This window comes from Emydura macquarii, unplaced genomic scaffold, assembly GCF_026122565.2.
Source record: "Emydura macquarii macquarii isolate MOO-44397 ecotype Brisbane River unplaced genomic scaffold, CSIRO-AGI_Emac_v2 contig_1045, whole genome shotgun sequence".
Lineage (NCBI taxonomy): Eukaryota > Metazoa > Chordata > Testudines > Chelidae > Emydura > Emydura macquarii.
Window position 1 is genome coordinate 17,232,007 of NW_027131182.1, and position 288,358 is coordinate 17,520,364.

General features: G+C 41.4%; 3 protein-coding genes across 9 annotated transcripts; 2 read left to right on the forward strand and 1 right to left on the reverse strand.

The window, feature by feature from the left end:
- The first annotated feature begins 51,583 nt into the window (after window positions 1-51,583).
- Window positions 51,584-213,090, forward strand: GHR (growth hormone receptor). Of its 7 annotated transcripts, XM_067545581.1 has the most exons (11): window positions 52,263-52,473; window positions 79,417-79,472; window positions 99,394-99,464; window positions 144,043-144,123; window positions 194,419-194,548; window positions 197,992-198,152; window positions 199,992-200,170; window positions 204,637-204,802; window positions 207,472-207,562; window positions 209,909-209,978; window positions 210,253-213,090. In XM_067545581.1, exons 3-11 carry the CDS (start codon window positions 99,425-99,427, stop codon window positions 211,231-211,233), a joined length of 1,899 nt encoding a protein of 632 aa, XP_067401682.1. In that variant the 5' UTR covers window positions 52,263-52,473; window positions 79,417-79,472; window positions 99,394-99,424; the 3' UTR covers window positions 211,234-213,090. The 7 variants fall into 7 exon arrangements, with proteins under 7 accessions (XP_067401687.1, XP_067401682.1, XP_067401681.1 ...); XM_067545580.1 differs by lacking the exon at window positions 79,417-79,472; XM_067545582.1 differs by lacking the exons at window positions 52,263-52,473; window positions 79,417-79,472 and adding an exon at window positions 53,960-54,181.
- Window positions 213,091-232,604: 19,514 nt separating this feature from the next.
- On the forward strand, window positions 232,605-261,688 carry CCDC152 (coiled-coil domain containing 152). The gene is made up of 6 exons (XM_067545355.1): window positions 232,605-232,691; window positions 233,939-234,044; window positions 243,128-243,196; window positions 258,919-259,046; window positions 260,127-260,213; window positions 261,566-261,688. The coding sequence occupies exons 1-6, from the start codon at window positions 232,605-232,607 to the stop codon at window positions 261,686-261,688; spliced, it is 600 nt and encodes a 199-aa protein (XP_067401456.1).
- Window positions 261,689-261,810: 122 nt separating this feature from the next.
- Window positions 261,811-274,963, reverse strand: SELENOP (selenoprotein P). The gene is made up of 5 exons (XM_067545587.1): window positions 274,833-274,963; window positions 273,114-273,329; window positions 269,923-270,135; window positions 268,519-268,636; window positions 261,811-263,701 (listed from the first exon to the last, which is right to left on the reverse strand). Exons 2-5 carry the CDS (start codon window positions 273,314-273,316, stop codon window positions 263,345-263,347), a joined length of 891 nt encoding a protein of 296 aa, XP_067401688.1. The 5' UTR covers window positions 273,317-273,329; window positions 274,833-274,963; the 3' UTR covers window positions 261,811-263,344.
- Between the last annotated feature and the right edge of the window lie 13,395 nt (window positions 274,964-288,358).

A 288,358-nucleotide genomic window follows, 5' to 3' on the forward strand; every position in this document is an offset into this window, starting at 1 on the left:
CTTAAACTTGAAGATCAATGCAATTACACTGGCCTCTTTATAGTGATATAAAATTTAGTTTATTCAGTCCAAAAAATGTTGTACAGGACTTGAGGAAGGGAGCTTTATGGCCCCTTATGCTCCTGTCCCATCACATACTACTATAGACTTATTTAATTGTAAAATTTGCATCACATCTTTTTCTCTCTCATCTTCTCTTTTGGATGTTTAGCTGTGGACCAAATTGATGTTGCATATGTCTGTCTCTACTAATGTTCCTTTATGTGGGAGATTTATATTCCTTGTCCATCTCAGTCATAAAAATGGGGTTTCCAACAAGTTCATAGGAGACTGTTATCTTGGCAGTGACTGTGCTTTGCCACCAAATCAATAATTCTGTCTCTAACATATATAACTTCCAGAAACCTCCCAGAGGAAGAACTTACAGGAAACATGGACCAAGATCTAAATGACACTGCCTTACTCCCTGACATCAGCTCTAGGGCCTCTGGTAAAGATGCATTAGTTTGATAATGCTCTTAGATTCAAAAGTATCTGAATCTTCCCAGGTGTATACTCAGCCTCTCCATCCTTAGAAAAAAAGTTTTCATTGGGTATTTCTAAAAAGAAGTGGGAAAAGACTCTTAATTCTTGAAATTTCTGTCTTTCATAGAAGGTATTGGAGTGTGACTGGAAAGAGCTATGGCTTTGCTTATACAACAGTGCATATATAACCTTACTTTGCTATAGCTTTGAAACATGCTTTATGGAATTGGCATTCTTATGCAAAAAGCTTCAATTTTCTCTTTAAATTGAGATTTAATTGGTTCACAAGGATGTGTGCAATTACTTGTGAGTCACTGGTTATGGTAATGCTTCAAAGTATCTTCGTGGTTTTCATTCTGTGCAGCTTTAAGTATATCTCAAACTACAGCCACTCTTTTTCAGAAGCTTTGGACAAAGATGGAAAAACTGTTGCTACACGCAGGCTTCTCTTCAAGGAGATTTAACTTGGGGAGACAGGTATCAGTGTAAGTTGTACGTTTTTTCACACTAATGCCAACTGTGAATTATCAAAATCTTAAGGAAGATGGTAATCTATGAACCTCCGACACTTGTGGTGGGAAGTTTTCATGAAATTTTTCTATCCACTCACTACCAATATCTGGAAAACTGGCTCACACCATCAAGCACCCTTTTTTTTTTTAAATAGGTAACCTTCAATGGAATTTTGATTTACGTGAGCTTGAAGATCTGGCCTCATACTTATTTTACAGATCGCATCTGGTTGCCTCTGACCATATAACATCCCTCACCACAATGCATCTAAGTGCACAACAGGTAAACTGAATATAGCATAACTGATTTCTGGCATTTCTGCAACTCCTACCCTTCTAATGACCCTGTCAAATGCGCTTTGTGCTCTGCGTGGTACAAAAATAGTTCGCTGCTATTCATCTTGTGCACACCAGATGGCAGTATTATTTCCATTTTATGCCAATTCTCTACTGAACTGCCAGATAAGGACACGGGTTTATTCACCAGTTAATTTTATGGTGTCCTAGATTCTGTACTGCACCAAGTTATTTCTCTTCTGTTTTGTTTGGTTATTGGTCCTCATCCAGAGACTACCTGTTTTTGAGCGTTAGCAATTACTAATTGTAGTTTACATTCATGGCACTTTGCCTGGAGATGAGCCCTCTAAAAAATGGCTGGGAGCCGCTTCCGTTCTTCAGCCGCCCCAAGATCCTTCCATCTCTGTCCTCCCTCCACTTTCAGCAGGCATGAAAGCTGTTCATAGCTGCATGCAGAACTCAGAGTGGTGGTGGGTAACTGCTCCTCCTTCTTTCCAAATCCCTGGCCTATGGGGTTCCACAGGGCTCCCTACTTCCCCTCTTCTCTTCCATATCTACTGAGAACATGAAATGCCATGGTCTCAGCTGCTAACAACATGATGACAATCTACTCTCTCTTGCGTTTTCGATCAACCCAACCAGTGCCTTTACTAGGATGTCAAAATCCCTGCAAGATATCTCCTCTTAAATGAAGAGCAGCTGGTGTAAGATAAACCCAAGTAAGACCAAAGCAATTCTGATTAGAAAGGGGCAGTGCTTTGAAGAACCAGCTAAGCCCTTCCATTGAAGGCCTATAACCCCATTGGTCAAAATGGTATGAAGCCTCAGGATCCTGTTTGATTCCTCATTAAGCTTGGATGACCAGATAGCATTAGTATCTAAAATTGCCGCCTTTCACCTCTGGCTTGCTAAAAAACTTCATCCCTTCCTCCTGGACAAGGACCTGGCTTCAGTGATCCATGCATCTCTCATCTCTAGGCTGGATTGCTATAATTCACTCTGTAGACAATGCACAGGCTCCAGCTTGTACAGAACATGTTTATCTGCCTTATACTTGGCTCAAGTTTCCATGAGCACATCAGCCCCATGGTCACATTGTTCTGCTGGATCCCAGTCTTTTTCTGAAGCCACTTTAAATCTGTGAGCCTAATCTTCAACACAAATTTGGATTATGGCTCAAAATCCAGGTACCTTAGACTGAATTTTGATGTAAGAACCACTGCACTCCTCTGGGACAAAGCAGATCACAGAGAATGTGAGTTGGGATAGAGCATTCTTGGTCAAAGGGATCCAGCTGTGGAACAAACTTCCAAAGGTATTGGACGGCCTTCCTTACACACACACACACACACACACACACACACACACACACACACACACACACACACACACACACACACACACACACACACACACACACACACACACACACACACACACACACACACACACACACACACACACACACTTTCCCTCCTATGAATGACACAACACTCATACCCCTTCTACCAAAAAGAAATACAAATAACCCTGAAACTAATCAACCTCAATAAGTAAACTAACAATCTAAACCGTAAAAAATACTTCCACCCAAGCTGAGTTTCCTCCTGAAAAGGGAGAAGTACCAGGGACTCCATGAAGGAATTTACTATTATCAATTTTGCATGGAAGGCAGTCTTCCTACTTCCAAGTGGCAGTATAAAACCCTTGGCTGGATAGATGGCTCTGCTGTAAGAAAAAGCATAGTACAGTCAAATCCAGCACCATGTGAATGGATTCAGGACTGACCTATGGTGTAGATGAAACCACACTTTATGTAACAGATTTTTATGAATGAATATTCACATGTAATAGTGTGTAATCCAGGGCAGTCAGTCACTTTCATACACTAATTGTGCCAATCATTTCACCTGCGTGTTCAACAGTGTTACCTACCACTAGATCTTATTCCTAATTTGTTGATCTAAGGCATGGCAATTGGGAGAACATATCAAAAGGCCTCTCTCTAAAATGTGTATCACCGGCTCCATTAGGCAAGACAGCCACACTGACAGCACTATTCCTGGTGTTCACATCCCTGTAGTCAGCCTAGCTACAACATCCACAACAGATCAAGTGGTCATCAGGAATTGGAGCAGAACCCTAGGTTGAAGAAGTCCATGCTTTCCATCAAGCCATAATTATTCTCCCCATCTGTTTGTCAGGATCCCAACCCTGGAGGTCTGAGACAAGGGTGGGTTAGACCTCCCTTCTTTCTCTGTGTTACCAGTATATTATAGGCTCTGGGAAAGTATGACCATCCTCCAGGGAAGGACAGAGAGAGGCAGCATTTTCTAATGTCTGAGGGCTTAACTTTGCATTCTTCTAATGTGGCGTCTTTTAATGTAACTTAGCAAACACAAGGTTGTGATTTGGCAAATACGGAGACAAATTTAGTTTTGCTGTAACTCAGTTGACTTCCTTGGGGCTACTTATGCTTAGCACTTTGCAGGATTGAGCTCTTGCCTTTTTATAGGAATAAGGGGAATTATTATTTATTTGTATAGGTCCCTAGGTGCTACACTAATACACAGACCAGAACCAGACTGTACTAGGTGCTATACAAACAAAACAAAAAGATGGTCCCTGCTCCAAAGAGGATGCTATCAGGGCATCCTCCTAAGGATCTGGCTTTGCAAAATCAGCTCCTTCCTCTGGTCCGAAATAACCTGGATCTGTTGATGTTTATGGCACAATGCATCACCATTTGTCTGGGTAGGCAAGGGTTCAAGTGGTGGTGTGGAATTTTATGTGGGTGAAGAATTGATGCTTTGGGGAAGCTGCGTTGGGATTTCAATTTTGTGAGCTGGCTGCTTTTGAAGAGATGGGCTGTTTCATTACTGCTCTTTGTTTTTGTTGGATTGTATTTTTAATTATTGGTCAAGAGTGCCTGGAGCAGATGTTCGTTTTTGTTTTTATATGCTGAATATCAAAATGAATGATTAACTGTGTGTTCCTTCCATGGACAGCAATATTATAGATGAGATAGCCAGGCCTTCAATGTGTGAACATGAAGTGGTCCCCATACACCATGATTACAAACTTAGACAGAAATATACTAACAAAGTTAATTTTACAAATGTTTTTTTGTTTGGGTTGCTCTTATGTGAGGGTGTCTCAGCCATAATTACATCACTGACCCAGAATAGTAATTTATTCATACTTGTATAATTATCAGTTTAAATTATAATTGTTCTCATGACAAAATTTGTCATTTTTTTTTTCTCCTCTATCCCAGGATCATGGAAATATAAGGCCCTGTTTTGTCACCTTGCTCATGGGAATAGTCCCATCTGAGTAAGGGTTATGAAAGCAAGTAAAAATTTCAGGACTGAATCCATCTGTTGTCTCTCTGCAACCTATAGCAAAATAAGATGGATACGCGTACAGAACCCATAGCTAAAGTTATGTCCTCAGCAATAACCTTGATAACTTTTTAGAATTACCACTTCTTGTAGACACATTAAAGTAATTCAAACTTTTTACAGATGAAATATGCATTCTGAAACTATTAGAACTGGAGGAGAGCTCAAAATAGCTTCATTGCCTCTCAAGAAGACACATCGTTGTAAGCTCTTCATCAAGAGACTCATCTGACTTGCCATGTAGATCTGCTTCAGCCACTGAAGGACCATGAGGCTACCATTTTAAATCTGACAAGTAGTAAGTGCATTCAATTTCCTAATCTTGCTGTTATTTCACATTACTAAAAAGGATTGTTTAAGAGAAACCTCTGGTCCTCCTCTTCTAGCCTTGATTATCAGTGTGCTCCACTTAGAGTCTGCTCCTATGGAAGAATTTGTCCTTTGCACTTACTAAGTGAACAAACCTAAATTCCTTTTGTACTACTGAAATGGCAGGGGCTCCTTCATCTCAGCTAATCAGCAAGTTCCACATCTCATTCTAACGGGCAACTTTCCCAACAGTGCAAATGTTTCTTTGCAATATGTTATCACTGTAGCAGCAATAAATTTCTTTTTGAATTTGGGATCAGATTGCCTCTGTCTCTGCTGGCCTTTCAACCCTTTCATCTGAAATAGTAGTTCAACTGTTTTAAACGACTGCCAGAAAAATAACTACAGTAGAATAGAGGAGTCCACTACCAGAGAGCATCTCACAGTCAGGATTTGGACCCAGGGCTGGCCCTGGACCAAGTGGCACCCCAGGCTAAGAACATCTTCAGTGCTCTTCCTCCCATTTGTTAAACTTTTGAATACCTTATTTTTTGATTGCCTTTGTAGCCCATTTCATGACTTTGAAGGACAATTTGCATGCATGATTTATCCCTGTCATATAAGACAACACATTTGCACACTACACTGTATAAATCAGTATTTATTCATGCCATATATAAGCAAATAAAACAATTCATTTCCTCTAAACTTATAGAAACTTTTTAATTTTAAGAATACGTGAAATGTACTAACATCAAGAAATTGAATGGTGCACTAATGGTGGGTGGACCAGTATTAAATAAACATTACTTTCACTCTTCAAGTCTTAAAACACAAATACAACTTTCACAATTTATGCAATAGAACAAGATTCACAATGTCACAGCTGAGCTCTTACTTCACTTCAGTTCACTCTTACATCTCCCTGACTGTCTGGCAACTCCCTGCCCCTTATATTTCCATGAGGGCATGGCTGACAATGTTCTAGGAGGTTCAGGGAAAACATAGTTCTCAGAAAGTCTGGAAGGTTCCTCAAGATTCTGCAAAGGTCCAGAACATTCTAGCAGGTTAGTGAAAAATGAATCCACATATGGAATAGCTGAAACATTTTACTTCAAACATTCTATTTTCCCTTTTGTCGCTAACAACAAAAACAGCACCCGAAGTGATCACTTGGATCACCTGCCCCAATATCAGGCCCCGTTTGGACCTAAATTTATATACTCCACCATGGCATGTATCTGCTCCTACCAACCAGTATTGCAGAATCCACCTACAGCCTGCCATTCATTTTTAATCTTCTCTTTTGAGCGTAAAGGGGCATGACTCTTCAACCCATTGTGGCGAAATAAGCCTAGTACGTGCACTTGTACTCGCGCTTACTTAAGCTGGAAGACAACAGCCTTGTGCTCCCTCCCATCTACCACGCAAGAGTGGCAGGATCAGTACCCTACTGTATGTTGCTCAGCTATTGCACATGACCGTGACCTGCATATACACAGCTCCAGTCAGCTCACAAAGTCAATTTACAAACATCAGGCCAAACTCTGCCCTCAGATAAGTACGGACAAGTGTCTTCGCAGGAGGTGGGTGGGAATGTGTGTGCACATACACTTATGAAGGCAGAATTTGGTGTGCTCTCATTATATATACATACATGCATACATCTGTAAAATGAATCATTTCACTCACCCCTGTGCTGTGAAACATGACACCTGCTTAACAGCACAAGTTTAGGTAGGCAGAGAAGATCATGATGATGTTCCTCATCAACCACTTAGTTCTGGTGATATAACCTGCTGGTTGGTAGTGATCTGATCTTAGTTACAGCCACTTGTGGTATTCTTAGTGGAATGGGAGGAGGGAGATCAGGCCAGCTAGTGAGTTGTGTAAATAGAGATGCCAATGTTTCAAGCTGCCCAACACTTCGCTACCTTGCTGCTGGTTCTGAAATATGTTTCCTCAAATAATATGTCAATTTAATAATTTCTCTTATAATTCAAATATTTCATTGTGCAACAGGAATAAAACCCATGAGTTGACAAATGCTATATTTAAATTGCTGGTTGTATCTATGAAGATTTCCATTGAGTGCAAAAATCTTTTAGTACGAATCTTGTAATTTGTAGTATAGTTAGTGCTTTGATTGCTATGAAAATATTTATCATTGTGGCTGAGTAAGCAATTGATTTGGGAAGGGAAATACACAAACTGGGCCTAATTCTGATTCCTCACTAGTATTACATGAGGGTAAATCTTGTTTACTGCAGTTTTTTTTTCTGAGTTTGCTTACACTGGTGTAAGTAATTTGTTCTGATATTAAAAGGCCCCATTCCTGTGGTATGTGCCAGTTTTTTTTCTCTGCTCTGGTAGCACATCCTGTCTAAAAATCATTTTCTATATGGTCTCTGGGGCAGGGTCAAGTCTTTGCAGTTGCACATGGTGTCAAAAATAAAACATAATTAGTGATCTCAGGCCTACTAATAACACTATTAAACACTGGGCAGTCTGGACTGCACTTTCACTCAAAGTTTTGAACCTAAACAGAACAAAGGGTTTTACAAGAAACCCTGCAGACTGAAATATTTTTATGCAGCTCTGGCTTCAAGATCTCTCCTCTGGTTTCGCACTTTGGGGAATATTTACTTTAGAGGTATTGACCCATTTAATTTTAAAACTGGGCCAAATTTTCACTTGGCTGCAGACACACAGCTCCCATTGACTTTTTATAAGCCCTGCTTTCAGGCATATCAAGGGCAGAATTAAGATCTCACAGTTTTAAAAAAAAGTCTGAACAGCTTGAGATTCTCCTCTTACAGAACGTATACCGTATAAATCAGGAGTAATTGCATCAAATAATGAAGTAATGGGCATGTAAAACCAGCATAAATGAGATGTGAATCAGGCCCTCAACAACACTGATATAAATCTAAAATAAGTCTAATAAAATGTAATAGTTATTCTGGGTGTACACTGTGGGGCAAAGGGGCTGGCCCTTTATTTCAACATGTACTTGAAACTGAACTTGGATACCAATAGAGCTCATCAAAACACTCTAGTCAAAATTTTTTCAGTGGAAAATGACTTTGTTTGTTTGACAAATTTTGGGAAAACATGTCCTCTTTCAGCAAAAAATTTCAAACCAAAATTATTTAACAAAAACAAAGATCGGTTTTCATTTTTTTATGAAACAAAAAACTTCAATAAAAATAAATAACCCAACAATATTTTGCAGAAGGAAAACAAAATTCCTAACACGCTCCCGTGACTAGGCCTGTTATCCATCCCCCCACAATGTATCCCTTTATCTTCATCTAACAAAAACCTGCTGCTTTCTCCCTTCAAGTACTATAAATATATCAAGCAATAACTCATGAGCCAGAAACTTAAAATATTAAGAAAGGAATAATCCCTCTTACTGAATCCCCTTGCTAACCCCACACCACATGCACTTATTTTTCAGGTACATTTTCTTCTGGATCTTCTTATGTATGACAGATACATGGCTGCCTTATAACTGTTAGAAGTGTAAGAACAGTGAAAGGTAACCCTCCCTCTGGAGCAGAACACAATTCTACAGAAACCCATTCATAACCATAATGCAATATGGTCCCCAAAGACATTGCTTGGGATAGCAATATTTGTCACAGAAGCTCTTGCAACAGTGCTATTCTCACTGTGAATAACGAATCTGACCAAGGGTTTGCCAAAATCTAGCCTGGATTGTTTACAGCAGCGAGAGAAGACAAGCAGAGTTGGTTTGTTAGAGAGTGAAAAATTTACCGCAGTGACTCCTTGGTTGTGTGCCTTTAAGAAACCTCTTCCAGTGGAAGGAATAACATGCTGGAAAAAATATATACAGGGTAAGACCAGCCAAAGAAGCAATTCTCTGGGAGAATTGGACAATGTTTAGCTCTATCAATGTTCCTTTAACTCACTGGAGACTGTGTATTTAAGACCCCTAAGATGGAAAATGCTAATATTCTAAAGGATACTGCTACTAACAAAAATACTTGGAGACTCCCTAAATCCCCTTCTTGCATGGAGAAACCCATGAAAGAGTGTCAAAGGGAATTGTCTTCAGAACGTTACCTGTTTAGTAGAAGGGGTTTGAAGGGCCATGTAATGAGTAGAAAGCATGGTGTCCCAACTCTGATAGGGAAGGTGAAATCCAGAGCCTAGAATTGTTCCTCCATGCTGTTCCACTGGTTCTCTCATTCTAGGCAGTATATTCCTAGCAGAAGTTATGCTGCCATTGGCCTAGTCCCCCATGGCTGCTTAGTGGCAGTCATGAAGGGAATTCTATATATCCCTAAGGGATTTCTGTGTTCTTGAATGCCAAGAGCAAAGCAAGGGATGGCTCCCCCTCCCCCTCTGCTGACCCTTCTCTCAGAATGCCATAGGAAGGAAAAGGGAATAATAAGATTAGATGGCTACCTATTAAAGGCCAGGCCCCAGCATGATGTGTATATATATTGTTATGCTGGAAGGTGTTTTAACTGCCATCAAGCATGTCTTTGATATATAGATCAGTTACAGGCCTTTGTTTGATCTTATTTAGACTAAATGCAAGGAGCAACTACATGCCACTTTGTGTATTAATAGCTAAAATAAGAAGAAGCCTCTGTCCAAGGCAATGAGCCACATTGCAATGCTGATCAACTGCTAAACTGTGCAGATTAAGGGGTTTTCCTGGGATTGACTGTAAATGTAGGGGCTAGGGTTCAATTAGAGTGTGTGTGTGTGTGTGTGTGTGTATACTGCTTCTTCTGCATTCTGCTTTTTATATATATTGTATATATAATATATTTAAGAAGCAGTTGGTGAGTGTGGGCATTGGAGGAAGAGGAGAAAGGGCTGCTTTTGGGCAGTGTTGCTAAAAAGACAGACTTGGATATCTGTCCAGGGAAGAGGCCTCCTATTTTTACTGTGCTCAGGGAAACAGAATATTGTGTACATTTCTTGTAAATAAATGGGATTGCATGAAAGAAATATTGGACTCCTCATCAGTTTATCCTCCTAATAGAAACAAGCCAGTAAGGCCCCAAATACTGGCTAACCACTCAGGCCGAATAAGCAACAATGTTCTTTTCTTTGAAAAGAAATAAAGCACTTCGTTAGCTAATTTGTTGTGGGCTGTGGGAATGTGAGGGGAAATATGGCTCTTGAGGAGGGATTTGATTGAGATGGTCAGGGCCTGTTCAGAAATTGGTGTTCCATGCAGGGGCTGGCATGGATATATGCTCATTGATGGTTGTGGGAGAAGTAGACAAATGAGGCACTGAGGCTGGAATTATTGACAGAGCAGAAGAGGGGAGCGGGATACACAGTAAGGGCCTTCAAAGTAAGCCCAAGAACACTTAAACCTGATGCAGCAGAGAAAGAAGAGCCAGGAGAAGGATTCAAAGAAAGGGGGGACATTGTCAGAATGACAAATAAGGAGGTTTTATATTAGCAGCTGCTCTTTGTATGAGCTGGAGGGAGAATGATCTGGACTAGGGAGGCGTGGAGGAGATTAAAGTAATCCAGATAGGCATTGATAAGAGTTTTAGCTAAACAGAGAAATTTAGAAGCATGTTTTTTTTTCCTGTAGCCCCAGAAGTCTGCTAGGCATTTCGTAGAACTGGAGCCGGTTCAAGGTTGATTGGTTTGTTTTTCCCATCAACTTTAAAAAAACAACACCACAAAGTGGCTTTTTGACCAAAGCCAAACTCTTAATTTTGGTTGAAATTTTCCAGAATTCTGTTGATGAGGGTGGGGTGGAAGCAACATTTTTAGTTTAAATTTTTTTTAAAAAGTTCCTCTTTTGGTTTTCAGTCTGTGAAGAAAATATTTTGGGGGTTTTGGATGAAAAAATCAAAACCTTTTTGCAGAAAACTTAAAACAATTGCAAACAAAACAAGTATCTTTTTTTTTTTTTTTTTTAAAAACCAGCTCTAGAAATAGGTAACGACAGAGGCCTGCCTCAAGGAACTTGTAGTCTACATTCAGACATAACACAAGTAAGGCTCAGAAAAGAACAAGAAGAGAGAAGGTGAGGGAGGAGAGAGGATTACACTCCTAAGATAACATGGCTACCCAGCACAGCCACACATCCTGAAGATTCCATCCTACTACTATAAACTCCCTTCTCATAGACAACATACCAGAAATGTGTTTTCAGAAGTGGTGTGAGTGAGGCTGGGGTGGAGGCTGAGCAAATAGGTTGTGTATGGGCGTTCCATTTAGAGGCAGCAAGTTACCCGGTTTGGGGCCAAAATCATGTGACACCTTGACATTTACACAAAGCTATATCCACATTTGATAGGGGATCTTGCGTGTAATGAAACTGGAAGCCAGGTGAGTTATGAGCGCTGGCTGTTTATATATAGATAGTCAATAGATAGATGCCAGCAGATGGTGCTCCAGGATGTACAACATAGTTCCTGGGTTTTGTAAGATGAATAAAACTTCTTGGTGTGCCCTGCAAATTGTTATCTTTGTGCAACTCTTAAGTTCCCCCAGTTTTCTTGTTGAAGTTATACACGACTCTATTTGAAACAGTGTATACAAATTGTCCATTAATAGCCAAAAGGGCCAGTGTTGTAAATCTTCTTAATTTTACAAGTGTAAGAAGTAAATAGTCACAAAGGGGAAATTCATTCCTGTCTAGCACCAGGCCTCAAAATTATGCTTAAATGGGTCTTATGTGATGCATAGGCCTCATGCTGGTCCTCTGCACAGCATGAATTTCACTCCAAATATTGTGGAAAAGATGTTTGGGTTTGCATCTTGTGTAGCTCTTTACACCTTCACATGCACTTTGCCCTTGTTTGGCACAGTTCAGATGACACCTCAAGGAGTAAATGCTACATTCACACAGGCCTGGATTAACCAATGTGCAGTGAGTGAGTGACACAGGGATCTTGATTTCAGTGGAGCCCCAACCGCCTGGCCAGTTTTTCTCCTGTGTTTGTGGGTAGCAATGTGCTCCCTTCTCCGCCCCGCAGCCCTTTGCAGCCTACAAGTTACATGTAAGTTAAAAGTGGGGGAAAAGAAAAACCTGGCAAACTGCAACTGGCAGCCACTGCTATACACACACGGCGGGGTGCCAGTCTCTGCTTAAACTCAGTGCACAGTCACATGGCAACTGCGAGCAAGGGCGGCACAGTGCCTGTGTTCCGTTCCACACGCCCGGGACCTCAACATACCGACGTGGCACCTTCAGCTCCATTCTGCTTTCCAGCTCTGAGAGGACCTGAGGCCTGCCAGCAGAGAAGGGTAACGAGCACAGACTGGCGTGGGGGAATCGGACTCCTAGCAGGAGAGGGGACAATGGGAGGCTCCCCAGGCTGAAGCTTTTGGGAGGGGTGTAGGGGCATGTAGGCCGGGTGGATGGTGGTGAGCTGGGAAAAGAAGAGGAGGATCAGGTTGGCAATGGTGGGGTGAATGCCTGGAAGGGAAAGAGGAGGATCAGGCTGGGAGAAGGGGTAGTGGTCATTTTTTCTGCCTCTCGGAGGTGGCAACCTTTTGGGTGCTGACCAGGCCCTCTCACCCCCACATCATTCCTCTTAACATGGCGACAGGCCAAACTTGAGTAAGTGGCATTGTAACCTGGTGCATGGGGCTGCAGCACCTCTCAGGTGTGACATCCCAGCCAGCCTTGGCGATTAGAACCACATAAGAGTAGAGGGGCTTCTAGGCAGGGCCTGGTTTCTTGTGTCCCTTTTCAGGGTTCAGCTCATCTTTTGGCTCATTCTGCCTCCTTGCTGGATTGGTGTCATGAGCCACAGTGTCCTCTGCGGGAATCTCAGAGCTGGCCATCCTCCGCTAACCCTGGAGAAAAGAACTCATTCTCCTGCTCCCTTGTTTGCTGAAGCCCAATCCCACAGTCAGTATCTGAGTCCAGTCTTTTATTTGTATGGATTCCAGCTTCATTTTGCATTCTGCAGGGATGGTGATCAGTGAATGAGGCAGCACTTATTATTCTCTTTTTTATTCTTATCATTCAATGTGTGGTCTTGTGTCTTGTTTACTGCACATCATCCATACCCTGTGCTAAATATGGAGTTATTAATTTCCTCATGGGCTTCTCCATGGTGCTTGTTGCCATAGTATCAGTGTGTCTCACAAACATTCATGAGTTTATTTTTGCAATTCCTATGAGATAGCAGTGTTTTATAATCTCCACAGAGACTAAAGCCAAACTCTACAAAAGTGCCCTCTAAATTGAATGGCTCTCTGAGTGGGTACCTAATCTATGGTGCCCAGGGCCTGAATTTTTCAGAAATACTGAGCATCTGCAACTCCCACTAACTTCAGTTGTAACTGAACATTCAGTATAGCTGGGTGACATTTTTTGGCTGATTTGGGTGGACTGAGACACTGGGTGAAGTCATGTTCATTTCTGCAAACAAAAAAATATTTTGGAAATATCAAACCAGATCATTTTGACATTAATAAAATGTCTTGTTTTGACTTCTCATGCTACGTTTACAAGAGGATTTCAGTACTAAAATATCTAAGGTGCTTTTAGCCCTGTGGTGAAGACACTCACAGGAGACCCAGGTTCCAATACCTGCTCTGGAGAAGGGTCTTGAATCCAGGCCTCCCCCACCCCTAGGCTAACTAGACTGTAAGCATATTCTAAATAGGGTCTTTCTCATTCTCTCTTGTTAAAGCTATTCCACTTTGAATAAATAAATAGTAAGTACAGCAGACACTGGAACCCAGCTGTTATGTCCTTTCCCCACCAATCTCCAGGTGAGCGCCCTAACCTTTAGGCTATAGAGTCTTTCTGGCCTGTTGCCTATTCACATTTTTCAGTCTCTCCCCTCGACACACACTTCCTTATATAAGAGAATTGGGTTCAAGTCCCCGTTCCCTGTGGGAATTCGAAACTTAACTGAGTCTCCCACCGCCCAAATGAGTGCCCTAATCACTAGGCAAAAGTTAATGGGTGGGCGGAAGAGGGGCACCACAACTTCCCCCTCCTCCAGCCGTGTGTGTCTAAATATAGCTCTTCATCTCCTTTGCTTTCCTTAAAAATACCCTCAATGAAATATTTTGTTGAATCCAAAATGAAATTTTTCTCACTCCTTTTATTCACCAATAACGCCAGAAAAACTTTAGTTTGACCCAAACAGAATTTTTCAGAACTGCCAATGAACTGAAAAACCAGGTATTTGCCCAGCTGTAGTTTTCAGCACATATGAAAAAGAGACCCCAGGGCTCTCAAGCTGAGCACCCAGTCAAGGAGGAGCATACAACTGGTGGTTGGATTTGATGGTTTTCTTCATGCTGGATGAAGATTCAAAGCACGACAGTCAACAATGAATCACCATCCCAACCTACAGAAGTCCTCATTTTTTGCTGAGTTTTACAGTAATCTGTTTATATTTTTAATGTTAATCTTGTTATCCTTTAGGATTGGGCTTTGTAATGTACCTGTAGGTTTGCCTCTTTCTTTTTCAAATACACCATATTGCAAAGGTTATATAGTGTGTGCAAGTCAAACAGAAAAGTCTCTGCATATCTACTTCTTTAAATGTCAGCATCTCAGCCCTTTTCATCTGTCATCTTTCTAACAGTGATTCTAGAATAGTAGTATTGTGGTAATACAGCAAATGTCTGTTTGCAACCCAACACATAAAGACCACCTACACGTTACACTTTGAATAAAGAACAGCTCAAAAATGCAGTTAGTGTAGAGATAAATGAGTTCCAAGGTGGTACATCTGTTTTGGGTTTAAATTGTTCTCTAATGAATCAAAGGAACTAGGAAAATGATGGGTAAATCCCAGACTTGAGTTTCTTCCAGTTCTTTGCCTTGTCTGAATTAATTTTAATTACTGTTTTGCTTAGTATTAACAATTCAAAAGCAGAACATGATTAAGACAACTATCCTATACTATGATGACTATCAGCACGGACCGGGGGTAGGGCAATGGGCAGGAAATCAGGAGACCTTTTTCCTATTCCTGGTTCTGCTGTGTGACCTAAGAAAAGTCATTTTACAGCTCCATTTTTCCTTTTGTTGTCTGTCTGTTTTGTCTACTTCTGTTGCAAGCTCTTTCAGGCCCTCTGTCTCTGTGTGACCCATCCATCTCTAGAGGAGCCCCCTGAAAATGCCAAGGTCAAGGCAGGCTGCAAAAAGGAGAGCAGATCCTCCCAAAACTGATGGCTAACACTGAAGTTAGATTCACCAGTCACAAATAGAGCTCCTGATTCCCCACACTGGTTATCAAGAAGCCCCTGAAAAGAAATACACAGCCGCCTTTATTGCATTTCAGTCTCTGGCTCCAAATCAGCAACTAGGACCAGTAAAGAAGTAAGTTATTTAAAAACTCCATTCCCTTTACCAAAATGTTTTCCAGTTCCCCAAAGGGTCAGCCTCATTACCAAATCAATATTGGTTTGGATCTTGCCCAAAATACCATGCTGCCAGCCAATCCTTTAATAACTAAAACTAATGATTTATTATAAAAGAAAAGAAACAAACAAAAAGAGAGATGTTAAAAGCTCAAAGTAATCAGATACATACAAATTGTTTCAAAGTCCATATGTATCCGATTCTTAGCAGTATTGGAGTTTGCAGGCTTGTACAGTTCCTCTGGAGTACATCCAGTACCTGGATGTGTCTCAGGCCTTTGTTTCACAGCATTAGATGTAGAATAGTTGATCCAGAGGTAGGAAGCAGGAATGAAGACGAGATAGAGATGGTGAAGCTGCATTTTATAGTTTCTGCCCGTTTCTGGTTTATAAATTCTTTTGTCCCAAACACAGCCACACCGCACATGGCATGGAAAAGCCTCAGAGTCCCCTGTCCATAGGCATGTTCCTACCAGTCCTGACGATTCATAAGGTGTAGCCCCTGGGTTCTTTACCTGGATTCCTTCTATAGTTGATGGCCCTTGATTGGCCCTCAGTCAGGCTGGCCAATGCTGAGGTTAATCTGTTGGGAGGTGTCACCTAGTAGCACAGCACACATTTTAGATACAGAATATCACACGTGTTCATAGCTTACAATACAAACATGATATACTCACATAGATGAGCTTATCATATTCAGTAAATCATAACTTTTCCAATGATACCTTACATGGCATATTTTGCAAGATGTGTTGTAATTGTGCTATATTGATATCAATATTATAAATAGTCTCCCCTAATCCAGACAGCGTCACAGTCTGTTTTGTACATTACCTAGCATAATGGGGGCATAATGGGTACTAGTGTAATAATACCTATTGTATTGTTAAATTTGTAGTTAAAAGATGAGACTTCTGAGGGGGAAAAGTTGAAAGTTGGAGAAAAATGTGAATATGTCAGCTCACTGGCTCCCTTTTAGAACATTTCTTCATCTGTCGCACAGCAGGTGGGAAAGCAAACAGATCCAGGATGTACTGATAGTGGACTAATTCATATGTCATACAATAGCTCATAGCTAAAACTGAATGGGAAACAATTTTCACATGCTACGAATATTTTTGAGACTTTTGGAAACTTTTCCTGTCCTGCACTGGGCCTAACCCAAGGCCTTTGAAAATTTGAGTGGGTTTTTGGAGGAGAAAAAAGCAGCAAACCTCACCCAAGAATAACCAACAGCCTGGTGGTAAGGGCATTTGGGTTTAAATCTCTACTCTGCCTGATTTGGAGTAGGACCTTGAACCTAGGTTTCCCGATCCCAGGTGAGTGCATTGTCCAGTGCTTTTAAGACTCTTGGATGCAAGTTATCCTGCTTATTCAGAATGTCTAACTTTAGTACCTGCTATTAAACATCTTCTTGAGTTACTATGGGAATGGAAAGTATTTCGTCGTCATCATCATCATCATGATATGATCACATAATTTTTTTCCTCAAACACAGAACAGAATTTTTTATTTAAATACTTCTGTTTTTTCCATACTATTCTTGACAATTCTACCATTTTTCATCTAATGGACCTATACCATTGTCAGGATTCTTTTTGTTCATAATATACTTTTAAAAAACTCTTTGTCCTTAACTCTTCTGGCCATAGTGTTCACCTTGTGTCCTTTTGCATCCCTTGTCAACTTCCTTCCATTCCTGGTTTCTGATTTATATTCATTGCTATCAATTTCCCCTGAAGTGTGTGAAAGGACTGAGATGTTGCCAACATCCAGGTTGATACAAGAGATTTTTAAGCTACTCTAGACCATGTAAGGAGATCAGCACCAGAGACAGCATTAGCCACACCGCTGAAAAGCGGGTGGGGAGGGGGGAAACATTGTGGATATTATCTTTTCCGATTTAAATAACAAAGATGGTGACAGAACCATAATGCTAAGGCATGAATAGAGATACAATTAGTTTTACGATTAAGGCTTTTGATAAGTAGTAAATAATGGCAGTTTAGAGCAAGATTATCCAAAAATCTAAAATAGTGACTGAGGATGTCATGCAAAGAGAGAGAGAAACAAAATGGAGCTGTGAAGAAACCGACCAAAAGCAGAAAGGTAGATTGGGATGAAATAAAGGTCACTCCTAGTACCTGCAGGAGGGAGGATTCCAAGGAGGTCCAAGTTTGAAGTAAACAAGTAAAGCTAAGTAGCATATTAGACAGCTGATTGGTTGAAAAAGATATCACCCTGGATGGGGAAGGTGCTGTTGATTGACATTAAGAAAGCAACCAATCAGAAAAAGTCAGAAAATTGTATCTAAGGCAGAGAGCTGATAGGCTTGAGGGTGGGTGGTTTGATGGCCAGAAGAAAAGGAGAAGACAGTCGCCACGGCCACCGCCAGCTTGACAGAGCAGAAGGACCCCTGAGACGAGTCAGAGGGATTTGGTTAAGAAAAAGGAAAGTAAGCACAACTCTTTTAAGGATAAGGAATGTATGGTTATGATTGTAAATAAAGCTGAATGCTTGCCTCTGAATGGCCTCTTACCCCACCCATGCTGTGATTGCTTGATCAACACTCATAGCATGTTAGTTTGTAGAAACGTTATTGAACGTGTATTATTGTAATGTTACTTTACACATATGTATAAGGAATCTGGGTGTTACATTGTAATAGGTTTGTTTTATATTACAACATTGTATTAAGGCTTTGTACATATGTATGAAGGGTTTTTCTCTGTGTGTTATATGTTGCAATATTGTATGTCTGCTATACTATGCTGCACTAAGTAGTCATAACATTATATTATATTATATATATATATATATTATATATTATATATATATATTATATATTATATATTATTATTATATATATTATATATTATATATATTATATAAATGCAATATTGTGTTATGAGTATTGCCTTCCATTGTTATGGTTTATGTTATATTTGATTTTGCTCTGTCTTAGGTTACATAGTCTATGGAGTTTTGTATTGTCTCAAGTGGCTTATTTCAATTTGTTACATTGTATCGATTTTCTATTTAAGAATCCAATTGAATTAAGAATCCAAAAGAATTAGCATTTAATAAAGAGATATTTTGTTTTTGAAGAAATTGCTGCCTAGGTGTCAATCCTTTGAGCAAAGGGCAGTATCCGTGTCTTCCCAAGAGTAAATTGAGGCTGGCAGGTCTAAGGAATTCTCCAATGATTTAAATGGAAAGCCCTGGTGAACTCTTGTAAATCTCCTACGGAGGACCACTTTCAATTACCCACTTATAGTATTAAAGCTTAGGATTGGTCCATTAGTATATCCAAGCCATTATAGGATCTTATGGGTTCCAAAGTTTAGGGTAACAAGGTGACACATACGATATATTATGGTCATATGCTAAAGACTGAGAAATCACCTCTGAAATAAGATCACTGAGGACTGTGTATGTGTGCCCTAAAGTATGGAATTATAAATGTGATGTTGAAATGTAGCATTTAAATATGTAACAGAAACAAAGGTGGGTGGGAGGAGAGAGGAATCTGTATGAGAAACAGGAGTGGAGCTGTCTAACAGCTTTTAGTTAAGTTATTCAGAGTACTCCAAGCACTATTTCCAATGTATTATACTCTTTACATTGTTTGTACATGGTAAGTGTCTTACTAAGCAATTGTACAATACTCTCTTGCAGTTCAGGGTGTTAAATACAATAACCCTGAGGTTTAACTCTGTGTAATGCTTTCTGAAAAGTCTTGAAATGACAGAATTCTTGCCTGAATTTTAGCAATAAATTAAGCTGTGGTGCAGAAAGAAGGGGAATGTGATAGATTGATACATAATATTGTCTCAGTGTCCCTCTAACCTATTTAAAATAGTACATCTAAGGCAGGTCACAGTAGTTGGCCTCTTACTGTTCATATCTGCCACCTGGTGTACAGTCATAATTAATCAGAAGGAATCATACTCCCTCCTGTAAACTTTCTCTGAAATTCCTGTTTACTGTGTATTCAAGAGTGCCCATGGTCACAGCAATGCCCTGAATCAATTGCCAGGTATGCTGTTGTAATACTATGACCTCCTGTTGATTTGCCTTACTAAGAGGTACAGCCAACAGCTACAGAAGAGACAGGGACACGAGGGTCTCAACAAGGGGAGAAAGGACATAGCTTTAAACTCAATACATGCTTTCCCAGTTAGCAAGGCAAATACAAAAATAGGGGAACCGCACAATGTGGGGGGCAACTCTCCTCTTCCAAAAAAGGGAAAATGCTTGAAAGTGAAAGAATACTTTTCTAAATTTTATACAATTGGGCTGCTTTTTGAATGGTCTCCTAGGAAACCTGAGTTTTCCAAGTAATGAACAATTCTATTCTGAGTTATTACATCCACATACTGATCTACTTCTAAATAAGCATAGCTTTCTTGAAGCCAATGACGCTACATCTCTACACCAGATGAGGAGCTGGCTCTTCCTCTTTGGTTCCACTGTAATGTTCGGTGAACAGAAAAATGAAAAAAAATTAATTATCTGATTGGTTTCCTTTTCTGAATCAAAGAATCTATTTTCTATTTCATGGCTTTGTTCTCTCATCCAACAAAAACATGGAAGTTTGGTCTCCTCCTCAGGAGGTCTCCACCTCCCTACCAAAGCCCTGACTGCCCACTCAGTCTGAATGCTATTTCGCAGGTCATTAAAACATCTTTTATCTGTCTGACAAGTCCTTCCAAGCAAAGCACTCTACTATGGGATCACAGCAGGATGTTGGGACATTTTCTCATTCCTTTGTAACAGGCAGGCTTACCAGTTTCAACTCAATATTTTTATTTGTTCATTGCCCTTTGCTTCCTCTTTGTTACAATTGCCTGGTTTAACACCATGGAAAGAGAACCTCAGGAGAACAAAAAGGCTTAAATTGAATTATATATAAGGAGTTTTATTGGCCTAAACTGGTGACTAGAATTTCCTGTGCAGCCTCTTACTAGTAAGTATGTTTTTGTCAAAACTTCTTTGGAGAAAAAACTAGGTTTTTGACTAAATGAAAATAGTTACGGAAAGCGTCTGCTTTCCATGAACATGTTTGGGTTGGGCGGAGGAGGGTTTGGCTGGCAAACTAAAAATATAGTTTTCTAGGGAAAAATTATAATCTTCTATTGGAAGAGGAGGAACCAGACACCCATTTTTCACCTCGCTCTACTAGCAATCAAATTATTAGCCTACCATGTTGTCTTTCAACACTAAGTGAAAATGGTCATCAGGGCCTGTTTGTATTAAATTAGATTGAATACATGGGCCCAAAGAATTAAAGGAGTTAACATAACCCAGTTATTATTCAACAGCTTTAAACAAAGTTTGGGGTTTGTATACACATACCTTAGCCTGCTTTGTACCATAGCAAACACATAAATCGTTAAAAGAATTTTCAATTATTAAAGATACAGAAAAGAAGGGAAAACAGTTTAAGCATTTGAAATTTAAAGTACAGCGTTTACTTTACAACTTTTTTTTTATTTTTAGCAGGAAAGATTCTTTAAAAGGAAAAAGGCTGTTGCTTGACAGTTTTTTTTTTAGATGGTAATGACTGTTGTTGAGGTTTTTTTTGAGGAGTGGGGGAGGAAGTTAGTTGAGATGGGCTGGAGCTGCTGCTGTTAATGTCCAGTCCCATTTCTAGAAATCAAAACAAGAGAAACACAAACAAAAGGGGAAAGAAAAGAACAGCAAAGAAAATGTAGCTTCTATTTCTGGTATTGACTTTCACTTGCAACCTTGCTACTGGAAAAACACAAACACAGCACCCAGTCTTATCAGCCACTCAGAAACATGGCAAGATTATACCAGCATTAGGCTCATGGCTGCCACTCACCCACCATCGCCTGGGACCCCAGCCCTCCTTCAGCCTAATCCTGAGAGATGTCATGACTGGACCAAGCCAGAGAGAGGGGCCCAGATGATATTGCCACATCCACCAGCTTTGACTAGATCCTGAGCACCACCTGTGGTATGAGATTTTGTCATCCTTCCCCCATCCTGAGGTCCTTTTCCTTCCCTACTTTATTTCTTTTCTTTCCTATCCCTCTCCTTTTGCCTCCTGTTAAATAAAAGTCCAGCCTAGCTGGTCAAGACTGCATATTTTGCAGCACTGCTGTAAGACTGTGACCAGAAAGGCAGCTAAATGCAGTGCACTAAACAGCTTGATTTGGGATGCCAACTCCTTTATAAGTGAGCCAAAGTCATGACCTGCCAGCTGAGTCAAAAGCTGACAGGTCAATATATGCCACATGAAGGGGGCACTTAACTTCTCAGTGCAGCTCAGCCAGAAGCTGGAGGGTAAAGACAGCATCCACTGTCGACTGCAGAGCAGTGAAACCCACTTGCTACGGATGACAGTATCTATTGAGGAGTGCCAAGCAGGACATGAGCATAAACCTTGGTTCGAGCGACCATGAGCTAATTAAGTTCAAACTAAATGTAAGGATAACGTTACTAGGGTCTTTGACTTCAAAAAGGCTAACTTTAAAAAATTAAGGGGATTTGTTAGGGAAGTGGACTGGACTGAAGAGCTCATGGATGTAAAGGCAAGGAGGCTTAGAATTACTTCAAGTCAAAGTTGCAGGAACTATCTGAAGCCTGCATCCCAAGGAAGGGGAAAAAATTCATAGACAAGAGTTGTAGACCAACCTGGATGAGTAATCAGACAGGTGATTAAGAGAGAGCCTACAAGGAGTGGAAGATGGGAGGAATCAGTAAGGAAAGCTGCCTCTTGGAGGTCAGAACATGTAGAGAGAAAGTGAGAAAGACCAAAAGCCAAGTAGAGTTGGACCTTGCAAAGGAAATTAAAACCAATAATAAAAAGTTCTATAACCCTATAAATAGGAAGAAAACAAAAAAAGAAGAAGTGGGACCATTAAGCACTGAGGATGGGATGGAGGTTAAGGACAATCTAGGCATGGCCAAATATCTAAACAAATACTTTGCCTCCGTTTTTAATGAGGCTAATGATGACCTTGAGGATAGTGGTAGGGTGGCTAACGGGAATGAGAACATGGAGGTAGAAATGACCACATCCAAGGTAGAAGCCAAACTCGAACAGTTTAATGGGAATAAATCGGGGAGAGGCGGATAATCTGCATCCAAGAATATTAAATGAAATTGCAAGACCATTAGTAAGGATTTTAAAAAATCTGTAAACTCAGGGGCTGTACTGTATGACTGGAGAATTGCTAACATAGTTTCTAAGAAAAGGAAAAACTGTGATCTGAGTAACTACAAGCCTGTTAATTTGACCTCAGTAGTATGCAAGGTCTTGGGGAAAAATTAGAAAGAGAAAGTAGTTAAGGACGTTGAGGTTAACAGTAATTTGGATAAAATACAACATGGCTTTACAAAAGGTAGATTGTGCCAGACCAACCTGATCTCCTTTTTTGAGAAGATAACAGATTTTTTAGACAAAGGGAATGCAGTGGATTTAATGTACCTAGATTTCAGTAAGGCATTTGATACGGTTCCACATTGAGAATTATTAGTTAAATTAGCAAAGATGGTGATTAATATGAAAACTGGAAGGTGGATAAGGAACTGGTTAAAGGGGTCATACTGAAAGGTGAACTGTCAGGCTGGAAGGAGGTTACTAGTGGAGTTCCTCAGGGATCGGTCTTGGGACCGATCTTATTTAACCTTTTTATTACTGACCTTGGCACAAAAAGTGGGAATGTGCTAATAAAGTTTGCGGATGACACAAATTTGGGAGGTATTGCTAATACAGAGAAAGACCGGGATATCATACAGGAAGATCTGGATGACCTTGCAAACTGGAATAATAGAAATAGGATGAAATTTAATAGTGGAAAGTGCAAAGTCACACATTTAGGGACTAATAACAAGAAGTTCTGCTATAAGCTGGGGACGCATCAGTTGGAAGTGACAGAGGAGGAGAAGGACCTGCGCGTATCAGTTGATCACAGGATGACTATGAGCCGCCAATGTGATGTGGCTGTGAAAAAAGCTAATGTGGTCCTAGGATGCATCAGACGGGATATTTCCAGTAGAGATAGGGAGGTGTTAGTACCATTATACAAGGTGCTGGTGAGACCTCATCTGGAATACTGTGTGCAGTTCTGGTCCCCCATGTTTAAGAAAGATGAATTCAAACTGAAACAAGTGCAGGGAAGGGCTACTAGGATGATCCACGGAATGGAAAACCTGCCTTATGAGAGGAGACTCAAAGAGCTTGGCTTGTTTACCTAACCAAAAGAAGGTTGAGGGGAGATATGATTGCTCTCTATAAATACATCAGAGGATAAATACCAGGGAGGGAGAGGAATTTTTTAAGTTCAGCTTCAATGTGGACACAAGAACTAATGGATATAAACTGGCCATCCTGAAGTTTAGACTTGAAATTAGATGCAGGTTTCTAACTAGCAGAGGAGTGAAGTTCTGGAACAGCCTTCCAAGGGGAGCAGTGGGGGCAAAAATCCTAGCTGGCTTCAAAACTGAGCTTGATAAATTTATGGAGAGGATGGTATGATGGGACAGCCTAGTTTGGCAATTGACTGATCTTTGACTACTGGTGGTGATATGCCAATGGCCTGTGAAGGGATGTTGGATGGGGTGGGTTCTGAGTTACTACAGAGAATTCTTTCCTGATTGTTGGAGTCCTGGGTGCTTGGGATCCCTGAAATGAGTGTGTGCTGCAGGTCTGTGGTGTCAGTCGGCGCTATACCCGGCTGATGCAGCACCTCATGGTGTCTGACACCATCAGGTGGTCGAGAGATATTTACATCGAGCACATCACCGGGCACAGACGGTACCAGGATGAGTAAACCAGAGCGCCACTACGAGGATTTTATAGATTAAAGGACTATCTACACCACATAACTGACTCATAGAGGGACAATCCACTATTATGGACATATCTACTCCCCATTAACCGCATCATATGTAACCCCTGCAATAAGTGATGTTCCCGAATTACTGATCGCGTGTACTGATAACCGTCAAACCTATTACCTCCCAACCAGGATACCACAGATTATGCTTTCATTGTACTCTCTGACTCCCAACCAAACTCTGTACCCGCTGATAATCGGTACATTATGCCTGGATGTCCAGGAACTCTATTGTTTAACTTCTGTACCTGACCATTTTTTTTAAACATTATCTTTAATAAAAAAATTTAAATCTGAAGTGGGCACCTGTATAAGACATGTTAACTTCACCACAGCGTTTACTTTCTCTATTAGAGAGACAAGGTGATGAGGTAATATCTTTTATTGGACTAACTTGTGTTGGTGAGAGAGAGCTGTAGCTTAGCTCTATTACCTCACCCACCTTGTCTCTCTAATATCTTAGAACCAACACAGCTAAGTGTGCCGCCAGTGGTTGCCTCATCTTTTCTCCTCCCCTCCCCAACCTCTTGATTCAGGATTTGCTACTCTAATGGTCAATTTGTCTGAGAATTCATTATCCTTGTATTTTACTGTGTTTGCAAAAGAGATTGTATCTTGTTTGTTCTCACCTTAGAGCCTGTGCAGTAGCTAGCATTTCTCCACCTTCTCTGTCTTCTTCCACTTTAGCATTAAAGGTATTGTGATTTGAAAAAAAAATCTGGCTCTAGCAGAATAATGAATTCTATTGTTGTCAGATAGCTTTTCTGTTTTAATGTCCATCCCCCTCCCCACCCCCGGCCCCAGAAGATCAAAATATGATAGGTTATTAGAGTCCTAGATATGTAGGGCTGGAAGGGAGCTCTAGAAGTCATCAAGTCCAGCCCCTGCGCCGTGGCAAGACCAAGTAAACCCAAACCATCCTTGACAGATGTTGTCCAACTTTGTTTTTAAAAGTTTCCGATGATGGAGACTCCACAACCTTCCTTAAAAGCCTATTCTAGAGCTTAACTACCTTCATAGTTTGCAAGTTTTTCCTAATATCTAATCTAAATCTCCCTTACTGTAGATTAAGCCCATTACTTCTTGTCCTACCTTCAATGGACATGGAAAACAATTGATCACTGTCCTCTTTATAACAACCCTTAACATATTTGAAGACTGTTACCATGTGCTGCCTCAGTTTTCTTTTTCAAGACTAAACATGCTCAGTATTTTTAACCTTTCCTCATAGGTCAGGTTTTCTAAGCCTTTTGTCATTTTGTTGCTCTCCTCTGGACTCTCCAATCTGTCCACATATTTCCTAAATTGTAGCACTCAGAACTGGACACTACTCCAGCTGGGGCTTCACCAGTGCTGAGTAAAGCAGAACAATTACCTCCCCTGTCTTATATACAATACTCCCATTAGTACACCCCAGAATCATTTTAGCCTTTTTTGCAGCTGCATCACATTGACAACTCATATTCAGTTTATGGTCCACCAAAATCCCAAATCCTTTTCAGCAGTACTACTACCTAGACAGTTATTCCCCATTTTGTAGTTGTGCATTTAATTTTTCTTCCTAAGTGAAGTAATTTGCCCTTGTCTTTATTGAATTTCATGTTGAATTCAGACAAATTCTCCAATTTGTCAAGGTCATTTTGAATTTTATATCTGTCCTCCAGAGTACTTGCAAACTGCTCCCAGCTTGGTGTCGTATGCAGATTTAATAAGCATACTCTTTACTCCATTATCCAAGTCATTAATGAAAATATTTAATAGTATGGGACCCAGGACTGACCCCCTGGGGGATCCCACTAGATACCTGCTCCCAGTTTGACAATGAACCCTTGATAACTACTCTTTGAATACAGTCCTTCAACTAGTTGTGCACCCACCTTATAGTAATTTCAACTAGACCACCCTTCCCTAGGTTTTTTTATGAGAATGTCATGCAGAACAGTGTCAAACGCCTTACTAAAATCAAGGTATATCAGGTCTAGTATCTCCACCCACTATGTCTGTAATCCTATCAGAGAAGAAAATTAAGTTGGTTTGTCATGATTTGTTCTTGATAAATCCATGCTGACTATTCATTATAACCCTATTATCCTCTAGGTACTTACAAATTGATTTGTTTAATAATTTGCTCCAGTATCTTTCCAGGTATTGAAGTTAGGCTGATTGGTCTATAAATACCCAGGTCCTCCTTGGTCCACTTTTTAAAGATAGGTCCTATGTTTGCCCTTCTCCAGTCTCCTGGGACCACTCTTATCCTCCAGGAGTTCTCAAGGATAATTGATAACAGCTCCAATATTGCTTCAGCTAGTTCCATAAGTACCATAGGATGAATTTCATCAGGCTCTGCTGACTTGAATACATTTATCTTATCGAAATATTCTTTGACCTGTACTTTCTCTATTTTGGCTTGCATGCCTTTCTGTAGGTTGTTACTATTAATTGTGTTGAGAATCTGGTCATCATTAACCTTTTTAGTGAAGACTAATGCAAAACAGGCATTAAGCATCTCTGCTTTCTTGATATCATCAGTTATTAGCCTTCCTTCCCCACTTTAACTTTCCTTCATTTCCTCCCAACACTGGCCAGCAAGAGATTGTAGGGCCATCCATGGATCTACTACTTCCAAGAGGGTATAGCAACAACCCAGATTGCCTCTGACTCAAATCTATGACCATCTGTGGGTCTGTATATCAGCTGATCTGCTGGTCCCACTTTTCCCTGGCTCACTCCCATCATACTCAATTGCCCATCTGTACATTGTGGTACAAAGCCGCTCCATGTCAAGCTATACCCCCTGGTGCATATAACTGGATTGGTTCTGCTTCATAATGGGTACTCTGCACCGGGGGACAGGACTTGCCCATCCGCCACACACATTTGATTATTTCATTCTTTGAAAAATACAGCAAAAAGCATGATTTAAACAAACAAACATTCATGAGTACATTTCTCAATGAAAGCAATAAACCTAATTATTTTCATGAGCAGATATCCTGGAGGCTTTTATTTTTATAAATTAAACTTGGATACCATAGAAAATGTTGAGATCCATAGAAAACAGCTTTGCATCCCACTCTTCAGTCATGAGAGCTGCTAGGCTTCTCTCTAATGATGTCCTGGGAGATCTGCTGCCTGGCTGGAGCCCATGTCCATGGAGATGAATGCATGCCTGTGCAGATGGTGTTGATGGGAGGACTTCAGCTTCTTTGACCATGGGATGCTGTTCCAGGAAGAAAGTCTCATGGGAAGAGATGGGGTCCACCTGACCAAGAAGAGGAAGAGCATCTTTGTACATGGACTTGCCAACCTACTGAGGAGGGCTTTAAACTAGGTTCAAAGGGGGCAGGTGACAAAAGCCCCCAGGTAAGTTTTTAAAAGGTGACCTTAACAGAGGATTATATGTTGGTGGTGGGGGGAGGACATGAAAAATTAGAACAGGGTTTAAGGAGCAACGAGAAGGAAATTGGTGGGGCAATCTGATCAACATTTTAGATTGTCTGTACACATATGCAAAGAGTCTGGGGAATAAACAGGAAGAGTTGGAAGTATTAGGGCATAAGCTAAATTTATGATTTAATTGGCATCATAGGCACTTGTTGGGATAAGTCTCATGACTGAAATATTGATATAGTGGGGTATAGCTTGTTCATAAAGGACAGGCAGGGGAAAAAAGGGAGTAATTATATTATATATTATAATTATATTATATTATATTATATACATTTGTTCTGAGGTCCAGAAGGATGTGGGAGTCAGACCAGTTGTGAGTCTATGGGTAAAGATAAAAGGGTTAAAAAATAGGGTTGACATCATGGTGGGAGTCTACTATAGACCATCCAATCAGGAAGAGGAAGGTGAATGAAGCATTTCTAAAACAAATTACAGAAATATCCAAAACACAGGACCTGGTAGTAATGGGGGACATTAACAACCCAGATATCTGTTGGGAAAATAATATGGCAAAACACAAAATTTCCAATAAGTTCTTGGAGTGTATCAGGGACAACTTTTGTTCCAGAAAGTGGAGGAAGTAACCAGGGATACAGCCATTTTAGACTTCTGACCAACAGGGAAGAATTGGTTTGAATCTGAAGGTGAAAGTCAATGTGTGCACAGCCCCCTGTGTGGCTCACAGTCGGCTCCTCTGATTCCCGGGATTTAAGCCTGTGCTTAATGCCTACTGTGGCAATACATGGCACAATGAAGATGATATAATTAACAACAGTGGGTTTTGAAAGAACTCGAGGATACAGACGTCACAAAACTGTGGCTGCTTTGGGGGCTGCAGAAGGAAAAAGAGGTTGGTTTTGACTGTTACACGTTGGGAGAAGGGAAGGTTGCTCTAGAGCAGCGGTTCCCAACCTGTGGTCTGCAGACCCCTAGTGGGTCTGCGAGGCTATTACAGGGGGGGTCCACCGAAAAGAAAAATAACATCCTCAGCAAGGAAATGTACACTTTCAAATAAAACTAGTAGCATGTGGTGGTCTGCAAAATGTTTGGAGGTTGAAAAGGGGTCCACACACTCGAAAAGGGTGGGAACCACTGCTCTAGAGCCCTATCTATATTTACATGCCTTTCTGATGTGTTAGTTTTACCCTGGCCCACCCCAGGATGTGTTTTTCTATGAAAGGCCCGCAGGTCTTTTTAAGAGGTGTGAGGGTAGTACAATCTGTCCCCTAATATCGAAGGAGAATTGGACTTATTAAATCTAGTGTAGGATTTTATACTGATGTCTACCACATAGTATCTGAATATTTTCCATGCACAACCAGCATCAATGAGCCACAAAGCTAGCATCCCCCTGTATTGTAAGGGGTATATTTCAGTTGTTGTTTTCCCATAGACAATAATGAGAGTGTAGTCTATGTATCCAGGGTTATCGGACACTTCTGTTTTGATTGGAACCTATCCAGTCACAATACAGAGCCATCCATACAATTTAAATAGCCATCTAAACCCACAACCAAAGTATGCTGATTATAAAGAGAGTTCACTGGAGAAAGCAATACACCAAGACCCAATATCCTTGCACGAGTGCAGTTCTCATTAACTTTGGTTTGTATTAGTTTTAAGGTTTCTTGACCTTTTGCATATGCTTAAAAAGAGGAAAGAGCACCCTCTTATCATATATAAAATGTAAGCTTGCGGTGTCTCCCTATAAACCAAATGTGTCTGCCTGACAAAGGAAGGTGCAGTCACCTACGTGTGGAAGGATGATCCAGTGGTTGGGATGCTACATTAGGCCTCAGGAAACCCAGGTTAAATTCCCTTATCTGCCACAGACTGCCTGTGTGACGTTGGACAAGTCCCTTAGTCTGTGCCTCAGTTCCCCATCTGTAAAATGGGAGAATAGCACTGCCCTATCTCACAGGCGTGCCGTGAATATAAATACATTAAAGATTGTGAGGCTATAAGGCACTATGATAATGGGAGTCATATAAGTACCTAAACTAGAAAATGTCAAGGAGAAACGGCAAGAAAACTTTGATGAAAAGAGAAATTTCCCTGGCCTCAGTGGAATTTGCACCCATGTGTAACAAACACTCTGTATCTCAAAATAGCATGCTGGAATCCCCATATTCACCACTATAATCTGATTATGATATATTTTGTACAATGCATGCCTTGTGAGATATCATTTTAAAAGACTCAATCTGTTGAACATTGATAGTCTGTTGAATTGTTTGTACTATCATTGTATGTGAAGTTCTGATGTATTGCTATAGATTTGTTACTGAAATATGTGGTAAGTGGGAAACACACATAGCTAGCCTTTCAGTGGCAACAAAACAGCAGCTAACAGTGATAAGACAAATTTACATCAGGACCAGCCAGACGCATTGATGACCCATAAAGAAGAATCCATTCTCCCAGAGACTCCTCAGAGAGGGCACGTATGCAATGGAAGCTGCTGGACCCTGCAGATCACAGCAAGGATCTTTCTAGCACCTGGAGAGAAAGTATAAATGAGAGTCAATTACATCACCACTCGGCCTCTCTTCTCCCCCATCTCAACACCTGGAAGATCATGTGGAAGGCAAAGACTTTGAACCGGGAAAATTGGTCCCAGGCCGAGAAGGAAATTTTACCTGTGTAATAAGAACTGTAAATTGTGTGAAACATCCAGTGGAGTGAGAAATTGCATGGATCAAATCTTGCTGAGTCTGTAGAATTTAGACTGATTTTATTTTTATTTCTTATGTAACCAACTTTGATCTCTATGGTTGCTACTTATAATCACTGAAAATCTATCTTTTAATTAATCTTGTTTTATATTTTACCTAAAACAGTGTGTTTGTGGTTGAAGTGCTTAGAGAATCTCAGCTCAGATTAACAAGGGCTGTTGCAGATCCTCTCCCCTTTGCTGGAGTGGCAAACTAATTAATGAGCTTTTACTGTCTAAGGGAGTCTTGAGCAATGTAAGATGGTACGTTTCTGGGGTGCAAGGCTGGGGTGATTGGCTGGTGCCGCTCTTTGTATAATTCATGAGTGGCTTGGAGAGCCTTCATGCCATTTATCTGGGTGTAGGTCTCCACCTGCTGATGGATGAGTGATCACAGCATCTGGAGGGGTTTGTTGCTGGGCACTGGCATAAGATTGTGAGAGACAGCCCTGCCTGGAGCATTAAGGGGGCACAGTTTGATTGTACCCCAGGGATCCCGTCACACCATGTATCTGGGAGCAGAATTTGGCCCTTTCCTATGGGCCACTGGATTCCCCCTTTCAGGAGCTTGTAATTACCAAGGGTAGAGATTGACCCTTTTCCTCTATAGAGGAGTGAGACCACTGGAAAATTCTGTAACCACAGACCATGAGCATGTGCGGAGCAGCAAAAGGGAGAGTGAGCAAGGGAGTCAATACATTAATGAAGGGTCACCAGCAACAAATTAAAATTCTAAAGATATTTACAGAGCAGGAAGAAAGTCATCTGTATGCTACAACAAGGAGCAACAGTACACAGCAAAGGCATGCTGGAGTGTGCGTGTGTAACAGACAGATATCAAAGGGCAACTTTTTGAGAGAACTAATGCGGAGCTTTCTTGACAATTAAGTGCTGAAAATGCACACATTGATTTAATCAAAATAAACCACCGTTTATTAGAGTTTGATTTTTAATTTAGATGCTCACAGGTGGGATCTTTGAAGGGACTTGGGCATTGCACGGCTGAGCATCCCAGCACTTAACTTTTAGGCACTTAGAAAATCCAGCAACAACACTATGATCCACAAAGCCAAGTTAGGCACTTTCGCTACCTCTACAATGAATAGGGATAGATGGATGCCTAAGAATGGGATCCACCAAAGCCAGCACACGAGATGGGGAACCACCTAACCCAACAAATGGGAGATGCCAATGAGAGTGATGTGCACTAAGCCCTTCCCCTCTCACAGAGGTAGGCACCTAAGTCCAGGCTGCAGGGAGACTCTTCTCCTTGCTTAGTCATCCAGGAACAGGAATCAGGCATGTGTAGTCACACAGCTTAGGCAGCACTGCTCATCTTATAACTTTTAGGCCAGGTGTTAAAGTGCTCACCTGGAATGGGGTAGGAGACCCTGGTTCCTCTACCAGAGCTGGAGAAGGGAGACCTCTGTTCAAATCCTACCTCAGGAAAGTTCTCAAACCACTGACTTATGGCATATTAGGGGGGGCAGGGCTCCCTCAGTCGAAACTGTTGCATGCTGGATAAATAATGAAAGAGTGATTAGACGGGGGGACTGGACCCAGGGTCTTCCACCTCCCATGTGGGTGCCCTAACCACTGGACTACAGAGTCATTTTCCATAGCTACTGTGGATAAATACTTAAACAGTCATTGGGCCAGAGAGAGAGAGAGAGAGAACTGGAATGAACTCTGCCCTCTGCAACAGCTCTGACCACAAAGAACCTGCAGAACTGCTCCAGCTCCCCTCCTGATACCAGCCTGAGCATAATCAAGTTCAGAAAAGAAGCCATTTACCTACATGACCCAGGAAGTTCTGTAGATATTACATCAAATATCTGCCCTCTCTAATGCCTGAAAAAGACCAGGGAAGTCTCCAATTAATAGTAACCAATTTAGAAGACAATTTGAAATACAAGAACCTATTCCCTCAGAGCTGCTTGATGGCATGAAAGATGGGATTATTAGTCTAGAAAGTGGTTACAGGCTGGTAAAGGTAAGGTTTAATGGGAATACAAAGGAAAGGTTTTTAACTAATATCAAAGTGAAAAACAACTGTAGGATGAGGGGGTGAAGGGTGAAAGTAAAGTTAAGATTGAGTTGAAAAACAGCTCAGAAATACACAGAGCATCACAAAGGACACCAGACATCCTCACTTTACATCTTATATCCTGAGGGACCAGCTGTCATAGTAACAGGTCTAAGATCAATGATGAGAAGTTATGAGACTCATGTAGTTTGTGGGAGGGAAAAGAAGCAGCAGCAGCTCTGAACCCAGCTGGCAGTACTTAAATGCAGAAGGAAATTCAGAATGGAATGGAACAAACACAGTTGACTGAAGAGAAGATAAATAAAACAAGCATTAAGAATATGAAGACAGATAAGTATCATGCCAAGTTTGTATTCCGAGAGGTAGAACCTTTAAAGAAAGGGATAAATAGCAGCATAAAGAGATCATAACAGTTGAGCTACAAGCAGTAAAGTATCAGTGCATCTGTGGAAAACCAGACACAAGTGAAGGAAAAGCAGAGGCAATGGGCTAATCTGCTTTCACTCTAATTTCAATGGTGTTACTACTGATTTGTTGTCAATGAGAATCAGGTGCAATGCATCTATTGTGATCAGCCATAGCTTGGAGCCAATATATTTCAGGATTAACATGCCAAAGTTTAATTTTGGTTTTGATCTTCCAAATACAAATCTTTGTTTGGTTTAAACCAATGCTTAATTTGTAATGAAAGAGGTGTGGGGGCTCAAGCAATTTTTTTACATTCAGAACTGACACAGCTAAGTGCCAGGGCAATGAACTGTCCAGCCTAGAGGTGCTGGGGCTCAGCCCTAGCAAGCCCTGGCACAAATTAAGCACTGGTTTAAACCTTCATTCTATCTGAGTTCTGCATCAACTCAACCAGCTTTAAAAGAGACCATTTCCTTACATGACCACGGTAGTTCTACAGCTATTAATTATTCCCATATACAGCAAAAAAATTAGACCCATGAACAAAGTGGCACAGTGGAACATGCAATGAAGTTGTAACTGAAGATGCTTATCAACTCCTTCTGGTAATAAACATAATAGATAATAGGTAAAAAATCAGAGCTGACTTTTGCTATAAATGCTCCAGTTGGGCTCACTATTTCTGCTATATAATAGCAGGAATAAATATCAGAGTTTTCAATATGCCACCAAATACTCACAAGGGAAAGAGATATAGTGAGGAAAGTTGGGGATTTGTCACTTCTCTACATAATAAAATGGGATGTGTTTGTGAAGCTGGTGTTTGCATTTTAATACCTCCTCCTGACCACTGAGGTGTGCAAGCTGACTTAGTGGTTCACCAGAAATTTTATAGGTGAGAATTGCACTGAATTCACACAAAATTGATGTTCCTGACTCCAGCCCACTATACCTGCTCACGGAAGTCCCCAGAATCCTCAATCCTGACTTAATGTTAGACTTCAGTGAGACTGATGTTTATACAGTAGTTTTTAGGATCAGGCAACTAATTTGAATAAGATCTAATAAATTGCAGTGCCCTAATATTTATCATGGAGATGCATCTGCAGCCATCAAGACCAGAATTTTCAAAGGCATTCAGTACAACAGTGCTCATCTCCCAAATAGGCACCAAAAGAAGTGACTGGATTTTCAAAGAGCTTAGCAAAGAGTTATTTTGCAAATCTGGCCATTGGTGTCACAATAGCAGCTGCTGGATGCTGAGCTCATCTGAAAATCAGAGTCTTATTTATTTAGGAATCTAAATGGAAACCAAGAGTCAGAACCTCAAAGCGATTTAGGTGCCTAACTCCCATTGATTTCAATGAGCGTTTGATGCCTAAATACCTTTCAGGATCTGTGCCCAAGCTCTTTTGAAAATATGGCTCCCATTGCAAAAAAATGAGTACTTGACATTCTGATCCTGAACTCTTTTGCACCTGTGGCCCCATGTGTCTCAGAATTCGGTGTTCAATCTTGGTGCAAGGGGCTTTCCATTTGAATCAAGATGGAGTATTACTTGATGAGACCTGAAGTCTATGTGGACTGCAACGCCCTCTTAAATAGGAGGGTGGCCAAAGTCACATTGTAGAATTCTATAGGTCTCATGTTGGCCACCAATATTAAAGAAAATAGATTAAATACAATTGTGTGTCTCTCTCTCCCAGTAGCAAAAATTTGAAGAAATTCAAACAAAACTCCTGTGTGAATGAACAAGAAGGCTCAGACTGATTAAATCCTCATCCTTTAGCAAGACTCTTCCACTGTCACACATCACGTAGCACCCTTGTTCAGCTAGACAATTCAACCCCTGGCAAGCAAGCTGTCAAATAAGAAAAAAATGGTGTCAACTCTGCAGCATGGGGGAGAGAAAAGGGATTAAGTTCACCATTCCGATACAGATTGGGAATAGATAGAAACATCCGATAACCGGAGCAGAACTCCTGTGTCAAATATACTGTAGTTATGTGTGTGGTCAATTAATTCCTAGAAGGGACAAGTGATCAGATATTGTGATGGGAACTGGGGATCTATTCCCCCAGAAAGTGATTGCAATTCAAAGTTTAAATAGAAAGAGGGAAGTGGGGCTCTGCCATCAAGCACTGTAAAACTGTGAATGTTGCGCTAATTGTAGTGGGCCTGTGCAGCTGAGAAGGGGAAGGCTAGCTGTGGAGTGGACAGATGGGATGAGAGAATGTTGGCAAAACTTGCAAGCAACACTAAAAAGAAGTTTTAATGTTTTCTTTTACATTTAACCAAGGCCAGCAAACAGGGATTGGTGTAGGACTGAGCAGCTGAAAGGGGGCAGTTGAGACGGGAAGGACAGCTGCTGGAGTAGTCTCAATTCCTACTTCTATCATTTGAATTGTGAGCTCTGAAAGCTGGGATCTGGGTGGGGAGTCTGCAGCTGGAATGGGAGAATTGGAAGTAGGGGGGAAATAGCTGCCAGAAACTTACACAAGCACAATTTAAAGTAAATTATTTGCTTAAAATTGGGCTTTGACTCAGTTTAGGCCGATTGAAAAGGGGTTAAAATGGGCAGAAGAGAATCTAAATGACCTTATTTTCCCCATACTGAGTTCTGAATTGTGGAAATAGATGAGGGTGAGTCTAAGAAAGCGGCTGAAACTAAGACATTAGCAGCGTGTGTTGTCTTTGATTTTTCAACCAATATTTCCAGCAATTACAGTGAAACATACAGCTTCAAACAATCCCCAGTCCCCAAAAGAATAGGTCCCATACAGATGACTGGGGGCCAGATCCACAAAAGGACCTAGGCATTGTGGCACATAGACAATCACAGGGAACAACACTGCAATCCAAAAAGCCTTAGGCCTGATCTACATTACAAAGTTATGTTGACCTAAGCTGCTTTGCATCAACCTGGTTGTGCAGTTGTCTACACAAATGTGTTGCCCACCAATTTAAGTGCCCTTGTGCACCGATATAGTAACACCACCTCCCTGAGCACCACTGAGCCATGATAGATGTATGGAGGTCAACACAGTGCGAGTGAAGATGTTGCGTTACCTATGTCGACCTTAACAGTCCTCCAGCAGCTATCCCACAATGCTCGACACTGACTGCTCTGGACACTACTGTGAACTCCACTGCCCAGGGTTATAGAGACTGGAAGGCCCCTCCCTCTCCCTTAAAGTACCAAGAATTGTTGAAATTCCTTTTCCTGATTTCCCAGCTTGGCAAGCACACCTAGCAGCTCTCCATTGCTGAGTACGACCGCCAAGCCGACTGTGCCGGCCACACATTCCAGATGTACTCCTGCCTGGAGTAGACAGGAGATATTGGATTGCCTGGGCCTGTCTGGAGAAGAGGTTATGCAGGCACAGCTCTGAATCAGCCATAGAAACATCAACATCTATGAGCAGATTGCTTACAGGGTGCAGGAGAAGGGGTATGATGGGGAGCAGTGCCACTTGAAAGCCAAGGAGCTGCAGCAGGCATAACAGAGAGGCCAACAATCGATCCGGTGCCAAGCCACAGATCTGCCATTTTTACAATGTGTTGCATGTCATACTTGACAGAGCCCCCACCACCATCAGCCCCATGCCACTGTGGATACCTCCAGGGAGCCTGCTGTCTCCTGCTGTGAACAGCGAGGAAGAGGAGGTGAGTGAGGAAGAGGAGGAGGATGGGGAACAGGCAACTGAGGGATCCAGCTGCACAGTGAGCCAGGATCTATTTTTAATTTCACCACTATCCAGCCAGTTGAGCACAGAAAGGCCCAATGCAGGACAAGGAAACTTAGATAAGTGTGTAGATAAATTTTCCATCACAAGGCTGGCACGCCTAAAATAGCAAGACACAGCTTTTGATTTTACCTCTGTGAGCACAAGTAAATTTAATGAAATGGTATAACCAAAAGAGGTAAGAGGTGCTATCTTCTTTTCATTCCCCTCTAGAGTTAGGTAGGGTGGGTGGGCCATGTGGAGCAGTTTGTTTATGTATAGAGGGATGTCCCTTGAATCTTCCTGAGAGATACTTGCAGTCCTCTGCCAAAGATTTCTAGGGATGGCTGCCTTATTTCTTCCTCCAAGGTAAGACATTTTCCCACACCAGTCAGCGATAACTTCAACAGATACCATTGAAATACACAGGATAGCAGCATGCGGGCCCGAAAGGCTTCAGGACATCACCAGCAGCTGTGCTTTCTGCCTCTGTTACCCTCAGGAGTGAGATATCAGCTACATCACCACTGCCTGTGGAAAACAGTGCCAGTATTCAGTGACATTGCCCTGTACTACAAGATTCATGCAACTAAGCAATTCCCTCCTCATTTCCCTAACCCATGGCAGGCCAAACTCGCCATGGCTGATGCTGGGACTGGTGCCATGCACAAGCAATGTCAAGCAGAAGTGAGCATGTAGTGCTTAAAACTTTAGTGGAGCAAGGAGAGTGAGTTCTGCATCTTAAATTTCACTTTCCATAGTGAATAGACTGACAATGGCACCTCTGGGTATTTTAGTGGCAGCTGCTGCCATTGTGGACTTCAGGGTCTCCTCTTCCACACTCGCAAAACATCTGAGCCAGATAAGGAGAAGAAAGAATAGAATGCAGGATGACATGTTCAATGAGATTCTGCAAGCCAGTGCTGCACTGGACTCTGAGCACAGGGCCTAAAGGATGAACATTGTGGAAAGCCTGGAAAAGGAAAGAATGGAGAGGACAAAGGCCCAAGAGTCCCCTCCAGAAAAAGAGAGGGAGATGCACCAGGACATTATGGGGCTTCTCAGGCAGGAAACATAGGTCCTGCAGACACTGGTGGACCTGCAGGTTTAGTAATCCCAGGCTTACCTCTCTCCGCAGCCTATTGAGAACTCAACATAGGAACCTCCATCTACCTACCCTCTACATTCCACATGGCATTAGGGGTCACTGCACTACCCTACCACTCCACCCTGGGAACATTAAAGACCATCACAACGTCACATGCACAGACCTGTGAAAGCCAGTAGATGTAGCATAAATGGGCTTGAAAGTTCTTTCCCCTTCACAAGTTCTGTTCTCTTAATGTATTAAGCTTTATTATGTTTCAAATATATTTGTTCTAAAATTTCAGTTTGGTTTTTTTTTTGTATTGAATTATTTTACAAGATACATTTATATTATTTAAAACATAACTCATCTATATTAGTTTGCAACATCTGCTACTGAGTCCTTTGCAGGTCTGAGAGCAACCAATTATTTATTACTGACAACGTGATACAACTCATAGGATAAGCCACAAACAAAATGAATAGATGTATTGACAATGTTATATGCCCACATGTACAGCAGTCACCACACAATTCCTAACAGGCCACAAAAGAGCCAGGTAGCACATACTACAACAAAACATTATTGGTGGCTCACTATTAAAATGCTCTTTCAAAGCCTCCCTGAGTTGTATAGCTCCGCACTGAGCTCTTCTAATGGCCCTTGTGTCTGGCTGTTCAAACTCAGCAGATATCCATTCCACCTCAGTGAAAAATTTCACCCTTCTGCTTCACATGTATTAGGGATGGCCGAACCATGGCTCGTGAGCTGCATGCGGCTCTTTTGCAGTTAAAGTATGGCTTGCAGAGCCCTCACCCCCCCCCCCATTCTCTGCCTACCAGACTGGGGTGGGAAGCTGGGAGCTTCTGCCCTGCGGCAGGATGGTGTGGCTAGAGGATTCTGCCCAGCAGGGAGGGAGCTCTCGGCGGGGTCAATAAGTTTGGCCACCCCTGACATATAGTGTGCAGGACACAGAGGGCAGTTATAACCATTGGAATATTTTTCTTGCTGAGGTCCAATCTTATTAGTAAACCACACCAGCATCCCTTCAATAGGCCAAAAGCACATTCAACTGTCATTCTGCACCTGCTGAGCCGGTAGTTGAATCGTTCCTTGGTGCTGTCAAGATGGCTGGTGTACAGCTGTATGAGTCAGGGGTCACCCAGGATTACTATTGGCATTTCAACATTCCCAATAGTAATCTGCTGGTCAGGAAAGAAAGTCCCTGCGTGCAGCTTTCTGAAAAGTCCTGTACTCTTAAAGATGCGAGTGTCATGCACCTTCCCGGATCAGCCCACATTGATGTCAGTGAAGCATCCTCAGTGATCCACCAATGCTTGCATAAGCATAGAAAAGTAGCCCTTTCTGTTGATGTACGCTGTGGCAAGGTGGTCTAGTGCCAAAACAGGGATATGCGTGCCATCTATCGCTTCACCTTGTGCATCCAAAGGTTCTGCAGCCACAGCTCATCATCCGCCCCCCCTTGCCACGGGCAGGGTGAAGACGCTAAGTGGGCATTGCTGCGAGCCGCCCCTGGCAGCCCAAGCAGGAACAGTGCTGGAGTCTGAGCCACTTTCCTGTAAGCCAAGGGCACTGTTTTCACCCCCTCTTCCCTCCTTTGGCCTGGAGGTGGACAAGCTTGCAAGCTCCGTCTGAGCCAGGGAAAGAAGCTGCTACAGCCTAAGCTGCTGATGCTGCAAAGAAGCTGCAGCCTGGAGCGTGAGCTGCTGGAGCCAGAACCGAAGCCCGAGCTGCAGCCAGCACGCTGTCCTCTGGAAGAGCATCTCAGCTTTAAAGGGCCACAGCCTGTACTACACGCACTGATGCTACCCACGCTTTGCCCATGGCTGTGCTCCTGGATCTACGTTTTGTTCAGAGTCACGAACATTTCAGCATTATAAACAACCTCCATTCCCAAGGTGTTTGTATCTTTGAGGGTCTACTGTAAATAACTGTGTAATTAAATTGTAATTTCATTGGCTGCTTTCCATTCAAATCCCTTCTCCCACTCAGGAGGTGGAGAAACTTGAACTGGGTGTTTCCCACACCCTGGGTGAGCACCCTATCCACAAGGAGAGCATATAATACACTGCACATAACACCATGAATGCATCCTTACAGTGTTCCAAAGGTCTTAGTTCTGAGAGTAAAACAGCTGTTGTCATTGCTAATACAGTGCACACAGCAAGTAGGACACTGTAACGTTGCAGATCTGTTAGGAGTCCTCCTTTTGCCTTGTCAGATGATTTATGAGACAATTTCTGAAGGAGCTATTTCTAGATTTGGCCTTCACAGTTGGCTAGATATATAAGAATCTGTTTACAAGTGTCAGATCAATGGAATTCTAGCAAGTAAATGTAAAGGGAACTAGACAATCGCGTCTGCTAATGCTTCACTTTGAGTTTAGAACTATTTTGACACAAAAACTAACTTTTTAAAAATGTACCTGACTTTTGGGTCAGTTAGGTTAAAACACAAGGGACTTTTAAAATGGCTTCAGAGCTGATTTATTAAAATTAAAAGCCAATGTACACTAGTCTCAACCCTAAAATGATAAGTCAATACACAGTTTCACTCTTCTGCAGTCACATGGAGGCGTAAACATGGAACTGGCATATAAAGCTGATGAACACACCTTTTCCTAGTTTGATCTTTCTAGTCTGTTCTTGCATGCAGGCAGTAATATAAAAGTGACAATTATCCTGTTCATGGAGAAAAAGCCGATGAAAGGATGGTACAATTTTAAACACAGCACATCGTTTTGGATATGCAATTTGGGCATTATGACTGTACTATAAACCATAAGACATGAACTCCTCCAAGTAGGAATTGACGATTATGTCAGCTAGAAGGTACTGTTCCTTACCAATAAGGTATCATATTAGATCTTTGACCCCACTTTCACTGAGACTGTGTTTACCAGGCATTTGCTGTCTTCTGTCAGAGGCTCCACTGACTTGATGCATCCCACCCTATGAAGCTGTCCTTTTGGAAGAGAAGAGCAGTGAGTTCTGACTCCAGAGGTTGCCTATAGAATCAGAATCAGCTGCTGGTGGAACCAGTGAGACTTGGTCCTTGTGACACAGGATTTTCTTGATGCTAACTAGCAGAAGGCACAGGGGCTGCACAGAGTTTTACAGGGATCCATTCGGTCAGATATATGCATAAGGATTCATTAACAGGTGGCATGTGAAGTGTCTGCCAGCAACCAGTAATGCACAGCTCATCATAATCATTGAGAGATGTATGTACAGAGGATATTTAAGGAGTTATATATCTGTACTGAAACTTACATTCTTAAGGTATGTGAGTCAGTGCAGATCACCAGGTAATACATATGCTTCTGTTTGGGCAGAAGGTAGTAAGTAGACACTTATCTCTACCTCTGTTCATTGTGTACTGTGTGCCTTACAATGTAAGTCTGTTTTCACACTGAGCACCCAGTTAATCAAGATTGTGAAAAATCTCCAGGAAGGAACAAACAGTAGGAGGGTGTCCTGTTGATGACTAAAATCAAAGTATTAGTCTAATATATCAGAAGAAGGCAAGAGGACACCGTGTATCCTTCACCAAGGACACAACTGCAAGTGTGATCTCTCTTCTGAAGAATCACTGATAACCTGATTGCAAAATGCTGCAAAAACTTTGGGTGAGCTAAACTTCACTAGACAAGACAGTATCTTGTTCATTAAGTCTAGGCTTTAGAAGGCATCTTGTGATTTTATTTTACATGTAACCATTTGTTTCCAAAACTTTTACTTGCTATTTCCAGAGTCTTACACTTTGTTAAATAAATGTTTACTTGTTTTCATGATAAACCTATCTGAGTGCTGTGCATTAAAGCGAGCGCTGATCTGAAAGGAGACTGGTAAGCTGGTGAGTGCTGCTTCTTCGGAAGCAGTCGGTCTGTGCATACTGAGAGTGTCCAGGGGAACAAGGGCTGGGCAGTACAGGGAGATGGTTGAGGTTTGGAGTGTGCCTCATACCAAGCTGGAGAGAGAGAGAGAGAGAGCGGGGCCTGTGTAGGCCTGGACGGGCGGGCTTGTGCTGGCAGAGCCTGATGGCAGGCACAGACAAGGCTTCTTCATGCTAAGGGCTGGTGGAAGCCTCACAACCCTGGGTGCCCACAGGAACTGTCAGTCTTCCAGTCGCTAAAAGGGGTGGGAGTAGGCAGATGCCAATTGGGGCACACCAGGTTGGATTAAAAAGAGCGGGCTGCTTCTTTCAGGGGGCCAGTTCTGGTGAAGCTGTGGCAGGAAAGATTGGTCCTCCCTGTCTCAACTCAAGGAACCTGGCTTGGTCAGAGGCCCCTGTGTATAAATACTGTACTAAAATAATCATTGGGACAGAGGCAGAGAATAGGAATGATTCTGTAGCACAGTGGTTAGGGCACCCATCTGGGAGGGGAGAGACCCTGGGTCTGACCCCCTTGCTCCAATCATTCATTATTTATCCAGAGTGCAACAGCTTCAAAAGTAGAAACTGAGGCAGCCCTACATCAGACTATCCAGAGCTCAGTGTTGGATCACTCTCCTGAGAGATGGGAGAACTCTCTTTCAGTTCTTCCTCCCACTCTTCAGAGAGGGTGGGACTGAAGCTGGGTGTCCCACATCCCATGTGAGTGCTCTCACCACTGGGCTAAAAGTTATGTGTTGGGCACCACCTCCTTCTGTAGCTGCTGATTTGTATGGAGCAAGACAGGCACCTAACTCATTCCCTCAAGAAACACCTTAGGCGCTTAAGCCACCTGACTCCAGGCAGTAGGTACCCATTCTTGGATCACTAAGCAGAGCTAAATGCCTCCCTGCAGCCTGGACTTGGAAGCCTATTTCTGAGACTGTCAGGGATTAGCAAATACTCCTCTTGTCAACATCCACCATGCTCTAGCGTAGGCAGTTCCCTGCCTAGAATACTGGCTTTTGTGGATCCCATTCTTAGGCACCCATCTATCCTTATTCATTTGTATAGGAGCCTAACTCTACTTGGTGGATCGCAGTGTTGTTTTTAAAAATTTTGTAGGCATCTAAAAGTTAGACACCATGACGCTCAGCGTTGCAACACCTCAGTTTCTTCGTGTATCCCACCATGAGTATTGATCTACATTTAGACAGCATGTAGGCCAACAAATGTACAATTATAACTCTCTTTTTTGGGGGCTAGATTTGCTAGAATTTTTCTAAATTTTCTTCAGTCAACTCAAAAAATGTCTCTCATTTAAACTATGTGTTATGGGAAAAGGCACTGATGTCAGGAATGTTGTGAGTCATAAGCTCTCATGATGAAACTTTCCATATACAAGGCTGAAGTTACCTCATGTAGCAACTGCTCCTAGACAGTCACTAAAGGGATTGTGTGGTTTAACGCACTCTCCTTTGTCTGGATGGTCAAACTTTTTCTGAGGTTCCTTTGCATGTGGTGGTTATAGAGTTGCTGGTCCTCCACAGTTACCAGAGAGGACCAGCATGTGTTGCAGCAGGGAGCTTAATAAATGTAGGAGCTTCCTCGGTTGGAAGATCTCTAGTTGCTGCTTGAAATGTAGTTCTTTGTGTTGATGTCCTCACACTACACTTTGTTTCAGAGCACCAAAGGAAGGTCCACCCTCATCAAGACAACATAGTCCTAGGTGAGCAGTTTTGCATTAGGTGGGTTCCTAGGGCTGAAGTTGGGAAAGTTGTGTTAAGCAAGAGTTCAAGACCGAGTTGCTTCTGGGTAACAGGGCAGTGGTGCTTTAAATGAGACTTCTGCGGGAGGTAATTGCCTGTGTGCAGCTTGGGCTACATCTGTTCCAGATAAACAGGTCTTCTGTACGCTTTGTAAATAAACTAATTATACTAAAAATACCTTGAGTTTGTGCCACAATGCTCAAACAAGAAACTAATCTGTAAGGCCCTGAATTCTGTTACTACTTGGCAAAGGAGCAGCATATAGACCAATCATATAGGTAGCTCAGACAGGGTGCTCTGCTAGTTATTTTCTTTGTATCATTTCAGATGGCCCAGATAAATCATATCACCACTGCCTGGTGTTGTTACAGGAGAAATTTTACAGGGAAGGTACATATTTCTATCACTGGGCTGAATGACCCCTGTTGCAGCAATTGTAGAAAATCATAAACTAGACTATAAATTGTTCACATGAAACCATCAGTTTTGTTATCTGGGCTTTCTGGCGAAAGGGACATGTAGAACTCAATCCTGGTTCCATTGAATTCAAGCAAATATCTCCAGCAGCAGCAGATGGAACTATTAGATGGGGAGGGCTCTCAGTGACTACAGTGAATTCTTCCCCAGGTGTCTGGCTAGTGGGTTTCACCGACATGCTAAGGGTCTAAGTGATCACTAGGGGCCAGGAAGGAATTTTCCCCCAGGCAGATTGGCAGAGATCCGCTGGGGGAGTGTTGCCTTCCTCTTCAGCATGGGGCATGGGTCACTTGCTGATTTGAACTAGAGTAAATGGTGGATTTTCTGTAACTTGAAATCTTTGAATCATGATTTGAGGACTTCAGTAACTCAGCCACAAGGTATGGGTCTACTACAGGAATTGGTGAGTGAAGTTCCATGGCCTGTGATGTGCAGGAGATCAGACTAGATTATTATGATGGTCCCTTCTGGCCCTAAAATCTATGAGAGCTGGGTTACAGCTCCTTAAACTGTTGCTCTTCAGTGGAATTATCTTACTGTCTTAAACTGGGGGCAGTTAACCAAGGAATTTTTTATCTCTGGGTTACTTTCACTTCACCCAAGCTGCCCTTCTAAACATTCCTTTTGAGTCCTCTTCCCTCAGTGCCTTCTTCCTTTCTACCGCTTCTGTTTGGAACAGCTGCCCATCTCTTGGGCACCAGATGCCCCATTCTGCAAGGTATTGAGCACTGTAACCTCCTGCTGAAGTTAATGGGAATTGAAAGCACTCACTAGTTTTTAGATGTTGAGAAGCTTGTATGATCTGGATCCACATAACTACCTTCTAAAGCTCTTTGGGGGCAGGGACTGTCTTTTTGTTCTGTGTTTGTACAATGCCTAGTGCAGTGGGATCTAGGTCCAAGACGAGGGCTCCTAGGTGCTTCTTCAATAGAAATAATAAGAATTTCTCCTTAAAAACACACTTCTGCAAATCTTTTCAGTGATACTCCAGCAAAAGGCTTTAAGAAAAAAGTCTGCATGCTTCTGAGGCTAGGCCTTCTTCTAGCCAGCCAGCCATTTTTGTGCCTGTAGTAACATGGAATCATGTTGTCCCCTGTGTAAGGTATAGTACACAGAACACACTGATGTTTAGTAAACAATAATGCACATTCTCTTAGGGCTCAGTTCACAAAAGGATTTAGGTGCCTAACTGCCACTTTTGGTGCCTAAAGCCCAGAATCAGGCCCTACTGAGATTTACAAAACCCTTGCCAAGTTGCTGCCAAAGGCTGTAGGCACCTTACATTTCTTGATGCCTAAATGTTTGCAGTAAACATTCCCGAGGTGCCTATGTTTCTGCCAGTGCATATGCATGCTGCAGTCTGACTCTAGGCAGCCAGATACCTAAGCCCCAAAGTGATGCACAAACTGGGACAAGATAGGTATTTCTCTACCAACTCACCCGTGGGGTCCAACCTGGTAAGTGTGCTCAGAGCTGGCCTACCAGATCCAGCCTCCATAAATGAGCTTACACAAAACAGCCAGGGGAGGACACCTAAGACTGGGCTGGAGGGACGTGCTTCCCTCTGCTTGGGATTCTCAGATGCAAACCCTTTCTTGGTCTTTGGTGCCTATGCCAGTCATAATATTAGCCCAGTGTTTAGAGTACACACCTCGGATATGGGATACCCCTGCTTCAAGCTCCCCCTGTGCTTGAGGAGAAGGCATCTAAACAGGGATTTGCTACCTCTCTCTCAGATGAGTGCCCTAGCTCCTGGGCTATAGGATATTCTGATATGGGATTCCCTCAGTTTCTCCTATTGAAGCTGTTCCACTGTGGACTCAGTTAAAAATGTCATTGGAGCAGAGGCACTGAAACCTGGGTCACCCCCGTCCCTGCTGGTCCCATGACCCTAAACACTGGGTAAAAGTCATGAGGGAAGTCATTGTCCTCCTCCTCATCAAAATGGCGTAAGTGCCCAACACCAAGAGAGCTGAGAATACCAAGTAGAGCGAGGCGCCTCCCTTCAGAGCAACTCCCATTGGCGCTCTTAGGCAGGGAGCAACCGAGCATGCTGTCTTTTGTGAATCCCATTCTGATGGGCCTCTCTCTCCCCATTCATTGTATAGGGAGCTGAGGCGCCTAACCCAGGCTTTGTGAATCACACACAAAGTTAGCTGCTTAAAAGTTAGGCATGGTGACACTGCGTCCCTTTGTGAATCTAGCCATTAGTGTCTTTGCCTTGATTTCCTCGCTGTCACATGCAAAATGTGCCACATGTGAGGCCCATAGTTTGCAAGAATTCAGCAATCTTGGAGACGGAAGGACACTAGTGTTCCAGGGGCTAACATACTTATGAATACTACATATGGACAGTTACTTTTTTGGTTCAGTTTGATTTGGTTTGGTTTCCACTCTTGGAATATTGATATCTCATACACTGAATCCTGTGAGCTTATCTATGTTGTTTGTTTGCTGATTTTTGTGGAGGGTGATGTTAATTAGCTATTCGGCTTAATTTCTTCTTGAGTCGCTGAATATGAGTTGTAACATCTAGGGTATTAAGAGGTTATGCTGTTGCTGCTCTCTCCTCTCTCTCTCTTTGATGTCTTTTCACCTAAGTATTCTATTAAAGAAGAAAATCTATATCTTCTTCTAAGATCAAAATTAGACCACAATGTCTCAGATGATATCCAGAGGGGATGAGAGGCAGAGAAGGACTTACATTTATCTGTGATAGGAAAGTTCCTATAATAACGATATTATCTACATTGGAAAATGTGGATTTTTTAACTATGCTGGCAAAACTTCTCAGTGTACACATCATTATATTAGTACAAAGATACTCTTGCCAGTATAGCATATTCTTGTTTAGCATAGCAAAATAATCCATCCCAATGTAAGACCTTTTATACCAGTATAATTGTGTCTATAGTAGGGCTTTTACCAGCATATCTATGTTGGAAAAAATCACACCCCAAATTGAGATGGCTATGGCAGGAAAACTTTTAAGTGTAGATCAGGCCTCCATGTTTTTATAAAACATGACAAGCTAATCTTGTAGAAAAAAGTGGCAATCAGCAGTGGCTCCATTAGTTACAGACCAGATTCCGATATCCTTTGGCACACCAAAGTGAATGGATCTACTTGTGCATTAAGGTGCTACTTGATGTGAATAATGGTTTCAGACTCTGATCCTAGTTGAGATTAGACCTCTCTGTGCAGCAAATGTATAATGTGAAAAACATGCTCAGTTCATCTTTTTAACTACTGTGCATTACTCTGTAGCATCACACTGGGAGTAGAAACAATTCCCAGTGCTGACATGTTATGAATGGATACAGGCTGAACATCAAGTATATAGAACAGAAAGAAAAGGGTGAAAATGATCTAATTGACTAGATGCCCCTACTGGGTGCGTCGCTGAGGAAAGCGCCCAAGAACAAAAGCTGTCAGAATTGGCTTCTTTCTTTATTGTGTATAAGCAAGACTTACCCATTTTGCCCAGCTTCTTTGGCTGATTGGAGGGGTTAGTTGCAGGATAGGATAGCACAAGAGAAAAATAAAATGAAGGCTTAAGTACCCAAGTCCTTGTTTTGGGCACCACTGCAATCCACAAAACCCCACATGGCTGCAGCCTAACCCTGTGGGTACCTAAACTCATTTGGCACCTAATGTGGGCACTGCAGCCTCACTCATGGCACCTGGCCACTCTTCTGCCTGAGCATGGGCTCATGATAGGTGTCTAGATGCCTATCTCTTGCCTACGTCCCAGAGAGATTCACAAACTGGGAAAGATAGGCATTCAACTGCCTAACTTGCATGCAGGAGCCCAATCTGGTAAGCCACCTCTGAGCATGCCTATTGGATTGGCCCCTTTAGGAAAGTTCACATAAATCAGCCATGGGAGAGAGGCATGTCCCCTTCCCTTTATAACCTTTATCCTAGGAGACAGGACAGTTGCTCAGAATGTAGGAGCTCCTCCGTTCTCGTCCCCCCTCCTCTGGTGGGGAAAAAAAGAGATTTGAACAGGGCTCGGTCACCTCTTAGGTGAGTGCCTAACCACTAGGCTATAGAGTTATTCTAAATACATCCCTCACCCAATTATTTAAATATTGCATTATTTAATTAAAATGGAACAACTTCAGTAGGAGAAACTGAGCTGAGCCCTACATCAGGCTATTTCATAGCCCAGTGATTAGGGCACTCACCCGAAGGGTGGCTGATCCTTCTTGAAATCCCTTCTCCCCCACAGGAGGAAGGGGAACTTGAACTGGGGGGATCTCCCACACCCAGGTGAGTACCTGATCCAGTAGACTAAAGATTCCCCCCTGGCTATTTTGCTTTGGGTCCCACATAATTTAAATGGCTGAGAGTCTATCTTCACCCAGTTCCTGGATCACAAGCACAGCTTGGTGCCTCCTTGCAGCCCAAACTCTAGGTACCTATCTCTGAGCGAGGGGTGGGTCTTAGCACACACCCATCTGGGCAGTATCTCCCATTGGCTAGCTTAGGCGGCTCTCTGCCTGACCTACTGACTTTGTGGATTTCATTCTAAGGTGCCTGTCTCTCCCCATTCGTTGCATAGGGAGGCCTGGGCACATAACTCAAGCTTTGTATTTCTTAGTGCTGTTCCAGTGATTTTCTAGGCAGTTAAAATTTAGGCGCTATGATGCCCAATGTTGCAATGCTTAAGTCCCTTCATGGATCCCATTATACATATATATATATATATATATATATATTATATTATTATTATTATTAATTATATATATATTCCCTTACTAAATGATCATGTATGCAGAGAAGTTGTAACTGTGTTGGTCCTATTATATCAGAAAGACATGGAGGGAGAGATAATATTTTTTATTGGGCCAACTTCTATTGGTGAGAGAGACAAGCTTTAGAAGCACACAAAGCTCTTCTTCAGGTCAGGTCTCAAAAAGCTTGTCTCTCTCATCAACAGAAGTTGGTCCAATAAAAGATATTACCTCATCCACTTTGTTTCCCTAATCAGTCATTTCAATCAGTTTCGAGCCATGCAAGCAGCCTTTTAATGTGGCAACAGTTTACATATATCACACGAGGCCTCAAGTTTGGAGAAATGAAGATCATCTAGGTACACATGTATCTCTGTATGAGTATATGGAAATTAAGGTTTAAGGCCAGCATTTCCAAATAGTCCAAAGAAGGAGAAATCATCTTCCAACTGACATTGGACTGTGGTGGCGAACATTAGTAGCACAGAAAACGTGAGCCATAGAACCCAAACCAAATCTATGTGGCCACCCACTAACAAAACTTATCATTTTAGTTCTAAAAACAGATTTTCCCCATTTTTAACAGCCAGAGAGAAGACAAGTGGGGGTAGATGTGTTGTTCACTTGTATTAGAGTATGTAAAAATGCCCCCATTTCCCTTACACCCCTCCACTCAAGAATAATAACTTTATCCATATGTTTGCAGGATTGAGATCAAAGGGCCTGGGTGATTCTGGCAGACCAGATGCCAGCTCATGCCAAGGCCCAGGGACGCACTGAACACTGACAAGTGCATAGCTGAAAACCAGTTTGACTTACCTGTGGGTGAGTATAGTTAAAGTAGGTATCAGTGTTATAAGAATGTGTTTAGTGTTTAGACTTTATGGAATGTGTGTTTATTAATCCTACGTACAATATCTGTATCCCCTGATATAAAGTTATATTGAGTGTTTGTATTGTAAGCCTCTGTAATTGTGTAACTCACCAAACATGAAAAGAAACGTTAATTAAGGTTAAGTATGCATCCTGCATGCAAGGTGGCACATTGAAGGCAAATGAGGCATTGTGTAGCATCAAAGAACAGAGAACATGTTGATTGCATTCCTAACTCCCTCCAGGAAGGGGAGATCTATATATGAACTCATCCCGTCAGCTTAGATTCTGAAATGAAGGGGATAAAAATCTCTGACAAGGAGAATCTGGGTCTCTTTATGCTGTCTGGACTCTGAGGAGAAAAGATTCCTAAACATAAGCAAGAGATCCCCATGCTGCTTGGCATGGGTCAGACCTTAAGGACATAGAGAGCTGCATATTATAGAAGCTTATATTAGCTTTTTAAATCTAAGACTGTAACTCATTTGTGTGTGTGTTTCCTATTTTAACCTTGTAAACAATTCTCATTTCTTTTCTCAGTTAATAAATCTTTAGTTAGTTTATTACAGGATTGGCTACAGGCATGGCCTTTCTTTTGAGATCTGAGTATAAATGACTTGGGGTAAATGACTGGTCCTTTGGGACTGTGAGTAATTGCCTTGTCATTTTTTGTGTAAAATGACTATCTATCACACAGTCCAGCTTGCTTGGGTGGCAAGATAGACTGGAATGCCCAAGGGATCTGTGCCTCTGTTATAGTTCTTTAGGAATTCACATTTGTTGCTGAGTTGGTGAAATCTAATTATAGAACATACAACCAGTTTGAGGTGTCTGCCCTAATGTTTGACAGTCTGCCCTGAGGGTGGCACTCATGGTAGTGAACCACTCCAGACAGCCTGACACCCTGACTGCAGCCCATTGAAGTCTTTGTATCCAACCCCAAGGAAGCAAATCATCTGCAGTAAGAAGACCCAAAGCAAAAGCACCTTTTATCAAGGTAAGCAACAGCACCAGGGAAGTAAATCAGTCTATTAATTTTTAATGCTTATTCAAACCTGTGAAATGAAACAGGAGGAAAAAAGCATTTCTCTTATCTATACATAACTAGCATTTCAGATGTTGAGAAGCGGCTGCCACCGAGCCCCTACAAAACATTTTTGTAAAAACCTCAGATATTTTAATTCCTCTTTCACATCACAGGGATTTCTACACTTACAAATCATAGTAATGTTTTAAGATACCCATTATGAAGCACGTGGAATTGACCTAGTAACAAAGTGTTAGAGTTCACTTAATGAGCATATGGATGGAGCTGAAAAGAGCTTTTGGATTCTTTAGGTTACTGTAGTTTTTTCTGACTAAATCCCTCTCTTGTGAATCCAGTGCTTGGAGACACTTAAGGCCCCAATTCTGCAAATGCTCACACAAACTTAACTTTGTTCAAACAGGCAGACCCCTGACTTCACTGGAACAGTTCAGTTATGTATATTTAAAATAGTGAATTGGTTGTAAGATTTGGGCCTAAGTCTCCAACCTCATTATCTTGAATGCAAATTTAATAAAATAAATTGAATTGGAATGTAACTATAATCATTCCTATTATAGCCTTTTATTGCCAAAAGTGTTTTGAGTAGCTACATAAAATGAAAATCATATTATTAACTGTAGACAAAAAGTAGTTAAATACCTGTTGAATATATTTCAGAGGGACGACTGATAAAATCTAAGCTTTTGTATTGCTTCATTAACCTTGCATATACCTCCTAATTGCTCCCTTGCTTTTGCTATTTTTCATCTCTATAATTGCACTATTTAGCTCTGCAAAGCAATTTTTGAGATTCGGGACTGTATGAAAAACACCAAATTGTATTATGTTATTCTTGTTTTAGCAACCCCGAGGTGCAGTAGTTTTAAAAAAAAATCAAGCCCTGTATTGTGTGTTTTGTTCTTCAATTTGTATTTCTCGATAAAATCTCATTTAGTTGGCTGTAAATTAAGCTGTTTTATTAAGAAAAAGAAAATTTCTTCCTCTGAAATGACTGTTGGTAAAACGGTGGCTATGAACGCTCATCCAGGACTGACTTTACAGGAATAAAACGATGCTGGGCGCAGAAATGATTTGCCAATCTTGCCCACAACGCAGATAACCGCCAGGGAGGCAGAAATGGATGTCCAGGGTGTCCTCATAAACAGGATGTTTTATCTTCCTCTCCTACTGGAAAAAGTAAGTGCCTGCAGGCTGGGGCTGGAAGAAAGCAGAGGGAGGCGGCAGAGTGCGGAGGGCTGCTCTCCAGCTGGACGGAGGTGGCAGATGCATCCTCAGTCACGTCCACCTTTAGCCCAGGGGCCCTCCCTGAAGTTGGCTGAATGATTTTAACTGTTTCCCTTTAAAACTGAAGCTCTGAGCTTGGGGCGCACACAGGCTGCCGAGGAGCCCAGGGGAGGCGCTCAGGACACGGGTGAGGGGGGTTGCATGCACAGGTCCGTGGCGGGGCAGGCCCTGGATCTCTGATCTCCGAGCTTCTAACCCTGGCGCTGGCACTGGAAGCGGGGCTGACTCCGTCCCCTCCAGCCCCACTTGAGAGTGTGGCTCCGGCCGGGCAAACGCTCTGCAATACCAATATCTTCCTGCAGGCGGAAGTGACACGCACTAACTCCGCCGGCTCTTCCCGGGCTGGGAAGGGAGCGGCTCCCCGCTTGTCCATCTGCTCTCTCAGCCCATGGCCATGGCCCTCCTCCTCCCCTCCCCCAGGCCCAGGACGGAGCCAGCCGACAGAGTCGGGCAGGCACGAGTGAGTCCCCCTTAAAGGAGCCGGGCCCACCCCCTCGCTCCCAGCCCCGCCGCCCCCCGCCAGCAGGGAGGCTGCCTGCCAGCCAGCGCGCTGCCGAGCGGGGCGCAGGCAGCAGCAGCAGCCATGGGGAGAGGAGAAGGAGGCGGCGGCGGCTGCTGAGCGTCCCGCGCCGGGGCGAGATGGGGGGACGTTAGCGGCACAGCTGCGGTGGCAGGAGAGCGAGAGCCGCCAGGTAAGGCGCGGCTGGGCTCAGTCCCCGGTTTCGGAGGGCATCAGGCGCCGGCTGCCCGGGGCTGCGGGTTGTTGTTCCGCCGGCGGGCTGTAATCCGATCCGTCCCGGGCAAGCCGGGGTGTGGGCGGCGGGGTCGCTCCGCGCGCACCGCTGGCCCTGGTGCAGGCGCCTCTGTTCTCAGCGGGGCGGGAACTCCGGGAAGTTCGGGCACACGCGCTGCGGGCACCGGGGGCGGGCGCTGACCCTGGCCCCAGGGTGGGTTCGGCACGCGGGCGGGAAGTGCGCGGGCTGCTCGGTGCGCCCACGGGCGGCCGCCCGCTCCCCGCCTGGCCCTCGGGAAAGCTTGGCCGGGCGGAGCGCTGTGCCCGGCGGCTCGCTGGGGATGGAGCCTTCTCTGGCGGCGTGTGAAACTCGGGAAAGTTTTGGCCAAGTCCGCCTGAGCGCGACGGCGGGGAAGGCAGGAGGGAGGGAGCCGGGGTGCTGCCGTTATAGCGGGGCTAGACAGCCCTGGGGGGCAGGTGTGCGCAAGGGGCTGGCTGGGCTGCCCGCGCTCCGCTGGTAGGCGGAGTGAGTCGTGCCTACCCGAGGGGTTATACAGGTTGTGTGGTTCGCTCTCTTTTAACACGGGCTTGTGCTTAAACGCTCTCCGTGCCCAGTGTAGCTGCCGCGGCAGTGCTGTCCGTGGGCAGGGATGCCGGGGCCGTAGTCCGGGCGGGGAGTTGCAGGTGCCAGGTGGGCACAGTGTTCAGTGCAAGCCCAAAGGAGATGTCGTTCCTCGGGCGAGGCTGGCGGAGACATTGCTCCGGAGACGGGTGGCTGGTGTCTCTCTTCGGCTTGCCTAGACAAATGGCTCTCAACCTCTCCAGACAGCTGTACCCCTTTCAGGGTCTGCTTTTGTCTTGGCGAACCCCCGGGTTTCACCTCGTTTAAGTGCTTACAAAATCAGGTATGAAATACAAAAGCGGTACAGCATGCTGTCACTGGAAAATTACTTCCTTTCCCTTTTTTACTGTATGATTATAAAATAAATCACTTGGAATATAAATATTGTACTTACGTTTCAGTGTATAGTATATAGAGCAGTATCAACAAGTCATTATCTGTACAAAATTTTAGTTTGTACTGACTGCGCTAGTGCTTTTTATGTAGCCTGTTGTGAAACTAGGCAAATACATAGAGGAGTTGTGGTACCCCCTGGAAAACATCTGCAGACCCCCATTGGTACAGGTTCCCCTGGTTGAGAACTACTGGGCTAGTCTATCCAGCAGTTGTTGGAATTCTGGTTAGTCTCCAGATTTAATCCCGCCCTCCTTCCCAGCTGTCCCAAGTTTGTTTATTACACAGTTCTTCCTGTGGACCTATGTATTGCCTTTATTATCTTGTTAAAACAAATCAGTATCCAGGCTATAGTCAGGCTGAATTGCATTGAAGCTTAGAGATCGCCAGTCTTCCTGTTTCTATCTGCATTTGGTAAATCCCAATATGTTCTCTGCCTCCATCCTCGTAGCACTGGGTGGGGTTTAAGTAGTGGGTTACAGTAGCTGACATAAATTCAAGCCCTGGAAGATTTCTCTGAAAAGTTGCTTGCTGCTGCTTGATGTATGTAACAGAGCCATGATGAAATACAAAACCAAACAAAACATTGTGACCCTATAAAAATATTTTGATGGAAGAACTTTATCAAAAGAAAAAATGTGGCCTTGAAAAGGTAGGAGATGTTTTACGTTGAAATAACATTCTGTAGATAAATCAGTCACTTATTGTTTCTATGGAATAGAATTCCATAAGATAGCAAGGACTTTTTAGGGGGTGCCATCACACTAGTATTATTTTCTCTTATGTTCAAATTTGGCTGTCTCTTGTGTGTATCTGCAAAGCCCTGTTTTATCAGTAATGTTGCTCTGTCTGTTAAAACATGTAGGCTATTATAAAACCAAGGCTAATGGGGAATCAGTGCCCCGCTTTCCAGGCACAGTATAACAATAAAGTGTTATTTTGTAGTGTGATTTACTGTAAGTAAAATTGAATGAAGTCTTTTTAAAACAAATTCTACAAATTAAAGTTTTGGAGCCAACCATATTAAGAAAAATGGAATAACTGTTAGTAGTTGGGGTTTACTCACAGTAAAATCCTGAGTGCCCAAATTTACCTGATATTTGCTACAGACCGATTCAGTACTATCGCTAGAGTCCAAACAAGAAGATGTTTCCCAAAAGTAGTTACTTCTTGGACAGTCACAGTAAATATCTTAACTCGGTATATTTCGTGTATTCAACCACACTTGCAATTTGCTCCTGCCATAACTGCAAGGAGCAGCCCCGTAAAGACACGCTGGGTCACATTTCTGCGCTCAGTGAAATAGCTTCATTGAAGCCAGTGGAATTGCTTTCTTTAACACTGGTGTAAGTGAAAGTAGAATGTGGCTCAGTGCTTGACAAATCCTTCTGTCAGCCTGCCAGCAAACATTTAATAAGATAAATCAGAAAGATTCATTGAGAACATCTGTCAAATTGATAGTAGTTTAAGTGGAATTTAAAAAAGGCCTTTACATACCTGTTCGTTCATATCAGAGCTGAAAACGCTTCTGGATATAGACCTAATCGGAATAGATTTGTGGTGAGATATTGAAAAGGTTTGTTTGAGACAAGGATGCTGATTTAAATTACGCTATTTGGGGAGGGCTAGAGTGATTTGGGATTAAAATGTCTTGTTGAATCTTCTTGAATGTTTATTGAAAGCTGTCCAAAATAGCTTTAAAAAAACATTTCTGTTTAAATAGGTTTTATCTATCTTCTCCTCCATGTTATCTCAACCTTGCATGCCAAGAATTGCAACTTGTTAATTGCATCATATTATACTGATACATTTTAATTATGAAAAGTGTGCAAACCAGGCAGCCTGGGTTGTCTTTTCAGCTTCTAATGGGTTTCCCTGGAAAGCCTCTTGTGGAAAATGCAGAAAAATGTTTGCCTATTTAAGTGAGTCATCAGTGTTTGTTTTTTGTTTTTGTCATTTGAGCTGGAATTACCAATTTATTCATAATAGTAAACTTTTAGAAGTAACTGCTAGTGATAGGCACTTTGCGTATTCTCTAAGCTCCATCAAGCATAGTGTTTTGCTCTAGTCCGATCATCCTCAGTACTGATACAATTGTGTCTTTAACATTGGAAAATCTCACTATTTTTGTTTTAATGATGTACAGAATGCATCCATTGGTATCCCCATACGTGGAGTCTTGCTATTACAGTCAAGAAGTCTGATCTTGCACACGCTAACTAAAGTAGTGTTTATTACTATAAGTAAATCATTGGGTCCCTTTCCACTGTGGAGAGGCAAAAAAAGTCTCCAATAAGAAATCCTCTTCCTCCAGTGAGGATCTGGAGCTGCCTGCAGCCTAAACACCCCACTCCAATGAGGTGGGGAGAACAGAAGTGCTTGCATGAGGCAGATTCTGTTCCCATGCTCCCTTGGAGTAGCACTTTACTGAGCAATTAGCACCATTGATTTTAACAGGAGGTGGCAGAGTTTCCCCTTAGACTGTGGGGGAAGCAGGATGGAATAAAGAGAGAGCAGAAGAAACCTTGCTGTCTTCAAACAGCCAGGGGTGGGATGAGAGCTCTTCTAGCCAGTGGTCTGGAGACTTTAAAAGTGTACTCTATGTTAGCATATGTCTTGGGGATATTGGATTAGTAAGGTTTTTACTTCCAAGATCTTTTTCCTAGGACTGTGTGTAAATTTTATGTAAGCATATATACTAATGTGATCCTTGCTTCTATGAAGTTGCTCATGAGCCTTTTTAATGCTGCAAAAGTTGCCAGTTGTTGCTTTATATGAATGCTCATGTCACACACAGAATATCAACCAGGGAGTCGAGCTTTGGCCTTTGGAATGCTGCATATGCTATTCCAAATACCAGATTGTCTCGGATAGAATATATGCGAGGAATTCTCTGTACTGAGGAAACAAGATGGGCAGTATTACTTTGACTATTTGTAGATGTTCCAACCCCTAAAACATTGCTAGACAGACATTGTTGCAATTTAACTTTAAACTGGGAAGCAAAAAGTGAGGAATAACAGTAGAACTGAGGGTGTGTTATTCAGCTCAGTATGTGCACATTATAATGGTTCAGTAGACGATTGGGTTTCTTTTTAATTAAAAAGTGTCTTATTTATTAGCTCTCTCTTTATTGGTACCACCAGGGAGGTGACTGTATAGGAGGGATTTGAATGAGGAAAGAGAAACGGTCTGGCAGGGTGTAATTGGGATGGTTTTCCAAGGTAAGGGGCAATGTGGGAAGAACAGGCCAAGGGGCACTGAATCTGCCATCGTTGGTAAAGTGCTGGAGGCAGAAAGTATCTCATTGCATCAGCCTCGCTTGGCAGGAATAGACTAATGTTGGGGCTTGGAGGAACACTTTGTGCTCGGATTGTTTACCACAAGTCGTTTACTGTATATGAATCATGAAGTGCAATGGCTGTTTACTTACAGATATTTTGATGTGTGAAATGTAGAACACCTCTGATTCCTAAGAGATTCCTCAGTGTATGAGAAATGGACTCTCCACTTATATGAGAAAGGCCATCCCCTTACAAAGGCAGATGTTTTCCATATCTTGTCATCCTAGTATATGAAATGCTAAATACATGTAAGCAGGTGACCTTTTAAAAAGGAGTCTCAGGAAATAAAATAAACCATGTAGTTGATAGTAACTTTATTTTTTGTAAACATCTTAGAAAACAATATAAACTTCAGAAAGGCTTCACAATACTGATAAGCAGGGCTGCAGGTTTGTCATGGCGGTGAAAATGTCTCAGATTCCAGGGCGTCTGTTTGTCTATGACTTCTGTGCAGGAAGGCTCTAGGACGGTGGGTTGACCCACTGGCCTGGTGCAGATGGGAGGCCCTGAGTGAGGCTTGATGAGCGAGCCCACAATGGCAGCTCCTGTGGCCTGCAGGGGCAGATCCGGCTCCTTGGTCCAGGTATTGCAATCTGGCACATGGAATTGTTGCGCAATTTACTGAAATTTGGCCTGTCCACCCCTTCGTCATGGGGGAGGGGGGGAGCTTTGGCTAATCTGAGTGATGCTGTAGCCCCATGCACCTGGTTGCAACATCCAGAGGAGGACAGGAGAGATCCTAGAGGCCTGGAAAAGGGCAAATATAGTACCAGTATACGAAAAGAGAAAGGACAACCCAAGGAATTATAGATGAGTCATCTTAACTTCAGTACCTAAAAAGATAAATAGTAAAATAATCAAACAATGCATTTGTAAGTACCTAGAAGACAATAAGGTAATAAGTAACAGTGAACATGGATTTATAAATAACAGATTATGTCAAATCAACCTAATATCCGTCTTTGACAGGGTAACAAGCCTTGTGGATTGTGAGGAAGCAGCAGATGTGCTGTATCTCGACTTTAATAAGGTTTTGATATTGTCTCACATGACCGTCTCATAAACAAACTAGGGAAATATAGTCTAGAGATGAACCTACTATAAGGTGACTGCCCATCTGGCTGGAAAACCATGCTCAGAATAGTTAGCAATGGATGGTTCACAGTCAAACTGGGAGGGCATATCGAGTGGAGTCCCATAGGGACCTGTCCTAGATCTGGTCCTGTTCAATATCTTCATAAATGGTTTGGTTAATAGCACAGCATACTATAACATTTTGTGGTTATTACCAGGAGATATATTCTGAAATAAATAGGATGAAATTTAATAAGGACAAATGCAAAGTACTTCACTTAGGAAGGAAAAATCAAAAGCATAAATACAAAATGGGGAGTGGCTGCCTAGGAGGGAGTACTGCAGAAAAGGATCTGTGGGTTTTAGTGGATCACAAACTGAACATGAGTCAATATGGGATGTATCAGCAGGAGATTTGTAAGCAAGACACAAGAAGTAATTCTTCCACTCTACTCAGCACTGATAAGGCCTCAAGTGAAGTACCATGTCCAGTTCTGGGCACCACACTTCAGGGAAAAATGTGGACAAATTGTGGAAAGTCCAGAGGAGAGCAGCAAAAATGATAAAAGGTCTAGAAAACAACATGACTGTCGAGGAAAGACTGAAAAAATTGGGTTTGTTTAGTCTGGAGAAGACTGAGTGGGGACCTAAGTCTTCAAGTATGTAAAAGGTTGTTATAAAGAAGAGCATGATAAATTGTTCTTCTTAACCACTGAGGATAGGATAAGAAGCAAAGGACTTAAATTGCAGCACAGAAGACTTGGTTAGGCACGGGTAAGGGTCGTTAAGCCTTGGAACAAATTACCTAAGAAGGTTGTGGAATTTCTGTCATTGGAGGGTTTTTAAAAACAGGTAAAACAAACATATGTCAGGGTGTAGGTAATACTTAATCCTGCCTGAGTGCTGGGGACTGGAATAGATGACCTATCAAAGTCCCTTTCAATTCTACATTTCTATGATTTCCTTTTTTAAAAAGATGACTTCACTTGTTCAAACCAGTTTTGTTTTGTTTTTACGATAGAAAAGCAATAAAAATCTCTTGGTAACTTTGAAAACTGTGCAGTGCGTACAGAACTCTGGGCTTATTTGAGCCCTTATGGACTGGCTTCATGGTCCAGTGGACTTCTAGTATCTATCATCATTAATCTACAAATAGAGTGTCAGCTCTACTGCCTGTTGGCCAGTATGTGGCTATTCTGGTTTTGATTTCATACATGGTCTATTTCCATCTCCTAAAACTTGAACAACCTGCCCAGTAGTGAATGGAGGTTGGGGGCTGGATGAAAGCTAGCTGACCAAGGCTTGATCCAGATAAAGCTGAGGTAATATTTACAGGCTGTGGGATGTAACTAGAAGAACCAAAGGAGATTATATCCGTTATCTCGATTTAAGGGATTTTGCCTATCAGTTTTTACTGATGTTTGGAACCTGGATGTTTTGCTGAATTCCCCAACTGCTTTTGGGTGCTCAGCTAGCAGCCAAGTTCCCTTTCTATGGGCTGCACCTGGCAAAACATCTGTCCTTTACTCTTTTGGATGCACACCTCACCACAGTGATTCATGGTTGTGTCTCCTCAAGATTGGATTGCTGCAATGAGCTCTACACCTTCAGATGATTTGGAAATTTGACTTGAAGCTGGTTCTGAATGCTTATTAAACTGTGTTCGCTCAGGAACGTGTTATACCTGTGCTTCTTGATCTGCAGTGGCTGCCAGTTTAGTTTGGGGATGAAGTTTAGAATATTGGTTTTGGCCTATAAAGACCTGAATAATTTGGGTCTTGAGTAACTGTGAGACCACTTGCATGGCACTGCAGGAGTTGTGTTAACTGAGATGCATGAGCTAATAGAAGAGAGGAGAATGGTGACTGTGTGTACTCTCTAAGGGATTCTCAACTCTACAATATATTTCTCTCTCTCCCCCTTCCTGCACGTATCTAAATATAGCTAAATATATGGTTTGATTACCTTGAGGACTCACCTCAAAGTTTTTTGGCTCTTTCTGTGAAAGGAGGGTGTTGGATAAGGAAAGGATGAGGGAAGGAGTGAGATTTGGTGAATTGGGATATTTTTTGCACAGCTGATTTGGCCTGTGGAGTTTACCAAAGGTTTATGTAATCATTGTTCATTCCCCAGTACAGTAGATAGATGCTTATAAATAAATACAATAATAGAGTTTTAAAAAAACCCTCAAAGGTAATACTAATGACAGACTGTGAATAAAGGATAATTTCAGTTCTATCATGAAGTTCCTTGATAAATCAGTCGAATGGTTTTTCATGAAATGGGATCAGTTCCGTGACACGTAGGTTAGAGAAACAACATTAAAAGTGTGTAATGCAGATTGGCATGTACCCAGTAATTCTGCAGAAGAAACGACTGGTGAGGGGAGGGGTGGAAATGCACTGTTTTCAAGTCATAATACATTCTCATGTATTTTCATGCATACATGAGAATGGTAGCCTCAAAAACAGAAGTCTGCAACATGGTAATCATTAGCATTTAGATAGAATGTTCCATTCAGGATATCAAAGCACATCTCCCCTGTGATATAGGTATGGTAATGGGTCAGCAATACTAACAGTGATCAGATTGGCATTAATATGTTTGTTCATATAGAGTCTGATCCAAAGTTCCCATTCACTTCATTGAGATTTGAATCTGGGCTGTAGGGCCTCGCCCTAAAAGTTCTCAAGCACACTCTGCTCCATCAGGACAGGAGGGTGCTCAAGACGGTGCAGGATGAGTTTAGAGAAGAGTCACTTTTCTTGGCTCTGTGACCTTTTACTTTGCAAGTGGGTGAAGGGGATTTGAATCTTAGCTCTTCAAATACAATGAGGTAGTAATAGTATGAACGTCAAAACTATGATTTTTTTTTTGCTGTGGCTTCTTGTGGGGGATGTCGTGGTGAGGAGGGGGAATGTGAGATGAGGCAAACAACGTCTCCCACCCAGTGCATCTCATCTGAGGCCTTGTCTACACTACAAAGTTAAATCGATGTAAGGCAGCTTATGCCAACCTAACTGGAGGTGTACACACTATAGTACTTCTCTCGCCACTTTAACTCGCCTGCTACACTGACCTAATAAACCCACCTCAAGGAGGCCTGGTCTACACTGACAATGGAGGGCGATGTAATGCTGTTTACGTCGACCCCCTAAGTATGTCTCCACTGGCATGTCCATTCCGCCAACCTAAATTGCGGTAAAATTCAGCGCAGGAGCATGCAACGCAACAGGAGATGTTGCGTATTATGAGGGATCAGTCTGACGTGCTGAGGCATCTGGTAGAGCTCCAGGAAGAACAGCGGCAGGACAGACTCCCTCTGCAGTCCCTCCAAAACGCCCAACTAACAATCACTTTTTTACCAGCCCCCACCCACAAGCGCTCTAGAAGGAGGTTGAGCAGCGTGCAGTACATGCTCCACTCCACACCGGTGTAGGGGAGCAGAAAGAGGCAATGGCCCCTTTAAGAACTGGGAACGTGTCAGCTTTGCTGTTTGCACAGTCACACTTTGATCTGGATGGCCAAGCAGCCTGATGAGAATGTTAAATTATTTTCCTTCATACCCCCCCCTCCCTCATTGAAATGGATCACAAATAAAACTGTACTGCTTTAAAAAACATTACCGACTAAAGATGTTGCTTGACAGCCTACAGCAAACAGGAATTGTTTCTCTCTATGGCTTGTAGCGGGGTGGCCTCAGTAACATCAAATTTTCCATACTGCGGCTTCTGACTCGGCCTCGAAAGTACTGCAGGATAAGTCATGAGGTGTTTGTAACGCTCACAATGATAGTGCAGAGCTGAGCGGGCTCAATGCCTCTCCGGCAACAGTGTATGCGGGGCAGAGAATGAAGGGTTTGGAAAACTGGCACGAAAAAGTGTTTGTCCGTTTGTTTGAGATAAGAAGGGAGTGGGGGGTATATGTTACATCAGGGGAGGATGACAACCTTCCCAAAAGCCTCTGCGTCTAGTTGCATTGTGTGGGATAGCTACCCACGGTGCGCTGCTTTGTCGACCCAGGCGAGACTAGTGGGGATGCAATACCCGACACAATGAGCCTGGTGTGATCACGCTCCTGCAACTTAAAAAATTTGACACTCTGCAGTGTAGAACACACCCTGAGAGGCACAGAGCCTAGGGTGTGACGTAGTTAGAGTGATGCAGTGTCAGTGTAGACACTGCGTTGCTTACATCACCCTAAGTAGCCTCCAGGAAGTGTCCCATAATGCCTAATGTGACCACTCTGGTCACTGTTTTGAATTCTGCTTTCCTGCAGCCAGGTACATAGGTGTGTGCTCCTCCCCTTGTAAAGCCCCAGGAAGTTTTGAAATCGCTCTTCCTGTTTGCTCAGCTTGACTAGTTCCTATAGCATCTTCCCAGCTGACCATGGCAGCTCTATGCACTAAATGTGCTCCTGCCTGGAGTACACAGGAGGTGGTGGATCTGCGGGGTCTGTGGGGAGAGCAGGCACAGCTCTGCTCCAGCTGCAGGACCTTGCTCAGAGCATGGAGGAGAAGAGCTACGATAGGGACACGCAGCAGTGCTGTGTTTATTAATAATAATAATAATAATAATAATAAAAAAGAGAGGAAAAAAAAAAGAGCTGCAGCAGGCATAGCAGAAGGCAAATAGTCGCTCTGGTGCAGAGCTGCAGACATGCCACTTCTACAAGGAGGGGGCTGGGGCCAGCATGGTGGTATATGGGTGGAAGACTGGGCAGAGCAGTCAGGGTGGGGGTCAAGGTGGTTAGCCTCAGGCTGTGGAAAAAGAGGGCATGGTTTTAAGGAAGTGTGAAAAGAAGCAGAATTAAAAGAAACTGGAAAAGTAAAAACAGATAGCTCTGGCATTCACTTTTTCATATAGATGTAAACCATGCAGGGTTAAATTACTGATGGAGGGTAGGAATTTTTGTGTACCTACTATAGCTTATTTATTAATGGAAAAAAATGTACTTAGAATCATAGAAGATTAGGGTTGGAAGGGACTTCAGGAGGTCATCTAGTTCCCAGCCCCCTCTCAAAGTAGGACCAACCCCAACTAAACGGTTCTAGCCAGGACTTCTCCTGAAGAAGGTAAAACAAAACCCAGTTTTCAAGACCTCTTTACTTTTAATAATGTTACATTAAAATAAATTGCAGGGTTGCATGGCTCTGTACAACATTATTGAAGTCATGTGGACAGATACTGTATTTCCATTGCATTGCCCATATTCAGAATTGGAATGAACTTTTGTTATCTGGATAATATGACTTGAGTCTCTACCTCTGCAGTGATCACAGATGCACAGTGATATCTTTGGGACTCTCACTTCTGTCAAAGGAAGGAGGGAGGTGTCTCAAAAGCAATCGGGTTTTAAAAAAAACGGGACGAGTGCCACCAGTTTCAAGAATCTGTCTTTCCACTCTGTACCCATAATTATTTTTGCTCTGATATGGAGTTCTGAATTTATTGCCTCAGTTCTGTATGGAAGTAGAGAAATCATAAGCAAAGGGGATCGAATCTTCTCCTCTTTGCAAAGGTGCACAAATCCTGATATAAAGAGAAATCACTGTAGGGAGGCAGGGGGAGAGACTCGCAGGGGGAGTTCTTTGTACACCTCATACTGCAGTGTGCTGCATGTGAGTTACAACACTCTACAACAAGTCATTGGATAAAAATGTAAATAATCTCTGTTTGAAACAAATTCATATGTTTTGAGGTTTATTTTAATTCTGGCTGAAACCTTCTCCAATCAGACAAAGTTTAATTAGAAAAGAAACAGTATTCCAGGACCTGCCTGTGCTCCCTCCCCGCATGTTCCATGTATCTTCCAGGGCCGCAGCAGTACCCAAGGCACTCCACCCCATGGGAGATTAGGCACAATGACAACCGCACATTCACCCAGTTTGTTGGTGTATGTGCTTGTGAAGTCTCTGTTCCCTCTCCTCTTAAAGATATTTCCCCCTGCATGTCTGATGTTTTCCTCTGCATAGCATAGGTATGTTTGCATGGGGTGTGGAATGAAAAGCGACTTATGGAAACTGAGTTTATCTTTATTATTCTCCGTCATGTAGTGGCTGCCTCTAACATTCACTGACAATAGCAATTAGTACATGTGCATTGTTATAGTCTGGTGTGCACACAGTCATTACAAGGTTCATAGCATGGTACAAACAAACAATGCCAGGCTCAGCACATTGCAGCAACACACATTACTCTGGCTTATTGTTAAAATGCTCTTTCAAGCCCTCCCTCAACCCAATAGCCCCTGTTGAGGTCCTCTTATAGCCCTGTGTCCATAACGCACAGCACAGTGCCGAAGAGCAGTGCAGGATCCATACTTTCTGACAGAGATGGCTGGCTCGCAGGTTACCAGGGCAGTTGAAACGTGTCTGGAAACCTAATAGGATGCCCATGGAATGATGGGATTGAGAAATCTGCATCATGTGATGCTGAATCTGCCCCCATGAGTCATTGCAGACCCTTTCCAAAACACCATGCAGCCAGTTGCACAGTGGGATAGCCACGGTGCACTGCTGTGTGTCAATAGTAGAGCTGCTGCTATAGATGCGCTCCCCTGACACAAGGAAGAGTAGTGTGGACATGCAACAGCGTTGGCTGTCCGTTGACGTAACTTAAGTCGACTTAGCTTTGTAGTGTAGACCAGGCCTTACTTCTGTCTGTCTCTAAAACTATTGCACTCAGTGGACTTCAGCAGACTTAGGATCAGGTACGTAAATTTCTAAGCTTCTCAGGACAGAGATTCCCTCACTGTCCAGCACCAACTGCACAGCATGTATAATACAGATGAACAAACCATGTAACCTCTGTAATAACAGGGTCCTGAAGTGTTCCTCTGAAATGTAATTTTACAAAGGTTTTAATATGATAACAATGACCAGATTCACGTGGACCTGTTGTTGTGGTTCCTGAAATATTCTTGGTGAGGTAGAATTTCTGTTTTGCTAGAAGTTTCTATTGCAGTGATTTCCAGATGACCTATTGATTGCACTGCTGTGAAATAATTACTCAATTCAGCAATTCCTAACTGGGCACTGAGAACTGAAAATAGGCATTTCTGTGTCAGTAACAATTGATACCTTTCACTAATCAATGTGAGTCACACACTTACTTAGTTGTGATACTGCTTTTATTTTTATCTCTTCATATAAAGTGTGTAAAGTTTGTTTAGTGTCAATCACTTCTATTGACTTGCTGGTTTGTTTGTTTTGTTTGTTTGTTTCCTGTTGTGGCTGACATGGAAGAAGGATTCTTACTAGTTATTTACATATCTATGCGCTTATTAAACCAAATTAAATAAGTTACTACTTGAAAAATGCCAATTTGCCAAGGAGCATTCTTTGGCAGAGGCTGTGATGTGGTAATCATAATCCTGGGGTGTGTAGGTCCGAGTCTGAGAAGTAGGAGAGCACACACAGAGACAAAGAATCTTGTTTCTGATCTAGTACTGATTTAATTTCTAATCTTGTTCATGAAAATCATATGCCTGCTCCCTCACTGAGGGAACAATATAGAGACATAATAGTGACTTCATTGTTATCTATCAATCTAATTCTATTCTAATTTCCTCCCCCAAATCATATAAACTTTGCTTCTCAAAATCTCCGGGGCTGAAAATTCATCTGTTTAGTCTGAGCTCATAATTGATTTCTTTTTTATGGGACATTGACATGGGCTGGCCTTGGGAAGGGCTGAAGAAGTAGAATGGAAGGGATAGTAAAGGAGCAAAGAATCCTCCTAATCTCCTCCACTCCATGACTTGTGCTGTATTAGCATCAATACTGGCCATGAGGAAGAAGAGGGCAACTTATGTCCATTCTACAGGGAAGGGCTGCTGTTATTTTCTGACTACAAATCTTTGAGCAGTTATATTAAAAACTATTTGCCCAAAGCAAACTATCAGTAATTTGGCCACAATCTGTCTGAATTTGTTTTCAAAACCAAATTTTGATAACCTCTAGTGGAGCAGTCAATACTGGGGGAATATGGATTCCAACCAACATCCAGAATTCTGTGCGCTTCTTTACTGTATGTAACTAAGTTGAGCCACACATTATAAAGTTGTTTAAAAGCTAAGTTTCTTCAGGCTGAAACTTAGTTTGCAAGTCTGGATATGGTTTTCTAAATCCAACAACTTTTCCTTTCTTTCTACCTCCTCCCTTCCTCCACCAAAAGAAATTGCTTAAATCATAGAAGCCATTGTGTTATTTCTACAGCACATATCAACACATCAGGACATATACCTGTAGCTATTGTGTGAAGCATAGATATTTTGACACATCCTTGTTCCTTGGCAGAGTAGCTCTAGTGGCATCAGCCGTCAGTATCTGTTACTGCTTGGAACCATAGCGAGGAAAAGTATGGCTACACTCAAAATCCATCACTGCTTTGGTTAGTCTTTTATCTTAACAATACAAATAGGGGCTTCTGTAAATGTAATTAAAATTCCCTGGCTGAAGAAGTACAGTTGTCGCTAAACTGTGGGCAGTGGAGCACTTTCAGGTGTTTCACAAAGAGTTCAATCACAATGAGGAAGCCTGAAGAGCTGAAGGAAAAGGGCAGTCCTGCTGTCCTGCAAGTTTGAATTGCTCATTCATGGCTCTTCAAGCAGAGCTCCCTTGTAGTCATTATTTCTCGGATTGCTTAGATTGCTAAACAGGAATTGAAGTCCCTTTTTATTAATAAGCATTTCTCCGTGTGTTTAAGGATGACTTTGACCTTCATCCAATTTTGATGTCAGCAGCAGCACATTGAGTAGATCACAAATGCACAGGATGACAGAACCAAATTGTGAAGTGACCTAGAGATGATAAAACTGTGAGGGCTGCAGAAGATTAGCTCCTGGTGGGGGTCAAGTCCTGCTCCCAGGAAGTAGAAACTGGTAGAGGCTATTGGGTGCAGTAGTAAGCAGCTGCATCCATTAAGTTAACATGGGATTTTCATTTTGTCTTTTTAGTGCCATGCTCATGTCACTCTAGTTGCCCCAAGGAAGATGAGGGTATTACAGCTCTTGAGGAGAGAGACTGATTCTGACGACATGCGTAAAGGAAATGGAGAGCAAGCTCAATCAACCCTCGACAGAAAATCTCTCTGCCTGCATTTTTTCACATTGCCACTGGCCTAGAGAAACCATGGGAACTGCATACAGGGCCCTATTTCATGGCAGATTCACAGATTCATTAATGGAGTAAAACAAAGCAGCAGTGCTAAAAAGCTTGCCAGATGAGCACGTACCCTTCTGTCCATATTTTGGTCTGCACAGAGCCGGGATTAAGGTGGAGCGGTATGAGTTTTCCAGATGAGCGATACAGAGCTTTTCACATCTTCCACGGTGTAAATATTTCTCTCTGACTTTGTGCACTGACCTTTGACCCAGCCTTCCCAGTTTTCGCTTTGTGGTAAATGGCATTTTCCTTCATCGCCTTCCATTCATGGCAGTGTTCTTTATCTGAAGAATACACAGAATCGTAGGACTGGAAGTGACCTCGAGAGGTCTTCTACTCCAGTCCCCTGCACTCAAGGCAGGACCAAGCATTATCTAGACTATCCCTGACAGGTGTGTGTCCAACCTGCTCTTAAAAATCTCAAAATCTCACTGCAAAGGCCACCCATGCTGCTCTTGATCAGCCAAAAGAATAGCTGTACATTCCTTCCTTTTCCCTTCTCAGTGGCCAAAAGGAAAGAACACGCTCAATCCTTGCTGTCCTAGAGATTGAGAAATTGGCCCTTTTTGCGTTCCGCATGGACCTGTTCCTATGCTGTTGTGCTTTACATTGATGTGAACGAAGAATGTACTTTCAGTTGATGGGTTTGGATTTTCTGGCTCTGATCGCTATCTGGACAGGGATTCAGAAGAACCTAGGTTCCATTCCCAGCTCTGCCACTGGCCTGCTGATTGACCTTCAGCAAGTCACTTCACCTCCCTGTGTCTGTGTTCCCCATCTGTAAAACTGGGATAATGATACTGACTTCCTTTGTAAAGCCCTTTGAGATCTGCCGGTGAAAAGTACGATGTCAGAGCTAGGCGTTTTTATTATTTGTCACAACCGGAACATTAATGTAAAAACAGTTTTGTTTTGTTTTTTTCTCTCATTATTGGCTGTGCTAGTCCGTAGAAGACAGTCATTTCGTAGTGATGGATTTAACAGTCAGCAAAGAGGAAAGGCAATGGGGATGTGCCATAGGGACCATTAGAAACAATTATCTGGGAGTCTGGAGACCCTGAGCAGTGTCCTTTTGTCTTAAATCATCAATTTCATCAAGCATGTAGAAGCTGGGAAATAAAGATCCAAAACAGTCTTGGAGCACCTTAAAGGGATGTGAACCATCTGGAGTTGGTAGAAGGCAGATAAAAATGGAGACTCTGAGAGGGCAGCCACCCCCTTTGAGGAGTTGAGTTTTCAGGAAAGTTGAATTTTCTACAATTGCTCAATGTTAATGTCCGTGAGATTGCATTATGGCCTTATCAAGGCTTTTTTTGAGAGCTGCGTCATGCGTCTGAAGAGTTATTAAAGAACAGGGCATTTGGAATATGCATTGTTAGCTATAGGAATGTATAAAGAGCCTCTTAGCATAGTTGATAGACTCACATTATGCTCACATTTCTCGCATTTGGGCTTGACTCTGGCTTTTACAGCCATACTAATGTTGTGGATGGTGAGGAAGGGAAGGGTGGCATTCTCTGGAAGCATTATACCTGTTGTGGCCAGGAGCAAGCTCGATACCTTCTAAGTAGCTGTTAGCCAGCAGCTTGCAGAATAGGTATAGCAGGTGTTTCCTGCAGTGCAGCCTGTAAGACTGCAACCGTGCACTGGGGGGTATGGCCCTGCCTCTGCCCAGCCATTCATCCTTGGGCAGCTCTAGCATCTCTCATCCATTATGCTCCCCAAGCTGGCTTCCAGATTCTAGCAGAAGGAAGAGTTACACAATCCAGGGTCCTCTAATTATATTTGTCTCTCTATAGGGCAATGGCATTATGAGTTAACAGTCACATTGAGAGAGTGACTGTAGAGTTGAATCTAATGTGCTTTCCCTTTTTGCACACTCTTAGAATAAATACAGTGCCAAATAAAAACCTCAACAATCAAATTTTGTTAACATTTTAAAGGTACCATACTAAATGTAACTGCTTCCCAATGAGATTAAATTACTTCCTGTATAGTGGCTCTTCTCTTTACTGCTGGTGTGATCTACTGAAAGTTTCACATGAATTAAAGATCCTTGTGAGGTATGAATAACTACCTAATGAGCCAACCAATAAAGTTACCTTCTCATTCAGATCTCCCTGAGCGCCGTTACTATGGAGGCAGTGAAAATCTGTCGGGAGAAATCCATTAACTCGTATTTGGTTGCCTCAATGGCAGATGCTGTTAGGGGGCGTGAAAGAGTTGACAAAGCAGAAATAGCGCATCGTCATTACTGGAGTCCAATCTTCCAATTATAGCAAAACCCAGTGGGCAGCAGGTCCATTTTGTCATTGTACGTAGAACAGTTGTATCAGGATCTTCACAGCTTTTACTGCTAAGTAATACTAAAGTACCTCTAGCAAGCATACATTGGATGTGCACACAACTGACAGTCAGGTGAGTGGAAATAGAGATTATTTTTTCTGTTATGACTTCCTCATGTTCTTCATTGGCAAACGGAGCCTGACAAACTCTTACATCTGCAAGAACTGATGTTGAGAGAGTGGTAGTTCAGCAAATAGGAAATTACTCAACCCCTAGTGTCAATCATTGGAAGTGTTCGTTTAGTTATTCTGAGATCTCTGGCACCTAACCAGAATTCTGGTTATTTTCTAAAAATTCAAACATACTCTTTGAAAATCCAAATTGCCTCACTAAAATTATAATTCTAAATTTCCAGTGGACTGCCCCTTGCAAAAAATCTAAAGACACTTGACCCAATCATGTCAGTAGACATCTCCACGTAGATGATCCTGCAATCTCCACCTCTGTGTTTCACTCCCCACCCAATCCCATCTCCTGATGTACCTGCAGGAAAAAATGAGCTCTATAGTGTACCCATTAAACTAACAAATCTAAGCTTTGGCAGATCAAGGGAGGGAGAAAATTCCAGAGTCATGGAGAGTATCCTGTCAACTAGGCATCCCTCCGTCTCTGTGCTGTCATTCAGAGCTCAGTGGATATAACCATGTAAATGTAATCTGTGCAGGTACCATGCATAGCTCTAGAGAACTTTTTTTCTTTCTCATAGTTGAACTTCTCGGTTATCTGAACTCCTGCTTCTGTGGTAGGTCGACACGTTTGTCTTATTTTTTTAAATTAAAAATGCCAATTGTGCATAAAAGATTTGATGCAAAAACATTCCATATTAATATATATAAAGCATTAAGCCCGGAGTGCTTTCAGTCTGCATGTTGTTTTATGCTTGCTGTGGCTAATTACATTTTGCTGTATACTTGAGAGTTCTACAGACAGGAAAATTCTTTTGGCTGTTTTTTGTTTGTTTTTGTTTTGATACACAGAGAGCCAAAACTTACCTTAGCTGTAGCTGAAGACCAAACTATTTGGAAAGTTCGACAAGGATGGCAAAATACTGGGAGAAATAAATATGTAAATATAATGGGCTTGTTTTCTGGAAATGTAATAGGCTTAATCTGTTATTGTTTGTAATTATTTTTGTCAAGGAGTATGAATTTTACATTTTGTAACTAAAATTTAGTCACCAAACAGACCAGTTATTTACAAGAGATTAAGAAAACAGTATATATGAATTGCCTTTTATGTCTTCTGCTCATTTGTAGTGTATAGACTATTAGTAACATATCTCCAGAAATGTGGCATTTGCATGCGTAATTTTACAAACACTGCCAGATTTGCTTGTGACAGCACTAACTCTTGATTTGCACCAGTGTGTGGTTGGAATAACTCCATTGAAGCCTGTGGAGTTAACCAGTGTTAAATGCAGGAGGCAAAGGCATATCCAAGCCTGTATTGCTGAGCTAGAAATAGCACTCTCATCAGTTCCAGCATTTTACACCAGTGATCTTTGGAATGCCAAGACCCAGGTGTTTTGGTTTAGTTCAAATGCTACAACACTCTCACCTCTCAGAACAGATATTTCTCAAGCTGAAGCTAATTCTTCATGGAATCACAGCTCTGATCAGAGAATGACACAATAAACTACATTTAAATTCTGTATTTTGGTTAGCATATTTTCAAATATAAATGCATTCAAAGGATTATAATCAAAGATCAGATCTCCACCAGTTAGGCACACAAACACATCTGACTAAAATTAGGATGCAAATTGGGATCATATTGTGTAGTAGAGGCTGGTGCTATTGTTATCTGTCTGTCCAGAGTCCATCACGAGATTTACTTTTTTTTCATGCTCTAACATGTATATTTATTTTTAAAAGGAAATTATTGCTCTGTTAGCATAGAAACACTTTCTGCATTTGTAATATTTTTACATTGGGTAGCTGCTGCTACCATGCAATCCATTTGGGAAAAATAAAAAACTGACGTTAACTCTGCTGGGAACCATAGACTAACTCTAATTCTTGTCCCAATAATGTTGTTAGGGTGAAATTAATCTCCTTCCAAGTGACAAAACCTGACTGCAGAGGTACAGTGTGGGGGCAGACTTAAAGCTGTGAGTAGGAAGTGGAGCAGCTCTACTACTGCTATTACTCCAATTCAGAGTTTAGAATAGGAGCTATGCTCTGTACTCACCCCTTATGTGAGATTTTGTAGGCACTGGATGTTTGGCAACCTGTTGGCCATGTCACACCCCTTTCTTCCTGCCTGCCTGCCTGTGATGAACTAGCATGAAGTCTGTTTCCACCAAATACCACTTCATGTTCAGCCACTTTGCACAATGGAATCATGGTAGCTACAGTATCTGTCTTAGCTATTCTAGGGATTTATATGGTCTCCATTACACAAATATCTGAGCACTTCAAAATCTTTAATGTATGTGTCCCTACGTCTCCCCTGTGAATCAGGGCAGAACTATAACTGAGGTACAGAGAGATTAAGTGAGTTGCCCAAGGTCAGACAAATACGCTACGCTGAGTGTCTCCCACAGCCCTTGCATTGCTAGGGGACTTTCAGCCTTCAGAGAAATAGTACATGCCTATACTTGCCTACATTTTAAAAGGTGGGTTACTCAAAGTTTAGGCACCTAAATCCACATGTAGACATCTACTTGATTAAGTGCAAAACTCTCCTGATCTTCGCTACGCTAAACAGCCTATTAGATTCACCTGGCAAATTGGAGCAGAAAATCTGGCCCCAGGCTCACATAATGCCATAAGTATACCTTATAACTGGTAAACTGTGCCAAACAAATAACAGGATACCTGCCCTGGAGAACTGGCAGTCTACAGACGTGTGTTGGTGCAGTAGGAGAGGTTACAATATAATACAAAACAAACACAGTTGTGTGTGGCTGTGCTGCGTGTTTTTTGTCTTTTAAATATTTTATATATTTTTGCTAGAGAGCAGAGTGCCTTCTGAAATCAGACTCTCCAAAATCAGCTGGCTTTTTTTGTTCTTTTCTAAAATGACTGAAGAAGAAAATACTTTGTAACTGAGACCTCCAGTTGCAGCTACCTTGGGCTTTGTCACATTAGGTTTGAGTGGCTTTTAATCTTCATCACTGAGTTAAGTGCCTGAAATCAGGGATTTGTAAGGGAACCATGAATACAACTTGATGCGTAGGGCTGCTAGGATCAAGAATGCTGGAATAGTTCATTCAAAGCAAGAAAAAGATATATGTGTGTGCAAATGTCTGTGTATGTATGTGTAACAGCTTTTCCTGTCAGTGTGATTACTGCTCTAAACTGTTTTTCATACAATGCCAGTCGTTATCATATTCTTGATATGTAGGTGCCAAGAAGCCACTGAACAGACTATATTTTATGTCTACCTAAAGTAAAATTGATCTGTGCTGATGATGTAATGCAGATATATTAATAAAGATACTAATGCAGGTATATTAATATATTTCTCATTGGTTTCGGTGGAAGCTGCTTCAGAGAGCAGAATTTGCCCTGTTAATGAAATGCAGTGGGTCCCCATATTTGAGATTTCTCACTGAGCTATTGTAACAATGTGGCTGTTTCAGGTGATGTTAAGAAGCCTATTGTATGTTATAGTTCAGGGCATAGCAATAGTATGGAGGCTGGAAAGTGGAATTGCTCTGGAAGGATGTGTCCCTTATCTTTCTCACGCAAAGGGCATGTAACAACAATCCTGTGCCCTTGAAACAGGCGGGGTCTTCAGAGGTTACAAAAACCATTGGCAGGATTCACTTTTGAACCATTGTTCAGATGATGAGCTGCCTCAGGGCTGCTATTGAGGGTCATAGACATGAGCCAGCAATAGTTTGTTTATAATGAATACATCTTTAAAAGCATGTGCCTTTAGGCTCTGGGCATGTTATACATAAGGGTGATAGGAAGAAAACAGCAGTACGTGGAATAAATGGACTAGTAATGCAGCCAGGCTGCAGATGAACAGGCTAGTGCAGTTGTTGTCACGTTTATCTACTTACAGCATTTCTGTAGTGCCCAACACTGTAGTACTGGAGCACTAAATACAGTACGTTGATCAATCCCTTTTCCCAGCAGACTTGTTTCAGTGTCCCAATGCATTTTAAATGAACTTTTAAGGACTGTTCATTACAAAGTGGCTGGGGGCCATCTTTGGACATAGGCTCTGAGGAATATCCTCATCTGCTCCTTCCCTTTTCCCTACCTCTGGCCTTTTGGTTCTGTGTGTAAGTTTTTTAAAGTGTATTTTATTATTTATATTACGGTAGCCTCTTGTGGCCCCATCTCAGAGCCCTATTGTGCCAGGCACTATACAAACACAGTGAGAGACAAATCTGCCCCTGAAGGGTTCACACTCTAAATAGACCACTTTAAAGAACGAGAGAGAGGAATGATTTTTAACCCTATTGCACAGATAGGGAATGGCGGCACAGAGAGTAATTAAATGATTGTCCAAGGTCACTCAGGAGTCTGAACCCAGGTCTCCTAAGTAGAGTCCTGATGATGGATACAAAATTTGTATCCGCATCCAAACCGTGATCCACAAAAATGGTTCATGGATAAAGCATATAAATGCGTATTTGCAGGGATCTACTCCCAAGGCTCAGTCTAGTACCTTAACCACAATACTATATTTCTATAAGTACTTAAGACCGACGATCTAGGTCTTGTTGTCCCTAGCCGTATTTGTTATCCTACACCTTTCTAAAGCCCCCATTACTGTAATATCTAAACACTGCTGATACATTGATTAATAGTAGAATGTCACACTAAATCATTTAAATATATAGTGAAAAATAGAATGATTCAAATTAGTTTTCTCACTATTTGTTTCATTAGAATTCCCTAAATGTATTCATGCTCCTGTGATTTAAGGACAGATCTTTTCTCTTTTCTTTTGTACTTTTATAATCCCCAAAACAAATATTTGAAAACTGCTTTAGTGAACGACAGAAAGCCTTCTTTATCTCCAGGCTAGGTGGTGAAATACTAAAAATCTCTAGTTGTGGAATCTGGACAAGTTCCATCAACTACATTAGCATGGCATTGAAGCGCTGCCCCTGACCCTGTCCTGCTTCAGATGAAATGTTTAAACAAGGTCCTGATTGGCGTGTAGCCAGTAAAGATCCTGACAGGACTTCCCAAGGATTAGATTAGGGTGATACTTGTGGTGGCTGCACTAAGCCACTCACAATAGTTTCCCCTTTGCTCCTAACTGCTGCTTATAAGACTTTGCAAAGATAAATACTAAACTGGCAGGCTTTTTTGCCTCAAACTCAGAGCCCTCCAGGGATAGCAGCTCTTGCTCTTCTTGAGGTCTGTTGCAAAATGAGAATGTTCCCTCAGCCTCTGGCACCGACCCAGACTTGTAAACGTTGTTCACTGAAATAATACTGAGTTCGGTTTCTAAAATACTTGGAATCTAGTTGTTGACTTTTGGGTACAGAGGGTCGTTGCTCTTGCATAGCACAGTCTTGCATTAAACTTTCAGATGATCCCTGTACATGCTTTCTCTGTTTATTCCCCTTCTGGAGAAAGGTTTTTCTTGGAAATCCAATGTTAGCGTCTGTTCCAATTTGTGCCTAGGGTGATCAGAAAGGGCTATAAAAGTGCTAAGTGCGGTTGATTTTGCCACTGTGTAGGAATGGGATGGTTTGGAGTAATGGGCAGGGTGTGTGAAGGGGGCTTGTCCCTGGGTGATGAGGCAAAGTTGGCAGATGGGAGTGGGACTCAGGTCAGGGACACTTGCCAACGGGGCACATGGGAAGACTTGGCAGCTGCGGGAGGGACTACGTTCGAGAGCACTTGTCAGTAAAGGATGGGCGTCTTTGTGACCATCACCCACTGTGCTTGTAGCTTGCCCCCACCCACACACACTATCTTTCTAGCTTGTCTCATTACCCTGCACATCTCACCCTTCCTTTTCCCTTAAAGTTGACCTTGAAGTCCAGCTGCATGTGTGCTGAGCATTGGAGCAGCAGAGTGAATAATCCAGTGCTTTGGGTTGCTGCAGCGTGGGCTTCCAAATTTTAATCATCATTTTTCCCCATTTGTCTTTTCTTTGGCGGGTGCCAAATTACAAAGGTATGCAGAGCTCTGTGAGGATGTGAATGGCTGTAAGTGTATAATGTGTAAGTGCTCTTATTTGCACAACAATAATCACTGTTAATTTAAATTCATTTCCCCTGCAGCATGACTGATGTATCGGAAGCTTGCCATGCAAAGTAAATACAAGTAATATATATGCTTTTTGCCTGCTAAACAAATTGTATGGTGAAAGCTAACACTGTGTTTATATTTAATTAAACATTCCTGAAGCAGGCAATGGGGAGGTGTGTTTATAACCGCTACGCTACTACCTACTCTGCATTCTAACTAATCAAGGGAGCCTGGCGCCTACTTGAGAAATGTGTCAGGCTCAGCTGGCTTGTGTCTGATTTTCTGCTACATTACTGGTCAGTTCAGCTGGCTGAAAAAAAAAAACATTTAAAAAGGACACAGTCAACTTTAATTTTGTAAATAAAACACTTTTAAAAAAAAGTTTGTTGGTTACAACCCTCTATAAATAACCAATCTTGATTCTATTTAGTTGTGTTAAACTGTGGAATGGAAAAGCTCTCATGTTCAGAAGGGTCTTTTGGGTGGACCTGAGGGAGGTGAGCAAGCATGTTGGGGTCAATTCCTCCTCCACATCTCTCCTTTCACTTTCTGCACCCCGTCCATCAACCTGTTTGTATCTCAGTGCTAACTATTTTCTCATGAATCTTATGATATTTGGTGTGGGTTTGTTTTTGTTTTTGTTGTTTTTAATCGATGCTGCTGGAGTCATGTTGTTTTCTGAAAATCTTAGCTGCTTCTCTCTTAAACGAAAGTAAGTTCCTAGCTTTCCTGGTTGTGCACAAATGATTGTAAATGGGATCCCCGTGGGCTCTAACACCAGAAGGCAAATTTGAAAAAAAACAACAACCCGGATTTAAAAATAACAAAACAAACAAACAGACCCTCGTGATTTTTAAACCAACCTCATGATTTTTGGATGCTTAATATTTGAGTACCTCTCAACTATTTAAACAGAGAACAGTAACTCTCTGTGGGTTTCTGTCTTCTTTCTCGGCTATGAAAGAAATACCTTGACTAATTTACAGGGCTTTTGTTTGCTGTGTGTATATGAGTGAGTGTACTGTGTATGTGTGTGTACAGAATTTAGACTCCTCCCAACCCTACATAGTGAGCTTCTTGTGGGTAAGATACCCCCTGATGTCCCTTAGGCTCCACAAGAGTGCCTGCATCTGTCTGAACAGCACTCATTTCAGGGACTGTGCAACAATGGGAGAAGGCGATGAGGCACACTTTGAACTGGAAATGCTCATATGAAGAATGCCATCAGACAAGGTGGAGAAGAGAGCAGCAAATTATCAGCTGTGAAAACAGCTGTGTAGTGTATGGTTTGAGTTGTAATAGCTATTTTGTTATATCCGAAACTCAGCTTTATTGTTAAAACAAACGTTAATTGTATTTGCTTGCCTGAATTGTTTTAAATAAAAGCATTTTGATTAGTGAGCCATCTGAAGCTTGCATTGTTACAAAAAACTGCATTCCAGAGTGAAAACAAAGAAATCATCAGTTCTTTCCACTGGTTCTTTAAATAACAGCGAACACAGCTAGCTCTCCCATCCACTTATATTTGAGAAAGATATAATGTTAAGTTGACAGAGTGTTTCCCTTTGCAATTTACAAGTACCATAAGGGTGCTAATAAAGGGCTTGTATTAAAGGAGAAAAGACCAATAGATGGCAATGTCACTTTTTGCCTAGTTTTAATTCTATTTCCTGAACTTTCTCCCTTCTTAGATCAATTGATACTTTAAAGGGTTTTTTAAAATCTCTTTCACTACAGTTGTAAAACCAACCAATTAACCCTGCAACATTCTAGTGCCTGCTCATCTTGCCACAAGAAAAGCAAACAATGCAGTATATCTACATATCAGACACAGGCCATATGGAGTGTCATTGCTGAAATGTACATTGTGGGCTGATGCTCACTTAGCCAAAACATGGGATCAAGCTTCCAATGTACATGTCTGCAAAGGCATCTGATGCAGCCTGTGTCTGGCATGTAGACAAACTGCACTATTTGCCTGCCTTGTTGTGATATGAGTAGATACTAGACTGAGGCAGTTGTGACTGATTGTGACTGTAGAGAAAGGAATGTTACCAAAACATCCTTCTAAAAATGTCTGTATCAAAAAGTTCAATTGATTTAATACATGTAAAAGTTTTGTATAGTTAATATCCGTTGGGAAAGGTTTTGTGGGAAGGAGTTATGGAATAGGAGAAACATGTTTTGTTGGAAATTTCATCATTTTTTTCTCTGATTATTTCCAGCTGAAATTTCAAAATAATCAAGGTCTCTCTGAATGAGACTGGGTGTATAATAAGTTTCGTGCAGGATTTTTTTTAACCAACTTCCGTTGATTGAAAATTAAAAAACCCTATCTGTAATTTTTAAAAAGCATTACTGTGTAATAAACAGTTATGTCTGTCAACAAAGATAAGTGCAGAGTCCTCCACTTAGGAAGGAAGAATCCCATGCCCAGCTATAGACTGGGGACCGACGAACTGGGCAGCAGCTCTGCAGAGAGGGACCTGGGGGTAATGGTGGATAAAAAGCTGGATATGAGTCAGCAGTGTGCCCTGGTTGTCAAGAAGGCTAATGGCATATTGGGCTGCATTAGGAGGGGCATTGCCAGCAGGTCACGGGAAGTGATTATTCCCCTCTATTCGGCATTGGTGAGGCCACATTTAGAATATTGTGTCCAGTTTTGGGCCCCCCACTACAAAAAGGATGTGGACAAGTTGGAGAGAGTGCAGCGGAGGGCAACCAAAATGATTAGGGGGCTGGAGCACAGGACTTATGAGGAGAGGCTAAGGAAACTGGGCTTGTTTAGTCTGCAAAAGAGAAGAGTGAGGGGGGATTTGATAGCGGCCTTTAACTACCTGAAAGGGGGTTCCAGGGAGGATGGGGCTAGGCTGTTCTCGGTGGTGGCAGATGACAGAACAAGGAGCAACGATCTCAAGTTGCAGGGCGGGAGGTCTAGGTTGGACATTAGGAAAAAGTTTTTTACTAGGAGGGTGGTGAAGCACTGGAATGGATTATCTAGGGAGGTGGTGGAATCTCCATCCTTAGAGGTTTTTAAGCTGCGGCTTGACAAAACCCTGGTTGGGATGATATAGCTGAGGTTAGTCCTGCTTTGAGCAGGGGGTTGGACTAGATGACCTCCTGAGGTCCCTTCCAACTCTAATATTCTATGATTCTATGAATAGCAGGTGGGTGGCTCCAAGCCAATGACATTTTTCATTTCACTTTATCGTGTGACATCAGGGAAGAAGAAGAGAGCTTGAACAAGCAGGACATTAACTTTAGAAATGAAAGTTAAACATGGAATAGTACATTTCATAATAGATGAGGAGAAATAGAAATAATAAAGAGTTGTGCTCTGTCCATTTGGAAATGTTGTTGTAGAGTATTTGATTTTTTCCAGAGCAACCTATTGAAATCATATGCAATTTTTTTAAACACACACACAAATTAATTCCCAGAACCTCATACTCTGAAAACAAACTCTGTTTCCAGTGAGTTCTAATTGATAATGGCAGTTAATGGAATACCTGCTGGCTAGACCTGGCTTTTAATGAACAAGAGTTCTTTGACATTATCATATTGAATGCAGCAGCGGATTGAGTTCAGAAAAGATATTGTTGGCCTTAATTTTTAATACTTTATATTTCATTAGAGATTGGACTAGAGAGGTGAGATTGGAAGCTGTTTGTAACAGAGACCTTGTCTACCTTTTGGGTTTGTAAAAAGCCTAATGGGATGGGTCTCAGTATGATTGGGGCCTCTGGGAACTATCATAAAATAAACTTTTTTTTTTTTTTTTTAGGACTGGAAGGGACCTTGAGAGGTCTTCTAATCCAGTCCCCTGCACTCAAGGCAGGAGTAAGTATTATCTAGACTGTCCCTGGAAGGTCTTTGTCTAACCCGCTCCTAAAAACCTCCAACGATGTAGATTCCACAACCTCCCTAGGCCGTTTATTCCAGTGCTTAACTACCCTGACAGTTCGGAAGTTTTTCCGAATGTCTGACCTAAACTGCCCTTACTGCAATATAAGCCCATTTGCTTCATGTCCTATCCTCAGCGATTAAGGAGAACAATTTTTCTCCCTGCTCCTTGTAACAACCTCTTATGTACTTGAAAACTGTTGTCATTTTCCCCCTCAGTCTTCTCTACTCCACACTAAACAAACCCAGTTTTTTCTATCTTTCCTCATAGGTTATCTTTTCTAGACCTTTAATCACTTTTGTAGCTCTCCTCTGGATTTTCTCCAATTTGTTCACATCTTTCCTGAAATGTGGCGCCCAGAACTGGACACAGTACTTCAGTTGAGGCCTAATCAGCGTGGAGTAGAGAGGGAATTATTTCTTGTGTCTTGCTTACACACTCCAGCTAATATATCCCAGAATGTGGGGGGTTTTTTTGTTTTGTTTTTGCAATAGTGTTATGCAGTTGACTCATATTTAGCTTGTGAACCACTATGTCCTGCAGATTCCTTTCTGCAGTATATCTTGGGCAGTCATTTCCCATTTTGTATTTGTGCAGCTGATTTTCCCTTCCTAAGTGGAAGTCCTTATCGAATTTTATCCTGTTTACTTCAGATCATTTCTCCAGTTTGTCCAGATCATTTTGAATTTTAATTCTATCCTCCAAAGCACTTGCAGCCCCTCCCAGCTTGATATCGTCCACAAACTTTATAAGTGTACTCTGTGTGCCATTATCTATTAAATAATAGTAATAAAGGACCATTCTTCCGTCTTTTATTTTAGTTTAGTGGCGGAGTTTCTTGGGCTGTTCTACAATAGTAATATAGTCTTTGCCCTGCCCTAATAGATCATTAATTCATGAGGAGTTAATTCCAGCTTGCCTTCCTTCTGCCGTTAGTCACAGATTCATAGATTCCAAGGTCAGAAGACACCACTATAGATATCTAGTCTCATCTCCTGTATAACATAGGCCATAGAACTTCCCCCAAAGAATTTGTTTGGATTAGAGTATATTATCTTTTAAAAGAAAGCATCCAATCTTGATTTAAAAATTTCAGAGATGGAGAATCCACCACACTCGGTAAGTTGTTCCAGTGGTTAATTACCCTCCCTGTTAAAAATGTGTGCCTTATTTCCTGCTGAATTTGTTTACCTGCTTCTGGGAACTCCAGATCAAAGACTCCTGATCTGTATAAAAGGGTGAGTAAATTTGTCATGAGTATGTTTGCTCTGAGCTGAAGCTGTCATAAACTGATAATCACAGAAACTCCGGACCCCGGAGTGGGGGTTCAAGGACTGCTCTTGCAGAATCCATGTTAGGGTTGTGTTTAACTCTGGTAATCTTGTTAGCCTGTGTGTAGGTTCTCTCACTGTTTTGAATGTTTTCTCTGTAATGGTTTTTACCTTGAGAACAAAGTAGGCTTGCATAGAAAGAAATCTGTGGTAACTTTTACTTGTAGCCATCACTCTGTCAGTCTCTGAAGAGAAAGCAAACCAGTCTTTAGGCAGACTGTTTGTGCGGGGAATAACATAGTGAAGGCAGGGAACTGTTTAGCCTGCACACACACCCTGGTCAGAAGAGAGTGAGATGTGGGTCTTCACCCAAGAGAGACAACAACTAGCGTTGCCTGATGTCTGGTTTTTGACCGGAAAGTTGGGGTTGAAAAGGGGAACTGCCAGTGTCTGGTCAGATGTACTGTCTGGACACCAAAAGTCCAGTTACTGCAGGTGGGGAATGTGCTGGGTCATCAACCCACACCAGCCCCTGCTCAGCTGGAGTCACCTTCTACCTGCCTCTTGTTGTGGGCGGGTAGATGGCAGGTTCTATGTCAGGGTGCAGCTCCTGTCCCAGCCAGGGAGCAGAGGGAGCCCAGCTGTGTTGGGAGAAGGGAGGTGGAGAGGATCAAGCAACAGGGTGTGTGTGTGTTGGGGGGGGGGGAGAGAGGAGCGAGTGGGGGCTGGGGCCTTGGGGAAGAGGGGGCGGGGTCCAGTTTTCAAAAATCAAATCAGAAAGTTGGCAACTCTATGTAGCTGATGAGCTGGAAGCCTGAGATTGGATGCCCTTGCTGAATCAGTGAGGGGAAATACAGTGGCAGTTACCCTGAACTGTGACATTTGGCATTGCACAAATATCAAATAATTAATCCCTAGCCTCTGATTGCCTGGTCAGCTCTACTGTGATGTATGTGGGGGATGAGAATTCAGTCATCCTTCTTGCAGTCAGCATACTCCTAGATATCAGGGATCTGATTCAGTTACCTCTATCACAAAGCGTATAATTACAAACATTAGTTGTAAAATTATCCAGCCGTGATCTCTCATGTTTTGTGTCCTCTTTTTCTCTTATTTCTCAGTAACTTCCTAATTTTATGCATCTGGAATGAGTTACTCACTGCAGGAGACTCTAAGTTTAGAGGCGCATGATCAATTTAAAATCAAACTTAAATTTCTTATCTTCTTTATTGCTTTTGTGTTACCTTAGTGCCTAGGAGCTCTAATCATGGCCCAAGATCCCATTGTGCTAGGCACTGTACAAATACAGAACAAAAAGACAGTATTTATCCCTGAAAATGACTATAGCTGGAAGATTAGTGAGAATATTTTCTCTTTTTTTTGTTTGTTTCCAGTTTATTTACTTTGAGCCTATGACAGCACCTTGTGTATAGCTGCTTTCACAACTTCCCTTGTCTAGTCAGGGAGAGTAAAAAACTCTTCAAAAATAGGGAAAATATATTTGCATAATCACAAAACTTAGCTGGTGGATTGGGGAACAGGTGTAGCCCCTGCAAGAAATTTTAAATAAAAGTTGTTTTTAATTAACTGGATTTAAAATTGAGTTCCTTTAAAAAGGAGTAGTACGTGCTTCCCCAATGGCTAGCGTATGGCCCCTTATCCCACTCCCATTTGTGTACTTTTGCTAAGGTTTGGCACAGTCTTGCCCTGAATCTTCCTTTGCTGCTTGTCATATTTGTTAGCTGTTTGGAACAATCATTTTAATCCTTAGTACCCCCCCCCCCCCCTCCAAAAAGGGATCTAATCTGATTTGTCAGTCCAGTGCTGTTTAGGATATAGAACCCTAACATGCATTGTGCTATACACTAGTCCAAAGAGTGTTGGAAATGGTGCAGTTGTGTATGTGCTTGGGGACAAACAAAGCAATAAAACAATTCACCCTGCAGTAGAGTGAGTGCCGTTAAAAACTGAACATTAGTACAGTGTAGTATACATCTGGCTCTCAGGTATTTGGTCTAAATCTAGGTGTAACACATTTATGCTTGCTATTTTAAATTTGAATGTCCTCCTCTGTGTTTTTTAAAAAAAAATTGATCATTCCCAGGGTTTTTACAGCTACTATTTGAATCCAGTACATGAGCCCCATCTATACTAAGAAACTGGCCCATTTGGTGAGAACTGTCATTCGTAACAGTTCCCTTCCCTCACCAAAAAGAGCTATAGAATTCAATAGAAAATGATAAACTTTCTATAGATCTTGTAAATGATCCCGCAGAATTTAATAATTATATCCCTGCACAAGAATTATATGGAATGGTTAAAAAGATCTGTAGAAAGTATCTCATACTTTATTAAATTCTTTAGACATTCAGAGTCGTTTCTATGCAACATTTCTCTAGAACCCTATTGATTTCATCCTTATTAAATTCTATAGGTCTTATTTATAAGTGCTGTGTCAGTGCTGTAAACAGTTCAACTGCTATTGTGAATGGGTCAAAACCGTTTCCAGCAGCGTGGTAGATAGCATAATGGTTTTCCCAAGAATGCTTTCTGCAGTGGTGCTGAAAGTGGTTTTGTCCTATCCTGTTAATCAAACTGTCTTCAGCACTAATTCAGCAGACCCCCTACTATCAAGAAGCATACACAGGGCCAGACGGTACCAATGAGTTGTGCGTTTTCCCAGTGTGAATTTGTATGCTGGCCATTCGTTCAAATTTTAAAGAAGTCATTTAATTGGATATTAATTCTAATTTCTCATGTATTTACTTGCATCTGTCCATTCTAAACATTCTCACAAATTAAAGACAGTAGTTACGGATAGGATTCTGTCATGGAGGTCATGGAAGTCACTGATTCCATGGCCTTCCGGGACCTCCAGAACTTCTTCCGGGGCAGGGCTGGAGCAGCTGTCAGCCTCGTGGCCACTGGAGCAGCAGCCCCAAGGCTGAAGGAGCTGCTGGGTTTGGGTCACCCCCAATGGGCTGCAGGAGCAGCAGCAGCACTTCAGCAGTGGCTGGCAGTCAGTCCTTGAGGCCAGCAGAAGCAGTGGCCGGCGGTGAGCCCTGGGGCCGTTGGAGCAGCAGTCCCTGGGCCATTGGAGCAGCTGGCTGGCGGACTGACCCTCGGACCAGCAGTCCCAGGCCCTTGGAGCAGCAGCTGTGTTTGGGTCAGCCCCTCTGGGGCTGGAGCAACAGCCGGAGGTCAGTCCCCAGCAACGCTCTATTAGTCTCATCCCTCCTCCCCCAGGGTAGCTTTTTAGTAAAAGTCAGGGTTTTTGTTTGTTTGTAACTTTTAGTAAAAATACCTGTGACAGAATCTTAACTTTAATGGCAGAGAAACCCATTCATTCCATAAATTCCTTGTATATCTTAATTCCACGTTATTTACCTGTTTTCTTCTGTTGTTTTTAGTGGGCTTTTAAATAGTAAGAACTACCTTTTTTTATAATGCTTTTATCCACAGACCTCAGAAAACTTTATCAAGGAGGCAAGTGTTGTTATAAACTCTTGTACAAATGGGGAAACCCAAGGTACAGAGAGGTGAAGTGATTTGCCCAAGGCACTCCATGTTAGAACTGGAAATAAAACACAGGTCTCCTGGTTCAGTGCCCTATCTACTGGACCCTGCTGGCCCTATATACATACATACATTCCAGCTGCTGGACATATGGCCAGCTGTTCACTTTGTGGCATTATGGAACCATTTCACAGTAGAAGTCTGACCTTTTTTTGTACATTTTCAGTCTGCTGCTAGATAGTTTAAGACATTTGTTAAGTCCAAACAAATAAATAACTTCTGGGGGAGTGTTAGACCTTCTGAAGGCTTAAAATGGCACTTCTCTCTTTGAATAAAATAAAAGATCATTGCAAAATTCTACATCTCTAGGGTGAGTATTTGCCTGCCCAAGAGAGCCAGAGAAGAAATTAAAGTATTTAAAAATAGAAGTAACACTATCTTCTTTCTCCTCAGGTAGAAGAAACACATTGATTAATTTATGGTGTCTCCTTTCTTTTTCTGTTGTTTGTTTGTGAGTGCATATGTGGGTATGTTGTCAGGCCGTGCGTAAGAAGATATTACTGAGGAAAGACTATTGGGGAAAAAAATGACCTTTGCATTTAATTACAAAATTGGCACGTTCTGTGGTAATTCCCATAGGCTAGAGCCAGCTCCTCTTGAAGCTCTGCCTTCCACACTAATGAGCCTTTTCTACTGACTGACTGTTTATTGGTCCAGTGGAACATAGCTGTCCTCAGAAGTTATGTTAATAGGGTGAAAGAAAGCTGTGCCCTTGGGCATTAGAGTCAGATCGATGGAGGGCTTTGAATATCAGGAGATCTTTACTTGGACTCTGTATTCAGTGAAGATCAAAGCACCAGCCTGCTGTGTTAACTTGCCTTGCTAAACAAACAGGCAGCTATATTGTGTTCAGCAATTTCAGGGGACATGGCTTAATTCCTAAATACGTAGCAGTAATCAAACTTGGAGGCATGAATGTGTCTAATCACTGTTACGTCAGAGTCCCGAAGGATGGAGTGCATTTGTCTGGCCCCTGAGAGATGGAAACGCGTGATATCTGTCACCAGGAGCAGTAGTACCTGAAGTGCTTCTCTCTTCCTGCCAGCCTTCCCTGGATTCATATTTACCCAGTTGCTCTTCGTGTAGGTTCATTGAGAAAGCCTTGAGACGGGGCATAGCCCAGATCACCCTCTAGTTAAGTCTTTAAGGTGGTCTGGCTGGATATTCAGTTTGTGTCCATCGCTGGCACCCATGTGATTGCTGGCCATGAGGCAGCATTCCATGGTAAACATGGTATGGAATTCATTCGTCTTTCATTCTAATAATGCGTCCATACCAAGAAAGCTGCCAAAGCCAAAGCAATGCTGACAGAGGCGGTTGCTGGGTTCGGCTTTGAATATCCTCATTTCTGTTCTGGTCTTGCTATGTAATATGGAGCCCCTGAAAAAGATGACAAGAACTGAAAATGTCAGTGCAGTGTTTTTCAGCCTATAGGCTTCATATATAGATATCGAATAGTACAAGGTTAGATCTTGTTGGCGTGCCACAGGTAAGGGCTTTGGAGATGGAGAATCATTTACCCATAATCATGCATCTTGAGAGCTGCGAAACTTTTACACACCAGCTTGCAGCTGCCATCTTCCTAATGAAAGCAGCAAAGAGGCCCAACAGTCTCACTCAGACATTTGTTTTTTAATTGTTTCTGCCCACTTCCCCTTCTCTGAAAAAGAATGAACTTATTTAGAAGAAGCTTTCAATCCCTTGCCTTCCCAGACCTCTCGCTATGTAGTGCTTCGAATCTGCTCTTCAGAAAAAGACAGAGAGACCAGATTACCGTATTAACTGATTCAAGTTTAGAAATCCCTGCCTTCTGAATAACAACTAAACAAGGCTCCATTGGCTGGCGCTCTGCTTTTATACCCAGTGTATAAAGGCAACTTGTCACATGGGAAAGAAGAAAGGCTTGGTTCTTCTACAGACCACTGAATCAGACAACAAGCATATCATGCTCCTTTTGTCGGTCTTTGGTATATTGGAAGTGTCGGCCTTAATTTTCAAACCCATTAACTTCACTAGAACTGTGGATTCGCCTTTAAAAACCAGGTCCATCGTCTTTAAAGAAACTTAGTTCATTGTCTCTCTTAATTTATATTTTAGCGTGTGATTTAATGTAATCACACAGGTATGGGGTTATTTCTAAGTCAGGTAATTACAAGAGCTTTCATACATCAGTAACTAGCATAATATGAGGTCTGGAATTCTGCTGTCTCTCCCTACCCACTTCGCTAATTGCTGATGCAGTTTCTAGCAACCGGATGTTGTGTGTGTCTGTGTTCAGGGCCTCTTGCATCAAAGAGGAGCCGAGAAAATTAGCAAGGAAGACAGAGAACAAAGAAGGAAAAACTAGTGATCCATAAAATCAATTTGCTAATAAAATAAACAAGTGATCCTTAGGTGCTACTGCAATAGAAGTAAATAAGTGGCTACCATACAGTGGTACATATTTAAAGAACACCATATGAGTCAAAGTCTAATATGCAGTTGAAGATTTACAATTAGAAACAGACTAGACCAATAAGATCATACTTGCCTAACTTACCTATCTGCATGTGGTGCCTTTTATTAAGGTTTCAGTTACATTGGGGTTGTTTTTTTTCCTCAGGAACTCATTTTGAGAACTTTTAAATTCCACGTCTGGATCCACATTTGACACTTGTTCCTCCTCTGCCGAATTAAGTCTTTTCATGCTCATTTTCAAAAATAGGATTGGATGCTATGCCCTTTAGTTTTGCGAGTTAGTTTCATTCAGTGAAATTAAAGGGATGCTGTCAAGATAGTTAAAACGAACTAAAATCATAGCAGCCTGTATGAAAACTTTGGGAGACAGATCTGACTACTTTTTTTTTTAATCAGTAATGCTAAAATCCTGAAAGGAATCAAGTCTTTTATGGATTAATCCATGTTTCGGGAGGTTTTTGTGTTAGGGCAATAGACGCATAGATGTTAAGGTCAGAAGGAACCATCATGATCATCGTCTGACCTCCTGCGCATTGCAGGCCACAGAACCTCACTCATCCATGCCTGCAATAGACCCACAACTTCTGGCTGAGTTACTGAAGTCCTCAAATAATAATTTAAAGACTTCAAGTTACAGAGAATCCACCATTTACACTAGTTTAAACCTGCAAGTGACCTGTGCCCCATGCTGCAGAGGAAGACAAAATACCCCTAGGGTTTCTGCCAATCTAACCCAGGGGAAAATTCCTTCCTGACCCCAAATATGGTGGTCAGTTAGACCCAGAGTATGTGGACAAGACCCACCAGCAAGATGCCTGGGAAAGAAGTCTCTGTGGTAACTCAGAGCCCTCCCCAACTAGTGTCCCATCACAAGCCACTGGAGATATTTGCTGCTAGCAGTCACAGATTGGCTACATGCTATTGTAGGCAGTCTTGTCGTACCATCCCCTCCATAAACTTATCAAGCTCAGTCTTGAAGCAAGTTAGGTTTTTTTTTTTTGCCCTCACTGCTCCCATTGGAAGGCTATTCCAGAACTTCAGTCCTCTGATGATTAGAAAACTTCATCTAATTTGAAGCCTAAACTTGTTGACAGCCAGTTTATATCCATTTGTTCTTGTGTCCATGTTGGTGCTTAACTTAAATAACTCCTCTCCCTCCCAGATATTTATCCCTCTGTTATAGTCATAGAAAGTAATCATATTCCCCTCAGCCTTTTTTTGGTTAAACTAAACAAGCGAAGCTCTTTGAGCTCTTATAGGGCAGGTTTTCCCTTCCTTCCTCCTAATAGCCCATCTCTGCCCCGTTCCATTTTGAATTCATCTTTCTGAAACCTGGGAGACCAGAATTGCACACAGTATTCTAAATGAGGTCTCACCATTGCCTTTTGTATAATGGTACGAACACTTCCCTGTCTCTCCTAGAAATACCTCTCCTGATGCATCCTAGGCCTGCGATAGCCTTTTGCATGGCCACATCACATTGACGGCGGATAATTGTCCTGTGATCAATCAATATACCCAGGTCTTTCTCCTCCTCTGCTACTTCCAATTGATATGTCCCCAGCTTACAGGAAAAATTCTTATTAGACCCTGAATGCATGACCTTTCACTTTGCATTATTAATTTCATCCCATTTCTATTACTCCAGTGTATAAGATCTTCCAGTAGATTTGGGGCTTGGAAGATTGGGGTTCAGTTCCTAGTTCTGCTACAGATTTCCTGTGTGACCTAGAGTAAGTCATTGAATCAGTTCCCCATATGTGAAATGGGGATAATGTTTTGTTTTGCCAACCCTTTTGTCATGCTTATTTAGACTGCAAGCTCTTGAACAAGGACTTTCTCTTATGACTTGGTCTTGGACAAGGAGATCCCACTCTGGGTTGGGACCTTTAGGTGCTAATGCAATATAATGATACTCCAAATCCTCAAACTTATTTAGAATCCATCTGTAGCCTGTCTTGCCATCTAGAAGAACTGTGAGGGTTAGGCTCTGTAACGTGCCTGGGCTGGCAAAAGAGCTCATAAAGTTTGTTTTAGGTGTTCTGTATCTGACTGTCCCATAATTTATGGGAGTTTGCCAAGTCATTCTCTCCTCTGGGTTTCGCAATGCATCCTATCTCTGTTAATTTAGATGATAAATTCTTTAGAACAGTAGCTACCTTCAGCTTGTCTCACATACAGTGCCAAGAATGATAAATTATGCTAATAGCATATCCCTAAACCAGGGCAAATAAAATAGCACTTAGTATTTTAATTACGTTACCACCTCCAGGCCCCAACAGAGACCATGGCACTATTATGTGAGGTTAGGTGTTTGTACAGCACTAAGACAGTCCCTTCCGCAAAGAGCTTAAGGGTGGGAGGGTAAACCGAGGCACAGAGAGGGGAAGTGATTTGCCTGTGGTCACTCAGCAGATTATTGGCAGAACTAGGAATGGAATCCAAGTCTTCTGAGTGCCATGCTACTGCTCTATCCACTGGCCCATGCTGCCTCTCTGAGCAAAGCCTTGGGAAGGGTGTGTAAGCTGCAGCCCCATCCTCCCCTCTGTTGCCACTCCTTCTCAGCCACAGCTGTGATATGTAGCCCTTAATCCTTTTAAGGTCTCTGCAACCTCTAACATCAGCATCCTAAATGTGTTTTTCTTTATGCTGATCTGTTTCTGCAAGTGAGCTCATGCACTGGTGGGACAAGTGCCCTTTTTATGTAGAACATCTAAAGAGTGTGATTACCTACAAAAGTGTTCCTAGTTCTTTAACGATAACCCAACAGTTTTTAATAACTACTGTTTTATAAGTGAGGCTGAATTCTTGCACAATATAGCAGTAGTCAGTCAGAATCCCTGCTACTTAATGACTTTCCAATGGATGCATCATTAAGGTGCTTTTATTTTCTCTCAATGTGCTATGTTATAGTGTGCCATTGATTTCTGGTAGGTATCTAACCATTAGAAAATGGCTCCGTTTGAGTGACATGTTGGAGGTCTCATGTTGCCAATATTAAAACAAGCTTGGAATTTCTAAATATTATAGATGGCTTCCTAATTCAACAAGTATTGCAGCCAACATGGAGGAATTATTTTAGACTTTGTCCTGAGAGAGAGAGGGAACTGATCACAGAACTAAAAAGTAATGGTAGCTTAGGTACAAGTGATCATGACTTGATCACATTTATAATGTGAAAACAGAATAAAGTCCAAACCAATAGTATATACACTTGTTGCTTTAGTAGGGCCAGTTTCATAAAGCTGAAAATAATCAAGCCACATCAGCTAGGAGGAAGAATTTAGTCAGAAAGATGGCAAATCATTTAAGAACCGCTCATTAGATGCCCCAAAAGCCACAATTCCACATTTAAAGAAGAAGGCTGTGCTGGTTTACAAACTGACCTGGTGTAGAAGGGAAGTGAAGGCAGCTATATATATAACAAATGGAAAAAAAGGGAAGCTGATGATAATGCATATAAACCAGAGGCTAGGAATTGTAGAAAATTGATAAAGGAAGCAGAAGGACACAATAAATCTATGGCCAGCAGAGTTCAGAACATAAAAAGGTGACTTAGGAACAAAAAGAATCCTGATAATGGTATTAGTCCATTACTGCGTAGAAATGGTAGAATTATCAATAACAATGGAGAAAAGACAAGTGTTTTAATAAATATTTCTGTTCTGCATTTGGGGTGAAAAAACAGATGATTCGGTGTCATCTCGTGATAACATTCTTTCCATTCCACTAATATCTCTGGAGGATGTTAAACAAAGCTACTCAACGTAGACATTTTTAAAGCAGCTGGTCTTATATCAAGAGTTTTAAAAGAGCTGGCTGAGAAGCTCATTGGATCATTCATGTTGATTTTTAATACGTCTTGGAGCACTTCTGGAAAGTTCCAGAAAAGTGGAAGAAAGCTAATGTTGCATCAGTCTTCAAAAAAGGGTAAACGGGTTGTCCCAAGTAATTATAGGCCAGTCAGCCTGATATCAATCCCAAGCAAGATAACGCAATAGTTGATGTTTGACTGGATTAATAAAGAATTGATTGTTGTTGCCAATCAGCATGGGTTTATGGAAAATAAATCCTGTCAAACTGACTTGATATCTTTTTTTGTTGAGATTATAAATTTGATAAAGGTAATGGACGTAATATACTTGGACTTCTGTAAGATGTATGATTCTGTACTGTATGACGTTTTGATTTTTAAAAAAACCTAGAATGATATAAAATGAACATAGCACACATTAAATGGATTAAAAACTGGCTAACTGATAAGTCTCAAAATGTAATTGTAAATAGGGGCTCATTATCAAGTAGATATGCTTCCAATGGGGGTCTGCAGGGATTAGGTCTTAGACCTAGGCTATTTAACATTCTTATCAATGACCTAGAAGAAAACATAAAATTATCACTGATAAAGTTTGTAGATGACTTAAAAATTGAGGGAAATGGCAAATACTGAAGGAGACAGGTCACTGATTCAGAGCGATCTGGATTCCTTGGTAAACGGTGCAAGCAAACAATATGCCTTTTAAAATGTCTGGATGTATACATCTAGGAACAAAAGATGTAGGTAGTATTTACATAGTAGGGGACTCTATCCTGGGAAGCAGTGACTCTAAAAAAGATTTGGGGGTCATGTGGCTGCACACGAGTCCCCACTGTGGCATAGTGGTTAAAATAGTTAATGCAATCCTGGGATACATAACCTTTCTACTCTTACTCGAGATTCCTGTTTATTTTATCTTGGTATTTGGCACTGATGAGACCACTGCTGGAATATTATGTCCAGTGCTAGTGCCAACTATTCAAGAAGGATGTTGATAAATTGGAGAGAGTTCAAAGCAGACCCTTGAGAATGATTAAAGGATTAGAAAGCATGCTTTATAGTTATAGACTTAAGGAGCTCAATCTATTTATCTTGACAAAAAGAAGGTTAAGGGGTGACTTGATTTACAGTCTAAAAGTACCTACGTGGGGAACAAATATTTAATAATGGGCTCTTCAGAGAAAGGTATACATAATCCATTGCTTGGAAGTTAAAGCTGGACAAATTCAGACTGGAAGTAAGGCATTTTTTTACAGTAAGGGTACTTAATCATTTGGAACAATTTACCGTGGGTTGTGGTGGATTCTCCATCACTGACTATTTTTAAATCAAGACTGGATGTTTTTCTACAAAATACACTCCAGGAATTGCTTTGGGGAAGTTCTATGGCCTGTGTAATACTGGAGTTCAAACTAGATGATGACAATGATCCCTTGTGGCCATGAAATCTTATGAAAAATCTTTCTGAATCCCAAGTAGTTAAAATTCAATCTTACAGGACTGCTTTTGTAGTCTCCTCCTTGAATGGCAAATTGGCAACAATGCAGGGTTGACTGATCTATGTAGTTCAGTCATCTCTTCTACTCTAAGGCCTGCTGTACACCTAAAAATTAAATTGATTTAGCTACGTTGCTTGGGGCTGTGAGAAATTTTGCACCGTATGCAATGTTGTTAGGTCGATCTAACCCCTTGTAGATGCCACTAGGTCAACGGAAGAATTCTTCCATAGACCTATCAACTTCCTCTGGGGGGGGTGGGTTACCTACATTGATGGGAAAATCTCTTCCATTGACATAGGAAGAGTCTATGCTACTGAAGCACAGCTGCATTGCCAGGGCTGCTCTACTGCAGTGTAGTCATGTAGCTACACCAGAATAACCCCATAGTGTAGATGCAGCCTATGCTGACAGAAGGGGTTTTTCATCAGTGTAGGAACACTGTGTTCCCAAGTAATAGTAGCTAAGTCAATGGACGCATTCTTCCATCGACCTAACTGTGTCTACACTGGGGGGTAGATTGACATAGTGGGTTTTGTTGGGGTTTTTTACCGGTGTATCTACAAAAATAAAGTTGCACCAGTGCAACCAACTTCTAGATTAGTCATATGTTGCAGTCATGTAAAAAGTGAATTATACTGATGCAGAATACCCAAATTCCCTCCACTCCCCTTTCTTTTTACTCATCAGTGCAGCTTGTCTATGATAGGGTTAAACATTAATGCAGCTGCATCAGTACAAAAAAACGTAGTGTCGAATGTAGATGAGTCTTAAAGTTAATGAGCCTTTTGAGCTGATCATAAATCTGAGTCAACTGAAAGTTTCTGAAAACCCATCATACAATTTGGTAAAAGTGAATGGGAATTAGGCTCCTAAAGGCCAGATTTTTAAAGGTATTTAGGCAACTATTTCCTACTGAGTTCAGTGGGCATTAGCTACCTAAATACCCTTAAAAAAACCCTGGCCCTTAAGTGCCATGTCCCTTTGGAAAATGTCATTTAGGCTCTCTAGAAAATTTTTACCTTGGACCGACCTATACTTTCAGAAGATGTGGCTGAATCTTAAGTGACTTGGGGGGAGGGGCAAGGATGAAGATATCTTTTGGGTTTTTCTTATTAAAGAATCATTGTCACTGAAAATCTTCAGTGTTAATATCTTTGTGTCCTGGATGCCTTTTAAGTTTCATAAGCAGAGCCTTCTGTTGTGTTAGTTCTCTTTCCCTTCAGTAAGCAATGTAATTTTACAAAAGAAATGATGTAGGCATCAAAGCTTTGAATTTGGCAGCAAAGGTCTGTGAAGGAAAGAAGGAAAGTTCCTAATTTTAAATAAAAAAAACCTTTTAGCTTTGATGAGCTTTGTTGAACTCTAAATAACTGTTAAAATGTGTGATGATTTGTGAATGGTGTCTTGTATTTGTAGCTGGGAATGCCAAATCACTGTTTTCCAAAGCAAGGTGGCCTGTGCTAAGAAAATGTATCTAGATGAGAGATTTTTTTTGTTAACTGTAATACAGGAATATTTTATTGTTAATGGCTCATGTTACCAGACTTGCCCGACACCTTGGGGTACGCTTATTTATTAGGGCTACCTTCCTGGAAGGGGGTGTGTGTGATTCTGTTAACGTACTGCTTGTGTTACTTGTGTGTTCATATGGCTACAAGTCCCCTCCCAATGGAGCTATCCTGCAGGACCTAAGGTTTTCAAACCCAGCCCCAGATTCAAATAAACCCCCCACAGATTAACAGAGTTCATCTGAGCTGACCAGGCTCTTAGCACTCTCAGCTGACCCCCTTATATGCCCCTGGACTCAATCAGGCTGGGTCAAACAGCACTTTCAGCGGCCACCATTATATGCTCCTGGACTCCGCAGGCTAGGCAGAGCAGCACTTCTCGGCTGCCTCCCCCCCGCCCCACCTCTACAAATCTTCTAGCAGTAACCCCCTTGATGAGCAAACCCCATGGGATTTTTGGGCACTCCAGGGATCCTTGGCTTAGGTAAAAGAAGCCTTGCTGCAGAGCAAGATAGGGAAGCCAAGAACACAAAGGAGTAAATGAAGTTTGGAGAGAGAGAGAGACTGGCAACCAGCTTGATTATAACAGTTATTTTATTGCCAGGTATACAAAACTTATGATACTAACAGCAAGGAGAGAAAAACAATCAAACGCTTACAATACTACACAATTACAGTTGGGGTATTGGAGAAGAAAGCTAGCCCAGCATTGATTACAAAAGTAGGAAGTTATACCTGGACTGAGAGAGAGAGAGAGAGAGAGAGTATTGGGGGATGGGACGGGGGGGTGGGGAGGTGTCTCACCACTCCATGCAGCTCAAAGGTTCCCAGGAGACAGGCTGTTCAGCTTACGGTCTGGAGCGCTTGAGACAGGCAGAGCCACCAACACGATCAGTTAGGAAGAGGGGAAGTTCCCATGGAACTGATGCAGAATTTGGATCCAGGCATCAGAACAGAGGTTTGAACTTGGATAGGGGTTTTTGTAGACCCCAGGTTTGTTTATGGGTAAACAATGTCTCAAGGAAGTATTCCAGAGTGGTTTTCTTTATGCTGGACAATAGGAGCTGATCATTCCTGGCTATGGGCAGTGTTCCTTGAGGGAGCTCATAATGCAACCAAGCAGATTCGGTGTTTTGCATATCCATAACTAGAATGGTCTGATAACTGCGGAGCTGGATGTGTGCAGGTCTGAGTTCATTTACATCAAGGGCAGAGATCTCCCATCATGCAGTGCGTCCCTGCTTTGCCAATCCCAGAGTTCAGTGCGGTCCCTGCTTTGGAGGTTGGTTCTCCATACGCCATGCTAATTCTTGTTCCATCTTCGATGTAGATGAGGCTTCTGTTCTCCATTCGATGTGCTAATTGAGATGCCTCCTTTTACATCTTTGATGTAAATGAGGCTAGGGGAGCTGTATTACCCGTGTTGGGAGAGTTTTAGGTGTGTCTTCCCCTGTCTTTTCATATTGAGATGCCTTTGGTTTCTGGTTCAAGTGGAGGTGGGGGAGGTTCATGTGAGCCGGGGAGAATAGGGGTTTTGCGCACTGGTTCCCCAAGAACACAGAGCTGCCAGGTAACACACAGGATGTAGCTGAGAATTGTAGCTGACCTAAACCAACAAATAATACTTTGCACTTCCATCAGATTATTCATCACAGGACCTGAAAATGCTTTAACTAAGCCTCCCAATACCTATGATCTAAGTAAGGAATATTAGGTCTTGTCCACACATAGAATTGTTCCTGATTAAGGTCTAGTCCACACTTAAGACTTACAGCACAGCTGTATCGGTACAGCTGCACCGCTGTAAGAGTGCTTGTGTGGCCGTCTTATGTCAATGGGAGAGAGCTCTCTGATGCAGCTGCATTAATGCTAACCCCTAACGTAGAGAAGCTGCATTGGTGAGTAAAAAGAAAGGGGGGTGGAGGGAATTTGAGTAAACTGCATCAGTATAATTCACCTTTTATATGACTGCAACTTATGACTAAACTAGGAGTTGGTTGCACCTGTGCAATTTTATTTTTGTAGATACACCAGTGTAAAAACCCAACAAATGTATTTTTCACATCCCAGAGTGTCAAAAGTTTTTTGCCAGCATAAGTGCTACTGTAGAAAAGACCTTGTGTGTGTTCCTGATTAACTCTTGTTCCATCTTAAGAGTGCCTTATTTTTATTTAGCTGTTTGCACCTATCTATCTTGGATACTTCCATGTCCCCCATTACTATGGTGACTGAGCAGCTCATAATCTTTAACATATTTATCCGCACAACATCCCTGTGAGGGAGGGTGGTATTGTTATCCCCATTTTACAGATGCAGAACCAAGGCCACACAGGAAGTCTGTGGTAGCTCTACAGATTGAACCTGTCTCCACAGTCCCAGGCTACTACCCTAACCACTGGACGATCTTTCCTCTCTGGCACATTGGGAAACTTTGCCCAAAGGATGGCTGACTTGGTATTTGTCAGCTGCCTAATGGCTTCACCTAACTTTCATAATGTGACGCAATTGTCTTCTTTAATATTTTATTTTGAGTTTATAAAATGGTCTGAATAACAATCCTAGGAGACCAATCCTAGGAGAACAAGAAGTAAGTGAGTCACTTCTTTATGGCCTGATCCAACTCCCATGAGATCAATGGAAAGTTGGGCCATGCCTTCAGTGGGAGTTGAATCATGCCTTTGTGCCTGTCTAGGAATGCAGTTTCTGCTTCCCACCCCACCCCATCTTCCATAACACGAAAAACTAATCCCATTTTCCACACAGAAAATGCAAATGGAAGATTGGATAATTCTTTAAACAATGGGAAAATAGAGCAGGATAAGTCAACTGAGTGTATGTAAAATCCTGGAACTGATTAAACATCCAGTAATGCATAGATGTGAGGAATGTTATTTGAAATCATTTGTGCACCTGAGGGGCTCGCTATCCATTATTCTGTATATCTTCCTTTGCTGCAATAGCAAACTCGCAGCTGCTGTTGTGGCTATGCCAGTGGTCCCCAAACTTTTTATTCTGCCCCTACCTGCCCCCAGGAGTCGGGCCGTGGCTGACCCAGGGGCTGGGGCCAGAAGTGGAACCACGGACATGCCGCAGTTGGTGCTGGGGCCATGGCTGGGAGCCAGGTGGCCCTCCCCCCACACCCTCCATCGGGGCTGACTCAGGCCCCGCCACACCCTCCCAAAAGTTCCTCTGTGCCCCCTTAGTTTGGGGACCTCTGGCCTATGCACAAGACTGAGACTTAATAGTGCTGTGCTGTGCAGTGGAGCAGCTACTGCTTGGAGAAGGAAAATTTTAACCATGTGATTAATAGGTTGTAAAGCCAAAAGGGACCATTATGATCTGGCCTCCTGCATATCACAGACCAAAGAACAATATCTGGAGTTCTTGTGTTTGTTATTTATTTGTCATACAACCAAGATCAGGCCCCCATTTGCTTGGCCCTGTATGTATACTTACTAAGGGATAGTCTCTATCCCAAAGAGCTTACAGTTTAAATAGATAAAGACTAAGGGTTTTTATCTGTAATTTACCCTGCAATTAGACATTTGTGGTCAGTCTGGCCTGTGCCAGCTGACTTGGGCTGGGACGAAAGGGCTGTTTTATTTGCAGTGTAGACGTTCGGGCTTGGGCTGCAGCCTGAGCTCTGGGACCCTCCCACTTCGCAGGGAGGTCAAATGGGTCAATGGCTGAGACAGGATCAGACCATGGGTCTCCTCACTCTCAGTCCAGTAACCCATCCACCAGATCACACTGCTTAGCTTGAGCAATTATTTCTAGTGTGTAACTGTCTCCACATTCTCGGAATACATTGTGACAGTAAATGTGCTAACTTACTCATCTGCACAGCATTTTAATGTAAAATATTTGTTTTAGACAACAAAAGCCATAATGTCTTTGATGTTAATGTACACACTGTAAGTGGGGTTCACACTTTATTTTTTCTTTTGCTCTGTCTGTATTTTGTTTTATGCCAAACCAAGCTAATAACCCCCAGACATTTGTTTGTAATGCACTTTTGGAATAGTCCTTGCACAGTATTTAATTTAATGTCTGGTATTTGTTATGAAAATAGTAACAAAGGTTAACTTATGTTACAGATAAGGGCTGTCCAGGTCTCCACTCACCTTTGCCTTTCTTTCCTGTTTTTTCCCCTCTTAATACGTTTTGAGTCTATTATTTTACTCCAAGGTACTTTGCTGTTGTGTAGTAATAGCAGCAGCAACCCCTATTTTAATTAATATAAATTACAGCATGAACAAGATCATTATTAATACTCCAATATTCTGTTCTAATGAGTGTGACTTTCAAAATCTAAGAGCTGAAAGCCAAAGAAATGCTGGGGAGGGAAAAGGGGAAGAAGCAGTGGCTACCCCAGCAGGAGTGGAGGGGGGTTATTATGTATAGATAGAAGAAGGGCTGCTGGCGAGTTCATCCCCCTGCCTTACCTGCAGAGCATTGGCTGGTGCATTGCTCGAATGAATGTTCATTGTTCTAAGTGGCCCCCTCTTCTCATTCTTCCGTCTGTGTGGAGTCTGTCTGTAACCTCTTCAGGGCAAGGCTCCATTTGCTCCATGGTTTAAATCATTTAGTGTACTTCGGAAGACTATGGGTTGGACTTCTAAAGGTGCTCAATGATAGCTTAACCATGCTCCCATGGAAGTCAACAGCAAATCCCATTGACTTCCACTGAAGAAAAGTTAGGCCAGCAACGAGCACTTTTGAAAATCCCTCCCTATATAAATAGTGGCTGTCTATTTGTATAGTGTGCTTACCCAGCACTAGCTGCTCTTATTGATAGTGGGGTGGGACCCTGCCTAGGCCTCTGTGCACCCAGACAAAAGCCCTCCTTTTGGATTGTGTGCATCATTGCTGGAAGCAGTCATGAGGCCCCACTTGTACTCAGGGAGGCAAATAGATGTCATATGGCAGCCTTCTGTGCTGGGGTGGGGATGAGATGCTCCCTGAATCCTGTAATTCCCGCCCTCTCCCAGAGCAGCCATATTTTGGCTCTGGTAGTTGGGCCAAAGATTACCTTTATCTAACAGTGACAAATATGTGGATAAAATCATGTGGTTCTCTGCAGAGTCTAGTGTATGTAAGATTCTTCAGCAATGTGTAGTAAAGTCAGGCCAGATGGCCACAAAAGGGTATACCAGGGCCAGGGTGTGAGCCCAAGAATGCCAAAAGCCCTTTCTCCTGCAAGCAGAGGAGAGAGTAGTGCAGGGCAATTAGAGATATCAGGACCCAATGAAGGGTGACTCCAGGTGTACTTAAACCCTGCCTTCCCTAAAGGGACCAGGGGGGAAGGGGGGAGAGAGAGCTTGTGAGCGAGTGCGCATGTGAAGGAGGAAGCTGCCAGAAGGTTTGTGGTAGCTGAAGGAGAAACTTCCCCTGGGCTAGGAGATGGTGCTTCTCTGCAGCCAGGGGAACAGAGAAGGGGAGAACCCTTGGCCCCAGCCGGCAGGAGGGAGCCACAGCAAGGTACCTCCCTGGGGAGATGGAGTAGCTGGTGACTCCCTGGCCCGCTACAAGGGGCAGAAGCGTGAGACCCACTAGGGTGGAGCCGGCTGTTTGCCACAAATGTTATAACAAAAAAGAGAACAATTACTTGTGACATTTGAGTGTTCTTAATATTTTATGTAGCAGACAAAGGCATGAGACCCAGTGGCTGGAAGTTCAAGCTAGATAAATTCAGACTAGAAATAAAGTGCATGTTTTTAACAATGCAGGTAACTAACCATTGGAAGAACTTACCTAAGGATGTGCTGGATTCTCCATCACTTGAAGTCTTCAAGTCTGGGTATGCTTCTAAAAATATTGATTGAATTAAAAGATTGATGCAGAAATTACTGTGTGAGGTTCTTGGGCTTGTGTTATGCAGGAGGTCAAACTGTATCATCATAATGGTCCCTTCTGCTCTTTGAATCTGTGGGTGAAATCTTGGTCCCATTAAACTCTGGCAAAATTCCATTGACTTCAGTAGGACCAGGATTTCACTCTATGTATCTATTAATATGTAAATAGGAGGTGAAATTATTTGTTGTTTTACTTCTAAGAAAAAAGTGAGTGAGTTAAATATGACATGAGTAGAAAGTGAATATGTAGAAATGTTTGTATATGCACAAGTGTGGGGCTTAGGGAGGTTGTTTGAAGCTGGCTATATGATTTTTGAAATCTAGAGCAAAGGTGTATTTGCCAAGTATATAGCAGAAACAAGGTGTTAGATATTATATTTTATTGAACTAACTTCTGTTGGTAATAAAAGGTATCATCTGACCCACTTTGTCTGTTTCATATCCTGGATCAACATGGCTTCAATAACATGGCGATCAAGTATGCTGCAAACAGTTTGCTTCCATTGCAACTAAATCCTAGGGAGATGAAAAGTAGGAGTGTAACAAGCAGATTTTGTTCTAACTTGGATGCTTAGGATATTTTATGTATAATAAAGTGTATTTTATGTATAATAATTAGTCGCCATTGCATGGCAGAGTAGCTTTCTGTTATAACTGCCTTCCATTGTGGATGTAGAAAATATCTTCTCCAAGAAGTCAAAATGCACTCAGGCCAGAAAAAAACATTTACCAAAACTGATTTTCCTTTTACTTCCCCAGTCTGAGTGACCAAACCCCAGTCCTGAATACAGTGAGATGGATCTGCTCTATCATTTTTAGACTATTTAAAAGTTCTTCATGGAAGTAGCTGAATAATCATTTTGCAATATTTTAATTATAGTAATCAAATATATTATTATTTTGTTAAACATCCTCCATTAAGAAACTCTAGAAAGAATCCACAATTCATTAAAAAAAATTAGAGCCAAAATTTGGTTCCACTTTAGTACTTGCATCTATTTTGATTATGCAAAGTGGTAAAGTCAACTCTGATATCCCGTTAATTACTAAAATTACATTACCTCTGATTGTACCTTGTTGCATAGTGTCCACATCACTGGATAAATGTCTGTATGCTGTCAGTTTTATGATCAGTCTGTAGTTAAGTTGCTTGACTTAATAATTATACATCAATTTAAATACAGTCAGACTGACTAAAATAACCTTCCCTGATAGCTTTCTGCATAAATCCATTGCTGGATTTGCTCCTGTTACAGTAATGGATGGTTAATCTCAGATTTACAAGAAAAAACTGAAGAGTAATGGGACTTTATCATGTGAAGATGTAAATCCTGAGGCAAGCTTCTCTGAGAGAGCAAATTTGATGATCCACTATGCTTAAAAACACGAAAAATCACAGCATGGAGCAAAAAGATTGAGGTGACAGTCCCTGAGAGCAGCAACATAATAGACCTCCGCATTCCAGGATAACCAAGATTCTGAGGCACCTTTTACTAAAAAGGAACCTCTTCCAGAATTCCACCTACATGAAGAGATGGGCATACTCACGGACACAGAATTTAACAGGCATGTTAAACCTCCTGAACAGAATTGTGAGGCAAGCTAGCAGAGCAGCGTGTGAAAGCTGCTGCTTCTCTTGCTATACCTGTGCTTTGAATAAATTAACAGCTTCAGCCTCCAGTGCTGCCAATCCAATACAGGTTTGGTCATTTTTTGTCCCCCTACCCAATTTATGTCCTGGGTCTCTGGCTCCTCCCTCACCTGAAGGGCTGGACCTTGTCTTGCTTCCCTGGGTTCTGCCCAGTCATCAAACAGACTAATACTTTTATAAGCATCTAACCTGATTTTTTTTTTTTTTTTTTTTTTTTTTTTTTTTAATTAAAAAATCATTTTGAATTCAGCCCTACATGTGTGGTCGCTACATTTTTTCTTTTTCTTTAACCTGTGTGCATGGTTTAAATTTCATTGTGTTTGCAAGGATTTGCTGATTATATCTGGCTATGAATTATGTGCAACTACATATGTTTGTGTGTGATTTTTTCTGGAAGCTCTGGTATGTAAGTGACCATCTTCACTTGTCATTTACTCTTTCTGATCTTATTTAGTTAGCTAATTTAGCAAAGAGTTAAATATAATGTTGCTAATGAGAAAAGAAATGCAATTGCACTGCAGATGTCTAATATTTTTACCTGGCAGCACAGTTATCACTTTCTCCCTCCATTATTAAGACCGGTAGTAAATGTCTGAATTATCCAAAGTTGTGATAATGCTCAATATGCCTCTATTTGCATATTCAAAATCCTCAGCCTTTATCTCTGCAAACTGTTCTTTCTTCTCTGCTAGTTGGATGTCTGAGATACCAAATAAGCAGTGAAATAGTGAAAAATGTTGTCATTTAGTGGTCATAATTAGATTTCAAGGTCAGAATTCCATTAAAATAAATGGTGAAACCTCACATCTTTGGTTTCTTTTTATTTCTCATTGTGTTTGGTCCAACAGGACAAAAGTACAGCCTTGCATGATTGGCTTCACAACTAGAAGTGCTAGAAATGTCTGTATTAGCAATAGCAATATTTGTTGTGGATTTTATGGATTTCTTGCATCTATATCATCTCTGGTGGTGAAGAAACTTCACCCTAAAGGGGGAGCAAGCCATGTCATTGTTTACCCCACTTATGTCACATGTGCAAGTAGAGATGAGCTGTGTGCTTCAGGGGGAATGGAATGCAATGAAATGTGTTAGCAAAACTGTGACAAATTTAAGTTTTGCACCAAGATATCTAGTCCATATCTACCTGAGGCTGATGTGAAACAGAAGTGTCTTGTCTGATAGATCAATACCAGCGTGTTTTGTTTCCTCCATCACCAATCAAATTGTTGAATTGGTATACTGATGTGTAGGCTAGAATTGGAGTGCCAGCTGTGGTTTTAGCAGTTTGAAAATAAAATAAAATGTGATTTATGGTAGAGGAGATTGAAGTCATGGGCAGCAGTGATGATGTGGCATTTTCTCTTGGAGACAGGAGCACAGTGAATATAATTTTCTTTGGCTAAGAATAGCCAAAGCCAATTTTCCAGTTGAGATCCTGAAATGTGGAAGCATCATTCTTTTTTCTTATGTGACTTTGACAGTTCCATGTGATATAAATTAGAGTTTAGAGGGAATTGTTAATACAACTGTTAGAGAGAGTGGCTGAAGGAAAACAATATTCCATACAGAAAGTTAGTGGTTTACAAGTGACAGCTTGTCTACACTATAAATACAACCATGCCCAGGGATCTGATTACAATACTCTTGCCCCTAACTTAGTCATAATACAGTTCTGATTTGTAGTGCAGATGGGACTATGTTCAGTAACTATGCTAAAGGTTTGAATGTGACTAATGGGTCTGTTTTTAGACAGGCCCTAAGAAAAAAATGTTTTGTACAGTAATACAGTAACTTCATTTATATCACATGTATCCAAAGGTTGTGAGTGGACACCCAAAACGTTTAGGTAAATAGAGTTAGGTTGATTTGGGAAGTTATCCCAACAGCTGGCTAACGTGATTTTGGGGTGTTGGTTGGCTTACCGGCTGGTGACCTAACTGGTCCATAGTGCTAACATCATGCTGTTCAATATGCTACAGGGTCAGAAATTGTTTGACACCGCAGTCTGGATTTGTAGATTTGGAATGCCATGAAAACTAGAGTACAGCCTCAGGTATATAGCCTGTTTTAGGCTGAGTGTGCCTGTTGTTGGAGTGTGTGGTGTTAGAAAAACAAGCATGTGGGCCATTTCTAACCTAATAGAGGATGGATGTATTGATATGATATAGTTATCAAAGGATCATGAGTGCAGAGAAGAGCTGATGGTTCCTTACGCTTAGTTCAGAGCTAACCTAAGATTGCACTTAACAATTTTTACTGACCTTGTACACTGTTGTTTTGTACAGCATCAAAAGCTTTTTGTAAAGACCAATAAGTGCTATCTAGATTCCTGGCTTACACAGCCTCTGTGACGTCAATTCTTGTTTTCGTAAAGAATTCTCTCAACTGTTTGGGTTGGATATGCCTTTGTAGGAGTATCCACATTGATTATGAAAAATTTAACTAGCCTTCAGTATTTCAGCCAGTCGGTAAATATTCATTATAGTTTGATTCATGTGCAGTGCTCATTGTACATTCTGCTGTTGGCAAAATGCAACCAATTGCAACCAATTCTTTACAAATGAACTGTACTGGGTTTTTATAGAGGGGCTTGGTGTTTAAGGTCCTAATCCAAAGTCCATTGAATTCCATGTGACTCTTTCCATTGACTTTAGGGTCTTATCCAAAACCCAGTGATTACCAGTGGGGAAGACAAAAAGTTTTTAATAATTAAGAATTACGTTTTTGCTTGGCAGGTGCAGGGTAGGCCCAGATACGGGCCCAGCATAGATGCCTACAAAGAAAACAGTGGAGTTTTTTATAGTATTAGTGGTGGTTTTGTCTAGTAGTGTAGTGCTAAGAAATATGTATAAGACCCCAGTCCTCTAAAGAGACAAGCTTCAGTTTATATTCTGTGAGTGTTACCACTGACTTCAATGTGTCAAGGTGTCTCTGTGAGCAGGTCTTTGTAGGATGAAGGCCCAGGTGGCTATACTTAATTATGAGCAACCTCAGTGTGCCCAAGTTCTAATTTCTTCTTGCCCCTCAAAAAAATCTTTTAGTGAGTGCTGAGACACAAAACTAATTTCTTATCAGCATCCACCTATTCCAATAAATTACCTTCCATCCCTTAGGAACTCCGCTGCCTCTATTTACTGACTTCTTGTTCCTTACCTGTTTGATATAAAATTTGTTGTTTACCATAATCTTTTGTTCAGCCTGCTTTTAGTGCCTGCCATCATGTATACTCGTTCTGTAATTTTCTCATTCCTGCTCCTGCTGTACAACACATGTTGTTTTATACCTCACATGTGCCTCTTTTGTTACCCTTGATCATTTTTGTGCTGCTTTGTTCTTGTACACTGGCCCCTTTCTTTTTGTTTGTTTAGCTGAGCTTATCTATTGTTGCTATGACATGCATAGCCATGAGTTCGATGGTGACAATCCTTAAGTGCTTATAACAAATTTGCTTTGTGCTGCTGCTTTTTTCAGAGCTTGATGTCTATTTTGAGTCAGAGCAGCAGTAAAAAGCGAGTAGGAAAGAGCTGCTAGCTGCAAGATACAGAATTTGGGGAAAAATAAGTATAGGATGTTACTTGAACTTCACCCACAAGATCACTCTCCACACATGATCCCTGAAGAGCTGTGTATTTAACACAATTGACATTTTAAATTTGTTATCATTAAGCTTCAGAGTTCCATTCAGATGAACAGGGGAGTTCATTTCTCTTGGAGTTGTTGTTTTGTTAGCCTGTCTGCTGATTTAGGAACTTAGATCACATTTAGAAGGTGATCTTTGTAAACAGCAGGGCTAGAAACAGTTTATTGTGTGCATGTGTAGTGTTTTTGTTTGTTTGGGTTTTTTAAATAACAAAAGCTTACATTCTGCAGAAACTGATAGGGTACCAGAAAAGTGTTTATATGGCCACTTACCTGCACAATGTGACTCCTAGTTATGGGTAACTGTAAGTTGCTGCATTCTGTGGACAGTGTTCTGCGCTCAGTTACACCAAAGCAATTGGCTGAAGGCACTGGTACTGCGTGATTGTAACTGAGAAACAGTTTGGCTACTTGTGTAATTCTTTAGAATTGTTCAAAAATTTATATATTTTTTTAAGGTACAGGCAGATCAGCATAAGGCTGATGTTCTATGCAGATTCGCAGGACAGGATTAAGGAAGGAAGAGCCACTGGAGTTGTAATCAATGATGGGGCATCTTTAAACATCCTGTAACACTGAAAGTTTGAGACAGTCCTATACTAAATACTGATATGAGTTCCCTGGGTCTGTTGCAGGTTTGGGATTTGAGGCCATAGCTCTATCTGCTGTCCCATTAAACCAACCCCATCAGCTTCATCATTAAATGAAGTTCCAGTATCTTAAATAGCCAATGAAGCATTAGAGGAAAACGAAACATGTAGTACTGCTACACGTATCAAAGAAACATCTGTAAGATGAGAAACGTGTATGGACAGCTAAGGGCTGGACCAGGCTGAAGATAACTGGTCAGAGTTGCCTTTACTGCCTGTTTTTTAAAGTTCTGTAAAGTCATATCTGTAAAACTATGAAAATGCAAAATACTGATAGATGTATGCAACAGAAAAACAGAATTCTAACCACCACCCTTCTCTACACACACACTTTGTCCATCTGGATATATCTCCATAAGACACTGCTTGCTGTCTTGACACAGTCTTGGTATTGCTCCCAAAGAACCCTATATTCCAGATCCACAGTAGGAACTTAACTTTCTGGCCCAGGAAACATCCAGAGCCTTCTAACAAAGTGACAAACCACCCTGTCATCCCTTTGTTACCTTATGTTTCTGAGTAAGTTCTGCTAGAGTGCCTGTGTAATGCGATTCATTGCACTCCTGAAAGTGATGGTTTAAAAATAGCTTTCCTTTCCATCCCTCCTTCTGTCTGAGAGATCTTAACCACATTGCTCTTACGTCCTATCTTCTTGTGCACTGTCTGAGTTCTACATCTATCCCCAGTACACATTGGTGACACAGAATTAGCCTGTTAACATTGCTGACAAATGTAACTAGGGAAGTGACAAAGACCAAGAAGAGTCGGAAGGGAATGATTGTTCCAAAGTATCTTCTGGCTTATATAGCAAAAATATCTGAGCTTACAAGTGACTAGAGTTGAAATTCATCAACACAGCTTAGTAGAGAAAAACCTGTAGTTGGTTAGTTCTGACCTTGACAACAAGTGTCACTGTAGACAAGGGTATTAGAATGCTCAGGGTCCTGTGGTTTACTTAAATAACTGTGCAATGAAGAGCTGGCAATTGAATTGTGAAGCATTATTATAGTGTTTTTCAGGAAAAAAGCTTGTTTCATTCCTGGACTGGACTAAAAGAACGGACCACTAGAGCCATCATGAGTGAAAGGTCCCTAAAATCCTAGAACATTCCTATGTAAAATAAATACTATGAAGATCCCTTTTGTGATGTTCCTGTTTGGCTATTGAATTCAGAATATCATTCCTCTTGCTGCTTTCTGCTGAGTTTCTACACCGCTGATATTGCAGCTCAGGAAATGACAACCTATCAAGCAACAAGAAAATCGTATAAATTCAAATTGTATGATTTGACTGGTCTTTTGAGAATAGAACAGGTGGAATAATGTTCTGGTCTGTGGCTGCATGGGTTGAATTCTCAAATACTGCAGTTGTCACCTAAATCATCTATGTGGCATGGGGAATAGACTCTTCGTTCCAAAACCACTGTTCTCTGCCACTTAAACTAAAGGAGAAAGTCCAACTAGCACAGTCAGTGTACAGGTACATCCCAGCCAACAGCTGGCAGTGAAACATTACAGTTCGGTGTGCTCAGGTGCAGAGGCAATGGAATAAGTGGAAGAATTAGCATAAATGCATGTATGGGGGCAATATTTTCAGGGTTTTTTAAGAATGTTTCTTAGACTGTAAGGTGCTGTCAGGAGGAACAGTTTCTACCTTTTTATATAGCTTAGCATAATGTGTCTGCAACCTTTATTGGGGATTGTGGATACATATTGCAAAACATAAATAACAAAGTGAATTTTCTTACAACATAGAGATGATGAAAAGAAAAATTCTTCAAGCGCTTGCTCATGTCCATTCCAATGGAGATGTGTGCCCGAGCAGCACCACCAGAAAGGTTTTTCTCCCTCAGTGATATCCGTCAGGTCGACTCTGGTGTCCACTGGAGTTGTGTGCTCATGGCACTGGTATAAAGCACCCCGCCACCACCTCAGTTCCTTCTTACCGCCTGTCATGGTCTCTGGAACTGCCTCGTCCTTGCGTTCTGCAAACACTTCCTCACTGGGCCTCCTTCTCTCTCCCCCCTTCCCCCCGCCCGCCCCCCAACTCATTGTATATAGTTAACTTCTTTTTAGTAGTTAAGTTTCAGTTAATGGAACCCCACTCATAAGCATGGTGTTGCATTTGTTGAGTGTGTGTGTGTTAATTTCCTTGCCCTTTAGAAGTTGGAGGGGGGAAAGCCATTTTCACAGCATGCATAATTTGAAATTGGTTAGGCCCCTTTCTGATGCAGTCATAAAAGTAGTTCCTTGGGCAGCTTTCAACCATTTTGCACGTTTCAACATGCAAATCAGCATGTGTTGTAGACAACTGAAGCATTGTTTGGCAACAGGGTTTTGTAAGTGCATCAGCCATTATTTTCAGTTGCATAAATGTGTTACTTTTTAAATAACATTTCTTCAAGTAAGGTCAGAATCTTGCTAAAGGATTTTTGTGTTTGGACCCTTTTATGTCTGTCTGGAGTGGAATGGAAGCAGCTCATGCAAATTGGTTTTAAACAGCTCCCTGTTAGAGAAGAAGGAAACTGTAAGCAGTCACTATTTAGATACCCACAGAGATATGACCCAACATGATCCCAGGTAGAATATTACCTTATCTTCAGTCCAAGTTACTCATTAGCAGTGGGGCTATGAAAAGCCTGACTGCTTATCTGCATTATCCCTGATATTCAGCAATAGCCAGTTTATGGTAGTGCAGTCTTGAATTTCTTTGTGGTGTCTTCGAGTTAGCCTTTCACAAGGACTGAAAGGACTATGTATGTGGCCTGTGCAGCTATGTTGCTGAGTACTAGGGCCAGATGTTCAGCTGGGTAAGTCAGCATACTTCTACTGGGGCATGAAGTCAATGGAACTATGCCAGTTTTCACCACCTGAGGTTATATAGCTCAGGCGTTGTCTTCATGGGATGTTTTGGGGTTGTGTGTTTTGGTACAACCTCCAGTGTGCATTTAAACCAACATAGTTATACTGGTATAATCAATCCCCTGAGTGGACTCTTATTCTGAGTGTTGGGTTGTTTTTTTTTTTGGTTTTTTTCGCAGTTCATGTCACTTGGCAAGGGGATTGAAGCTGAACCAAAAAAAGCCACTTTTTTTTAATACCAAAACCAGAGTGTCCACCTGTGTGTGTGTGTGTGTGTGTGTAGGGGGGAAGGGGAGGTTACATGTGTAAAACTGGCAGACTTTCGCATATAGACGAGCACTGACTGTAATGAGCCCGCCTACATGTGAGGAGGCAGGGGCATGAGGCAATTAAAGATAAAAGGTCTTGCAGAATGAATGTCTCACTCTGCTTTCTTTTTCATGGAGATTTTACCTTTGTTCTTTGCCTTACTACTGTTTTTTTCTCATCCTGGAATATATCTAAACTGACAGCCTGTTTTCTCTTGGTCTGTGGAAAACAGAACAGTCTGGTTGTGATGAAAAGCATCCGGCATGAGGGGAGAGATGCACTACGATTAGTACATGAAAGCAATGACGACAGAGGACCCACAAGGTGCTGAACACCTTGCAAACTCCTGTTGACTTCACTGGGAGTTTTGGATGTTGAGCATCTCATGGGAAAAGACCCCAAGTGATGAGGTGCAATGGTGAGCGACCAAAACGAAACCAGACCTGGGATCTGATTTTTCTCACTGTGGTTGAGGCTTCTCATCTACTGTCTCAATTAAATCTGAGTAACCATTTTAGCTCTCTAAGGCACACCTGTGGTCCCCCATTACTATACTATCTGAGCATCTTGTGACCATTTTAATATATTAATATCATCGATGGGGAAATCAAGGCACAGTGACTTTACACAAGGTCCCAGGATGTTCATGGTTGGGCAGGGAACTGACCTGGCTTTTTTCAAGTCCTAGCCTAGCTCCGTAACCCCTGGCCCATCCTTACTGTATACATATGGGCTTGTGCATACAAAGTGCCCTTTCCCTCACCTTAGCCTGAAAGTGTTACACTTATATGTTCTTCTTTGAGTGCTTGTTCATGTCCATTCCCAGTTTAGGTGTGTGGGCACGTCACGTGCACCAATGCCGGAAAACATTTTCCTCTAGTGCTATCCATGCAAGTTGGCTCTAGCACCCCCTCCAGCAGTGCACACATGTGCCCGCATAGGCCGACTCCCCCTCCCTTTCAGTTCCTTCTTGCCGCCAGTGACGGTCCTGGAATGTATCCTGCCTTTGCAAACTTTTCCTTATCTATCCTACTGGTTTATTCATTGTTTTAGTGTATATAGTTAGTTGTTCAGTTTCAGTTATTTCTAGTTTGTTAGTTGGTAGAATCCCAGAATTGGGGCATGCCCCATTCCCCAGGGTTTAAACCCTGCGCTTCGTGTAAGAAGCCTATGACAAAGAGTGACCCTCATCAAAGTTGTCGAAAGTGTCTGTGGGAAGCCCACGTCCATGAGAGGTGTAAGATCTGTAAAAGTTTTTGCCCATGGACTAAGAAAGGCTGGGATAACCGTCTCAGGGCCATTCTGATGGAGTCAGCTCTTATACTGGTCTTGGAGCCCAGCAAGTCGGATTAAGCACCAAGCACAACGGCCTTGGTGCGCAGTGCCCCTCCGGTGCCCTCTCTCTCTACTCGGCACCTATCTCCCTGCTCATCTCTGAAGAAGAGGTCGAAGAAGATCCATGCGGAACCAGGATGGCCCTCCTGCAGAGAAGGCTAAGGGGGGCCTGGCAAGACCTGCTTTGGGCAGCCAACCCTCCCTGCCTCAGAAAGGTCCGTCACCTCGCAGGTGTCGACCCCGGCACTGGGCCCCTCCACCAACTCTGGGCAGTGGCAGAGGCCCTCATCACAAACACAGAGGGATGGCAGAGTGCCACACCGAGATTTGGCACAGGCGCCTTGGGGAAGCCTATCGAGGGACAGATCTGCTCGACAGTCTCCACCACCAAGGCACCACTCACTCGTGTGCTGGCGGTCCCTGGAGTCAAAAGCACGCTCTCTGGGTCAGGACACCGCCAGATCGGGCTCCTGCCACCGTTCTCTGGAGGACTGGCACCGAGTGGAGCACCGCTACAGAGCCATGGAGTGATGCGGGTCACCAGATTTACGGCGCGTTTCCCTGGCACTACGACCCCGCTCGCCTAGCCCATACAGGAAGCCCAAGGACAAGAGCCGGTCCCATCACACCCAGTGTACGGGCTTCTCATGCCACTTGCCAGTGCTGGTGCATCAGCAACGCGTTTTGCATGGCACCACAAGGTATTCGGAGATGGCACCAACGTGGCTGTTGGATAGCGACACCTCATCCTCAGACAGCGATGGGGTTGTCCAGAGTAGGCAAACCCTGGTTTCAGTGCCCGGTTTCCCCACGGTACCACCAATGGGGGCATGGCCGGAAGGCCAATGGCCTGGACCATGGCTGTACTGATGGGGGTTTTCCTCTGGGATTTCGCAGGCCAGCTCTGTGAGAGGAACGTCAGTACTGCAGTCCTCCCCACAGAGCGCAGTGCCACACTTGGACATGGACTCAGACCACGAAGGTTCGGGTGCCTCGGGCCCTGGAGGTTCCACCCCACCCAGAACAGAGGCCCCTCCCCTAGCTCAGATACTAGCCTATTCCTCGTCACCAGACGTGGCAGTCGTGGGTCCCTCATCTGCGGTGCAGATGGACAAATTTAACGTGCACCAGGACTTATTGAAAAGGGTTACCTCCAACTTGGACCTCAAGATAGAGGAACTGGATGAGCCAGTCGACTAACTTTTTGGAATATTGGCCTCAGAAGCTCCTAGTAGAGTGGCCCTCCCAGTCCTTAAGGGGGTTGTTAAACTGGCCACAGCTCTGTGGAAAACCCCGGCCTTCCTGCCCCCCACATCTAAGAGGGCAGAAGGAAAATATAATGCGCCGGCGAAAGGGTTTGAATACCTCTATACCTACCCAGTGCCGGGATTCCTGGTCATCACAGCTGCCAACGAAAGGGACAGACAGGAAAGTCAGCTCAACCCCTAAACATGAGGACGCAAAGAGACTACATGTTCGGTTGAAAAATTTATTCCACAGCCAGCCTGCAGCTACAAGTGGTGAACCAACAGGCACTGCTAGGTAGATACTACTTTAATATCTGGCAGTCACTGGACAAGTTTGTGGACTCATTGTCCCCCCTCCTCCAAACAGGAGTTCGAGGCCATCTTGGAAGAGGGGAGATCAGTGGCCAGGGCATCCCTGCAAGTGGCTTCCAACACAGCCAGGATGATGGCCACAGCAATATCTATGAGATAGGCGCCATGACTCCAATCCTCGGGTCTCCCGTCAGAGGTCCAGCAGTCTATCCAGGACCTCCCCTTCGATGGCACGGCCTTCTTTGCCAAGCAGACGGACTCCAGACTGCATGGCATGAAGGACTTGACGGCTACTTTGAGGTTCCTCGGCCTCTATACACCACCTTCTTTTAGGAGGCACTTTAAGCCCCAGCATGAGCAGCGATCTGGGGACCACCCCTGCAGAGACTCCTACAAGAGGAAAAACAGGGCTTACAAGAGGCACCAGGGCTGCTGGTCATCTGCTGCCCCTCGACTGGGTTCTAGCCGCCATAATCAGGGCAGAAGGCAGGCCTTTTGAAAGAGTGCCCGAGAGCCACCTACCAGTTCTACCCAGGGATCAATCCTCCCCCCCTTCTGTTTTCTTCTCGTTCAGCCCATTTCCTCCCAGCTTGGGCTACCATAACATCGGACAGATGGGTGCTCAGCACGGTGGCTATTGGTTACACCCTCCAGTTTGTCTCACTCCCGCCTTCCCACCCACCCTCCCCGTCCCTCTTCAGAGACCCCTCTCATGAGCAACTCCTCGAACAGGAGGTACAAGAACTCCTGCAGGTGGGTGCAGTGGAAGAGGTTCCCAGAGGGTTGAGGTTTTTACTCCCGTTACTTCTTGATCCTGAAGGCAAAGGGAGGGCTGAGCCCTATTCTGGACGTAAGGTGCCTGAACAAGTACCTCAGAAAGCCAAAATTTCACATTGTTTCCCTAGCCACCATCATTCCCTCTCTGGATCCCAGCGACTGGTATGCCACTCTTGATTTAAAGGACACCTACTTTCACATTGCGATCTTCCCTGGTCACAGGAGGTTCATGGTAGGGGACCGCCATTACCAGTTTGCAGTGCTCCCTTTTGGCCTCTCAACTGTGCCAAGAGTTTTCACCGAGTGCATTTCTGTGGTAGCAGCCTACCTCAGGAGGAGAGGAGTGCAGGAGTTCCCCTACTTGGATGACTGGCTCATCAGGACAGGTCAAGGTCTCAGGTCCAGGTGAGCATAACAATCACCGAAGCATTTGTCAGACGCTGGGCCTCCTAATAAACCAACAGAAATCGGTATTACTCCCTGTACAAAGAATAGAATTTATCAGAGCAATTCTGGACTCATCCAGGGCCAGAGCATTCCTTCCAGAGGAAAGATTCCGGGCAGTGACAGATATTATAACCCACATTTCGGCTCGTCCCCTCACAACAGTGAGGGTGTGCCTCAGCCTCCTGGGCCACATGGCGGCCTGTACCTACGTGGCTCCCCAGGCCAGACTACACCTCAGACCCCTCCAGATGTGGCACCACCTGGACAGGATACTCATGGTGGCTCCAAAAATATTTACCTCCCTGGTATGGTGGTCGAGTCCAGGTCACGTCCTCTTGGGAATGCCCTATGAAGCACCACAGTCATTGGTAACTCTGGTCTCCGATGTCTCGGACGTGGGATGGGGAGCTCACATTGGTTCCCTGAAGACCAGGGCAGGTGGGCCCCAGGGGACTGTGGTTGTATATCAATATCAGAGAGCTCAGGACAATTCATTTAGCCTGTGCTGTTTTTCTACCACATCTTGCCGACAAGGTTGTATAGATTCTTACAGACAATACGGCCTCTGTGTATTATATCAACAGAAAAGTGGGGGCCAGATTCCCTGCCCTGTGTGAAGAGGCCATGCACTTCTGGGACTTTTGCATCAATCACAATATTCACCCAATAGCAGTTCATCTCCTAGAGGTCAACAACTCTTTGGCGGACCGTCTCAGCAGGTCCTTCTACTCTCACCACAAGTGGTCCATCCATCCATCCGGAGGTGGTGGCTCGCATCTTCCAAAGGAGGGGCAATCCCTGAGTGGATTTTGCCACCAGGGCCAACAGGAAGTGCTGCCACTTCTGTTCCCATCATGGCCTCAGCGCAGGCTCCATCACCAACACCTTTCTCCTCTCCTGGTCAGAGAGCCTCCTGTACGCCTTCCCACCAAGTCCTCCTGAAAGTGAAGAGAGACAAGGCATGGGTCATCCTTGTAGCACCAGCGTGGCCCCAACAGCATTGGTTCGGGATGCTTGTAGAGCTGGTAGGACCCAGGCATTGAACCCTGCCGCCGCGCCCAGACCTTCTTTTCCAAGATCAGGGTCGCCTGCTCCACCTGTATCTGGCCTCCCTCCACCTGATGGCTTGGATGCTCCATGGCTGAACCAGAAGGAGCAGGCCTGCTCAACCCAAGTTCAGCGCATGCTCCTGGAAAGCAGGAAGCCATCAACCAGATCGGCTTATAGGGCAAAGTGGAAGTGCTTCACATGCTGGGCAATCGAACGTGGTGTGTCCCCAACAATGGCATCAATCCCAACAATCTTGGAGTATCTGTTCCATCTGAAGCAAGAGGGATTGACCTTCTTATCAATAAAGGTCTATTTGGCAGCTATATCCTACCTTCCTCCAAAGAGTGGAAAGCGAACAGTCTTTTCACATGAAATGACAACTAGGTTCCTCAAGGGTCCGGAAAGGTTTTTCCCATCAATAAGGGAGCCGTCTCTTCAGTGGGACTTGAACTTGGTCCTTTCCAGATTCACCAGACCATCCTTCGAACTCAGGGCCTTGTGCTCCCTCTCACGTATCTGTCCTGGAAGATCATCTTCCTAGTCGCTATCACATCTGCCAGGCAAGTGTTGGAGATCAGGGCATTATCATCAGAACCACCGTACACGGTGTTTTATAAGGACAAGGTCCAGCTACACCCGCACCCGGCTCTTTTGCCTAAGGTGGTCTCCCATTTTCACCTGAATCAGGAGATTTTCCTATTGTCTTTTGCCCCAAACTGCACAACTCCAGTGAAGAGAAGTGTCTTCACTCTCTCAAGGTGAGAAGGGCCCTGACTTTTTACACCGACAGGACTAAGCCCTTCTGTCATTCTACACAGCTCTTTGTGGCAGTTGCGGAACGGATGAAGAGTCTACCTGTTTCCTCACAGCGTATTTCAAAGTGTATCATGGCCTGCATCCGAGCCTGTTGTGAGCAAGCTGGAGTTGCGCCTCTGGTGTCCTTGACAGCCCACTCAATGAGAGTGCAGGCATCATCTGCGGCCTTTCAAGCACATGTCCCCATACTGGACATCTGCAGGGCAGCTACCTCGTCATCGGTGCATACCTTCGCGTCCCTCTGTGCCTTGACACAGCAAGCTCGGGACAATGCTGGCTTTAGTAGAGCAGTACTTTAAACGTCCACCTCCGGAGACACTGCTGGTGATTCACCTACATTGGGAATGGACATGAGCAAGCACTTGAGGAAGACAGAATGGTTACTTACCTTGTAACTGGTGTTTTTCGAGATGTGTTGCTCATGTCCATTCCACATCCGTCCTCCTTCCTCTCAGTCAGAGTTCCAGTAAGAAGGAACTGAGAGGGAGCGGGAGCCAGTGGCACCTATATGTGGATGCATGTGTGCGCCGCTGCAGGGGGCGCTAGAGATGGCTTGTATGGGTACCACTGGGGGAAAAGGTTTTCTGGCCCTGGTGCATGTGGCGTGCACAGACACTTACATTGGGAATGGACATGAGCAACACATCTCAAAGAACAGTTATAAGGTAAGTAACCGTTCTTTTTGACCATCCCAGTCTTGGCCATTTTCTGTAACTTGACTGTCCGTGGAGCCTCCTTATAGTTGAAATGTCTTGCTGGAGGGTGTTTCCCAGCGGTCTTGCTCATTTGCAATGATAAGTGAAAAAGAACATTTCAACCCACTTGGAAATACCAGTCTGGACTGCATGATCTTTACAGATCTGCCTTTCTTGGAGTTGAACTCCTAATCCCTATCTCGGTGACATTTTCATCAACATCTCCAATTTTGCCTTCCTCCCTAGTACCTTTGTATCTTACAAGACACTAAATACATTGTCAAGCTGCTGGTTGCAGTAGCTGATTGAATTTTCAGGAACCTAGTCTGAAAATAAATTAGATTTGTAAATCCCCTCTCTTAACAAGAGAAAATGTTGCATTCAGTTATTTGAGACCACAGTTCTCAAAGGGAGAGCCAATACATACGTTGTGAACTCCTCATCCCTATTTATCTAATCTCTAAATGATAGCACAAGTGTAACCCAGGCCTGCTTGGTGTGGTGCTTTGTCCCCCTCTAGTGGCACCTAAACCATCTAGAGATTGATGAGTCTGCTCATACCCTTAGCTTCAGGGGTCCCCACTTCAATCCTGCCCGCCAACAAGTAGGGTCTGTTGTCATTACATAAACACCCATACACGGTGGAACAGGCTGTTTAGCATCACATATGTGTTAACTACTTATAACTAATCTATTCTGCCTTGTATTTAGCTGTGACACTCCTGAGTTAGTTTCCCAGACCTGAAGAAAAGATCTGTGGAAACTCGAAAGCTTGTCTCTCTTGCCAGCAGAAGTTGGTACCATAAAAGATATTACCTCACCCACCCTGTTGCTTAACATTTTTAAACAGACAAATGTGATTATTTCTAGTGAAAGGAGACTGTGCTTACTTACACCCCCAAAAGCTAAGTTGACACAAATTGGTACCCTAAATTGGGTGTGTTTAGCAAGCCATTTTTTCCACTTATTTTTATTTTTTTGTTCCCCTCTCTCTCACTCAATTATTCCCTCTCTCCCTCCTTTTTTTTTTTTTTTTTTTAATTTTCCTGTATTCTATTTTTTTCACTCTGTGGCCAGCCCCACCATTCGGGAGGGAAAAGTATCACGTTAGCAAAGATGTTAATTGATGCACTTTTACATATCAAACACAATTTTGCCACCATTTAGTGTAGAGAAGCACAGTTGTGTTTAAGTTAGCTGATGACACTTAACCATGGGGTAAGTAGTGGTCACAGTAGTCCAACAGCCTAACCATTATTAAGTGTTACGTAGGCATCACAGGACAGGTGAGTTTTAAGAAGGGATTTGAATGAAGATTGAGATTGGGTTTTTCAGACGAAAGCATGATATTGATTTAAATTGGTGATGCCTTTTAAATGATGTGATGCAGCCCATGCACTCATTGGCCTTCTTTGTTGCCATATCCTAGTGCAAACTTACATTTTATTTGCTGTCCATCTTCAGCTCACTTTCAGCATCACTAGATGTACTGAGACCAGCTTTTGATGGAATAATCATTTAGAGCTTGATCCAAAATAAACTGAAATCAGTGGGAGACTTTCCATTGACTATAATATTCTGTGGATCAGGCCTTGACAGATCATGCTGCTTTTGATAGCAATTGTTTTTGGCACCATTTAATGAGCTCACCAAGAAACTATATAATATTTTCATTTGAGTTTTAAGGTATGTGTTTTTAACGTTGTCTATTTAGCAGTATAAGTGCCTCTGATTTATTAGTCTTAGATTTAATAAAACAGTGGGAGTATGTTTAATATATTATTTAAAAACACTAATAAAAATTACAGTTATTTAAGTGCAGAATTGAGTACAGAACTATGTAGTCTGACAGTGCATAGTAAAAATAATCAAAGTTTAGTATGATTTAATTCTGTTAACTGCTGCTTTTAAAGGGATGCTGTCGCCTGGTATGTGGTGATAAGCAGGTGGCACATAGTCCTGCAAGTTCCTATTCTTAACGTGTAAATGAATGTTCACTCTTGAGAAGATCTTCTGTGTGTTAGATTTGTTATGTGAGGCTCTGTGTACAGGGAGCTGTGCAAGCAGCAGTGGAGTTTGCTCTCTACCTTGGTCTCTGATTGGAGTCCTTTCTTGAGGCAGAGTTGCTCTGGAAACTGGGCACTTAGTGCAGGGCTGAGAGCTCTCTGGAAGAAGGGATTGCCTGAATATTGTTTGATCACTTCTTTTCTAGGACTGGTGTATGTGTAAATAAAGCACATTACGCTTAAAATGTATTCAGAGTCTCTTCCACTGGGAAATCAACCTGCAAAGCTCTGGACATCTGCTGTGTCTCACCAGAGAGGAAACAATGACTGTATTATAGCAGAGGGGCGGCTCTACTGTAATTAAAGTTGAGCATAGCCTACTGTTTAAAAGACAACTATTCTAAGTAAACTAAAATCTACCTGAGTAGTTGGATTATTTTGAAATTTGCTGTGCCTCACAGGGGTGGAGAGTAGGTGTAATGTCCAAATTTATTGTCATTTTGAACAAGAGATTCCTGAGATGCAGCCTTTGTAAAAGTCATGTGTTTACCAAATTACCTGGTTCTTCTAACTTTTATGTGAAGACCGTGTGGATCAAACAATGGCTGTAATCTTTTCCAAACTGCTCTGATCTGCTCATGGTTTATCTCAGAGAGTGTACAATCCCATTGCTCCTTTGGGAAAGCAATATGTCCAAAGTTAATCAGAATACATTTTGAACTCTAAGTTTGGCTGAGCTTAACTGATGCTAACTGAGTGCTAGTATTTGTGGTGTTAGTTTGTGGGGCAGTGCACAAATAGGGCAGAGTTAAGGTTGCAGTGCAGGGGTAGCATGTACTTTAACTCTGTATTTCTTTCGTTTTCAAAGTTTTGAGTGTCGCTTAACCTGACAGTTTGGAAAGGCACAAGGCACCATTAACTCTACATTATTGAAGTTTTTCCATACTTAATAATATTGGGTTGCAATCCTTCAAAGACTTTTCATGTGCTTAACGTTATGGATGTGAGAAGTCCCACTGAATGTGACAGTAATACCACAGGCTAAAGTCTTTGCACAAAGAGGTCCTTGATTTGAAAAGCCATATAATTTTCTGCAGTACTTTGATGTTTGTGGGAGTTTTCTGAGAGCTGTTGAAAAATAGAAATTAATTTCTGCAAAATATTTTGAAGGAAATGAATTTTTTCATTCAGAAACTTTTGTTGCCTCCAAAGAAGAAAAATGACCACCTAGTTTTCCCCCCAAAACAAATACTTTCAGCAATAACAACATAGGAACATAAATGATAAAGAACATTAATTATTCAGTATTATTTGTATTACTGTAGTGCCTGAGAGCATGGACCAGAACTTTACTGTGCTAAGGACTACAAACACAGAACGAAAAAACTGTACCTTCTCCAGAAAGCTTACAATCCAAGAATAAGACAGGATGGACACAACAGCCAGACAGGAGTACAAAGAAAAACTGGACTACGCTGGTCAGCATGATGGGCAGTGGACTCGGCACATCAGTGGCCTAACCATTGTCAATTGTAGGCATCACAAAGGATAATTTTAAGGATGGTTTTGAAGGAAATTAATACAGTAGCTTTGCAAATGTTCACAGGGACTCCTTCAGGTGTGTGGGCCAGCATAGGACAAAGCACAAAAGTGTTTTGATTGAAAGATTAACATATGGGTGATGAAGGCTGACGTCGGGGGCAGGAGTCTACATCTCAGTAAAGAATGAAAGATGATAGATAGGGTGGGGATGGGCTATGAAAGGCTTTGAAAGTGAAGATGAGTAGCTTGTGTTTGATGTGACAGAGAATGAAGAGCCAGTGAATGAATGTAAAGAGAAGTGACAGTTAGTCATGAGCTAGGAGAATGATCTTTGCAGCAGCATTCTGAATGTGTATGAGTGGGGCAAAATTGCATTTCTGATGCCAGAAAAGAGAAAACAGGATGTTGCAGCAATTGAGACACAAGATAAGAGCATGGACAAGAGTTTTGGCTGTGAGGATGGATAGGAAAGCTGTATCTTAGATGATATGCAGAAGGAAGCAGCAAAACTTAGATATAGGCTGAATGTGAGGACCAAGAGAGTTCTAAGTCAAAGATGACACCCAGGTGGCAGGCCTGAGTGACAGTCAGGATGGAGATATTGTTCACAGTTATTGAGAAAGGAGGTAGGGGGAAGAGCTTGGAAAGGGAAAGATTAGTTCTGTTTTTGGCTATGTTGAGCCTGTGGTGATGATTAGACATTTATGAGGAGATGTCAGAGAGACAGGTTGAGATTTTGGTTTGGACTGAAGGGGACAGGTCTGGAGTAGAAGTAGATCTTTCGGTCAGTAAGTTTAATTTGTGTTTTGTGAGTAGGAGTACCCATAGATAAGGTGCAGAGAGAAAATATGGGGACCAGGGACAGAACTCTGTGCGGATCCCTATAGAAAGTTGGAGAGGGAAAGGAGGGTTCTCCAAAGGGGACACTGAAGGAGCAATAAGAGGTAGGAGGAGAACCAAGAGAGAATAGAATTGCAGAAGCTGAGGGAGGAGAAGATTTCAAGAAAAGGAGTGTGGCTGATTGCGTCAAAGATGGCTGATACAAGAAGGATAAAGACCTAGTACTCCATTCTGAGGTTTGGCAAGGAAAATGTCATTACTGACTGCGGCAAGAGCAGTTTCAGTAGTATATTAGACAGGATCTGAGATGGAGTTGGAGGGAGAGAAATTCCAGATAGTGATCCTGAACAGCCCGTTTGTTCAGTGATCACATGGATGAAAAAGAGAATGGACGGTAGTTGGAGAGGCAAGTGGAGTGAAAGGTGTGTGTGAGTGGGGGGGTTGGGAGGGTTGGTATTTTTTTAAAAGTAGAAGAGACTAAATCTTGCTTGAATTGTGAAGGGAAAGAGCCAAAGGAGAGTGAGAGGTTAAGGAGAAGAGTAAGGGTGGGGATGAGGGAGCTCATAAGATGGTGTCACTGGGGCAGGTTGGATGAGTTAGTGGAGGAAAGTAGACAAGACACTGTTTTGCTAATAGCCTACTATTGATGAGCAATCCTACAGTAACTTTGCCTAAAGAAAGATATGCTAGAGTTCATCCCCTCCTCTCTGCTCCAAAATAAAGACCGGCAAAGGAAGAACAGAGTAGAGAGTGATACTGACAAGTAACCTTATGCCTGGATTAAAGGTATGGATCCCTTTGAGAATTTTCCCCCACATGTTTATATTTTTAATATTTAAAAAGCCCTATTTTGCAATTCTGTATTAATCTTATCCATGTCCTTCTGGAACCCAGTGGTACACAGAAAATTGATGTGATGACCTATAATTACCCATTGCTTCCTAGACGGATGGCCTGGAATAACTCAAATGTATGGGACATCAAACATAAAAACCAAGAGTATTTGGTGATCTCATTGTGGTATTCATGCTCTGTCTGTAGTCCCCAAAGCGTGTTGAGACATTTGAAAATCTAACTTGGCTCTGGTCTCTGCTGGGATTGAGGAAGGAGGTGTCTTTTTTTTAATTATTCTATCATTTTGATTATTGCTTTTATTGGGAGAGCTAACCCACTAATTGGTGTGTGGTAGAAATGGAGCATTTGTCTTCAGTAACACGAGGTGCAGCAAGACAGAGACAAGAGGTTAAAACTATTGTTTACTCTGTCCTATAATCAGCGTTATTCCATTTCTGATATCCTGTCACTATTTTGAAGACTTTGTCTTGTACAGACTCTCCAGCAATTCCCACTCCTCAGCATGCTTGGGGCTCTCTACACCTCTCCTGTCCTTTCCAAGATATCGCTCCTCAACCCGGTTTCTCTCTGTTGCGAGCTACTCTTTGGGGTCTGTCTGTGCATTTCCCTCAGCCCCTCTGAACTAAATGCCCTCGTGTAAGTACTCCACTTAGGAAGGAACAGTCAGTTACACACATATAAAATAGTAAATGACTGCCTAGGAAAGAGTACTGCAGAAAGGGATCTGGGGCGGATCATAGTGGATCACAAGCTAAATATGAGTCAACCGTGCTACACTGTTGCAAAAAAAGCAAGCATCCTTCTGGGATGTATTACCAGACATGTTGTAAGCAAGACTCAAGAAGTAATTCTTCTGCTCTACTCTGCGCTGATTAGGCCTCAACTGGAGTATTGTGCCCAGTTCTGGATGCCACATATCAGGAAAGATGTGGACAAGTCGGAGAAAGTCTAGAGAGGAGCAACAAAATGATTAAATGTCTAGAAAACATGACCTATGAGGAAAGACTGAAAAAAAAAATTGGGCTTATTTAGTCTGGAGAAGAGAAGAATGAGGGAGGACATAACAGTTTTCAAGTACATAAACGGTTGTTTCAAAGAGAAGGGAGAAAAATTGTTCTCCTGTGAGGATAGGACAAGAAGCAATGGGCTTAAATTGCAGCAATGGCAGTTTAGCAGTTCCTAACTGTCAGGGTAGTTAAGCACTGGAATAAATTGCCTAGGGAGGTGGTGGAATCTCCATCATTGGAGATTTTTAAGAGTGGGTTAGACAAACACCTGTCAGGGATGGTGATAATACTTAGTTCTGCCATAAGTGCAGGGGACTGGACCTCTTGAGGTCCTTTCCAGTCCTACGTTTCTATGATTCTGTGCTTCATTCTGGTCTCCTCCTGGGCTGTTTTGAGCCCTCACTTTCAGCTCTCCTAGTCCATTCTGGGCTTCTGACCCTGATTTTTTCCTTCTCAATCTATAGATCAACTAGTGCTGTCCTTGGTACCTATAGTTCTTTCCCTGTAGCTACAGCCATCATTATTATCTCGTTATCTCTAGCCTAGGCAACTCATTACACACTGAGTAACAGTAAATTATGTCTGTCAGAGCTGGCATTTTTACTGGCTTCTAGTCATGTTTCACACTGACCCACAGCTTTTTATTTATTTATTTTTTACAATAATTGTTTGTTTGGAGTAGTTAAATGATCCTGTACAGTATCCATCCAAGATGTGAAAACACTTTATAAACATGGATTATTTAAGCCTCACAACATCCCTATAGTGTGAAGCAAATAATTAACTGTAGCCAGGACTATAGCACTGATTACCCACAAAGCAATCAGGCAGTTGTGGTTTTGGATGCAATGAGCTCTGTCCTATATGTTGGAAGCAATAATACTGCATAATTAAAGACTTTTTGGGCTGAATGCTGTCTGACTTTCACCCTCTGGAATTCCATTGGTTTCCACTGCAACCCAGAGAGTTGTAATAGGGTTGAGCTAGGTGGTGTGTTTAGAACTGGGTGGGAAATGGCTTTTTTTTTATCCCACAAATATTTTTGAGCTTTACATTTTTTTTTCCCGTTCTGCATCGGGATGAAATGGAAACCTTTCCATTTTTTTCATGAGCAAGAGGCCCACCCAGTGGTGAGGACAGACCCCTAGGATGTGGGAGACCCAAGTTCAAGTCTCTGTAAGAATCTGGCAGATCATAGGATGAACCTGGGTCTTCCAGGTGAGAGTCTTAACCACTGGATTATTGGCGATTCCTGAGAAGTCTCTTTCTTTCTGTCCAAAAGAAACTCCCTCCTGGACTTGAGAGAGTTTTGTTGACACTGATAGGTTCCCAGGAAAAGTTTCTATTTTGGTGAATTTGCATCTTCCAATGACAAACTGTTTTGTCAAAAAAATTCCTGATGAGTGGTTTCTGTATTTGGTCCTTGATTTCATTGCTTGCGTGGTACCTCCTGAGCTAGCCTATCCTTGAGGTCTGTTTTTTTTTAAATAGCATTTAGTGCAGGGTGAATGTTCATGCAACTTTCAGACAAACTACTGTGGCCAAAACAAACATCCATTTTTACAGTCTATTCTGCTAATAAGAAAACATTCCTGCTGTTGCTGTACCAAAGAGGCAGAGATTACCAGCTTTGTAAGAACAGATCTGTGGTTGGTTGAAGCTTTTAGTGTGTGAAGGGCAGCGTGGATTTACTGCCAAACTCCTAAAGATGTCACGGGGATAGATTGGGGGAAGAGAGGGAAACTTCCAATTTATCCCTGTCCTGTGTAAGAAAAAATATCTTAGTTGACATTTACGTTAATTTATCCCTAACAAGGGGGGGGGGGAAGATGAAGAGGAGGGTAGGTGCCAATTTTACATAGGAGGTTTCAGTGTTTCAACATAGTGTGCAAAATAACTGCTCACTTTTCTTTAGGCCTGGACTTTAAATGTAGGCTGTTGGTGCCGGTGACAGGATATAACATTATTTATTTACCATTGACAATGGGCTTGTTGCTGTAAATACATATAAGAAAACACTGTCCCAGTCCTTGGGTGTTCACAATCAAATTCAGCAGTTCCTGACTTTTTCCATACTGTAAGAGCCCATGTTACAACAGGGAAAAAACTATTTTTCAACCCCTTCCCTCCCCTCTCTCTCACTTAATTAGACAGGCAAAGGGAGGACCATGGGGTACGATTGAATCTTTCTTCTCTGCTTATTGGGGAGGGACTGCTCTGGGTATCGGGTTTTTGGGGGTTGAGAAGTGGACAAAGCAACAATATTGGTTTTGTAAATAGTCTTGTAATAGTAGAAAGGCTAAATGAAAGGGAAAGACCTTGCAGATTGCTTAAATGTGGTCAGATTGTGGAAGGTTTCTAACTCAAGGGAGTGAAGTTCTGGAACAGCCTTCCAAAGGGAGCAATGGGGGCAAAAAACCTAGTTGACTTCAAGACTGACCTTGATAAGTTTATGGAGGTGATGGTATGAGGGGACAATCTAATTTGGCAATTAACTGATCTTTGAGTACTAGCAGTAAATATGCCAGTGGCCTCTGAAGGGATGTTAGTTGGGGTGGGTTCTGAGTTACTATAGAGAATTCTTTCCGGGTGTCTGGCGGGTGAGTCTTGTCCACATGCTTACGGTTTAGCTGATCGTTATATTTGGGGTCGAGAAGGCAGATTGGCAGAGGCCTTGGGGTTTTTTTGCCTTCTTCTTCAGCATGGGGCACAGGTCACTTGCTGGTGGATTCTCCCCCCATTTAGGGATGGGCCATACTGGGCCAGGTATTTTCAAAAAATGTTTTCAAGAAAGGTACTTTGAGACCTTCTATAACTCTGCCCCACACATCTCAGCTGGTATGAAGTAGTACAAGTCTCCACCAAGTACCTTTTTAGTACAAGTTTGTGTGCCAAGCTGGATTGCCTTTTTCCTACGATGTGATTGAGACAGTTGTTTAAGTGGGAAACCAAGGAGATTCCCTAGTCCTTCCTCTCTCTAGGAGCACAGTTCACCCAGACATGGGGTTTATCACAAGCTCAGACAGAGTAAAGGGAGGAGCTTTTGAATGTTCTGGCAAGACCTGCCATGAATGTAGGCTACAAGGTTTGCTTCCAAATTATCTGCCCTTCCTTGATGGCATATGCAGTTGGCCATGAAACTGCTACACAATTTCCACCCAGAACAAGCTGCCACTCTCTTTCTGGCTGCTGTCTCAAGGAAGCTGTGTTGGCCCCAGCTCCACCTTCTTTTTATTGATATTTTTGTGGTGGGGCTCAATATAAATAATCCCATTTACAGAATATCCTTCCTGCATTGATGCTCATGTTAATAGCGTCCATCTAAATAGCTTCCAACTGTATCTCTGAGTTTTATATATAAATAGTCTTTGTGGCAGCCCCATCTCTTCTCAAGCGGACAATGTTTGTTCAGCACGGCATTTGAAACATCTGAAAATAGCATTTCTCTGGCTTTTTCAGAAGCGTGGAAGAAGAAGTTGATAGGAATCTAAAGCTATAATACTCCAAAGATTGCCATCTAGTCCTCAGAAGTACAATTTAAGGCCAAATTCCAGATCTTTTAAAGTCAATGGAAAGACTCCAGTCAACTTCAGTTGCAGTGGAATTGGTTCCATCCTCAAAATGGCTCAGGACTCTTGTTCACATCATTGGCAGAAATAGCCACTCCAAGATATTCTGACCTCCCATCTAATGCAGGCCACAGCGATTCCTGCATCAAGCCTGTAGCATCTGGCTAAGCTAGAGCTAAAAGACATTCAAGACATATCTAGTCTTGATGTAAAGACTTACCGTGAATGAGAAGCTCTTCCAAAGGTTTAAGCACGAGCATAATTTTAAGCACATAAGTAGTCCCACTGATGTCAATGAGAGTACTCGTGCCGAAAGTTACAAGTGATTTAAGTACCTTTTTGGACTGGGTCCACTGATCCTTAGAAGAAAGAATCCTCCCAGAGTGAAACAAAGTGTGATGTTAAATTCCTCAATAAATGCCACTATCTACAAAAACTTATAGCAAAAATTCTTTCCTCCACTTTTCACTATGACTCTCTGTGGCATAGTCTGTATCTGAACCCCATGTAAAAATGTCTTATTGCCATTAATGCAGTTTTGTTCAGGAAGTGAGGGCAGAATATACAACAGAAGTGTACAGTGTGGATGAGAGAGCTGGATTTGACCCTGAGTCTATTTCCAGCATGTGCTTGAATTTTCTTATTTCCTGCAGGATATATATCAATCTCTTAAAGTTTTTCAAACTATATATAATTTGGACAGAGATAATGAAATGAAGTAGCACATTCTAGATAATCAACATCACTTCTTTCCTTCTATGCATTTAGGTGTATGTGTTCTTGCTGGTAGTTATGTTTTACAAGGATGTAAGATAGATGAATTTAGGAATTGCCATACCAAATCAGAGTAGTGGTCCTCTTATTCCAGTATCTTGTCATAGATCAGAGGATTCCAAAGAAAATGCAAGAACATGCAAAGAGGAATTATGTCATATAGCTATTAGTTTAAGCAATAAAGAATTTTAGGTCCTTTCATAACTCTTGTTTGGAACTTTGTGGGCCTAAATTGGTGTTGCCATTTTTTTCTGTATTTTGTGTGATATTACAATTTGAATAAATATATTACATTAGTAAAAGTTATCTGAGAAGGAAACTTAGTATCTCTATGATCAGCTTCAACACTATAATCGTGCCAGAATATTTTAAAGTCTGTTTAAGTAGACTTAAAAGCTGCAAGTGTAAATAAATTGTGGCAATTCAAAGGATTCTTTGCAAGGTAATTTAATATTAATAGTATTTAACTTGGACAACCGTAAACTGTAACTCCTGGGACAATGTAGTGGTTTTACCTGGTTGGCAAGAGTTCAGCTTTATTTCCTTTCTTCAACAATAATTAGAGGCAGAGGGTTGCAATCTTTTGTTGTTTGGCACTCTGATCCTTTGTTAGAAAAAGCAAAGGTGTTTCTGAAAAGAAATCTGTTCCCAACAATTAAATCACACAATTTGATGCTCTCCCTTTCTTGGAGATTATTTCTTCAAAGTATGAACTGGAATGTGGTTTCTTGCCATTTATATATCCACTTACCTTTTGCACAGTCTGTTCTGTGTTCAGTTGTTGTGGCTGTTTCCAGAAGCCAAATTATAAATATAACTGTGTGTGTTTGTGTCACTGGCTCTAAACTGCAGCTTTGCAAACAAATATTTTCAACTGCATGGAGTCCCTATGCTATCTCCTCTCCAAACAGCTCTATTACAAGCTTGCTCCGAGAAGCTCTAAACAAAATGTTCTGAGTGAAGTAAGGGGACATGCCTTCTCTTCTGCTGATGCCTTCACATCAGCTAAAATCCTTTTTGCTGTTGAATACAATTCCCGAGGTAGATTTCAGCGGGTATTGTGATATGTTTGCTCCTTGTTTTTTCTGATTGGCTTCTTGGTTTTCTTAATCCAGAAGTCTGTCACATGGAGATTGCCTCCACTTGCTGCTACCATGTGGATTTAAAAACCAGTTGTCAACTCTCTTCATTAATCCAGTAATCAGCTTTGCTCTGTTAAATGAGGAAAGTATTTATTGCAAACTAAAAACCCTCCTTACCCACCTCCCCACCCCAAAGTAGTAAGTTTTTAATGTAAATATTTGTGGTTTATTGATCAATCAGTATACTCCAAGGTACTGGCACTGTTGAAATATTAACTAACTCAGTGATGGTAGGACTCCTCATGGGCTCTAGCACTTTCAGAATTACAGAAATGAACTTCTCAGGCAGTCAGGTTTCTCATCAGTGTGACAAAGTAGAGCATGATCCTTCAAAAAGAGCATGATTCTAATTCTGTGTAATTAGAATACTATAGAACTTTATAATCAATATTAAATTATAGAATTAAGAGCTGTGCTTGTTTAATAATGTGACTCAGGAGAGATTCCAGTTCAGGTGTGGCCTTCACTTCAGCTGACCGTGTATCAAGAGATGGCAGGCACAATGGCTAGTTACGTCACATAATGCTTACTTTAATTTCAGGATGCATTAGCCAGGAGCAAAATACCAGAAATATTAAGGACTGAAACAGTCTCAAAAGATTTTTGAATAGAGGTTCCAATGTCAGACATGTTATGAGCTCAAAGAACAAAATTGAGGTGGTCTGAGGACCATAATGAACTGAGAGAAAATGAACTTGCATTCTGAAATGCTGTCCTACAGTTGGAAAGGGGGCAGGAAGAACTGGGAGAGGGGTGGAGATTGAGATTGGAGGAGGAGTCTGGGGAGAAGGAAGGGATTGGAACTGGCTGGGGAAGGAGGCTGGGGCAAGGAGCCTGCAGGAGAGAGAAAGACAAGGAGACTGGCACTGCAGTAAGCCACGGTGAGGCTTTCCTAAAAGCATGATACGGCTGCAAAGTCAAACACTCAAAAATTATTAAATGAAAGAATTGAGGTTGCCAGTGCAACCTTAGTTCAGTTCCTTTTTCATATGCATTATGATACAGTCTTTATTTACATGATCACATGGTGTTTTTTCCACCAGATCCTTAACTTTTGAGTGCTTAACATTGCAACTTTAATATTTTAATGTACTTTTTTTTGTTTAATATATATAACGAGCATTTACTGCCCTCAGGTTTAGTTAAGAATATCGGTGCACAATGGTCTTGCTTTTGCTTGGAAAAATCTCTCTTCAGGTTTCAGATCTGGTCAGTTTAACTCATCTGCCTCCAGGTCAATATTTTTTTAGCATCATTACTAACGTGCTAATGCGTCTCACTCACAACTATCTTAAAGACATACCCTGAAATGGGATCCTTGATTTCTTTATTAAAAGACTGATTTTTCTCTGGGCCTGTTGAGAAGACCTACCATAGTAGATGACAAATGAGGATGGTGTATTTTTCAGTCATGGTAAGAACATAAGAACTGCCATAGTGGGTCAGATCAAAGGTCCATCTACCCCAATATCCTGTCTTCTGAGAGTGGCCAATGCCAGATGCTTCAGAGGGAATGAACAGAACAGGGCAGTCATTGAGTGATCCGTCCCTTGTCCTCCACTCCCAGATTCTGGCTGTTAGAGGTTTAGGACACACAAAACATGGTGTTTCATCCCTCATCATCTTGTCTATAAGCCACTGTTGGACCTATCCTCCATGAACTTATCTTTTTGAACCCACTTATGGTTTTGGCCTTCATAAAATCCCCTGGAACAAGCTCCACAGGTTGACTGTATTGTGTGAAGTAGTATTTGCTTTTATTTGTTTTAAACCTGCTGCCTACTAATTTTGCATCTGTAAAATGGGGAGAGTAATACTTAATTATCCATTAATAGGCAAAACACTTTGAACCACAAGAGAGAACTGTATCCCTCACTAGCCTGTCCTTATCTAATTCTGCTGCTAGTGCTGTGTTACCAGAAGAGAAGTCGAACACTCTTCATTTGGTCATGAGCCTGTTTTTGGAGATGATAGTGAATCTCAATGGCAGAGAATTAAAGATTCCCTGTCCTCATGATGCCTTCTATTTGAGTGTGCCCTTAAGCTGACAGAGAATATTTTGCTTTTGGCAGGTGAGCATGAGATCAGCCTTCTCCAAAATGGCCACTTAGGCAGCTGTTGGGGGTTGGTAGTAAGGTGACTGGATTTCCCAGGGAGTTCGGTATGGTTACAATATAAAGCAGGTTGGATTTCTGTCAGCCCTGGTGACATACTAAATCTGAAATCCATCTCTGGACTCATGTTTTAGGGAACAGGTTTGCTTGCTAACCACTCAATAAGCCTGAGAGGGAGCAGCCCTAGACAGTCTTCCCCTTCACTGCCTCGTAGTGCCACTCCCTCAGTGGCTGGCAGGGAAACCCCCGCCCACCCTCTGCTCTGGGTTCCGGCTACGCAGTCAAGGTCTGCTCCCTCTCAGGCTTATTGGCTTGCCCTGAGCCCTGTCCTACCTGCCTGGCTGGCTTCCTCCCTTCTCCCAGGGAGCGACTGCAGACTTTTCCAGCAGCCCTCTCTGCTTCCAATTTTCTGTCTTTATAAGTCCAACCCAGCTCCTCCTTCCTCAGCTGGGCTTCCTCCCTCAGTCAGGGGATTAGTTAGCCACCTGATTCCTCTCAGCTGTGGCCCTTCAGGTTAATTAGCCCCCTTCTGAATCTGCCTTAACTCTTTCACAGAAATGTGACACGGACACCCCGTCACAGGCACATTTTATAAATTTAAATGAATGAACATTTTACGGCAAACATGTATCCCCTTTATTCTGAGCAGAATATGTAACCACCTCCATTTAAAAGCAAACATGCACAGCCATTAATTTGTGTTCAGGATCCTGAAATTTGCCCTTAGACATGGAAAGAATAAATTATGCACTAGTGATCATCAGTCAAGGTGGATGATAAGACAGGGGGGGGCCACTTTAAATAGTTTTTTGACAGTATAAGTAGTTCTGCTGAATACTGTAGAAAGACCTTGGCAACTACTGACAATGTGTCAGAGGTGTTGTAAGACATTCCGATTAATTGGGTTTCTCAGCTGTTAATGCTTATCATACTACTTCAGTGCATGGTCAGCACCCATCTCGCACTCTCTCAGATGGAGATTGGCTGAAGTGCTTGCTGATAATGTGGCCAGCGTATGCAGAGTGGAGCCACTGTGAGTATTATGTCTACAGAATGAAATGCAGGAGAGTGGGACAGAAGTTATAATCTATTGCTCTGTAGGTTGGAAAAAGAAAGCTATAGGCCACCGGTTCCCAACTTTTTTGAGTGTGCGGACCCCTTTTCAACCTCCAAATATTTCGCAGACCCCCACGTGCTATTAGTTTTATTTGAAATTGTACATTTCCTTGGTGAGGATGTTTTTCTTTTCCGCAGACCCCCTGTAGTAGCTTCGCAGACAGCATGTTGGGAACCGCTGCTATAGGCTGAGGATGCTATTGTCCACTGAAGGCTCCATTTTTAACCTATGGGGCGGTAATCTGTCTCTCATTAAAATGCCGGTCTGTGTACATTCTTGTTATCATAAGTGTTCTGAGCAGCTTCTTCCAACCAGCAATACTCTCCAACCAAGCAACTCCATGCGATCCCTTAATGAAATCCTCCCCTCTCCATCCCTTCCCATCCACCAAGTTCACCTGCCTTTTGCATGACTTCTGTTTCCTCCATGAAAGCAGGCCTGTCATGGTGCCTCCTTTTGAGGGTACTGCAGCAGAAAATAAATAGCACCTTGAGTTTGTCTAAATTTGAAAGTGGCATCTTCTGCAGCTGCTCAGAAAAGGGCAGAGCTGCATCTCAGGAACCATGCATCTGGGACAGTCAGCAGGGGGACAAGATGTGAGTAGCCAGTGTCTTCTGTTGTCAGAAGCATGCCAGAAACCTTTGCAATAGATGCTGCAGCATCTCTCATGAAGTGGAATAAAAAAGAGAGAAAGAACTAGGTTAGGGGAGGGAGAGAGAAATGGTACCACCAGTACAGAAGATGTAAGTGGTAGGGGTTTGAAAAGTTTTTTAGGGCAGGGACTCTGATTTCATGTGTTTTGTTCAACTCCTTGCCCAGTGGACTGCTGGTCCCAATCGGAGCCTTGAAATGCTACCACAATATGTATATTTAATAATATAAAAAAGAAAAAACACACCAACTGAAAAGCTGCAGGGGACATGCAAAAGTGCCTTTATACTTGGATTACTAAACATGGTTGGGTGGTCTGCCATGTGACTCTCTGGCCAACTGCTCTGTGGTTACTTTTAGAATAACTCTAAAAGAACCTGTGATACTTTCTTATTCAGATGACTGGTGCTTAGAAATCATAAGCTATCAGAAATACTTCTCCTTCAAACTATATGTCCATCAGTACTTACATGTGAGTCGCTTGCTCTGACTGAGGTCAGTTTGGAATCCTTTGGTCAGAGGAGTGATGTCAGAAAGAGACTTTCTACCCATTTCCCTGCCAAAAGATTTCCACCAAAGCTACGGATTAGCTTGAATTATGGGTAGGACAAAAATTATACTTAAAATACTTTAAAACCAAAAAGCATGTTCAGTTTTTTATCTGATCAGACCTGCTGTAATATAAACTGCAATGACAGGTTACACAGGCATTAGCAGGATAATTTACTTGCCTATGAAATAACTTGCACTACATTCTGCCACAATTATTCACATTGAATAGTATGTTACTACATGAATAGTCCCATTTAAAATCAATGGGATTATTTGCATACGAAGATAAAACTCAAGTCTAATAAGGCTGGCTGAATCAGGTCCTTAATAACTAGATTACTGGGAAAAAATGTGGACAAACCATCTTTATTCACTGGAATGTGTGTATGAGATGGAGGGAACATCCAATAATCTGAGCTAGACCACAGCTAGACTACCCCACTGACATTTCCTGAATACTCAGTCTTTATGGGAATCTTCTAGCAGGAGATTTTTCATGTAACTTCTTGGTTCATAAATGAGTTAAACTCATAAATGGAATTCTATCTAAGAAATTCTGTGCTTACACTGATCATGTACTGTGAAACTCATTAAAAACAGATTTCTCAGGGTGAATAGTTCCATAAAATTTACCATAGTGAACATGCAGGTATGATTAACATAAAGAATTATATAGAACTCCTACATCCCAAACATCTTTATTTATTTAAACACATTTCCAGCAAATCATACCTATATAATTACATACAGGAAAAACACCTATATCATTCTAGCTCAATAATATAGTAGCCCATAATCTCATAACATTTTAAATAATCATGCAATCCTTAAAGAAAGAAATGCAAATCTTAGCCTGACATGTTTCTTCGTAATGACGAGCTAGCATCGATATGGGTTCACGCTGTAGCTCCTAGCGGTGATAGCATATTATCAAGTCATTAGATTCAACCAGGGTATGCTATTGTAGCAGTAAATTAAAGACAAGAGCTCCTACAATGACTGGTTCTTTCTGGAAAAATCTCTCTAATTTCAAGTTGCATTCGACTGAGAGGTCGTGCGATATGAATTTCTTGTTACATGTCTAGTATGGTGCATAGATGTTTCAGTCTCAAGACTCTTGATAAGATTCTAAGTGATCTTTATGCCATACCTATATTTCTATTCAAGGATCTCTAAGTACTTTACAAACATTAATGAGTTAAGCCTCACAACACCAGTGAATTATCCCTGCCACAGTTATGAGGAAAAATGAGGCAGAGAGCAGTTAAAATACATATGTAAGTGCTAAAACTATGCAGAGCCATCTGGGGATTTCCATACCATGGAAGGTCACAATGTTTGGCTCCCTGACAATTGAGTGATTTATCAGAGATCTGTCTGAGCCACCAAATACTGCTTTCCTGTGACCTATGCCTACAATTGTGGGAAGCATGTTTGAGGTGAAGAGTGCACACTTCTGGGGAAACGTAAACTGTATTCTAAGCCAGCTAAAAACAGGTCCTTCTCATCCAAATAACTCATTTTACTAGACCACAAAGTAAACTACTCTCTGAACAACTGACATCGGGTTTGTTTATTAATCCATGAAAACCCTGCTGTAAAATTTCACTTTATTTTTTTATGTTAATAATGTTCCCTGAATCAATGTTTGTCTTTGTTTAGAGCCCACTAAGAATGTGATTGGTCAGAAGCTCAGTTGTTGATTAGCCTTGCACTATGTCCCTTTCAGACCTTGTAAAAGCAACAGAAGATTAGATTCCTTGAGTGTGTTTACTTGAGCTCCACAAAATCATCACTAGTGGCAATAGGTTGGAAGAGTCTGATTTGGAACTTGCGTCTTCCATTATAAATCAGGAACGACTCTAAAGACAAACTAGTATGTTGTACGTGAAATAAGAATCGGGCCTTATATATGCAACAAGGGGAGTTGAAACATACAGATCCATTTAAAAGGAATTCAGTAGGGTACACCCAATTTAGTATTCTGCAGCTTTGCGAAGTAGACACATTAGACTCTCGGCATAAAGATTAGACTCCAAACATTAAAGATATATTTGTATCTAATGCAATAAGGGCATCTTTTAAAAACACAACTCATGGATCTATAAGTATTATTTACCCCTGGACCTGTTTCTTGCAATCTCAAACTTAGTGATGTGAGAACTACAAAAAAAAGGGAAGGGGTGGAGGGGGACAATCATACTGCCACTCGGTAGAATCAAGTAACTGGGATGCCCCTTGCAGTTGGTCATGCAGGGAATGAGAAGAGATTCTAGCATGGTCACACAAGTCAGACCTATAGCCTTGTGGTTATACTGCAATCCTAACTATTCAGTAATGTGGTATAAATATGTAGATGAAGTGCAGGAGAGACAGTTTTATGCAGGACATTTTGTGGCTTGATACATATGAAAGCAGAGTTATCAAATATTTCAGCATCAGCACTAGGTCAGTGATGTGGGTGTAGCTTTTAAAATCTGAAAAGTAGAAGATAAATGTTGAGTTATAACCCACCCCAACCACCACAGTCTGATCATAAATCATGCCTATGAAGTCAATGGGATTATGTTCAGTAGTAAGTGGTAAGCCTGGTAGTTAAGGGTGTAGAGGATGAGGCTGTGTTAGCTTGTAAATTCCTCAGAGCAAAAGATTTGTAATTTTGTCTGAAAAGCATCAAACACTCCTGTGGTGCTAGATACATTTTAAAAAAAAATAACAGGAGGACCATACAGACACATGGTTTCCCAATTTAATACTCAAAGCAGATGAATCTGCTTCAGAGGTTTTATCCCTCCTCTAGTTTAGAATATAGTGCTATGAACTTCCTGTAGATGGGGAGTCATAATATTGATTCCTTCAGTTCATCATCAGTCTGGCAGCGTGTCTATCTCCCCATCAAGAAACACTTCTATTTATAACATGAGTAAAATATTGGCGCCATAGTTTTATGGGTTGATAGAGGCAGAGCTCCTTTCTTCTATCTTTCATGAGTGAAAAAGGTTGTGACACAGAGTTACTAATGCATTAATCTTTGACGTGTTAGTGGTGGTTAATGTGCCATTTCATATCTGCTATTGCGCCTTAGTTACACTAGCTGAAGCAGACTAATAAACATATACAGCTCTGTTAATATTTGAAAAACCATTAGCTAGTCTATCTAAATTCTAAATTGCTAATAACTTTGGAGTATAGGTGTTATAATTATTTCCTTTCTAACTGGCATTTCTTCATTCACTGTGCTACAACTTTATTCCATCTTGAGGTGTTCAATAGTTCAGTCCACTGTGGCCTGGTGAGTGGAGCACTGGATTTGATTTGGGAGACATGAGCTGTATTCTCAATTTGGCAGATGGCCTGCTGAGTGATGATGGACAAGTCACTTCCCCTCCCTGTGCCTCCATTTCCCCATCTGTAAAACAGGGATAATGATGCTGACCTTTCATGAAGTGCTTTGTGATCAGATTAAAAACACTATATAAAAGAGTAGTTTTGGAAATTATAATAATCTTTACACAAAAAATATATCTTTAATAATAATAATTGGTTCCTGTGGATGGAGAACTTGTTCAATGTCCTTTGGTGGTGGGTTTCTTTTAATGGGAGCATTTTTCATTGGGATTAAACTCAAATCTACCACTTCAGATTAGACTCCTTAGCACTAAAATCTACTACTTCAGATTAGACTCATTTGCACCCACCCCTTTGCATTTGTTATCCAAAAATTACAGCATTAATTATATTTGATTTCTGTGTTAATTGCTGATGCTTCCTTAGGGAAAAAAAATGAGCTGCATGTTTTTTCCTGTTGATGAAACCAGTAATTATTAAGTGTTTGACTAAATCTTGGGGTCAGGCATCCCTCTCTGGTTTATTCCCCTCAAAATTCAAAGCATGCTCCCACATCCCCAAAAAACCCACTTATGACCCCACCTGCTTCTCCAGTTACCACCTCATTTTCTTTCTCCCTTTATCTTTAAACTCACTGGCTGCATTTTCTGTAACTGTTGTTGGAAAATAAGTTACCAAAGCTCTATCTTGGATCCCCTCCCATCTGACTTCTGCCCTCTGCAATACAATGAAACGGTTTTCAGCAAGGTTTCCAATGACCTCTTCTTAGTTCCTCTACATTCTCTTTTACCTCTCTGTAGTTTCTGACTTTCTCATGCTGTGTGCTCTCTTGCACAGTAGGGTTTCAATCTGACTGGGGCTTCTGTTCACTACAGGGGATGTGAATAACAAATAAAGAGTAGTAATGTTCTTGTTCATCTATGCCTCTTATGATAAACACGGTATTAGATAAACATGTTCAGATTTCAAATTCACCAAAGCTTTGGGGGCGGGGGGGAGAATCCACCTTCACCACCACTAACAACACTCCATTCCTTTCCATGTGAAGAAAGGGAATGTTTCAAAATCAGTGGTACCGGTATGGGCTAAAAAATAATGTAAAAATTAATTAAAAAATACAATTATTTATTTATTAATAACTAAATAATAAAAATGTAATGCCATGCTATAGTTTAGAGAGGTTCTAGGGAAGACCATAAAAAGCATCAGAAGAAACATTAGTAATGTGCATAAAGAAAGAAACTTCTTAAAAGTCTATGGAAAATATTTACTTTGTGATGCTGCAGAAACCCAATAATTAAGTTTCAGTGATATTGAATAAATAAATGTCTGAAAAGGTGAACTCAGTGAACTTCAGTGTGTCTTATGGACACACCCTTGCAAACAAACTTTTTTATTAGAGCAATAACTTAATATCGTACATCCTGCAGGTGATTTAAAAGGCGACTTTGGTATCTGTATCTTAAGCACATGCACCATTAGTGGTGGATGCAGTGAAAAAGGTTCAGAAATTCAATCTGAATTTGTATCCAAATGTTCTGATGCCTATTTAAATCACTTTAGTTGCGAAATCTAGTGGAAAATAAACTGCTTTGTTGTGAGAGTTCCTAGTTAAAGACACACTGCAAACAGGCAGTTCTCTTGATATGTGGATACTTTTATTTCCAGTCCTTACCAACCATGAAGTGCAGATATCTGCCTGGGGAAAATTTAACTGACTTTTTCAAGCTTTAGAAAAAAATTGCTTTTTGAAAGATGTCAGCTCTTGGTCCAAAACCTGCTGCTTATTTCAAGTACAAATTTAGATAAAATATCTGATCAGATCCTTATCCTTAGTTGGTATTAATCTGTATAACTCTGACTTCTAACATAATTGGTGTTATGCCAATTTACATCAGCTAGGAATCTGGCCCATAATCTTTTCTGAATGGCTACGTATTAAGTAATACAAGTCTTGAATGCAAGAGTTACTTCTAAGTAATTTTGTGTGGATTCCATCTTTAGATTTGCAGAGGTATGAAGCTGCAAGGCAGTGGAGAATCAGCCCAAGATTCAGTACCTAAGGGGTCTGGCTTGGCAGTTGGTAGTGCCAATAAACTGTTTAATGATGATGGTCTAAGACTGGCATAAAATATTTCTTCTGTATGTATATGGGACACGGGGCTTGTTTACACACACAAGTTGCCTCCGTTTAACTTTAAGTTGCTTTAAAAACCAATTAAATGCAAACTCTTGTGTGGACACTCTCACATCAATTTAAACCAGGCTTACTCAGGTTTGTAAATTACAGATTCAGGCTAAACCAGTAAACGTCGAGACACACAGTTGCACTGGTTTAACTAAATCAGTTTAACTCCCTGTCTTTTGTTAAACCTATGCAACTTTGTGTGTAGTACAGGCCAAAGAGAATATAGGACGGGGTGTGGGATGAAAAGGTTTTATTGGTACTTGTTTCGGATGACAAATATAATTCTCTGATCACTTTTCCACTTGCAAGTAATGTGATCATCCCAAACTCCTGCCAATAAAATCTTTTATCTAATATTTAAGTCAATAACTTTTGCTTAATACCATGTAAATTCTTCTTATGCAGACTTTAATCTGATTAGTAGCAGGTGAAAGAATTTAGCATGAGTTTAGTGTTTATAACACCTTTGCTCCATGCTAATCCACCATTAAGCAGTTCCATTAATCCACATAAATATCAATTTCCTTTATTTTATGGCCTCTGGCAGATGCTTACACTAGCTAAAATAAATTAAGTGTAACTGTTTAAAATGAACCACCTATTGACATGTTCCCACTCCCATCTCATTTACTTAAGGTTCACTGAAACAGTCCAGGTTTTGATTTAAAGATAGTACTTTTAAAAATAATCATGTGGTACTTTTTAAAAAAAACTCTGCATTAGCCAGTCTGCTCCCATTGAGTTAAATGGGAGTTCCATCACCCTTCGTATTTAACCTTTTAAATTTCACTTACGCTAATGGTTGTATCCTTAGCTATATCTGTTCTGCATGTCAAGCTTGGAAAAATTTGAGACTTCATATGCTGACTTCATAATGGGTGCAAATCTAGTCTTTCATTATCCTGATCCCACACTGTTCTCCAAAAAGTGCTTCTTTGCTTGTTAGTTTAAATACCACGGTGATCAACATTAAAAAAGGCATAAGACAGAACATCTGCCATAGCAGTGGAAGTGGCCTCCTCTAAAACGCCAATCTAATGGAGCACTGAAACAAATGCATAACTTTAAACATGTGAGTAGCCCCATATGTCACAACTTACCTTTAAGCACATACTTAAGTGCATTGCTGGATGGGAGCCTAACTCTGCTTTTGTTACTGTTATATAAGTCGGTGTCCATAAGGTAATTTTACTTGTGTTCCTATTTCTGTGTTGTGTTCCAAGGGCTTCATCCTACAAGGTGCTCAGCACTCTGGTTTCAATCAAGTGGAAAATTTAGGCATGTGGTTAACTTTAAGCATGTTAGTGTGATTGCTTGTACGCTTAAAGTTAGGCATTCTACAAATACATTAGAAGCCAGAAGAAGATCAAGGACAGGGTAGGTCGATTACTCAATCGGGGGGGGGGACGACAATAACAGAAAATGTGGAAGTAGCAGAAATGCTAAATGACTTTAGACAACATAGTGAATGCCAGTGACAATGAGGTACAATCTGAGGCTAAAATAAGAAAAGAAAAGTTAAAAATTACTTAGACAAATTAGATGTATTCAAGGCACCAGGGCCTAATGAAATACATCCTAGACTATTCAAGGAGCTGATTGAGGAGATATCTGAACCATTAGCAATTATCTTTGAAAAGTCATGGAAGACAAGAGAGATTCCAGAGGACTAAAAAGGAGAATAAGGACAATCCGGGGAATTACAGACCAGTCATCTTAACTTCTGTACCCGGAAATATAATGGAGCAAATAATTAAGCAATCAATTTTCAAACACCTAGAAGATAATAAGGTGATAAGTAACAATTGGCATGAATTTGTCAACAACAAATCCTGTCAAACCAATCTAATAGCTTTCTTTGACAGGATAATATATTGACTTTAGTAAGGTTTTTGATACTGACTCGCATGCCTTTTTCATAAACAAACTAAGGAAATGCAACCTAGATGGGAGCTACTATAAGGTGGGTGCATATCTGGTTGGAAAACTGTTCTGAGAGTAGTTATCAGTGATTCACAGTCAGGCTGGAAAGGCATATCAAGTAGGGTCCCTCAGGGAATGGTCCTGGGTCTGGTTCTGTTCAATATATTCATATGTGATTTAGATAATGGCATAGAGAGCATATTTATAAAGTTTGCGGATGATACCAAACTGAGAGGGTTGCAAGTGCTTTGGAGGATAGGAATAAAATTCCAAATGATCTGGACAAACTGGAGAAATAGTCTGAAGTAAATAGGATGAAATTCAATAAGGACAAATGAAAAGTACTCCACTTGAGAAGGAACAATCAGTTGCACACATACAAAATGGGAAATGACTGCCTAGGAAGGAGTTCTGCAGAAAGGGATCTTGGGGTCATAATGGATCACAAGCTAAATATAAGTCAACAGTGTAACAGTGTTGCAAAAAACCCAAACATCATTCTGGGATGTATTAGCAGGAAAATTATAAGCAAGGCACAAGAAATAATTCTTCCCTTCTACTCTGCATTGATAAGGCCTCAACTGGAGCACTGTGTTCAGTTCTGGGCGCCACATTTCAGGAAAGATTTGGACAAATTGGAAACAAGAGTAACAAAAATGATTAAAGGTCTAGAAAATGTGACCTATGAGGATAGGCTGAAAAAAATTGGGTTTGTTTAGTCTGGAGAAGAGAAGACTGAGGATGGACATAATAGTTTTCAGGTACATAAAAGGTTGTTATAAGGAGGAGGGAGAAAAATTGTTCTCATTAACCTCTAAGGATAGGACAAGAAGCAATGGACTTAAATTGCAGCAAGGGTGATTTAGGTTGGACATTAGGAAAAACATCCTAACTGTCAGGATAGTTAAGCACTGGATTAAAAAAAAAATAGGCTTGGGAAAACTGCCTCTGTGTCAAATGAATACCCAGAACAGGCCCCTGCATCCGTCCTTACAATTTAGCACTCTTCTGGAGGGAGAAGCCAAGTAGCTTGCTACCCTCCAATCACTCTTTGCTGCTGCTCAGCTCACTTGTTTCTCCCTGTTGAAATGGGGACATCAAATTAATTAATTATGGGGACATCAATTAATTATTTGATGTATCTATTCATAAAAGAAATATTTGTTCCTGGTAAAATTATTGAAAACATAAAGTGTGAATGGTGGTATTATGTCTGCTAAATCAGGACTCGCTGAGGACTATGGGGTTTGCTCTTGAACTCATAGAATCATAGAATATTAGAGTTGGAAGGGACTTCAGGAGGTCATCTAGTCCAACCCCCTGCTCAAAGCAGGACTAACCTCAGCTATATCATCCCAGCCAGGGCTTTGTCAAGCCTCAGTTTAAAAACCTCTAAGGATGGAGATTCCACCACCTCCCTAGGTAACCCATTCCAGTGCTTCACCACCCTCCAAGTGAAAAACTTTTTCCTAATATCCAACCTAGACCTCCCGCCCTGCAACTTGAGACCGTTGCTCCTTGTTCTGTCATCTGCCACCACCGAGAACAGCCTAACCCCATCCTCCCTGGAACCCCCTTTCAGGTAGTTAAAGGCCGCTATCAAATCTCCCCTCATTCTTCTCTTACTTGAACTTACTTTAACTTACTTCTCTTACTTGAACTGAGACTTTCAAGTAGTTTAGGTCCAAAATTTAGCAGGTTTTCTTTTTTTAAGTTATACAAAATCTAATCTGAACAGAAGTGTTTTACATGGATGTAATTTTTTTTTCAGTTTCAATAGTTAAAGCTGTTAGTAATAGAGAACCTCTTTTTTCAAAGCTTCTTTAACTCACATTTTTATGTACATTTGAATCTCTTCCTTATTATGTAGATGTTTGATTAATGAAAGAAAGCTGCCTTTATTTCACAGTTCAGTTTACTGGTAGGTTGTGTTTTGTGATAATCCCAAAATATGGGCTAAAACAATGGTTCTCAACCAGGAGTACGTGTACACCTGGGGGTATGCAGAGATCTCCCAGGTGGTACATCTACATATTTGCCTAGTTTTACAACAGAATACACGCAAAGCACTAGTGAAGTCAGTACAAACTAAAATTTCATACAGACAGTGACTTGTTTATACTGCTGTATATACTCTATCAGTGTTTCTGAACCTGGGCATTGTGATTTATTTTGTAGTTATATGGTAAAAATGAGAAAGTAAACAATTTTTCAGTAATAGTGTTCTGTGACACTGTTTTGTTTTATATCTGATTTTTTTTGTAAGCTAGTCGTTTTTAAAGTGAGGTGAAACTTGTAGTATGCAAGACATATCAGCCTTCTGAAAGGGGTACAGTAGTCTGGAAAGGTTGAGAACCACTGGGCTAAACCACATGTCATTACAGTAGTATTTTATGAGACTTGCTCGGTATTGCATTCTGGGTTTTTCTGGATGATGTCACCGGATTTTTTGTTTGCAAGGCACAATTTGTAATTCCACAGAATTATTTCTCATTCTTCAGTGTAATCGATTATCACATGTAATATGTGTATTGTAGCTTTTTAATACAAATTTGAACAGTTATTTCTGTCCTTTAATGCAGTTGCTTGTGTACATAATGCTGAAAAAGATTCTGTTACGACAGCCATTCATCTAGGCATCGTTGGTTAGTCAGTCCAGACTTCATTGTCAGTTGGGAGAGATGTGACTGTTTGGATCTGTGGCCCTTTTAATTTGGGTGTATTTGAAGGGCTGTAACTCTTGTCTAGCTGGAGAATGGTTCTTTTTTGTTGCCATTCTGTTGAGCAAGAGTGAGCCGGCAAAATGCCTTCACCACGTACACTGGGCAGAATCTGTATTTCATTATGGAACAATAGAAATGAGACTTCCTTTGCTATCACAAGTCTTGCCATGAGGTAATTGGTGAGGAAATATATAAATACTCTGCAAGAATTACACAGAGCTTTTCTCCAGGAAAAGATTGCAAGGCTATATAGTTAAACTCAGTAATAAATCTCCTCCTTCTCCTATAAATGTGACATGTATCTTAAAGGCAGCATAGATCTGTGCTTTAAACCACTGTTATTGTATGTATTTTCCCCCTGCCTTCCTATTCATTGGTAATGGAGGTATTTATGTGCATTTATTTTTACTTATATGCTTTTTATACCCTCCTCCTTGCCTGTTTTGCTCTGGTATGAAATGTAGGAGCATGAAAAAAACTAAACCTTCCTTCCCAAGTCAGTTCTGCTCTCTTAATAATAATTCTGTTGCTCAGTTTATGGCAAATAAGCGATGTATAAGTATTCAGGAACCAAGAGCTTAATAGGGTAGGCTCACTACACTGAAGCTGACTGCAGTAGAAATGCCCTCATTTTTTAAGATTGGAGGATTGAGGCTGGTAGCAAAGACAAAAAGCTCTTCCTAGCCAGAGGTCAATATATTAAAGACAAAAGAGCTTTCTGCAGTGCTTTTCCCTTGAGGTCGCAAGGACTCTCCAGTTACAGAGGTCTGGCTCTAGAATAGCGTTCTTGTTAACAGGATGTTGAGATGGTATATCTGGCCAGTGTGGAATAATGTTACAAACCATGCTGTAAGCTAAAAATTGTGCTCTGTTTCTTCTCTCTAGAATGGTTTTGTGTACTGACCCCTAGCCTAGCTCACCTTTGCCTACACTGACAGTGTCAGTGCCCGACTAGCAGAAGTGAAGTTTCAATCTACTTGTGGCTAACATCATTCCAGCACTGGTATAGAAAGGGCCAGAAAGAGAAATTCTTTCCCTTTTTATAGCTCCTGGCTCCCTTCCTCTGCTGGAGCAATTAGCCCCAGCTGACCCATATCAACATTCCCTTGTGGTAGGGTTTCTTGGCAGTCACTAGTGAGGACAGTCAGCTCTTGTAACTTTTCTTGCTGGTTTTAACCCTCTCTCTCCAGGCTCACTGCAGGGCAGGGTTTATGCACCCTACCACACAGCTTTCCCCAGGATACCGTGCATTGCCGTTGTTGCTTTTTTTGATCTGTTAAGCAATATGAGCCTCCTCAGTGAAATTTCTCTTCTCATACACCTGATGGTATGTGGTGGAAGGAACCTTTACTCGGCCACGTGAAGGGTTGGTTTTTCTGAAGCTGGGGGTGGGGGAGCAGTTTGAGAAACCCTCTCTTACTAAACTAGCATTCCAGCCCCTGAACAATGCTGTCCTTGTGGGCACTGACTGGCGAGATAGCAGACTGCGAGGACTGATGGCTGTTGCTTCTAAATATTCCTGTGGGGATTTCTGCTCGGCAATGGCTCTGTCTAATTAGAGGGCGGCTGCCATTTCACCGGAATGGTTTCTCCTGAGACTGATCTTTTATACCAAGAACAATTTCATGATGCTCCTAGAACACATCTCTCCTCTCCGTCCCCTCTGAGATCATCCTCTAGCTGTCAGTGCCAGAAGCGTGGCAGGATAGCACTGTTTGTTTGTGACCTATCTCTCTGCTCCTCCATGATGGTAACTGCTTCTGCCCCTCCAGGGGAACTCAGAGCCCATTTGGTGCTTCAGGAGTATGCTGTGAACACAAGTGAGGAGCTCAGTCCCTGTTGCCTGCAGAACTAGAATTCCTTTTAGTAAAGGACCTGAGGCTGCTATTGGATATCATAGCTCCTTCAAGGAGGATCATCTCCCGTCAGACCTTCCCTCTGACACAGCTTGAGACAAGGGCAGGCTGCAGGAATGCATAAGAGAACAAGCTGGTAGGATGATGTCTGGATGGAGGGAGGCAAGGGGAAAACACTCAGACTAGGGTCTCAGTGGTAGATGGATGCTGACTGTATCAACTACTGTGTAGTGTCTATGTTCTTGCCACCACTACCACCAGAGGCCAGAGACAGAAAATTCCTCATTGTCCTCAGTATTTATTAAACTAACAGTCCTCTGGGAGTAGTATTCACTGTCTGTCATAGAGTGTAATATAATGTAGGAATTTGAGGCAATAAAATGTATTCTTAACATGCTTCCTTTATAAACTTTTGCTTTAATTCCATTCAGAAATTAAATACACTAGATGATGTATTAAACTGCATTTAAATGTAATGAAATGAGTTCATAAAGAATCTGATTGTACTGTCTCTTTTATGATTGCAGAACCCAGAGGCATGGATCTTCGGCAGCTATTACTTACTTTGGTGCTGGTTTGTGCAAATGATTCTCTTTCGACGAGTGAGGGTGAGTTTAAACGTCTTTTGGCCTTGGTTGGTGATGTCTGAGTTCTTTGGTCACTGCAAAATGTGTGCACTGCAGATTTTCTGAAAAAGAAAATGTAGCTGTGATCTTTGTTGTTACAGTCATAAATGAATTTAAGACAAAGTGTTGTAGCATAAAGGGAGTGATGAATTTACTATACAGGCAAGGGTACATTGCACTGGGTGAGACACAGGTGGGATCAGTGTTGGTGTTTGATATCTACACATCCGTAGAGAAAATTACAAGTTAGTCTAAAGCAAACTGTGCTGCTTGCAACTCAGATTGGGAAACTAAAGCTGAAGCTTCCTGAGGATGTGCTCAGTTGCTGATTTAATAAGCTATATGGAAATCTCCACTTGTCTGAGATCAGAGCAGAGCTCTTTTAGTCTGATCTAGCCTGATTCTTGAAATCCCACCCTGTGCTGACAGCACTTGTCCGGTACTGAGGTTATAAAAGAATTGCACGCTTTTCAAGAAAAGATCCCTTTTTAATTTTTTGAGGGCTGGAAGTAAGGAGGAAGCACTTTCAAGATGCAGATCTCAAGTCTAAAGCCAGCTCCGTATGAGCAAGCCGTAGAAGAAATTCTCGTAAGGGTAACTCCTGAGAATGGAGTAAAATCAGTGTAAAAGGGTCTGAAAGAGGACACAGGACTGTTGGAATTGTTACCCTCAACTGGCCAGACCACTCATTCAGTCAGCCTATATTAAGGTCTGCAGCCTATCAGGAGGAACACTGGATATGAGCCTCCCTCTCTGTATGGGGTTTTAGGTCCAGTGGAACAACGTAGTTCACAGATCCACTGACCACACCTCTGGCCTCCCACAGTTCCTCCTCTCCCCAGCCCGCTGCCTATACAGGTGTGGATCTGTGGTAAATTAGCACGGATTTTCTCAGTTGGCACACTGAGGGGGAAAGAGAGCAGAGTACTCTGTTCAGCTAAGTTTTCTCTGCTGCTTCTCCGCTGCACAACCCACTGCTTTTTGCCTTCTAGAGACAGTATGGGAACCCCATAGATTAAGCCCTTTGGACCTTATTCATACTACTTCAGAATGAAAAATTCCCATTGACTTCCATGGGAGTTTTGTTTTGCATCAGACCTATACAGTTGTTTGTGTCTCTGGGCTCATGCTTTACCTTGTCTGTTCTGTCTTGTTGGGGCCTTTGAAGAGATCAGTAGATGGTTGTCTGTGATGGCTATTTGCTCACTTAAAAGTAGCAGGTTCCATGCCACTCCATAATGAGGCTTGGCAGAATTATATTTTTGTCGGTAAACATCTATTTCATCAAACACACAAATTGATGAAAAAATATTTCCATCAATAATAGAAATTTACAAATAGGCAAAGTAAGAAATGCTGCTTGAAAACTTCTTAGAGTTAAGGATGTCTCCTATGTATATTTTGACATGTGTTGCTGACAATTTGAGTTTTGTATTAATGGTTAAAGCTTTAACTTTTAAAATCTCAATGTCTACTGTCATTCAATAATTACTGTCTCCCCTCTCCCCCATTGTCAGTCAACACCCGTAACTTCCCACAGCTGTGAAAATTTAAATAAATAAAAATAAAAATAAAATGCTTAAAACAAACATTGATAACTGTCAAATGTATAAAATAAATAAAATTCTGTCAAGCCTATCCAAAATCAACCTCCAGAGAGAGAGCTAAAGAACAGCTGCAATACAAGCAGCTCCTTAAGGAGATACCCCCCTGACCTTCTAGCCACAAATAAAGTCTTAGAGTAGCAAAGAGGGTAGGGTGACAGGTAACTTTGGAGGAAGATGAGTGGAAAGAGCATCTATTCTAGAAACAATAAATCTTCATTGTAAGGGAGGGCTTCATAACCCTTTAAGAGATTCAGTTTTGTTGGATTTGTTTTTCTTGCATTACTTCAGCTCAGGAGTTCAGAGGCCATCTACTGTGGACATTATGCAAGTTAAATGTATATAGAATTACAGGCTGTAGTTCAACAACTTTTCTGTGGCTGGTTTTAGAATCTGGTTCTAAGCCAAAGAACTCTGGCTGAGTGCCCTATGGTTCCCTCTGCAGCTCCTAGTAAAGGGCTAATGTTAGTTTAATCTTTGCCTTCTTCACTAATATGCTTTGGATTCTTTCTGGTGCTACTTACGTGGTATTCCTAGATGTCTTTGTTTACAGATCTGTTGTAAAATAGACTTACACATTCTGGAGAAAAAGAACGGAACGAACAGCTTTTCAGTGCAACAGGAAAATAAGTCAAGAAAATGTCAAGAGATCAGTTTTCAGATTGTTCTTAACAAGACAAGAACCAAAGTTTTTTGGATGGGAAAACACATGTAATTCCTTACTTTTATTTGAGCTGATCAGCAGCAATCAAATATAATGTAATTACCTTATTGCCATGTAGATCTAGTATAAAATTCTCCTGAGCATATTTCTGACTCTTGCTGGTCAGGAAACTTTCATTTTTCTTTAGCACTTGCTTGGTTGGTTGATTCTAGTTTTGTTTGAAGTTCTTCGTTGCTTGTTTTGTTCAGGAATGATTGCTCTGTTTTGTGCTGTGTGGAAGCAGCAGTTCTAATGTCACAAATGGTTGAGGGTGGTAAATATAATTTGCAGATAAAACTTTATTGCTTCTTTTGTAAGCACCAAATTGCTATAGAGATATTATAAAAGTTAGTAAAATAATGGAGGGAGAGCATTAGGTTTTTTTTATCTGTCCTGTATCTTATCAAATTTAAAATTAAATTCATTTATGTGTAGAGAACCAGCTTTATTAAATGCTCTTTTGGGGGCTTAAGTGGTGCCTAGACCTTGGGCTGGCCTCCTGCCCAAAGTAAATTTCACCTTTATATAGCATCTGTTACCAAAGAATGCAGGTGTTATTGAAAACTATTAGTTTCAAATGATGTCAGTGATGTCACTTGTTTCCTTGGCTTTTCCCCATTTTCTGTTTGCAGGGCTCCAATTTTTACAGTACAATGAGACTGCTTACCTGAGAGATCCTTTGAAAATGAATGTGCATATGTAAGAAACATAAGTCAGCATGACAGTTGCTGAGGATGTGTCTTATTTTGCTACCCAAAATGGGCTGGAACCTCTTAATTTTTTTTTATGTCCTGCTTCATCATGTGATTCAGTCAAAAGAAAAAGCTGTTTGACGAGCAGTTTGGTGGATAAAGCAATGTCCCAAAATCCGATTCCCTTTGAGCGCCATTTACAACCTGCAGCTATACTAACTGTAGCAAAATCTCCAAGCTGCTTCTTGGTCTGGGCAAATCCCTAAGTTTGGGGAGGGTTTTTTTTAATTTTTCTTGGCGGACTATTAAGCAATGTGATGAATATTAGTAATTCCTTTCTGAAGGCCGAACTGTGCAACAAATTTAAAATGTCCCGGATTTGAGTTTCTTCCCCTAGTGTCTAAATTTCACAGTGGAGTAATTATGTGGCAATTTGAAATGTTATAAAACCGTCTCATTTAGCCACAATGTGCTGGAACAGATTGATGTCTACCTTTGTCTTGGTTTATAGGTGTAAGAGCGTTCTATGCACTTCTGGCAGTTGAAATGTGGACTAGCTGCATTAAGAGTTTTTCTGCAAATCTGTGTGCTGCATTATAAACCAGAAGGGCACAGTCACATTTTGGATTGTGGAATGTGTTGATCAGATAGGTTCTCCCATCAACCTGCTTTGTCAATTAAAGTGCATGAGGAGCAATATGCGTTTGTTTGTTTTTGTGAAACTGTTAGTCTCTTTGCCATCTAAAAGTCATGAACTATGCACAACATAAGTAGAATTTAAGAATTCTGAGGGCTAAAGTGATGCATAGACCTTGGGCAGGCTTTCTTCCATGGGGTGCATTTCACATGTCCAACATATGCCAGCACTTCTGAACTACAGCAGATATGGGCAGAACAACAAGCAAAACAAAAGTGTTCTGTCCTTAAGGGTGGGTACTGTATTTTGCTGTTCTGCTACTGCTGCTTGTGATATATAGCTGTCAGCCAAAAGGTGATGATAAAGTATAATGTCTGAAATCTATTGTCATTCATTGCAAAATAATGACATCCTGTAACAATATATTCAGAATATAAAGCTATCAAAATACAAAAGTGCCTGAGGAACATAAACTGCAAAACAAGGAAAAGTGTGTGAATGTGAGTGGGTGGGTGCCTTATTGTGAGTGAGGTTGTTAAAAACCAAAAAGCCATTTATGTTAGATAGCAAGAGTCCTGTGTAAAATGAATTGCACTAATTTTGCCCCTGATCCTGCAATCTGCCCCATAGAGGTGCACCCTTATGCCTTTCCCCATCCAGTCCCATTGAAATCAGTGGGGCTCCCCGCGCATGCAGGGAGGAGTCTGCCCACTTCTTGGGACCATGAGAGCTTGTTTCTGTGGGTATGTCTACACTGCAATGTAAGCCCAGGGTCAGTAGAAATTGAGTTAGCAGACCCTGGGTTTGTTAGCCTAGGGCTTGAGCAACTACAGTCATGTGTAACCCCCCAGGTTGGGAATTGTTGAACCCTGGGGCTCCAGCATCTATACTGCATTATGTGGGCCCGAGTCCAGCCACCCATAGCCCGGACTTCCTAGAGCCCTCCCAAAATGTGGCCGCTTTAGCCCTTTGTTTGTGATGCAGTGTGGGAAATCTTAACTGTTCACTAAATTTGACCAGAAAACAAAGAAGTTGTCCTGTGGGATTGTGGGATACTTTGGGTGGACTCCCAGAGCACAAGTACAGGAGGGCCGCATCTACACCACAAAGCAATAGGGCTTGAATCCTGGGTCCTATAGACACTAATAGTTAATTATTTATGTACAGTAGTGCCTACTACTTGCTAGGCACATTCCAGGCACTCAAGAAAGACAGTCCCTGAGCTGAGGATCTTACAGTCTAGAGACAAATAAACAGAGGGTAGGGAAAACAGAGCCACGGTAGGCAGTTAAGGGCATGTTCCATGTGTGAGGGAGCTTACAATTAATCCATAATGCAAAACACATATCCAGTCTCATATTGCAGAATCATGCATGAAGGGAAAATTACTTTGACATTCTTGGTGTAAAATTATGATAATTAAACTGCACTTTGGAGTGTAACACCAGTATTATTAGAGCAAGAAACAACAGGCTGGCCAGGAAAGCCAGCTGAATAAATGTAACTAGTGCTGAGACAAGAGTGTTTGGGTAATGAGGTGTGAGAACACCGGTGTGCCATTCTTCTGTGGTTTACTCTGAGTTATCAAAAGAGACCTGGTTATGATCAGTGTTCTCTTGTGAGCATGTCTGCACATACTGACATTTTCAAGGACTGTACAGCTCCTCCTCCCGTTGCAAATAGTTAGGAGCGCTTGTGTAGCGCTGTCCTGACACACATTTCCCTCTGGCACGCAAGACTGGTGGTCACAGGTTGCAAACTGCTTACAAGGCAAGAATGATTTTGTCTGCTCATTTCTGCTGAACTACATCAGGCTGTTGAACAAGCCAAAATGCCTCAGAAGAGGGAAAGGAAGAGATGATTGGGAACCAGTCCCAGCTAGTGGAATAACACATCAGCTCAAGCGGTTCCAAAACCAATCTTTTCCCAGTGGACGAGAGGCCAGGCACATCCTGTTTTGTTTAGATTCTGGAAGAAACTTTGATCCAGTAATAATTCCAGCTGTGCTGCCTTGTGATGTTAATTTGCCACCCTGACCATGTGTAAAAAGGCATTCATGATTAATAAAAGCAAAACCAAACCATATTTGAATATGTCCACATACGGTTCTCAAGTCTCTCTCCTCCCACCCCCCAGAATCTGGGGTCCTTTTGATCCCGGATTTTCATTGGGGCCTGTTTGTTTTGAATGAAAATAAATTACAATAACTCTGTCCCTTTGTTTTAGGAGATCTGCAGGCTTAGGCCACAAAGGGTGGGATTTTCCAAAATGCTCCACACTGGTCTAACTGCACTGCCTGCAGTGAAAGCAGAATTAGTCCATTACTGAACACTTTGGAAAATCCCACCTATATAATGCATGGAAATCAACAAACCACTGTCCACATAAGCGGCCCTGCAATTCCTAGACATATGGAAAAATTTAAAATCCAGAACTCAGCTTTCTTCTCTTTGAGAGCTTTAATGACAGATTTCAGAGCACTGATCATTGTCTTGGGACTCTTTTTATTTTCTTCATATTTAAAGAAAAAGTGGTAATTTACTGTACCAACTTTTTGTTCTTAGGGCATGTTATTGGGCATTGTATGATTCTGATATTTGTTTAGTAGTCTGAATTCAGAACGTACAATTTTTCCAACAAAGCTGTTCCAGCGTATTCTGTGAATGTTCATTAAAAGCAGTACTCTTTCCTTTTCCCAGTTATGGACCTGTAGTACAGAATGTGTTTTGTAGTGTGTGGTATAGTCATTCTTATACGGCATTCACTCTACAGCGTGCAGTAGACTGGCAGCTGTTTATTAACAGTTTGCAGTTGCACAGAATGGACTCATCAGAGCTGACAAACTCCCAGCCAAAATGTATAGTTAATGCATATTTGTTTGAGATACCTTTCAGCTCTTGGTATGCCAACCATTTCATTAAATATCAGTCTACTGAAAAGACAAATTGCAAAGCTTTGTGTAAACAATGCAGCCACGTTTAACTGAAATAAAATAGGAATCAGCAGTATTTCTCATAGTTAAGCAATTTTCTTATATGATTGTAGCATAAATGTACATACCACATTAGTTTTCTCCCAAGAAACATTAAGTGTCTGTGGGCTGAGGCTTTTGTTTGCCAGATTTGAGCTTGGAATGATTTAGCTCTCTATAAACTTTTTTATGACAGACGCGTTGCCAACCATAAACAGAGGGATATCGCTGTGTGAGGCTGTAATAAATAAGAGGAGTATTTTGGGCAAGGAATTTTAGGGACAAAGTCTGCATTTAGACACAAAGGTACAACTTCTATTATACTAATATGGAATTATGTATGTGTATATGAGAAACATGCACAAGCATGGTTTGCTGATATTCAGTTCTCTCTGATGTAGTAAGGCCATCTATAATGGGAGCCATCCACATTAATCATAGTCTTGTTATAGCAATTAGCATATTATAACTATAATAGATTACAGAAAGATACGAGCAGACAAATAATCCCTCTAAAATCGATTTAAAGTTAATGTGCTAAAACGCTTTGTTTAAATACACCAGTAGTCTTATCCTTCTTCAGCAAAGCACTTAAGCATCTGCTTTAAAGTTCATCACATTAAGGGTTTAGTAGAACTGGAGTTTCTAATTTGAGATGGGAATTTAATCCAAGGTCTCTTTGATAAAACATACAAAATAAACCTGTTATAACACAGCTCTTTGACTACACAAATTATTCTGGCAGTTGTACTTGAACTGGCAGTGTTTGAAGGTTATAAATAAGTGCCATTATTCTAGTTTTATTTCTTAAGTCACTAAGAGCAATTACTACTTAACACTATTGAAACATCTTTTCTTATTTTCTATCTAGATCAGTGTCTCTGTTTTGTGTTGTAATGAAACAGCTTGACTCTTTCAACAAGAAAAAAAGGTAAGAACTCAGTGTACTAATTAGAGCTCTTTTAATTATCCTAGTAAAATGACTTCAGGCTAACACAAAAATATTGTAAACAGCTGCTCCTCTAATTAGTACATTGAGTTCTCACCAACTTTTCTTCAGTGTCAGACTGTTTCACTAAAACACAAACCTTCATCTAAAAATAGTACTGATTGAAAAATCTGAAGTACCAGCTGCCCTTACTGATTTTAAAAATAAAATAATATAAAGATAGAATACCGGGACTATCAAATTATTTCATATTTTATCATTATGACACTGTTATGACAGATCATTATGCACTACTACTACTACTACTACTACTGATGTCATGAAATAAAAAACCTCAAAACAATGTTTTGAAAAGAAACTTCAATTTTTTTCCAAAACAAAACTTTTAAAACAATTTTTTCCCCCAGAATTTCCATTTCTTGGGAAATCTTGAAGATAGCTGATTTTGTTCAAAATCTGAATTTTCTATTTGAAAAGTCAATGTTTCTTGTCAAACAAATTCCAATATTCTATGCGTTCTACTAAAGCTTGGTTTAATGTAAGCCTCTGTGGCTCTCTAGAATTGTATATTTGGTGCACAACTGCAACAGAATCCAGTGTACAGAAAAGACAAGGGAAGTATTGACATGGTAAGGAAGATGTCTTGTCTTCTCCACATAAACAAACATCTGGATCATCACCTTCAAGGCTACTGATTTAATTCAGTACTGATTCAGATTTAATGCTGAATACTGTTCTCTCTCGTACCTGCAGCTAGTTCTGGGAGATTCAACAAACACAGTTTTATGACTGTGATGTTAAGCAAACCAATGCTGAAATAGTCTGTTACCAGATTTGCCCTTCTCCTTGGGGTATGCTCATTTATTAGGGTTACCTTCCTGGAAGGGCGGTGTGATTCTAGGGGTGTGATTCTACTAATGTACTGCTTGTGTTACTTGTGTGTTCATAGGGCTACAAGCCCCCTCCCAATGGAGGTATCCTGCAGGACCTAAGGTTTTCAGGGCTGGGTTCCTCCAGCACAACCCCCCACAGATACGCACACACACACATACACAGTTCAGCTCAACTTAGTGCGTCTGAGCAGACCGGGCTATCAGCACTCTCAGCTGACCCCTTATATGTCCCTGAACTCAGCAGGCTGGGTGACACCACACTCTCAGTGGCTACCCTTATATGCCCCTTTGCAACACACCAGAATAGAGCAGGCTGGATCCAAACAGCACCTTTTTGGCTACTCCCCTTAATTGCCCCTTGAAATCAATCAGGCTGGGTCAAACAGCACTTGAGCTGCACCCTCATTTGCCCCTGGACTCCGTAGGCTAGGCAGAGTAGCACTTCCTGGCTGTCCCCTTCATATGCCCCTTTACACACAATTGTTCTAGCAGTAACCCCCTTGATGAGCAAACCCCATAGGATTTTTGGGCACTCCCGAGATCTTTGGCTTAGGTAAGAGAAGCGTTACTACAGAGCAAGACAGGGACCAAGGACACAAAGGAAGAAAATAAAGGTTGGAGAGAGAGAGAGAGAAAGTGGCAACCAGCTTGATTATAACAGTTATTTTATTGCTAGGTATATAAAACTTACAATACTAATAGTAATACCATACCAGGTGAGAAAAACAATCAAAACACTTACAGTACTACACAATTACAGTTGGGGGTATTGGAGAAAGCTATCCCAGGTTTGATTACAAAAGTAGAAATTTATACCTGGACTAAGAGAGGGAGAGATAAGTTGTGTTGGGGGAAAAGGAGGAGGGGGGGGGTTGGTCTCACCACTCCATGTAGTTCAGAGGTTCCCAGGAAGAGGCTTGTCAGTTCAGGGTCTGGAGGGCTTTTGAGGCTGGCAGAGCCCCCAACACGATCAGTCAGGAAGAGAAGACAGGTTACAGTGGAACTGATGCAGAGTTTGGATCCAAGCATCAGAACAGAGGTTTGAGCTTTGATAGGGGATTTGTAGATGCCAGGTTTGTTTATGGATAAACAATGTCTGGACAAAAAGAGCTGATCATTCCTGGAAGGGCGTCCTTTCTTGAGAGAGAGCCCACAATGCAACCAGGTTTCAGTGTTTTGCATACCAATAACTAGAATGGTCTGATAACTGCGGAGCTGGGTGTGCACAGGTGTGAGTTCAGTTACATCGAGAGCAGAGATTTCCCAAAATGCAGTGCTTCCCTGCTTCAGCAATCCCAGAGTTCAGTGCGTGTTCCATCTTCGATGTAGATGAGGCTTCTGTTCTTCATTCATGTGCTAACTGAGATGCTTATGAGGCATGGGGAGTTGTCCCACCCTTGATGGGAGGGTTCCAAGTGTGTCTCTTGTATGAGGCATGGGGAGTTGTCCCACCTTTGATGGGAGGGTTCCAATTGTGTCTCTTGTATGAAGCATGGGGAGTTGTCTCACCCTTGATGGGAGGGTTTCAGTTGTGTCCCCTGCCTTTTCATATTGAAATGCCTTTGGTTTCTGGTTCAAGCAGCCTTTGGTTTCTGGTTCAAGCATGGGCTGGTGGGGGGTAATTCAGGTGAGCCAGAGAGAGAGAGAGTTGGGGTTTTGCGCCCTGGTTCCCCAAGAACACAGAGCTGCTAGGTAACAAGTCGGAGATTCAGGCAAAAGAATAACTAAACTGGAGAATTCAGTGCATCCCAGTGGCTCTTTGGGGTGTATAAGTGCCAAATTCTACAGGCTTGTGTTAATTTAACCATTATGCCTTATTAATAGACTTTGTGTACTGCATGAAGTCATCTTTCCTTTGAGAGCCTTGTACTCAGAAAATGTATTTCACTTGTATGGTGTGAGCTTTTAAATTTTGGGGGTCTGATTTCAGATATATCCATAATTAGGTTTCTAGCCTGATTAAGTGCTAAACACCCAGCAACTCCTACTTAAGTCATTGCGGTGTGGTTAGTTCATTTGAAAAACTAGGTCATTTATCTATCTGTCTTAGGTCCTTGTAGGGGCCCCATCACTATGGTCGCTGAGCACCTCACAGTCTTTATGTAGTTATCCTCATAACACCTCCGTGAGGTAGAGAAGAACAATTATCCTCATTTTTACAAATGAGGAACTGACACACAAGGACTAAGACAGAATTTTAGAGGTGTCAAATCTCCTCCTACTGAAGAGCTCAATGCCACTCAAAGCTGCCTCAGCTACTGAGCCTGCGGAAGCCTCATGATCTTCTTGGGCACCACCTCACTAGAGGCGTTGTGGCATTTAGAGAGAGCACTTCTTCCTCAGTGGCCTAAAGGTTTCCCCTCCCAACAGCCCCCTGAAATACAGGAACCCCCAAAACCAAATGGTAGTGATTAGAGGAAGGAGTGCATCTTTTTCCCCACTATATCCCAAGGTGGCCAGTAACCAAGCGGGTGCAGGGGGGATGGGCAGAGGTAGGGGGCTCCCCACACTGGGAGACCCTTTTTGCCCCTAAAAAGAGAACCAGGCTGGTTCATCTCTCCCCTCCTGCTTGCATAGTACACGATTACTCCTGCCCCAGGGCTGTCGTAACTGCCAGTCTCTGCACAACCCAAAAAGGAAAAAGAGTTAGGGTAGGAATCGATAGCAGAGCTGCTCAGGACGTGGGGCTGGAAGATCACTGATTAGTGTTCTCTGGCTCGTGAATGTGAACAGAAGTCCCAGCAACACAGTGAGGTCAGGGGTGTTGATTATAGCTGGCTCTTTTTCCTGCCCTTTATAGAAAGCGCTATAAAATTTAAGTAATAACAACACGTAGCTCTTACATAGCACTTCTCATCTCCTAAAAAATCATCTTTGTGGAGTTTTGTGAACCATTGTCAAGGCCCTTTTGTTTTTGGTTCTTACCAAAAATTCCTAGGTTTTACAAAAGCTGTTGATTTTTTTACCAATTTTTTACTTGAATTTTGGACCACTCAGGTATGTGAAAATACAGATTGTTACAGATTATGTTAATCCCATATATTAAGTAGATGTTTTTGTGAATAAATTAGCGTAAGTGTAAATGCAAGGCTCTCTGTTAAAGTAAGGCAGCATATTACATATATACTCACACACAAGCACTTGTTGGAATTGTCTTCTGTTTGCCCATATAGAATGTAATCAGATCATGATTAGTGGTCCATAGGCAACCACCAGTTTCCAGGCCAGTGATTAATTCATCTTCATATCACTTGGCACAGCTCAGATGGGATGGCACAAAGATGTCCTTATTGCTCCCCTAATTCCAGGTTGTCTGGGTGCCAAAGTGAAGGCTGCTCTAATTTATGCAGATGACCCACAGAATTCAGAGACAGAACCAAAGTTCCACCAAAGTCCTGGGGCATTTGAATCCAGGGTTTTCACTTGAGCTCATTTCTATTTTAAATTAAAATATATACGACCCTAATTTTGTGTTTTCCACTTTTCAGGAGATAAAGTGACTACAACAATAATATGTTCTGCTGGCACATGCTGTTCTAAGTGCTGTGAGTGCTGTTTGTCTTGAAAGGCACTTAGTGGCTGTCACTTATGCCTTTTGAAAGAGACAGAACTGTTCTAGCATTGAACAAATGCCAGTCTAAAACATTTTCATATGAATATACAAATTAGTATGATGCTCAATTTTATTGCATCTTTTGAACTGATGTACAAGGCATTGGGACACTGGCTGTTTGCAAAACATGTCGTTTAACATGGCATTGCTAAAGAAGCAGTTTAAAAATATCTATTAAGTAGCAAATATTAAAATTCATAATTATTTAATGGGAGTGGTAATGACCACTATGATTATTCTTACATAGCTTGCCATTCAAACCATTTGTTTTCATCCATTTATATATTTTTTTCAACTTTTGGGCTAATTCTCCTGGATTGGTCTCTGCCTGAGGTTAAATAATGTTTCCAGAAATTTTAAGCAAGCAATTGTTCAGTTAATGACCAATGCAAAGGTGAGGAGAAAAAGATATGCAATTTGCCAATTCCAGAAGTTCTTGGCACTTTTTTTTTTTTTTTTTTTTTAATGAGTCTGCAACAGAAATGAGATGAGGAAGAAGATGTAACTCAAAAGCATTGCTCTGTGAGGGCTATGGTGAAATATAGTTGTGATTTGAGTAAGGTGATTGTTATGTAAAATAAAAAACAATAATATGTTGAGTTTAATCTGCAGTAAGGGAGATTTAAGTTAGATATTAGGAAAAGCTTTATAACTGTAAGGGTAGTTAAGCTCTGGAATAGGCTTTCAAGGTAGGGTCTTGGAGTCCCTATCCCTGTCATAGGATGGTCTAGGTTTGCTTGATCCTGAGGTCCCTTCCAGCCCGCCATTTCTATGATTCTATTATGTTTTCTACAACGAGAGATACACACGTGTAACCTCTTGCAATACTGTGCACTGCCCCATATATGCTAGAGTTTTATGAAAGCTATTTACATTTAAAAGGCAAAGTAAAATGTTCTTACACAACATATTACAAATTAAGTATATGACATATGGTAATAGTGAAAATTAGCTGGAATGTATAGATCACCTCTACATTTTCAGCCAAGTTAATTTCCTAGTTAAATTGCTCATCCCCTGAACTACACTTAAAGCAGCCTGTGATGCATACAGATGTGCAGCTAAATTAACATTGTAGGTAACTGCCTCATCTATTCTAGTGTGAATCTTTTTTCAAACCAGAGAGGCTTCTGCTCAACTCCAGAGCCCAGCACTTCCTGCTGTGAAGAACTGTCACCCCATTTCTCAGGGAAAATCACCTATATGTTGGGGGAACCTCTCAGGATCCCTGGAGTAATGCAGTGTCTGTGGGCTTGATAGCTCTCCATATCTTCCCTTCTGAATCCAGCCCATTGGCACAACAGGCAGTCCTAAAAACTCAGCAGGAAAACCAAGTTATCATGTGTAACACTGACACGCGGCTTTCATAGCTAGTAAAAGAGAGCCAAGAGCATCTAGAGCCCCTGCTCATGGAAACAATCAGTGTCTTTTAGAGGAGAAAAATCTCCCCTTCTCCCTCCCCTCCAAACCATGCCATAATCCAGCCATTATTTAAACTATCACTTGATGTCACGAACCTTGCCAACTGCCACCCAGTATCTAACCTCCCCTTCCTGAGCAAGCAAATTGAGAAGGGTCACATCCATTCCCCACACAGATACTTTCATTATCATGAAATCCTTCCACTTAAACCTCAGGTCAGAATATGGAGCAGGGAGAATGCTGATGGCATTTGATTTGGTCGCCTGTGGAATCCTGCTGTCCTGTCTCAGAGGCATGGCAGGATCACACTGTGAGATGGTTTAAATCATTTCCCTCAGACTGCAGCAGAGAAGTATGTGGGGATACCTGCTTCTCTGCCTCCAGGACTCTCACCACTGGAGTTCCCCCAGCATCCATCCCTCTCCCTGTCCTACTCCGCATCTATAAACCAGCAGGGGAGATTGTGCAACAGGATGGATTAAAATGCTAGTAACATGCAGATGACATCCCAATCCTACATCACCTGCACATTAGATGCAAACAGTACCGTCTCCCAGCTACATAAGGGATTGTTTTAGATTTAGATGAAGAGCAGCTGACTGAAGCTGAATCCAGGAAAGACTGCAGTGTTGCTGGTGGGCACTAAATGGCTCATCCTTACAACACTTTTGTGAGGTAGGTGGGTAGATAAGTATTACCCCTGATTACAGATATGTGGGAGTGAGTAACAAGGTTAAAGTTTAATCTGTAATTCCACACGACCAGCAGAATGAAATGGGAGCATTGTGGTGTGATGAAACCCCATCGCAGGCTGGAAAGGGGTGTGATGGAATACACCCATGTATTCACACCCTATACATTATTGTAATCTTTGTACAAGATATGCCTTGTGAGGTATCATTTCAAGACTCATAACTTGCTGATCAGTAATATCCTGATAAAATGTGTGACATCATATGTGACGTAATAAAGATTCCTCTGAATGATGTTATTAACACATGTTGCAAATCCCACAGCCCTGTCCAGGCAGAAGTCGGCAAACAGGTCTATCCTAAACAAAGGAATGTGTGCTTGCCTTAATTTGCACTTAAGTAGTAAACAGACTCGTCAAGCAGGAAGGGAAAATGAAGGAAACTCAAACAGATTGGGGGGGGGGGGGAGAACAAGCAGGGAACATCCTTCCACTTAGATTCTTTGTCTCCTCGTTCTCATCTGGAAATATTTTTCAAGAGGGGGACTGAAACAATAAAAAGAGGGTGCAAACATCCAGAAGCACCCCCCTTTCCTCCTATCACATTTTCTGCATCTAAAGAGAAAAAGAAAGCAGCAGTTATAATGGTGGGGGGTCCTGACCTGAAGCGTTTGGTCAGTTAACTTCCTGGAAACATGTGGTGAGAAATTTTGCTTGACTCTAATATAGTTTGTTAGGCACTAGAAAGTGTTTTATCCTTCTTTTTCTTGAAACCATTTCTGACTTTTATGCTTCATTATTTGTACTTACTTAAAATCTATCTCTTTATAGGTAATAAACTTGTTTTATTGTTTCCTCTAATCCAGTATGTTTAAATTAATGTCTGATTAACTTCATCTATCATAATAAGATGGTGTAGAGCAGTGTTTCTTAACCTGCGGTTTTAGAGGGGTCGCAAGTGCAGAGCTGGTATTGGGGGTGGCAAGAAAGGCAATTGCCTGGAGCCACAGGGGCGCCATGAAACTAAGTTACATGCCTCAGCCCCGTGGGGGTGGGACTCAGGCTTCAGGGGTACAGTAGTTTGGAAAGGTTAAGAACCACTGGTGTAGAGTATTCCCTTAAAGGAATAACAAATCATATTTCTGGACTGTCTAGGAGAGGGCTGGACAGAGCAGGACACATTTCTGGGGGGGAAGTCCAGGCCTGGGGGTGTGTTGGGGTCACCCTGAAGTATAGCCAAGGTTCGTGAGAGCCAGGATGTAACTGGCAGTCTGCAGTTACACCAACACATCATGTTCGTGGCTGGTTGTGAGCCCTCCAGGTTGGAGGCTATAACAGCAAGCTGTTGCAGGTTAGAGGGCAGGAGTGACAGCCCTTTCCTGCTCCCTCACTAGTCTGCATTAAACCCCAGGATGTCACAGGGGTTAATAACCAATTAGTTACATGCATTACACCTGGGCCATCACTAGTTCGTTGCTTCTCAGACAGAGGGGCTGGACTGAGAGGCATCAGCTGAAAACTTGTTAGCTCTGTGGGCCTCATAAACGGGGGAGAGTTCAGTCAGAAGGGAGAAACCACAGGGAACAGAGGGACTTTTGCAAAGGGGACTCAGCAAGGGTCTGCAGGAGAACACACACTTCAGAAAGACTCCATCTGAGGGCCCAGTGCTCAGTACCAGAGCTGGTGAGCAGATTCCAGAGTAGTTGAGAAAGGAGATTGGAGGCCAAGGAGGAAAGGTTGATTTGTTGAGGAACTTTGGACATTACTTTGAGCTTTTGTTACCCTGAAAGGGATCTGAACTAGCTGCTCCTCAGCTGTGAATTATGCACAGAATGGGTGCTGGAGATGAAGACCCTACCACATTGTGCCCTGATGCAAAGGGGAGCACTCTGGTGGTGAGTGTGCATTGTAACAGGTGATCAAAGGGTATGAGCTTGCAGAGAAGCTAAATGATTTGTATTGTCCTTTATCGCAGATGATTATGGGAATACACTGTATTTATCTGATGGCTTCACCTTAAAAGTAATGATGATGAGCACTCTTACAGATGGGACTATAAAACAAACAGCAAATAGATGTAACATTCAAGCTAAACGGTAATAAATCTCTAGGACCAGATGGCATGCATCAAAAATATTTTAAGAAATGAAGATACAAAAATGCTAGCAAAAGTATGTAATTTAACATTAAACCTGGATACTCTGCTTGAGAACTATAAGGTGGCCAACTACCTATTTTTAAGAAGTTGCTAAGTGATCTGGCAAGCAAGCTGAATGGCAATTAGGTACTGCAGTGACAGACACCATATAAGAACTTGAAGAGCAGCTCCGTATAGCTCAAAAGCGTGTCTGTTTCAGCAACAGAATTTGGCCCAATAAAAGATATTACCTCACCCACCTTATCTCTCTAGATAAACAGTGGCATTTTTCTTGTAAACTATGGAGTTTTATCCCATGCATCGTGGCAAACTAGCAAGGATTTATTGTATATCTCTTATGGAGAGTAATTTTGTGGAAAAAAATTTAATCAGCTATTATACTGTACTCTGAGCTTTTCATTTTAAAAAAAATACTCTGTGGCCTTTGAGAGCCTGAAGAAAGCCAGAGCTGCTGTTGGCTGTAGAAATAAGAAATTCTACATAAAGGCAGATCAACTGCAAACTGCGGAATGAATGGAGAAGGAAGAAAAGCTAAAATTTCACTTGATTGGCTGCTACCTTCCCACTTGACACAAGAAGAGTAACAAGTCAGTGTTCACAACAATAGAGCCCATCAACAGGAAACAGCACTGCATAGAAAATGTCAACAGCTAATTTCAATACATTCCCTTGAATTCCCTAAAAGCGTAAATATAATAAGACTATGCACTTCTATAGACTTTACATATGAGGACCTCAGAATGGTTTGTGAAGGTTAAATCAAGTTACAATGATCCTGGGGCGTGTAAATAAGCACAGACTCTTAAACTGAACACAGATATGTCTTATCCAAGGTTGTGTCCCTGGCAGATAGGGAATAGAGCCGAGGAGACCTAGCTCCCAGTCCACTCTTAAGTAGAGAAATGAGAATCACGAAACAAGATTACAACACTGATCTTTTCTTCTTCTGTGGAGTAGGCTCATGGATTTACAATAGATATCACATTTATATTCTGACTGGCTCAGTAAAATCCTGTCATGCAGTCAGTTACAGTTCATGAAATGCCAGACTAATTTTTCAGACCGCTTGTCTTCAGAAAAATGTTGGATCCTTCTCCCCTTTGTTATACTAATGGTAGTATGTGCTGATGTCTTGTGATGTAGGCCAAAAGAACTCAAGCATTTCTTATTTATTAGTGACAGACTGTGTGACTTTTAAATGGAGATTTTTGTTTTTCCTATAAATTGGTCGGGGGAAAAAAAAGTGTTTTTCTTTTTAAAAAAACATTCTCCTTCCTCTTGCTTGGTGTGAATCAAGACAAGACTCGGGGGTGCCTAGGGAGTGGAATTTACTCCATCTCCCCAGCTGGAATTCCTGCACCATGCCTTTCTTGTAGCTCTTGCATAGGGTTGGTTTCTAGAAGGACTCAAATGAACTTAATTCTGTCTATGCTCAGCTGGCAGACAATCCCTTAGTGCAATTTAGCGCAGCCCCAAGATAAGTAATTTTGTATGTATTTTTGTTTAATGTTAGTGATGGCTGCTCCCTGGCCTTTGTGAAATAAGTCTGCCAGTCTGGTTCCTAGAGAATACATGACCACATAACAGTTGACACACATTACTAGTGGTAGTCTCAGCAAAAAGACCAAGAACTGATTGGGGCACAATGACTTGAGCTGCCTGAAGAGGGTTGAGGCATATTGGTAAGGTGGAGTGGGAAGCTTGCACAGCCACTGACCAGGCTGTACTTGTCTTGTGGTAAACAACAAATCTTTACAAAAGACAGCTAAATGTCTACAAAGGACTGATGGTTTTGTACTTAAGGCGCTGGTCTTGGAGTTGAGAAATAAGGGTTCAGTTCCTGGTTCTGCCACAGAACTTCCTCCGTGACTTTGGTAAGCCATTTAATCTCTGTGCCTCAGCTGCTCATCAGTGAAATAGGGGATAATAATTTTCCATCTCACAGGAGCGCTTTGAGGATAAACTCAATGTTTTTTGTGTTGCTCAGATATTGTGGGGATGAAATCATTTAAGTCCTAGGTAAAGGACTATAGATCTGGCATCTGTTACCAGCATTAAATTCACCGTGCAGAGCAAAATGAAGAAAACATTTTAAATACAGTTACATTACTGATAGGCCAGCTGCTCAGCTGGTATAAAGGGCTGCTGCTCAGTTGACTTCAATGGATGGGTGAAAAGCAGAAGTGTCATCCTGTCCATATAGTTCTACGCAAAACTATGTGCTTGCAGAAACCACACTCCCCTTTCACATGCAAGTACAGTAACTTACATGCTTCCATGACACATTTTCTATGGGAAGCTATGGAATGGGTTCATTTCTGTGTCTGAATGGAGCCTGTGTGTAGGCGCATTCTTCAATCATTCTGGGCAAATATATGCATTTGCCATTCATCTCTTCAATGGCATATTCCAACTGAAATGTAAAAGCATCCTGCAGCTTTAAGATTCTTAGCAGCCTCAGCCTCATCTCTAAAATTTTATTACTGGACTGTTCAAGGAGTCAAGTATACCCAGAATGCTGATTTCTGCTGCTGGGCTCCCATGTTGTGGACACTGGAGTGTTCCTCTTCTTGGTTTCAAGTCGGAAGGTGGCAGCCAGTAAACTGAAATTTTATCTCCTCTTCTTTCTCCACTCATTCCCCTCTTTGCATCTTGCCTCCTAGCTTATCAGCCATGCCTCAAGGTACTGTCAAGTCTGCTTGTACTTGGGGAAACATTGTTTTATGAAAATCTAGGAGACAAGGAAAAGTTGTATACATACTGTCATTTTTCTGTATCTGTGACATTTTTATCACTGTGACAAACCTGCAGCCCTAATGATGGCTTAAAGAAATGGTAATAGGATACAGAGCCTTTCACTTCTAGTTCTTCGAGTGCTTGCTCATGTCGATTCCGTTGTAGGTGCATGCATGCCCCTGTGCACGGTTACCGGAATTTTTTCCCCCTTAGCAGATGCCATAGGGCTGGCTTCGGTGCCCCCTGGAGTCCTGCACACATAGCGTGGTATATTAGGCGCTGCCCTCTCAATTCCTTCTTTCTGCCTTACTGGAGCTGTGTTCTTGCTTCGTTCGGCGAAAGCCTCTTAGCTGTAGTTTTTGTTCCAATTAAGTAGTTGTTAAGTAATTTAAGTAGTTGCTAAAGTTAATTGTTGTTCATAGCAGTAGATAAGGTAGTCCCACTAGTGACTGCCACCCAGTGGCGGGGCATGCCCCACTCTCCGGGCTTCAAACACTGTAAATCCTGAAGAAAGACTTTCCCGATCAGCGACTCCCATGAAGACTGTTTGAAGTGCCTTGGGGAGTCCCACAGGAAGGACAAGTGCCGCATCTGCAAGGCTTTCAGACTAAGGACTCAAAAGTACCGAGATATCCATCTGAGGGCCATGTTAATAGAGGCGGCTCTGAGACCAGCATCAGAGCTGTCCTGCTGCCTTTCGGCACCAAGCACCATGTTGGTATAGAGTGCTTCTCCGGTACCATCACAGCACCAGACTTCCTCTTCACCACGGAAGAATAAGCCAAGAAAGCAACATCCTGCAGAAGACTGCTTCCCCATACGAAAGAAGGCTAAGGATGCGGGGTTGAGCTCCGAAGCAGCTCAGAGCCAGTGTGCTGAGCAATTCCCGCCCGGGCAGGCCTCGCTTGGGGCTGTGAGCCCCTTCACAGAGCATCCTCTGACTCCGGAGAGCAGAAGAGGGCCTCTACACTTCGCGGTGCCATCATCGCCAGAGGCGTTTCAGGCGGTAGCCGATCTGTTGGCCATGCCCATTTCTCACACCTCATTGGCCCAGAGAGAATGGGCGAGGGGTAAGGCACTGGCATCGAGGGGAAAACCTCCAGTGGGTCCCCCCCACTGGCTGCATGGTTCACCAGAACCTTGGCACACTTCTCCGTGAGATGGGTCACCGAGGCGGAGATCGATACCACTGGGAGGCCAATCCCCTGGGGTGCATTTCCTGGAACCCAGGCAATCTCCGGAGATGGAGCACCAGTACCGGAGGCACCCAGATGGGCCCAGGCGTCACTCATGATCGCCGGCACCAAGGACTGTGGTATCAATGAGTTGCCACAGGTGCAGCTCAGTATCAAGCAGATGCTCCCCGTCAGAAGCTCGGCATCAGTCTTGGTCACCGGCACCGATGAGTTCGCCCGCGCATACGCAGTGCAGAACCCAGTCATTGGCATTGCGACGCTTAGCCAGGGAGGAGTCCCACTGACTTCGGTCTTTGGCACTGAGAGGTTCCCCGATGCCCAGACATCACTCCTCCTCCTCCTTTTACTGTAGGCAGTCCTCCTGAGTCGGTCCAAGCAGCAACATTATCAGTCACCGGACTCGTACTTCCCGTCCCCAAGACGTCGGTCAATGGAGTACCGAGATAGGGGACATTGATACCACTCATCCTCCTCTCAGTACCTTGAGACAGGGAAACGGTAGAGTATGGGGCAACGCTGGTCACTGGCAGGAGGGTCCGGTGACTCCAGAGGGGGGAAGGACCTAACAGCCCCCCCTCCACCCAGCCTCTTTGGCCTGATGGGCAGGGGCAAGGTCAGGGTCAGTGGCCAACCCAATGGCCCTACTGGAACCCCTGGGGCTTACCGGTGACCTCGGGACCCTACTCCCTTGTCGCTTCAGGGAAGCAATCCGGGCTCCCAGCACCACTCGTAGAGGCCCACAACTCTGAGTCGGGGAAAAGTTGGATCCTATGGAGGGTATATCTTCGGAGGCTCCCACACACTCTGCAGAAGTGCCGGACCTTGCAGCACCAGGTCAGTCATCCTCCTCCTCCCCAGATGAGGCACTGGTGGCAGGCCCATTGACATACACCCTCCCAGACAACTTCCAGGCACCCCAGGAGCTCCTTATAAGAGTGGTCTTCAACCTCGGACTAGAAGCTGAGAAGCTGCAGGAGCAGACTGACAACCTGTTAAGTGTGGTGGCAGCGGCGGCACCATCACAGGTCACCCTGCCGGTGCATGAAGGGATCCTAATGTTGGCAAAGGGTGTCTGGCAAACACCCTGCTCCCGACCTCAGAGGGTGGAGAAAAAGTATTATGTTCCCGCGAAAGGGTTCGAATACTTGTTCACCCACCCTGCGCTAAGCTCCCTGGTAGTGGCGCCAGCCAGTGAAAGGAATAGGCAGGGACAGCGTGGCTCAAACCCCAAAAACAAAGACAGCAAAAAACTGGATTTGTTTGGGAGGAAAACTTATTCTACCATCAGCCTTCAGTTCTGCATCGACAATCAACAGGCATTATTAGGGAAGTATAACTATAACTTATGGGACTCCCTCAAACGTTTCAGGGAGGCCTTACCTCCAGAACAGTCCCAGGACTTCTCCACAGGTTTGGAGGAGGGCCGGACAGTGGCCAGAGCGACCTTACAGGCTGCCTCAGATGCGGCCGATTCAGTGGCAAGGTCCATGGCCTCGGGGATCTCCATGCACCATTGCTCGTGGCTCCAGTTGTCTGGTCTCTCCCAGGAGGTGCAGCTGTCCATACAGAACCTACCATTTGACAGAACTACACTTTTCTCGGAGCAGACGGATGCTCAGCTCCATGGGCTTAAGGACTCACGAGCAATTCTGCACTCGTTGGGTCTGTACATGCCACACGCTTCTAGGAGGCAGTTCTGGCCCCAGCAGAGCCAGCAGCGACAGCAACCCAGGTTCTGGGCACAGCGCTTCAGGACCTACAGGAGGAGAGCGAGAGAGAGAGAGAGAGGAACTTTAGGTGGCGCAGACAAAGCCCGTCTTCATCCTTCATCGGAGTTGTCGACAAGAAGGAACTGAGGGGGCGTAGGGCCGACAGCACCTAATATCGCTCCAAGTGCACGGGACTCCAGGGGGCACCGAAGCCAGCCCTACGGGATTTGCCAAGGGGAAAAAATTCTGGTAACCGTGCACGTGGGTGCACACGCACCTACAAAGGAATGGACAGGAGCAACACATCTCAAATAATAACAATTACAAGGTAATTAACCGTCTTTTCATTGATTAGAATCTATCCTCATGGTAGTAAAAGACTAAAAATCATAACTGTTTGAAAGCTTTTAGGTGACTATATGAAACCAGATTGCCTGAATCCATCCACTCTGCATTCCTGAAACTGTCACCTTTTGTTGGCTTCTCAGCAAAGAAAGCCAAGGACTTTCAGAAATCTAACCACTCTGTCATCAGTCTAGACACAACCACCCCACATCAGGTTTGAAGCACATTGGTGGAGTATTATGGAGAAGGCTGCCGTGTTACTGCCTCTGCTGTACATGGGCACTGTTTAGTCAAAGAACATCAGTAGTCTGGGTTGTCAGTTTGGCCCCTTTTGTGAGCCAGTGATGACACAAGTATTAGACCGCAGTGTCTGACTTTTTGTCCTATGTTCAAAACATTAGTCTAAACTGCCATTCCCTTTTATACGTCCTGGGTAGCTTAAAAAAAGAATTGAACCCTGTATTGAGTCTGTTGCTCAAGACACCACATATGGGCGAACATGGCACATGTTCAGGTTTATTTTTTCCCCCCTGTTATTTAACATCCAGAATAATGGAGGGGAAAAAACTTGCACCTGTTCCTCCAAATACATGACCGATGTGTCCCTTATTTAATGAGATAAGGGAAGGAAGAGGTCAAGTTTGGACATTGGTTTCCTTAACAAACATTATATGCGGTGTGATTGATGTAGTAACACAAGGCCAGATTTTTAAACATATTTAAGTGCCTAAAGAAGCAGATAGGCACCTAGTGGGATTTTCAAAAGCACCTAACTTCCATACTTTTTCCCTCTCATTTAAAAAATAAAGGGGCATCATCAACTAGAAAATCTTAAATCTGTCTAAAATTCTGAACCTATTTATGGACAAATAACACCTCATAGTACTAAAACTGATATATCACAAACAATTTTCTTTTCAGTTTTCCCTGTATGCATTTGTCAACAAAGTGCATATTATCAAGTTTCACTGTTCTCAGATCTTAGCTTATCAAGGGAGAAATTGAATAACTGGAAAGACATGAGCAGAAAACCCCTTCATAAACATTTTATTCTTAAGGATTTTTTAAAAAATCAGACCATATTTAAACAAGGTGCAGTTAGAAAATGGATTTGTTTTAAATTAACCTTTTAAAAAAATCAAGTTGACAGTGGACCTTTAAATTAAAAAAAAAAAAAAATCAGTGAAGTATTAATGCTACAAATTTAAATACAGATCAAGAAATGAAGAAAGTTAATGTTCCCTCTGCAATTCTTGTGAAAATGTATCTGCCTTTTGATTTAGTAAAACATAGCAGTGTGCCCAGGTGAAGATTAATCTGTCAGCAATTCACTGCTGTTCTAGGAATGTTACGACATGTGCCGTTTGTGTTCTGTGCCAACAGGATTCCAAAGGGAGGTCACGCTCAGGCTTGGGTCCTAGCTCATATAACAAAATGAACATCTTGCCAACACACAGAGCTACAGTGATCAACAATAGCTTTATAGAATTAGCCGTTATAATAAAAATAAAGTATATTTTTGAGCATGTATTCCCATGAGATGGAATTCATCCTTGTACAAAGGGCAGTACAAGGTCCATGCATCTCTTAAGCCCTCAGTACAGCTTAATGGAACATGTGTGTGTATGTTTGTGCTGTCATAGAAGTGCATTTCATCTAGGTAACTAAAGGAGGAATAAAAATTAGACAATAGGCATAGTCCACTATATGTAGTGGGAACATTGTGTTTTGTATTCTAATGTATCTATGTGAGTACATTAACTAGGAAACAATAGGTTTTTTGTGTGTGCACGCACTCGCTCTGCTAAATGGACATTTATTAAGGTTGCAAAGCCAAGCACCCAAGAGTCAGGAAACAGCAGAATTCAGGTTGGCTGTGCAGCCTCTTTCCCCAATCCCAATCCCAGTTGCCTTTCCCAAGCCAGTCCCACTCCAGCTTCTCATTTAATCTGTCTCTTCCCCACTCTGGCCTCCAGTTGCCCCTGCCCACATTCCCCATTCTCAGTAGCTCCCAGCCCAATCTCCCTCCCCAGGCTCTTCATCCAACTTCTTGTCCCTAGCCTATTGCCCAGCCAGTCCCAGTTCTAGTCCCACATTCTGACACCTAGGTAGATCTGTCTTCCTTCCCTCTGTCCCACAGGTTCTCTAGTCCCAGTCTCTTTTCACAGCCAGTCACCGTCCCACCAGCGCCTCATTAGTTCTCAGTCCTGTTCCCTGCTCTCCTTCCCCTCCCCCCCAACACACACGCACACACTCACATCCCTACTGGCTCCTAGTCCATACCTTGTTTCCCTCCCCACCTCCCAGTCCCAACATCTTTGCCCAGTCAGTCCCAGTCTTCCTCCAGATCCCAGTCCCAGTTTTCCTCTTCCCACTCCTACCAAATTCCAGTCCCAGTTTCTATCCACCCGCCCCCATCAGGCTCCTCTTCCCAAGCTGCTTCCCTGCGGTTCCAGCTCTTGCCTCCTGCTGCATTTGAATCAGGCAGCTTCCTTCTCCACACACTGCCTGGGCCCAGCAGAGGGAGTGCTGAGAGCACAGAAAGGACAGTCAGTTCTGCTGTTAGAACCCAGAGCTGATGCAGCCTGCAGCAACCCAGAACTGCAATTGCAGGGAAAGTCCTGCTCAGCCTCAGGCTGGAGCATGGCCAGTGTGTCCAGAATCGTCAAGGAATTTAGCTGCTAAATTGGATGAATTTTCAGAGGGATGGCTAAAGGTACAGCCCTGAGCAAGGCCAGCCCCCTGCCACCAGAGTGTGGGGGTGCTAGTTCTTTTCTAAGAAAAGGTTGCTAGAATTTTTTATCAAGGAGGGGCGGGGGAGTCCATTGTTTCCCTAGCCTCCTTGTCAGAAATGACTGAACTGTCTTGGGTGAAAATTTCCATAAAAATCTCAGCCTGATGCAGACAACAAGCCCAACTTTCAGCCCAAATGGTTAGTTTGACAAGGTTACAACAGCTGAAAGCAGGGTCTTATAATGGGAAGTGTTAGACAACCTGAATAGACGGAGCTACCAGCCACATTTATAATCTATGCTTTTATTTTGGTATTTTTCTGGCATTTTATAACATTGTTCTACCCCGTGAATGTCTTTTTCTACTGTCCAGCAATAGTTTCCTCCGTTAGTGCTCATATGACATTCCAACAGCTAAATAGGTTCTTGAATTCTGTACTGTGCCCCGTAACCATGGTAGTTGACAACCACAATTTTTTTCTTTCTCCCTTACAAAATTAAGATGTTTACATTTCCTCATTTGATTTCAATTAGGTTTGAAAGTTCAAGTCGGATAAACATTTGGATGCTACACCAAACCTCTTTGTTCTAGCAATCAAAGTGGAAATCTCACAAAAGCAGGCTTTCACACAAGATTTCCTATATTTTTCTGGTTTTGCTTGGATTAGCATTTTTTAAAAACTTTTCTCATGATAGTTTGGTATTTCCACTTCTGTTTCCTCATTAAAGTAGTTCAGAGGCAGAAGAAATCAAAAGCGAAGGAGTGAAGAAAATTAACTCCACTTTTCAAACATTAAATAAAACAAAACAAATCTGTTTATTTTTATTTTCTGAGCTAGTTTTTCTATGGATGTTTACAGTGTGTGCAACTTGCAGTTATTGGAGCCAGCGTTACTATTACTAATAGAGATTTTATTAAAGGATCTCAGAGTGCTATTTCAAATCTAAATTAATTTTCACAAACCCTTAGGTAGAAGATGAGCAACATAGATGGTGAGCCCTAAGGTCAGGGATTACCTATTTAGTTCATGTCTGTACTTTTGCTACCCAACATGATAGGGCCCTGATGTTTGATGATGCCCCTAGCCACTACTTACTACAATAAAATAATGAATGATGATAAAATATTATCCAAATTTATGGAAGGGGATATTGTGGTATAAGTAATTTGCTCAAAGATACACAGCAAGTAAGTGGTAAGACTAGGAATAGAAGAACCCCAGACTTCAGATTCCAAGTCCATTGCTCCAGGCACTTTGGTCCAGATCCTCAAAGGTATTTAAGCACCAACTCCCATCATTTTTGTAGAATCATAGGAGATTAGGGTTGGAAGGGCCTCAGGAGGTCATCTAGTCCAACCCTCTGCTCAAAGCAGGACCAACTCCAACTAAATCATTCCCGCCAGGGCTTTGTCAAGCCAGGCCTTAAAAACCTCTAAGGATGGAGATTCCACCACCTCCCTAGGTAACCCATTCTAGTGCTTCACCACCCTCCTAATGAAAAAGTTTTTCCTAATATCCAGCCTAGACCTCCACGACTGCAACTTGAAACCATTGCTCCTTGTTCTGTCATCTGCCACTACTGAGAACAGCCTAGCTCCATCCTTCCTGGAACTCCCCTTCAGGCTGCACTGCTCCCTGGATTTATGCCAGAGGTTCTCAAACTAGGGGTTGGGACCCATGATATTATTATTGGGGGGGGGAAGGCCCCAAGGTGTCAGCCCCCGTGCATGCCGGGAAGGATGGTATCCTTTTGTGGGGGGGTCATCACAGCCTGAAATATTGTCAAAGGGGGTCTCAGCAAAAAATGCCCAGCAGACCAGGCTGCCTTAAACAGCCCAATGCTTGCACATTGCTTTCTCTTTGAAGGTTCTGACCAGCGTATTACTCACAATTATAAGTTGCCACACAGTTCCTGCCAAGTAAGCACATTTATTATTAAGGTAAAAGCATTACAGGGAAAATATATTAAAACAATAATAGAACTGACATGCATGCCAAAACACTTACTGGAGGTCACCCACAGCTCCAACCTAGGACTCTGGTAAGTTTCAGTCCTTCAAAACCCACAGCTGTGTTTTTCCCATGAACGAAAGTTCATATCACTCTTAAATGTAGAATGAGAACAAGAAGTAGACAGAGCACCTATTTCTTTGTACAGCTCAGGCCTTTGATCTGTGTCTTATAATTAGCTGTTACAGAAGGCCAACATCCTCTCCTCAGGGTATAGCTTCAAAACACTGAGTTTTACATAACTAGAGTTGGGTAACTTGCATTAATATCTCCCAATGCTTCCCAGGAGTGACTTTCAGGAGTACTTTAGGGTTGTGAGGCACCTTGCTACAACCTGCCTTAGGATGAGAAATCCTTGTCTGTGTCTGCAGGGGGTCAGTTCCTCAATTTTATTGGCCCCAGGCAAGACAAGCACACCCATTTAAGCCTGTGCATGCCCTGCTGTCTCTCTGCAGGTTGCTGATATGCACACTCCGGTTCCCCAGCTCTCTCAGCATCTCCCTGGATTGTCCAGTCCCTATTCCACTGCACACTTATAGTATTCCAGAGAAGCAGCACACCCCAGCTTACCAGTTACACCTCAGATCACCACCCCCACTTAACCCACAGCACTTAGGTAAGTTTATAGTGAAAATAAGTAAAAGTTTATATAACGAAGTATAGAGATTCAAGTGATAGTACCAGTACCAGAACAATACTGAGCATTTTCATTCGAATGTAATCTTGGTGCTAATATACAACTATAAGGCCTGGAGATCTACTAAAACAATAGATACAAAAATAGATGCCTTTGAAAATAAGTGTCTATGAAAGAATCTGGGCATTTATTGGAAAGACTTCATCGGCAATGAAGAGAGCCGAGAAATCACCAACCAGCAGCTCGTTTGCACCAGAATCTAGAGTAAGGGCCGGCCATATTTGAGGCACATACTCTGGATGTCAACACACAGACTTCTATATGAAGCTGTCAAGTGGAAGCCAACTGGCGTGAGGAAATGAGGGTGCCCAAGAGAAACCTGAAGAAGAAGCCTTAGCAGAAAGGGCAGAATAGTTTGATCTCAACACCTTGTAGCAAATGGAAGCAACAGTAAATGACAGAGGAATGGATGAGATTGGCTGCAGCCTTGTGCACCACCATTGGTATGGGAAGGATGTTGTAGTACTAGTAGTAGTAATATGTTCTGTGCTGTAACATGATAATGATATTCAAAGTGGTTGAATCCAAAGCCATATATAGATAAGCTTTCCAAACGTAATGAAGTTGCTGTAACGCATAATCACCATGCAACAACATAGCTTGTTGTTTTGCTTGTTTTTTTGTTTTGCTTTGTTTCATTTTTAGTTATTTCAGGCACTTAAGAAAGATGCCAGAACCAGTCCCACAATGCTAGGATCTGATGTTTTCTCTCCATGCATACAAGTGCATCACAGGAAATAGCAGGGTAACATCCCTTTCTCCCTCACTCCCCATCCCTACTCTCCATTTAGGTGTCTGAATGCTAATTTGGCACCTTTTTGGTAAGGAGAATAATTCAGTGTCTATATCTAGTAAATCTTTGTTCACTTAGCTGAGACTGTCAACCAGTGTGTTGATAGAAATATGAAAATAACTATACCCAATGAAGACATGTTTAGACAGACACTTCAAACACTACAACACATACCTAGACAAACAGAACACAGTGCAGGACCTGGTCATGAGAGTTTGAACAGTTCATGGGAAAGGTAGGTTTTGAGTAGTTTCTTGAAATTTTAAATTGTCTGCAATTCATACAGGAATATGCAGTGAGGATGGAAAGCTCTCTGTTCTGTGCTATGTGGTACATTGGATCTATATAGCAGTACAATTTCTCATGGAGAAACCATCAGAGATAATAGACTACATGCTAATCTTTAATTTTCTGTTTCTCTTCCACTCACCCCATCTGCTTTAGTTTCCTGGTTCAAACCAAGGCTAAAATGGAAAAGCTGAAAAACCACTACAGAGACTATTCTCGTGATACTTTTAGCCTGGCTGGAAATGGGAGGCACTGGAAATCTCATGAGAAGTTGTTCAGATTTTCAGCCCTGATTTGCAGGCCAGTGGTCAAGTTCTGTTCTTAATTATGCCACGTATAATCCTGCTGTCTTCAGCAAGGTGTACATCAATGAAGAAAGTGGCTGCAAAAATTCAGATAAGCATCTGAGCTTTTAAGTGCTGAATATGCTTTCAGAGGTTAGACCATCGCTATTATCAATGGTCAGCCAAGTTGAGTGGCTGAATATCTATTGGGTAAATGCTTCATAATGAAGATAGTGGTGCTCTTTGTGAAGGTTTCATCATTTGGGCTGATTTAGGAGATAGACATGCATGACATTAAAGATTAGCTCTTAATGTAACTTGTCAGACTGAGCTAATTCTAGTCACAAAGATAGTGAGGAAACACAAACATGATAACGTATCAATAAAAGCCTATCTTCCTGGGCATACCAATGGAGCCATGTAAATCTCAGTCTTGCAACATACTATGCTCATGAGTTTGTTTTCACCATCTTCTTTTATTTCACTGGTCAGGGACTTCTTAAGATTTTCTAATCTATAACATTTATTTCTGCCTGGCCCTTCTGTTACTTGAACATCAGGGTTCCACAGAAAGTTAGACTTTGCCTCTTCCCGTCCCACCACCAGCAAATATTTGTCCTAGATAATCAGAAGCGCAAAGATTGGATCTACTGCAAGACCAAATATTTACTTTAGTTCACAATTTTTGCCCACTGCTTGTACCTGCTCTGTGCTTTTTGCTTTGTGCATGGGCATAAAACCATTACCCCAGGCTAATGCCTAAGTACATGATCTATGGACTCTGTCTTCTTTGAAATGAAAACAAAATGTGAATAAATATTAAAGGTGGCTAATTATCTGATTCGCTATCATACTGACTAATCATTTACTGATGTAAAGTATTTGTAACTGCAGGAGCAGTGGCTACAGAGGGATTTTCTGTTCAAGGCAACTATAAAGATCATAGAAGTCATGGCTTCCCCTATCAGGAAATGTTTTGTTAGTCTCCAGTTCTAACTTTAGGCCTCTTTAATAAAAAAAATAATTCCTGTTGCCACATGTCTGTTTTACTGTGTAATACAGTCACGTAGTGTGTACAGCCAACCTGCTGAACTCAATTGATTTTGTATATAGGCTCTGAGACTAAAGTATAAGGTGCCCTGGGGCAGTATGTCTCTTTGTCCAGACCAAGGAAAGCCTTGAGGTTCCTATGCTGGAGATCAGTGAAGTTTACTCATGGTGCAGAGATGATTCTCTAGTGGGTTGGAATTGGAAACTGCTACTGAACAAGGGATCCTTCAGCGTTCAACATGAAGCAACAGTAATAACCACCTCGAAGTTACTGTTGCATGTCTACCACTGTTCTAGGGTGGGGTGAGAGTATGGTGATCAAAGCCATCCATAGCGGTAGGAAAATTAGAGAGAAGTATGTGACCTTCCTCAGAACAGACGTAGGAACTGAACATGTTCACGATTCACACACTGCCAAAGACAGAAGCAGGACCATAAACAATCAAAAGAAGAGAATGGGGGAGAAATTTCTAGTTCCATGTTCTGATGTGTTCAAGTGCCCTTTTTCTCACCAAATTAAATACAAGAACTACGAATACCCTGCCCTTACAGGAGATGGGACAGACCCACCAAAATTGGGTATATCAAGAGACACATAGGATAGTTTGCAACCCAAAATGAGGTCAGAGGCTAATTTCTCCTTTTCCTTACATTGGTGAAAATCAGATGTAACTCTGTTGAAGTCGGTGAATTTATTCAATGTAAACCCAGTGTAAACTGGGAGCAAGTCAAGCTCCTAGTATTCATTGACTTACCTATTTTGAATTCTTTACTAAAAATGAGTCATTTGCTGTGGTCATCCAGATGGCGTCACTTAACTAACACATTCTTACACTTTTTCTCTGCTTCTTTCTATTTGTATTTGTTGTTACAAAAATACTTTAAATGATAAAACTCCGTGCAGCCACCATGTTTTTCTGCTAATGGCAGAGGAGGTGAATTAATCACTTAATTCCATGCACTTCTGAGCCCTATAAACACTTTGTGTAATTATAGCCTGTGGTCCCTGTGGGTGCGAAAGTGGTGTAATTATAACACTATATTTGAGAACTGTCAGAGTGCAAACCCCTCTCTCATACAGTTCTGAGATGCAGCTGGGATTGTAGTCACTTTCATTGTATGTGAATATGCATAAGATTGATTGGTCAAGTGCTTTGAGTCGCATCATTAGCAGCAGTTCCAAATCAAAGTATTGGAACAAAAGCAGTGGACAGATAAGTCGGTTTGAATGTTGCCTTTGATTTGTACAAAGTAAACAGGAAAATAGGGCAAAAGAGAAGAGAACCCCGGAGGGGAAGGAGCTGGGAGCAGAAGCAAGGTTACAGATTTCCACTGCCAAAGGCAATGAAATTGGCATTATCTGTCTTAGATTACTAGGTCTTCAGGACAAGGAAAGTGCATTTTACTCTGTAAAAGCATGGTGTAAATGTATTGCACTATATAAATAATTAATAAGTGCCTTTAGAATTCTGGACATAAATTAAATTTTCTGGCTAGCTGACTAGATGGTGTCAGGAACTTCTAAGTAATAGTTCTGGCTTTGACAACTCCCCTTCCTTCCCACCTCTCCAGTTTGGTTTGAGGCCACCTGCTTTAACCTCTCATACTCAGTTTCCCCACCTATCAGAGAAGGAGAACATATACCTCACAGCAGCATTAAAGGTTATTGTTTTACATTTACAAAGTTATTGTTTGCAAAGAACTTTTATATAGCAACTTTCATTTCAGTGCCAAGTTGATTTATAGGGCAAGAACTATGTTCTCTTAATCTGAAATCTGTTCTGAAATAGCCCAAATCTGTTGACCTTCAGAGCATACTGCGAGCAATGTCTTTTTAGAAGGGCTGCTAGAGAAACAAATATTGTTAGAACTGATGTATAGGGGAACAGAGCTTCTCGCTTTTTTTTTTTCTTCTACCTTGTGTGTTGTGTGATTGCTATTTCTTTGGATTTATTATATTTGTTAGGTAGTTAAGGAAATTTTCAAAGAAAAACCTTGGTTTTGTTGTTTCATGAATTGAAATAAAAAATGAGCACAGGATTTCAGCAGCAGTACTGCTTCTTTGTGAGTGTCACACAACCTTTGAAAATAGACTCCTTTCTGACAAAACACACTCTGAGCCCATGGAGTCGTTTTGAGTGTAGCCTTTGTTACACAGAAAAGCATAACATGCTGCCGATTACTGCAGATGCAGAGCACATGCTATCGTTCAGCACTGGTGATATGGTTCATGTCAGGTTTTGTTTTTTCCAGTCATGAGATGGTCACATGTTCAAATGATCAACCTGAGGATTTACCTCCAACTCCACCTCCCTTTATTTGAAAGCCAATCAGTTGAAATGCATTGGCAAGAACTAAGCCAGATAAATAAAAATCCAGATAAATAAATCCCCAGATTTCCAAGGTCAAATCTACCCTAATTGTAACTCCACTGACCTGCACTTACACCAGGGGTAAATGTATCCCAGGAGCCCATGTTTAGAGTGTCATAGCCACTGGTTGTTCTCTTTCCTGTGAGTGGGTCTTACTCTCACAAATGACTGAGGCCTAGTCCACACTACAGAGTTTTGTTAACAAAAGTCAGCTTTCATCAACACAACAGTGGAGGTGTACACACTACAATGCTCCTCCTGCCAAAAAGCCTCTCCTGCTTTGCCAACAAAATAAAACCACCTTGATGAAAGACGTAGAGCTTTTTGCAGCAAAGTTAGATCGACAAAGTGTCAGTGTAGACACTGCACTTGGTTATGTCACTGTAAATGGCCTCCAGGAGATGTCCCATGATGCCCATCCTGACTGCTCTGGTCAGCAATTCGAACTCCGCTGCTCTACACCTGGGTATACAGACATCTGCCCCTCCCCCTTTAAAGGCCCTGGAATTTTTGAAGTTCCACTTCCTCCTTGGTCGGCATGCAGAATTCAAAGTGCATCTTCACAGCTGACCATAGTGGCTCCACACAGCAAATGCTCTCCTGCTTGGAGCACACCAGAGCTGTTGGATCTGCTTAGTCTGTGGGGAGAGGAGGCTGGGCAGTCCCAGTTCCACTCCAGCCATAGGAACTTTGATGTCTATGGTCAGATTTCTCAAGGCATTTTGGAGAAGGGCTACACACGGGACATGCATCAGTGCCATGCAAAAATCAAGGAACTGAGGCAGGCGTACCAGCAGGCAAGGGAGTCAAATTGTCACTCTGGGGCTGCATCAAAGACCTGCCATGTCTATAAGGAGCTAGACGCCATCCTCAGCAGCAACCCAACCTCCACCGCCACGAGCCCTGTGGATACTTCAGCAGGGCTGGAGACAGCAGATAGCAGGTTCAACCCCAAGGATGAAGTCATGGACAAGGAGGTTGAGTTGGAGGACGAGATGGAACAGGCGACAAGGTCATCTGCTGCCATAGGGAGCCAGGACCTCTTCTTGACCCTGGTAGGTTTGAGCCAGTCCCAGCCCTCCATCTCTGGCGTGCATGATACAGGAGAGGGGCGCTCTGGGAAGTGATCTTGCTGCTTGGTTATTTGAGGTGGAGCTGTCCTTTGCTTTGTTATATTCTAGAAATGGGTGAAGGGATAGAAAAGTACAAGACTAGCTGTGTTTGCATGTGCTTCACATTCCCCTATGCAGCAGAAAAGTGTGTTAATGCACACCAAGATTTCACAGGAATCCTCCAGAGAGATCTCTAAGAAATTTTTCTGGAGGTATTCACAAATCCTCTGCCGAAGGTTCCTTGGCAGAGCTGCTTTGTTCCTTCCCCCGTTGTAGGAAACTTCCCACGCCAATTGGCAATCACTTGTGCAGGAACCAAAATGGCACACAGACAAGCAGCGTGTGTACCCGGTCTGAAGCCGCTCACATGGAGGAGTTGCACCCATCATCCCTGCTTACTCTCAGGAATGTGATATCTACTTTCTGTGGAAAATGGTGTCAAAATGACAAAAAATAGTACATTTTGACACCTGCAGTGATCCCCTTAGACAACCACCAAAACCTTTTCCCTATCTTGAGCGCAGCTACCACACCCCTCCCCCCATGACCACCACCACCTCACCACCCCTAGCTGAACTCACTATGTTTAGGGCATTTGCCAAGCTATGTGCTTGCCAGGAGACTGTAAAATACCCCTCTTTCTTACTGTCATGATTCAATGCTGTGAATGCACTAACAGTCATGCTCATTGTTTCTTGTGCTTCTGCAGATGTGACCTTCAAGGGTACCCTCTCCATACCAGCCAAGTGCCTCTGTCTGATCAGAAAGTGACCAAGGAGGAGCAAGGAGAACATGTTTCAGGAAGTGCTCCAGTCCTCAGAAGCAGAAAAACAAGAACACAGGGCATGGAGACACTGTCAATGAAAATCAGAAAATAGATAAGCAGGAGAGGAGTGAGAACCAGGAGTGAATTTTAGCGGGACAGGAGGGGATGATAAAAGCCATGGAGGAGCAAATGGAAATGTTAAAGTCCCTAATAAGGCTGCAAACTGAATTCCTGCATGTTCATCATCCCTCTCCTCCCCCGCAGCTGATACCAAACTGCCTGCTACGCCCTCCCCAAACTCCCTTCCAACTCCCGACCTGTCTCGGTACCCCATTCACTCCACCTCTTCGGACAGCTTCCAAAATAACAGCTACGAGAGCCCACACTGCACTTCACTGTTTTCTCCCTTTCGACCCAGCATTTTGTTTGTGTTGTTAATTGTTATTTTTATTTAATAAAAACATAGCTCATCTTTCAGAGAGTATCTTTATTTGTCTCCTACACATGGCGGTTGCTGCTGAAATTTATACACTGTGGCAATTGGATCATTTTCAGAGTACAAATCACAGTCAGGAATCATCCAAATTTTCATTCAAGGTGGCAAGTAAACAAAGCATGGCAGAGTGCTGTTTAGAAAGGCACCTTACTAGTGCTCATTGTCAAAATGTTGCCTCAAGATCTCCCTGATTCGAATAGCCCCTTGTCGTGTCCCTCTTATAGCCCTGATATTTGGTTGCTGAAACTCAGCTGCCAGGCAGTCTGCCTCTGCGTCCCACAGTGGGGGAAACGTTTCACCCTTAGCCTCACATGTATTATGGAGCAGTGTTTCTCAACCTTTTAAGTAGCAAGTACCCCCTGAAAATTGTAATAAGTACCCCAACACTCAATTTTCCACTCTGAGAAATACAGTCTTTTTCCCCTTTACTGCTGGACGACTGTATTTCTCATAAAGCAGGAGAGTTCTGAGTTCTGCAATGCTGTGTGGCTGTGGCAAATCACAATAACCCCTGCTGTTTCTCCCCTCCTTCCTCCTCCCCTTCCTCCATATAGGAGCAAAGGTCAACACCAGCCAATCACTATGGCCTGATGGCAGGGTCATGTGGTGTTCTCTTACACAGGCAGGAACTTGTGAGATCTGAGCAGGCACTAGCGGCCCACCAGAGTGGATAGCAGCGTTCCCCATGGCCGCCCCAAGGCTGCCTGGACTGTGTTGTTTTTCTAGTTAAATTTAGGACACTAGTGTGTAAATATTTGCTGCTAAACTGGTACTGCATCCATACCCATCTACTGTGCCGACCAGTCAGGATAGTATTCAGTGTCATCAAACAGAATTCTCTTCTGATTTTTTGGGTGATTGTGAATGTCTCTTTCTAGCCAAGAGTAGGTTGACCAGATTTCTAATGCCAATGACTTCCCTTTGTCACATGGGAAGGAGGGCAGTTACAAGTGAGAGGGTTCAGGAAATTGTTGGAATAAAGTCAGGTGAGGAGTACATATCCACCTGACCCACACTGGGTCACAAGGGGCATATGGCTACCATATTCTCCCTTCTTTAAAGGAACTCATGGTCTAGCTGCTTCCCTGCCAGGACCTAGTGCAATATCTGATGAATCCTGATGTACTGTGCACTTGCTACCTAGCAATCATTAGGTCCAGGTGTTACACATTCACAAGTGCCTCAAACAATGGGGTGTGAAGCACTCCGGGCGTTCTTTCTCTCCACTGTGTATGGGTATAGAAAATATGAGCAGGTTGCAGGCAGAAGGCTCACTGATGTCCAGCACAGAGAAATCTAGGCTTTGAATTCAAGCTTTCTGGCCTTGTTCAAGGCCCTATGGACCCAGCCAACATGCTCCATTTGCTTTCACTCCGTTTCTTCTACTCTGTCAGTGAAGTTGCATTCATAACCCTGTGTGTTTTTTCCCATTCCCACCTCCTTCTATGCTGTTCCCTATGTATGGAAAGCCATTTCCATGCCTGGTAACCAAGATGCCTCTTCTCCTCAATCAGTTCTCTTCTGCCTGTTTGCCTACAAGATGAGAATTAATGTTAATCAAGAGGTGAAAATTAAAAATCAAATTTAGCTGGACCATCAGGATGTGTACATGCCTGACAAAGTAACTGGATGACTTTACTATTATAATCTTGTGTGATGGTTTGGGGGGACATGTCTGTCAACGTGTGAATTCCATTTTGGTTTTGTGAACACCAGGCTGTATTTTCATCTTCCATTTTAAATGTAACCTTCAGCAAGGCTCTGAGCATTCATTTTTCAGCAGGACCTTGACACTTAGTCTCTCTGCTATGCCTAGAAAGTTGTTACGGAGCAATCAAGGGCCATGAACCTGGAAAGGCTCTCCCCTACTGACACAATGGCTTGCTACCAGCTGGGCCATCGATTTTGAACAACTCTCCCAGAAAATGATGTGGGGGTTGGGTTGGAGTCTGGAAAGTCCCCAGCAGAAGCACAGAGGCAGGAAAGTGTCAGAAGCTGTTTTAAAAGAAAAATGCTCTGTAAGCAAGGTCAGCCATTACACTGCTTGAAGACCAGACCAAGCAGGCAGGAAAAACTCCCCAGCCTAAAGGACTCAGCCCAAGTCCTGGGCTTACAGAGGTGGAAGGGACATACTGAGGGGGAGTTACATTCAGGAGTTGGTTGTTTTCCTAAGATCTGGAAGATCTTTTAAGAGTAAAAGTGTGTGTGGTTCAGAAATTATTTTGCTAATCATATGCTTCCTTGCTGTATTGCCATGTTGTCCCTACTGGATGTAGGTATTAAAAAACAGAGCTCCCACAGCCAAATGGACTCGATGGGAGTGTGTGTGTAAGTGACAGGTAAGTCTGGAGGGTTGTGGCATTGGTTCTGGGGTCAAGGCAACTAGACTGTGGGGCCCCACTGCCCAAGAAGGGTGTCAGACTCAGGGTCTTCGTCTGGGAATACACATGAGAGACGTAGAGCTAGGAACAGTAACCAGTCATTGTGCAGACCCAAGAGTCTTGGAACTACATGGGATCCAGTGGCTGGATCCCATCACAACAGACCGGTCGGTGTCCATTCAGAGAGCAGGGTTAGGCCAAGCTGCCACACTTGGTCCTACCTCCCTATGTCCCTGACTTTTAAGTTTGTGTGTGACCTTCTCATTATGAATCTGAATTCAGATTATAAGCTGTTTCAAGCAGAAAGTGTGATTCTATTTCGGCATTGGTGAGGCCGCATTTAGAATATTGTGTCCAGTTTTGGGCCCCCCACTACAAAAAGGATTGGACAAGTTGGAGAGAGTGCAGTGGAGGGCAACCAAAATGATTGGGGGCTGGAGCACAGGACTTATGAGGAGAGGCTGAGGGAACTGGGCTTGTTTAGTCTGCAAAAGAGAAGAGTGAGGGGGGATTTGATAGCGGCCTTTAACTACCTGAAAGGGGGTTCCAGGGAGGATGGGGCTAGGCTGTTCTCGGTGGTGGCAGATGACCGAACAAGGAGCAACGGTCTCAAGTTGCAGGGCGGGAGGCTAAGTTGGACATTAGGAAAAAGTTTTTACTAGGAGGGTGGTGAAGCACTGGAATGGGTTACCTAGGGAGGTGGTGGAATCTCCATCCTTAGAGGAGGTGAGAGCCCTGGTTGGGATGATATAGCTGAGGTTAGTCCTGCTTTGAGCAGGGGGTTGGACTAGATGACCTCCTGAGGTCCCTTCCAACTCTAATATTCTTTGATTCTATGATTCTATTTAACTCTGTGCCAGTGGAGGCTCATATACAGAGGGCGTTGGGGCACTCCCCCCACACCAGGTAAAGCATACACAGGGGAGGGAAGTGAGAGAGATTGACTAAATATGAATTGCAAAACCAACAAATCTCTAGCAGCCTGCTATAGATTTGTTGGGTTTGCAATGTGTGTGCTAGCAAAGTGTTCTTCACCACCACCCTCTGGCTTGTATACAGACTGCTCAGTGAAGGTCTGATAGGAGGAAATCCATGCCCATTCTGAGTGCCGTTTGGAATGCTGGATTCACTGCCCAAGCCACAGGCTGCCGTCACTGTAGAGTGTGCTAAAGTGTTGGGCTTTAACAGCCCTGTGTAGATCCTGCTAGACCACATTAATGTGTTCTGGGTATGTTTTATAGCGTGGCAGCAGGTCTGCACAGTGCAGTTGGAGTGCAGCACTTTAGAGCACTGCAGTCACCACAGCCTGTGGCTTGGACAGTGAACGTGGTGCCCCAAACCCCACTCAAAATCACTACAGTTTGCCTCTTATCAGACCTTCACCGTGCAGTCTGCAGGGGACGAGGCAGTGGGGAGAAGGAACGCAACAGAGGAAGGCGAAGAAGAGGAGGATCATCTCGGAAGAGCCCAGACCCCGGGGCTGGTCAAGGTAAGAAAGGGCCCTAGGCGGCATGGGAGGGCAACCTTCCTATGGCCCTTTCTCCCTCCTGTTCTCCATGTTTGGGGTGAGGGTGGATGGGAGTCCATGGGGGCAAGTGGGCATGATTTTTCTTTTTTATGCTTCGTCCATGCTTTATGCCACAATGTTCATCAGCTGCTGCTCTTCTGTGTAGCATCTACCACACATTAAAGTGCCCAAAGATAAGAAATAAATTTAAAAAATAAGACAGTGCCATGTCACAAGTTGCACAAATGTTGAAAGCCCTAGCTGGTTATATTGGTTCTGCTGAGTTCCCAAGGGAATTTATATTGGGAAGTGAAAATGGCCTTTAGTATTATTATTTCTGTAGCACCTGATGTTTATTTAAATACTAAATGGACGAATACAGGGTAGGGTTTTTTTTATGCTGAATGATATAATTAATTAATCGGCCAGACTTTTTTTTATTCAACATGGAGTATCTATCTTTTGACTAAATATGTTATTTCTCTTCATAATGAATGATATGCAGCTTTATTTTTCCAACAATACACTTTTTATACTAAGTGATAAAATCAGTATAAAGTGCAGAATCCTAACAGTTTCAAATAATTAAAATATAGGACAGTTAATCCCTAACCAAAATTCAGGTCCTCAGGCAACTGATTCCAGGAAAATAATCTTACCAATAAATAAATATGTAACCATAGGACAGTATGTTAAATAATAAAGAAAAGTGGAGAGAGTGAAGGCAATGCATTTTTTAGATAAGTTCTGTTAGTTCAGCTACAGATTAGAGGGGGCCTTGTCCATAGAAAAGTTGTGGCAATGAAGTTCTACTAACTAAGGAAGAGGGATGGATATTATAATTTAAAGGCTCTCTGGAAGGCATATAAAACTCTACAGCCTAAATACTTAATGCCCAGCCCACTTATCTTCTGCCCTCTTCTAGAAGGGTACTTGTGCTGCATGGGACAATTTCACTGTAGAAAACTGTGCAAATTCAGTTCTTTGGTTGCACATAAATATGCCCAAAATTACCAGGTACCATGACGATGAGAACACTATAAAAGAGGACAAGGATTCTTTGTCCCCAAAACACTCAAGTCCTCCATGGCGTGATGTGTCATTAGGGCCTGGGATCCGGTCCTTGTTGTTTAGTGCCTATGTCCCCTGAAACAGCTGCCCCATTTTTACTGCAGATGATTTCACAGGAAGGTTCAGCTAGTCTTGATTGTCAGCGCCCAGTAATGCTACTTTGCTGCATTTGTGTGTGTTCCTCTCTGTGTCAGCAGTGCTGAGCGCCTGAATTTGACCCATAAACAAGTATTCAGGGTAACAATTTTAAAGCATAGAGTTAAACATAAAATCCAAGACTATTCAGTCTTGATTTTTCTGAGACCAGCTTTTTTGTTCACGGAAGCCTTACAAATGGATATTTTGAAGTAGGCACAGAATTAACAGCAGTTACGCTCTTCCAGGAGCATTGCTTGCTGTTGTGATATTCATTTACCGCCTATGCTGCACTCTTCAGATGTACCCTTATTTATTCTTCTGATGAGAGTACAGCTCTAACCACATCCTACCAGAAAACATCACCCTAATGTTGATTGACTACACTAATTGAGTGCAATACATGAATGTACTGCTAGTCGTTTTTACAAGAAAAGATTCAATTCCAGATGATAAAAAAAAACAAGCATCTATGTCCCCATCACTCCTCAAAACATATTTGCAACCTGACTCACTCAGTGTGTGATAAATTGGGAAATAATTGGAAACTTATTAATTACCCCCATTGTTTCTTAAATGAGAGAAGTACACACTCTTGCTGTCTTTACAAATACAGTCAACTCTGCCTGTGTTGTTTGTGTCTGTAGGCTGGTTTTCAACAGGGACAAATCCTAACCAATCTTATGAGGCCACTGCAGGATTCTGCCTGCATACAGTGAGTGGTGTGGTTTCACGGCACACTGGGGAAAAGGGGAGGGAGAGATTTCGAGAGCATGTGTCACAGTGTCCAACTCCCTAGGGATGGCTCCCCATCTCTGCTCTGTGGGACTTTCTGTTGGGCTGAGGGTATGGAACAATTGCCCAAGCTGGAGCACAATAGCTGCTGTAATGGCTGCAGATTGTCTCTGCTCCCACTAATTTGACTCAGGCCTGGTCTACACTTAAAACTTAGGTCAACCTAGCAATGTCGCTCGGGGTGTGACAAAAATTCACACCGCTCAGAGACGTAGTTCAGCCAAGCTGGGTCCCGTTATAGAAAAGGAAGACTTCTTCCATTGACATAGCTACCACTTCTCAAAGGGCTGGATTAAGTACAGTGACGGAAAAACCTCTTCTGTCACTGTAGCAAGTGTGTACACTACAATGCTACAGCAACATAGCTGCAGCACCATAGCTGTGCCACTGTAGCATCTATAGTGTAGACATACCCTTAGTAGGTTCTTTCCACCCAGCTACTTGTGCAGGTGGATGGGTTATGGGTAGGCAGGACATTTGTCTGGTTTTAAGCTAGACAGTCCAGTTTTTCTCTGGTTTGTCCCCTCTATGGTACTAATGTAAAACCCTATGTGGTTTTATCTGGTATCACCCATGGAGGATGCCATTTTACAGAGCGCACCATTCTGCCCCCACCAGCGTGACCTCGCACGCCCGGTGCATGCAAAGTCACGCCAGTGAGGACAGGGCGGCATGCTCTGCAGAATGGCATCCTCTGTGCAGTGTGACCTCGCTTGCACCATGTGTGTGAGGTCACACTGGCGTGAACAACTGAGAGCCCGTGGCCTGTATTCTCGGCATGCATCAGTAGCCACCCTATTATGCGGGAGCATTTGGCCCTAAAAGAGGAAATGATTGGCCATTGCTGCCTCCTTACTCACTGTTAAGTTTCTGAATAGATTTTTTTTTCTTTTTAACTTAATTAACTCTATTCTATTGAGAGAGTGTTAAAAACCCCTTTGACAACCCTAGAGAGTTGAAACCAGCAATATTTGTTGAGAATTTACTTAATCCCACTACAACATTTAGAGAATACTTGAGTCTCAGCCAAACTGCTCTGTGCTTCAACATCATCGTCTGGGCAAATCCCAAAGAGAAGTAGCCTCCCTGCAGATTGAGTTCAACCTGGATCGATCTCTAGCTAGGTTCTTATGGTGTTCTAGCTGGATATTCAGTTTGTCCTTCATTGGAGATTCTATTAACAGAACTGCAATTTTTGGCCATGTGACTGCCATCCACATGTTTACCAAGGAATGCTGCTAAGCATCATAATTGATTGGTCTTCCACCCTAATAACATGTCCATACTAAAAAAGCTGCCGAAACTGAACTAGTACAGATGGAAGTAGTTTCTGGATTCAGCTACAAATATCCTCATTGCTAATCATGTCCTGTCATTTAATATGGAGCAGCAGATGAAGATGATGAGATCTGTTGATTGTATATTAATTACATTGATTAATTAAGAATTCCCCATTAACAGTCAGATTTGGTAGATTCTTCAAAGATCCGGCCACGTATTGTTAAAATTACTGTTGAGTTGGGAACTGCAGTGTGCATGGAAAAACCTGTATTTGTAATAGTTTTATTAACACAGTTAGCAAAGTAACAAACACTTCAATCTCCAGCTACCTTGCTGTATAATACAGGATGTGCGTCTGACTATCCATGTACTCACACCATTCCTTGCAAGAGGAACCGAAGTATTAGTCATCTTTATCATCATCTTCATCACCAGTGATTGTCATTGTGGCATCTCGCACAAGTTACAGCTCCCAGAGAACAAAGGCTGGAGTACAACTTTTATAATGTGTTACACTGCACCACTATGCCTCATGCATATTCAGTAGGCGTTTCATTCCCTTTTCTTTATTTGTATTTTCTCACCCTATTAGTGTTGGGGTGCCCTCTCCCATAGATTACTACTCTGTTTATCTCCAGTTTATTAGGATATATGTCAGTTACCATGGTATTCTTGTGGTGGGACATCTGCTGATGTTCTTAACTTAAAATATCCCAATCTGGTATAAATAAGCATCTTCTGGATACTGTCAGCAGTTTAGTCATTACACTGGTTTATCGTGTGATATCTTATGATCTAGGGTTACTCCTGGTTAACTGCATATGTAACGCTTTTGGGCTTTATGCCTTGTTTAGCTAAGCTGTTGTCTTACAGTCCTGAGGCCCCTAGGTTCATTGCTTTACTGCCTTAATTTATGCCTATACCTTACCTAGAAAATACCCATACCTATAGGGTAAAAATTTAAAACTTCAATCCACGGCTCTTCATCCTTCCTGAGCACCCACATTTCACTGCCATACTATAAAGTTGGTCCCACTCTGGTTCTGTAAATCTGCAGCTATGTAGCCAAGAGCTTCTGTCCCACTGAGGCAAAAATGATCAACGAAACTTTGTAAAAGGGCCATTTTGATATCCTAAGTGTTGGCAGCAAATGTAAAATTGGTGCCTGGAATGTTCTCTGCTTCAGCCCTTTCTTTCAATTATTTTAGCAGTAAAGCCTTTAATTTTGGGAACGCAGGAACATTCTGCTTTCTTTCTTACAGATATTGTCATGCAAAGGGATCTCTTCCACTGCTGTTTTACATTCATGAAAAAAGTTCTACCTTTCCCAAATGGAGAAATTGACCCAGAGCCGTACTGCTATCCATTCGGGCAAGGGTTTTACCTGGAGCCTTGATAGTGATAGACTTGGAAGTGACCTACTTTGCTAGTATTATTGTATCTGTTTACCACATCTAGAGGGAAAATTCCAGTTTCCCCATATTTGGTGATTGGCTGTGTATACCTGAAGTTGCCTTCCTTCAACAACAAGCATTGTTCATGTCTCTGTGCATCTTAAAACAGTCATTGATTTAGAATCTCGGAACATGTTCTCTTGATATCCAGGATAATAGACATCATCCCGCTTCCATTAAAGTAAATTACCAAATTGATTAACCTTAGTGGATGTAGGGGAAGGTTCTAATTGACAGAGCATTCAATTTCAAAACATGAACAGCCAACTACAAAAAATAGCCTCTCAGCTCCTAATGCCTATTTCCCATTTAGCTCTTTCTTTTACTTTCTCCTCCATATTTCTCCATTAATCTCCCCTAATTCTATGTTGTGATCAATTGAGAGTTTCTATAATGAAAGTATTACTTCCTGTTGCATAAGTTACCTTTTCCTAAGGTCACTTTATTTTTTTGAGAATGTTGTTGTCCATCGTTTCTTGTGTATGTGCTCTGATTTTGATGAGCATTTGGTTTGCATTACCAGTTGTCTTTGTAATTTATAAAAACCTTTCAAATAGACAACCAGAAGCTTTTCATTTTTAAGAAAGAATATGGCCTTCTGCATCTGTTTATGGTTAGGTAGCTTGATCCTGTGCATCATTTGAATCATTATCATTACATTTTCATCTTCCAGAACCCTGTATTAAATAAAGAAGAGCTTCTTAATCTCATTTAGTTCAGAAACATCTGCCTTCATTTGTAATCAGAGTATTTGTTTGTTCATAAGATCTGCCATAGAAGAAATCCCTAGCATTTCCTATCTCCCATTGATGTGAATAGGAATTTTGCCATTGAATTTACTGGGTCCAGGATCAGGCTGTCTCTTAGTGTTCAGTACATAAGGCATGTTGGCTGTAAAACCCATGCTAAGAATTTATACTTCGATTTTTGCTTTTCTGGAGCAGCAGCTAAATTAGGGGGTGGAGATCAGTTTGTTCACTACGTGCCTCTACTACATCACTACAGAAATGTAGTAACATAAAAAATCCATGGCCCCTTGAAATTTCATGGTGAAAGTGGAGAAAATTCAAATCCTCTTGCTCTAAAAGCATAGGACCCTGACACGTGAACTAAAGATTCATCTCCTCTCTGTATTAGCAGGTTGGGACCTTTGACAAACAACTGAATAGTTTTGACCCCATTTAGTAGTGGACAATGGTACTATATTAGCTAGTTTATTACAATAAGAAGTTGAGGGTTTCAGATGAAAAGACAAAGCTTATCCCAGCACTCTTTGAAGGAGGTATGAACAGTAGACCTGTACCCATCATTCAGTGCAAGGATCCATACAGTGCCCTTGATCCAGAAAAGTATACCATCGTTATCAAAGGGATATTAGCACACCAGTGTCAGTGGGTGTTCTGCCATGAATCAAGGTGTAAGTGGCCTACTTTTGGATGTGCCACATTCCTGTTTACAGACATTAGCTCTTACTGGAATTTAGGATTCAGTAATCTGTCAGGGCTCGGTCCTGTGCAGATTAACTTCCCTCTGTCTTCACTCATGTACTTTTTTGTTTAACGGTCTGGCTACACATTCTGTTTCCATTGGTCTGTAGTTACAGTAGTATATTGTTTTTGAGTGGCTAAAACATATGTGGGGTTGAAACTGAGCTAAATGGAAAAGAACACCAAACTGGCTATTAACCCATAAATAATCACAAGAGAGAGGTGATATGCTTGCATTCTCAATTATTTCCATAAAATGCACTGGTTTTGCTACTGTATTGGCGCAGTTACTTCCAGATGAGCCAGAGCTCAGACCATAGCTAATATGTGGTCATAACAAAATAAACAGCAGGATCTGAAGAGTTTGGCTTTTGTATCACGACTGTGGTAGTTGTGCATTCTACCTCTGACCCCAAGGCAGACACTAGGCATTTTTAACCAGATGTGTTCAATTATAATGGAAGCCACAGACCCACTGGAGAGTTCCCTGCTGCATATACCCTCTGCTGCTGAGCCTATTTAGCTAAGTGTGAGATTACAAACTATTCTAATATCCGTTAAAGTGCACAGGGTGAACATTTTTTCTGGCTGCATCTTTTTATACTTCAGCTCATATGGTTGAGTAGGAAAACAAGAACACACACTCTGTGTTTTGTTTCGCTGCTTGTCTGTTTTAAATCTCATCTTGAGATCTTCCGAGATTGTCTTTAACTTTTACTTTCAGTAGCCTAACCCTGCTCACTTTGTCTAAATTAATTTCAGTTCATTGTGTTCATCTATCACATTCTAGAACAGTGTGTTCAGGAGATAGAGCTTATGCAGGGCCTTGTAAAATGTTGATAATTGATTTTTGGGGGGGAAGTAAAGAATTCCCAGGAGGGATGCTCAAAGAGTGCCAAGCATTATGTAAGTCAAGTTTACAACATTTCCTGCAGTCAGACTTGCTGTTGTGGAGACTGGAAATTTGACACAGAGGCTAGAAGCTAGAAAAAATTTTGTTACAAAATCTGGCACTGATCATAAAAAACAAAGTAATAAATTACAAGTCAGGAAATTGGGAGCGTATCTTTCATGCCTAAAAACTCTTAGGACTGTTAAAGGATCAACTTATTCAAAGATTGCATTGAAATAAATATAAGCCTTCTGGTCATGGGGAGGTGGCAAAGAAAGGCAGACTTGAAGGAAGCTTTCTTCTGGGATTAGGGATTTAGACAGCAAATCTCACTCTTTATTTTATGTGGTGTGCATATTCTGCTCATCAGGACTACCTGTGACTTTGACAATGTTACCTATGTACCCCAGCAGTATTTGGATATTATTATGCTCCTTACTTTATCTCACATACACCATGATGAGTGTGAGTTCAGTTTTAACTGAAGCTGGAGTCCAAACCTAGACCCAAGATCCAAACCAACTCCCAAATGTCAGATTAGTTTCTTTCCAAATCTAAACTTTCTTGCACAGGTCTGGTTCTAGTTCTAACCATCCTTCTATCAGGTGTGCCCACACACAATAAACCAAGGAAGATCAGACAAGACACCTTTCAACAATTTAACTCCACATGTGAATCAGATGAAGCATTTTGTGAATGATACAAGATGCTCTTCCCAGTAGCTGGGGCTGAGCACTCACTGTCTTCAGAGCCAATAGCATCTGCCAGCGCAGGGAATAAGAGGTTGGAAATAGAACTCAAATCTGCATTTCCAACATGAGAATACGGAGCATTAGTGCAGAATTGGGCTCATAAGAGCTGTTTTCAAACACTTTTGATTTTTGGCTATGAGTATTTTGTTTCCTGCAATTACAGCATCACTGATAAAAAATGTCTACCCCACTCCATGCACTAGAACTGTATTTATATTCTGTCAAACAGATTTTTCTAAATCCTCTAACAGGAGGAAAGCCAGCTCAGTTGCATTGGTGTCCCAGTTATGGGAAGCTGGGAAATTATGTATGCAACTATTGCAGACAAGAGAAATAAATATGTTTGTTTGACATCCTGCAGATATGGTCTGTCTGCTTCAGTGATGAAGCATTGATTATATCTGTTACCGTGTTTGAATAAGAGTGCCTAGTGGGAAGTATTAGAAACTACTTTAAATGTTAAAACTTCAGTGTTACCACCAGAAGCACTTGTTACAACACCTGTTTTTATTTAGGTGTACACTGACATTCTCTTTATCACATCAGCACCACAGAAAGTGGATTTCCTCCACCGTGGTCATGTTAAGATGTGAATATGTGACTTTCTGTACATCTGGAATTGAGAAAATGAGTTGCTGTAGAGCTATGAAGTTGTGATATATAACAAAACAGTCCTACTTATAAACAGAGTGCAGACCTATGTAGCTGAGCATATTTTAGAAAGGTCTTTTTCAGTTTCTTCTCATTTTCTTTTTACCTAAGTTTGACTGAAATTGATGACAGTTCTCCTTCCACATAGATGAGGTGGAAATAGGAACTCAGGGGGCCCCTGCCTCCTTGCATGGAATAGGAATTCTGTCTACACCTTCACGTGTCACTGATTACCTGTACTGTGCAGCAGAGACAGTTCTGCTGCTGGCTCTGTAATAGGTGCACATGTTGACATTGCTTTGTTTCTTCAATTTATTTTTTTAAAATTAGTTTTTCTACATTAAATTGTCTACATTAAAAGAAGGTTTGTAAAATAAAGCACTCAAAAGTTGGGAAGTATGAGTTGCAGTTTTTACTCCAACCCCCTATGCATTTCTATAGTCTCAAGTTCCATGGTCACAAATAGAGCTGAGTGAATAATGTATTTTTCTGATTCACTGGCTGAACCGAAAATAAATAAATATAATTAATTAATTTAATTAAATATATATTAATTAAAATATAAATTGTTAGAAGCAAAGCCGAATTTATTTTTAGTTTTTCTCACCAGAGCAAAACACAAACAAACAAAAATTTATTCAGGCCAAAAGGATTCTAAACGTTTTCAAAACCATTTTGACACTTGCAAGATTTATTTTTCAGCTGAAACTATTCACTGAATTCAACCCAAATTCATTAATCATTTCAGTGCTTTGAAAAATGCATTTTTAGTGAATTTACTGTTCCCTGAAATATTTCACTTTGCTTTAATGACTATTGTTACCAAAGGACTCCTACCTCATTTAGTGTCCACGCTGGATAGTAAATGAGGCAGGGTTGTGTAGTGAATGAAGCTCAGATCCATAGCACCTGTACCTGAGTTACTACAGGGTTTGGTTGGTAGACACTATGTGCAGCCTCATGCCTCAGATTGAACCATTAAGTAAAAAATACAAGCAGCTGCCTCATTCAGTGAGTACCATCTATCCTGAGCATTAAATGAAGGAAGGGAGGAACCTGCAGGAAAAAAATAGTGTCCTAATACACAAAGGGCAGAGTATAGGTTGCACAGACACCCTTAAGTTTGTAATGTCTTAACTTTTGAGAGTTTTACTATGCAAGCTTAACATTCTTTGAATGTATTTTTGTACAAAATATTTATAACATTAATATGTGTTTTAAGTTGCTAATATACATCATGATTGTTTGCCATTTAATTGTGGCAGTTTAAATACACTGACACTAATTCGTGCTTCATGTTAACTGATCTGTTGGTCTTGAATGATGTTATAATGTGCTGAGGCTAGCAACTGCAAATTCCTGACCATGGCTTTGAAACAGCTGAAGTGAGCATCCCCAAGGAATATTTCCTGTGTTTTACACTGAGTCCAGTGCATACTGGGGCAAGTCTTTGGGTCCAAGATTTTCAAAAGATTTTTTTGGTGCCCAACCTGAGAATGCCTTTAAAAAGGGCCTGCCTTTCAGAGTGGGGGTGCTCAGTAATTTCAGAAAGCCAAGCCCTTTTAAAATGTCTCAAACTGGGCACCCAAAATCATCATCAGTTTTGAAAATCCTGACCTAGGCATTGAGATTAGTGCTGTGTAGATACCTATGATGTGTAAATGTGATCATTAAAGCTCACAATTGTGCCTCGTTGTTGTTTCTAAATGTAAGCATTTTTATTTAAGGAGATCCTAGTAATGTAGGGCATGAACATTTGAGCTTCTAGGGGGAAAAAGTGGAGGTCAGGTTTAGGGTGTTTCCTTTTATTTATGAAGTATTCCTACTTCTTGTTCTTTCTTTATAAACAATTTTGACATATTCTGAACAGATGCAGGTATTCAGATTTTACATTTTCCGCTTCACCTCTTTGATATTCTCTTTAGGCAGCCTTCTGAATTACAGGCAACTAAAGGTTCACAGAGCCAGCTCAGATGTATAGGAGAAGTAATTTAAAATTCTTCATGCTTCTTGAATGCTGTAATTAATTGAGGTTTTCTGTGAAGACTTCCTGCACTCAGGAGGGAAGCCAGGAGCTCCTGATACATATCCCTTCTGTGGTTGTAAGCAAGTCTATGACTATCCCTATTTCCCTATTTGTAAATTGGGATAATAATACCTGCCTACCTACATCACAGGGTCATTGAGAAGATTAATAGGTTAATAATCCAGTCCTGCAAGACCTCCACATACATGCAAGTCATTAGTATCATTGTACTGATATAGTAATTTTTCTCAGATGTTTACATGAAGCTGTATCATTAATTTCAAGGTCTCTGATATTTCTGTATTGACGGAGAACAGGAATTGTGAACATTGAAGCATTAGGTGGCAAACTGATATATGCTTAAAGCTACTCCTGTGTTTATTAAACTGATTCTGTATGTAAACCTACCAGACCACATTGTATTTATTATTTCAAGTAGCACATATGAGAAATGTACTCAAGTAAGAAAAGCCTGTGGGTAAGATCCAGCCCTCCTTGAAGTCAATGACAAAAGTTCCACTGACTTCCAGGGAACAGAATTTCACTCTGGATCTGTGTTTCAAACACTCTGTAGTCTGACCATGTCAGATCAGAGCTTTTGATTTGGCCCATTATCAATATCTGCATCACTTGCAAATGTTTATATGAATTTCTCTTTGGATGGTGAACACCCTCACAATATAAGGGATGTTTGGATCTGATGTCTGTATTCAGGTCACATTCTAGTGTGTACCTTTACTGTGTGTACAAACAATTTGGGGGGTGGAGGGGAGTCATCCATGTTTATTGGTAAAAATAATAGAAATATGCTATAATTTGAGATAATTTGGTTGTTAAGCTAGAGCCCCAGATTTCAGCACCGTTTATGTCTGGTTTTACATGTTTGTTTCGTTTCTTTCTTTTCCTTCCCATTTTTCATTACAGTTCCTTTGGGACGGCCACAAATCATCAAGTGCAGATCACCTGAACAGGAGACGTTTTCATGTCATTGGACTGATAGGGATTTTCACAACCTCGCTTCTCCAGGAACAATACAAATGTTGTATATGAGAAGGTAAAAAGAGTATGCAATTTGAAATGCCTAACAATCACTTCACTGGTCATTAAAATGCAATGTAATTCATTTCATGTCATGGAAAAAAGCTAAGAATGCACAGTTTAGTGAATGTTTTTTAAACCAAAGATGTCTGTTAATTGTCCAGCATAATGCCATGACTAAGGTTAAGGGACAGGTCAGGGGCAATAAATAAAAATTCAGGGAAGCCACAGCAGCCTGGCCAATCAGTTGTTCGATGGTGGCCCTGGGACTAACAGCTGCTCCAGCAGTCATGGAGGTCCCGGAAAATCCAGAATCCCTGACCTCCATCACCAAATCATATCCTTAGCCATGACTAATACTAATTGGAAGAGAATGAGTTAAACACTGAAGGAAACATTCTTAGAAGAAATAGGCCCAAGCTGCAGAATCTGGAATTTGAATGCCCCACAGTGTGGGGAAGAGGTTTAAGATACGGGTCTATGGTTTGTTCCCCTAGGAAACCTAAGCCAGGTTTTTTAACCTTACCCAGTTTGAGTTGTTTTCAGCCCTGGGGTTTTGGTTCAGGCTGATCCAAAATTCTGGGTCAAGGTTTAGTAGAAACTTCCTAATCAATTGCTAGTTTGAACACCTTTCAATCCTCAATGCCCAAGGGTGCCAGTATTCTCTCTGCTCTAAATGGCTTTCAGAAGTTGTGATATCTTTTTATGTACTCCTGCAGAGCATGAGCTATAAAGACTGACTAGGTTCCATTTAATAATGGCAATATTATTATAATGGCAATAATAGCAATATAACAGTGCCACACAAATTGGCCACATCACATATTTTATCTTCTTACCAGGAACAAGAATGATGTGATTAAAAAATAGAACTGAGTGGCAAAAAAGATCATTAGGATACGTTATTATATACATTTGCATTTAATGGCACTTATTGTATGTTCATAGATTAGAAGGAACCACTGAGTTCACCTAGTCTGAACTCTTGCATGAAATCTATGACCTATGCAATGCAATAACTCCTGCATCAAGCCTATAACTTCTGGCTTAGCTAAAGCATTTCTTTTAGAAAGACAAGCAATCTTAATTTAAGACTTTAAGTGACAAGGAATGTTGCATCAGTGCCATTTGATTATTACATAAATATTGAGCTACTAAGTAATTGATAGAACTGCTAACCATGAATTTTCTTGCCTTTAAGTTTCTGACCATGGTCTTTCAATATAATTTAGGTTACTAGAAGTTTTACTAGAAGTCTGCTTAAGGACTGTGCCCTTAAGGAGATATGTTCTCTTCTTGGTACCTGTGGATAACTTCCATCTGTGCTGGTGGGCTTTGCAGTATGTTTGCATGGAGGGATAGCATAATCCAAATTATTGCTGAGAGGAGGGTTGTTATTTTAATCCAGGGGTGGCCAAACTTTGCAATATCAAGGGCCTTGGTGCCAATTTGCCAGGAGCCCAAGGGCTTTGCCTAATTTTCAGGTTTTAAAAATAGCACACATTGACAATATTTGCTTACATTTGTATCTTTCTTGATAGCTGAATACAAATTGCTTGTTGTTTTTTGCTAGCAACAAAAGCCTATAACTGATGACTTTTCTCCTAACCCTACCATTTCTGGGGGAGAACAGATGTGGACCACATTTTAGTTCTCCATATAATTTATTATTCTGGGGCCATATCAGCCCTTAAGGCTGCATTTTGGGCAATCCCATCCCAGTCTGATTCAGCTCCCATTACAGCCTGAATTGCCATCAAATGCAGAAAAGACTAATTAGATGTATTTCTGTGACAGTGGTCTGTCAGTTTCAAATGCACACATGCCCTGTTTTCAAGTATTACAGACTGCATGAACATCTAATGAACAGGATTATAATTTTTCCAACAAACATCAGACTATTAAGCACTATTTTTCACAATATAGTTTCTGTTTTGTGAAGAAAGAAATCAAACTTCACTTCTCTTGGCAATGAAGTTAAAGACATCAGTGGATGCAATTAAAATAAATGTCTTTCACTATGTCTCTGGCTTTGTTTTACCTTTCAGGTGGCATAATCTTCCTGTAAAAAATTTCATTAAGCAGTGAAATTTGTTAAAATTATAAACTTCTTTAGTTTTCCTGACCAGCATAAAAGACAAAGAAACTGCTGTTTATTTTTCTCCTTAACTTCCTTTAGCTATTCCAGTGGCTTTTAAGCATCCTTTATCTATTCTGCTCAGGTGGAATGAAATTGATTTCAGATGCTGACTGTTAAGGGCTCTCCAGCAAACCACTGCCATAGCAGAAATTTTTATCGCCTTCCTCACATGCAAAAATCTAGAGGGGAGCTCATCATCATCCTGGGCTGTACGATGTATCTTCAGAGTGTTGGAGCCCTCTTTTTCCAGGAAATAGTCGGTGTAAGCGGGGCTGGATTTACACCTTATGCACCCCTAGGCACAGCATCTTCAGTGCCCCCTGCCTACAGCTGACCTTTGTGTTTTCTGTGTGGGGAGGGGTTGGGGCGACAGGTGGGGGGAATATTTATTGCTCACCCCTGGGCTCAAGTTTCTGGCCTTGCCAGGGGGTGGGGCCTCAGGGGCAAGAGGAGGAGCAGGGAGTCAGGGCCCCAGGAGAGAGGAGGAACGGGGTGGGGCCAGAGTTCCAGCACTCATGCAAGGCCACAAATTGGCCGGAACCCCTGGGCATGGGCCCCATTGGCCTGGGCGGTAATCCGCCACTGCTTAGGCGCCCCTAGAAGACCGGCACCCCTAGGTATGTGCCACTGGGAAATCTGATCTTGTGTGTAGGGGGACACCAGCATCACAAATATACACAGATTAATTTCAATGAAGATTTTTTTTCTAGGTTACTTTTGAAGCATACAGGAGCTGTGTTGTTCCTTCTGTGAGAGCTCTTCTGAGTCTGGGTCTTTCCATTTTGTTTTAACTGAAGACTTTTGCCTTTTTTCTTTGAAAATCCTGGCTTTGTTCAGATTTGCCGTATCAAAATGAAGTTATAGAAATATTGTTGCCCTTGGCCTGACCGGTCAGCCAATATGTGGAACCTGCCTGGTTGTTTCTATTAGGAGGAGAAGCTGGCCAAATTTTTGGGCAGTGGGTTCTACTGTTTCATCTTTCACAACACAAAGGAGGATTTAATTGCTTCTTTCATTTACTTAGCCTGAATGAAGGGTGCTTACTACACACACCAACTTTACCCAGCCCTGTGATTGACAGCAGCTGTTAATACCTTCCACCATAACAATATAGTCTCTAACCTGTTTGGGAATTTCATCCAAGCCCATAAAAATAACCACAAGATCATATATACATATTCTTCAGGGGGCTTTGGGTAATTTATTATAAAAGATGATCAATACAGACATGATGATCAATACAGACATGAGTCCCACTTCTATACAAACTGTGACTTACCGCTAAGCACATTTTAATATATATATTGTTGTTATTCTAGGAATGATGAAGAATGGAAAGACTGTCCCGATTATGTAACTGCTGGAGAAAACAGCTGTTATTTCAACACATCATACACCTCCATTTGGATAACTTATTGTGTTAAGCTAATCAATAAAGTTGAAGTATTTGATGAAAAATGCTTCAGTGTTGATGAAATAGGTACATTTCCAATATATATATTATGCTGCTTGATTTTTATATTCTGATGCATGTAATCAAATCATTGGCTTTGTTACCATGATTTTTTTTTCATTAATTTGGGAGTTTTATATATTTAAATTCACTCTGTGGTAGAGATTAGTTTTAAAAGTATGTTGTATAAATCTTTAAAGTACAACCTACAAAAATGTGTCTAATTTTACTGGTAAGCCAGTTTTTAGCTTTTATGGTATGTGTTTAACATGTGAAAGCAAAGACATCCATACAGCAGATTGCAATCAATGTAATCCGCATCAGGAAGTATTGCCTCTGTTATAGAAGGATACAGGCAAGAGAGAGGCAGATGCCTAGCTTATCAATATGATACTAATCAATGAGATTCCCTCCTTATGTGTGACTGACACTGGACTCTCAAGCATACTAAAATGAGTCATTCTGATGCTGTCACTCTGGACAATCTTCAGTGGATGGTGCCTAATCATGCTTTGCATGACTGAGGAGGTTGTTGGGAAAACCATGACTCTGAGTTCTGCAGCAGCAACTCTGTCAAATTTTAGCTCCTGAATCAGAATTTAGAGAGATGCTAGATAATTACAGGGTCAACTATACTCTAAATCAGGATGTTTTTAATCAAGTCTCTCTGCATAGAGTTGTACTGTGATGCCAATAACTTTTTCAGAAACGTTAACTACTTTCAACTTTGGGTCAATTTACCTGTTTAAATAGGCAATTGTCACCTAATCTGTCACTTTGGAGACTCCACTTCTTTCCCATCCATAGACTTTAGACTTATCCTGAGCAGGAAGTCAAAGTATCATATAAATCTTACAGGTTATTTAATTGCAGACACTTCTTAAGAGCAGCCTGGGATTAGGGCAGCATGCAGATGGAGCTGATTGTTCACTCTCGGATAGTGTAGCATTTCCTAGTTGAACTTTATATTCATTGCAAGTAAACGTGGCTAGAAAGGACATTTTCAGTGCTGCACAAAGTTTGATATTAAGAAGAATGAACACATCATCAAATAGGAGAGAACGTTTTACCAGAAGCTTTACCTGTGAAGAGGCCTCAGAATAGTGATGAAAGTGGGGGGGAAGAGAGGGAGAATCTGATGGATTCTGGTTCAGTAGAAAGCTGTCATCTGGTTTGTAACTAAACAATGAGTGCCTCTTTTCTTCTTTGTGCCTGTCATAAAGTAAAAGTCCAGCAATTCAGTTAGGAGTTAGAGTTGAGATTATGAAGACCAGATTTTTTGTGTGATCCTGCAGTCCCAATAAAGGAAAACTCCTGTGGATTTCAGTTTGTTGGGAATTGGGGGGAGGTTGTTTTTGTTTTTGTTTTTTTCTTTTAAATGCACATTTCAGAACAGATTAGCTTTAAAACATAGTATAAAGCCACGAAATATTATGAGCAAAATGTTATTAGTTGGAGTTGAGGGAACGTTTTGAGCCCAGCATTTCAAAATTCTGGAATACATATATCTGATTTTCCTAATCTCCTATATAATCTGAGGGTGAAATCCTGGCACTATTAAAACTAGTGGAAATTTTGCCATTTACCTTAATAAAGCCAGGATTTTATCCTTAAACTCAATAGGAGTTTTGCCTGCATCAGGGCTGCAGAATGGGCCCTGTGAGATATAGGTGCAAAATGTCTGTCTCAAATGAAAATATAATGTGTTATCAAATCTTCAGTAATTTTAATATTAATTTGTATGTTGAGACTCTAATTACTGTGTATGTGGTTCAAATACTTTTTAAATCATGAACAGTGTTTAGCAAGAATAGTGATTTCAGACTGAAAACTATTTTATTTCCAACACATTGTTTATTTAAACAGTACAACCTGATCCTCCTGTCGGTCTCAATTGGACTCTACTGAACACCAGCCTGACCGGGATCCATGCAGACATCCAAGTGAGATGGGAGCCACCGCCATCAGCAGATGTTCAGAAGGGATGGATTACTCTGGAGTATGAACTGCAGTACAAAGAAGTAAATGAGACAAAATGGAGGGAGGTATGAAGGAAATATTTATATGTAAACAATTGTAATATGTTAAGAGATCACTTGTGCCTGGTTCTGGAAGGGCAGAGGGCATAATCTCCCCCATCTGTTCCACTTTGGAGCAACTAGGGAGTGCTTCCCGTTGTGTAGTACAGTCAGTGCTCCTTGCTAGCAGTAGAGGGCAGAAGTGATGGTAGGGTCTTTGCCCTGCTCCCAATCTACACTGGGCAGCGTAGCTAACAAGGCATGGAGAACACATGCTGCACTAGTTGCAAGGCTAATAAAGGGGCTGCTGCATTCTCCAGAATTCTTTCCTGAAGCCCCAGATGCGGCGTACTCCCTCCCTGTTGTGGACAATGACTCAATAGCCACAATCTGGTCCCAAAACTTCTATGCTGCAAATATGAGAGAAAGGGAATACCTATACAATTAGATAATACCTTAAGCCTTTAACAAACAATATGAATCTTTCGCTACAGCCTGTAGGCAAACCACCTTTGGTTGTGACCTTGTAAGATCTCATCAGTGAAGTACTGTTGGGCTTGATCGGCACTTGGACGGGAGATCTCCAAAGAAAACCCCGATAGTGTTGGCGATGTAGCAGGTGTTATTCTTCTCACTAAGCCTGTGCTAAATTGCACAATGTTTTGTTGGCAGTCCTGCCTTTCAGAGAAAACATAAAACCACGCTCCTGATTACTTGTGTGGTTGGTAAACATTTTGGGTTTCACAAGAGTTGTTTCATCCTGATATTGTGGCCAAATTCCAATTTGACAAGTTGCTTTTTTTTTTTTTTTTTTTGTCTACTTAGACTAGAGAAATTAACAGTTCACTTTCCCTCCTCAGTCCTTCTGATTTTAGTTGTCAGTACAGGAAGCCAGCTGCTTCCTATCCCAAAAGCAGTTCCATCTTAGTGATGGATGAAGTGGTAATAGGCTCATATGATAATAATAAAAGGCTTTCAGATCCTTGTGGATAAATGTAAAATATGATTATTATCATTGATATCAGATTTTCCTGTGATAAAAAAATCTTCTGTTGGTTTCCTAAATTTTAGCTGTTTTTAAAAAATTCATTCTATTATATCTGGTTTTTTTAATTTTCTGACACAACTATGTTAATTTGATGCCAGGGTGTCAGGTTTTCAGCTTAGTCTGTGAAATGTATGGATTTTATAAATTTGGGATAACCCTTTAAAATTCAGTACATTTTAATGTACTTTTATGTGCAATTCTGTGGGAAATTCTTGTAATTAAGCATTAATTTAAAAGGACATTTGTAATACTTTTAGTATTTATTTTATGCTTTCTTTTAATTCCATTGCATGTTTAGAAGCTTGAAAATGAAATTTTGTGTCCTTACTATTTCATCATTTTTCATTTGGCAAATGTCCTTTGTTTCAGATAGAACCTAATCACTTTGGGTTTTTTCCAAAGATACTATCAAATTAAAAATAATATTTTTTAAAAAAATCTGATCTTTTCTGTCACAAACATCATCTTACCTTAAGAGTCTTGAAACTGAAAGAAGTTGTAATCAGACTTTTTCATTGTCCAAAATGAGAACAATGCAAGAAATGTAATAGTTTTTTCACTTCATTTTATAATCAGTGTTGGCTCAGTTTTAAGTTCAGATTCCCATGCGCTAGCACAATGCTGCAAAGTTACATTTCAAACACTTAAAAGAAATGTGTAAAAAAAAAAAATTCCAGGGAATTACTTATTTTTCAAAATCTGAAATATTTTTATTGTTAGTAGGTTTTATAAACAGGTTATTTTAATTAAATTTTTATTTTGTGCCAGATTAGACCTGGCAGTATCCCTTTAAGAATAATTTAAAGATCACCTGCAAAGTTTTTTATGGAGATTTTCATACACATGGCAATTTAGGTTCCTAACTACCATTTATGCCTTGAAAAATTCCCCCTTTGTGTTTTTTTTGTAAGAGCCTCTAGATGTTAGCATATATATTTTTAATTTTCCCCTAATACATTTTTAAAAAACAATTTGATTTGTCTTTTATATGCCCTTGAAGTGTGCTGTTTGGACACATGCCTTTAGCTTCAAACAGCTTGTGGACTTTTTTTTTTTTTTTTTTTTTTTGTGAATAGTGACATCAGAAGCCCAAAGGACATGTTAATCACTGTCAATAAAACTGTAATTTGAGCTGCTGCTGGTCTGAGTTACTTGCCTTCCAATTCAATCTGTGTTGGGAGCTAATAATGTAGGGGCTTTAAGCAAGACTATGTAGCAATATATAGAATGTTTAACATGCAAATATGAGTGATGTCAGCAGGGGAGGTGCTTAAGTCCCTCTCACTGATATTTCAGTATGGGGCAGGTTTAGAAATCATGTTTTAGAAATTTGTTTTAGAAATCATGAAAAGGAGAGGTTAAATTAAAGCAGGAGGACCATGAGTCTTATAACCTGAAAAAGAGCTCTTATCTTAGACCTTAGTTACTTTTGTGCTACTGTCACATCAGGCAGTCCAGTTCCTCCATTGATTACAGTCCCTCGCTAGTTGTGGTGCTTCTTCCCAGCTGATGCCAGCATATTCTGTATCCTCTGTCACTGTCTTCTACCAGTTCTTCCTTACCCTTCCTTACTTTCTCTTTCCTCCCTTGGGTACTTAATTCAATGCTTGCTTAGCATGTCACCCAGCTTCCATACGATGTACATAGCCCAATCACCTGAGCCTTCTTTCTTTGATGATGTTTACTAACATGTCCTGCTCTGTCAGCTGCCTGAATCTCACATTTGTTGTTTTGTTTTTCCATGAAATGTATAATATCTCCCTCAGCCATCTGTGATGGGCAGCCTTCTCTCACTTTTTGTTAACCACAGTCATTAGCTAAGTCTCTTCTCTGTGCAGTAGCATTCTAAATACAATTGTGTATGGTGTAATCTGACCTTTAGTTTGGTGTGGAGACCTCTGTTAGTCCAGATGTTGTTCATCCTTCCAAAAGTAGTGTTTGCTTTTCTTGATCCCGTATGAATATCTTTATTGCAGCCACCTTCAAATCATCACACTCCCTAGATAGCAGATCTTTTCTACCTGTTCAATTTCTTTTCCATCCACATACACCTTTGCATCTGTTGTCTACTTTCCTACCTCATAATCTCATTTTTATCTGCATTTATTTTCAAACCAAATTATGCTATTTTCTGTTCTGCCTCTGATGTAAGGGCAATCATTCTGTTCCACTTTGTACTTGGTAAAGCAATTTCGTCAGCAAAGTCAAAGATGTGTAACTCATCTCTACTAACCCATTTTACACTGTCTACGATGCCTTTTGTTGCCCACTTCATCAACCAGTCTGTTGCTAATGCAGATGCTTGGTGACAACACACATCCTTGTCTAACTCTAGTCACAATATCAAAGCATTCATCCAGGCCTATATCCAATCTTACTGCATGCCAGCTTCCATCATATAAACTCCTTATTATGTTGATCAGCTTGTTTGGTATCCCATAACTTCTAACAATATTCCACAGGGTCTCTCAGTGGATACTATTGAATTCTTTCTTAAAGTCAATAAAGTTGATTACGATAGAGTTTTTTATCAAGCAGTAGGTTTTTCAGTCATCTGTCAAACAGTGAATGTGTTCACAACTTGGTCTAACTGGACGGAACCCAGCCTGTTCTTCTTGTCATATTTCATCTGCTGCCATATTCATTTCATTCAGCATGATGATAGCCAGTACTTTGCCCGGGATTAATAGCAGTACAATACCTCTCCAATTCATGCACTCAGATCACTGTTTTTTGGCAATGGACTTCAGTGGAGTCAGGATTTCACCCTTTGTCTCTAACAAAATATCCCGGGGAAGATAGTACTTTTTAGCTGTCTCCATTTGTAGCTACAGTACAGAATATGTCCAATTAAAAATATGGATTACTTGACCCTATGATACTAATAGTTTATAGTACTCAGCGTGGAATGCTGTACAATAATGGAGTAGCTAATTATATGCAGTGGGTACCAAAATATTATATGAAGGGTGGGGTCTTAGAATTGGATAATTTATCTCATAAGGTATTTGTATCTAATGTTATTGACTTAAATTTGCCAAACCTGGGGCAAGATTGGTGCCAATCTGATGAACCTCCGCTCACCATAGTGAATTCATCCAAAGGAATATGTATGGTATTGCTGCTGTCTAGCCTTCCCTATTGATTATCTGCCAGAGAAGGCCAGCTTTACAGTGTGATCAAGCTTTCATACTATCCTTCCCATGTGAGTCTGTTAAGGGAATGGGTTCAATCTGTGCCTCCTCCAACCATCCAGGACAACATTGTACCTAATGTTGGAAAGTCAGTAGAATAGTGTTGGAACAATAAAAGGCCTTGCAGTTTGACATGCCCTATACCTCTTTACAGTAAATATAAAAGTTCCACGTAAGTAAAAATGCCTGCAGATGTTTGTATTTTCAGGCAAGAAGCAGTCAACTAAGTATCATTCATTTTGTCGTTGTAGCTGGAGCCCATGCTCACAACAGCAGTTCCATTGTACTCTTTGAAGTTGGGAAGAGACTATGAGCTACGAGTCCGATCGAGACAACGTGCTTCTGAAAAATTTGGGGAGTTTAGTGAAACCCTTTATGTGTCTCTTTCTTCAATTAGCCCAGTTCTATATATTGAAGGTAAGTGAGGAAGGACAACTCTGCAGTCAAGTGTCATTCTAAACATTGTTCTGCTTTCTATTGCTTCCTTTCCTTAGTATTTAGTACTTGAATACACTAGAAACTCAAACGATTGCAATAAAAAACTCTTGGTTAGACTGGTCCACTGGCACAGCAGAAGGTTCTTGCATTGTGGTACAGGACAGACAGATTCAGAAACAAACTCAGCAGGATTGTTTCCAAGCTTTGCACAGATAAAAATAATTAATTTTAGGATCATTAATGAGTTCTGTAGTTCATGCCATACACACTTAGATAAGGGCATTAATACACATTTCAGAGAGTAAGCTAATCACTGCAGGGGTCAAGCAAAGTCTCACTTCAATGTAGAGTGTTACAGTGCACTGAGAAAACAGCTTGCTTTCCCCCTGGCCTGCCAGAGATGGCAAGGGATAGAAACTTTCTGACTCCTTATCCTCTACCCCTGTTAAGAGAGCTTTTAAGAAAGAAAAAGAAAGACAGATGATGTGAGCCTTCCCATTTCTTTTTATCTAAAACTAAGGAACTGATTATTATGAAGCATCTCAAAATTTGGTCCATTGGCAAATATATTTACTGTCTTTTCCAAGTCACTAGCAAAGATGTTAAATAAAACTAGACCAAACAATGATCCCTTCAAAATCCCACTAGATACCCAGGCCTGGATTTACACCTTGTGCGCCTGTAGGCACAGCATCTTCAGCACCCCCACCTACTGCTGAACCTACTGTGTTTTCTGTGCTTGCAGGGGGGTGGGGACGGGGGAGAGAAGGGCTGGGGCAACTGGCTCAGCCAGCTCTGGGTGGGGGAATATGCTCACTCCTGGCTTCCAGCTTCCGACCTGGCCAGGGGGTGGGCCTCAGGAGGAAGAGGAGGAGCAGGGCAGCGGGGCCACTGGAGAGAGGAGGAGGAGCAGCAGGGGTTGGGGCCAGAGGTCTAGTGCTTGTGCGGAGTTCCCAAATTGGCTGGGCCCCATTGGCCCATGGTGCAATTTGCCACTGTTAGGCACCCTAGGCACATGCCTACTGTGCCTAAATGAAAATCTAGCCCTGTAGATACTCCTCTCCACTATTTATATTGCCAATTTCTGTGGACATTTAGGCAGTGTCCTGTCCATATAGTACTGTTCTTCCTAGCTATGTCAATTCAAATTAAATTTTCGGGTAAGATTTTGTGGAAATACTTTATTAAAGTCCAAATACACTGTACTTGCTGGGTTCACTTCACCATTAAAGCCCAGATTCTGAAAGCTGATCCTTATGGGTACACCAGTACCTTTGAGTTCAGTGCTGATCTGAGTTTGTGTAAGAGTACTCCTGCATGAAACAGACTGGGGCTTGAGTTTTTATAATTCTGTACCCCCCAACCTCCCCCTCCCAAAAAAGCCCATCAGGTTTGGCTTGCAAGATTGATTTATTCTGTATTTGGCATTTCACAGTTTTGAAGCATAAAGTTAGGTTTGAAAATGTTTGCTTTAAAGTTAGACACACAAATCCTTGTGTATCTTTTTCATCTAATTTTTTAAAGATGCTGTGTATCCGCAAATCCTACTGACTTCAGTGGGACTTTTGGGTGCTCTTCACCTTTTCAAATGGGGCCTGTTATTTAGGTGTCTTCATATGGATTCAAGTGCCTAACTTCAAGCACTCAAGTTTGAAAATTTGGCCTAAGAATGAAAAAGCTGAGCTGTTAACAGAATGGGAAAAGTGGTCCCTGGAAATATTTTTCCCAATAAAGTTTATATTTACAATCTTCTATACAGATTTAAAGTTCCCCATTCAATCCTTCTAGGCCAGAAAAATGAGTTAGGTCTGAAAGTTAAAACAGGGAATAAGAGGAATCTAAGAGCTGCAGCCAGAACAGATTTCCATGTTTTCCTAATTTGTTACTCTTTACAGTCACAGCTTCATTAGAATGGAAATACCATTTTAGTGAAGAAAAACATTTCACTTACGAGCATTGTTTCTCATTTCTGTCATACCACACATGGTAAATTCTCTCCTGCCTGTACCAGTCTGCAAGGCAGAAAAAAATAAGAGGAAAAAACCACTAACCTGTATACAACTGGTACTGCTCAAAACGTAAGTGACCAGCCTGGTCTTGTGGAGAAGAGCATTCTGGCTGTTACATCCATGTTATGCCGTCGAGTGACTGCCTGGGCAAAGGACATGGTTTGCTCGGAAAGGAGGATGGCTCACCTTTGGTCTGGTGAAGGCATCTGCTACCAGTAATGAGCACTCTATTCTTGCTTAGAGGAGCATTAAAATACATGATGCAGCAAAGTTTGCTGGCAGTACTACCACTGTCAGGCCATGAGAAGGCAGGATATCTCCTTCACTGGATGCATCTGTCTCCGTCTTACTGTAACTGCTTCTGCCCATGCTGCCTTTGCAAGGATTTAGTTCTATATTAGAAAACTTCATCTTGTTTTGAGGTGCCTAATTGGACTCATGAAATGCAATAGTAAAAGGATTGAGGTTGGAAGGACATTTATATTTAGGTTTTTTAACAGAATTTTTACAGTTAAGTGACCAAAGATCCATAAAATACATACCTTGTGGAATCCTTTGGCACTGAAGGGAGAGTAAATGTAAGGTTCACAGCAGAGCTTTGCAGATTCTTGCCAATATGATTTTGTTGTGTTGTTTCAGAAATCCAGTTTCCATGGCTCTTGGTTATTGTCTTTGGAACATTTGGGATGATAGTGGTGATGTTCTTAATTCTGTTCTCTAAACAACAAAGGTACATTTGCTTAATTTGTTCACTTTTGTTTGGTAGTTGTTTGGCGTGATCCATTATGTCATCAAATCACACATTTTGTACTTCCCTTTCAGTAAAGTCCCCTAACTCTTACATTGCATCTTGAATTGCCAAATTTGCTGTGAGGAGCTTGCTGTTGGTAGGTTTGAAAAAAATGTTAAAGAAAATTCTACCAAATGCTGCATCTAATTTTAAATATTCTGGACAGACAGCTGACTGTAAAAAAACAAAACAAAAACTGCTGTGTCTTGTCTGTTGCAGTTACAGGCAAGGTAACTGTAAGATATGACAATCCATTCTCAGCATCTGCAGTGGTCCATGGAATGGAAACATTTCTGAATTTTGAGGTGCATTTTTTAAAAATTGTCAAGTTTTAGCAAAAAAAAAAAAAAAAAAAGAGGGGGGGGGGGGCGGAATAATCTTTCCTTGAGATTTTTCAATGATGCATTAACTTTATCCTGAAGCTGAGATTTTATTTGTCCCTGAACAATGGAACCTGTCCCTGTGAGGTTTTTATGGAAAACAACTGAATTATAGACCTTTATTTTTATTTTAAAAGTGATGGGGTTTACACAGTTTTCAGGATAAAGCAGATCCCATGTACTGGTGGCACATGGAACTCATTGGTTTTATTAAAAATTATGTGTGAACTTCTGCAGTGTAGCCTCACATATTGTTGGCTCCTACACCTTGCAGACTGCAGATATCATGTCTTTACTATTCTTATCTAGAACTAGGCAATGTGCAATAATTTATTTAGTTAAATGGCTGTAAATTTTGCATTGACTTTTTTATATTTTTTTGTTGTTCAAATATGCTATGTAAAAACATTTTAGTCTATATGGGCTGTTTGTAGACTGTTCACTCCAACTCTGTCCGTTTCTTCATTACTCGATATGGGGAGTGGGCACCTAAATCACATGGTATTATTTCTCATGCATGATAGGATGACTGAAATTTTTTATAAACGGAGAAAAAGAAAGAAAGTTGATGATGATCATTGATAAAAAGGACACAAATATTGATGAAGTGAATTCATGGCTGCCTTTTAAATGTGTGTTCATGGATATCTTTTGCAGAATTCACTCAACTCAGTTAGTACCTCAGTACCCTCCTAGGCAAAGAAGAAAAGGCATGATCAAACTTAACTTATTTAAAGTAGTCTTGTAAATCCTCAACATGCGCGCGCACACACACACACACAGTGGTCTTGCATATGCACATTTTAAAATGTAGACAAAAGTGTTTTTCACATGCCAGGATGAGCAAAATGTAATGCAAGTCCATAAGATGGACCCACTAATTCAAAAGGTCATGAAATCTCTAGAAATTGTTCTGTGATACAGTACCCCTGAAGCAGAAATTTTGAAAAAATATGTGGCAGTGGAGCCAGTATTCTATTAGCTCACTGGCCTGTTGGACAAGAAGCTAGATACATTATAAAAGGAAAGCAGAATTTCCCTTTTGGGGATACAATAAACCTGTTGATGAAAGAGAGGAAGGAGCCCGGGAGGAGGTTTGTGAACCCACTGTTAATGAAAAGCTTTTAATGAATGTTAATGAAAGTTTTCACAAAACATAAGAAATTATTGAAGATCAGTTCTTTCTCATATAGGCTAAAATTCATCACTGTGTAGAGTACCTCAGAAGGCCTACACATATTTAAATATCACTTAATGGTGCACCGAGAGCATGCTGGCCTTCTCCCCATTATGATTATCTCCAGACTGCTGAAATGGAAATTTATGTTAGTGGCTGTTAATGACTGTGTAAACTGAGGCTTTGTGGATGGTCTCCATTTACAAACACAATCATTTAAATTTTGCTTTCGTGAATCTGCAGTTTTTGTTTGTCATGTCTGAAATATCTTCCCTCCCTTTCACTGCCTCTCCCTTTCCATTCCTCTGTTTACTACTTATTGGACTTCCCCTTGTCCTAGAAGATGCTTATGGAAAGTTGCTTGGCATGTTGACTCAATGTTTTTTTGTAAATTATCCAAGAGGGGACATTCCACAGGACTTTCCTGGAATTTACTCAAGAACTGTCATGTGGAGTCTTAACTATTTAAGGCTGATATCCAAAATGTGTGTGATCTGGACATAAATTTACTTGACTTTAAGAAGCCAAATTTCAGAAAACCAATTTCTTATTGGAAATGAGAGTAGTAAACAGCATTTTTTTTTTTAAATTTTTAATTGAGTCCATCCCACTGTAGTCTTGGAATAAATAAGTAAAGAAATGGAGTGCCAATATCTTATTTTTCCGCACTCACCAAAAAAGTAACATTTTAAATTATTTGGAATTAAAAGCCAATTTTTATTTTTCAAGGTTAAAAATGCTGATTCTTCCTCCGGTTCCGGCTCCAAAGATTAAAGGGATTGATCCAAATCTCTTGAAGGTAATTTTATATTGTACAATATAATTGTGAAGAGTGGACATCAGTTCAGTAACGACACTTGAAAAAAAGCTTTCCTGTGCAGCAGGATTTTGCAGGAAAACATCAGATAGAGATGTTTCATGTTGGAAGGGATGCCAGAGCATATAACAAAATACACCTTGCAATGGCTACCATTGCAACAGTTACTTTTCCTGAAATTAATGTGTTACATAAAAAAGCGTAGCTATTCTTGGCTTTTTCCTTTATAACATTTCATATTGGTTTTGCTCTGTAGAAAGGAAAACTAGATGAAGTGAACTCCATCTTAGCCTGCAATGACAGCTACAAGCCACAGCTATATAACGACGACTCATGGGTTGAGTTTATCGAACTGGATATAGATGACCCCGATGAGAAGACAGATGGATTGGACACTGACAGGCTCCTGGGTGACAACCATTTGAAGTCCCACAACTGTCTTGGAGTGAAAGATGATGATTCTGGACGTGCCAGCTGTTGTGAACCAGATATTCCAGAGACTGACTTCAGTGCTAGCGACACATGTGATGGCACTTCAGATATTGATCAGTCCAAAAAGATAAGTGAAAAAGAAGAGGATCTCTTGTGCCTTGATCAAAAAGGTAATGATGAGTCACTTGCTAGTCCTGATGACCTAACTGCCCAGAAGCCTAATATTAATATTCAGTCTGAAGATAACGCATCAAAGCCGTCTTTTGCTGACAGTATTGAATCAACGAGCCCACCTGTCCATACGCAGCTAAGCAACCAGAGTTCAGGAGCAAATATTGACTTTTATGCGCAAGTAAGTGATGTTACTCCAGCAGGAAGTGTTGTACTTTCACCAGGGCAAACAAACAAGACAAGGAGAACACAGTGTGAAGTCTTCACAGAACCAGCTATACAGTGTCACCCAAACTTCACCATGGACAATGCCTATTTCTGTGAGGCAGATGTGAAGAAATGTATCGCTGCGACATCTCATGATGCGGTTGAGCCACATGTTCAGGAGCCGGGCTTTAATGAGGATGTTTACTTCACCACAGAGAGCCTTACCACTACTGCTGAGAATCCAGGTGCAGCAGCAATAGAAGCCTCAAGTTCCGAGATGCCTGTCCCAGACTATACCTCCATTCACATAGTACACTCTCCGCAAGGCCTTGTGCTCAATGCTACTGCGCTGCCTGTGCCAGACAAAGAATTTGTGATATCATGTGGCTACGTGAGCACAGACCAACTGAACAAAATCATGCCATAAACTTTCTTTGATAATGTGCGTACATTATGTATTTAATGGCATAGCGTTGGCTTGGGCTTATATGCTTAAACCAAAACAATATTTTAAACTTTTTTGTGGTTCTTACGCTTTTACCTGACATGTCAAAACATAAAACTTTAAATCAAAATATTCTTATTGTGTATTGTAAATATCTATGAATTGTCTCGAGGCTATTTAGTAGCAGTGACTGTCTTGTTATTGTGGGTGTTGATTTTTGTGATACTAAGCATTGAATGACTATGTTTAATATACAGTAAATCATGCTTTTTGAAAAAGCTAATGTCAGGTGATTTTGAAGTTTGAGAATTTAATGCAAATCATACCACATGCTGAAATCTTTATATCAGTAATTGGGAACTGAAAATAAAAATAGGTGGGAAAGCAAAAGTAGTTTGGATAAATACATTTATTTTGAATTATATAAATTAATAAATATTTTAATATTTTAGACAAAGGCATGGATATTTTATATTACACTACATATCGTAGTTTAATTATGATGATCCATCTAAGGAATGTATTTGCTGCAATCTGATAAGACTTTGTTCCTGCTTTAGTCATTGCAGGGTGGGGAGAGAAGAATTAGTTTTTTACAGAGCCATTTTTATACCTCCAAAGAAACCTGTAGAGAAATTAAAAATTGTAGCAACTCACGTTATCTGATCATATTAATTTCTTACAGTAAATATAGAAAAGTATTAATAAATTTGTTTTGCAGCAAATTTTACAATGTACAAAACAAATGAATCCATTCACCAGATTCTGGTTAGTGCCAATAATACACATTTTATATTGCAGTAGAAACAACAGCAGGCTTTTGTTTACCAAGATCTTTAAAGACTACAATTACGCTTTTATTGACTGGTTTTCAAGTATATATGAATAAGCTCTGGTGACTTGGCAGCTTTATTTCTTCACATGGGAACAAATTCTGAAGTCCTTACCAAACAAATTTACCCTTCAAGTCACTAGTAGCTTTGCCTGAGTATTGAATAAAAGCTAAGTAAGGACTTAAGGATTTGGCCAACCGTGCATTTTTGAAGCTGAAACAGAATCAAATGAAGTTAGCAGAACAAAGGAGTTTGAGTACAGTATTGTTCAACAGTGTGTTTTCTTTTTCACAGCCTAACACAAAGAGAGACAGTTTCTCTCAGCAACATTAGGAAGCCTTTCAGAAATCTATGAAAGAGAAAACCAAAACCAGTGGGAAAGCTTTCTTCATTCTTATGCATTTTTAAGAAAGTGATAAAGCTTTGCAATGAACCATTATTTGCTTCAGAAGTTACCTTTATAAGAAACAGTTTCCATCTTAGCAGAAATATTTTTAGAAAACAGACATAGGCAGGGATTTTAATTTCCTTTTTCTTACATGAATAACAATCTATGGGCTCAATCAGGCAGACCTTGCTTACCTGAAGACTCCCACTTAATTCAGTGGGACTCATCCTGTGAATAAGGGCTGCAGAACTGACCCTATGGTTGGATGAGATTTAAGTTTAGCATGTATTTATGGTAAATGTTTATTAGATATTCTGCTCACTTGATGCTACATTTTTCTAACAGCTATATTATTTAGTTTCATATAAAATTTAATAAGTGTAAGACACTAATGCAATTTACAGCTATGTATGTGTTTGGAAAAAGATTCTTACTATATTTCTATCGCCAAAAATAGAAGATACCTCAATCAATCTTAGAATGTCATTTTGGTACGTTAGTGGTTACACAAGTCATTATACACCAGTACGAAGATTTGTGTCTTTCAGTTTCTATTTAACTCTGCTTATGTCAGCGTTTTTTCTTTCAAAGTTTAATAAATTTATTTTCTTTGATCCATCTTGACACAGTGTTCTTTATTGTAGATGCTTTAAATATCTTCTAGCATTTGCAAATTATATCAGTGTATTCAGACTTTACCCAGTAAAAAGCCAGGAATTTCCATCAAATGAAGCAGAATGCAGCCACTCTTGCTTGAATTAGGAACATTGCATGCTAGGACCTGAGTTCTCTGTGAGCCACGTGTATATAGTTAAATACGAGGGGTAGAATTAACTGTACCTGGGCCATTTTATATATTTATTGGAGCAGGCACTTGAAGGTGGCTCTCCCATATCCCAGATGAGTGCCCTGGCCCATGGAGTCAAATCTCTTCCTCTGGCCCAATAAATATGTAATTATTTAATACCAAGTGGAACAACCTCAACAGGGGAGATTGAGAATACCCATTAGCCGGGTGTCCAGGGTATACTCCTGAAAGGTGAGAGAGACTTAGGTTCAAGCGCTTGCTTCAAATCAGGCAGGCAGAGCGCACACACCACAGCCACCTAAGCCAATCATGACCTGCTCACCTTTCGCTGTCTTGTGTGTGAGAACACCCAACCAGATAGGGCCCTGGTGGGGAGATAAATACCTAGTTTGAGAATCCTAGTGGGGCTTAGGCATGAGTCAGGGCTCCACGCAGTTTGTTAGTTATGGGTAGCATCAGGACTGAGACAGCTTTGCACATGCCTACCAGGGGATATTTAGGCACCTAATGGACTTAGGTACCTTCAGGGTTAGGTGACAGCTATACAGTGGTTTTGAGAACGTGAGTGGTGCCTAATGTTGCCACCTAAAGAAGCGGTTGGGTGCCTGAGTACCCCCTTGTGGATCTACCCTTCGGACCCAGTGCTGCCACTCTCTTACTTTGAGACTGGAAAGACACTACTCCTCAGTGTAACGTATGGCTCAGTGTCAGAGTGCGAGAATCAGTCCCTTCTGAAATTGTTGAGAAACAGCATGGCCAAACCCCTGCTATAACTGCATTTTCCTCCCTGAATTCTTCCTGCGTGTAATCAGCACCCTGAGATTTTGCAGTCAAATCATAGATTGCAAATGGACACTGGAGACAAGTAACAGTTTAATGAAAAGCAAAACAATGTCTCTTCACTGAACCTTTATTCTGGCATTAAATAGTCATTGTTCTAAGCCTGGCAACAAATTAGCAGACTAATTGCTCAGTATGCTCCTATGCTTCCTGGTAGAGGCTGGATACTGAGACTACAATTTGATTCTCAAGGGGAGAAGGAAGTTGCTGTACCTGCTGCTTTTATTGATGCCATTAGGAAATGGACTTAACTTGGAACAGTGTGTGATTTTTCCATTTCCCATGTTCCCCAATGCAGGACTTCTCTGATTCCAGGTTTGAGGGTACTTTTGATAGAGGGCTGAAATGAAACCATCAGGTGTGAGTGCACTTCTGTTGAGATAATAGCAGTTTTGTTAAAAAGAATGTGTAATTTTGAGAAAGCTGATGTTTAAAGGCCTCTATTCTCCATTATATTGTCCCAAATAGTTTGTATTTTCCCACATGTGACTGACCCCATATGAGGGATGATTCTCTGTGATCTCAGACTGCAGCTCAAGCCCTGGGACCCTCCCACCTTGCAGGGTCCTAGAGCCCAGGTTCCAGCCCAAGCCCGAACATCTACAGCACAGCTACACAGCCCCTTAGCCTGAGCCCCACCAGCCTAAGTCAGCTGGCATAGTCCAGCCATGGGTGTCTAATTGCAGTGTAGACATACCCTTACAGGCCAAGTGTAAATCAGTAATGATTGGAGACCCAGGAGACTTCAGTATTATCCCTGCACTCCCCCAATGTCTGTTTGAATGTCAAATAAGAACATCAGAAAAAGTGTAATCAGTTTTTCATGGTAACAAAAGCAGCAAAGGAAAATGTGGGAGGCGTTTTAGAAGTAGTTGAAAGCCTTTGTATAGTGATGATAAACTTAGAGTGGCAATGAATCCAAGCTTCAAGCATGCTACTAGAGTTCATAGTCTCTTATGTACAGATGTAGCAGGATAGCCTTAAAAGCAGAAAGAATGCTATGGCTCAAATCAAAAGGTGAACCTATAAGAAACATGGTTGGGGCTACCATTTCCTCTTGCTCTGAAAAAGTGTTGTTTCAGAGAACTAGTTACAGGAGGGTAAAAGTAATGGCTAATCCCTGTTAACTTTTGAAAGGTAGCCAGTTAATGTCTTGAAAAGGAAGAAAAGAACCTCAAATATCTTCATGGTTTAATCAAAGAAGATATAAAAATTGTGCCTTGAAGGAGAGAAAGTGGGATGATATTTGCTTCTTAGGCATTTTTCAGATTACATGCAAATTCTAATTCAGAAGATTATCTAATTTACATGTAGGGTGGAAATGATAGGGACTTTAAGGAAATTGACTAGCTTTAACAATTATTGATTTTGGAAGCAGTACTTCCAAACTGATTTGGCCCCGTTTTTCCTGATGGAGCTTCCTTTGGTTAAATATACTTTTATTGTACACACTCCATTTCCAGATTAACCATCACTAACTACAAATGTCCACACGGAATGGGCCCATATAGAAGCCATATTGCAAATTCCAGGTATTTATATTTCTGACCCATTTTCACTATTTATATATTACTGCTAAGCCCCTTGGAGCAGAACACACTTTCAGTAGCGTTGAATTTACCAAGAACATCCTTGCATTGTTCTGATCCTATTAGTATGTTAATAGAATGATGAAAATACACACGCAGGTGGAGAGCAGAGACAGCAGATGTACTAAAGAATCAAATGCAGGTGAAATGGATGCCAATGCAGACAACAGATACACCGGATAGTTAGAGGTAGCTGGATCTGTGGGAATGGAATGGATTACAGCGCACACAGTTGTCAATGGCTATATAAATCACTATCAAGTATCTTGACATAAGTGTGTGTGTGGCGGGGGGCGGGGGGGTGTTTTGGTTCCCTGAATTTGCCTTGATAATTATTCATTCTTCATAATGGCCTTTTCCCCCCTTCTCCCTCCTCATCATCATCATTCCCCCTCCCCTCCCCCCCCCCCAAATGAGTGTAGTTTAGCAGTGTAAAGAAATCTTATCTGGAAACAGTGCAGAGAGAGGGTCACATGTTACTATTTGCTGAAGCAGGGAAATAACTCCCTTCCTCAAAACTGGAAAAACAGGAGAGCAGCACCCAGGATCTTCCCCTCCTGAGACTGCAGAGGCCTTATCACTAGAGCAGGCTGGGCAAAGGAAGAAGAGGTGAAACTAAGGGACTCCATTTCAAACTTCTTAGGTTAACAACATGGTTCTGAGTAACATCATCATCTGCTCAGTAACTGGTTCTTTGAGCATGAGCAAAAACCCAGCTATACAACTTGTCTTCTTCACAGAAGAGTAGACCACAAGCTTGGGAAGGTTAGCGAACAGCAACATGGCTCATAGGGGAGATGAGCTTCCATGGAGAAGGCCAAGTCCTGCTTCAGGGATGAGCTAGGATCCATATGTTTGATATCTACATTGCTGAGATCTTCATGATCTGCAGTGCTCCTTGCTCCCTCTCTGTGGCCCTACAAACCCCTAGCCTCTGAATGACAACTAGTCAGACAGAAATTATATAAATCTAAACTCACTTAGGTTTTTACCTTTGTGTTGGAGTTCATGGGTACTTCAAGAGGGGCAAAAGCATGTGGCAATAGGCTACATAACAAGCACTAGCAAAGTCAGTACAAACTAAAATTTTATGCGAACAATGACTTGTTTATACTGTTCTATGTACTATACACTGAAATGTAAGTACAATATTTATATTCCAATGGATTTATTTTATAATTATATGGTAAAAATGAGAAAGTAAGCAATTTTTCAGTAATAGTGTGCTGTGACACTTTAGTATTTTTATGTCTGATTTTGTAAGCGAGTAGTTTTTAAGTGAGATGAAACTTGGGGGTACGCAAGACAAATTCGGCTCCTGAAAGGAGTACAGTAGTCTGGAAAGGTTGAGAGCCCCAAATGTATGTTTGCAAAGAGATGTTGCCTTCCTCCTTGCATATGGTTATGGTGAGAAACGAATGGAGAGTTGGAAATTAAGAAATAGATCAGTCTGAACAAGGCCTGTGTTATGATCTGTTACCTTTGTCTTCCCTCTGCCACTGCCTTTCACCCCTAATGTTCATCACATATATTTGTTGCATCCTGTCTTAAATTGGACTATACACTCTTCAGAGCAGGGACCATGTCTTCCTATGTGTTTGTACAGAGCCTAGCACAACAGAGCCCAATCCTAATTGAGAATTTTGGCACTACTGCAATATAAATAGTAAATAAGAGTTTATACACTAAAGATCTTGTGAAATGAAAATTAGTGCTTTGGGTTTCTATGGACACATGTTTTTAAAAACCGGATGCCTTTCTGTATTACAGAAATTCCCTCAGTTTCATTCACTATGGGCCAGATTCTGATATCATTTATTGAGTAATACTTTACTCCTTGAGGAGTCCCATTTTAAAGCATCACTCAATGGCATGAGTGGAATCAGAGTCTGGCCATATATGGGGTTTGGTGTTTTCAAACCCAGGCTAGGTCTATTGGCCCCATAAGTAATTTTGTTCTGTCATAGAAAGAAGACTGAAGAGTCCATATGCTGCCCTGTAAATCAATTAGTTCATTCCTACTTGGGCCATTGTTTTCATTTTGACAAGCCTGGTGATCTTAATAGGCTTCCCAAGCACCAAATGAAACATTGCTTCTCTCATTGACAGCACAAGTGCCCAAGGACTCCATATTCCTTTCCTCCACTGTGTAAGCAATCTTCTCTCAGCACACGAAAGGTCAGTCATTTAGAAGTTATCCACAGAATGTGTCAGTATCAGAAGTTATCTGCAGAATGAGTTAGCATCATTGCCAAAAAACATCTTTGGAAAAGAATGTGCTTGCAGTTTGTTAAAATGTCCCATCCAAACTCAAAAGGGTTTGGCACTTTCATCAGTAAAGGTTCATTTGGCAGACATTTCAACCTTCCAGCCTTCAGTGAATGGCAGATCAGTAGTCTCCCACGAAATGATGGTCCAGTTTCTCAAAGGGCTGGAAAGACTATCCTCGGGTTTGTGAACCTCCCTCTGACCCCCCCCCCCCCCCCAGTGGGACTTAAACCTGGTCCTGTCAAGGCTCACAGGACTCTCCTTCAAGCCATTAGCATCATGCTCCCTACTGCTTCTCTCCTGGAAGGTTACCTTTCTGGTGGTGATCACCTCAGCCAGAAGGGTCTCTGAGATCAAGGCCCTTACGTCAGAACCACCTTACATGATGTTCTTCAAGGACAAGGTCCAACTTTACCCCCATCTGGCCTTCCTACCAAAAGTGGTGTCACAATTCCACATCAACCAAGTCATCTTTTTGCCTGTCTTCTTTCCAAAGCCACACGATAACTTTGAGGAACATCGGCTCCATATACTGGATGTTAGGTGGGCCCTCATCTTTTATATTGAGAGAACTAAGCCCTTCTGTGCAAATTTTTGTAGCAATAGCAGAAAGGATGAAAGGCCTGCCTGTGTCATCCCAAAGGATTTTGTCTTGGACAACCACTTGCATCCGAACTTGCTATGAACTGGTGAACATTCCACCTCCGACCATCGTAACCATTCATTCCACAAGAGCCCAGGCTTCGTCAGTGTAGTCCTTGCACAGGTACCAATCCAGGACATCTGCAAAGCTGCAACATGGCCATTGGTTCATACCTTTCCAGCCCACTATGCCATCACCCAACATGCCCACAATGATGCCGGCTTTGGGAGAGCAGTGTTGCAGTCAGCATGTCCATGAACTCCGAGCCCATCTCCGGGGGTACAGCTTGTAAGTCACCTACCATGGAATGGACATGTGCAATCACTCGAAGAAATAAAAATGGTTACTACCCTTCAATAACTATTGTTCTTCGAGATGTGTTGCTCATATCCAATCCATGACTCCTACCCCTCTGTCATGAGAAGGAACTGAGTGGATGTGGGGCTGGTGGCGCCTCTTATACTGGCGCATATGCACGTGACTCCAAAGGGCACTAGAGTCAGCCCAATGGATACCCCTGAAGTAAAAATATCTGGCAAGAATGCATGTGGCATGCACACTGCCAGTATGGAATGGACATGAGCAACAGATCTCAAAGAACAACAGCTACGGAAGGTTAGTACTCTTTTTTTTTTTTTTCCTGTCCTTCAGGGCCAATTATAAATTAAATAGCTTCTTACCCTTTCTGGGTTCAATTCCCTCTCTCAGATTGAATCAGAAGGGATCCTTCTTAGCCCCTGCCATTGACTGTGGCCAGTAATAGGCCCTGGCCTGTCCTGGTTCCTCTAGCTGCAGCCTAAGTAGTGCCCCTCCTCATTCCTCTGGCTCCAGCTAGGAACTGACTTGCTGCCAGCAGGCAGCTCTTTTTATTTTGGCTTACTGGGCCTTGATTCGGTGTTGTTGGTCCCCAATCCTTCTGGCTGCTGGTTAGGGTTGCCACCTTTCTAATTGCTGCTAACCAGACCACTGAGACCCTGCCCTCTGCCCCGCCTCTTCCCCAAGGCCGCTCCGTGCCCTGTCTCTTTCCCCAAGACCTCACCACTGCCCCATCTCTCCTTCCAAGACCCAGCCCTCATCACTCGCTCCTTTCCCTCATTTCCCCCCATCCACTGGATCGTCTGCCCTTCTTTCCCCCCTCAGCCGTGCTCCCTCTGCTCTGGGGCTGGGATAAAGCTGCTGCAGCCTGACAAGGAGCCTGCCGGCAGATAAGAGGTGGACCTGGACGATCTGGGGCTGGCACGGGTTAATGACCCAGCACCTCCTCCTGCCCTGTGGTAACGGGACTTTTGGTATCCAGTTAGTTGATCTGACTGGACACTGTCAGGTCCCCTTTTACACCAGACTTTCTGGTAGAAAAATGGGCACCTGACAACCCTAATGCACACAGAAGCCAAAAACCGTATTGTCCGGTTAAAACCCAGACAGGTGGCACCCTATTGCTGGTGGACCAGATCTCACTGGTTTCCAAAATGTCTGTTCTTTCTTCACAGATAACTGTTTCCTGGGGCAGGGTGCAACAGAGCAGCGGGGCTTCCAGTAGGGGGCCACAAAGGCTTGGTACATCCTGTCACAATACCAATGCCATTTTAATACTTGTTCATGGGTACAAAATCTGAAAGACTGTAATATTTACATCTGCAGGAGTTTTTTAATTCTAATCAGATTTATGGAGGGGAGGTGGGAATGACTGGTTGAAATGATAAATGTTTTAATAGTCTTCACTTCCTTTATGCCCTCACCCTCTTGTCTAGTTCATCCTGATTCACAAAACATTCCTGCTGATTTTACAGGAATATGGTATTTATATGAGCAGTGTCAAAAATGTAGTTCACTGACTACCGTTTCCTTATTGATACCTTATTACAAATAATGAGACTTACAGTTTGATAAGTATTGTAATAGTACTAAAGCCAGCACATCAGTTTTCAATCTGCTATTTTACTTGTTCTGTTACTAGAACTATAAAGGATTAGGTAATCTTTCACAAAGCAAAAGAACACAAATAATGGGGAGGAAAAGCTCTGCAGTGAAGAACATAATGCAGTGCATAATGAATAATGTGGGTGTGTGTGTTAGAGGGACAGAGTCACATACATCATCCATTCTAATTTATTTTGCTGAAATCTACCGCTATTTAAGATTTATTGGACAAACATACACAAAAGTAGTGATGATGTTCATGCAAGCTTATGCTGAGGAGTTCTAAATTGTCACAGATTTATTGAGAGGCATTCCACTTTCTCTCTTTACATATGAGTGTGTATGTGTATAAAAAATACACTTTTCCCCCTTTCATCATGTATTAAATAACCCATGTCTGACAGACGGTGCCTGGGGCTCCCCCAAAGCAGGGAGGGGTGTTCGTGCAACTTCTCTCCCGTGCAGGCCCCAAAGTGTCGTGCGTTGCCTCTGGCTACCTATCACGCCACTGTTCGAGAGCTTCTCTGGTGTGGTGGGGCCCAGCAACCCATCCAGGCTGAGCCGGATGCAGTCCTGGATCCTCTCTGGGCATGGCAGGGCTCCACAGTCTTGCAGGGCAATAAAGCCATCCTGAGGCCCTCAGGGTGTGGCAAGGCTCAGCAAAACAGCAGTGTTGAGCAGTAAGCCGTCCTGAGACCCCTCTGGCCATGGCAGGGCTCAACAAACAGTCTTGCTGAGCAATACAGCAGTCCTGAAGCCTCTCTGAGCGTTGCAGGGCTGCATCCCTTCTGGCGAGCTCTGGGAGTGAGTCTCTCTCCTCTATTGTTTCACCCTTCCCCTCCCTCCCCAAGCTCTGGGGCCTCTGCTGGGCTTTTAACCCTCACCTACTGCCAGGGGGTGTGCAGCGTGCATGATGGAGAGAGGCCTTTCTGGCTCCTGAGGAAGCTGAGGGCTCCCCCTCTGGCAGGAGGGGCAGGTACACCCCATCACACCATAATAGATACTATGTATAACTGAAGCACTAAAAACACTTAAGATAGGTAGAGCTAGTTAAAATCGAAGGAGAAACTGTACATCTGTCAGTGTGCTGCTTGGCATATGGTTAAAGGAAACATTCACAGTATTAAAAATAATGTAATCTTCTTGCAGACTTTACTTTTGATAAAAACTGTTTAACTGTATTGCATACAGTAATTAGCTTCCAAGTGGTTATCTTGCATTTGTATATGGACCATTTAACTTCAGGCAATCATACTGTAGGGCCATAACAAATTTTGCCCAATCAAGATGGTCAGCTCTGAGTATCCTCTCACTATCTTCCCATGAGTGCAACCTATAAAATAAGATAAACCACTACATAATTAAAACAAATGCCATCTTGCACAATCCTGTTTTTCACAATGCTTTAAAATGTTATTTCCTCACCCTCACAAATCTATTTGTTTTTTTCTTTATATAAGTGCAGTTAATAGCTATGTGCATGATTCTGACTAAAGTAGTTTGGGCTAGTCCAGCAAATAATTGCATTTACCAGAGTTGGAATTATTTCTTTCTTATTTTTTTTAAATAGACCAATCCCTTAAAACAAGTTTTTGGGGAATGGATACAGGCGTCAGTGAAACATTTGTAGTAACCAGCACTAAAATTCTTCAAACAAGGAAGACAGAATGTGCAATACTCCTAACTCATTAGTGATATAGTGGAGGAAAAGCTTCATTAGGCTTCTAGAAATCACAACGGATACTCTCAGAGCATGCACAGATGTGATTTTATTTTCCTGTTTTTCCCCTCCAAACTTAGTTCCTTCTTCTAGTTATATAAGCATGGAAAGCCATATCTAGAGCCTTGTGTATTCTCTGATTCTGTAGCTACTGAGTTTGCTGAAGAAACCACCCCTCGCTGCAGACTTATGTGGTAGAATCTAAGCATTCTTCTTTTTTCTCTAAACAAAATTAAGCTCATGTCAATGAAAGCTGAGGGGTGTTCAGCACTTCTGATAAGCAAGCCAATTATTGTGGCATGTAAATGTAGATTTAAGAGCCTAATTTTATGCACATATTTTTGAAAATCATGACTATAATTTCTAGCCCTTGTTAGTGTGAAGTAAACCTTCCAAACGTGAATCAAATGTAAAGTAATGCTAAGGTGTCTACCGGAATCTCTAAGTGCCTGAAACAATCACTCTGAGGCATGTGAACTGCCCATTCATCCCAATAAGACATTAGTACTGAAAATTAATGATGATTTAACTGTTAGCATTGTTAATTTTTTTTTACTGACTGTTACAGTAAGAATATCCAGCTAATATGCTTAACCGACAATCCCAAACTAGCTCTGATGCCTCGCCAGGTGTCAACAAACTCCCGGCTGCCTCCTGATAACTTCTATAATGCTTTTACACATTTTCAGTGCAAAATTCTGCAGAACATTAAAAATGCAGGGGCAGCATAAACTTAACTATATTTGATATGAAATTGAATAACTTAAAGAGTAATGCAATCATTGATTCATTTTTCATATTTCATACAGTAGTACCCTGAATTTCCTACTTTTTATGAAGTTGCCACATATCTGCAGTCTCGAAGAACAAAGGAATGGCCATACTGAATCAGACCAATAGTCCATCTAGCCCAGTATCCTGTCTTCTGACAGTAGCCAGAGCCAGGTGCTTCAGAGGGAATGAACAGAACAGGTCATCATCAACTAATCCATTCCCTGTCACCCATTCCCAACTTCTGGCAAACAGAGGCTAGGGACACTTCAGAGCATGGTTTTGCATCCCTGCCCACCCTAACTAATAGCTAACACCATTCATGATTTTATAGACCTCTATCATATCCCCCCTCAGTCATCTCTTTTCCAAGCTGAACAGTCCCAGTCTTTTTAATTCTCCTTATATGGAAGCTGTTCCAGACCTCTAATCATTTTGTTGCCCTTCTCCACATTTTTTCCAATTCTAATATATCTTTCGGATGACGCAACTAGAATGGCATGCAGTCTTCAATGTATAGGCATTCCATGGATTTATATAGTGGCATTATGATATTTTCTGTCGTCTTATCTATCCCTTTCCTAATGGTTTCTAACGGTCTGTTAGCTTTTTTGACTGCTGCTGCACATTGATAAGATGTCTTGAGAGAAATATCCACAATGACTTCAAGATCTCTTTTTTTGAGCAGTAACAGCTAATTTAGACCCCATCATTTTGTATATCTAGTTGGGGTTATGTTTCCCAATGTGCATTTCTTTGCATTTATCAACATTGAATTTCATCTGTCATTTTATTGCCCAGTCACCCAGTTTTGTGAGATCCCTTTGTAACTCTTCACAGTCTGCTTTGGACTTATCTATCTTGAGTAATTTTGTATCATCCATAAACTTTGCCACCTCACTGTTTATCCCTTTTTTCCAGATCATTTATGACTAGGTTGAACAGCTCTGGTCCCAGTCTACAATGGAGGGCAGCAGAATCCAGATGTCTTGCTGCAGAACTTAGGTCAACCTTCCTGCAAAGCTTGACCATAATCATTGGATCCCAATTTAGGAGCATGAAAGGAATCCAAGCCCCGTAGCATGCACCCACTTAGCCTGTGATACCACGGGAGCTTTTCCCAAAAAACCTCTTTGGTGGTAGATTTCTCCAGAAAAATAAGGAATGGGATCAAGAGGTAGCCACTGATTAGAAGCTATGGTGACAAGCACAATATAATTGCTGAGATAGGACAGTGTCAGAGAGAAGTCAATCTGTCTGTCATGCTATTTCCTATCAGAAATTCATTTGGGCTTTAATGCTGCTTGAAGAGGCATTCACAACCTATTTTCCTCCACTGCTGCTGATGACATAAAGGAGTCAGTCAAAGTCATTCTATATACAACACAGTTAGGGTATGAGGAGGGTTGAGGCACAGAGCACCTTTGGATCTTAGAAGATCCAGTGTTCTGGGGGACTACAGTCGTCAACATCCCCTGCTCCACAGAATAAATTAGTAGGAACCTCTGAGTTGTTGCCCCTATGTAGAAAAAACTTGCGAGAGGTTAGTATTGTCATTTCTGAGAGGACTCTGTTTCATGGAGGGAAAATTACATGTTAAGCTTGGAAGGTTTTGTTCAACTGTTTTGCAACAATTGGGAAGTAAACTTGTAGGCTGAAAAGTGGTGGGGGGGGGTTCATTCAGTCCTAATTAAAAAGCAGTGGAATGATTTTTCCCTCAAACTTTGAATAACAAAAGAGCCTCTTCTTGGCAGAGATCACAGAGCATGGAAAAATTCAAACTCTCAAAAAGAATAATTGACAAAATTACAAGCTTGTGAATGTGGGGCTAAATATAACATTTGTTTGGACTTGACTAGCTTTCGCTATTGCAAAAGCTGTAATAAATCTTGAAGATCTAGAATACAGATCTTACATTTTACAATGCAACATCACAATAAAGCCACCAGAAACAAAGATACAATTATGCCTTAAAAATCTAAATTCAGGTTCTATCTTTTATCAGCTTTTATTACTAAAATGGGAAACAGGATTTCTGGTATGTGCTCTGACATATCAAAATAACCCATGATTCATGATTAGCTTCTTGCCGAGGCTCAGCACTAGTGAAGCACAAACATTAGTACTTAGCGGAGTAACCTAAGTCTCAAGGGGGTAACTGCCCAACCTACACTTCTTATTGCATGCAAAGAAAACCAAATAGCATTCTTTGGCAGTACACAAACTGAAGGGCAAGGACAAAAGGTTTTGATCACATTGATTTGAACAATATGCCCCACTCTTGCTGAAGAAAAATGTACAAATGTGCCTGCTGCTGAAAAATGATATATCTAAGACATGTTTTAGAATGATGTTTCATTTCAAAATACCAACTGTAAAAATATTTAAAACCCTTACCTATTTCTGTCACATATATGAAATTTTGAAAGTAATACTGAAGCAGCATAACAAGGACAGAAGATATTATTTACCACAGTCATGGCTTTTGGTATAAGAATCTAAACAAAACAGAACAAAAGGCCACTCATCTTGACTAACAGAAGACACCATTTCACCAGTAGTACTGCAGAGCAGAAAACTGCAGCCAGCCTGATGCCTTACAAGACAGGCCAGTGGAGCTGGGAGGAGGCACTATCTGCATTGGAATAGGAACTGCTACTAGAAACCTATTATGGTCGCCCTGCAAGTACCATGAAAAGAGCAGGTTACTAGTAAGAGATAGTGGTGAAACAATCTGTGCACATTCTGTTAGTGCTAAGGAGAGACCGAAAGATGTCTGGGGAACAGACAGAAGAACCAGTCTGAAAATCTCATATAAAATTTAAGCACCACTGAATTCCCAGTTAAACAGACTTCCTGATTAAGCAGTATAAACTGAAATCCCATTTGACACAACTCACTCTATAATGGGGCCTAGCAATAATACCACCTGTGATTTTAACATCAGAATTTTCTGGAATTTTGTTGAAAATAGAAACCTTAGACAGAAAGCCTATAAAGGAAAAAGCTTAAGAAACTGTTATAATTTTAAGTGTTTTAGAAAGATGGGTATTATCCCAGTTTTATAGGTGAGAAAACTAAGGTATAGAGAGGCAATTTGCCCAACATCTCATGTTGCATTACTAGCAAAACAGGAAATAGAACCCAGGTTACCTGTTGTAACCACTAGATCACATTTCCTCCCTAGCACCAAGATAATGTGCTTGTTGGTAGAATAGAATATTACAGCAAAAGCATCTTCAAGAAAATTTCAATTTAAAAATTCCTAGCTTTTCTCTGAGTTTATAAGAGAAGTATTTTAAACTTGAAGTTCTAGATAAATAATTAAAGACTGTGTTTTGAGCCTTACTTTAAACAAAAATATGTCTTCAGAAACGTCCACTTGTCTAATTTACTCAGTTACATTGGATCAGTTTAGATTCAGTACTATGGAATGATATGATGGTACAGTACAATGTTACATACAAATTAGCAGGTCCATATACTCTTCATTCAGAGATTTTAATGTGTTGGGATGGTTAAATTTCTGTCATTTCTTTAATAAGCAGATACTCAGTATGTCTTTCCCTGTTCATTCTCCCTCCCATTCTTTTTAACACTTGAATATAGTTCAGACAAGAGATCGAATTCTGCTGTCAGGAACACTGGTATAAACCCACTGACTTCAGCGTATACCATCTCTTTATTACTGGGCATAATCATACTGAATTACTTACTTACTGCTTGTAGAGTGCTTTATTAACATTAACTAAATAAGTGAATAGTCCAGGACTGCACTCATAAGCCCTGACCGTTAGGCTACGTCTGCACTGCACACCCGTTGGCAGTGGCATATAGGGAATGTGTACCTAGACACCACAGTGAAAAGTAATGGAATAAGGCAGCCAGAGGTTATCGGTCTATTACAGGAGTGGGTGTGTGAGGGTCTGTGGCCTGCAATGTGCAGGAGGTCAGACTAGATTATCATGATGGTCCCTTCTGGCCTTAAAGTCCGTGAGTCATATTAATTTTAAAGAGTGTGTTTTTTAATGAGTACTCCCTGAGTCTCCCCCATCCTCATGCACTGTGGGACCCTTTGCTCCCACCACTGCACTGCTCTCTCCCCCCTGCCCCGGTGGAGTGGGCGGAGCTTGCTTAGGGAGGGTGCGCATCAGGTGTCGCCACTTGGGAAGTGGGGAGGAGACTGTTCATCAGCTCTGCTGTTGGGCAGCCGACTCCATTAGCTGGTTTGGGGGGGGGGTGAGAGAGAATGTAGAAAGTCTCCCTCCTGTCCCCCAGAGGTGGCTAGTGGTATAGTCCATGCTGTGCTGAGGAATTCTCCTGCCTGTCTGGGAAGGCGCTGGTGCAGCTCCTCAGCCTGGGGCGAGGGTGGGAGGCTGAGGGGGCGAAGGGAGTCAGGTGAGCTGGGGCCTATCTCTCTATCCCTGCCCCAGGGGCCTGGCACAGATACTGGGCACCCTCCGTCTGTGTCCTGCAATCACCTGCTGCGGCCCCAAGGGCGCCCCCCGGATCCTGCCCAGCTGCCATGTGTTGGAGCTGTGGAATGTACCTGATCCCACAGAAGTCAAGGGCAGCTTGCAATAGGAGGTGCTGGGCTGGCTGCCCTGGGTGCCAAGGGTCAGGGGTGGAAGACTTTTGGTGGTTTGGCTTTGGGGAGGTTTACTGATTGTGCCTTTGCCAGGAGGAGAAGAAGAGTGTCATTTTCCTCCCTGAGTGATGCAGCTCCTGTGGCAGCTGGAGGGACTAGCCTCCACGTGCATCTACCCAAATCCCAGAGGCCAGGCCATATTGCATGCTTGGCCTAGGGGGCAGAGCACTGGACGGGACTTTGAAAAAGCTGGGCTCCATTCCTGGCACAGCCTCTGGCCTGCTGGGTGATTTGGGCGGGTCATGTCACTTCGCTGTGCCTCAATGTACCCATCTGTAAAATGGGACTTTGAGATCTCCTGATGAAAAGCACTGTATAAGAGTCAGGGATTATTATGACTGATGTTTAGGACAGGTACCCTCGCCACTCCTCTCTTCTCCACTGTGAGCACGTTTATATGGGGGTCTGGGTGAGCACAATAGGAACATCTAAACTCTACTGCGGGGTCCATGCCTCTACTTAAATCTTCATATTTGGGTAAGCACTTATCTGTGAAGGACTGCATTGCGGCTGTTGTCATTGTGTGGCCCATAATTCCAAACAGAAAACAAAGGGGGCAGTGTGCCACATTGCAGAATCCATTTGCTGCATTCATCTATCCCTGATAGCTGCCATACTTCAGCTATCCCTACGCTGAGAATTTTTAGAGTTTTAAAAATACATGCAGGAGGGGAGAAAATGCTGGAGCACAGTGACTGAATTTTAAAACATTCACAAAATTGACAGTTATTTTAACTCAACACGAATATAGCATTTTATATTTTTAAAGCACAGTACAATTAATCATATAAATTATCTTCATTGTTCTGTATGCCTTTATTAACCATTATTTAAATGTTTCTATTTCTTTTCACAGCAGCAAAAACAACATCGATACTGGAAGATGACTATGCATATTCAGGCCTCCATGCTGCAAAAACTTATGCACATGTTTAACTTTATGCAGTTAGCAGTCCCACTGAAGTCAACAGGAATACTAACAGGGCATACAGTTAACCACAAGTTTTTGCAGGATCAGTGCCTTAGCCAGCATCATATTAACAGAGCAATCACATTAAAAGGGAAGTAAGATTGCTACTTCTGTTTGTAAAGATGAAAAGCAATCAAGATAAAGCTATGTTTCCCTAACGACAGCATCCCCAGAGGCTTTGGAGGGGGGGTGGAAGGGGTAAAATGCCTCCAAGGGTTCCCTGTCACATACAGTGTGACCATTACTACACACCCTAACTGTGGGGAAGCTCATGCCCTCCATTGTGTTCCACTGTCCCTTTTGGGTTGGCTAGAGACCATAAAGGCTGCAGTTGTGCTGGATGCTCATGGGACCTTCCCCACACTTGCACACCCATAGGTGAGCTGGGCAGAATGGGACACTCAATTAGAAACTGATCTTTTATATCCACAAATAATATCTTTGACTTTTCTTTTCTGGTGTTCTCAGGATATCCTTTGAAGACCAAGCAATTAAAGTGAGATTAGATTCAGTGCAACTGTTAACTGCCTTACTTAGCGAAGTGTGAAACAACAAAAAGAACTGGTGAAGCCATTACAATACCCATCATTTAATAATTAATATTCCACTGATATACACTTAATTTTTATAGAAATGCCTGATGTTAAGTTGGCAGTCATGAATTAAATGATCAGTTACTTGTTTTGGAGAAAGTATCAAATCAAATTTCAAAAGCAGGTTATCAGTTACCATGCTGTCAAAAAAAATCACTTTGTTCTTCTTTCATCTCACTCACAACATTCTTTTTCTATTATAATAGGGCGAGGCTGTGAATTACTTTCCAGGATAGATTAAAAGAGGCTATTTAATTTAATTGTGGATCTGGTCAGAAAAGTGTCTACTTTAGAAAGGCACCATTTGCTTCTTAATATTGAAATACATAAGAATATACAACAATTCAAAATGTGAATTAAAACTTAATGCAAATAAAGTCATTAGAGCAAGTGATATATCAAAAATGGACTAATAAGTAAAAATACTAAAAACATAACCTTTCTTTTTAGATTACTTGAAAAAAGACAGTTTAATAGCAATAATATAACATCTGTTTTCAATTTTTTCAATTTTTCAATTTTTTTTTTTCATTATTTCAGTTTAGCAGAAGTTTTATTCTTTATGGCACTGTTAACCTAATCCAGTAAAGTGCTGAAATTTTCCTATCTTCCAATGGGAATTGAGGACATGTAACATTTCCCAAGAGGCACTCTGTATCTTGCAAGATCAAGCAAATAGTGCCATATTGTAGGTGTGCATACAGGCAAAACAAAAAGACAAGGTGCCTACCCTCTGATGCCCACCCAGAACTTGTGATATAAATATTAGACTGAAGACATAATTACGGGACTACAGAAAAGGAAGATATGTATGGTCATGAGAAAGAGGAATGATTACAGACAAATGGAAACAGTATGATATTGTTAAGGATTATATAAATCAGGGCTTTACATTCATACTACATAGTTACTTCAGCAGGTATATTTTGTATGGAGATAATTATTTTACAAAACTACATACCTAGGAAGGCATATATAATGTGCAATAAGATGATCACTGATACAGCATCAGCCAGTTTTTTTTTTTAGTTTATTTTTCAAACCCCATTATAATAGTAATAATTATAATCGAACTACAGGAACAACTGACGAAGTGGTAATAGCACTGAAAAGCATCTGGAGGCTATAGTGGATCACAAATTGAATACGAGTCAATAATGTGATGTAAGTGTGACAAAGGCTAATATTCTGGGGTGTATTCATAGGAGTGTTATATGTAAGAGGAGGGAGGTAGTTATCACACTCTACTGGGCACTGGTGAGGCCTCAGCTGGCATACTGTTTCCAGTTCTGGACACCACACTTTAGGAAAGATGTGGACAAATTGGAGAGTACCAGAGGACAGTAACAAAAATGATAAAAGGTTTAGAAAACCTGACCTATGAGGAAAGTTTGGAAAAATTGGGCATATTTAGTTTTGAGAAAAGAAGACTGAAGGGGGAACTTGATGACAGTCTTCAAATACAGTAGAACCCCATTTATCCAAGCCTCTGTTATCCGGCTCCTCCATATTAACTGAACCATGGCTGACAGCTTGAGCCCTGCCTCTCGGGGCTGAAACTCTGCCCAGCCTCCGAATTATCTGAATTTTTGATTATCCTATCTGGTCCAGTCCCAATTAGATTGGATAAATGTGGTTCCACTATATGTTAAGGGCTGTTATAAAGAGGGCAATGACCAACTGGTCTCCAAGTCCACTGAAGGTAAAACAAGAAGTAACAGGTTTAATCTGGAGCAAGGAAGATTTAGATTAGATATTAGGATGATCTTTCAAATATAAGGGTAGTTAAGTACTGGACTAGGTTTTCAAGGGAGGTTGTGGAATCCACATCACTGGAGGTTTTTAAGAACAGGTTAGGCAAATACGTAAGGGATGGCCCAGGTTTACTTGGTCCTCCCTCAGCACATGGAGCTGGCCTTTTTATAACTTCTTGAGGTCTTTTACAGCCCTATATTTCTTTGATTCTATACAGGTAATAACTTATTAAGAAGAAAAAATTATTCTGTAATGCTAGCCTCATTTTGTACATATCTTCCTGAAAAATGTTTGTAAAGTTAATTAGCTGTTTAAGCAGTCTGCGAGAACAAAGAGTGAACCCCCCAAAAAATGTACTTATCACAGGGTGCTAATATCTTTACATTATTGTTTTACTAATGAAGCTAAATATATGTACAGGTTTCTAACTATTGCGTTACCAAGAATATCTGATGGCTTGATGACATAATTTTATCTACTAATCAAAACTGGTCACTTAAATGCACATTCCCACATAATTTTCTCTTAAATGGTTTTATCTGGAAAACCATTCAATTTATTTTATGGTGCACATTCCAACCTCTAATCTCTTTCTGTCATGTTGCCACTTACTGTTTGTAAAAATAGAAAACAAAAGGTTGTAGCATAAACCACCAGGAAATTGAAAGCTGAAGTCAAAGCTCTGTCCTAAACTCATAATTTGTTCTGGTCTTTCAGTTGTTTTCTAATAGAGTTTTCAGGTTAATGCATATAGACTGGCTTTATAAATATTTATTGCAGGTGAGACTTTCTTGTAAATTTATGTTTAAGGTTCTTAGAGTGAAATTTCAAAACTGTTCAGCATTGACCTTTGTTTCCACTAAAGTCAATGGGAGTTTTACTGTTCACTTCAGTGGGAACAGAGTTAGGCCAGCACTGAGTGCTTTTGAAAATTCTGCCCCATTGTGTGACATAAAATTGTTATTATTTTATGGGATATGGTGGATTAATTATTTGTTAATGTTTGTAAAGTTCTTTGTACATGAAAAGCATTAATACTATTTGGCATGGTATGCTGAGGATACGGCTGCAGCTTTAGTTTTGAACTTCAGCTGAAAATTCAAATTCTTATGAGATTACCCACCATTCTGAGTGATAACATTACCTCAGCTTTCTGACATTTAAACATCATTCCTAGAAATGTCACTACTGGTACTAGAAAGACAAGGTGAGTGAGGTAGTATCTTTTATTGGACCAACTTCTGTTGGTGAGAGAGAGAAGTTTTTGAGCTCTTCAAGGACTAGTGAGAATGATTTTTAGAAATGGTTCTTATAGTTGTGTAGGAAATAACACATCTAAAAAAATGTATGTAATACTTGGCTCATTACTAAAGATAGCTAATTTTACACATAATATTTCACCTATTTCTATGTTGGATGGAAATTCATTTTAATTTGCAAGACTACTTTGATTTGAAGGTAAACCATATTTTGCTCACATTCACACCCATGCAATCCTTTTGACACATTAAATGAATGAGGGGAGAATTTGGCTCAAGTGGTATAAATTCTTAAATCAATGTTCATTTTATACACAATAAATACTGGGTGATATTTTCTAGAAACAAATGAATCACATCAATCAAGCAAACATGAAGAAAATCAGTGTGGTGAATCTTGATAAACTTTTAGATGACTTCTCACAAATAGAAAAGGTAGGTGACAAAAGTAAATTAAGCTGAAATGACTTTTTGTTAACAATTTCAGTGAAATCTTTTTAACTGCTTTTTTTTAGTGAAATTTTCTTCTATGTGGCATCTGCAGTCATACTTGTGGCATGCGCCCTCTAGTGCCACAGGACTTCAAAAATCTGCTTCAAAGCAGTGCCTGTTTGAGTCACACACAGTTCTCTCACATCACTGAATGTGTTTGGAGCCAACGCTATAAAAAGGCTGTACTGTACTACCCCAGTTACCTCAGTTGCCACTTTTCCCTAGTGCGGCATCTTCTTGGTGCTCACAGCAATTTGAGAGACGGTGCTTATCCAAAACGCTTCTAATTTTTATTGTTAATTTCTGTTGTAGTTAGCTGGCAAGTGTTTGTGTCATCATGCACTTAATTTTTGTCTAGGACAGGATCATTGGATCTTTTTGTCATGGATGATGAGGCTTCCAAAGATTCAGATAAAGATCATTTTAAGCATTAAGCTCTTCTGTTTCAGGAAGCAGACAAATATTTTTGTTATTTTTTCTGCCAGGTGAATCCTCATTCAACACAGTGTGTTGTATCTTCATACCTCCAGCCCACACAAACAGGCAGTAAAGGTTTTGACCCAGATCCACAAGTGAATTTAGGCTTCTAACTTCCATTGAACAGCCTAAATACCTGTGACTGGACTGGACTGCTGTGCTTTTCTTCTAAAGGAAAGCCTTACAAACATAATCCCGAGTCTGATAATGAGCTGGACATCTGCCCTGCATAGCAATAGAGTGGGCTACCTTCAGCTTCAAAGCCCAGCAAGTCAAGGATAGTGCTGGCAACAAAACTTCAGAACCAGATACATCAGGGCCATAGGCGCAGGGCAAGTTTTCTAAAGATATTTGCAAATCCCACTCATAGCCTTTCTACATCTTCAGGTGCCTAAATACCTTTAAAATTCTGGCCCATAGTGCTTTATTCATCAATGAGCATCAAGGCCTCACTGGCACAGAGAACTTCTCAGAGAAGCAAGCCTTCGGGTGCAAAAACGTTATCAGTACTGAGGCCAATTTGGCTTCTAGAGAATATATCAATGACCCTAACCAGCATCAGCTGGTGATATTAAGGAAGCACTTTCTGGTGTGTTGGTGCTAGGCTCCTTTTTATAACATTCAGTAGAAAAACCTGGGATTTAGATAGGAAATTCAGAACAAAAGGATTTAATTTAGCATTAACTTAAAGATATTTCAACATTTTTTAACAGAAAATATCAGCAATTAATGGAAAGAATAGCCTTCTGGATCTTCAGCTGGAAAAATGTAATAGGTTATTAACATTAAGCCAATCAAAGGAAGACTCAGTAAAAGAGGGTAAGTGTCATTTTAATGTTTAAAAAACAGTTGATTCCCTTCTTGTATTTGACAATTCAAAAAATAATTCTTTTCTCTTCTGTCATAAAATGTAGAAGAATAACTTAGTAAGGAACATAAGGTATCCTATAAACAAAACACTTTTCTATAAGCCTTTGGATCCAATCCTGTTAGATGTCCTATTTAAATCCATGGTAGATGAGAATGTTTATTAGCTCATAGCAGACTCAACATCTTGTAGTAAAGGCAAGAAATAAAATCCATGTGTTAAAATATGTTTGCTTCTTGTTATAAAAAACTAGCAAATCTCATAACATTACTTCATTCTTGTGACAATTTCTAGATAGTTATATATATGAGCTGACACAAAATATATTCATTCTCATAACACAGAATAAGACTGTTAGAAACATATCCATTGTTATAAAGACATAATATAAAAACTGATGGTGCTTAAACTTGGGTCAAAATCTTGGGTAATACAAAACATAACTTTTTTTTGCTGGAAACAATTAATGTAAGACATGGGTAACATTCAGTCACAAAATTAATAAATATGGTATATAGATAACAAAATTAAAAATAATTATTCTCCAATAAATTGGAACATTCATTAATCTGAGTAGATTTTGCATAATGTGCATGATTCTGTAGTCTCTATGTAAACAAAACTTCCCTTTTGTATTTTCTTTTCCTTTGTTTTCTTCCTCTTTTTGAGTGTCCTTTCTTGCGTGCTTTTTTCTTTCTAATTTCTTTCCCCCATTTCTTGACTTTTGCCTCCTTCTCGCTTAGTCTCACCCTTATTTCCTTCTTTCTTCTTTTCATGGAACTTCTCTTCTATGTTCTTTGTATTTTCCCCACTAGCTTTCTTTTCCTCTTATCTATCTCTTTTCCCCAAAAATGAATACTTCGCATCTTTATTCTCCCAGGAACACACAGAACCCCAGTGAGGCCAAGGGCATCTTTAAATCACCTCAAGGAGTGACAGAGACTCACTGGTGGAAGTTAATTGTGCCTTCTGGGGACTACTCTTTTTGAAAAGTAAATTTGCAGCAATTCATAAGAGATTTTGATATGCAGTGATATATTTTAATGTTTCAAATAGGTTATTATTAACATATATCACATTCAACTCTTATATATGGCTGCAGATTTACTTATCACAAAGTCAGTTCCCATGAAAGGACTATGAACTCTAATGGCTATTAAAACAGTGCAGCTGTCTTGTCACTCAGCTGACTGAGATATTCTTTTGACTTTAGTTCTTTTCAAGTGTTGCTGCAAAAAATATCTAAACCATTTTTCACCTGTCTTGGACACAGAAACATTTATTTTTGGCCACAGACAGGTGAATTTCTTGACAGGGTCTTGGGGACTTACTGTATAAATGTTTATATTCATAGTTAACATAACTTTACAGTTACACAGTGAACATTTTTTCCAGGAATCTTCTATTTCATTATATCACTGTAGTGGTGCTGAAAGAGATCACATTCATTGTTGAGCAGCCCTCAGATATTCTATAGTTACCATGAGCCAGGTAGAAGAGGGGTCTAGTGCCAAAGGTCCTGTCTAATGAAGGTCCTTCCTCTGTCACTGTCAAGATTTTATCTTGGGACAATGGCATTTCCTGTTCCAGCAATCTCAGTTGATGTGGTGGGGCATAGGCTCATGTGCAAGCCCTTAAGCAGATTTCAGTGGGAGAAGAGTTAGGCCAAAGCTGAATACTTTTGAAAATCCTTCCCGTATCGTATATCCACCTTATTGCCCAATTAATATTATCATTGTAATGTCAGTATTCCCTAAATTTTGCATAAGGGATATAAATGTAGTGTTAATTCCTTACAAATGGCAATTCTAAAAACATTCGTAGCAATTACTTCAAGTGCTGCGTAATGGAGAATGCATTCAATTAAAGCCAAATAATGAAGTGGTGTTTAACAAGGTGTTCTGTAGGTAGAAATTGTAGGTGCCCTACAAACAGTTGGTGCATCCCATCCCATAGGCAGCTGCATTTCAGTGGCGGGAGAGCTGCCTTCCCTATCATACTTGTGTCTTTTAATAAAGAAGTTGTCAAATACATGAAGAGGAATTAAAGAACAAATAAGGATTAAAATAATTAATTATTTTATTTTTGCATTTCTATTCAGGACACTTTTATTTTAATTTCTTTTCAGACTCTTATTTAAAAAAAGAATCCCCCCTTCTTTTGATTAGTATCAGCCAACCTCGTGAGGCCTTATTTGTAACTTGGTGGCATTTCTCTCTTTTTCTGTTGGTGTTTGAGGGTTTGGATATAACTTGATAATTTTGGAATACCAAATCTGAACAATTCAAAAATTCCAGCGAATGCTGTAGACAACAATAGACAAGAGTTTTAGCAGTAGAGATAGTCAGGAAAGGTCAGATTTTGGTAATATTAAAGAAGTGGTGACAGAATTTGGCAAGAGACTGGATATGGAGGAAGAAATAAAGAGAAGAGTGGAAGATTACACCAAGCTTTCAAACCTGAAAGATTAGAAAGGTGATGGAATTGCCAATAATAACAGAGGCAAAGGAGATGGATCTAGTAGAAAGATAATTTCAGATCAGGAAAAGTTTGAAAAGGTGGTGGGATGTTCAAAAGGAGATTTTCAGAGACTTTTGGTGATATGAGAGTGGAGGGGGGAAGCTGTCAAGGGTATAGACAACAGATGTTAACTGCTCCTCTGACAAGTAGTGACACAGCAAACGTTGAGCACAGTCTTGCTTTTTCTTTATGTAGGCAGAACTCCCAATTGGCCCACAGTTAATTATCAGGGATTTTTTAATCAATCACACAGGTATAACCATATGGGAATTTTGTCAAGATAAATCACATTAAGACGTGATTCTTGGGATTGTGGCTCCTTGATCATAAGTGACACACTCAGATTAGGCAGAGCAGCAAGTGTTGGTTCAGTCTGCAGCTAGTTTCTTTTCCCCGCTTAATGGGGTATACTGACTGGGTTCCCTCACTTGTGAAAATCACCAAGGATTCAAAAATGAAAGGAAGACAAGAGCCATCCATCAGTGTTGGAAAAAATATTAAAATCTAATAAAAATTTCAGTAAAATGTATACAGCAAAGGTTTCCAAATTGTGCTTGAACCTAAAAGATAGTATATGAGCAACTAATTTCCATCATTCTGAGTGAAGAGTGAATTTATGGCAGAACTACTCACTGGAAATGGAGGTAGGATTATAGATGTGGAGGCTCTCCTTCCATGGGTCATATTTTAATCATAAAACATTGAGATGCAGTATGTAATCTATGAATTAACATTATTTCTGAAAATAAATCTGTAGGACACCCAAATAAAACACAATTTAAGGGACTGGGATTGGAAGTAACTAAAGAAGAATTACAGTGAATCATTTTTTGATTCCTGAATAAGTAGGGCAATTGTGTTCTGTAAATTATAGGTGGATCTGACAGTGCTGTCTGTAGTTAAAGTCACCTGACACTAATCATTGGCGGCCCTGTTTTTAGTTACTCTGCCAAATGAACTGTGTGCATTTCCAGGAAGTGCATCTGCCTCAAGTTAAATTTTTTTAGAAATTTTCGGCAAAAATGGTTGAGCTGTTTCTCCAAATAAGGGGAGGAGAAATACATTGTTTTAGACATGTTAAAAATATTCTTACAACCATCTTTGGTGAGACACTTTAGTGTCTCCATGTTTTGAATCATGCACTTGAAATTTGGCATGGGGGTTCCTTCAGCATCCGAGATGTGCCTTTTGTCATCTCTTTGAAAATATCCCAAATTATGAGCCTCTGAAAATCTCTGTTCACAAAAGAGACAAATCTCAGCAGGGACTTTGAAGTTTGACAGGTCATTTTTCTGAAAATTCCAGAGAGCACATTGCAGTCTGATGTTGCAGGGGCTGAGAAGGATTTTTCCTGCAATTACTGCTTCTGGGGATGCTGTGGCAGTGGGCACGGGAAGTGAAAGCAAGGAGATTGACTGTCTCTCCTGTGCTCTCGATGCTCCCCCTTCTGGCAGCCAAGCAGTGTGGACGAGGAGGATGAGGTAGCCTCCTGAAATGCAAGGGCTGGGAAAACAGAGGGGTAATAGAGGGATTAGATTGCGCCGATGAGCCTGGGGGAAGATTGGGAGAGGAAGCAGAGGAATTTAATCCAGCTCCCTTGTGTACATGCATTATGTTACAGTCTTTGATTTCTTGATCACATACTATTTTTTCCACACAATCCCTACTTCATTCAGTGCAGAGGATGGAATGTGCTCTGGGGATGTATAGGATTGTACAGTGAATGAGGCTTTGTTCTGTTGGACCCCTGCCTCATTTGTTGCAGAAGTTGGAAGGTATTCAGCAAATTAGACAGAGGATTACAGGAAAAGGAAGGATGGTCCCAGGCACATGCACCCTTTATTCTAGCATTTCCTGATTTCTGAGTGCTTGACTTTGCAAGCTTAATAGTCTTTTAATGTAGTTTTCTGTGTGTAGTTTCTAAACAGGATGACTTTACAAAGAGGCAAGTGCACAATATCTAATGAAGATTTTATATTTTAATATATTACAGGAGGTCCAGCCTGTGTTCACATGTTAATATTGCAAATGTTTGAAACAGGAAAATAACTTTTTGCTTATAAATAAATTACTGGTTCTTAAATTATTTACCAGTAAGAAATGGCCTGTTTCCCAAACAAATACACAATTGTATTTTTATAGAGGTTTTATTTAAGATACTGTGATGGAATATAAAAATCCTGCACTAGCATGGAAGTGGTGAAGTAGCTGCTTTGGGCTGGAATGACCCCACCCCATCACACCTGCAATCATGCCAAACCTGGGGGGAGAGTTATAAAGAGGGGATTCTATTCATATGGGGGCAGCCATGGGATGAGAACAGACTGCTGAGCTTCTCCAGGCCAGAAGAAGTGCCTGACAGCCTGCAGAGCCCCTGCCCTCACAGAAGGAGGCTGCAGAACCTCTCAACTGAAGGGGGAAAGAACTGGGGCTTGCACTGGCGCCCAGTGGACTCTAAAGTGGACATTGATATTCCAGTGACCCCTCTGAAGTAAGAGAGGCCCATATGCTGGAGGGAGCTGCTTTGCCTTTCTTTTGTTTAACTCCTTTTGCTGACTACAGGCTGTTTGGTGGCATCACTGGGGACACAGAGAAGGGATGAGACAGTGCAAGGTCCTAGGCGGAAGGTGACTGCTGATCCACTGAAAGATGCCCTAAAGCACCAGTTGCGGTGGGGGGTGGAGTAATTGACTCACATGTGTGCACTCCCCACATAGCCTAAAGGAGATGCCCTACCACTGAAAGGCTCATGAGAGATGGAAGATTGGAACAAATACAGAGCCGCACACTTTCAATTTCTCCAACTGTAGGTTGGAGTATGAAACATGTTAATGTATGAGATACAAAAGCGGAGGGGGGAAGAGATTGGACAATAAAAAACAAAAAAAACCCTATGTCTATTTAGGAGCTATGTCTCAATTAATCCTCCTTAACCTTCTACTTAATCTCCCAATTTAAATTCAATTCATAAGAGCAAAGGGAAGAATATCAGAAACGACATAACCATTAAAATAATATACTTTAGGTAAAATAAATTTGATGAAATTAGAAGATGCACTTGGCCTTCATCTGTTGGTACTGCCAATAAAATGTGAGATTTAGAACACATAAAAACTGTATAAATAATTAAGGTGCTGGTTCCTGTAGTCCTGTAATCTTCAGAATCAAGAATCCCACCAGCGTCATTATTAAATGAATGTTAAGGTTGCAGAGTCAAACACTCAAAAGTTAGCGAATGACAAAATTAGAATAAACGAATCATAGAAGTGTAGGATTGGAAGGGACCTCAGAAGATTCTAATCTAGTCCCCTGCACTCAAGGCAGGATTAAATAGTAACTAGACCATTTCTAGCAGGTGTTTGTCTAACCTACTTTTAAAAACCTCCAATGACAGAATTTCCACAGCCTCCCTAGGCAATTTATTCGTGCTTAACTACGCTGACAGTTAGGAAGTTTTTCCTACTGCCCAACCTAAACCTCCTTGTTGCAATTTAAGCCCACTGCTTCTTGTCCTATTTTCAGATGTTAACATGAACCAATGTTCTCCCTCCTCCTTGTAACAACCTTTTATGTACTTGAAAACTGTTATCATGTCCCCCTTCAATTTTCTCTTCTCCAGACTAAACAAAACCCATTTTTTTCAATCTCTCCTCATAGACCATGTTTTCTAGACTTTTAATCATTTTTGTTGCTCTCCTCTGGACTTTCTCCACTTGGTCCACGTTTCCTGAAACGTGGCGCCCAGAACTGGACACAATACTCCAGATAAGGTCTTATCAACATGGAGTAGAGTAGAACCTGTGCAATCTTAACTTGACTCCTTTGTGCATATTTATTATGATAGTCTTTGATTACACCTTCACGTATTATTTCTTCCATTGGATCCCTGCCTCATTCAGTGGTCTGGAAATGAATCTTAAATGTGCTGTCTACCTTGTTTGTTGCAGAATTGGAAGATGTGTAGTGAATGAGGCTGGGGACTGCAGGAAGAGGAAGAATAGTCTTGTTTACATAGTTGACTGCCATTCTGGAAAACTGGATTCTATCCCTGCCTCTGCCACAGAGTTCATATGTCATGCAAGTCAAATCACTCAATCCAAAGTTTTAACAGATGGCTACAGCTGTTCCTCATTTTATGTGTGCCCAACCTGAGACACCTCTGGTCTGATTTTCAAAATTGCTGAGTGCTCAGGACTACAAATTAAGTCTGTAAATTGAAGGCTACAGTTGAACGATATTCTGAACATATAAAGAGTTATAAAATACTTAGATCTCTAAAAAATGAGGACAAAGGCATCTCAAAGTGGGCACCAAAAATTACTGGACACTTCTGACATTAATATCTCTGTGCCTCAGTTCCCCATCTGCAAAATGGGAATAATAATATTTTACCTCACAGAGTCATTGTGAATATAAATTCAATAATGTTTGTGAAACATGCAAATGCTACAATAGTGAGTTCCATAGAAAAGCCTATGAGAAATTTAGTAATTCTATATTCATATTAGAGCTTGAATGTCATATTAGAGCTTGAATGGTGTGCAGTAAATACAGAATGGGACCACAAACTGAATGATGAGAAAACGAAATATTGAATAGCTGCTCAGTCAGTGAGCAATATCCATCCTGTGCACTGAATGAAGAGGGACCATTGTGGAAAAAACAATATGTGAAGATGTATCATAAGGCATATGCACAGGGGAGCCAAATTAAGGTTTTCAGGGCTACCTTAATTTTGTCATTGCCTAACATTTGGGTGCTTAACTTTGCAACCTTAACATTCTTTTAATATAGTATTTTTGTATTTCATTTCTTAGGTTTTTAAAAAAACAAACAGATAAAACAGAAATTCTATCATGTAGCATCATATTGACACCCACATGGTTTGTGAGCAGGCTTGGAACCTTTAGATCTTCACAAATCTCTGCTGCTTGATCTAACACAGTAACTGATAAAAGCAGTAAGTTGTCATTGTTTATGTGGGCCGGGCCCTAATTAGATAATGTACACGTTTGCCAGTGGGTTTCACAGCTCTTTGTTGACAGCAGAGGAATGCTGAGATTTAAGAATCCTTGTTCTGTTCCAGAGTTTGAGGGGAACAGAGTTATAAACTCTTCAGTCTTGGCCCTTCCATTCTGTTTTTGTTCTAGTCCCTATCCTTCTCCCCAAGTCCCACTCCACATTGGCTCCTCATCCAAGTCTCATTCTCCCCTCTTGATTCTGTGTCCCAGTCCCCACATTTAGGCTCCCTGCTGCTTTTTGGCTCCTAGTTGCAGCTCCTCCCTGGTTATTCATCTCAGACCCCCCCTCCACCTACCCCTGACGTAGGATCGGCAACCCTCCAGGATTGTTATGGAGTCTTCAGGAATGAAAGATTAATCTTCATTTCAAGGTTGTCATGCGATGAAACCTCTGGGAATACATCCAACCAAAATTGGCAACTCTACCCTGCTGGAGTCTCCACCATGGCCCCTTGTCCCAGTTCCCTCCTCCTCTGCATTCCAGTCCTTGGAATCATAGAATATTAGAGTTGGAAGGGACCCCAGGAGGTCATCAAGTCCAACCCCCTGCTCAAAGCAGGACCAATCCCAACTAAATCATCCCAGCCAGCCTTTTCCTCCTCCTCCTTGCTACTTAGGCTCCAGCAGCAAGAACACAGGACAGACAACCATCCTACTTTCAATTCCTGTGCTTGATGCCACAACAACCCCTGGCTGCCATCCAGAGCAATTGCAAGGAAATTTCTGTTCACCCCCAGAACCATGGTTTGGATTACACTCTGTGCAAACAGAATCTTCAGAGAATTTTGCTGCCAAACTCTAAAAGATCTCTACTGAACATTTGCAAACTGAGATTTTCAGGGGCTCAAAACTTGGCCAAGTTCAGGGAGATTTTCACATGGCAATGGCAAAAGGCACATCCTTGGCACAAGAATGACTCCCACTCCCTGGCCAAATTTTAAGTCTGTTCTAAAGTACAGATATGCTATAGCATCTCAACAAAAGAGTTGTAAGAATTTTTGAACATGGTAGAAAACAATGTATTTTTCCCTGATCTTGTTCTGAGAAATGGCTGAACTATTTTTGCTGAAGGTTTCAATTTAAAAAAAAAAAAAAGAAAGAAAGAAAGAAAGAAAGAAAGAGAAAATCACACTGAGGCAGACACCCAGCATGGAAACTTTCTATTCAAATGCTTAAAGTTTGGCAAAGCTTTAAGCAACTGAAAACAGGTTTGTTCTTATAATGGACAGTGTCAGCAACCTGAACTGGAAATGTTGCTGCCTGTACTGCTTATAATAGGTGTAATGTGGCTTTGTATATCTGGAAAAGCCTATAACTGAACATTGAAATAGTTGTAAGATTGTCTTTTTCCTTGATGTATTGTTTCAAAAGACCACTCACTAATATATAAGTTATTTATTATTATTTTCAGCACTTAGAATGGAATTCTAAAATGAAAATAATGAAGAAACTATTGAAAAATAATATAGTTATATTTCTTTTTCTTTCTTTAGAATATGCCACTCTCCAGAATGTGATAAAGGGTCTAAGACAAACCATTGAAAATCAGTGTAACTTGAGAGGTAAAAAACCAACCAAACAAAATCCTGTAAAGTATATTGCATTATATTTTAGAACAAATATGCATCTACTGCATAAACAAGGAGATTCCTAATTCACATTTAACTCTTTTGTTAGCAGGGGGGGGGGACGTTCAGTATCTAACTGCCAATCAGAAAATACAACAAAATTAAATTTAAAAAGCAACAAGCATGATATATCCTATCATTTTATACGTGCCTAAGCTTAAGTGTGTGATACACAACAAAGGTATTTTCCTGTAGTCCTACACATGCAAAATTTGCGTTATCTTCAATGGGAGTTTTGCCTGAAAGAGGATTTATATCTTGCATTTTTTGTTTGTTTTTTATTTCTTAGCAGCACAAGAAATCATGCAAGAAATCAAGTTAGTATAAATCATGTTTTAAAGTACTGTGCGATCCAGCAAAGCACTTAATCATGTGCATTAGTGCTTTTCTGGATCAAGGAAGCCTTAGTCTGATAACATTCTTAAAATGCAGCTACTATCGAAAAATTCTTATTTTGAAATAAAATGATAAATTTATTTGTAATGTTTATTCTTATTTTTGATACACATAATTAGAAGCAGATTTTTATTCTCATAAGGATGTTGATTTCTGTGAAATCTCTGCTTCATCTGAATTGTCACTTGTCCATGATTTTACTACAACTTAAAAATGAAGTCAAAACTCCTTATTCATAGAAAATGAAAGTCACCCTGTGCAAAGGGCCAGCACAAGCTCTATCTGCTAGTTAAGCTACTTAACTAGTGCTGTTTTAGCTTGTGAATTTAAGCGGTAGTTAGGGCCATGTGCTGGCCTTCTGCTGGGAGGTGAATTTTCCCTAGAATGAATGCCATCTCTCTTATACTTATTAGTTTCACATTAATAACAGCATGGTATCCAGTGTCATGGTGTCAGGAGTGGCTCACAGCTGTGAGTGCCAATCTCAAGTCAGTCTGTCAGAAAACAGGGCAGACCCCCCAAACTGGTGATATATTCTATTATTAGACTTCAGCAAACCAGTAACAAGTGTAAAGTCTTGGATCACTAAATTAGTCTTACCATGGAGCCACACAGTCCCCCTTACACTCTCCAGCGCCTACTTTACCTCTCAGGCAAACTGGACTAAGAGATGAAAGTCTATTAAAACCAAAAATCACATCACATTAGGTTACTCCCAGCCCCAAAGGGCCAATCACTTATCCAAGGTCAATGGATACTCATGATCTCACATCAAAGACAACGTTGACAGCCAATTTCTCTAGTAAACTAACTAAAGATTTATTAGCTAAGAAAAAGAAATGAGAGTTACTGAGAGATTAAAGCAGGTAAAATACATTATAGGTGAATCAGAGTTTGTAGTCCAAATGAGAACAGAGATGTAGTGTCTGCTAGTTTTCCATAAATCCCTCAGGATTACTCATATTGGACTTGAGAACCTCTGTCCAATCGTTCAGGATTCCCCTGTCAGAATCCATCAGTCCAGAGATACTGGATTGCTCTCAAGGTTGCTTCTTATAGCTGTTTTCCTCGGAAAGCAGTCTTAAAAAATGTGTTCCCATCACAGCAGAAGCTTTCCCTTTGTTGACTAAATGCAGACAAAGTTTGTGAATTTTCCATTATTGAACACAATCACCCATGCTTTGAAGCTAATGTGCTTTTTCATATACAGTTCCATGGCTCTGATCCCATTTGATGGGCAATCCAATTACAAATACATAGATAATGCGTATCCAGACAATCTTTCATTATTTTTCATGAAGTTTTATGCATTAAGTAAATTCTTATCCTAATACCAATGCACCTTTGATCTAGGATTATCTAATTACATACATATATGTAACTGGATGAAATGTGATAGCAGACAACACAATACAGATAGGTAAAGACAATGCCATTAACATTCCTTAGTTTTCATGAATTTAGAACAAATGCAATTACTGGGGCATATGCCATGTAAATGTAATGTGATAACATTCCCCTTTGTTCTGTTCTAACAAGTGAATTGGTTCATGCATACCAGTACACTTAACATTTCTTTGAAATTCACACATGTGAAATGGCCTATTGCTCCAAACTGAGCTGTCCTGTCAGCGTAACATCCAGGTCTAATCAGCTCAGCTTGTATTTTGTCAGTTTGCCCAATATTTTGCATTTATGGGTTTAAACTTTTTTATTTCTAATTATCTGCTACTGGCTTATAACCCATCTATTCTATGTGAGCACATTTGAATTGTTCAATACGGGTTTTAATTTTTTAGTGATATTGACAGTCTTAGGGACACTTCCTCCATACTTTGTTCTCCTTTTGTCTACTTTAAGCCCTCTCCCCATATTTACTCTACAACTTTATCTCTAGAGAATTGATATCATCTGTCTTGCTCATTCCAAATACCCCTAGTTTCTCATAATGCTGACAAAATATCACAGCCCTCCATGAAAACACTGGTAGAATGTATATCATGTAAAATGACTCTCTGAGGAAGTACTTCTGCTGTTCTTTCAGAAATGGTGATTTCTTTTGCCCATTTTAGAAATCCTCCTTGTGCCGTTTTAACTAAGTCATCCTGTCTAATTCATTTACTGGACAGCATCAATCCTTAAGAATAGAATGCAGTGAGAGAAAATTGTCCAAATTTGAATTTTTTCCAGTCATACATTAATGTCACAAACATTGCTACATGTGCATATGTTCAGTTTCTTATTTTCTTTCGGTGTACAATTTGTAGGATAAGATTTTTTTAAAAGACTCCACTCTTTTCAAATGACCTTGCAGTCTCAGGCTGAGTCTCTGGTCTCCACTTTGATGATAACGTTGATTTGTTTCTAGTATCAACTGTTAGCAACAAAAATGTCTACATGTATGAGACTAAAAGCTAGAGAAATATATTATCAGATGATTCAGATCTAACAGCCCCTACGTTCTAAAAGAATCATGACAATCCCAATCAAATACATTTGTGGATTTTTGAGTACATAGCTCCTAATGCAGCTTTTGAGGTTGATGAAATCTAAGCAAAATAGATCAAAATATACAACAAGCTAAAACTCTGCTCAACGCACACCAACGAATAACAAAGGATCAAATCCTGCAAGACATTGAGCCATCTAACTTCCATGGGAGCTAGACGTTTAAACATCTTTGAGGAGCTGGGCCTCTGAGTGCCTCCTGTCAGGTACTGAGCAACCTCAACTCACATTAGCCTCTATGGGAGCTATGAGCATTTAGCATGTTGAAGGGGTGCTCTGCACCTCGCAGAATTGGCCCTGTTCCTCCATAATTCTATTGAAATCAATGGGAATTTTGTGTGGGAAACAGCAGTAGGACTGATGGCTTAAAGGGCTTTCATTACCCAAGTGAAAGTGATTCAGCTCCTCTTATTGAAGATTCACTGTCCCATTTACTGTCTGTCTGGGAGATAGGCTGACCTTCTTTTTAACAAATGAGCCAAGACTCTAAAGGATTGATTCTCATGTATTCTGAAGCCACTGTACATGACTCCAGTGGTGTAAAGGACCTTAAAGGGGGTGTATGTATAATTTACTTCCACTTTAAGGCCCCTTTACACCGCCAGAGTGGTGTAAAGTGGCATTTGTATCAATGAGAATCCGCCTTAAATCAGAATCAAATATCTTCTGTGAGTAATTGACAAAGCTATGCTCTCAAGGCCTCTGCGGCTATCACTAAGCTCTTTAATAGGCTATGTCTACACTAGAGAGCTTACAGCAGCACAGCTGTACTGATGCAGCTGTGCCATTGTAAGATCTCCCATGTAGCCGCTATATGGCAATGGGAGAGACCTCTCCCATCAACATTATTAAACCACCCCCAACGAGCTGCATTAGCTATGTCGGTGGGAGAAGCTCTCCTGCCGACACAGTGGTGTCCAAACCACTGCTTCTGTCAGTATAACTTATGTCACTTGGACGGATGGGGGAGGGAAGGGGTTTCATACCCCGAGCAACGTAAATTACACCAACAAAAGTGATAGTGTAGACATAGCCTTAGAGACGCTTAGGTAGGAGATTTAATGTCAAATTATAGACAGAGGCCTGGTCTACACTGGTGCCTTAGGTCAATTTAAAGTCCCTTAATTTGAATTAATTACCCTTGTGTCTACACTGGCGCACTGTTAATTTGAATTAAGCTGCCTGTAAAATCGATTTAATAAGACCACCTCTGCAAGTAGCGTAGCGCCTAATTTGAATTTGTTAATTTGAATTAGTATCAGTGTAGACGTAATAGGATTTAATTCAAATTAATTGGCCTCAGAAATGTATCCCATAATGCCCCATTTTAAAGTACCCTCCCCCCCAAGCAGCCCTGGGAAGATTTGAATCTTCATTTCCTGTGATTGCTGCCAGCGTGGAGAGAGCTTTCCCATTGTTCTCTGCATGGCTACTGCAAAGCCCAAACGCACTCCAGCATGGAGTAGACCAGAGATCTTATACCTCATCAGGCTGTGGGGCAAGGAGTTAGTTCTGGCTCACCTCAGAGCCAGCAAAAGGAATCTGGACATTTATGGAAAGATATCCCTGGGCATGCTGGAGAAGGGACACAAGAGGGATGCTCAGCAATGCAGAGTCAAGACAAAGGAGCTGCGGCAGACTTATCAGAAAGCCAGTGAAGCTAACAGTCGCTCTAGCTCCTCTCCCAAAACATGCAGGTTCTATGATGAGGTGCATGCTATTCTGGGGGGCAATCCCACCACAATGCCTCCACACAGCAGCGATACCTCCGCTGCTTCACAGTCCATGAACAATGAAAAGGAATCCCTGGACAAGGAGGAGGAAACTGTGGAAAGCAGGGAGCATGAGAGCAGGGTGTCCATTCTCCCAGAAACACAGAACTTATTCCTGACCCCCGAGCAGTCCGCCAACACACAGGACAGCACATCTGGTGCTGGAAGGCACATCTGGTGAGTTTTCTTTCTTATTAGCATTTCTGTCCTTGTACATTGTGGGGGGGGGACGGACACACAAGGGAGATCTCATCTGTTTCGTTGCCTATACTGGTTGGTAACCCAGGTCTCAGTTATTTTATGTGTTGAGAAACGCTACGTTTATCATCACTTGTTATAACATGGGAAATTTAATGTACATAATCTGTTATCCCTCCCTCAGCTGGAAAAACTTTTCAGTGGAGGGCTGCCTTGTTCATCCCTCCATGGTAGGATTTTTCTCTGCAATCAAGGAAGCCAGCATCATGGCTTCCTGTGTTTTAAGCATTGTTCCCCCCCACCACACTGTCCTCAGTTGGTCTCTGTAAGGGTTTGAAATCCAAGCCTTGATTTTGGTTAGGGAACAAAATGCCCGCCTGCATCTTACAGAACAGCCCGAATTACGAAATATATGAGTGTCATGCACCTTCCCAGACCACCCCACACTGATGTCTGTGAAATGACCCCTGTGATCCACAAGCCCCTGCAGGACCATGGAAAAGTACCCCTTGCGGTTTATGTACTCAGTCGCCAGGTGTGCAGGTGCAAAGATGGGGATGTGAGTCCCATCAATGCCCCCCCACACACACAGTTTGGGAAGCCCATCGTAGCAAACCTCTACTATGTCCTGCACACTTCCTAAAGTCACTAGCCTTCGTAGCAGAAGTCTATTGATGGCACTGCACACTTGAATCACGGCAGCTCCCATTGTAGATTTACCAACTCCAAATTGATTCCCAACCGAGCAGTAATAGTCGGGTTTGCCAGCTTCCAGAGAGCGATGGCGACTCTCTTCTCCACCGTCATAGCTTGTCTCAAGCAAGAGTTCACGCGCTTCAGGGATGGTGACGGGTCCGAGCACAGTCAGAGGAAAGTTGCCTTTCTCATACGAAAGTTTTGCAGCCACTGATCATCATCCCACAGCTGCATAACGATGCGGTCCCACCAGTCTGTGCTTGTTTCCCTGCACCAGAACCTGCAGTCCACGGAATTCAGATGACTTGTTACAGCCTGCAGCAATTGGGAATTGTTCTGCTCGATTGCCTGTAGCAGGGCAGCCGCAGTGGCATAGGTGTAGTACCTGCTTCGCCGCCTTGCTCTATTTCTAAAGGACTCCATGATAAGCCGTGTTGTATTTGTCATGATCAGAATTACAGTGCATAGTTCAGCTGTCTCCATGTTTCTGCAGCAATGGTGATCGTAGTGAGTAAAAAAGCAGTGCAAAAATCCTTTTCCTGTTTCTTTGGGGTGGGGGGGGGAAGTGTTGCATCTTGGAACGAAGACACTCTTCCAAACAGCCACCATGGCTAGTTGCACTGTGGGATTGCTACCCACATTGCACTACTTTGTAATTCGAATTAAGGCTGGCCAGTGTGGATGCAAGAAACCAGCACAAACACCGTAGTGTGGACAGTCTGCTGCGATTTCAATAAATCGGTTTCTGAAAGTCAAATTAAGATCATTTGAATTAGCGCTGCAGTGTAGACATAGCCTTAGAGTGAGTGCTAGAGTCCTATTTTGTAAAATGTTCTCTAAGGCTCTAGGCTCTAATTGCCCCCAAGCAAACAATATGTTAATTAGCTATCAAACAGTTTGTATAATCTACTGAAATATCTTTCTCCATAAAAATCAGTGGTAACATCTAAAAGTGATGAAACATCTTAGAAGGACATGCCATTTTCATAAGGTTTATTTTGCCAAAGAAAAGTTAGAAGTCCTTCCAACTTGGCAAGTGTTCACTAATTCCATCAAAAGGGATTAATTCAACAGGGTTTACTCAATATTGCTGAAATAAACAGGGCATAATAACATAATGAACTATTAAATCCAGTGGGGATACCAATTATAAGGCTTGAACTCATAAAGTGGACGCCAACTGACTAATTAATCTTAAAACCTAGAAGATCATTTAATTGATTAATGAATCAGGTGATTTTAGAGTCTAGAATTTCTGGGAAAATAACAAGCATCAGCTGTATGAAGAGTCAGTTTGTGATTTCTCTTGCTTGTTGAAATGTCATGAAAACCCTTTGCCTATATTGGGTCTTTAATAATGGTTTGTCCAATAATACAGGGCATAGATGATCCGAATTGTGGGTTTTCCCACCCTAAAAAATACTACTGAAAATATTGGGGGGGGGAAATAAAAAGGTTTGCTGAGATTAAATACAAATTGCATACTATGTGATTCACTTCAGAAGCAATAGCTCAGACACCAAAAGGCACACACATTATCCAAAATGCCAGGGTTCCATTTCTGTAAGTAAAACACCAAGTAAACAATAACTGAGTCCCTAGCCAACTAAGTTCACCATTCTTTTGTACTTGTCCTTAAATATTACTATACTTGTACCAAAATAATTTGCCCTTTCAACACCTATGCTACTAAGTTTTGAACAAATTTGTTCAAATAGAATGGTACCATACACAAATTCTCTGAATTTTTTCAGTTTTGCCTTTGCATGGTTCCAGTTCTTTGTTGTTAGTCAGATCAAGTCAGATTTCCACAGAGACTGAAAGCGTAGTGTCCTTAACCTCTAATCCGTCAAGTCGCTCCAAAATCTCCAGTTGTTTTTGCAAATTGATTGCTTCTTTGTAGAATCTTTTTTCTGCAGAACGTGTGCTGTATTTTGATCAAAAAACTTTTGTGTTTGATAGAAATGTCAACATTCTTACAGTAGTTGGATGCAAGTATAGAAACATAATATTACTGAGAGTTCCACTAACAATTACTGGGAAGCTGAGTACTAATCTTCCTTTTTCAACCAGTCAACCACCCACAAGGTTGATGATGGCAGCAGAATTTCTGAATTTCCACAATGTGCTTTAGGATTGTTTTAGGTGTTACTTCTCTCTCAACAAGGTTTAAGTATGAGCTGAACACCTCAGAAGTTTAGGATGATTGCCTCTGAAAGGTTCACTCATATTTTAATTATTTTTGTTTGCACAAATAGCAAAGTGCTTTGTGTCATACTTTTGCTTGCATTCTTGGATGGCATCCTCTGCAGTTTAGACACAATGTTCTTCTTCGAGTGCTTGCTCATGTTGATTCCAAGTAGGTGTGTGCACACCACATGCACAGTCACTGGAAGGTTTTTTTCCCCTAGTGGTATCTGTAGGGTTGGCTCTGGAGCTCCCTGGAGTTGTGCCTTCATGGTGATGTATATAGGGCCCTGCTGACACCCCGCCTCTTCAGTTCCTTCTTACTGCCCATGATGGTCGCTGGAACGTTAATCTTCTCTTGCCTTGCAAGCATCATCCTAGTGGTTATTTGAACTGATACCTGTAAATAGTCAAATAGTTTAAGTAAGTTTTTAGTTGCACCTATTGGAGTCATCTCCCCTTCCCATGCTCCATTCCCCTGGCTTTAAACCATACAGGGCTTGCAAAAAGCCCATGTCTAGGAGCAATCCTCAGACCACTTGTCTAAAGTGTCTCGGGTGACCCATCAGAGGGATCGCAGTAAGATCTGCAGGGGATTCTGCCCGAAGATAAAGAAAGAGAGGAGCCAGAAATTGAAGTTCATCCTAATAGAGGCTACTCTCTGGCAGCACTCAGCACGGAGCCCAGCCAAGCTGACACCTCGTATGTCGGTTTCGGTGTGGAGTGCACCAGCATCCATAAGAGAGACAGCGCCGAGGAAGGACTCAGTGTCTAGAGACCCCGGCACCAAGGGAAATGTCACAGATGTGGCATCGCTCACATTCCCCTGTACTGCGTAAGAAGCAGAGGAAGATGGACAGAGGCGCTCACTGAAGCCCTAAACAATGAGGCATAAGGGCTCGAGTGGAATGTGACCCGAAACGGGCCACTCAAATGCCACACCCAATGCGGTACCATTGACTCTGGCCCTGGGAAGGGGTCTGTTGAGTTCAGTGCCTTTGAACTCCCCACCCAGTGAGACCCACGAGGAGGACCTACAACTCCTCTCCACGCCGGAGACCTTTGAAGCATCCAGAGAACTGATAGAGAGCACAGCACCACTGTCCCCTCTGAGGCGCAATTGTGCACTGGACACCAGACCACTGGTGCTGAAGAAGCACCTGGTGTTATCCAGAGGAAAGCCAGCTATGATGCCGCAGTTACCATCTTCCCAGCACCTCTCTCTGGCACCAATGGGAACCAAAGCACCCTAATACCCATGGAGTGAGTTGTCAGGCTCCTTGGGATTTATCTACTTGGAATCAACATGAGGAAATACTTGAAGAAGAAAAGACGGCTACTAACCTTCTGTAACTGTTGTTCTTTGAGATGTGTTGCTCATGGTCCATTCCAAGACCCACTTGCCTACCCCTCTGTCACAATCAACCGGCAAGAAGGAACTGAAGAGGCATGGGGTTGGCTGGGCCCTATATATGGCGCCATGAAGGCATGAGTCCAGGGGGCTCCAGAGCCAACCCTATGGATACCACTGAGGGAAAAACCTTCTGGCGACGGTGCACGCAGTGCGCGCACACCTACTTAGACTGGACTTTGTCATGCTGGGTAGATGATGGGGGAGAGCATTTGTTATATTGTTTAACATCTGTGTCAAAATCATAATAATTCATGTGAGGTATGCCATGTCAGGCACTGTTAGAAGGGTTATAATATGCTAAGTCAGATGATGATACTTATGTTTCTGTGTAATATGTGAAATGGAAGTTATAGATATATTTGAGATATCTGTATTTCAGATTGTGCTGCCTGGGCAACACCCCAGATAGCATGGCAGCAGGACAATAGCCTGCTTAATGGCTCATTAAGACACTCACGGATGCAAGAGGCCCAGGAAGAAACTAAAGGCATACCTGAAGAGTGACCAGGATTGTCCCATGTGACTCTGGACTCCATTTTAGTTCTTATAATATTCCACAAGACAGCATGGCCAGGGCCAGAGGGTATATAAGGCCAAGCCACAGAAATCATTTTGTCTTTGTTCCTGTCCAGCTGCAGACATATACTTACCTCTGGATCTATTCATTTTGCAACTGAACGAAAGGACTTAGACCCATCCAGGTGTTGGATGTATACCAGAGGAACTGTACAAGCTTTCAACTTCACAATTCTCTCAGAGACTTGATGTATATGGACTTTTAATCATTTGTATGTATCTGATTGCTCTAGTCCTTTCACATTTCTCTTATGGTTTATTTCTTTCTTTTTACAATAAACCTTTAGTTTTAGTTACTAAAGGATTGGCTGGCAGCATGATATTTTAGGTAAGATCAAACTTATATTGAACTGGTGCTGTGGCTGACCCCCTGAGGTCAGAGGGAACCTTTTTAGTAAAGAGCATAGAGTTTAAATAACTGGTCTCTTTACTGGACCTAGTGCTGATTTGGGAGCCAGGAGCTGAAATGCAGTAAAGGGGGCTGTGTGCATTTGTATACTGGCTTCTAGGGGGATTCAGAAACACAGTTTGTGGCTGGTTGGGAAGCCTGACATCAGTGTCACGCACCAGTGTTGGGAGAATCTGCTCTCCTTTTGCAGCCTGCCCTCACCTGGGCATTTTCAGGGGGCTACCCTGGCACGGGACGGGTCACAGACTTGAGCAGCACATCTTGAAGAACAACAGTTATGGAAGATTAGTAACCATTTTTTCTGCAGTTTTCATTTGAGATGCAGGAGAAACAATAATGTTACATAAGAATGTATTTTTCCCTTTATGGATGATTGAAACCTTTATTGGGTCATTTCCCATGTTTGACCAAACTTCCTGCATTAATTTCAATGTAGATTTTTTTAGTTCTCCATTTACTATTTATTCTAGTTTTTCACTTGCAGCATACAGTAGCAGACCTGTGAGTTAACATCTGTCTGGAGGAATATATTCAGGGTGAAATGCTTCAACCCTTTCTTTACGTTACTCATTTTGTGCTATGTTGAAGGCATTGTTGTCATAAGAGTGGGTTGCAACTTTCTTTTCTAGTTCAAGTCTTTTCCTTTCTGTTTTCACAGGTCTCCATTAATTGTGTGTTCCTCATTTACTGCATGCCCAACTTGAGACATACAGTCTGATTTTCAGAAATTCTGAGCACTCATGATTGCAACTGAACTCGTGGAAGCTGCAGATGCTTAGCACCTCTGAAAAATCAGGTCCTGGATGTCTCAAGGCACACAAAGTTAGCGGGCACTTTTTGTGCCTTAGTTTCTCATCAGAAAAACAGGGATAATAACACTTCTCTACCTCATATGGGTGTTGCGATGATAAATTCATTTCTTTTTGTGAGGCTCACAGAGGGTAAACTGTGAGGAAGTTAATAATTCTGTATTCAACACAGGATTTGGATGGAGTTTAGTAAATAAGAAATGAGGCCACATATTGAACAATGAGGGTAAAAAGAAACATCGAACAGTTGGTTCAGTTCACTCAGCACAATCCACTCTGTGCACTAAATGACACAAAAATAGTATGAGATCATGTAATCAATGTCTGTATCAATGAATACGCACAAGGGGACAAAATTAAGGTTACATGGACAACCTTAATTCTGGCATTTTCTAAATTTTGAGTATTTGACTTTGCAACCTTTAAAATGTTCTTTTAACAGTTGATTTTTATATAATTTAATATATATTACAGCACATAGGCCACAATCAGTGCTGGGGTCCCATTGTGCTAAGTGCTGTACAAACATCTGCAAAGACTTTAGTTCTTGAACCAAAGATTTTAGCATCTAAAAGTCTGATCAACTAAATCAATTATTATAAGGCTAACATTCTTCCAAATTAATAAGATTGAGATAAATACTATAAATAAACAATAACTGTGTTTTTAAAAAAAGTTTTAAAATGTATTAGAGACTGTGAAGATGTAATAGAATGTGTCACAACGGTATCTACAAAATGTAAATAAGAAGTTTTATTTTAAAGTTCGGATGGATAACAAAAAACACATACAAAAGTATTTCCTTATTCTGAGTGTTGTTAGAAAAAATTAAATCTCATCAATACCATTATCTGATACAATATTTTATTTATACAGATGAAAATGAAAAGCTGAAGAATAATAACCATCTCCTGGAAGAGAAATTAAAGGCTCGTGAACAGGTGAACCGTGACTGGGCATTCTGTATTCAAAGCAATAGGACATATACTTATCTTTACCCCAACTGAGGAGCATCTCAAGCAAATGGTTTATGGTTCTTGATACTCTGGGGGGCTTGGTATTGAACTTTGGCCTCTGTTATACAGCAGGTCAGACTAGGTGATCACAAAGGTCCCTTCTGGCCTTGGAATCTATGAATCATTCCTGCAAGGGCTGTGGCTGAACTGGATTAGTCTTTTCATTTATCTTATCATTGCTGTTCTTCTAAAGCTGATCTTGCACATAAAAAAGAGATGAACAGCAGTCTAAAGGTCAGAGCAAAACAGATAAGAGTGATGTTCTGGAGGCTCAGTGGTTGGTCCTGTAAGGTGCTGAGTACTTTGACTCAATCCAGCAATCCAGTTTAATTCAAATACCTACATGTTTAAATTCACAGGAATATAAGAATCAAATTGACAAACTTGTGACAGAAATTAAAAACAAAGAGGAAGAATACAAGGTGGAATTAACAAAGATTCATTGTGACATGAGCAGAAAATGTAAGTTTTCTGAATGCTGCACTAAGTTTTAATGATACTGAAATCTGACATATCCAAAGCAAATCACAAGCTGGTTATATATGTTCTGGATCTCTTTTTCACTGTTTCATATTGTTCAGGCAACTAACAGATAGATAGCAGTTTTTATACCTATTTGAGACCTTTTTGTAGATAATTTAAAAGTAAAGATTCTACAGAAGTCTAAGATCCTCTGAAAAGATATTCCTGCCTACAATAATGGGTAAGGATGAGTTCCACTTAACATCAGACTATTTTTATTTGTTTAATTTGAAATATATTACTTGTCATATATTGAACTCTGTATATACAGCAAGTGTAACTATTATTCTTTCTCAGGGCTAGGCCCACACCTCCTCAATATGGGTCATCGCCTGTCTGTAGCTGTAGGGGGAAGAATCAAAGCTGATTAAAGTGGGGACAGGGGACTAGCCCTCCCACCTTCCAGAGAGGAACTCTCCCCCCATCAGTTTTGCTTTTTCTCTGATAGCTACTGGCCAGGCAGGGAATCCAGCACCTGCTGCAAGAGAGAGAATTTAAAAACAGAAACAAAAACTGAAGGCAATAGGTTGTCTCCTGCCTGGAATTAGCACAACACCTCCTCCCCTCTCCCCCTGCCCTGACTGTTCAGGTACTAAGGTAGGAAGATGGTGGAGAAAGGTCCAAACAGTAGACCAAGACTGTGCTTCTGTCCTGTGTCCCTGCCAGAGGGTGCAGAAGGAGAGAGGGTTGTGCCTTGTGCAATTCAGCCGCCTCATCCGCTGGATCAGAAAGGTTTTGCTTTGGCCACCTCACCCCAACCTCAGAGCCAGTTCCCCAGAAGTTCCCCACCAGTGAGGAGTCTGACAACAGCCAGGCCACATATGTCTTGGTGGATGGCAGAAAAATGAAAAAAGCACTTCAGCCATCAGAGGCAGTTATTTCAAAGGACAGTGGCCCGGCATGGGAAACCATAAGCAGGTCTGGCTGAATCCACCACAGACGGGGCAAGAAGCAGCCAGTGAGACCATTTTGGGTGTGTGCCCTTGTTAGCCAGAGTTCTACCAACCCAAAGCTCTTGGTAACTTTACTCTGTGCGAGGTGGTGTCAGGAAATAAATCATATGGAGACATGGCCTTCCAGCGGATAGATGAATTGGTAGAAACAGTACAACACAAGAGTGCTTTTACTTTAAAGCTATACTTTACTTAGGCTCAAGCACTTACAGGTTAGTAAAACACCCCCAATTTTCTTAATAATTACTGAAGTTTGGGGCAGTTTTTGAGTGGAAACAGCAACGGCTTTCCAACTGGTTTGATCTTTCAGCTGTATTGGAAGGTCCTGAAGCTGTGTCCAAAAAGAGATCCCAAAGAGTCCAAACCTCTTCCCCCTATTTATCCTTGTTAGTAGACAATAACACGTCAAGAAAAAAGCTTGTTGGGCAAGCAGTTTCAAGCTAGACCTAAGGTTGCCAGAGTACTAAATAACTAGATGTGTTCTTGCAGAATCTGCATGTCTTGAGGCCTGGACAAACATTTCCCAGAGGACATGCATAAATAAGCTTCTTGGTCTTTTACTGAAATACAGATTCCAGCACATCCAACAGAACATCAGGGTGGGGTGCAAGGTCAGGCAAAGGTTGAGCAAGAGGCTCCCCTCCCCTCCTGCTTTAGTCATGCCAAGGCTGCACAGGCCTGCAGAAAGGCCTACCAATTTTGACTACTGTTAGAAACAAGTATGATAATCAATATTACACTATCAGGTGGTCTCTGGCCCTTTTACTGGTCTATCAAAATCTCCCTGTACACCCTCCTCTGGCTCAGGTTTTACCATCCCCACCTTGGCTCGTTGGGCAATTCAATCTCCTCCCCTTAACCACAGAGTCAGGAATTCTGCATGGAGCAGAGAAGAAGGGAATCAGTATCCCGCTCAGGAAGAAATTCCTTCTTGGGATAGTTCCTGAATTTGGCACAAAAAGTACCTTTACCTCAGAGGCCGCCATCTGGTGAGCCCCAGGCAGCAGCTGCAGTGTCCCTTTACAGACCTTCTATCTGCTCTCAAAATGGCAAAGATAGAGAGATACAAAAGAGGTTCACTGTACTCCTCATCCAACTCAGATTCCCAATCCTCACCTCCCTTAAGAAGTCAAAATATGAAAGGGGAAAGATTCAAGAAACTGCATCAGAAACTTCAAAGAAAACTAGCCTGTTCTTCCTGGGAAATAGTTCCACTGACTCATCACAAGAAGGAACCAAAACTAAAGACTCTGCTCAAAGTTTTCATACATAGAAAGAAAAAACACAATAAAAGGAATAAATGGTTTAAGAATCTGGTTCTTCTTCATTATCATTTAATTCATTTTCATCCTCATTTTCTGATAAACTCATTAGAAATTATTCTAAGGAGGAAAAAGGACTGCTACAGAAATTACAAAAAAATATTTTCCAGCCAGTTCAAAATCTGAACAACATATTCCCCTTTATGTCTTTCTGGAAAAAGTAATTAAGGCTGAATGGGAAACACGAGCAAAAGTCTATGAGATTGTCCAAGTGTGCCAAAAAATTCTACAACACACTAGCAAAGCAGATTTTGTGTCTCTTCCCAAAGTGGCTGGGGCAGTTTCAGCACTAGTCAGAAACACTGCTACCCCAAATGAAAGGAATTTTTCCTGAAAGAACCCAACAACAGAATGGATATATCACTGTGCTTTACATCTGAGGTTGTATCTTCCTCTCTGAGGGCTTCTGTTGCAGCAACATGTTTTGCAAGATCAGTACTAACAATTTGGCAGCCAGGCTGCCAAGGAAAAAGGTTAAGAAATCATTGAGGTTAGGTTTTCAGTTAAAGAAAATCTCAGTGGCTTCAGCATTCATAGCCAATGCAACCAGGGATTGCATTAATGTTTTCAGCACATGCCATGGCACTCCTGATTACGAGCCTGGAAGGGCGGTATAGAGGCCAAAATCACAACAGCAGCTTTGAAATAGTCAGCTATTTGGGAGCCATTAGACGTTTTAAATTAACATATTTTCCATTCCAAACAAAGAACAATACATTTTCATATGTTAGTGTTCCCCTTTTTTCAATTTGTGTTTTTAGTTGGTTCATGAGTTTGTGTCACATTACAGCTTCTGCTGGTTTTGAAGTCTACTCAGTTAATAAAATAAATGTTTTTGATAATTATAATTTTATATTATTTTTTGTTGTTGTTATTAGTTGAACTAAAAGAAGAAGAGCATAAAGAAGAGCTAGAGAAAAAAGAGCTGGTAATATTAGACTTAACCAGACAACTGAGAACTCAAGATAAAGAGAAACAGAATGAGATAATCAAACTGCAGATAGAGGTACGCACTACTAGGAAGGGAGGGTTTCATAAGTGATTTAAAGACCAAATAAACATGCACCTTGGAGATAAAATGGGTTGAGATTAGCACTTACTAATGTAATTTGGATCCTCACAGTTAAAACTTCAAGAGGCAGGTGCACAGTTGGTGTAAATTGTCATAGCTCCATGAGCTTACAAAGTCGGCCAGTGCAAAAAATGCTGAGATCTGTTCTCTCCTCCGTGTACACATGTAACTAACTACCATTTATAAATGGGGAATAGGTCTGTATTTTAAGAAGAATATAACCTATCATGTTGTTTTTGAGAAGGGTAGAATTGTTTTAAGTACAACTGTTATGCCCTCTGAAAATTTTGCCCATTTATATGTTTTTGAGAACCTAAAGGGATGATGAAAAATGCTTTGGTTTTTTGTTTATTTTTTCAAATTTGTATAGTTCCTGTAATGGTCAGAAGATATCTTTACTTAAAAATGTTGAGAGTTTGAGGCTCTGATCCAGCAATTTACAACTGGCAGATGCCCATTGATTTCAGTGGAGCTCTGCATAGGTATTGTAAGTTTCAGGACTGGAGCTTTATTTAACAGCTAAAGTTTTAAAGCCACTCCACTGCTATTGAAAAACTAAACAAAGTTTTCAAATTCTCTAACTGTTAAAAAGGAAATAGGGCATGAACATTTGGTTGGGATGATCTCTCCTTAGGTTAGGACCCAAACTTGGGGTTGGTTTAATTAAGAGCATCCAATGCCTTCTTTTGCTCTGACACAGTCCCTACATTTGGGGAAAGTCCTCAGCTGGTTGCTAAAATAACACTATGGCCCCTTTAAACCACCAGAATCAAGGACCTGGGCCAATATTTTTAAAGGGACACCATCAACTTGTAATCTAGTTATTTTTTAATTTAAAAAAAATAAGTAGTTACATTACTAATTAAGTAATTGGATCACCCTGCCAGTTTTAATTTTAAGGTACAAAATACGTGCAAAAATATTGAAATTATGCCTATTTTTATGAAAATACTGTTTTCTTATGTCAGGTTGGTGTAAATGTTAGGGATTTTTTGTCCTTCCCTTTTGTTTCAGTTCAATGCTAAATTAGCAAGAGTTCAGAATAAAACAATAAGATCATATCCAGATACCACTGTCTTGCCTCAAAACATCTACAGAAGGGTATGTGTTTTAATAGCTTTTTCTTAAAAATGTCTGTGATTTGCAAATACAGTTGCTACAGTGTGTTTATATAGAGTATCTAGCTGGTATTTCTGTATGCAATGTTTCAAAGTGCCCCTGTGCTTTGAAAAGTGACTTTGTTAAAATGGCAATGTGCCGCTCTTTGTTTCTTGTGCCTCCATGGCTCCAAACCACATTGCTCATTTACCAAGTAAAACAATTATTTTTCTAACCACCATCACTTCATATTGAACATGTATCCGAGAGTGAAGCTGTGATCCTTCCAGCTCATACATCATCCCCAGTACTAAAGATTCTGTGGGGTGGATTCTATTATCAGTTACACCTATACAACCCAGTGTGTTCAGTGGACGCTGCAAAGAGACAGGCATAATTTGCCCCTGACCAAACAACCAGTATCCTAGAAAATTGCCCAGAAGGAGGAAGCAACAACCAGTGGATCTGATTGCAGTGTACATCTCCCAACTAAGGGCCTGATCCAAAGCCTACTGAAGACTGTTGACTGTCCTTCTATTGACTTCAATAGGGTTTGGATCAGGCCCTAAATATCCCTGTCTATAATTGTCGCATGTTGGCAGTTTTGCATGACGTCCAGCCTGACCATGGCCCTCCAGCTTTCATTCTGATTATATTCTTTCCAATGTGTGGATTCACAGTTACCAGAGAACCTTTCTGGTGCCAGTTTATGAGAGTCAGGGGTTAGGGTTGAGTTTTTTTGTATGGTTTTGCTATGTGTTATTATATATCTTAAAGCGTATGTAGCAATAATACACTTTGAAAACTGCAAACATAGCACCAGGGTTTTTTCTTTAAGTATATACGTGATTCCCTTGCTTCAAGGATGTATTTTTTGTGTATTGCTAAAGTTTATTTCATTTTAATGCCATTTGCCCATAACCTTCAAATAAGCTTGAATTTTTTCTTACATATATACATATATTTTGTTAAAAAAATACTCACACACAATGAAAAATCTATTATTGATTTCATTCCAGTGTAAGGTGAGGATTGTGGGATTTCATATTGACTCTGTACCAACAAATCACTTAAGCACATGCTTAACTTTACCTTGAATAGTCCTGTTGGCTTTAAAGGTGGTACTTGTGTGCTTAAAGTTAAATATGTGCATGTGCTTTTCTAGATTAGGATCATTAAGCTGTCAAAGAAAGGATTTTGTGAGAACTATCCTTGTAAAATACATATATTATTATGTTCTGATTATTGTACTTATAATAATTTTCATGAGTAACAGCATGTTGTGTTTACACACCTATGCTGTATTTCAGTTCTAAATTTTAATTACAAAAAAACATTCGTTTGCATTTCTGTAGAAACTTCAGCATCTCCAGGAGGAAAAAAACAAGGAAATTGAAATTCTCCGTAACACTATTAGAGTCTTAGAGCAACGGCTCAGCAGTGGCCCAGATTCCATCCTCAAACGGAGGCGGTTATGAGAACAACTTTGAACATGTGCTACTGAAATGCTTTCTTGACTTAATACAACTGACAAATATATTATAAATGCAATATCACAAGCTATGTACTTGGAAAGTGAAAACAAAATATAAGCCAACTCTGCAAAGTCATCTATTTTTTATTGAAAACTTCCTTATCAAATATTCCATACATCTATAGTCTCTTATAGCCAGTACTGCTTTCTTGCTTATTAGCATTCACCATAAAAGGATTCAGGTTTTGTAGGAGACACATTTTCCCTATTAAACCATCATTAACTATGGCATGTGCTTGCAAAGCGTTCACCTCTACTCTCTTTTCTTTCTTCCATGATCCTTCAAATTAAACACTACATTGTTTTCAGTTCAGTTAAAATAATCAAATTGAAAGAATGCTAATTACATTAGCATTAGAGAGATTATACAAGTTTCATTAGTAAATTACATTAATAAATCTATATATACGGTTAAATTCAACCCTGGCACAAACAGATGCAATTCAGTGCGAGTTGTGCTTGCTTATACCAGGTCTGAATTTGATCCATAGCCTTGTTTCACGCCCTGATTCCATATCAGCATCTGCTAACACTGCCCCCTGTGTCCATGCAGAATCCCATTGTTTTCAGTAGGACTCCGTACAGGTGCAGGGGTCTTTGCTAATCGAATCCTGATACAGGATCTGGTCCTTAAACTACAAGAATATCAAAGAGTACAAAAACAATTACTTTTGAACATTGCAGTTTTTGGTATATAGCTTACAGTTGAAATAAAACATTGTTATGGCAAGTTACTCTTGAATAAGCTTTTCATTTGTATAAAAAACAATATGATTTGATCACTTTTGCGGCTTCTTTTTTAGTTGAGAAAAAATAAACTTTTCAATATTTCCCTGTTCTTCAGAAATAAGTAATTAAACATGATTAGAATGTCTTTTCTGGCCTTCTTCTATTCTTGGTTGCTAAACATCAAACAGAAGCCCCTAGGTTATAGTTTCCGCTTCTGTCCTCACTAATGCAAGCAGAATATTAGGAGAGAAACAAGAAAGACAAATTAACCGAATACTATAGACACCCTTCAACTAGCACTGAAAAAACAAACTATGGTTTACGTAATGTTACTTTTTTTAAAACGAAAAACAACCCTCTATTGATGGTATTGTGACACTCATCACATTGTTTACAGTGTTGTATTTTAACTTCTCTACGCTTTTCCATTTCCTGTCTAAGATAGATTTTTTTCCAATTTTGGGGCAATAAATGCATTGTATTGCTCTGACAAGTTTGAAGCTCTTTATTACAAGTTGTATTACAATTAAATGCATTCAAATTAAAGGGATCTTTCCTGATTTTAAAATGTTTAGTTTGTTTTTCATGCTCAGTTTCCTGTCTTTCCTTCTCACTGTCAGGTGTCAGCTGTTTCATGCTCACTTGCTGCTGGTGAATGTCAAGCAGCTGCGGGCAGACGTCACTGTCAAGATTCAGTGATGTTCTCTGCTAGCAGCTGGCCATGTCACCTGCAGGAAGATGGGAGTTCTCCACGACAGTGTCAGGTGGCTGCATTTCCTGATTCTTCAAAAAACAGTTGTCGTCAGTGTCAACATCAGCTACCAGAAGTTGATTGTGACACTTTCTGCCAGTTTCAGGTTAACTGATTGTTTCAGCTGGCAGTTTCTTTTTTTCAAGGCTTCTTAACTTGTGTAGGAACTTTCCCCACTTTTCTTTGTGGGGCTATTTCTACATTTTGTTGGCTACCTGTCTGACCCTGCCTATTACGACCCATAGCCCTGTTATGATGATGATGGCTCTGGGGGGAATGATGTCTTGGAGCTTGAGCAGAAGCCTGTTGAATCCGATCTTCTGAAAGCTGGTCCCCTTCCTGGTGAGGGTGCCTGTGTCCATGATGTCTATGTTGATGGTGGTGATGGGAAGAGTGGTTGTGTGGCTTTGGTGCTTCTTCAGTTGGCTTTTCATCTGGTGTCTTAGATACGTTTTTGCATATATCTTCAACTGGCATCTGGAAAATAAAAGTTCGTATAACACCTAACTGAAGTAAATGGGGTTAGTTTTAAAATCTCAATTAACTTACGTCATTATTACAGAAACTCAAAATACAGGTGTAATCAAATCAGACATAAAATATTGTCATTGCTTAGGTATTTTGTTCAAGGTATCCTGTTTAAAAATGTTTTTGAAAACCATGGCTGTAACATGAACAAATTAAGGGCTACATTTTGTTACCGTGGGGAATAATGTGACTGCATTAGGGCAACCTGCATTGTAGCTCCCATTATTCACAGGAGTGCTGGGACTGTGAAAAAGATGCTCTCACCAGGAGTAAGTTGGCAAGGAGAAGGAGAAGCAGACTGGCTGGCTGGGGGAATATTTCAGCATCTTAATGTGTATCATAAATTGCTGCCCCACAACACAAAAGGGAATCTGGGAGCATAGGTGCTGGAACTGGGGGTGCTACTGAACCCTCTGGCTTGAAGTGGTTTCCATCATACACAGGGTTTACAGTTTGGTTCAATGGCTCTGAGCATCTCCACTATACAAATTGTTCCAGCACCCCTGCCAGGGAAGAATTGTGCCCCTGAGGGATTTCTCTGAGGCACAGTGTCTCCATGAATCTCCATGTTGCATTATGCATATACACCACCACTTACTTCAAGCTGTGTCTTTATGGCACAATTTAGCCCTAAATAACTATGCCAGCAGAGCAACTATGTACACTTGGCCACATTGCTAAATTTGTATTTAGATTTCCAGCTAAGATAAAGAGAAACTCCTCTTTCTTTTTAACCTGCAAAATATTATTTCAGAAATTTGTGAAGGATATCAAGTTTAAGAAAGACATTAACTTCTGTTATCAAGCTGCTTCATGCTACCATGTTCATAGACACATGAAACAGTAATACAGCAGTTAAGAAAAATAAAGATGGGAAAACTGAATGGCTCAGGTGACTAGTATGAAACCTCTCTCTCTTTCACTGGGTCATAGATTTAATGTCATTAGCATCTAATAATACCATTTCAGTGGATTATTATAGAGACAAGGTGGGTGAGGTAATATCTGGTATTGAACCAACTTCTGTTGGTGAAAGAGGCAAGCTTTTGAGCTACACAGAGCTCTTCTTCAGGTCTCGGAAAGGTACTCTGGGAGTACGTCTACTCTGCAATGTATGTCCAGGGCTAGTAGAACTTGAGTTAGAAGACCCTAGATTTGTTAACATAGGGTTGAACATCTACACTCGTTTGTATCCCCAAGTTAGGAATTGTCGAGCCCTGGGTCCCAACCTGGGGCTCCAGCATCTACACTGCATGTGAGTCCAACCACCCATATCTCAGATTTCCTAGCACCCTCCCAAAATGTGGCTGCTCTAACCCTTTGTTAATGACTGCCACCAAATTTGACTGTCCAGAAGATAAAGAAAGTTGGCCTGGAGGTTGTGGAATACTTTTGGCAGACTTGAACCCTGGGTCCCAAATTGATTCAGGCTTGGACCATTCACCCCCCTGAGACCCTGGGTCTGAGCCCTGGATTAGCAAGAATTGTGTGTAGAAGGAAAGGGGGTTAGGCTTGAGTTTGAGTTTGAGTTTGAACCCTGGGCTTACTATGCAGTGTAGACATACCAGAGTGTCACAGCTATACACAAAGTGAAACAGATTGTTTAGCATAAGTATTTAACATGTATTGTATCGGACCATTCAATGTGAACTGTTAACACCTTTGCAATATTAGGACAAAAAAGGGGGGTTAGTGGATTACAGATTGTTGTAATAAACCATAAATCCAGTGCCTTTACGAAGATCATGATTTTTGGTGTCTAGGAAAGTTATGAATTTAAGCTCTCAGGCTCATCTTTTGAAGATGTTGTGTAGATCTTCTTTGAACACAAAGACTGAGAGGTCCAGCATGGACTGATCACTTCGTGAAAAGTATTTTTTTCATGGTATATGGTATTTTTTTCTTTTATTGTTTTTCTTCTCTCTCTAATATCCTAGGACCAACATGGCTATGACAACACTGCAAACATGAATGGATTATGTGAAACAAGTTGGTAGGATGAGTTTGGTTCCTAGACAGCAGGCTTCCTTGCTACAAAAATCACCCTCATAACTGGCACTAATCATCACTTTGAGTATTCATCAGCAGGAAAGCCAAATATTTCCTGGTATGCAATGTGAGATGGTTCCCACAACTCACGGTTAAGCCATGTTTGTGGGTCACTGTCCACTGCCTCTGCTTGCTGGGTTATTAGAGAACTTTTTGATTTTTAGTGCTGCGTTCACAAGCACGGAATGTACTTTCAAACGTTTTTTAAAATAATAGAAAAAAATGACACTGAAATCGTAGCTGTACCATTTATGATACCAAGATTTAAGTTCTGCTGATACTAATCATAGAATCATAAAAATCTATGGCTGGAAGAGATCTCGAGAGATCAAGTCCAACTCTCTGCCCTAAGGCAGGACTAAGTAAACCTACACCAACCCTTACAGAGGTTTGTCCAACGTGTTCTTAAAAACCTCCAAAGATGGGGATTCTATTGTGACATTGGCAGAGCAGGTGCCAGCTCATGCCAAGGTCCCCAGGCCTCACTGAACACTTACAAATGTGTAGCTAGAAACCAGTATAGCTTACCTGCGTGTTTGCATTATCAGAATAGATATTAGAGTTACAACTTGTTTAGACTTTATGGACTTGTGTAGACTTTATGGGACTTGTAGGATGCTGTGTGTATTAATCCTACTTACAATATCTGTATTCCATGTTATCAGGTAATGTTAAAATGTTTGCTCTGTAACTATATAAATGTTTAAGACTGTAAATTCTCCATAGTTGGGGAGAAGAATTACCAAGTGTGAAATATTAGTTTACCCCACCAGCTGTTATCTCCTGCCCATCAGGAAGGATTATAGACTCCAAAACGGTTACTGTGGAACAAGACTTTGTCAATTGCTTCCCCTACCCAGCCATAAAGAGATTACATGCAGAAGTGCTCATCCTATCAGCTTGGATTCTGGGGCTATAGGGGATAAAAATTCCTGACAAGGAGAAACTGGATCTTTTAGGCCAGGGGTGGCCAAGCCACGGCTTGTGAGCCGCATGCGGCTCTTTGCTCCTCTGAATGCGGCTTGCGTGCTTTGCATGCGCTCTTTGGTCTTTGCAGCTCTTTGCTCAGAAATTGACAAACAGTGGCTGAGGGGAAAGTGAAATTGACAAGCACCTGTGGAGGGGAATGCTGCCCCCGAAATTGACCCTTTAGTGCGAAGTGTCGGGGGAGGGTAAGGAAAATTTGGCTCTTAGCATTATCAATAGCTATTTTTTGGCTCTTTGTCTCTGACTGGTTGGCCACCCCTGTTTTAGGCTATCTGGACATCCCTGAGTGATGTAGTTGTACCAACATAATTTTGTAGTGTAAACCAGTGCTAAGATTATTATAGTGCTTTAGGAGTTCACTCTTGTTACTGGATAATTATAGAAAACACAATCAGTTCGGGATTTTTGCTCTGTCTTTTGACAGTCTGCTTTGAGGTTGGCACTCACAATTATGAGCCAATCCAGACAGCATGACATCCGTAACCTCCCTGAGAAGACTTTCCCGGAGCTTAACTACCCTTATAGTTAGAAAGTTTTTCCCTAATATCTAATCTAAATTTCTAACTGAGTCACAATGCAGTCATATCAGCATTTAGAATTACAGGATTATTGCAATATTCTTCAAAGGCATCTAAATTCATTTTCACTATCAGTACAGATATATAACTGCAAACTGTAAAAAGTTATTTAAGATAATGCAATCTTTAATAGTTTATCAGCATTTAACTTTGAGATTATTGAAGGTTTAAGAGAAGACAAACATTTACGATATTATCTGTATATTATCAAGGTATAAATCGGTATCAATAATTTATAGAATGGTCTTTTATTGCATGGCGTGTGTTAATTTTATGTAACACATATGAAATATACAGTCGGTCAAATGGCTGGTTTGCAATCTTGACATCATTCATCAGTGCCCAGCTACCACTTATAGTGGAGCCACAAACTCTGGGCAGCTGTATAAGCACTGTGGCCCACATTCTTGAAGGCATTTATTGCCTAAAGATAGTGGAATCTTCAAAATGCCTAGGCACCTAACTCCCATTGAAACTAATGGAAATTAGGGAAGTCAGCACTTCTGAAAATCCCACTCTGCACCTATCTTTATTTTTAGCTACCTACCTACCTTTAAAAATCTGGCCCTATGTGGCTGCCCCAGAGAGGAGTGGTTCATGCTCAAGATATACTTGAGAGTGCACGCTTTGAAGCACAGGCAGGTCATGGGGCTGCTTAGGAGTTCTGTCAGGAGGCAGCCAGTCATGTTCCTTCTACCCCCTTCTTTGATCAGTACATTCCCAGGAGCTGCCACCAACAGGCCAAAACGCAGGTATACTATAACACCTGTATTTTGAAGCAGGGTTCTGCTGCATGACAAAAGCATGGATCACTGAGAATTGGGGGGAAATATCTTCTCTTGGTATTAGAAAGGACATAACAATGTTATCCTTTTTATGATTTTATAGAAATATGATGTCCACAAAATCCCAGTGCATTATTTGTAAATAGGGATGAACCAGGCAAGGAGAAAATTTAAAATATTAACAAGCAAGTCTGAGGGAGTGGTTAATTAAATGGGTCACAACAGGGAATGTCAATATGTTAAACAGGAAAAAAGCTGGGTGTTAGAAGGAATGTCATTTGGGATTAATCGGGTAGAAATAGCTCCTTTAAACTTCTGTCAATCTCACTTTCCCTTCCCAATATATATAATAAAATAAGGAAAATACCATATCAGAGCAATTTCCACACTTGTATTCACAGTATGCAATCTTAATAGATTCTTCCACGTATGGGAAAGTCAGGAAGCTATAAGGCAGACCAAGATGATACACGAGACGGCCACACCTAACAAGAGAAGGCAATTTACAGTTATACAAAAAAGCAGAAAACATCTATTACTATTATTGTTTATTATTTGTATTACCGTACTGCCTAGCAGCACTAGTCATCGACCAGGACCACACTGTGCTAGGTGCTGTACAAATAGAGAACAGAAAGATGCTCCCTGTCCCCAAAAGTTTACAATCTAAATACCTATAATGTAGTTGCAACATACTACAGAAGTAAACGTAATTCTGTTTAAAAAAATAATTCTTCCTTATACCCAGCTCTGCTTGAATAAGGACTGTGTGGCAAGTCCTTGGAAAGCTCTTAACAACAATGCAATCAATCAACACGTCAATCTGCAGATTGATGCATGGGGGTGGGGAGGACAACAGCAGCCGAAACACCATGGACACACATGCTCATCTCTAGGAAAAAGATCATTGCAGTTAGTCCTCACAGCTTCCCAGAGAGAGAGATTGTGGACATGCTAGGGGTGTAGTCAGTGCATCCATGCACTGTGCTGGGTGCACGCTCCATATGTAGACAGGAGCAGTGAGTTACACCTGCTTCTTGTCTCCAGGCTGCATGAAAAGGCATAGACCTGCTGCACAGATAGTGTGATCAGTTGAGGCTGAGGTTCAGTTCCACAAACTTAGGATGTTTTCACATGAGGAAAACATGTTTATTTAGACTTTGCTCTATTCACCAGGGTTTGGCTGTAGATAAAGACATAAGCCTATGATACTGTTAACTTGTTTACATAGTTTTTTCTTTTAAAAAAAAAAACCCTATTATAAGTAAAAAAAAAAAAAAAAAAATCTTTCTACTCAATAAACCCAAAAATGTCAAAGTGGATTTACCTCTCCTCAAACAAACAGCCTTTTAGGTTCAGATTAAATACGTTAAATAAGTTTTCTGTGTAAATCAGACTCAGAATCGGATGTCATGGTGTTGTATGAATATGAAAAAATGAGCGAGTGTGATTGGAATCCTAGAACCAAATTCTGCTCTCAGTTACACTGATGTAAATCCAGAGTAACTGCACTGAAAAGAATGAAGCTATTCCAGATGTACACCGATTAAAATAACAGCAGAACTTGGTCCATATTAGTTATTCTCTAATTGTAAAAGGTGAAAGGCTTTACTTTGCTTAATGACATTTAGAAAAGCAGAATATGATGCACTTGTTATGAGATAAAGGGCTTTTTGCAAGCAAATGAGAAAATACTCATTCTGTTGGGTTACAAAATATAACACTGTAAATTAATATAAACCATTTCCTAAATTCTCCTTTATATACACACCTGTCATAGATAAGAAAATCATCTTTGCTTCCATTTAAGATAGTCCAGACATCAGGTTGCTTCTCATCCTGCTGGTATACATTAATGTTCTCTGATACCTTCTCCCTTAGGGTGTGAATTTTCAGTTTGGAATTGGTTCCTTGATGATTAACCACCAGGTATGAGATATTGACCAATCCTTCATTCTCCAGCTTCACTCTCAGGTCTTCCAATCTGATGGAGATTTTAACAGAAAAAGCCCATTAATCAGGCAAGAATTGTCTTTTTTCTTGAGAAATAAAAAGTATGTTTTTAAATGGACATTTGTTTCTAGGGGTCAATAATTTGCCTTGATTTATCTGAGAGCTAATAATTGCAATCCTCCTTCCATCGGAGTCACTGATTTTAGTGATACTGATTGAGATCCGGGGGAGTTTTGCCCTTGTCATCCATGTCCTTTGAATTAGGCCTAGGATTAGCTCCTATAATAGTACACAGTGTAGTTAAATGATAGTACTCTATCCTTTAGTGTATTTTACATACATAGGTAAAGCCGATGCATTTATTTCATTGATCTTTCCATTTCAATTCCTTTGTTTCTATTACTGATGTAGATTTAGTTATTTCATCTGATCGTGTATTATTTGAATGATAATTGTTTATGGATCAAATACTGGTGTGACATTTGAGTGCATGTACAGTCTAAACACAGCAAAAAACAGTGCCTCACTATAGACGATCAAGAAGGGGTACCTACAGAGAAGGGCTGCTAACTCCTATTCTTCTGGTCAATATAAGAGCTACTAAAAGCCACTTTGATAGCCAAAAACCAGATATGGTAGCCATTGGCTCAAAAGCAGGGGGAAATAGAACTTATGCAGTATGAGGTTGTGTTACTAATGATCTTTTTCAAGAATTACAGGGGAGCAAATTCTCTTCCCTAAAATTGACAATGTAAGAGTTCCGTCTTTGATATCTGGTGATGGTGTGGTCCATACTTTCATACCCTATTGAAATGGATGAACAGTGTTCTTTAAATGCATTTTCTCTGTAAACTGAATTAATGTATTATTAACTACAGTAAAACTAAAGTTCTTTATTACTCTAACAGCTGAAATCCTCTGGTCCAATTGTAAAATTTGATTTTCTAGGATCAAAGTCTATTTCACTGAAGTTAACGGCAAAAGTCCCATTGACTTAAATTGGGCTAGAATCCCATCCCTACGTTTTCAAATCCAAATCCTGAAAAATATATAAAGACTATAGTAATATTAGAACTATGCAGCTTTTAGAAAGAGTTTAAAAGTCACATTGTGAAACCAGTTCTGTCAGTTTTCATCTCAAAGTGATTTCATAGCTGCAATATGAAACCAAGTTATGAAACAGGATTCCATTCAAAAGAATTGTCTAACCGTTGCTGTTATTATTACTGATTTTTTGTATTCTGGTAATGTCCACCCGTCCCCATGCTGCTAGGTACAGTATGAACCAGTGGCATACTGGCGGGGGGGGGGGGGGGCCACGGCCTTGGGCACCGGCCTGCGGGGGAGGATCCGGGGGGGTGAGGCCACCTGCCTGAGCCGGCACCAGGCTGGAGAGGTCTGGCCAGAGCTGGGCTCTGCCGCCACAATGAGCACACAAAAGTCCCCTGTGCAGGAGGAGGAAAGCAGTGTGTCCCCTCCCCTCCCTCCCAGGTACAGACCCCCCCCCCCCCAGGACAGCTGGGGGGTGGTGCCACCTGGTGGGAGCCAGGGACCCATTCTGCCCTGTGTGGGGGATGGAGGGGCGCGTGCAGCTTGTGGGGGCACAAATGCAGGCTTGGTCCCCAAGCGCTGCAGATCCACAGTACGCCACTGGTATGAACATAGAAAAAGATGGTCTTTGGAATCCTTGGCCTATTTCCTACAAGTGGACCCTTACTCAGATGGGAAAAAATACATTAAAAATACCAGCTTTCATGTCTTTTTTCCATTTAGAACTTGAATTAAGATGATTAATCTTGAATAAAAAGTATCCATTCTATGTGTGCTTTTAGGTACAGCTTTACTGTTGTTGATGGCAAAAAGAGAATGAAAACATATAAATATCTATTTCAGATAGTCTTTTACATATGTGAGAAATATGACTTTACTCAGCTTCGATATATCTGCCAAATTAATAACCAAGGACTCAGAGACAGTGGCACTTTGAAAGGACTAGTGAATCTCAGGCTGCATTTTCTCTTTTATCAACTAAAGAAAACATTTTGTGTTTCAACCAGCTGTTTACAGTGAAATTCAGCACTGCTTGCATTTGAACCTTATTTCTAGCAATGAGGTGCCTGAGTATAAGTGTAAATGATGGCTACACAAGGCGCAAGGCAGTGGAGAATCAAGCCCACTGATGATCATCTTAACAGGCTAATGGACGGTATTCCCGTGAATGGATGAATCTGGCCATGCATTGCAAATGAAATGGAGACACTTGAATGTTAGGGCCAGGATTTGCAAAGCAGCCTGAGGGAGTAAGTGCCTTTGAAATCCTACCCCAGGAGACTCAACTTAAGTTACATTCTGATTTCAGATACATTTTTCTCTTCTCTTCGGGTCTGGTTTTGAAGTAAGAACAGGATCAAGCCATTAAAGATTAGACAGTCTGGCTGACAGCTTCCGAATGTATTGACATTTTCTTTTGTATTAGACAGTTTTGTTACCATTACGGATCTAGGGATTACTCTGAGTAATGAGCATAATGCGTGGGAGACTCTGTGGGATCAGGCCCTAAATTAGATCTTAGTAAGAGTATAGCTCCAGAGGAACCGTTTCTGCTGGGTTTGCTAGGATTCATTTGCAGGTGTTTGGCCTAAGATCTTAAAGGTCTATTTTGGTTTTGATTTTATTAATGAAGATTTGGTTATATATATTTATGTGGGGTAACTGGAAGATGGCAAAACTTTTAAATGGTTGTTTCATCTACCAATCAATACTGAGGCAGAGATTAAAGAATCTGAGTCACTAGCACAGATTTGTCCATCTAGGAACCTAATTCGGTCAATGGAGCTTCACCTGTCACAGATCCTGTTTAGTACACAAGCAGGTGAAGAAGCGATAGGAGTGTGACCATATCTATCTATAATGTAAAAGCTTCGCATCTGTGTTGTGATTAAATAGCTCAGTTTTAAAAACTGCTCCGTCCCACTTTCAGATATACTTGGAAGAGTGAAATGTCCTTACCTGGAAGCCTGCAGCAGGCACAAGTATCAGCTAGCCTGGAGGAGCGCTACCACGGTCACTGAGCCCCTAGAATTCAGCATCGGACTGTGTTCCCCGATTTGCCATTCTGGGGGTTCTTTACAATGGGCACTTGAACCCTGGCTCTCTGTCCCTCCCCCTGGAAGGAGACAGAGAACCAGGGCCAGACCCAGCCCTCCCCACATGGCTGGGCTTTAGCTGCAGATGAAAGAAGAAAAAAGAAATGAGATATGTGCACACAGCAGTTCCAGTCACTGCATTTCGCATAACAAAACACAGCAGGTCCTTGACTCCATGGGGCTCGCACAGGAAGTAAGCACAGAATTTGGCCCACTATGTTTATTGGCAATATTCCTTTGATTCCATGGAAAGCACTAACACAATGGATAAATCTGATATTCTCTTAATTGAAAACAGGACGATCTAAGAATTCTAACCAGCTGGGAGACCCTTTAATATTAACTAGACAAACTGAGTCGTTTCCCACTCCTGACTATTTCTTTTTCTTATCAAACTGCAATTTTAATAACTGCAGAACTGATGCCAATTCTGCTGCTTCTGACATTTCTGTGCATTGACACTAATGGTGCTATGCCAATTTACACCAGGTGGAGATCTGGACCATTGGTCCAAATCAATCCGGGGTGCAATTCCATTGACTTCAAAGTAGTTGCCCTGGGGTGTATGTTGGCCCATAGCAAATACTATACAAACTGGAATAAAAGAGTCCAGGATTTTTAGAAGGCTCTTTTTCACATTTGGACTTTAGCCAGATAAAGTGCTAAAGAATGCAGACTCTAGAGACAACTGAGCAACAAAGAAAAGGAAATAAAAAATCCAAAATTTCAGGATTCCTTAAATCTCACAGCACCTCCTATGTGCACCCAGGGCATTTTATATTTGTGATCATCATAAAACGTAAGAAATATTGTAAATTATTTTTTTCTCCCAATGATACATTAAAATAAAACGTTTTGGCTTATTGTCTTTAGAAACCTCTCATTATCCAGGAAAGAAACTGAAAAACTACTCTTTTCCCCTCCCATGCTGCAGGATTATATCGGCTATCCTCCTGCCCCATTCGCAACAGAATCTGATCAGACCACAGTTGTGCTCTATGATATAACATACAGTTTACGTGAAACACATAAATAATATATGTTTTCATCAACCTCAGATCATTCCAATACAAGGAAAGTTTTGTATTACTGATCTCACACAGACAGACAAGACTGCTGTAAACCAGCCTTATTGGCAAACTCTATATTCCTTAACTTTTCTTTCTTCCAATTCTGCAGAAGCAATCTGGTAAAATACTTTAGAGGTGAAATTACGGCACCATTGACTTCACTGGAGCCTGAATTTCACTCTAGGTCTCTGCACACACTTGGAGAACTGCATCCCTTTCATGTGACTCTCTTGCAGACATGTACAAAACTTCAAGACATGTCATGATTGCTCCATGAATTTTCCATTCTGCAGTGTTGGCATAGAACAGCCAACAGCTTCCCACAGACTGGAAATAAGTTTTGTTCTAATTTACACTTTCTTCTGTTTTTTTTTTTTTTTTTTTTTAAAGTCATTTGAGTTGGTTTCAAATGGATCTTTCTAACTCCCCGATCAGCCTCTACTACCAAAGAAACAGACATTTTGCAAAACCAGAAATCATGAAGGTTTCTTATAGCAAAACAACACGCTTACCCGCTCACCCCTTTCTTTGGCTGCTCAGCTTATCTCTGCTTTGCAAAAGTAAACAGCCTCAGCAGCTGCTGTTCTCTGCTATTTATACTTCCCTTGTTTATCTCACTTCTCAGATGTGGTTCAAAGTTCAGGGAACCCATTGGGAACGACCTTGCAAGCAAAGCAAAGCCTTTTAGCTAAAGCAGCCAAAATGCTTCTTGATGAACTCACTGAAAGTAGCAACCATTTATCATTCAACAGTGAGGTATTTTTTATATGAACATGAATATCAGGTTATGCAGTTTTCCAGCCACCCCAGTGACTTGCAGGCAATGGTACAGTCAGAGGGGGATGGACCTGAAAGTCACATTCTTTTCCTAACAGCTTCCAGACTACAGAGGAAAATATGTATACTGCTGAGTCCACAAGTTTGCTCTATGGTGTACCCCACCCAAATATATGTCCGAAGTTAACCTTCCTTGTGAGCAACAGTTGTTGATTACATTAGTTTGCTTTTTAAAGTGTGTTTGTAGACAACACTCTGTGTTGCTTTTATATTGACTCCTGTTGAAGGGGAAGGCCAGATCCTCAGCTAGTAGAAATGGGTGTTTTAGGCTCTTTTAGCTATCTTGGGCCCAGCCCACTGAGCACCTTGAAGGTAAGGCCTGAGACCTTGAACTTGACTAGATGTTCTCTGGGAAGCCAGGGTAGAGAGGGGAGGACGGGTCTGATATGCTCACAGTAGTTTGTGTTGGTGAGGAGATGCACTGCAGCATTCTGCAGGAAGCTGGCCCCACGTACCTGTGATGATATCACTTGTTTGTTATTCCTAGAGACAGTTTATTCACTAAGCTGAATACTTCATCAAATCTTCCTACCTGGTAGGGGCGCTGTGCGGTTTAATTAGTGTTTGTAAAGTCCTTTGGGGTTCTTGGATGAAAGGCACTATAGAAGTTCAATAGTAGTGTTAATTATGTGTACGGCTTGCCTATCTGTTGGATAAATGAGCACAGCAGCTGCAGAAAACAGTTCAGACTAGTACTGCTCCACTGGGAGGGGGTCAAATTACCGCCAGAGATGTGCAGGGGAGGAAACTCCCCCCCACCAGTCCTCCTTGCAGCCATGTGGTCTTTGGGAAAGAACTGCAGGGAGCAGCAAATCACAGAGGCCTGGTCCTCACTCGCGGCGAAATTCGGCAGCAGTCGATGGGAGATACGCAAGCTACGTACCCGTCGACTTCCTACATTCCCGTTTGCGTTGGTGGATTTATTGAGTCAACTTCCAGATCGATTGAGCAGGTCTCCACTTCCACTCAATTGATCCCGAAGAATTGATCCTGCGGCGCCGAATTTGCCACTGTGAGTGAAGACATACCCAGAGTGACATGCCATTTGACATCATCACCCTCCTTGTATGTTCTGTACCTTTCCCCTACTATTCTCCCACCTTGTCTATGTAGACTGTAAGCTCTTCGGGGCTCGGACTGTCTCTCGCTGTGTTTGGCCTTTCTCGGTTAGGCCTCTAGGCACTACAGTAATAAACATGGATAATAACAACAGCAAATGAGCAAATACACTCTGTGGAATTTGTATTTATTTAGTAACATGTAGCTTCTGTATTTCCAGGAAACTTGCCTGGTTGGTTGTCAGTTATTACAACACAGACTGAGAGAGCAGAAGCATGAAGGTCAACTTTCCATACCCGTCACAGCCTTATCTATCCAGAAAAAAGGGTGAGGGTATTACTTTGGAGTTGTTCAATATATGAAGCCTGCATACATTGCCACTGAGGATCTAGGGACCAGCAACGCTGGTATAGTGGTGAAAGCAGCATCTAGATGAGTTAGTCTTAGAACTGCAAATTTACCATTCAACTGTGAATACAAAAACAACAAGAGATCTGTGGCACTTTAAAGACTAACAAATTTAAAATTAATATTAAAGTGCCACAGATCTCTTGTTGTTTTTGCTGTATACAGACTAACACGGCTACCCCTCTGGAACTATGTGAACACAAAGACAGGCTTAGAACAGAAAGGTATAGTGGCTGTCTTTAAAAAAGTCATCATTTGTGAACAGTTACAATGCAGTGGTATTTGAGAGATTTTTTTTTATTCAAGCTTATGTTAAAAGTATCTAATACAGAGTTTAAAGAAAGAATTTCTATGCATCTGGGTATAATGCTTAAATTATCCAAAAGTACAAAGTTTGGTTTTAAAAGTCATAAAATACATATAGTATATAATCTGCAATATCCCAAATTAAGGTTAATAAATGTAATGATAGTTTAAGTATTAGCATCCAAATATTTGGATATAATACTCATAAAGAAGATATTTAGTGTAAATTGTGGAAAGTAAATATAGCAATGAGTGTAGATTCTCCCTGTCCTAGGAAACAACTGCGGTTATTGTACCTGATGTATCTGATGGCAAACTTTGATGTATTTGTGACCAAATGTTAAAATGTACACTTTGGCAATGTTTACAGTTACAGTCACAGATTTTGTGCTTTGAAGTGTTCACGCTTTCTATCTAAACTACTGGGATCATTATTTACACTCCTGAGAGATGTTGTTAAGCTGACCTACGTCTCAGTATAGACATCTTCAGACTAGCTGCCACCTCTTGAAGGGGTGAATTTACTACAGTGATGGAAAAACCCTTTCCGTTGCTGTAGCACAGGGGTCGGCAACCTATGGCATGCATGCTGAAGGTGGCACGTGGAATGATTTTGAGTGGCACTCACCACTGCCCCCTACTGGTCCCACCCCTCTCTCATGTGTGCCCAGTGGTGCCCTGGCTGGAGTCGCACTGCTCCTGGCCCAAAGCAGCGCCGCGCGGTGGCCTCTACCCCCTTCTGGCCCCGCCCCTCTCCAACATGACATCACATGGGCCCAGCACTCGGAGAGGGGTGGGGCTGGAGGGTGGGGAAGCGGCCGCCACGCAGCATTGCTTGGAAGCGGGAGTGGCTCCTGGCCAGGGCGTTAGGCCCATGGCACGTGGGAGGGGGCGGGGGGAAGGGAGGAAGACGTGGCACGCTATATCCAAAATGTTGCCAACCCTTGCTGTAGCAAGTGTCTACCCTACAGCAGGGTCACTGCAGTGCTGCAGCTGTGCTGCTGTAGCACTTGTAGTGCAGACATACCCTTAGTCGAGAAGAAAACACACGGCTCCCAAAGCAACTGAGTGGGAAGTACTAGAAAAATAGCTGTTGGAAATGCTGGACAAACAAATTTGTGTAAGTATCAACTCCAAGCTTTGTCCAAGATTCAATCTGAATCTAAACCCTTATTAAGTAAGAAAATGTTTGGATAAATAACCTCTACAATGAAACTAATTTACACAACCTTTTATAAAATAAAGATACATCTAGAATACCCAGAAAGTCTCAATATTTGCTCTCTTAACACTCCTATTCTATGAACAGCACATGACTGAACTAATTACAGAAGGATGGCCAGACCACTGCGTTCCTCTCATTCATCACTCTCAAGTGTGCAAAAGTGTCTCAGTCTCCATGTCCTCTACCTTAGCTTCCTAAAACGTACTACCCTTAAACACTAATTTTGGCTTCTAGAATAAATACTTATTAACTGCAGGCCATGTTCTTGTTTCATAGAAGGAGGCAGCTGTCAACCCTAATCTGGAAAAGCTTTTATGTTCGGGCAATCATTTTTCTAATTATTGCCCTATTTCTACTCTCTATTTTTGGAGCAGGAGGGGTGAAACCTTTGGTAGAGGTCATGGCACCCCACTTATTGGACGTAAAGGTAAACAGTTTTATGAGATGCTTCAGTCAAACCTTCAGCCATGTGACAGTTCTAAAACTGCCCTTTCCCTAGGAGGGTAATGACTTGCTAGTTAGGAAGAGAGATGTTGAGCATTAATTAGCTTAATGCTGATGTAAGCAATGAGTGTAGGCTTCTGACTTTTTCCTTTTTATTGTTTTCTAATGACATATTGGAGGGGAAAAGTTAAACTACTTGTACACCTTACAGGGTTCTAAATGAACTGTATCAACTCAAGAAAGGGACCTAGGCCTCATTGTGGACAGCTCAATGAAGATCAGTTTCAGTCAAAAAAAACCAAACAAGATGTCAAGCTGCATAAAGAACAGCATGGTGAACAATCCGAGTCTGTTATCATGCCTTCATATAAATCAGTGGTGTAACCTAAACTGTAATCCTTTGTGCAATATCTGTCATCCCACCTCAAAAAGGATATTGCTGAACTAGAGAGGATTCAGAGAGTTGTAATGAGAATGGTCCAAGGACTAGAAAAACTCTCCTCTGAAGAGAGATTGAAAAGATTGGGATTGTTTACTTTAGAAAAGAGAGAGATAAGAGGGAACATGATAAAAGTATATAAAATAATTAATGATATAGTGAACGTAGATTGGGAACTTATTTTCTCCCTGTCTGATAACACAAGAGCAAAAGGACATTTCAATAAAATTACAAGGTATGAAATTTGAAACCGATAAAAAGAAATAATTTTTCACACAACATGTGATTAAACTGTTGAATTTATTGCCACAGTAAATCATGGAGGCCAAGAACTTAACAACATTCAAAAAGGGAGTGGCTATTTATATGGATATCAATAGTATTCAGAGTTACCATAATTAATTACAACAAATTTTGTGGAAGAGATATTAAATCTTATGCTTCAGGATTTAAACCAATCTCTAAATATGAGAGATTGAGATGATAGCTAATTTAGAAGACAGATTACTACACAATTACTTCCTACTGTGGATTCTTACATCTTCCTCTGAGGCATTTGGTGCAGGCCATTGATGGAGATGGGATACTGTACTAGATGGACCTTGGGTTTGATCTAGTCTGGCAATTCCTGTGATCCTACAAAGCCAATAATACTAACCATTTATATAGCACTTTACATTCAAAGTGCCGTAAAGACATCATCTAATTGCTTACTAAGTAAATAGCAGAATGTATGTGGAACTAAATAAATATGGGCTTGGGAATCATCATTAGGGAGAATCACACAGCAAAGCTAATTTTCTTACATCCTCAATACCTCTTGGAAATCAGTGCCTTTTTTTAGTTTATCATTCAGTTTTGCTTATCTCACCAGCAAGGCAGACAGGCAGAAGAAATCAGACTAAGGTGGTTTTTTTAAGTCATTGCATCTGAAGATCAACCTTTTGATAACATCAGGTAGGAGCAAACTTTTGAAACTCACCTCTTGGATGAATACAGAGCTGAAAACAGGGGAGTTTGAGTGGGCCTTAGGGGCAGGGTGAGTTTTGTGGAGTTGTGTGTGTTTTTTGTTTTGTTTTGTTTTGTTTTGGGGTTTTTTCACCCCTCCCCCTTCAGTTTGCAGGAGCTGGTCCTGGGTGGTTTACTGAGATCAGTTGACCCTAGGTAGGGGGCGGGGCTTCCCTAATTAGGGGTCCTATAAAGACAGCCACTCAATCAGGCAGTGGCACAGCTGCAGTGACACAAGAGCCAGACAACAGAGCTGAAAACAGGGGAGTTTGCAAGGGGTTTTCGGTGTTCTTGGGATGCTCATCGGGGATTCTTGTGGTGGGGGTTTTTGTTTTTGTCTCTCTCACTGACAGGAAGTAGGGGGAAAGGCTATGACAGATACAGAGGCAGTAAGGGTAGTCACTCAAGCAGTAGAAAAGACAATGAAGATAACTGGATGTAGAAGCTGTGGGATGTATATGATCCTAGAGGGGGTACCTCAAAAGAACTTTGTTTGTAAGAAGTGCCGCCTCATAGAGCTGATGGAAGAGACAATTCGAGGGTTGGAGATGCAGGTGGAAACTCTGGTTGAGTTTAGAAGGGGGTTCGAACAGATGATGGAGCAAAGGAATGAGGAGGCTGAAGGGAAAAACCCAGACCTGCAGATGGATGCAGAACCAACGAACTCTGAGGGGAGACTGCTGGGTGAAGAAAATGGCCAGTGGAAGCATGTGACTGCGAGAACCCAGGAGAGGAAAAGACAGGCTAGTGAAGGAGAAATAGAGCTCAGAAACAAGTTTGTGGAGTTGGAAAATGAGGAAGGGGCACAGCAGGTGGTTACTGAAGGTGGGAGGGCAAGGAAGAAGAGAAGAGCAGAGCAGCTAGTCCTATACAAAGAGTGGATGAGCCAATGGAGATACCACCAAATAAGAGCCCCAGGAGGATACAGAAACAGTTGCAGAGGATTGCAAAGGAGAATAGTAGACACGATGACTTGCAATTAGAAAGACAAGGGGATAGGCCAGAGAATCGCACTTTTACCAGGAAAAGGCAGGTCTACGTGAGTGGGGACTCCCTGCTGAGAAGAACAGACAGACCTGTAACCAGAGCTGATCCGGAGAACAGAAGAGTGTGCTGTCTGCCGGGTGCTAAGATACGGTATGTGGACCTGAGGCTGAAGAGGATCCTAACAGGAGTGGGAAAGAATCCACTGATTGTCCTTCAGGTGGGTACAAATGATACAGCTAGCTTCTCGCTGGAACATATCAAAGGAGACTATGCCAGGCTGGGGAAGACTCTTAAGGAAATCGAGGCTCAGGTGATCTTCATTGGGATTGTGCCTGTCCCTAGAGGAGGACAACAAAGGCGTGACAAGATTCTGATGATTAACAGATGGCTCAGGCAGTGCTGCCATAAGGAGGGATTTGGGATGTATGGTGACTGGGAGGACAGAGCAGTGGACAGAGGACTGTTCTCTTGGGATGGACTTCACCTGAGTAGGGAGGGAAATGCACTTCTGGGATGGAGGCTGGCACAACTGATTAAACTAGGGAGCTGGGGGACATGCTTGGGAGATGCCCAGGTAATCTCCATGCCTGATTTTAGCATTGAGCGGGATGAAAATGAAGTAAGAAAGGACACAGCAGTGGGGAGCAAAATGGACATTAAGAGGAAGGGTAGTGTAGATACCAGTCTAATAGGCAATATTGGCAGTAGAATGACTGTGCCAAATCAGGTAAGAAACGTGAGCGAAGCCAAACAGCAAAAATGAAGATGTTTGTATACCAATGTGAGGAGCCTGGGTAACAAAATGGAGGAACTAGAGCTACTGGGTAGAGGAAGTGAAACCAGATATTATAGGAATAACAGAAATGTGGTGGAATAGTAATCACAACTGGTGTACAAGTATCGAAAGGTATGAGCTGTTTAGGAAGACAGATATAAAGGCAAAGGTGATGGAGTAGCATTGTTTATCAATGAGGAGGTAGACTGTAAAGAAATTAGAAGTGATGGAATTGATAAGACAGAGTCTGTCTGGGCGAAAATCACATTGGGGAAGAAAACTACTAGCGTTTCCCCTGGGATAGTGCTTGGGGTGTCCTACAGACCACTGGGATCTGATTTGGACATGGATGGAAACCTCTTTAAGGCTTTTAATGAAGTAAATACTAGTGGAAACTATGATTATGGGAGACTTTAACTTCCCAGACATAGACTGGAGGACAAGTGCTAGTAGTAAAAATAGGGCCCAGATTTTCCTGGATGTGATAGTTGATGGATTCCTTCACCAAATAGTTACTGAACCAACGAGAGGGGATGTCATTTTAGATTTGGTATTGGTGAGTAGTGAGGATCTCATAGAAGAACTGGTTGTAGGGAACAACCTTGGTTCGAGAGACCATGAGCTAATTCAGTTCAAACTAAATGGAAGGATAAACAGAAATAGATCTGTGACTAAGGTCTTTGACTTCAAAAGGGCTAACTTCTGTGTGCCTTTCCCTGGGATGCACGTATGTGCATCTGCAAGTGGCACAAATGATGAGGCCATAACCAGAAACACCAGGGCTTTGGGAGTCATTTGTGAGTCATAGGCAGTGTCAAGAGCGCCGATCACTTTGGCATCAAAATACTGTCCATTGGCAAACTATTTGTGGCACATCATGAGCTGCTGAACCAATTTGTGGATGGAACATGAAAATAAATAATCCAAAATGGCTATCAAAAGCAGCACTCCTTGCTACTGCAAAGCTCATCCAGCAAGCATGGATCCACAGCCACCTATTCCAGTTTTAATGAAGTAAGATTTCCTAATACCATGATGGCCTCTGAACTTAAACCTGCTGTGAATGGTAGAGTTCTGCTTTGCAGAATCAAGGAAAACTCAAAGATTTAGTCTACAATTCTGACTTACAGTGGGAACATTGAACGGTTTTTGTGACCCGTCTGTGCTTAGGGTAGCCACCGGAAAATGCCAAGCTCAGGGCAGGTTGCAAAAGGAGACCAGATTCTCCCAGCACTGGTGGGTGACACTGAAGTCAGACTTCCCAACCAGACACAAACAACGCTTCTGATTCCCCACACTAATTATCAAGAAGCTAAAATAAAATATACACAGCCCCCTTTACTGCATTTCAGTCTCTGGCTCCCAATTAGCCACTAAGTCCAGTAACAAGATCAGTTATTTAAAACTCTATGCTCTTTACCAAAAAGGTTCTCCTGGCCCCAAACGGTCAGCCACGTTACTAGAGCATCGTAAGTTTGGATCTTACCCAAAATACCATGCTGCCAGCCAATCTTTTAGTAACTAAAACTAAAGGTTTTTTATAAAAGGAAAGTAACAAACTATAAGAGAAATGTTAAATGATTAAAGCAATCGGATACATAAAAATGATTTGAAAGTCCATACATAGTAGAACTGTGAGTTTGCAGACTTGTATAGGCTTGTATAGTTCCTCTGGTGTGCATCCAGTAGCTGGATGGGTCTCAGTCCTTTGATTCACAGCTTCAGTTGTAGATGAATTGATCCAGAGGAATGAAGACTAAATAGTCCATGTGCAGAGTTTGTTCAAATTCACCCATGAGAATTAGCAGGGTGATTCCAGGATGGTGCTGGGATCTCAATCTTGTGATCCAAACTTTCCCTAACAAGCCTGGACAGATTTGAAATTAAAAGGATCAGTCCACTAGGGTCTTCTATAGATCCATGCAGGCTGAACGATATTTTCTTGGCAGCAGGCATCTCCTTGAACAATTAATAGGTGATTATCTGGGACTCTGAAGTACCATTGCCTATGTCCTGAGCACACTGGTAACTAGTTACATTAGCACCAGGTGATTGGCCATTTACAACCATTCACAGGTATTTACTACTTAAACTTCAAAGAGAAATATAAACAATAGTATTGTTACATTCAAAGATCCATCTAAATGTTCATATGGTCCTTTTGAACTCTTAAGCAATCGAACAGTGACAGACAAGAAAGCAGTTTATCTACACTGCTAACCTCTAGCAAGAGATATGTGAATAACATCAAATAACTACCAACAAGACACTTGCATATCAAAACTCTAGTCTACTTATAAGGAATGACCCTCACTACCATTGTATTTTCCTATAATGTATCTTGAAAAGTCAGAGTTGGGCCATGCAACTTGCAAAGTTGCTTGGCTTTTTGGGGCCTAGCGTCACAGTTTGTTAAAAGTGTTCCCTTTAAATAGAGGGAAAAAAGCTGTAATGCTGCATTTATTTCTGAGCCCCCTGCTTTCAGAGTGCACAGGTTCATTTCATCAGAGGACAGAATCTGAGCAGACTGGCAGCAGAAGCTTCTTTCAGTAGGCCAGATCTTGAGAGTTGCTGAACACCTGTTGAGCAAACCTGGTTGTGCCAGACCTTCAGCTGATGTAAATGAGCCATACCTCCACTGACATCAGAAGAGTTATGTTGATTTTCACCAGCTGACTTACAAAGGGCTCTTTCCCACTGACCTCAGTGCCAGTCCGGAAAAGCTCAATCAGAGCTGTGGGTGCTTAACATCTCTCTGCATTTGGTCTATGTTAACAAAATAATCTTGCCATAAATGCTTTGCCTCTGGTGGCAATATTTTGGCAAAAAAAACCCAAACCCAACCATTAAAATATTAATCTTTGACAAGTGGCTGCATTTGTAACACAGAATGGGCCCCGCACTGATCAGTTACATCAGAGGTCTTCAAACTGGAGGGTGCAGAGGAACATTTGGGGGGCGAAAAGGAAGTGGGAAGGGAGCATCACCCAGCTCTGCTCTGGCCCAAGCTCTGCTCCCGGCCCAGCCATGTTCTCTGCCCCAGCTCAGCTGAGGCCTTGGCCTCAGCGCCTGGAGCTTGAGCAGAGGCTAATGGCCTAGCCTGAAGAGGAACAGCAGCAGCAGCATGGAGCACCCTAGCAGAATCAATGGCCACTTCCATAGCTGCTCACCCATCTTTGCAGGTCCAGTCAGCGACTGGAGCACTCATGGAGCTGTACAAGATGCCTGCGTAGCTTGCTGGCCTGAAGAAAACAGCAATGCCATAATGAGTCCAACTCAGCTCCTCCCCGTTCTAGTTTTCCTTCCCAGCACACAGCAGGGATGCTAGTTAGAAACACTTGCCTGCTATCTCCATAAGTATCAGGCATATAATGTTCTTTAATGTCTCCCAGTCAATTGGAAAACTGCTTGTGTTGGGGGGAGGGGGGAAGCCCCAAGGGCATAGCTGTGGTTTTGAACTAGTTTAAAGCTGCATTTCTCTGAACTTTTGCCAGTCAGCACAAGAAACAAACAGAACATAATTTCTGCTGATCCTGCAGCATGGGGTCTTTACCAAACTTCCTGTCAGAACTTGTGAGAAGGAAATAAAATCTGTTTGTGAAATGACATGCTTGTCCTCCTTAAAACAAACAGTGAGAGTAAAATCATACGCTGTTTGCGGTGCAATTAGCAGCCTTTCAAAGGGTGAGATACACCACAAAACTAAGTACATCAGACATCATGTTACTTTATTAATAGTAATAATTAACAATAAATACATTGCATTTATATTTCTCCTTTAATTCCAAAAGATTACAAAGGTCTTGATCTTGCACCATTGAAGTTAATGATAAAACTCCCATTGATTTTAAGTACAGAGCTGGTCCCAAATGCAAATAATATATTACGAACAGCTCATAAGGGAGCTCAGGTTTCCCGATGCCCAATGTATGCAGGCAAAACTCCCTGTGCAGTCAATGGGAGCTTGACTTAGTGAAGGCTGCAGGATTGGGGCCATACTCTGTGCAGTCCGGAATTAAATTCAGCCCAAGTTTAACAATCACAAATCCATTGACTTCAATGGTTGTTGCATCTGCTTACATCAGAACTGGACTTGATCCCAGGAATTTACTGTGAAGAGCCTAGAGATGGTCAGGAACCAGAAATTTCTCTTTCATGAGAAATTCTGACATTTAAAATAAAAAGATTCACTGAATTGTAACAAAAGCCAAAACTTCCTCTGAAACAAGAATGCCGAAAAACCTAATCCAAACCTACAAATTTTCAGAATCATTTCATTTTGATAAAAATGTGTTGTTTTTCTAAGGTAACATGTCTTATTTGAATTTTGACTCCAGTGTTATTGTAACCATGTTGGTCCCAGGACATTAGAGAAACAAGGTGGTGAGGTATTATATTTTATTGGACCAACATCTATTGGTGAGAGAGACAAGTTTTGGATCTACACAGAGCTCTATCTCAGCTCTGGGAAAGGTACTCAGTGTGTCACAGCTCAATAACAGGTTGAACAGATGTTCAGTGTAAGGAGTTAGCACATATTCTAAGGGACCATTCAAGGTGAAGTGGCCCATTAACACCCCTGTAGTCATAGGACAACAAGGGGAGGGGATCAATGAATTACAGATTGTTGTAATAAACCATAAATCCAGGGTCTTTATTAAGATCGTGATTTTTAATGTCTAGCAAAGTTATTAATTTAAGCTCGCAGGTTTGTCTTTTGAAAGTGTTGTGCAGGTTTCCTTTGAACCAGATATACAGGGATTGCTTTGTGAAAAGTGTTGAAAAGTGTTTTTGTCTTTTTATCATTTTCCTGTGTGAGTTCATTCAAGAGCATAGCGATTGTCTAGTTTCACCGTCATAGTTGTTGGTAGGGCAGTAAGTTCACTGGGTGAGATACATCGCATATTGATAGGCATGTCTCTCTTATTTCATCTTTAACATTTTGAATAATTTGTTTTTGACATTTACCTTACATGAAAATAATAAACCTATCTATAATTTATATATAATATATTAAGTTTCATATAATGTAAAAGTCAAATGAAATGGATCAAAATGAGAAATCTAAACACAAATGTTTTGACCTTATCAAATCAAAATGAGAAAGGTGAAACAATTCGTTTATACCTTTTCTCATCAAAAATGTTGGTGAAATTGACACAGCCCCACAAAACATTTAGATGAAACTGCATTTTTCGATAGAAAACCGGTCCGTTGAAAATTTTTCAACCAGTTATAGCAGAACCAGCACCAGCAAACAAATATCCAGAGAAGTTTTTATAGTCAGGGCATTCAAAATAACACTTGTGTCACTTGGCAGCAGATGGTACATTGCGCTAGATGAGAAGGGATGCTATGTTCAGACTTTTGTTTTTGTTAGTGAATTTAACTGATATGTAACACTGTGTTACTGTTGTGCATTACATGATTGATAGATAACTGTAAGAAAGTAGGAGTAAGACACAGAATGCTAAAATAAATGTAGACACTGCAATTAAGGATCCCAGTGTAAGTAAATGTGGAGTGGTGCCAAGAAAATCTATGGAGAAGTTACAACTCTGGTTGTGACTTTACTGACTTCAGTGAAATTAGTCAGAGTGAATTTACCTGTGGCTAAGAAGTGCTTTCTTAACATTAATATCCCATCCCCTTTGAGTCCAGTTGGAGCTGCAAGTGCCCACTATCTCTGAAAATTATGCTGGGGGGGGTCTCAAATTGTGCATGCATAATCAGTGGTCACTTTTGGACCTTAATCTCACATTGTGTCAGTTTCCCCATTGTAAGATGCAAATAGTAATAATAGTTTCCATGCCACTAAGGTGTTGTGAGGCTAAATTAATGTTTGTGAGGTACTCCAGTACTATGGTATTGAGAGCTCTAGAAAAACACCTATAAATGATTACAAAAATAACAGGGTAAGTAGACGTGTGCATATAAGAAAAAGCTAAATGCAGTACAGGTCTGAGTCTCTGATCTGTTCCATGCAAGGAGCAAACATTAGACAACAAAGGAAGCGAAGAGAAACAAAACAAAGGTAACTAAGATGAGCAGGACACAGAATTAATGAAAGTAAAGAGAAAGGGACAAAAAATACAATCCTTTTGGGGGAGGGGGGGTGAGCAAACTCCTCGATGCCTAGACTTTCACTGAATTATAATTTATAATCCCTAGGATTTAATTTTTTAAAAGTGCAACAAAACACTGTCAGTAACAGCCATGTTGCATGGAAGAAGGATGATCCAGTGGTTAAAACCACAGCCTTGGCAGTCAGGAGTTAGGGAGTTCCATTTCTAGTTCTGCGCTGCCCTGACTCGAAAATTGACCGTAGGCATGTTCATTAAGTTCCCACCCTGGAACAAAGGGGTAACAACTCCTCCCCACTTCAGAAGATGAGGATTACGAATCTTAATAGTTCATGTTTGTAAAGCACTATGCACTTTTAGAGTTTTCCATAGTAAGATCTCAAATATTATTAATGATTAAAGTAGAAGTTTATAAATAATAATTAGAATAATCACCCTGAAGCAAATCTTAGAAACTGCATACAAAC

What these genes read in the sequence shown, in the direction of transcription:
- CCDC152 (XM_067545355.1), top strand. Translation starts at nt 232,605, where the DNA reads ATGAATCACATCAATCAAGCAAACATGAAGAAAATCAGTGTGGTGAAT. An exon ending in AAATCAGTGTAACTTGAGAG is followed by an intron (nt 243,197 to 258,918) that starts GTAAAAAACCAA and finishes TGTTGTTATTAG; the next exon opens with TTGAACTAAAAGAAGAAGAG. An exon ending in CTCAAAACATCTACAGAAGG is followed by an intron (nt 260,214 to 261,565) that starts GTATGTGTTTTA and finishes GCATTTCTGTAG; the next exon opens with AAACTTCAGCATCTCCAGGA.
- GHR (XM_067545581.1), top strand. Translation starts at nt 99,425, where the DNA reads ATGTGCTGGATTCTCCATCACTTGAAGTCTTCAAGTCTGG. An exon ending in TTCTCTTTCGACGAGTGAGG is followed by an intron (nt 144,124 to 194,418) that starts GTGAGTTTAAAC and finishes TTTTCATTACAG; the next exon opens with TTCCTTTGGGACGGCCACAA. An exon ending in ATGAGACAAAATGGAGGGAG is followed by an intron (nt 200,171 to 204,636) that starts GTATGAAGGAAA and finishes TTGTCGTTGTAG; the next exon opens with CTGGAGCCCATGCTCACAAC.